Here is a 243,793-nt window from a genome sequence, read left to right as displayed (position 1 = left end):
ATGAGTGGGTGTTCTGGTAAGTGTCCTTCAAGGTTGTGTCACGAGAGGGAAACTGTCTTCCGACCTGTTTGAAGTTTGGCTTTCTCAAATACACTGGTGGATTTTGAGCTGAAATACTGAACATATGTTTGAAGTTTGCTCATCTTTACTTTGGTTGATAAAGAGAGAAGAGTGAAATGAAAACAGATTTTTAACAAGGAAGGATTCATTTTCCTACCTAGCGGAAAAGTATTGAGTTATGCTGTTTCATGTGAAAGCCAGTTCTCAGAAATGAAAGTGGTTTTCCTTTTATATGATGAGTGGACTATAAAGTATGTATAAAAAAGAGGAATAGGAAATATATTGCTATAAAGAGCTACACCGTGTGCTTTTTGTTAGGATTGTTTTGTAAAACCGACTTGCTGGAAGTAATCCACAAATAGGCTTAAAAATAAGCCTCAGAATTTTATTCTGAATATCTCATCAACAACAATAAGGGGAACATTATGCGTATTGACAGAGATGACTGTTTGTGTCAGGTATTCATTGTAGTTTCAGAGCCGTTGCATTTTTAAGTGTGTTTGCAAAACATCTTTGGACTTCTTGGACCCACTGCAGTCATGGTTATTTTAATCTCTTATCTGAAGGCTTCCCATGATTTCTATTCATTAACGTGAAAAAGGCAATCAACCACATAGATTTAGATAACCAGAGCTATGAGGAGCATCTGTTTTCCAGACATCTCTGTGTTGTACGTGACCTATGGTCCGATTTGGCTGAAATCTGATAGCGTTGTATAATTTTGCATGCCATCATTCGAACATTCCTCCGAGGGGCACCGGAACAGGCCCCAAGCCTGGGAGCAGCGTCTTTGGGTGATCTTCCTGCTCTTAAGGAAGCTGCCTGCAGAATCACGTCCAGCACATGTTGTTGCAAAATGGAGTGGTTTGGACTGCTTAAAGAATCACCTCCAAAAATGATTTAATAGGAATTTATAAAAGCGCAACTTCACAGAATTAAATGGCAAGGTTCACTCTATTACTTAATACATGGATGAAATGTACACAGGAAAATTAAGTTAGAATCAAACTAAAATTATGTATGCAGAAACCACTGATGCAAAAGGTTAAGAGAGAAACATGCAAAGAAAAATTGGATTAGAATTGATTTATCGTGATTTGTACAGAGATTGGGAATGTAAAAAGGTAGGGGAGGCCCCCCTGTTGAGCCACGAGGTTCAGAGAAGACCCCCTTGCTTTCTAAACTCCTGTCAGAGTCTAGGTGTGGCTGGATCAACTCCTAGCCCCAGAATTGGTCAACAGTTTATGTGTAAAGGGATTATGAGTATAATAGCAGCCTGAGATTCATTCACAGTTGAATAAAGTTCACAACAGTAACTGATGTATAGATTTGAAAAGCAATATTTGTAATATACCTGCTATAGAATATTCAGGTTAGTACACACATGCACAAAGAGATATAAGCAAGTAAAAGAGGTATACGTGTTAAAAAATTCCCCTTGAGTTCAGTGAGAATATTCGCATCAAATGCTTTGGCATCTTTCTCAGCAGGCAAAGGGTTGAGCCTGAAGGAGTGGAGAGTATCAGCCCAAGTTTTGTTGGCTTTTGGTGACAGACCTCCAATCTTCACAAACAGGAAAGTTTGTGAGCTCTGAGAGGTGTCCCACTCAGGGGGAGATGCTGATCGCAGCCCGCTGCGGCCCAGAAGAGCTCAAAGGGTCTCACTTAGTACTGCTGCTTATACGTTTGGAATATGATTGGCTTCAGTCATCAACAAATTACTAGGATTCCAGTAGCACTGGTAATGTTTTGCATGAGTTATGATTCAGATAAGGAAGGCTCCAAGGCTGTCAGAGAATGACTTAAGATTCAGATATGGGATGTTCCAAGGCTGTCATGAGGGGACTGAGATATGTCCCAAGGTTGTCAGGAAATGACTAATTATCCCTACTCCCATCCCCAGCCTCCGCCAGGCAACAGGAGTCCTTGGGACGGTCAGTGCGGCTCCCCGTCTAAGCCATGCGAGAGTTCCTGGTACGATCAAGGGACGCTGAACCAACCGACTCATTACACTTATGGTAAGGCTTAGCGAGACTTCCCGAATTCACAGATCATCCCAGAGAGGGGGAAGAAATGCATCACCACATACGTGGAGCAGTGCCCTGAGGATGGGCACGCGGTCTTTGGTAGGCAGGCACGAGCTGGCCCGCGTGCTGACCCGCGCAGTAGCCATGTAGCGGCGTTAGCGCGGCGATTACACATCTCACAGCAAGGTTTAGTTGCTGTGATTCAGTCAACCACAGCAATGGCTGTCTCAGCGCACAGGTTTGCACAATGGTTTGCAAAAAGCGTGCAGACATGTTCCCTCCTTCTAGCTGCACCAGGCCTACACGTGCAGAGAAAACGGAGGCTATGTGTATGTCAGCCAGCGATTTGATGCATTAGGAGTGGATCAATAGATCTACTGTTAGATGCTGAGCCTTCTACGTCTTCAATAAATGTGGTCTGAAGTTTTGACTCGGAGTAGGTCTAATGTGGTGCTCTGGACCAAATGTCTCTGGTGCAGCTAGAAACCATCTGACGTTTGGTTTGGGCATTGTGGTTTGGATTCCCGCATGAGGATGGAGCACATTTGCGGAGCATCTGGTGTGGGGGCTTGAGATTTTGTTTCTCTGAAAGAAATCTAGTTTGTATATACAAACCCCATTCCTTTTACGCAACAACGTGCAGTAAGTGTGAACAACTGGGGAATTTGATTCAAAACTGCTTTAAGGGTCCAAGCCAAAAAGTCAACATAGACACAGCCTAATTAATTTTCTAGTTATATTTGGTCACTTGTTCAACATTTCCTTCAGATCAACAAGATGTGTACAATTCATGTAACTTAAACCCAGTGTAATTCCATATGCCTTCTCTTGAAAGAGCATGTAGAAGTAGCTTGAAATTGAAGAATGGGCTATAATGAGGTGGAAAAATCCAAATGTATTATTTCAATGGCTTCCTCTGGAAAGAAGCATGAGTTTTATCAATATGAATTTTACTTATGTTGTGATGCTGCATAGATAATGGTTTTAAACGCCAGAGAAACAAGTTAAGCTATCAGAAGTCCTGAGATATTGGCTACCACCGCAACGTGATTGTTTACACAAACTTGTAAGTTATGTTATATTTTTGTTAAATTTTCCATGCAGTGTACAGGAGGTTGGACAAAGAAAGGGATTTGAATGCAAAGCCTACCTAAATCTTTTGAAAGCTTAAGTGCCTCTACCTTTACAAACTTGGGGAAAATGCAGCAGAAGAAAATTCAAAAATATATATTTTAATTGAAATTATAATTTCTAAACAACACTGGGAGTTGTGCCCGGGATGAAAGGAATACGAATTATATCCACTGACATTCAAATAAAAAAAAATCAACTATAAATCAAGTTTAAAGCTAATCCTTTGATCTGTGATTCAAATGAAATCCAGGACAGTAATGACTGAAAGCAGTTATCATCAGGATGACCATTCCCTAAAACAGTTGAGGTGGTCTGGCTGATTTCCCTGAAGACTGGTGGGTGTATCACAAAACTCTCCACCACGCTTCCACCAGACCTAACAAATAACATCGATATCTGGACAGTAAGCAGGTTGAGAAGCATGAAGACAGAAATGGCTTCTTAAGCCTGCTGCCGCTTTCATTTGAGGTTTGGGCAGAAGAGTGAGACAACGTACGCAAACCTGAAGTACTGCACTACTCAGCATCGCACCATCTCTGCGAGTTAAGATCGCAGGGCTCTCCCAGTCCATCACCTTTCATAGCTATGTAATTCTTCTAAAAAATCTATTTATTTGCATACAGGTTGCATAAAAATTGAGTAATAGAGTAATATTTTAAAGCAGCTTACCAATGTTTAGTACTATTCAGTGAAGTTCAGAGGTAGTAGTTGTAAACATTTCTCATAAGTCTCAACAGAAAAAGAGCATCTGTAAGGGAAACTGAAATCTTACCTCCAATGTAAATCCTCCGATGAAGATAAAAAAAAAAAAAAAAAAAAAGTCTATGTAACATTATAATAAAATAAATTCCAAATTTTTACCTCATATTTTATTAATCAGTACCTTTATGATCTGATACGGGGCAAATCTAGGTTTACATCATTACACATGAGGATAAAAGTCTGAGCATCTTTAACCCATGCTGTCTACAGATCTGGTGCCAGAATTATTATATTGAAGTCACCACTCCAGATGACAGCAATCTAATGTGTTACCAGCCAAACGAATATAAAAGGGAAAGATTAAAAAAAAAAAAAAAAAAGCATCATAAATAATCCTCTCTAGCAATATTGAAAGTGCTTTGAAGCAACAGTTCACTCCTTACTCAGAAAAGCTGGAGGCTGCAAAGGTCTCCTAGATTACCATAGTAACTAAAAGAACAATTTAAATCTGCCTTTTAAAGAGTTGTAAATAATGCAAGTGTAATATCAGTCACCGCTCATTGCCATTTCACATGCTCCAGAAGACAATTTGAAGAAGATTGTGGTATCACAGTTCCTCTTGTATGTAATTCCAGCATAATAAAATTAGGTGTCCCAATCTTTCCCTTTCTCTGTTGTTTCTTTCTGGATCTATCTGATGAGAAATAAGAACTTGTACAACAGGCTTCATTTACATGTCTCTGTGAGAAGCTGAAATAGTTGTAGACATCCACTTCTCTGTCCAGAAAGTGTCATTATAATGGATGGAGAATATGAATCAGACTCTCTCTACGTTTGTGCGTGCTGAGTGTTGAGGGATCTGCTGAAAGCCTGGAAGCACTACGGTGCTGGTACACAGCTGCAAAACGCATGTAAGGGTCTTCAGTGTTATCTGCAAGAGTAGAAACACACAGCTTATATGGGTGCTGCTTTCAATACTATTAAAAAGATTATCAGAGAAAATCTTCTGGATGAGGATATAAATACAAGGACAAAATGGTACTGATGATCTTGTACAGATTGCTGTAAGTAGAAAGGAACCTAAAATTCCAATCTTGTGTGTTAGAATAAAAACACAACAGGCCAAGAAATTCCTGAAGAACCACATAGATAGCCTTTTTTGTCATCTAGAAAATAGGTATTATAAATAATTTGGAAGATATCCAAGGTATATGTATGAATAGGAAAGATATGGCTGAGGATTATATGGAAACTTGGAATTCTGAGCCAATTCCCAGATGCTATTTTAATTCCATATGGTGTGCAGTGATTTTATAAAATGCAGTAAAGCAGTGGCATGTGATTTGGAAGAGCAAATGAGTGCGTGCTTTTAAGCATTAGACCTTAGCCCCTTTCATGGGTAGGTGTGGAATTTCATAGCATTCCTCCCCTTTGACTGGAATCAGATGGTTCTGTATCTCCTGGGTCAACCTCTCATTGTCATGGTAGTCATGAGAGGGATGAGAAAAGAGCCTTCTGAAAGCAAGCTGAAAATTATTAGCAAATTAAGTAAAGCGCTGCTTAGAAATTATTATCTTTAGCAAACAACCTACATGCTTTTTCGTCTCATCTAATTACTGGGGTGGCCCTCTTCAGATACAGGAAAGGAACAGATCCAGTTTAAATCCTTAAGGCAGCCCAGCGTGTTTTGAGATCTGGACAAAACTCTTTTCTTTCCAGAGCCTCTGTCACCCGCATTCATCTTCCCCCTGGAGAAGCCATGTTTTCTCAAAAACATCATTTTCTCCATGCTCTCTGGCTCTTGATTAGTATATTGCTTGTTAGCTTCATTGCAGGGCCTAGAGATAAAGTCTTCCTTTTGCTCAGACTGCTCTTGAGCCCCGGCAGCCTGATGCACGGAGAATATATACCTGTGGTGTGTGCGCCAAAGCTGTTTGGCCATGATCCAGGCAGCTTTTGTGTCTTGTCCTAAGGGGAAATGTTTCGTTGCTGCCTTTTCTCCCTGGCACCATCTCAGGAAACCTATGCATGAGATGTGTTTTCAAACCAGTAATATTTACCACTAATCTTTAGTGTATTTATTGCAGGTGCAATGGGAGCAAACAGGAAAATCCTCTAGTGTAGAGAGATACATCCATAATTAAAAGACAGAAAAAGAAAAGAAAAAGGTTGTTGTGACAGACAGTCTGCTAACATGTATTCAATACAAAGAATTAAGTTCAGTGCAGATTATTAAGGCATGAGCCTTTGCCTCTTTAAAGGTATGGGGACTTTGTTTATATTGCAGTATTGGTATGAAGCGTACAAACCCTAGGATGGCTCAGGCAGGCAAAGAGTAAAAGAAATAAGGTGGTTTAGAATTGGCGGTAGTCTTGTGTTAAAATAGACAGGACCCATATAGGTGGGCATAGCACTGAGTCTTATAAGAAAATGTAGCTAGTTGTAATCAGTAACACAAATAAGAGGACTTACTTTAATGTAATTTCTGACTTGACAGCATTCTCTTAAATGAATATAATCCTTAGCCTGCTAAACTTCAGTCTAACATTATATAGAATTTGTAGCACTTCCATTGCGCTTTGAAGAGGCAAAGCACTGTGAAGTATTGATCATGCAGCAAAAAGATGCTACTGAGTATTTAAAAAGACTGTGGTAGTTTTACTTGGGGATAGAAAAGACTGTATCAGTCTCCCAGCTCTTGTTTTTGGCAATGAGAAATTGAAGCCCAAAACTGAGATTTCCACTGAGTTAATTATTCTCTTTAATCCTCTGGTTTTCCAAATTTATTAGAAAGATCAGTAACAGAAATAGTTCTGCAACAACCCCCTCAATTTTATACACAGTGCACTTTTTTTATTATGCAGTGATTTCATATCCATTTTGCCTGACTCATTTTTTCTATGGTGCCACTCTTACTTTGTATTATAGCTCCACTGAATTGAATTTGCTTTGCGGAGAACTCAAATGCCCCAGCAATGGTACATTTAAAGATAGATAATGGTAGGTAAAATAACAGAATAAGAAGGGCTAAATCCTGCTGACCTTTGTTATTACCTAGGAATTCATATGGTTGCAATTTTTAGCTGCAGCTGGTTTTCACAATCCAGTTTAAAATCCATCAAAAAGGAACAGAAATATTCTTATATAATTTCAACCCTACCCAGCTCCCTTAAGATGTGTTGCTATAAAATAACTATACTTTTGAAGATGGGTGTTTTATCCATAAGATTAGGTGAAATTAATTTATACTGTATATTTATACACTATCTAACATAACTTCTTCTAGCGTCACAAAGCACAGCTGAACTTTCACTGGTGAAGTACCATGCTTCCATAATGCTTCCAGGCGAAATGGGTTTCACAGCTTCATTTTTTTAAGATTTTTCCCAAGTAAAGCTCTATTTAAGTTTTTAAAATAAAGAAGACTGTAACCTGGGTAAGCAGAGGACATCCACTGTTAAGTTTTTTCGAGTTATGCTGGTTAAAAAAAAAAAAAGGGCAGTCAATAAATTGTAGGAGAGAAAAGCCTATAGATAAAATAATGGGGATTATACCCAATGCGTGTGCCTCTTCAGATCCGTAAATCACAGTATTAACAGCCATTTAATTGTAAAAGCATACGTTCAACATGCTTAAGACACCATTTGTACCCTACATGCTGTAAATTTGGTCCAGACTAGCCAAATCACAATTAGAAATAGGATGCTGCCAAATCAGTTTTATTCCATATGTAACATCAGTACAAGATGTAAAATCAAGTACAAGGTTTCTCCGTTCAGTGCCAGCTACCCTATTAGTTAACCTACAGATGCATTGCTTCTTCACAGCGCAGCATTGGATTTATCCACAAGAAAGTGTTTCTATGAATCATACATTAGTGGTGAATTATGCAGATATGAAAGCACGTATCACTTTCCCATCTGCAACTTCACTTTGTATTGCTCTCTCTATTGATTTGGAAATAAAAACCCTTCTGGTTTTGCTCTTATCGGTTGCTCATTTGCAGTTCCACGTTCTGCCAGGGTCGCCCAACGTGACTGTCTCATCTGCAGCTCCTGGCTGGCCTCTCCAAGCCTTTGCTCTCTGATTGCACTGAGCGTGTGACAATACCCAACTCAGATGGCAGTCCAGTTGGGACAATTCTACTCTAGTTTGTTGTTTTTTTTTTTAATTGAAATACATTTATTTTTTTTAAATGGGTCAGCTACCTCTTGTTTTCAGCGCTCATTTTTCATGTCAGAATCTACACAACTTACTTCATTATGTTACTTTCGCACCTTTGCGCTTCCAGAAACTCTCAACTGTTTTTTTCACACCATAACTGAGGCGTAGGTAGCTAGGAGAGCACCTATGCCTGCCAATGCATTGCATGTAGAAGGAAATTAATTATTTAAACATTATCCATTTGCAGCAGTGCTGCATAGGTATAAAACTCTGACATAACTTCTGTGAACTTGTGCCAGTAGCTTTAGGGATCTGTTAAGTATTCATTGAGTGTATCCTTGTAAGAGTCATTTGCACATTTAAAAAATTTACTATAGTTTATAAGCCACTGGATATTTCAATACTTTGTTCTGTATTTCAGAGGATAAATTATAAAAAATATTTGCATCTTTTTCCTAGGTAATTTTAAAATCAAAGTTCTTAAACAGCTATCATTCTTAGATATTTAGTAGGAGAAATGTGGAAAGTGTATATTCAATTGCAGAATAAGTCTCTATTTCAGAAAAAAACCAAAAAAAAACAAACAAAAAAAGTTTGTACTAAAATTCATCTCTATTCAGCAAACCATTTAAACATACCACGGCTCCACTGGAACTTCAAGGCATACTTAAGTGGCCTGACAAATAGCGATAAACTTAAACAAATGCTTGAAGTTAAGTGCTTTGTTGAAACAGAATTCAGTGATGCAATTCCCACCCTGTAAATTATTAAATAGATGCAGGTGAAACTGTAAAGTATGAACTTGAGCAACCTTACTAATGAGTCTGAGAAAACTTCTCTGGTAGGGAATCAACAATAGTTAAAAATCTGTGTGCTATCTTTTTACAGATTTATAGAGTTTGGTTACATTTAGGTACAAACCCGGTATTTTAAAAAGCATGTGCAGAAACAGATATACGATGGAGTTTTGTATAAAAACAAACAAAAAAATTATTTAAAAAATACAGCTTCCCTAGCAGATGAGCATCTACAGCATTAAATCCTGCCCTGATTTAGACAATGTCATGGCAGTAGGAATAACTGGTGCAACATCTGACCTCTTGATGCTTTGAGTTTGGGGGGATATGGCCTGGATGTAAGTTCTATTTTAATGCAGGTCTGATTGGATTATTGCTGTGGTCTCTACTAGCCTTAAAAAGCTATAGAGTAAAACACGTGAAATACGTTCTCCTATATGTGAGTTGTCAAAACATTTGAATCTGACCTAATGACAAATTGTTTTATGCTAAAGCTTATGAACTACATAGAAAACACCAAGATAGAAAATGCATACCATTAATAAATTCGGCCTAGGGAATGTTTGCTGGATAGTTTGTATGGGAAAAAACAAGTGACAAACTTCAAGGAGAAGGGTTATTTTCTTTTTAAAGCTTCTTAATGCAGTATGCCCTGCTCCCAAAGGGAATGACTCATTATCAAACCTTCTCTTGACAAAGAATAGTTAATTGTCACTCTAAAAATTACTCTGTTGTTTATGTATTTCTGATTAGAATCTGATTACAATCCATTTGCCTAAACGTGTAATGGTAGCACCAATATTCATCTATGAAACTCTAAAAGAGCTAATTACCGAAAGCTTAGACTAATTGTCAGCATAATAGACAGAGAACAGGGCTTTGAAGTAGGAAGTGTTAAGAGAAACCACCAGTTGTTCAAAGATAGCCAGTTGGATATGTAGATAGCCATGATTTCATTAGCATGTAAAGCTTTTACTGGGCAGAAAGCCACCCTGGTTAAAAAATGAAATGAGGAACTGAGAAAATAGAAAACCCATTTGTAAAGACTCAGGTGGGAAACAAAGAAATTCATGACAGGGATTAAAAGTAACAAGGTAAAAAAAAAAGTTACTTACTGGAGTACTAGCGGGCAACTGGATTAAATGCAGTAAAAGGGCACTTTTAATAAGCATTAGGAGGAAAAGAAAGTAAAAGAAAGTAAGAATCCTACATCAAGTACACATGAAGTACAGTAGGTAAACAGTACAAGAGATTTCTGTTTGGTATTTGGAGCAAAGGGATTTTGTATCCATGTGGAAAGAGGCAAAAAGAATAAATATCACCTGCAAGAGAGCAAGCAGGCCAGGATCTGTTTAAATTAAACTTCAGCCTTAACAGAGTTAGGCGAGTACCTGTCTTCAGCTGCTAATAATGTATTTCCTTAGGTCATGGGTAATTCCAGAAGAGTATTGTCAAAGTTGCCTCAATTTTTAAAAGCTTGAAAGGACCTATTGAATAATTAATGATGTCATTCATAACCATAGCAAAGAGATTGCTAGTTTGGGATCTTATTTACAAAAATTAGACATTAAAATATAATTAAGATCAGTCAACACGGCATCCCAGAAGGTAGATCTTACTGTAGTCCTCTTGCTGGGGAGGGTGTGTGGTGTCTGTGCTTCTTCGCTTGCTTTGAAAAGTGTGTAATTCTGAGTGCTAAAGACAACTGTGTTCACCTAACAGCCATTGATTCCTTCAAAGCTTTTTAGTCAATACCACAATAACACTTTAATTTAAAAGAACTTCCATTATACGAAATTAACATTACATGGATTAAAAACTGACTCAGTAGTTGATGTCCAGATGTCACTGTTAATGAAAAGACATAAACAAAGAAAATTATTGTGATGAGGGTTTTTTTCCCAGAGATTGATTTTTTTTTTTGCTTAATACTTTTATCAATGATCTAGACAACATAAAATATTACAGTAAAATTTGCAGATGATAGTAAATATTGGAGAGCATGTACTACTTTTGCCAGTGGGGCTGAATCATCTCATTGAGAGTCACAATCCAACAAAAAGGCAAATTAAACGAGCCAAATACAATGTATTACACATGGGATCTGACAACATTAGCTGTATCTATAGGGTAGGAGTCTCGGGGTCAGAAAGAGTTTTACAATGTGACGCTTGAGAAATGCAGTATGGTGAATCAAAGACTGAAGAGAATTAAACTGACTGCTAGGTATAGCAACAAGCAAAGGAGAGAGCTCAGTCAGAGCTGGCTTTTCAACTTGGATGTCAAAGGTACAACGCTATCCAGTGGCTGGAACGTTGAAGTTGGCTAAAAACAAACTTGAAATGAGAGACGGCCTGCTAGCAGCAAACCTAACAGTGGGAATAGGTTACTGGGGAAGGTGGAGGACTCGCACTTACTAAGTGGGTGAAAACCTAATCAGAATTCTTCTCCACACATATAATTTAGCCTACTTTCAGGATGGGTAGTCATAGTGCTGCATGTTTCTTTTGGTTAAGGACTCTATGAGGTTACCTGTATCCAAGTAAACTGCACAGGGCAAGAGTACGGGCTCAGCATTGGCAATTTGCATTGGTCCATACTGTTTAATGACTACCTAACACATGGTACAGTTACACGACAGTTAACGCGCTTTCAGACAACACTGAACATGCAAACAGACAGCACCATCCCCTAAGCTCAGGGAATAAGTGTGCACACCAGGCAGCACAAGTGTGGCCGGCTTTACTGGGCGCAGAAGGAAGTTTAGCCACGTGCACGCAACACACACCGTGTCACTTGGCCATAGGGTCAGAGAAGAGTCATATGTAGTAGTATAGAGGCATCCCTCTGCAGTCCTGCTGGAGGATAGGAGCACTGTATTGCCCTGAGCATGTTCGTTACATTTGCAGCTCTTTGTTAAGACAATGAATGTATTAAAATCTTGTATGTCTGGACTTCAGCTGGTTGGCCGTCACAGTAAGGAAAGGCTCCTCTCTGATGCACAATAGCCCAATTGTATTTTGTGGGTAGAGGGTTACGTCCCTCTGACACGCTGGAAATGAGTCTCTCCTAGATCTGGAACTTCGGTGGGAAAGCACCTAATTTCTGAAATCATATGGAGAACCTTCCTTCTCAGATGCTTGTCTGCTAAGGCTTTTTCACACAGTGAGCAAAGTGCCAAAGCGTTCAACAAATTTATAAATGGGAAAGAAGTTGCTTCCAAGTCAGGGGGATCCTATCTTCTTTTGGAGCACAGGGCATGGGTTTTGTCTTAGGATCATCTGGAGATATGGCACCACTGCAGGTTAAAGAAGCAGCCAGCCCCTACCAGGCCCTTGGTCAACCTTAGTTGCTCCTTTACTTTGAGTATAGCACACAAAGCTCAGCCTGCTGTGGCATAAGACAGCTTCTGCTGTGACTGCTGAAGATGAGTAACAAAGTCATTGGGCTGGCTCTCTGTGGCTGTGTCTGGAGAAAATTTAATAGCACATGGTGCCTGTAATCCATCGACCCATTATGGCCTTAACTGCTGAAATAATGAAGGTCTGTGAAACTTCCTAATAAATGTATCATGAAGGTATGTGAAGTATTATTTCCAAAAAGCATCCTGAACAGATGGGGCAGGTGCCCCAATCATCATACAAACAAATTTAATGTGGCATACATGAAAAAAGGCGTTGCAAAACTCATGCAGAAGAAGCAGCTTGCAGACTTAGTTTCCTTGGATGATGCCATTGCACAAACTTTGGGTGAATTGTTTATGGAAACCTGATGCTCCAGCATTAAATAATAAAATATTTGTTCAATTAACTTGCATGAGTTCTTAGGTTAAGTTTCATGTTTTCTCCTTACTGTTAAAAAAAAAGTAGGAAAAGTTAAAGCACTGGCTATGAATCCTAATGGCCTCTGTATGTACATGTAGGTGCCCACATATAGAAAAACTTCATACTCAGCTGAATTTTTCTCTTTAAAAAAATGTGATAGGGTTGAACTGACTTGACTGCCTTTGAAAAAACAAATTAATCTCAACTTGTGTAGACAGGCATAATGTCAGTGAACGCATGCCAACTTTCCCCTGCTGCAGCATGTGAATATATAGATACTAAAAAGGGCCTTTTGTAAAGTTTCTTTCTACTGGTAGCCTTGCAAATTAAGGGGCAAAGAGAATTCATGTCTGAATTCAGGAGTTTGCCATGATCTAAAACAGGTTGTTGGATTTTCTTGGTACCTACTATTATTCAATTAAAAGCATGGCTTATGCCAGTATGGGCTCAAGTTACTTCACTCCATACATCTTCCCTTGTCTGAAATTCCCAAACCGATCTGAGGCTCCAGAGAAAGGGGCTGCACAGCATACGGATTGCATATGCCAGGTTTCTAGCGTCACCTAGAAGTCGAACAAATTCCTGGAATCCCAATGTTTGAAATTCACGTGTGGAGACACAGGAGGGCACCACTGGGCGGGGGGATGGCTGCTGGTGGAAAATTGATGGTTGGTGGCACCTTCTGCTGGCTGCTCCTATGACACTCTTGGACCTCAGGCAGGGGACACGGCTGGTGGCCTCAGGGCAAGCCCCTGAGGTGCAGGTGGTGCAGCAGGGGAGCGGAGGCTGGAGACCCGAAGAACGGATCTCATGCTGCGCTAAAAGATTTAACGGATCGGCTTTAAGGGTATGCAAAATTTCTGAATATCATTTTATCATTTTGTAAAATATGAACAGTCCTATTCATACACCTTGTTTTAATGGTAAGATACCTCCAGTCTTTGCGGTACATTCTTAGTAAAATGTAATAATAGAAATAGGACAACCCCCCCCCCCCCCGCAAATGTTAAAGAGTCAATGGTATTTAACTTTGTCTTGCTTTCTCATCCATTTTCTAGGCTGCACCTTTGAAAGTAGGATAATATTGACTAAGCCTCATTAAACTGATTTAGAAATTATTTTTAAAGACAAATGCAAAATTAATGATCCATGTTCTAATATCAATAAGCCGCTTCAGAACGTACATTGATAAACTATTGCTACTAAAAAATACTCTCCATCGGTCAAGAGTATGCAGAATGAACAAGATAAGGTCAAGTGCTGGATGGGCAGTTAGGAAGGCATGAAATTCATACAGGGAATAGCTGGTGAAGAAAGGGTGCTGTTGGCACTGACCCCCTATTCAATGAGTCAACATGAAGTTGCCACTGCAACAAGAACAATTCGCATCGAGGGATTTATTGGCAAATATGCTATACATAAGTCACCACTATTTATTCTACTTTCTTCAATACTGTTGAGGCTCGGCTGGTCCACAGTGTCCTATTGTGGACGTTACATTCAAGTCTCTGGAGGAGAGCCACAAGAATGATGAAAGTTTGGGAAAAACATGACAATTTGAATAAAAAATAGAAGTCTGAAGGGAAAACATAGCTCATGATAGCTTTAGATGTATCTGTAAAAGATTGTCGTAAATGGGATAACATCAGTTGTCCTCCACAATCACAAGAGGAAGACAAAATTTAATTCGGTTAATTTTCAGAAAGAGAGGCTTGCACAAAAACAGTTAATGGGCACAATAAGTTGCCTGAAGAGAATAGGCGCTTCACTTGAGGTTTTCAAAAGCAGGCTAAAAAAACCATGTTGGATTTGGCCTGAAATATATTTAATCCTGCCTCACTGTGAATAGATGCCTAATAGAAGGCCTCAGGAGATCCTGTGTTTTATGATATCAGCTGTGTACTAAAGGCTTACTGATGGAACGTCCTGCTGAGGCTTTTTGCATATTTAACAACGTCTTTTTCAGTTCTGCCCTCTCTCATTTAATGAAGATTAAAAAACAATGGACCAGGAATAAATTTTACAACCTCACTTATTTTCCTTCACAGAACTGCCATTCACCAAGACCAAAATTGTACAAATGGAGGGAAGGAATGGGTAGAGTTGTTGCTGTTGCTGCTCCTGGTCGCCTGGGGACTACTGTCTTCAGCAGTGGGTTAAGCTGAAGCAGCAGCAGCAGCAGATTTATTTTCTTACGCCCCCCCCCTCCAAAGCCATTCTCTCCTCCTACCAACTGGGGGAGGATGCTTATCGTACCTGGTGGCATCCTCAGCTAGACTCTGGCTGGGCTTTTTATTTATTCCATTTATCATATTTCCCTTTCAAAGTAGAGCAATATTAACATACTTTCTCTCATTGGTTATATTCCAACACCTTTTTCCATGGGGTCAGACTGGTTAGAACTGGTTTCCAATTAGCCTTAAAATATTAATTCATCACTCTGCTCATTACTTTAAAAAAAAAAGAAAAAAAAAAGAAAAGGATTTTCTTTTCGTCTCTTCTGCAGCCTCTGAACGCCGAAGGAGGCGGCTAACTTGAAAGGCTCACTTTCTTTCTCAAAAGGTAAGGCATTTTGCAGTAGCAGAAATCTGAAAGTTGAGTTACTGATTCTTGCGGAAGACCTCAGGGACAGACTAAAGGAATTTAGTTGAAGTGCAGATGCTTTCTGATTCACGCACACAAGCACTCCCCGCCGGCTCCTTAGGTTGTGATGCCGCAGGAGTTGAGGTCCACTTAGGATGGGGCAGCCGTGGCCTCGCTCCCGGCCATGCCTGGCCGTCTCCTTGTTGCCTGACTTTCCGGAGAGTCTGCTCAGAAACCTAAACTGCCTGGGAACGAACCGTGGGGTTTGTCAGACGAGGCTTCGTCCCTTCCAGCCCCACAGAGCAGGGGTTGGGGGGTGAGGGGGGATGCAGGGCCGGAGCCGGCAGTGCCCCGGCAGCTCCGCTGAACCCCACTTTTAGCTTCACCGGGCAGAGCAGGAGCGTGGTTCGGCAGGCTGGAGGCAAAGCAGGACCCGTGGCAGCTCCCCCTTCTCTCTGTCTGGGGGTGTTCCGTGATTTTGAGGGAACAGTGCCAAGCCTTGCTCCAGGGAGCGCGGCCCTGTGGCAGGAGGGGAGGCCCGGGGGGTTCCACGGGCCTGCGCTGGCTGCTTGCGGGCGAGGGGAGAGCGCTTTCGTCCCCTGTGAACCGTCACTTGAAGGGGAGCAGAAACTGCTCACCGATTCGGGTCAAAATCTGGGAAGAACGAGCTCTGGGAGCCGAGCCACGCTCTTGTTCCCTGCAGAAAAATCGCCTACCCCACAGCTCCAGCAAGAAAAAGACCCACCGCGCCTCAAACCCAGGACTCTGGCCCCTCTGCGACCCCCCCCCCCCCCCCCAACGCCGTTCTTTCGCGGAGAAAACCGCTCGGGTAAAACACCCCGCGCCCCTGCCCGCAGCCCCGGCAGCGCCCGGGCCCCAGCCCCGCCGCGGGACGGCGCGGAGGGCGGTGCGGGCCGCGGGTACGGCCCGGCCCCGGGGCGGTGCGGCGGTGCGGCCGTTCAGCCCCGGTAGGGAGGGGCCGGACCGCCCCTACGCGAACAGCAGCCGCCGCCGCCGCCGTCGCGGTCGCGGCGGGAGAGGTGACAAGCTGCTGCGCGGAGCCGCTCTGCGCTCGGGTGGGAGAAGCGGCTGCCTCTCCCCCCCCCCCCCCCCCCCTTCTCCGCCACACGCTTCCCGCCGCCCCGCTCTGAGGTAAGGCAACCGGCGACGCCGCCGCCGCCCGCCCCCGCCCCGCGGCGAGGCGAAGCTGGGGGGGGGGGGGGGGGGACGACGACGACAGCGGGTCCTGCGGCGTCTCGGTGTCCCCGTCTTCCCCTCACACAGCCGCCGGGCCGTGAGGGGAGGTTGCGGGTACGCGGCGGCGGGACTTTTCGTTCCCTCGCCGCCCCTGGGGGAGGAGTGCCGGCGGCCCCGGGGGAGTCTGGTCTGGCGGCGGCCCGCGGCGCCTCACTGAGCGGGGCCGGGGGTGGGGGGGGAGAGGCCGGCGGGGAGCGCCCGGCCGAGCCGCTGCCCGTCCCGCCGCACCTGGGCTGGTGGCGGGCGGCTCCGGAGGAGCCCGCCTCGGCCTCTCCTCCTCCTTCTCCTGCTGCTGCCGCCCCGAGCCCGGCACTCGTTCGGGTGTCCCCCCCTCCCCCCCGACCCCGCCGCCCGTTTCCCCTTCGCTGTTTTTGGGGGGCCGGGGATGAGGCGGCGGGCGCTGCCCGCCCGCCGCATCTGGTTCGGCGGTGATTTACGGTTTTGTTAACTCAGCATTTGGCACGGCGCGCTTGCGGGGAGCAGCGAGCGAGCGGGAGTCGTTAAGTTTTTTTGTTACTTCTTGGAAGGGGAAGCGAAAAGGGCTCCGTGGGGCCGCGGCAGCCCCAGCGGCTTCCTCCACGTCGTGTGTGTCTGTGTGTCCCCAAAACACACCTCCCCCCATCCCCATCCCCCCCTCCCCCCCCCCCCCGCTTCAGCCGGGGGTCACCGCTGTGGGCAGCCGTGAATAACGCTGGGCAGGTTTGGGGGGGATTGCCACTCGTGAAGGTGAGCGAGGCAGGAGGGGAAAACTGTCAGAAATTGCACGGTTTTCGTACTGCTAGTTTTGCGTGGAAACCCCACGTATTCATTCCTAGTACGTACATACATGTGTATTTATCTACGTATACATGCAACGCATACACGCATTTTTTGAGCAATGAGAACATTGCCTGTCGGCTTCTGCTTCCAGATGTTTTGTTTTCTGTTTCTTTTAGGCATATTTGCATTTCTGCTGGGAGGGGAGCAGAGAGCAGTAGTGTTGTTGAATAGGTATCTGAACAGTAGCATGGAACAACTTGTGTGCCTTTAATTCAGCTGCAGAGGATATCCATGTGGGATTAATATACTTAAGCGATCATGTCACACTGACGTATCTTGTTCAGACTTGTAGATTTTTAAAGCCGTGTGGACTTGTAGGTAGTAGCGGAAGTGTAATTAATTTTAAACATGTGACCTGGCCTAGTGCTTATGATTTTACCGTGGTATTCATACCTTGGTAAATATGCATAGATTTAGCCATCTGTCCTCCGTTTTCCCTTCGTGTGCGCACATACCACGCTGCGCAAATGAAGAAGGTACCTGTGGTAGGCTTTAGGGCCAAATACGTATTTAAACTTTTCCAGGAAATGCTCTAAAGTTACTGTCGAGGACTAGTGGAAAGCTTCTTTCATGCAGTTTTTGAGTATGTTTAAAAAAAAAAAAAAGTTGCTTCAGCATCAGTGATGCTGATTTGTAATTTGTATTTGGCACTAATGCTATTTGCATATGTCCAGTACAGCTGATACTGCTGCTGGAAGGCATGTAATTCTTCCTGCTGTGGACAAGGCCCTTTTGTGTAGCGTCAACCTCGTACACTTTTGGAGGGTGTATGAACCCAAGGTAGAGCCCTGCAGTTTCTCTCTCTCGTGATAAGGGGTGTGTGTGGGGGGTGCCAGCCAGTCTTGCTTGTTGGAGATCTTAGCAACAAAACTTCTGACACAGGCTGGAGCTCCAAGTTGGGGCACGTCGGTCTTTGGCGCTTGCCGTAGTTGCGTATGCTATGGCTCATCTACATGCGAGTGAAATTTGGAATAGCAGTGAGCTACAGCGGTGTTTTGCACTAGTGTAAGGGTCTGTCTGTCCGTCCAAGGTAGCTTGCAGGACGGTGGCTATACAGTAATGTTTTTCTACAGCCGAAGAGATGGGCTGTTTTGTTGTGGTATCCCTGCTGTCACCACAGGAGTGGTACTTCTGCATTGTGCAGATAGGTGGGTGGATGACATGACATGTGTCACCTCAACATGCTTTTCCTCTGAAACTTATCTCCTTTACCATTTATGGCCCTCTCTCTGAAGAAATCACCTGTTTTTAGACATGAGCAGACCTGCCAAAATCTCAAATCTTTGACATTGGTGTGTTTGGGATTGTGATGCTGAAATCTTCATTTGAGCATCATTTTCTTAAATTTGGCTTTTACAGAATAACAGTTGTCATAAGAAGATTAAAAATAAAGTCTACTTGCTGCTAACACTTGGTGGGTGAAATTTTCATTTCTTCTGCTACAGCTGCTCTGTAGTTTCTCTGCTGGTTGCAGAATAACTAGAATTGTAGTGTGCAGTAATAGACTACTTTTTCTACTAACCTAGGGATTCCTAAACTGTGGTATACCTACCATAGCAAAAGTGGTATGTGAATCCTGCCACCACTGGCATGTGACTGCCATTTTGGGAACTTTCTTAGTCTTGCTTTTTCTTGGGTTAAAAACTCGGTTACAAGACACTGGAAAAAGTTCTGTTAATGGTTTTTGGCAGGAAGAAGAAAAAGCGTATTAAATTGGTATTCCCATTGCTGCCTGATGGTGTTAGATGTTTTTGCATCCTCTGGGTAGCTCCTGGAATCTCAGCAACACCACACGATTATTTTACTCCCTCTGCTACTGAGTAAAATTATACAGCCTAATTTATTTAGGATTGGCATGTTCTCATCAAAACTCATGCCATGCTAGGTGAATGAAGTCTGCTTGTTTATATTGCCTTTTTCCCCCCCCAGTTTAATAGGCCCTCATAGGTCTTACTGTGGTTCTACTGAAAGGTTTCAGAATTTGGTCCAGCCTGTCAATGAAAACAGAAATAAAGAACCATGAACCGTCTTAAACCTGTTATCGAAGAAGGTATTTTCATACTGTCAGTTATCAGGGTAGAAATCTCACTTCACATGGCTCCAGCCAGTCCTACAATCACATTTACTGCTCTTCTATAAATTTTTTTCTGGCAGTTTATTGTTAGCTGTCTGGGGCTGAAGTACTCAGGACAGATGTGAACACACTACCTTCATCTTTGCAGAATTACAAAGTAACCTAATTGGCTTCCAGATTTCACTGTATCTTTCTTCATGTCCTTCTATCATAATTCAGACTCTTTCTGTCTACTTATTACTTCTTTCCAGATGTCCGTTAGCAATCAAATCTTTGCTGGATCACTTTTCCCAAGATGAATTATTATTCATTTTCTCAGAGGCATCCAAGAAATAAAAAGCCTGATGGAATTCCCCCCCCCTCCCCCCCCCCCCCGCCCTTACCTTTCTTCAGTATTCTCCCACGTTCATTTGCAACTTTATGTAAGTGGAGCTAGTTAGAAAGTGTTAATTAAAATGTCATTGAAGTGAAAGTCAGGAAGAGTGTTGATCCAAAATGCTTTTCAGTTTGAAGTCACTCATTTCTGGTGAATAAACCTTTAAAAACAAAAACAATCTCTTCCTTTTCTACTGCTGATATTTCCCCTGTGCTTTTTGCTGTCTTGATTGTTGTGGTTGGATTATTTGGGATAACTGGGTTTGACACAATCAATTCGCTTACAGCTTCAGAGAAACACAGTTTCGAAACACTAAGTTTGGAATAAAAATGTAGTTGGTATGGCTAAATCAACCACAGGTATGAAGGAAGGGTAGACTTCTTCAAAGAGCTTAAAGTGTTGAATAACTCCATAGTTTATCTTGACTTGCAGCCGCACACCAACATTTTTGGCTCATGTTGTGTGACTGATGACAATAACGACTGTCAGGGACTGCTCCTCTGCGGAGCCCGAGGTAGCCCTTTTGCTGGCCAGGGCCACAAAGAGCTGTAAGACTGTGGGGAGGTGTTGGAGAGCTGTGAGGATGCAGCCTGGAAGATGGGAGGATGATGGTGCACAGCTGTATTGTTGAAGAAAGGCGTAGCATGTCCTAGAGTAATCAAATTTCCTAGACTGGAAGGCTTTCATGAGCTGCCCGCAGCATACTGGAGATGCAGGTTGCTCTTTGCTTACATAGAGCTGAGGCAGCAACACTGTCGTTGAGTAACGTTTCAGTATGAAAGTATAACGTCAGTGTAAAGTCCAGAAATACTTCTGACCTATGACCAGTTGGGATCGTGTATCTTAAAGCAACAAAACCAGGGTCTGTCCGTGGCTGCAAACTCTTGACACTGTTTTCCTCTGCTCACCACTGAATTCCAGGTTTAGGTTTAACCTCAGCTGCTCCTTGATAGTGGATGGTTTTGATGGTCCTGCAGCTGTTTGTGCTGAAGGATAGATAGGTCTGTTGTGTCTCCACATTGAGAGGATTCGAGGCTGTTTCACCTGGTGGTTTGACACTGATGTTAGAAAGTAGCGTAGAGGGAACTGAGCTTTGTAGGTCTCTGCAGGGGAAGGATTGAGTGATGGGGGAGCAGCTTCCCGCTGCTACCAGATTGTACTGCTGCTTGTTTCCCCATTGCTCCCAGTTTATCCAGGAAGGCCACAGACTGTTCATTGTATTTTGGGGGGCCCTCATGAGGTGTCCCCGCCCCCCTGGTGAGAGACAAGTATTTCATGCCTGACGGTATCAAAAAGGAGGTCTGGAAAGTTGACTTCACAGGTCTCAGAGGAAAAAAAACCCCAGCAAACAAACTGTTTTAAGGTACAGGCGTTTCTAAATGTACTCAGCTTGGGTTGTGTAAGCCGGCTGTCGGTTCTTTCTTTGTAACTGAGAGGGCTTTCAAGTGCACAAAGTTTTCATGAAGTAGAGCGTTTCCCTGCAGTGCTCTGTGTCTATATGGATGTTATAAGCTTTGAGTGTTGAAGACCTTAGCATAGGCTTTGATGCTTTAATTATTTTGGCCTTTATTTGCTGTTCTCAAATCTGGAATTTCTGTCCTGTGTGTGCATATGGTGAGATGTGAAAACATTAAGGTGATTTTGGGGTGTGTTACTGGAGCAGTGGTTGTTAGGAGCTGAATGTATTTTTGATTATTGCTAGTGTGTGGTTCCTTGAGCCCTCAGGCCCTTGCTCTGCTGGCCATCTGTGACCTGGAAAAGATTGTGGAGTTTCTTGGTCTTTGCTCTGCTGAGGAAAGTTCTCTAGTTCCTGGGAAACTGGACATTTTTTCACTTGCTTGAATGAGGTGATGCTCTTTCCAAAACAGCAGTACTGTTCTGATATCCTTAACCTTCAATTTCTTTGTCAAGGGTCAGGTCCAAAATGTGCCCAACTCCACAGGTTGGACCAGAGGTGACCTGTGAAGGTGCCAAAGGAACTAAGAGGAAACTGACTTTTCATACAGAACATGAAAAGATGAATTTTGGGGACTTCTGCATGTTTAGCCTTGTCAATATTCCCCAAATTTATCATTCTAGGACATTTTGCTACCTTCCATTAAAAGATATTAGTGTTAGCCTTGTTAAAACCATTTATTTATTTTAGTCTTTAAGCACGTAGATGTTAGCTTTAGCTTTTCAGATTAATGAAATCTAATAAAGATGTCTTACTAGAGGCACCGTAGATTTCATGTTTGCAGAACATGTGAATTAAGTGCTTCCTGCCATTTGCTTGTGACTGGGTCTTTGTATTACAGGGGGGAAAGACATGGGATTTGGATCTCATCTGGACAGCTTTGGGTGATGCAATGCGTATCAGGTATTTCACTCTTGGGATTGTGTATTGCCTGTTGGCAGTTAGAGGTAGGTCTTACATTACTCGATTCATTCACTTAATTTCATAATGCTTTATGCTCTTTGCTTCCTGTTTGTGGTGGAGTGTATTTCTTCTGCTACCTGCAGCTATTAGAAGGTATCTGATTTCTCTGGTTCTTTTCCTAATTCCTTGAACAGCCCGTTCCAGTTTATACCATGGCAAATGAAGTGGGCTGTGCCATTTGGACTGCTGGGTGCCACAGGAGAGGCACGGACACCCTGTGATTCTTTCTGGAGGTGCAAGCTGTTGTATCGTAGGAATGGTTAGACCTGGACGTGCATCCTGTGGGAGCAGCGGTGAGTGTGGACAGGAAGGGTGAGGGCATAATAGCCGTAATGGTAAGATTAAGGCACATTCCAGCAGAAGGAGGTGGTGTCGGTGGCTTCAGTCAGTCATTTTCTTGAAATAATCTGCCCTCGCTGTTGTGAATTAGAGGAAGGGGGAAGAAAAATCAATAAGCTTTCTGAGCTATAAAGAGGCCTCTTGACTAATAGTGTGGCACTAACTGGAGGCAGGAGCTGGGTGGAGCTCAGTACTCCTCCCTCATGAAGCAGCAGAGCAGTTTGGTCATCTGAATTGTGCCGATGGCCCTAGGGCTGACAGGAGGATTATTACAGCATTGTTCTCGCTTTCTAGAAAGCTTACCTCATTGTTCTTTACAAATTTCAAAGACTGTTGAAGCATTTTTCTTATGTGGTAGCAGCAGTGCTAAACCTGCTAGAGCTGGTCCCTGCTGCTGCTGAGTCCCCAGTGGCATTTGCTGCTGGAAACAAACTGGAAAGGGGGAAATGTTCGTTTGTATAGAACTGTGCAGAAGGCTTTTGGGACCGAGATGATGAGTTTTCTGAACAGAAGGAATGAATGAAACTGCTGTAGTTCCACTTTGCTTACTTCAGCAGAATTTTGTCAGTGGGTTCATAGTAATTTGTTGCTTTCTGCATGGTAGACTGAAAAAAGGAGCAGAATGAATGGGGTATCCTTAAAGGTGTTGGGTTTGGGGTTTTTTTGAGCTGCCAATACACTTGACGTTGTCTCAGAAAGAAATCTTTGCACGTGGCCATAACTGGAAGTGTCTGCATCAAAATTTGGGTTTTGAAGGACCTATGAAGAAGTCTTCTAGAAAAGTAAGCACTAGTACCTTCCATTTTTTGGTTGTTAGGTGGCTTGGTCGTAGATATCTTTGTAAAATGGAAGTCCATTCCAGATGCAAAATAATGTGAGGGGACCAGCTGCTGCCAACAGTAAAGGGAAGAGACTGAGATCGAAGTCTCTTTAGTTCATCCATTGGGAGCTGAGCACACGGTCACTGCTTTTGTCAGAGGCAGTACTTCTAGCTCAGATGAAGTCCTGTTGCCGTGTCTAGATCCAGTGAAGAGCTACAATTGTGAATAGGGGTCTAGGTTGAGGGAGCTGGGTGGAAAGGAGGCGAAGGGACAATCTAGTTGCCGTTTACAGCTACTGCAGGGTAGTTATGAAGATAATGGGGCCAAACTCTACTTAGTAGTGCCAGATGGCAGCAAGGGGCAGTGACAACAAATTGTTTTGGAGATTCAGATTGGACGTTGGGAAGATCTTGTTACTAGAAGGGTAGTGAAGCACTGCAGCAGGTCATCCAGAGAAGCTAGTATCTGCCTTCAGAGCTTTTTGGGGCTCATCAAGGCAAAGCCACAGCTGACCTGATCTGCTGTTGATGATAGTCTTCGTTTTGAGTCAGGGGCCGGACTAGGTAACCTCCAGAGATTTCTTCCAACCAAAGTTTCTAGGAGCCTGGGTTAGATTCACCAAAAATGAAGAAGTTTTTAGACAACTTTGAACTGAGCTGACCAGCTACTGTGGGGTGCTTGGAGGTAAACTTAATTTCATGTCCTCAGTACAGCTTTAGTAGTTCACACAGCAATGCTTCAGTGACCAATACTGAGATCAGTGTTGTTGGCCTAAGTATTTATGACCTGAGGACCTGCAGGTTATTTTTGTCAATGGGTTTCTTTTGGTCTCACCTGGCCCAGAGGGAAGGGGTAGAACTCTTTGATGGCCAATACTGCCCAAACAGGCAAACCTCTCCTCACAGGCCTGACGAAGATGGCTTCAGGGGATGAGATGGCATTGTGATCACCAAGAGGGCAGGTGGACTGCAGTGAAATTGGCCTTACAATCTTAAGTTCATAAGACGATATACTCCACAGCAAAAGATCTGTGTAATCTTCATCTTGTGCTTTTCCTCTGTGGTCCCCTTTGCCTAGTCCTACCTTTAATAAGCTAAAGGTAGCAGATAGGATGCCTTCTAATCTTATTTTGGCTCTACTAATATGTATTAGTACTAATATTTTATTGTTATTAGAGTTGGTGTGAGAGGGAATAGCCAAATGAATGGCTTTTTCAATTTTATAAGGCTTTTTTTTTGAGAGAGGGAGAGTCAGAGAAAAATATAGAAGAGGTGAAGTATGCCATCTTAGAAAGCTAGATGCTGTCCCCTTACTGACTCTTCCCTACAAATAAACTCTCTGTCCTATCTTTAGACCTCTGGTGAATGAAGTCCTATATGCATTTTGATTTTTTTGAAGCATTCTTTTTTTAATTTACTTCATTTTTGAGGTGGTGGGATTAAATCTTGACATGCACTGCTTGAAACATGCTGTTGTCAGAGATCAGGCTTTTGAATGCCATTTTATCCCACACCTAATGCTTCTGCTAGAGGACCTTGTTTCTTGCCCTTCATTACTCCTATTGCTTTGCTTATTTTTCCTGAGTGAAAACCATTCTTTTTTCTTCCTGTGTATACAGCTACTTATTTTTTTGGTTTCTGTTACATGACATTGGGAAAAATGAAGGTTCATGATCATGTATATAGTATTATATGGCAGAGTAATTGGGCAAAGATCCAAACGTAATGTTTAAAAACATTATACAATTAAAAGTATTCCTGGCACTTGACAGTGATCAGAGAGCAAGCTGAAACAAAACAACCTCTTTTGAGGTGAAAATGGAAATTCGGTGCAAAACTCATGAGACTGTGAATGCATGTAAATCTGATGTTTAAAGAAAAGCTTGCCTATGTGAACACAAACTCATAGACTTCACAAGATAGAGCTGCCTGCTAACCAAAAGACTAGTTGCTTGCCAGCAGTTCACTTGGCATAGCTTTCTCCTACCTGTCATCCATACTTCACAGAAAGAAATAAAACCCTGTACTTACATACTCCAGGCCTTCCCTCCTTGCCAAAGTAATGCTTTGTTAATTATATGGAGTCCTCTGCTCTTACATGTGCAGGTTATTAATTGCTGTAAAAGGGTGAGGGATTGAATCCTACTGTTACTGATTTTAAAAAACAAAAATTATCCAATTGGCTCTCATTTTCTGTGAAGTCTCCTGGAGCCTATTTTCTCTGCTTACAGTGGAGATTGCTTGCTGATTTTCCTGCATGCCCCTGAGCATCTACCCTACAGACACAGGCTGTTAAGTGGCAGCTTGTAGGGAAATGGCAGCTAGCGTCACCTGTTAAATAGCAATGGGATGTTTTACACCTGTATTGCAGCAGTGTGAAAAAACAATAGAATAATTTTAATGGAGTGAGTTGTATTATTTTTGTGCTAATTGAAGATGGGAAAATTCAAAATGTAGCTTAGTTTCAGTGGCATCTTCTTCCCTTTGGGTTTATAATGGAGTAATAAAATAGAGCTTTTGGATTTAAAGGATAATTAGAGAGTCCTCATTACATCACTGTTCGGAAGATTTATTATTTGCAGCCATTGCTTGAATTATATGCAGGATCTGGGGTATATTAGAGGCTGATAACTGAAGCTTCGTAGAAGATTAAAAAAATATTTGGTTTACCTGCAGAAAACATAATTGGAATAAGTCTCTCATGTAGTTATGTGAAGTATTATTTTCGGTAATTTAGGAACTTTTTAGAGGACAAAGCTTGCTCCTGTGTCTTCCCAGTAGGCTGGCTGTTACAGGAAGCCAGCAAATTCTCAGGATAAGGGGCAGAAGTTTAGTATATGCATCCTTCACCTATGCTCCCTGAAACACAAGAGGGTTTTCCTATGCCCATGTGACTTTGTGGCTGAGGTTAGTAGGTTCTCTGACAAGGTGATTTATCAAATGGTTTCCTCCTGTTGTGGGTTTGAATAGGAGCTACTCCAAATCTGAGGCCTGAACAATAGCTATGGAGGAAATTAGTCATGGAGGGATCTGAGGAGGAAGGAGCATGTTTTTATCAGGGATGGAAGAACTTCCCAATACACAGGGGTCTCGCTAAAGATAATTTAGGCATTAGTGAGTAGTGGTGGTTTACACCTTCGCATTGTTTCCAACTGGGTATTAAAGACTAAAGGGTACAACACTTGCTTTCTTCTTAATTTGATACATTTGGAAAGTATTCTTCATAACGATATGGATTCAAACTACATTTTTATGAAGGCTTAAGCATTTTGTGTTTGTTTCAGCTGGAGAGAGAGGCTTGGGAGGCCTCCATCACATAATTCCTGGTTTTGGTGGATGCTGTACAAAATAGGGGGACATGAAGTCAGTTAGCAAAGAGAAGGATTTATCTTGAATATATGATACGTTGCTGGCTTAAACAGTGCTTGTGCTTTTACCCTATGACTCCTTGTGATTCATAAAACATCTATACTGTGTAGGGTTCATCAGTGGAAGGTAAAGTGTTTCTGTTTTGTGTGTAACCCTTTTACATTCTGCTAGAAGAGAAGATCTATTCTGATATGTATTGAGGAAATGCTTTACATTTTTGGACAGGTACAGGTATCTAAATATATGGCATCTAAAATGATACTAGACCATTTTATATCTGGGACATCTGTATGGGGCTGGCAGATATAAGCCAGGACATACCAGTAACCCAGTCTTTCCAGCAGTGGCCACTGGAGGCCAACAGGAATTCCCTAGGGCATCTAGGAACGCACTAGATGTCTGGGTTTGGATGACTAAAATTTATATGTTAGTGTTTTAATACTTCTGTGATTTGTTATTTCAGATCAGCAAACTGCAAACAGCTTTTTTTCAGCTGTCATGAAGAAAAATAGAATCACTTTCCTGAAAAAACTTTTGCATAACTGTGCGTTCTACGAGCAAGGCAATATAGGTGTTTTGCCAGTTTATTTTACCTAGCTTATTATTGTGTCAGTTTATATTACCTAGCTTATATAGACAGAGTCAGCAAGATACTGGTTGTTTTACCAACTTCTTCCCCCCCCCCCCAGTGCCCCCCTCCAAAAGCAAAAAGAAAATCAGGAGGAGGATCCCATCCAACTCCTCTTAGGTTAATTTGGTGTCAGTCAGTTGTTCAGAGGAAGAAAGCGTGAGCAAGTGCAAGGATTGATGTTCAGTCAGGGGAAGAAAAAAAAAACCCTGGAACATGTTCAGCATAGCTTAAAGAACAAGCTTATGTAGCTTATATAGCAACATAGCTGGAACATGCTTATGGCAAGCTAAGGATTTACACCAAAGCTGTAACTGTACATTGTCAAAATACAGGTGTTCTTTAGCTATATGTTAATATCTTTAGTTACTGTAAATGAATTTAAAAATCAAAAGTGCTATCCAGTGCATGTAGCTTAAGTGTCTAAATATGTTCCTAATAAACTTCTTCTGTAGGAAGGTTTTGCCTCTTACACGTTCAACGAAGGACATGATAGAAGGGGCCTAAGGGTGACCATCTCAGGTAACCAATAGAGAAACACAGATGCTTTTAGGATATGATGGAATCTCTTGGAATAGCTACTTAGGGATAGGGTGAATCACAGCCCACAAATGCCTATTTCTCTTCAGTGACTATGAAGAGGGAGGGGGAGTAGGGTGACTCAGTGAGATGTGGTTGTTTATATTTGGTCAAATACATTTCAAGCTAAGTGCTTAAGGCTACAGTCCAGAGGCAGCTCAGCTCTCCATGGCACCTGGGATATGTCTCTCAAATGTTCAGCTACAAAGCCTGGTTGGAGTGTACTGCAGCTCTCCTCTGGCTGATGCCTTCATCACCCTTCCCAACCAGAGCCACCCTGTGAAGGAACGGTGCACGTGTACTCAGTTTTCATCCTGATGGGGAATTGGTGTCATCCTAAAATAAATTCAGGACACAGGCTGGATGCGTGCCTGAGCCCATGTGTTTGGATCTCACAATTTAGACGTGGCTTAAATTCCTTGTGCCACAAGCAGAAGGAGAGAGGGGATTTGGAAGGCCTCCAGCAGCCACCTTAATTTTGGTAAGATTGAATCCTAACTTGTAACTTGGATATCCACTTGCTTCTGTGGTGTGTTTTCATTTCATATTTCTCTCAGCGTATGTGATGAAAATAGAATAGCCTGTTTTCATGTCTGTGCACAATCAGTCTCCAGTTTTTGTAGGTTAGGGAGACGTTGGGATGTCTGGGTGCTAGGAAGTTAAAACAATTGAAATCCTGGACTTAAAAATATGCTTTTCGGAAGAACTTTAAAACCAAAATTAGACCTAGCAGTGTCCTTTCGGAACAGCATACCTCCTTCCAGTTAGTAACTTGAATTTTGGCATTATGCTTTATTTTGTAACTTATAATGATTTTTACCATCGCTTCAGTCCAGAGAGAGAGAGAAGTATTTTGCAAAGGCTGGTATCAGTGGTATTATGGATGAATAGGTCTAGGTGCCTAGTTTTAAAATCTTGGCAGCTGCCTTGACTTTTCTTTATGCTGTCATTCAGACCAGGTTGCTAGCAAGGTTGGATTTTGCTTGGTAGTAGCAGTTGTGGGAAGTTACTAAGGAAAGAGTCTATTACTGACATAGGAAATAGTTTTGAAGTTGTTCTTGCCATCGCTGAACTTGCAGAAATGTTACTATTGCCATGGGTTATCTATGCAAGGCTCAAAATGATCTTTCTGCTGTACTGAATGTCACTTAAGTTGCTAGGTGTCATTAGTGTTATATATATTCCATGCTTCTTGCAAAACTCCTTTAAATGGAGAAGTTTTGTTGTTTAGTTGTTTATGGGATTAGACCTAATCGCTATGATTCAAGAGTAAAGAAGGAAAAAACCACTGTGAGGGTTCTACATGTTCCAGTTCTCCTCCTCTTTATTACTTCCAAAATAGTCCACTTTTCTCCAAAAGTTATATCTGCACCCTTCAGGAAATGGTGTGCAATAGTCACCTTTAGCAGAATTTTTCCCTTGATTCATTAATTATAGGAGCATGTCAAGTAGGTCAGATGGCATTTTCCAAGTTGGGAATTAACCTTTATTTGTTACACTTAGTTGTGTTTAACATCTGAATTTCTTGGCTTCTCTAAGGTGATGTCATTTTGCAATTAAATGTATAATATGATTGTATAAATTGGCCTGAAAATTAAAATCCTGGTCTCTTTCTTTGTAACTGATGGGAAAAATGAATGGGTGCATGGGCACATCTCAATTTGAGACCAGCCACTTTGGAGCTCCTCACTCCTCAATGTACAGAGCAGGTATTTTTTAAAATGTCTTTTTCTTCAGTCCATGAACTCATGCCTTATCTGCTGCACACTACTCAAGTGCCATTTTTGAGAATGATCGTACATTTTCTCTTGAGCTTTTTGATGGGGTTCACAAATGTGATGTGATTTATTTTCAGCACTCCCTATTGAGTAGAGGGGCTTCTGATCCTTTGGCAAGAGAGCAACTAAAACATAATAACCCACATGAGCAGCCGGGTGGGCGCGTGGCTGCTAGTTTTGCATTCGTGATTTGAGGATCCTAGGAATGATATCTGGGAGCACCTCAACCCCGTTTGCGGTTGAAGCTCTGCAGTGGTTGAAGACTGTCGTACGCACTATAAAGCGGGGGTGCCGAATTAGGGTTGTGCAGGCAGTGCTGAACCCTCACCTTTTGGGGGGTTGTGTTAGTGACTTGTTTTGTGTTTGTGTTTGGTGGTTTTGGGGTTGTTTGGTTTTTTTTTTTGAGGTAACTTGCAAGTTTCCTCCCTCTTTAGAAGCAAACTAATGGACCACAAGAGCTCTCAGCACGTGTTGCTGTATGAATGTGCGTGTGGTCGATGGGGAGGGCGGCTGGCTCCAGTTGACTGATGGTGCCCGTGCCACTTACTGTCCCCAGCTCCTCGTCTGGCTTGGACACCATCTCCTTGTTGTAACCTCCTGCTCGACCAGACCCAGGATTTCCAGACTCTGGCTCTTGTGTCTCTTCCTCCCTTTCCCTCTCATGCCGTCTCTCCCTCTTCTGCCCAGCTTCGTGTCACGTTTTGGTCCACCTGATCTTTCTCACACCCCCTCTGCAGTGTGTTCTCCAGGGCCTGTCTCCTGCATGTCTGTGGGGCACCAGCTGAAGGGTCATGAAAGCAACAGGCGAGGTTGTCTTCCTGCTGTCAGCTCCAATGTCTGGTCCCTGGCAGATGGGAGCAGCAGTTACAGGGGAAATCCTGCTAATCTCCTGTAACTTGAGCCCATTACATGCTCAGTCGCACTGTGGGGCTGGTGCCTTTCCAGCCGCATACGGATGGATGGCTGGAGGAGGAGGTGGATGCCTACTGCAGAACGTTTTCTGAGGTCTGCACTGTAGGGATCAGAAGAAAAAAAAATTAGAAAGATGGTGTGTGTCAGCTGAATTCTAGAAGGTTTTAAAGCTCTGTCAAACCGGAAAGTATTTTCATAAATATAGCAAGAAACATAGCCTCGATTTAACAACAACAACAACAACAAAACAAAAAAAACCCAAAAAGCAAGGGGTCAGCACTTTGCCAAATTTCAAGACTGCCCTGACATGGGCAGGGGATCTGGAGTTCCCCGGTGAGTGAATTACAAGGGTGGCAGAGCAACATGTTTTTGTCTAGGCTATCACAGAAATGGGCAAACTGTGTTTTGGCAGAAAAGTAAATAAAACCTGCAGCAGATGTCCAGCATGGAAGATTTTTAACACAGGCAGCTCAAGTTTGGCAAAGTCAAAAGAATGTGGAAAATACTGATGAGATGCACCAGGCCATCTTAATAACGGATGGAGTTACTGCCCCTGTCCCTGGGGTCTCTTGAGACCCACCAGAATCACCTATTTGGGTTTTGGGGGGGGGGGTGTTTTGTTTTTTTTATATAGAGCAGAGTGGAGGGGGTGATCGAGCAGAGAGCCAGGGCTGGCTGGCATGGCCCTCCTCGGCAGGAGCACGTTTCAGCCATGCCAGGGAGGGGAGGGTTTTCACAAATTGGGTGGGAGATGGTGGAGCCTGAAGGAGAGTTTTTGCTTGTGGGATAGAGGAATAATGGATTTTTGGGAAGCTGTGTTTATAATATGCAAAACAGTCCATAGGAAACAATGGGGCCTTGGGACAGAGCTGCCAGTGAATGAGAGCTTTGTTTTCCTCTTGTCTATTCATATTTTGAAACTTTTAGTGGAATTTTAAACACATTTTACACATTTTTTTAGTGGCTTGAATTGCATGAACTGCTGTCTAAAGTAGTATTGCACTGCAGTCTTCATCCCTTTCTGGATAAAGATTGACTCAGCTTAAGCTCCTTTTTGTATTTTTCTTAATTGCAACTTTTGTTCAATAATTCTTGGCTGCTTTGTTCTCTTGTTTTAAAACTTCAGCAAAATTTGTGGGAAAACTGATTGACAGCAGACCTTGTGCACCAAGCGTATCGAGCTGCCCACAGTTTGACTTGAAAATGGCAACTGGTAGCATAGTCCTTATGCCAGAACCTTGATACAAATGAACACCAGTTGTAAGCTAATCATGCAAACTGCGGTTTAGATGCTGCTGATGTGATTTGTCTGCCAAGGACATTAAAACACCACGGTACAGATCATGTTTTCATCCAGAAGCATCCCATACCTGCAGTCCCTAACAACTGGTCTCAAATATTCGGGAAGATAGTACGCGTGTATTGCTGTTAAATGCAAACCCTGCACATGAGATTATGCAGTATGAAAATGAGAATATTACTGCCTGAATTGGAGTGCGTTTTGACTGCGTGTTAAAGTAAAGGATTGGTTTATGGTGCACAGCTCACCTTTACAACCAAAACAGCATCATTGCAGTTCTGCAATTTTGGAAAAGCTGCCTGTGCAAGCCTTTACGATTAGCAAAGCGATTTTGAAAATCCTTGTGCAAGAAATGGTGTAGCTGCTGTTGCAGTGGAGGGGAAAGGAGTTGTTTGCTTTTGCTGCATTATTTCATGGAGGTATCGCTTTACCTCGCCAGTAAAACTCCTTCCCTGTGCGAGGGAAATTCCTGGTTCATCAGTATGGATGCATTGTTTTTACACATTAGAAGTGCTGTGTTGCCATGTCAATCATCCCGTTAGGATCAGTTTAAGAGCAGTAGGGCTGACGAAGCTGGGTGTGATTGGCTGCCATATGCTGGGAGGGCTCTGGGAGAAGGAAGGGCTGCAGTCTTTCAGCAACAGAGTTTAGGCTGTGTCTTTGCTTCATCATCTGAGGAAAAATCCCCAGATAAGGCACAAGGCTTTCCGAGCGCGCGCGCAAAAAAAAAAAAAAAAAAAATTACGGGCTGCTCATTGTTTCATGTGAAAATTACTTGCCATGGGAATGCAATGGGAAAGATGCGGCTGTTTGTTTATATCAGATGTTCCTGTTCACGTTGGGAATGTGCCGAATAGACAGGGCTAAACAAGGTAGGAAGGAGGTTCGTTGTCTTTTATTGAATGTTTAAAGAGTTTGCTGCAGTGTGCTGCATACTGTATGTGTTGCTTGGGGGAGTCGGGGAAACAGTGTTTCTCCGGTGAATGTATTCTGTTTGGGTGCAGTAGGTGGATTTTATGGTAACTTGTTTTCAACGGGAATTAATTTCCAGTGTAAATAGCTCTCGTCAGAAATAGAATGTGAGTATACGCATATTAAAATAACGCATGTAAAAAAAGAAATAGGTCAGTGTGTTTCAGAAGTGCTGTTACCCTAATTGGATTTTTAGCTGGGTTGTCGTCTGGTAGTGCTTCCTAGCTTTAAGAAAGACAAGGAGTCAGCCTGGAAATCTGTGAAGTTTATAGCAGATATGTTTGAAGATTTAGGTGAATTAGACTGGCTGATCTAAATAATTCCCTATCGGAGGCTTTAACTAAAGCCAAGACTGCCTGTCTTAGACTTGTAGGACCCATGCAGCGAGATTACAGTATTTTACCCTGTTATAAAACTATGGGCATTTTTGACTGCACTGTGATTCCTTGTACTCTTGAAGGCAAGCCGGGAGAGTTTTTCGTATTGTAGTTTAGCTGAGCGTTTCCCCTGCCCTTTCCAGGTCTTTGTCTCGGCTGTAAAACAGGACCTGTACATGAAAACAAGGAAAACAAGGTTAATAATATGTGCTGCAATTATCTTATACATTTTTAATGAGAGAGCACACAGCTAGCAGAATAATTTAATGAGCAGGCTGGCTTTTAGAGCAATGATTTCACTGTGCTGAGCCACATCAACTTTCTTACTGAGGAGGAGCCTCAGGAAGGAATGGGAAGATGTATGTAAAGTGCTCTGGAGAGAAGGAAAAGCATTATTTAGGCAGAAATCTGTAAAATTCTGGAAGACTAGAGGAGTTACTGATGATGATTATTTATTAGATTGGAAGCAAACTTTACTGTCATATTGCGGGAGGGGTCTGAGGACATTGCCTCATCCTGCAATGTGCTGAAGCCTCTTCAACTTTCTTAGACTGCCATATGCATTGATGGCACCTTTCAGGATCCCACCCAATTAGCCACCTGAATTAACCTGCTGTCTTCAGTTGTGTTATAGCAGCATCGTTTATAAGTACACTATATAATATAGTTTTCTAAATTTTTTCTTTTTTTTTTTCCAAGACTTGACTGTGAACAGCAGGAAAATGTTATCATCTTATTTCTCCTGTAATAGCCATGACCATTGTATATAGATACTTTTATTCACATAGGATGTTGGTAGAAAAATTAAGTGTATGAGCTGAGGAAGACTAAAGATCAATTTCTTTGAGAAGAAATTAGGTAAAAGAACCCTTTACTGCCTAGAAAAGCTTTCAGTGGTGTAATTTTGGGGAAAGTGTCTAGATTTTTTTTTTTTTTTTTTTTTTTTAAATCCTAGGAACAAGTTACACTGCTTTAAAAAGTATTGCATTAAATAGGCCCTTCTAGACCAGCTCTCCATCCCCTGTTTTTCCAAGGATAAGTACAGGACATGGGCTCCAAACTCCCAATATCACCTCCCAGCTCCTCCCAGCTGACTCTGCTCAGAGGAGGTTGATTCACCTTCCCTGCTCCCTGGCTAAATACTTGCTGAAGACCTGCAGCTAGGTTGCTGACACATCTTCAGTTCATGAACTGGTTATTTTTAAATGCTACACTCTTCTAAGTAAAATCAACCTCATGTCTTCTGAGAATTTCAAACTGGTAACAAGTAAAAAACATGCCAGGGTATAGAGCATTATTATTAAAAATCCGTGAGGTATGGATAGGTATGTTTAACTATCTATCACTATTGATGTGTAAATGTGTTGTTTGCATGCTGAGTAAGTTAAACATGTGAGGCAAAGATTGATGATTAGAAGCAAGTCAAATAATCTTTTTCAAGCTGTAAAACGTGAGCTGAATTTTTAATTTTTGCAGATAAGACTATTTTCATGCACACCTTTCAGAGAAAACTTTTCAGTCTTGTGTTTTGCGACTGTCTCTTACTTCCAAATAATTTAAGTGGCTGTTTTTTGTACCTTGGAGATTGCAGTGTATAGAATTATCCTCCTTATGCCTGACTGCCAAAGTGAAAATTTGCATTCATCACTCAGTGAAATAGTTTGTATCAAGCTATTGACAGACAATCAAGTGACAAAAGGTGTACATATATTACTACTTCAGATGGATAGGTAAGTGGGCTTTTGTCTTGGAGGGTAGAGGTGGTAGTGAATATTCTGTATTTATATTTTTTATGTAAATAATTGGTAATAAAAGTATTTTGGACCAGATTCTGCTTAATTGCTCTGTGGATTTCATCAGAGCTGTTAGTGCAGTAACATCTTACTGTGTGCAGTCTGTTTTCCAGGAATAATTACTCTGCTTAGAATTGGTTTCTTCATTTTCCGAAGGTAGGAGTTACAGGTCCTGAAGTACCATGTTTGACTATAGAGTGTTTATAAAGTCAAATCAAGTTCTTAATTTGTAAGCGTATGTTTTGTAGAAACCCAAGATAGTTGTGTGCTACAATTTTTTTTATTTTTTTATTTTTTTCCCTGAGCAAGAAACACAGCTCACGATGTTACGTGGGATTCCAGGCACTCTGGTCTGGTAACTCATCTCTGCTGTGAATGAATGTTCTCTTGCTCACAAGTATGTCAGGAGTAATCTGCACTGTGTTTATTTGTAGAAAGTTCTGTAAAATGTTCAGGTTTTATAGTATTGAGAGATGAGAAGAAGACTTAGTGTTCAAATGAAATTCCTCATTAATGATTTCACATATGGTTTTAATTTCCTAAATCGTGAGGCACATTGCTAAGATTTAAATTTCACATAATAGCTATTAGTGATACCCTGTTCTCTAATGTTACTAGAAATTTCTGACTCTGAGGATTTTTTTTTCCCCTCTTTCAGGGAAGAAACTTTTTTTCTTTAAAGTCCAATGATTTCCCCCCCCACTTTTTTTGTGAATATGGCTGTTACAAAATTGTAGCGAAAGAGAATATAAAATCACTTGCTTTAGAATTTGTTAGTGTATATTTTCTTTTTAAAACCATTTTCCAGCCTTTGATTGTGAAGCTAGTTTGTATTAAACATAACATATCACTGTGTTATGGTTAACTGGTGTGAACCAGTGCTATGTAACTGGTCTGTAAACAGGCTGAAATTATAGCCTGAGGAAAATAAAACTCATTTCAAGAGGGTGTCAGTGCTGAAAACTGGTTCAAATAGTAGTAGTATTAACTGCTTGACTAATTAAACTAATCTTCTTATACATTATTAGCAAATGCAGTGACAGTTGTTGGTTATTGATATATGGAGTCCGACGTCATCTTTTAAAAACAAACTTTTCAGCTCTATTTGGGGTAGAGGATGCGAGAGAAGAAGGAAACACAGCCCCTTTCTAGAATCTGCCAACTTCTTAATTTCCCCAATTTTTTTTTATTATTCTTTTTTAATAAGGCCATTAAAACACCGAGCTCTCCCTCTGACAATGCTGGCAATGTAAAGTTCTTAGTTTAGTATTTTGGGCACACACACAAAAAAAGGAAAACTTTTGGGCTGTGAAAATTGAAGAGCATACCCAACAGGAGATTAAATGCAAAATCCTTATAACTAACACAAAGAAATACTAATTATGTAGGGGACTCTTTGTGCTAATGATGATTACTGAAGGTGTTGAGAACTGCTGGTGTGCAGCTTGCTGCTTCTGCAGAAGACCTGTAGGATTCCTGGAGCCATAGGTGTGGCAGAGGACCTGGTGGGCTTGTGATACCTTAAACTTTGCAAGTTAGAAGAGCTCAGCTGTAAACAAAAGGGATAAACACACATCTTCACACTCTTCTTTTTTATTTTCTTCCCCTCTCCCCCCATTTTTATACCTAGATGTATGTCCACAAATGCATACACACATATGTAATATACATACACTCATAAAAATGTTTTTTAATTTTTGCAATTTTTTTTTCAATACAAACCTGATATCTAATAAAGACAGTAGGAGGGATTGAGTGGTACAGTTGTTGCATAAAGAAACGGATCAAGAAATAGGAATAGATGGTTCATATCAGAGTCTATTAATTTCTTTTATTTTAGATCAATAATTTTTAATCTGTTTCTGAGTGGATGATAAACAGTGTTTCAGGAAGGTCTGGGTGTTGCACATCGCTGAACTCATAAATAGAGACAAGGTCAGTCTGGAGGTTCATGGTGCTGTAAAATCTTCTCTCCTGCAGAGAATATAGCGGCTCTGACAATAGGCAGAATTAGAGAATACAAGTAAGGAAAAATACAGAAATGTTTTCCCTCTGTAGTTTTATGGAAGGAAGCTAGAAGTTGGTTAGAAATGCCTTTTTTTTTCTTTTTTTTGTTGTGAAATCTGAAGGCAACTTTTCAGTATGTTTTTTGTGTGTGATCACTTTGAAGAGATAGGCATAGCAAATATTTTTTTTTTGTTTTTTTTTTAACCCTCTAGCATTCTTTTCTATCCAGGCTGAATACTTTTTGTTTTTCCCTGGGTTTCTGAGGATTTTTATGGTTGTTCTTTTTTTTCCTTTTTTTTTCCCCCTCCAGATGCTCTGTTATATATGCTTCTAGGTCTACTAAATGGCTCAGCCCTCTGCCCCCCAATTTCCTGAACCTATCATGATTTTTGTACTTTATAGGTATTATGGGCAGTCTCCTGAACTTAGTCTAAAACCAAGCTTAAATTGCAAAGTGGCATGGTTTCCGTTTATTTTCAAGCGCTCAGGTGGATGATTTTCAATGCTGGGTTTCAGCATGTTTGATTTATGCCTTAACGCTCTCCTCCGGCAGCTCTGTACGGGAGACTCCTCCTGACATCGAGGTGGGGGCAGCCTTGTAGGGTATCAAAGTGTAGTTTTAGTCCATTTTTATCTTTTTTGGGGTACTCCTTCCCACTTCTCAGGCACTCTGGCTGTGCCTCTAGTGGGACGGGCAGGCCCGTCGCTGGCAGGAGCATACCTCTGCGCCCGGTTATCAAGTCAAGACTCCAGCACCACCTCGATTTTATTTATTTAAGAGGCTGCAATAACACATATGGGATTTCCCTGTTGCCTTTTTTCACCCGTGGCACAGCAGCCCCAGCTACAGCCTGTGACGACTGCCACGAGGAGACCCAGGCTGGCTTTCCCACCTTCATCGCCTCTCCCCGCAGCCCAAAATCAGTGGGGACTGGGCCACCTCCTACAGCTGGCGAGAGGCTTTTTCGGAGGAGGACGCCGGTGCGTGGGCTGCTCGTGCTAGGGATTGCAGTGCTGCAGTCCTTATTGGCATGCTGAACACGCGCCGGCAGCACGGCGTGCCACTGTCCTGGAGCTCTACTGCTTGCGTTTAAAAACTTTTCGCTTCACGTGGTTTTATTTTATTCCCCCCCCTCACACACACACACACACACACACAATTCCTGTGTGTATTTTAGTTCACCTCTGCTAATGTTGGGATGCACTTTGGGGCTGGATTGCTTTACTGCCATAATTCTAAACAAGGAGCAGGGGGAGCCAAAAAATCCCGAGGTTTTCTTTGCCACAGTGGAGAAGGCATGAAAGGCTTTGAAAGTGGCTGCACTGATGTGTTTATAAAGGCAGTGCTTTTTTTTTTTTTCTGCCCCCTTTTTTTTTTTTTTTTTAAAGACCTCATTTAATGCTCACGACTTTGTGCGGTGAGGCCACTTTCAAAGGCTTTGGTATCCACAGTAGCAGCCCTTTGAAGTGGAATCGCCAGCAGGGGACAAACCAGCAGCTTAATCCTTGGTGTAAAAGGTCCTAAGTGGTAAGAAGCCACAACATCCATCTCAAGGGGAGAAGCTGGAGAGCAAGACCTCGAACTAAATCCGTCTCCTGGACCCGGACCTCACTCGCGGAGCTGGAAATGGTCGGACACTTCTGTAGGATGTGGGGGATCCAGTCCCTCTTCTCTCTGTCTCTGGCTTCCCGCTCTCTTTCTGTCCTCCCTTCTCTCTCCAGTCTCTTGAGGAGCAGGACACAACGGCCAAAGGGCAAGGGAGCGAGGCCTGAGAACAAACACGTGTTTCTGTGAGGGTTTTTTTGCCTTCCCGAGTTGGTAAATTATCCCTCTGGAGTGCAGAGCAGGTGGCACAGTCACCTCGTGTGGTCTGCCAGTCCTTGTGGGCATTTGTCTGTCCGGTTAGGTCGGTGGCTTTGTGGTGGCTGCAGGACATAAAGCTGTGCCTTCACATTCTGAATAGTCCTTTGGAGGTGCCGGTCTCCCCTTTGGCATGAGGACGATGGAGATTGTGCTTTTTGGTCACTAGCAATGCGCTTAAATGCCCAAAGATAGGCAGAACGAGTCCGCCATCTCTGAAACCCATTTGTTTGAAATAGGAGATGAAAGTGTTGAGTTTCTCATGGGAGGGCTCGAGGATCAGCATGTCCCTATGGATCCGTAACCAGCCCTGGCTGCAGAATTAGGCTGCTTATAAAGACCTGCCATCCCAAGACGAAGAAGGCAAAAGGGTAAGCTGAGGACAGCAGTACGTGCCTTGACTGCCGCATGTCTCTAGCTGTTAGTCGCCGGGGTGAGAGGCTTTTCAAGGAGGACTTTCCTCCTCAACCATTGAATTTAGTAGCCGTTGGTGATTCTGACTATGTAAACAATCTGATTTGTAAGTTAAAAAGTTATTTTAAACTTGTTTGTATTTTTGACCTTCAGTACATCACCTGCCATTTAATTTCACAGTCTAGCTGTTTGCCATATGCAAAGATAACTGTCTTTTGTATGGTTTCCCAACTGGTAATTCACTGAGTGGCCCCTGCCTCATGGTCAAAATGTAGTGGTCCTCGTCATCATTCTGTTTGAATGTCACATTCTTTCTGTTGTCAGAAGCCTTGCTGTTGCCTCTTCGTATATGTAAGCCTTTCCATAGTGCTGATGGTGCTGTTGCTGTTCTCCCCATCTTTTCTAGCTCTGCGGTAATCACTGAGATGGGGCGGGATGCGAACTTGATTTATCACTCAAAAGTTACATGCTCCATGGCTATATATGTAGTAGTGTAATTCTTTTCTGTTTTTCCTTTGATACTGCCAAATGTTCTGCTTGCTTTATACTTCATCAACTACTATTTTGCTGAAGTTTTCATCAAATTGCCCATAATGTCCACAAGATCTTTCCTCTGTAGTAGTATCTTGTCTGAACCTAGTGTTGTGTGTGTACTGTTTATTACTTTTCTTTTTTTTCCCCTCATCTGCGTTATTTTGCCCATCTTTTATCTTAAAATCTTATGTCATTTTATCATCCAGTGTACTCATTGTCATGAGATCCTTTTGTAACTCTTCACAGTTGGCTTCAGGTATGACTTAGCAAAAATTTTGTGTTAACTGCAAACTATCTTTTATTGTTTATGGTTATGTTGCAAAGCAGAGGAGGATGACTCTGTTTGTAAACTTAATTATGAAAATCACAGTACATTATTAGAAGTAAAAGCATGATAATTAACCATGTGAGTTTGTTGGGTTTGGGGGCTTTTGTAGAATTTGTTGACCCTGAACTTTTGTTCTGACTTCAGTCTTCATACCATCTGCAAATGCTTAGCACTTTTAGCTACCCTTTTAAATGAAATTTCTTCTAACATCCGTAAGACTCATGTCATCATGAGAACTAGGTTCCACAAAAATCATCAGCTTACAGAAGTGAGATGATTCATTTCATAGAATCATAGAGTGGTTTGGGTTGGAAGGGACCTTAAAGATCAGCATTTGCTTTCATTTTTCTTAATTTTGAGCTTTTAGGATTGGTATTTTCTAGCTCTTTTCTACAGTTGTCAGAATTGTACTCTTTAATAAAAACTGACAGTTCCTTGTAAACATACTTGTAGGTGGTAAGGCTTTACAAAATGCACTTGATGTTTTCAGGCTTCCAGTGAGATGGGTGAGAGGTAGCTGTGCTGCAGTAGGACTATGTAGTGGGTCCTTAAACTTGAAGATTCTTGTCACAGGAATCAATATAGGGTTTGGGGTTTTTTGTTTTGTTTTGTTTTGGTTTTTTTACTTAGAGAAATGAAATTAAAACAGACTTAGTAATAATGGTCTGCTTTGGTAAAGATAACCACCTGTATCTCAACTGTGTTGGCCTCCAGACCGAAATGTCAGCATACCTTTCACTTAGGGGAAAGGTAAATGTGATGGTTTTCATCTTTGGAGTGCTTCACTGGAAGGTAAAAATGATTGCCCTGAAATAGGACTTTAGAAACAGCAGGCAAGTTCTACTTCTCTAATTTAAAAATACTAAACTTTTTTCTTTGTGTGGCTGTATTGACTCCAGTGCTACAGTTATGAAATTTAGATTGCTCTGTGCCTTGTGCGGTAGGATTGTTCTTTAAATCTTTTCCTGGCAGACCTTGCTCATCTGGTGAATGTTTGGCAGTAATGAAGCCAGAAAAAAATGGGACCTTAAATTGTGGATTTCCATCCAACTTTACAGAACCATAATAATTTAAATTAAATTAAATTAAATTAAATTTAAAAAATCCCAACCCTCTTAATATCTAAGATTTCTAGAGTCTATGCATTGTAATAAAGTGGTTATGTCTGTGAAAGCCAAATATTGGTAACGTATACTTTGCAGCCCATAAAGTTTCAGAGGATCACTGGAGGGCATAATTTTGACTGAGAGTTGGTTAATTTGTTAGGGTTTTTTTTTCTGGTCTGGTTTGATTTTTGTGTCTCACCTGCTTTGTCCTGGAAATATTGTATGAAATGGAAAGAAGTCCTATCAAGTGTCAGGGGCTGGTGTGTGTATATAGGCTGGAGGTTAGAAGATATAAAATCTGTTATTTACAAGCTAAGCAAATATTGCATTAAAATGAGGCACATTCAACAGAGAAATGTAAGTCATTTTTGCAAAGTTTTTTTTTAATAGAAACGTGTGTAAGCATAACAGCACCAGTCCACTTTTTATGTTTATATACGGACAATTTTTTACCTCTGAATATTGTTGTTGATTTTTTGTGCTGTTTATTGACTGTAACACAGAAAATTTTATACCTTCAAAAATAGTGGTGTCTATCAAGGTGAGATATATGCAGGGTTAAAGGAAGTTTTTGAATTACAGTTTAGCACAGAAATTGTGCAAGTGCAAAACAAAATGTGGCTCTAAATACCCATTTGGGACTAAGCTTGAAGTACAACAAATGAATTAAACCTTTGAAAAGGACAAAACTGTCAAGACTTATTTTAACCAGTCCAAATTTTCCACTGCAACGTGAGCAGAAAACTCTATCTTGCCAAATGCCGGTTGCTTGTACTCAGTGTTGCAAGCATATCCATTGCTTTGGAAGCACTGGTGAACACTGGGCTGTGCTTAGCAGTACTGCCATCCCCAGCAGGAGGGAGAAATCTCTGTAGTTACAGGTAAGCAGACATAGTAGAAAAGGTCTGGAAAAGTGCTCTGTCAAAACATTTCTGGGAAATGTATTCAGTTTGCACTGCAAAAATATTGCAATTCATTGTGTCAAAGGATGAAGGAACTCTTTCAACTTCTCTATTGAAACACAATTTACAATGTATTCCTGAATAATTGTGTGCTTATCCATGATAATATTTAAGTTACGATAAAATGATTCAACCATGTGAAAATAAAGTGTCGAGGTGGAATTGTTTCAATATTGCTAAACTACTTCTACTTTCCCCCCAATATTTTTACCTTTCAGTCAGAGGAGTCATTGAGATGCTGAAATTTCCTCCAGGAAAGTTTTCAGCAAGACCTAGTGAGAGGAGGAGAAACTTCTTTTCCTGTTGCTCTCTTTCCATATTAAATAGCTGAGTTAAAATAGAGAGGAATTTTCATTTAAATATTGAGAAAATTTTTCATTTAAGGCAGGGACATGCCTGGGTCTGGGACCTAGGAGTACTGGACTAATGCTGCCTAACCATTGAGTATTGCTGCCGGAATCCATTCCCTTTTCAACTCTTAAGCTAACAGAAATGAAAAGGAAGGCTCTGTACATTAAAGTTGCTTTTACAAGATACTGGCGGGTTTGGTTTTTTCCTTCCAGAAATCTGAATGTAGTTTACATCCCCTTTTACCGTTGAACGCAACTGAACTATGCACGTGGCAGAAAAATGAGTATGAACTCATCTGATGTCCTTACTGTAGGCTAATAAACTTTCCGAGTTTGTTCCTGTGTACCCTCTCTGTGCGTTAAGTACTTTGTCTCCTGTTACTTATTAAAAAAAAAAAAAAAAAAAAAAAAGTTTATTTTCTAAAATGGAACTGGGTTAAAAAGTAACTTTCTTCAAGTGGCAACAGGTGGTGAACTTTTTGGACTGAGGGAGATGTGTTACACAAATTAAAACAACAGATCGATATGACCCATTTTTGTTGGGCAAGTGCTTCTTAATAGGTGCAGAAGCAAAAAGGAAGGTCAGTAGCAGTACTGTACACCAAACCCAAAATTCATCATCCTAGAGATCAGGAAGTAGTAAGTGTTTGCTCTGGTAGGCAGTATCTGCAGACAGTTACTGTGTGCTCCTTCCAATTGTAACTCCATTATTTGCCTCAGGTTTAAATAGAAGTTTTCAAGATTTCCAGGAAAACAGAAATTCACCAGAACTTGCAAGTACTCTGAGAAAAGATCTTTGTTTCTCTGCCACCAGTAGCAAAAACAACTTTAGAGGAAAAGCATTCTCTTTCTGAACTCATGATACCTATTTGACAACAGAATAATGGTTCACTAAATGCAAATTTATTTTATTGCAGGGAGAAAAAATTTCCATTATGTATTGTCAAACACAACACAGGTAGCATCTGAAGTTTTAAATGTTGGTTGGTTGGGTTTTTTTGTTTGTTTTTGTGGACAAATAAATGGCCTGAATTTTGGAAAGAAAGTCTTTCACTGTCTTCTTCACTTTGAGCTTCATTCGATCTTTTCTTTATTTGCCTTGGAGGACCAAAGATAATCAGGCAGCAAACAATCTCTGTTCAAAACACTGAAAGGCAACCTACCTTAAGAAGAGACCAATAACCTGTTGTGAATACCACTCCTTTTTTTTTCTTCCAGGGCTGTAGCAAAAAAAACCATTACTGGTTTCTCCTTGACCCGGAAGGGTCTTTGAAAAATGGCTTTTAGTGGAAGATTTCAGCTTCTGTTATATAAAACATTTGCTGTCTGAATGTTAGCATCAAAACATTATTTTAAAAAAATTAAATTAAATTGCCTTTGAAGGTACTTGGTAACAATGTGCTATTCCATAGGTGACTGTAAAATTAGGTTGCTGTTCCCTCTTTTTAATTGCTGTAAGATACAAAGTATTCCGACATAGATGCTTGGTCTGGTTTTGCAGTAGGTCCTGTGAGAAACCTAAGAAGTAAAGCACTTGCATATGTTCTGCTTCATGAGGATTTCTCTAGTTTTGGAGGTAAATAAAACTGTTGTTAAAGTGTTATGTGCACGCTACTAATGGAGAGAGAAAGGGGAATTGAATCCTTGTGATAAAATGGACGCTGATGAAGTTTTGCTTGGGCAACTCTCTGAGAAGTAAAGACACTATTGAGGTTTTTGCTTTTCCTTGTTGGAAGTGCTTTCCCATTGTGATGAGTTGCTGCTTCCAAAATATGTTTGCAATGGCTGTGAAATGCTCTGGGTCTGGCAGAATGTGATTGGAGTGCCTCGCTTGGGCTCCTTTGGGCATGCTCTCGGGTTTTCCTCCTCCGTTGGATCTCTAACAAAGCATTGCTTCTGGGAACGCTCCTGGGTGATGCAGCTTGGGGTGTGGAAGGAGGGTTCTTGGTGTTTCTTCCTCTTCTGGTAGGTTTTAAAAGTGCTTTTCTCCAAGCTCCACTTCTGCTGGAAGGAAAAGGTACATCCTCTCCTCTAGTTTAACCCACTCGGGTAATAAAAAGCCAGTAATAACACAGACTTACTTAAGGGGGTTTTGTAATCAGCCATCTCACTCCCCAGCTCCATTTTGCTGTTTTCAAATTTTTGTAAATCTCCAAAGTCCTGAAGTGTTTCCTTCCATATCCACACTCCTCTCCTGAGAGTCCAGGCTTTTGTCAACAGTTGTGAAAACCAGTCAGGCTCCATCTCAGTATCGTACTTTCCACGCACATGATGAAAGACACTTCTGACAGAGCAGCGTTCAAAAAGAGAGTGGCCAAATCCATGGAAGAAAAATCCAGTGAGACCTGTTAAATACAAAGACATCAGTTACAGGTTTCTGGGAGAAGATTCATGGAAATTATCGCACTCTGTGTGCCCTGGTTTTGCACTCTTCTGTAGACATCTGGTATTGGCCGTGGTTGGAGACTGGCTATTGGGAGAGATGGACTTTTTGGCTGACCTGATAGTCATCCTTGTATACTTCGGTATCCTGTTCTTGGGTAAAATGCAAATGGAGAAAAGAGCAGAGAAATGCAGGTATTTTATTTCAGAGCAGCGATGCTGCTTGGATTTTGTGCTAGGAATCTGTTCAGCAGAATGGGTTCAGCACTTAAGAGGTTGTCAGAGTTAATAGCATTAGGTAGTGCTCTTGCTGCCCTCACCTCGGGATCTTTGTTTGGATGTGCCATGCAACTTCCCAGAACTGGGTAATTTGTTGGAGTATAGTATTAATAACGCTGTTGGCAGTCTTAAACATATTTTCCGCTTGTGAGTTCAACATATCTTAATTTACATGGAATCCTTGGTTTATTCAGACCTATCCTTGTCTTTCAGTGCAAAGAGATGCTGTTTGTCACATAAACAAATACCTCCGGAAGAGTTCTACCTTCTTGGCTTAGTGAGAAACTGGAGTAGAGAAAATAGAAAATTGACAACAGCCTGAGCTCTTTTAGATTGCGCTCCTGTGTAACAGCATGTTATCGGTTCTTTGGCAGGTGAGAACAGTCATTTGATCGCACATTCCCTCCATGCCAGTCTATAAAAATTTCACAGTACATAAGCACACTTTTCTATAAATATTTCTACAGTCCTAAAAAAAAAAAAATAAATACAGTGCATGTCTTCAGCTGGGTGTGAGTAGAAGCTCCTAATGCACTGGGGTACCCTTCCCTGGGGAATTGGGTTTGATTAATTGCTATTGCGTGGTGCACTCTGCCAAAAGCAAAACATTTGTGTCCGCAAGAGGCCAAGTGATAACGTCATTGCTGCCGGGGATGATTAACTCTGCTCACAGAGGCACAGAAACAGAAATTGCTTTTGCCCTCTTGTCAAGGTGGGAGCAGAATTTTGTGTATGAAATTCATATACCTAGAGGATAAAATTGGGTTTGTTTGGACTTAGAAGCAAGAAGTGTTTAAGTTACAGACTGTGAGAGAACGTACAGACCAAGAGAAGAGCAGAAGGTTAAGTGGAGTGGGACGAATGTCATTTGGGGGGGGGGAAGTTTCCTAGAAGAAGAAAAAACTATTTTCTCCAATTGCATTTTAACTGAAGCATAATGATCATTAGTTTTATCAGCATGACTTCGAAGCACTTTGATGTTAGAAAATACTCTTGTGGGCTCCAGTCATCTACAGACTTAAAGTTCAGCAGAAATATTTCATGGTCTGTTAGCAGAGTACTGTACAGCAGATCACTGAAAAGGTCCCAGGCTGTGTCTGTTGTTTTGCAGTCAGTGATACACCTTCCTCCTCACCTGCTTGCTTGGGGACAAAGGACATTAGTGTTATTACATTGTAAAGCCACCTTCAAAGTGAACCAGCAGGTTTTAATAAGAAGCTCATTGCCGTTCTGTAAATAGTGTGGGACATACTAAAGAGCCTGAACCTGGCACATTAATGGTCTTGAAAAGGAGAATATGGTTCATTTAGCAAAACTGATACTTGGAGGTCATGCTCAGTTTAAATAAAACAGACCGGTGTTTTCTAGCCTGTCCCTGGACTTCTGTTGGCTTAACTAAAATAGTTAGGATCAACTCCGGGTAAAGTGTTCATTTGAATTACAGTTGACAAGTGTTCATCTCGGGTTGTATAACAGGCAAAGAGACATGTTGCAATAGTTATCTATCTCCAAGTCAAGCAAATAAAATAAATAATGGTTCTTTTGTAAGTCAGAACACTTTTGACTTTGAGTTCAGTTCGAATTAATACAGGAACCGGGATTAGAATTTTAGTATTTTTGGCTCCCAGCCACCTCATCAAACTAGTGGGCTGCTTCTCTGATAGGGCAGTTCTGGCTTCTTCCTCATTTGAGCAACACTAGTTTGCTTGATGCCAAATGGAAGCTGTTTAACATATTAAAGTGGAAAAACCCCCTTAAAATGATTAAAGAAATGTTTATAAGTTTCATTTGAAATATGCAGAAGAAGATGCATTCGTCATATTCTACTATAACTGAATGTTTTTTCTTAAAAATGTTGTGATGGCAGAAAAGTTTTCCATTCATATTTGCCATCAAAGAACGGATGATTTTTCATGGAAGTCTGTCTTGTTTTCTCTTGTTTCTTGAATACAGGGGAAATTATTTTTTGTGACTTCACAACAGTTCAGAAAAGAGCCAGAAGCCTGTTCTGGTTTTAATGCTGTAGTTTTACTGAACTATTCAAAGACATTATTAATATGCTCTACTACTAATTATTAATACAGCTCTACTGTATATTGTCCAGTCTTACGAGACATCTAGTATTAGGTTACATGTCAAAAATATGAAAGTTAGAAATTGGTTCAAGAGAATAATAAGAAGCTGACGTAGTACTTACTGAGGAATGATATCTCTGTGCTGTTGCATCACTTTCTGGTGCTGTTTCCTAATCTGGTGGGATGATGGAGTGAGAAAAGCCTCTCTACCACATGAAAATCTCTTGCATGTTCTCTCTTTAAGAATGTAATTTATTCAAATGTGATTAACGAGCTGCTGACTGTCTCATTATTTTCTGTAAAACTACTACTTTTTTTTAATTCACGTTAGCATCTTTTGACATAAGATCCTCTCTGTATTGGTTAGCGGGGGATTTTGCACAGTGAGGCTTAAAGTAGCATGCAATGACTGAGTGTCAGCCCTGCTTTCTAGGGACAGGGAGGATGTCCGGTGGGATACAGGATTGTAATTACATTGTAATTACAGGAGCTTGCAACGAGGAGCCAGACCTGCCGCACGTGGAGCGCAGGGGAAGGAGCGGGGCTGCAGCCTGTGCTGTTGTGCCATGTTGTGCCTGCTCTGCTCTTTACCCTTGTCAGGTGTGGGCCATGGGCAGGTGGGCACGTCTTGGTTGAGTTGGCCAGCATGCATGATGCGGGGTGCTTTATGCTGCTGTGTTGGCCTTATTCTGCACCTGGGGATGCAGATCGTAATGGATCCAGATTTAGCCTAGGATTAAGCTGCAGTCTTGCTTTCCTTGGCAGGGAGTCTGATGGAGGGCAAGAGAAAACAGCGTGGAGGAGTCAAGGATAGGGCAGGTAGCTGGAACTGAAGGTGATGCTGGAGTGTGCTTGTGGCATCACTGTGGTCCTTTGGTGTGGAGTTTCTTTTTGGTTTGGAGCCATTGAATGCTATTTAAAGAACAAATAATGGGGAAAAATACATTCTTTTAAATGCCAACAGTGAGGTTTAGTTGAAAAACTGAAGCAAAGTCCCACCATCTTTTGGACTAAAGCACCTGCCGTGTCTCTTAAACGTGTGGCTGTGTCCTGAGTGCTTTGAAAGTGGAGTCCACTGTGCAGCTGCAAACAAGAGGTACGACTTAGCGGAATTTGGATGCCTTTTCCTGGCCTTAAGGGTTGAGGGTTCAGTAGTTGTCAGTGTTTGAATATCTGTATTTCCATTGTGAATGTTCAAGATGCTTAACTTGATCTGGTTATAGAAGGTTCCCTACGTATTAGACTTACACAGGGCATCTTTCCACTAGGTTTTGGCTATGAACGTAGTGAACTGCAAAGCAAGTTTCCTTTGCAAATGTGGTCAGCTGCTGAAGGAGTCGCAGCTTTCTGAAGGAACACAATGCTTGTCTGTAGTCTGAAGATGCATCTGTAGAGCGGGGCACATTGGTTAATCCTTGTGTTTGGATGTCGTGGGTTGTCCTGGGACATCTGGGAATGGTTGTATTTTGTCCCACGTTGCCTGACCCAGGTAAAATCACTGACTTGAAATTATTAAGTCCAGGCTGAATTGAGTGGCTAAAGCAAGGGTATTATTTCTTATAGATTAGTTTATTTCCTGGACTAATAGGAATGTCATGAGAATATGAGTTAAGGTTGTACATGGTTAAGACATTGCTGGTTCATGAACTTGTATTGTGGAGCGTGAAGCCAGTGGTTAATTGTCTAAGGGTAGAGAGCCCATTTTCCGCTGCTTACGACTTCCAGCCAGAGCTTAAAATTTCAACCTCAAATTCTGTGTGCCTGGTGTCTACTGCAGGGTCATTGTTTTGTTTCTTTGTTAAAAGATTACTGAAGTGAATTTAAGACTATGGAAGCAGGCAACATGAATATGTGTTTACATGTAAGTGTACAAAAGTTGTAGCAGCAACCTGCTTTGGGTCAACAGTTTAAAACTGGGCAGTACCATTTCCCTGGGATTAGAGATGTGGCTTTGGTCCTCTTGAAAGCGTTCCTATGTTTGGCGAAGCTAACAGTCTCTCTGCAAAGAGTTGCAGTATGTGCATGCTATGTTTGAAAACGAAGTTCTCAAGACATTCTCTTGGCATTGGAGTATCAAGCAGGTCAATTCTGGTGACTGTAGGTAGGTCCTGAAGGTGAGTTTTATCCCACCCGAGTTCAGGTGTTTAACCGAATTTGGGCAGCCATCTATTGTGACAGTCAACAGGTTTCCGTTCTGCTAGTTACCTAAAGGAAGAACACCCTGCTTCCACAGCATAGTGAGTCTTTGGGGTTTTGGCTGTTTGTTTTTCAATTCTTTATTTTTAAAACAGACCATTGTAAATGATCAAACTTGTAAAGCTAAGTATATTTAGCACATCTTTTCTGGTTTGTTGGGAAAGAAGAGTTTGTATACTTAAACCGTACAATCTGTCTTAGGTACAACTGAGGGTTTTCCAACTTTTTTAATTTTTGAGCTTCTGGTGCGTATATAGAAGAAGTATATGGATCATGTTGATAAACTTTGGTGACAAATTGAGCCCCAGTCTTGACATTTCTTCCTGAAGATTTTAATGTGATGAATAATACAGAGTGCTTAATTCTCTAAAAGTAAAGTGAAAAACTGTTCTAATGCATTTTGAGTTAACTTAGTGGTTCCACTAGAGATCTATGTTGGGACCATGTAGAGGACTCTGCTTCTTTACTAGAAGTCATCACCTGTAGAGTTGGCTTTTTGAAGATGAGGTCTTTGCTCATTACTACATGTTATTGAGGTGGGTTGACGCTGGCTGGATGCCAGGTGCCCACCAAAGCTGCTCTATCACTCCCCTCCTCAGCTGGACAGGGGAGAGAAAATACAATGAAAGGCTCATGGGTCGAGATAAGGATAGGGAGCGATCACTCACCGATTACCATCAAGGGCAAAACAGATTCCACCTGGGGAAAAATTAATTTAATTTATTACCAATCAAATCAGAGTAGGGTAATGAGAAATAAGCCCAAATCTTAAAACACCTTCCCCCCACCCCTCCCTCCTTCCTGGCTCAGTTTCACTCACAATTTCTTTACCTCCTCCCTCCAGTAGCGCAGGGGGACAGGGAATGGAGGTTGGGGTCAGTCCGTCACATTTTGTCACTGCTGCTCCCTCCTCCTCAGGGCGAGGACTCCTCATTCTTCCCCTGCTCCAGTGTGGGATTTCTCCCACGGGAGACAGTCCTCCACAAAATTCTCCAATGTGGCTCCTTCCCATGGGCTGCAGTTCTTCACAGACTGCTCCAGCGTGGGTCCCTTCCACGGGCTGCAGTCCTTCAGGCACAGACTGCTCCAGTGTGGGTCCCCCACGGGGTCACAAGTCCTGCCAGAAAACCTGCTCCAGCGTGGGCTCCTCTCTCCACAGATCCGCAGGTCCTGCCAGGAGCCTGCTCCAGCGCAGACTTCCCACAGGGTCACAGCCTCCTTCGGGCATCCACCTGCTCCAGCGTGGGGTCCTCTCTCCTCAGGCTGCGGGTGGAGATCTGCTCTGGTGTGGGGTCCTCTCTCCCCGGGCTGCAGGTGGAGATGGGCTCCCCCGTGGACCTCCCTGGGCTGCAGGGACACAGCCTGCCTCACCAGGGTCTTCATCACAACGGGCTACAGGGGAATCTCTGCTCTGGCACCTGGAGCACCTCCTCCCCCTCCTTCTGCACTGACCTGGGGGTCTGCAGGGCTGGTTCTCTCATTCTCAACTCCTCTCCTCCAGCTGCTCTTGCACAGCATTTTTTTTCCCCTTAAATCTGTTCTCCCAGAGGCACTACCACCATCCCTGATGGGCTCGGCCTTGGCCAGCGGCGGGTCGGTCTTGGAGCCGGCTGGCATTGGCTCTGCCAGACATGGGGGAAGCTTCCAGCAGCTTCTCACAGAAGCCACCCCTGAAACCCCCCTGCTACCAAAACCTTACCATACAAACCCACTACAGTTATTTACTGAAGCATAAATACAACATGTCCAGGAAGACTCAGCTTCTCCATTAGACAGATACTACATAATCCATTGCCACATAATCTGTCTGATAAGTAAAACTACTGTACCAGAGCAGCCCATACTTTGTATGTAGCAAGAGCTCCTATTTTCCAGCTGATCCTGGTGGTTTGTAACAGGGCAGGGCTTTGTGCTCACTTGCAACTCCTAAAGACACTAGCTGCCTAGTGTTCCTCAGAATGAGAACCTTTTCTGAGGGCTCCTAGCACCTGTGTGCTTTGCCTTGTTTAAAAATTAAAAGGATTTTTTTTTTACTAGGATTTTTTTTTTTTTTTTTTTTTTTTTTTTTTTTTTTTTTCTTACTTGGAAAAGGAGAAATGATTTTGTGGTTTAGAACAGAAAGAAGGTCTGGAGCCTAACACAGGCTCTTTCCCGCTCTCTCAGGAGAACATGAGATTGGCAAAAGCCTCCTACTGTTCCATGCCTTGCTAGCTTCCCACAAAAGGGAATTGATGCTTATCTGAGAAGAGGGGTCTAAAGCTAAATAGTTTTTACAAATACATGTGCATGAATTTATTTCACTTTAGCATACAAAAACCTGCAATTGTAGATGTGTATTCTGGATCAATCCCATTGATCCAAGTGTGCGAGAGACTGAAAATAAACAGCAATAGTTGTAAAAAACCAAACAAAATTAGTTCTTTCATACTTATTAAGTTGAGTGCTTTCTTCAGATTCCGTAAGAACTTTTTTCATCTCGGTTGTCAATGTATAAGTTTTGGTAGTTTGTTTAGCTACAGTGGAGAGTGTAGGCTTGAGTTGGAATTGTTAATGACAATAACAAAACAACTCAACAAAACCCCCAAGCAAACTGAAAAGCAAACCTTCTGCCTGGATAAGGGACCCTGTTGGTGCTGAAGGCTCTAGGCTGGTGAGATCTCGTTGGTTTTGGCAGAACAGCTAACTTTGGCTGATACGTTGGGACACAAACAGAAGTTAGAAGTAGTGGAAAGATCAGCAGAGTTCACGTTTGCTGGAGGCCCTGGTGTTCTCTCCATATGGGTGGGTTTTGCAACACATGAAGTCAGGGTGGGCTGCCATGTTAGTAACGGTCTGTGGCCTGGGAGGCATTTTATTAAGGATTATTATTATATTTTCTTCTGTAAATCCCATGTTTCTTTTCCCTCATTTACTTTCCTCTGTTTACCCAAACCACTAAATTTTCCCCTGTAACCATAGTCTCTTCTGCTTTCTGTCTAAAATTCCTTCTTGCTCTTCTCTCCGCAGGTGTTCACATCTTCCCTCCATCTTTCTTCCACACCCATCTTATTTTTTCCTCATTTCCCAAGAAGCCTCTCCCTTCCTTCCTCTTCCACAACCAGCCACTTCACTTTTCTACCTTCCACTCCCATTTTTTCCTTCTCTTCAGCTCTTTCCTCATATCTTGAACTCTACTTTCCTTGGTTCCTCCCATAATTTTTTTTCCCCAGTTTGTCTTTCCTCTCCCTTCTCCCTGTATTGGTTCCCTCTCACGTTCAGGCATTCCAGGTGGCATCTCTTCTTTCACCCTCCTGGAGCAGGTGATGGGTAGAGGAGGTATCGCAGCTGCCTAGGATGTGGCCATGAGCGCATAGGCCGTGTAAGTGGTAGGGATGAAGCACTCCAAATTCTTCTGGATCCACCACGTTTGCACCTGCCTCCCGCTGAAGGCATGGCCTCCTTCAGAACGGCTCTGTCTCTCCTAAGCCTGCACCAGTAGAAACTGCTGAAGCACTCGGTGCCTCTTGAGAAATCAGATCGTGTCATTATTTTTGAACAAGACACAGATTTTTGAGACTATCTTTTCATGCTTCCCTTTCTTTAGAAAATCTTCATGTAGTAAGAAGGTAGGAAATAGGATGATGCTGTATTTCACTCCTCTGCCCCCAGCACTTTTTGGTATTAATTCTTGCTGCAGTCTCATGACTCTCGTATGTGATTCTCTTGTGCACGTTTTTTTTAAAACCATGGCTACTGCCATTTATATACTGTGTGCTGTTTGCTTTGCCGCCATGTGCAATGTCTGGTTTTCTTCAGTCTTAACACCTACTACTTGAGAAATGACTTTGTCAATTTTAGTAATATGCAGCCCGGCAGAGTATTACTACTTGTGACTTTCAGCAGTGTGCAGTATAACATTTACCCTTTTCCTCAAATCTCCATCTGTCTCCTACATCTATTACTGAAGCCTGTTACTGACATTTCTGAATTGGAATGGGCGGCTCTAGGGAGAATATTTCGTCTTTTACATTTAGCCAGCTAAATCGTCAGCCCAACAAGCTATCAGCTCAACAAGCTCTTGTGGAGAGGCCCTCCTTGTCTTTCCCCCTCTCTTTCCCTTTCATCAGTTTTTAGTATTTTCTCACCTCTTCGTACGTTTTCAGCTTAACCCTACTCTTCATCGATGCTGTGGGACAACATCAATGGAATATTTAATTTGAGGAATATTTAATTAATGTACTGTACTATACTACAATTGTGCAGAATTATTTAAAAATATACTAATTCTCTTGCAGCTCATTGTTCTTGATAACCAGGTAAAGCTAGCTGAGTATCATCCAGATCCATCTTCCTGCATGTTGGACTTGAAACTGAATTTTTGAGCAATTAGTATTGTGTTACCTTTATTCATCCTAGCAATAGCAAATTTTGGTGTAGGTATCGGTCACGTAGTAAAATCCGCTCTGGTAGCGTTACGAAGTAATGGAAAAGCCTTTTAATGTGAAGACCTGGAAGTCAGAACTGGAATCTGTTCCTGAAACTGTGTGTGAGTAATTCTTACTCACATTACTAACAATACTGACTTCAATTAAATCAGATGAATCCAAGCACAGAATGGTAATTATTCTGGCATGGGAAAGCTGTCAGTGTTTTTAGAGCTATTTTTATTGATGCATTTTAAAACCTCAGTTATTCCAGTCCTTCCCCCTTTCTTTATTCTTGCACAAAAATAATCTGTCAACTGTTTCTGGCTGGTATCTGCAGAGTGAAAGCTGTGTTCCTTTGAAGCTGAATAGAAGGAAAGATCATGTCTGTGGTTTCGCCGTCTGTCTGCGTATAAAATATAGTCATTTATTAGAAAATATTTATAATATCTAACCCTTTGATTTTTCCGAGCTGTTTATCTATAAAATATCCTAGGTATTTTATAGTCCCCAAATAGCTTAAGTTCCATATTTAAGTCTTAGATTTTGGTGCTGAGCCATATATTTGTAAAGGTACATGAAAGCTAATTTAATCAAAGGAAAATTTAGATAGAGACTGCTTCATATTAGAAAGAACTCATTAGAGGATGATGACTTAGTGCTGAGCCCTTTCATGAAGCCTTTATGAAACAGCCGTTAGCTTGACAGGGAAACTTAACTCTATTTTCTGGATATGGAAGGCTTTTTCTCTCTGTAATTTTGGAATGACAATTTTTTGTTTTGTTTTTTTTCCCCTTGAGAGACAGAGGGAGAGACAAAAAATCTGAACAGAATCCTACTGTCCTCATTTCTCAGGGAGAACAAATACCAAGTAACAGCTTATAATGTAGTAACACAATCTAAAGGGCCAAATGATAAATTAATGGAAACGGGTTCTTGTATATTGTTTTGGAGACTGAGCATATTAGATGGAATTGTTTCACAACCAGCATGCCTAATTATTGTGTCTGCCACATTCATCTATTTAAGTCGTTCCCAACTGTTGGATTGTTGCCTAGAATATTACTGCAATACGTGTTTCAACTGGTTATTCCCTTGTCACGCGTAACTTCACGAAGGAGGCTGATTTTTGTCTGGAAAAAGCAACGCAAGTGAGCATTGGCAGTATGTTTATAATCTGATTAAAAGGGATGATAGGTTTCGTAATGTTGATTTGAATGAGTTGCACGTGAACTGATACTGTATTTGTTTTGTCAGGTCAGTGACTTAAAAAGTGCCTTTGTCAAGTCACTTTTATGAGCGAGGACTGCTAGGCCCGTGTTAATCCCGTCTTTGCCAGCCAGACATTGCCTTCACCTTACACCTGGCGGAAGATACCTCAGCTGTCTCCATTTGCCAATTAGTTGATGGGAAGCTGAAAGAAGAAAAAGAGGAAGAGGAATTATTATTATTGTTCCTGGGACACGAACAAATGACTGCATTGCTTTTCTTGTGTAATCAATACCAGCAAGTAACCGTCAGAGAACTACTGTTCTATCAAGGAGTGCCATTGCATTGAAGGACCTTGGCTTAAAACCAGTGCATCCGTGATACAATCAAGAAGCCCACGTGTTTTACAGACAGAAATGCGACTGAGCATGTTTTTTCCCAGCCAAAAGTCTACAAGTGGGACTTAATGATTGATAGTGATTGCTGATAAACTTTCTCTGTTTATTCTGCTTTGCGTGCATTGGACATCAGTAATCGTCCCCCACTTTTTTAACTTTCTTTTCAGTTGGAATTGAATTTTTTTTCTGGTTTTTTTTTTTTTGTGTTTTTGTGTGTGTGTGGTTTTTTGTTGTTGTTGTTTTTTTTCTTCTTTTTTTTCTTTTTTCCCCCCTCTCCTTTCCCTTCGTCATTAGTTTTGGAAATTTCTTTGGCGTAATTCACTTGACAGAAATTTACAAATTCGAAATCAGCTTTTCATCATGGCTTTGAATGTTGCTCCCGTAAGAGACACAAAATGGCTAACGTTAGAAGTGTGCAGGCAATTTCAGAGGGGAACTTGTTCACGCTCTGATGAAGAATGCAAATTTGCACACCCCCCTAAAAGTTGCCAGGTTGAAAATGGAAGAGTTATTGCCTGCTTTGACTCCTTAAAGGTAAGAAAAAAAAAAAATAATTGCATGTGTAGTGAAAATGCTATTACATTGTACTGAAAGTAAAATGTGAAATGATGAGTTACAATTAAACCAGGTTGATCAGGAATTGATTTGTTCTTGGTAAGATGTATATTAATACAAATGTTATTTGTCATAACTTTTATTTATTGAAGCTTTGAAAAGACTTCTGTCTAAGGATTTTCTTTTCTAGTGTCAATATGTTGTTTAGAAAAATTGCATGTGACTGTAGGATACAGGATTGCTTACAGCTGGTGGGACAATTGTATTCTTCTGAGTACATTTTCTGATTTGTTATTGCTTCATGGCAAATGAAACTACACAGTGGCACAGTACTAGGCCATTGCCAGAGTCCTGGTGAAACAAATCCTATGGAAAGGGTGCAGATTCTTTCATTTAAATCAGCAGAAGTAAGAAAAGTCTATCCATTACTTCAATTTTGACACAACAGGTTGTTTACCCTTGGTATTGGGGACTCTCAGATAAGTTAATAGCATTGACAATTACATGTATGGCTAGTGTAGATAGCAGCATTAGTTTAGAACAGAGTGAAGGGATTCTCTCCTTTGGAGGATATTTAGCAATTATGTTGTTAGGCCATCATCTTCGTCTGACTTCCTAATGACATCAGGCACGCTTTAGAAAACCATTTTAAAAGTTCTGTGAAAACACTTTGTGTACTGTATAAAAGAAGATTAATGACCCTGTGGGATTTGGGGAGTACACAGTGTTTTCTGTGATGAGACATTTGTATTCTCATGTCAACAGAAGTAAAAAGCTTATTTCATATAAACAATTAAAGGAAAAAATTGAGCATTTCAGGTTTTGTTTTGAAAGTTTTAGTTGTGGCTTTGTCTTTTGGGCATGGGAGAATGTCTTGGCTTGCTTTTTAAATTTAGCTCTGTAGATCAAAATTTCGGTTACACACCAAGAGCTCTCCTACTGTGAAAACATCAGTGTGAATGAGAAGAAAATTCAGTGTTATTTGAAAATGTTAATTCATTTGCATTATAACTTTTTTTGGTGCAATGTGAGATACTGTACTAGGCATCTTTCTTCTAGGTTTATCTTGTTTCTTCTCTTCTTTTGAAGATTTAGAAGAACGTAACTCGGGGGAAATGTTTGTGAGGGGGTTATGTTCTGTATATCCTGCAAGCCAGAACAGCACCTTTGGAGTCACGGCAGTTTGTCATCGAGTGCTATTAATGACCTTAATCCATGGATTACTGCACGATAAACTGTAACAGCTTCTTTGTAGATGTTCTTGTATATTGGTTGTCTGCCAATGGGATAATTTTTTTTTTTTTTTAAAAGGGCAGGCTAGTGTCTGCAGCAAATGGCAATAATCCTTTTTACAAAAAATAAGCAAGTCGGTAGAAGTTTATTTTTATACAGTTTTTAACTATTGTGAAGACTCGGGGCTGTGGCTGGGAGGCTGGAGACGGGCAGCAGGGCTCGGTCACCCCTGGGCTGCCAGGGTGGTGGGTTTCCAGTGCGAGAGGGGCTGCTGCTGCTGCTGCATCCAGGCTGAAGTGGTGATGTGCCTGTCCTCGCTGCCCCAGGACAGCATTGCTCTCCCTGGCAGCGTAGGGAGCTTGCAGCAGAGGTGCCAGCTATTTGAGCTGGAGACTTTTGTGCAGGGGTGGTTATTGCCCATGAATTGAAACCGGAGTCACAGCCTAAGCTAATAATATCTTGGAGAGAAATCCTGAGGGATCACTGTGGATAACTTACTGACAACCAGCATCGTTGCTCAGGGGAGAGAAGTCCAAAAACGTGTAAAAAATGTAGTTAAGGCAAGCAGGCGTGTTTTGTCCTAGTGTGGGAGAGCATCTGCTCCGAGGGGCCAGCTCGCTCCAGCCCGGCTCTGGTGGCCACTCCATCCCACTGCTCATCATCACCCTCTTCCCAGCTGGCAGAAGGGAGCATGCACCCGGGCTTCTTGTGTTGCATTTTCTAGTTGAGTCTATTGGGTTCAATTGCTGGTAAGGATGGAATTATACCAAGAAGCCAGATTGTGGCTTGAAGCAGCAGAGGTAGAGGTACAGGTTTCTTCCCCAAACCCTGCTGCAGGCAGAGGGAGATCTGATAACGGGACGACAACATCTTCGATTGCAGCTCCTTGCTGCCGAGCACGAGTCGGAGCTTTCGGTGTTTCGGTGTGCTGCCTGACCCTGCAGGGCATAAAAAGCTGTTAGGGATCATTGCGAGTGCATGCCTCTTGGCTGTATCAGCCGGTATCCTCGCAGCCATTATCTCCGTTATTCAGAAGAGTGTTTGTAAGTTGCCGTATGTATGGCAAGAATGTGCCTGGTTAGCTCAGTTTGTTTTTACTGCCGGTTGAGGGATTTATGTCATTAGTCGCATAAGTCCATTTGATGCATAGCTTTCAGAAATACTGGTGTTAATCATACAGTTTCAGAAAAAGGCTTTGGCACTCAACAAGCAGGATAACTTTTCATGTAAATAAACAAACAGAACAGTCTAGAATTATAGATAAAATCAGAATTTAATTAAACCAAGAGCTGTTTTCCTTGCTGAATGCTGAACTACACTTTAATGCAGGCAATTATTTAGAGTTTATTTACATAATATCTAGAGCTTTGGAGACTTAGCATTTTGACTGTCTTGCTTTGGTGTACCTGCTGTAAAAATAAATTATAACGAGTACGTTTAGTCTCTTTCAATACACCTCTTCCTACTCGAAGACAGATAATTTTTTTAGTCTCAGATTGAGGTATGTGTTACATTTAGGTGGTGCCTGGTAGTTACAGCTGCTCCCTAAGAAGTCAGTCAAACACAAGGTACAGCACAGGTTCTCCTTTACATGGTGATCGATCAAAAGAACCACTGTTTTGGAAGGGACATCTACTCTCCCGCATGCCTGCCTTCTTTCCAGGGTAGACGAGGGACTGTGGTATCAGTATCTGCCAGCTGGATCAGACTGCCAAAGCACCAGTATGGAGCTGTGGGAGAGAGTCCAGCAAAGGGCCACAAAGATGATGAAGGGTCTGGAGCATCTTTCTTATGAGGAGAGGCTGAGAGAGCTGGGACTGTTCAGCCTGGAGAAGAGAAAGCTCAGGGGGATCTCATCAATTTATATAAATACCTGCAGGGAGGGTGCAAAGAGGACAGAGCCAGGTTCTGCTCAGTGGTGCCCAGGGACAGGACCAGAGGCGATGGGCACAAACTGAAACACGGGACGTTCCCTCTGGACATCAGGAAACACTTTGTCACTGTGAGGGTGACTGAGCACCGGCACAGGCTGCCCAGGGAGGTTGTGGGGTCTCCATCCTTGGAGATGTTCAGAAGCCATCTAGATGTGGTCCTTGGGCAACCAGCTCTAGGTGGCCCTGCTTGAGCAGGGGGTTGGACCAGGCGACCTCCAGAGAACCCTTCCAACTTCAACCATCCTGTAACTGTGTGACCAGAAGCATCTTCATGCTGACTTGCCTGTAGCCTCAGGGTTGTTCTAAGCTAGCAAAAGCTGGTGTTGGGACTGAAGGAAATAATGCCAGCCAGGGACACCTGCCTCCACGCAGTCCCACATCCTTCTTTGTGCTCCCACCACTGTCTTTATGATTGTGCAGTGCACCAGGTTGGGAAATTGATTGTGGTTAAACTTAAGTCATTGTAGTTGCTGCTGGCACAAGGGAGAGGGGCTGTGTGGCACCAGCAGAGCACTTGGTCACTTCTACAGGTGACAGTACTGTGGCCTTAGGCCGGGCTTCTGGAGCAACATGATTGCATCAGAATCCAAATTTTCCTGTATCAAAGAAGTATGTTTGTCGGTCTGTTGGTTCCAAGTAAAAGGTCAACAGAATTTAATGGACCCTGTTTGCTTTTAACTCAAAAGGGATTTTTGGCTCTGAATACCTGTCCTTGCAATACTTGACTTTAAACCCAGCGAAAGTTGCAACAGCAACCCATTGGACTGATTACAGTTTTGAGGATCCAAAATGTTCACTGTTGAAGACTGTCTGGGCTCTGAATATCCTTCATCTGTGAGATGCTCCAGGCAAGACAGAAATAGCTGAAGACTAATGAGCCTGGTTCAGATTGAGGCCAGAAACTTGCTGATTTCAAGCCAGGTTCTGGTGCCTGGGCTTCTGAGATGTGGCTCAGCATTTTGTTTCTCGCTCTTTGGTGAAGGACAGAGCCTGGTCTGTTCTGAACAGGGCATTTTTGGGGTGTTAGGAGAATGTAGGTGGATCATTCCTGTGTACTGATGGATGATCGATGCAGCAGTCAGCCAGATGTGTGCCCATTACCCAGTCAAAACATCGCCTCCAGTGATGGGGCTCCCTCCAGCAGAAGCTCCCCGTGACTTGGCCAGCCAGTGTGGCCACGTGGGCACACCTAAAACCCTACCAGGCAAGTGGCTTCAGTGAGCTTAATGTGAGGATGAAAGTGTCTCTGAGCTAATCTGGTTGACTGTGCCTGAGGTGAACGAAGGGATACTTGCCCTGCCGGTGGGCAGGAAAGTGGAGGATGCTGAGGAAGCACTGCCGGAGCATCGTCTGCCGCCTTAAACCCTCCTGAAACCTTTTTGGAGCCCTTACAGGCTCCCCTTTGGATGCTGCAGTATTTGTGCAGTAGGAAGGGACTGTGGAGAAGCCTGTCTAACTGGGAAGTTTGAATCTCAGAACTGCCATGTTTATATTTTTCAAGTAGCTGGGTTCAAGTAGCTTAATTTAAAAGTGAAGAACCTGGATATATAACACTTAATATATCACATTTAGATCCCTCCAAGTTGGACACTATAAGCAAACCCATTTTCAAGGCTTTCTTGTCCTGCTGGTAGTAATGAACAAAATCCTTTTAAAGGAATACTAATATATAATATAATGTCTGGGGACAAGAACAAGCAACAGTTTGCTGTATTTGAGCTGGAATTAAAAAAAAAAAATTCATTAAAATGAATGGTGATGTCTAGGAGAGGTAGAGAGGGGAAAAGCTTTGCAGATAAGAAAATATGATCATGTGCATTTTGCTGGGAGTTGACTTATGTTTACAGGCAAGTCTGGGTTTTAAATTCTGGTGTTGCTTCTTGACTCAGATTTATACTCTTTCTGCAGGTCAGCTACTACTAGAAGGATATGTTGTCTAAGCTAATACAGATAACCGAGGACATATCTTGAAGATACTGTCATTGCAAGTTTTATGATGGTAACAAGAAAACGAAAGCTTCTGTAGGGCTACAGATGGCTTTTTCTGTATTTTTTTATCTATTTACTAGTGTCTAAACACTTCGAACTGTTCTGTTTATTGAGCCAGCAGACTAGTGAAACTGTTCATTTGCATTTTCATGAAAGCCTTTTAAGAATATGCCTATCTAGTCTCATTTGGCACCACAGAATAAAAGGTAATTGAAAGCTGTACACAGAGACCTGTTTACCAAGTTAAAAGGGTTCCAGGAAAAAAAAAAAAAGAAATTTTAGGAACATCCACTTTGTTGAAATATCTGGAACTGTTTAAGATGGCCTTAGCAGAAAGAAAAGTCTTTGTAAAGTGAGCAGGCTGTTTGTAAGAGAGTGAGCTCAGGGTTGGGATGCAGTAGGTAGTCATTTGCCTTCCTGTGATTCTTTTGTGGGTCTCTAAATGTTTTACAAATGTCAAGAACTCAGGATCATCTCACACTTTGAAGTAGGTGATACTTGCTCTCACTTGGCAGGTGAGGCAGTCTGGATAAGCACCGTATACAGAGGGGACTGGCTAGTTTTGTATATACTAGAAAGCATTTAAATGGGTGTTTATAGTGTCCTAGCTGACTGAATTTCTGCCCATTGCCTGGTTATGTAGTGTGACACTGAAGACAAGGTGAGTTCAAGGGCTGTGCCTACAGCTGGTGGGGAAGAATGACTGAAACGGGCAAACGCATTTATCCTGGGCGACAGAGTGGCTCATGCCTTCTGGGCCCGTGGATTTTGCCTGCTTTGCTGCACAGTGACCCAATTTCAGCAGGATGGGAGGGTATAGGCTGCCCTTCTCAGTAGTTGTGGGCTCTGGGGATGTGGAAGTTGCAGGCTGAAACCTTCCAGGTGGGGGATGCAGAATCCAGATCTCGCTCTTCCTGCAGAGGAACAAGTTCGGTTGCATCCTCTCTTTTTAGCCTACCTTGTTTTTTCTTGTAAAAAGTCCAATAAACTACAGGTAGTCTGAGAACACCTGGCAGAAGCTTTCGTGTGTCTGAGTTGCTGCAAAGTGTGGGCATGAAGACAAAGTGTCAAATCAAGGCCAGTTTTAGATGCCTGAGAATTAACTCTGCAGGCTCCGTCTGTATTCAGAACAGCAGTGGCCACCCTGGGTCAGACCAAAGCCCCATTTAGCCCAGTGACCCAATAATGGCCCGGAGTGGATATTTAGGAGGTGGTGTGCAAATGTGCAACGGCTTTCTGGAGTGCTCTCCTAGCTCCTGGTGGTGTGCTGCTCAGGGACACTGAGAGCCAGGCATAATAGGGTTGTACTTAATAGCTCTCAGTGACAGTCTTCTGGATTTGTCACGCTGCTTTTTGAACCGTGTACACCTTCAGTACCCATAGCATGCCACAGCGAGGACTTCCACAACTTCATTACGTACAGCATGGAAACCAACTTCTGTTGTTCATTTTAAACCTCCTTGTCTCATGGATACAAGTTCTTGTATTGAAAAAGCAGGAGAGAATCTCCTGTGAATTGTCTTAAGGATGAATCTGGGTGGGTTTTTCTTCCACTGACTTCTCTCTGGAAGTGGTGTGTTTCTCCCCCGTGAGTTCAAAGGAAGTCTCATGAGAAAAGACTCATTGTTTTAAATCTACTCTGTGAAAATACTGTTCCCAGGACAGGTACAATTCTTGAAGGCACTGCTTTTTCATGCTCTTGAGATTTTTTTAGCTCAGAATAAAGTGCAGGGTGTCAGATGCTGCATGAAATTATGTCATCCTATTTCCTGAGACTATATTTCACCTTATACCTAACCCGTGCAACTGTGAGCTGCTGCTAAAAAGAGATGGTTACATCCAGTCCTGTGTCCTATCACAGCTAGCTCCCATTTTTTATTTCTGTTCAAGTGATCATGCAGCCGTGCAACTTGTTTGAATTGATCCAAAGGAAAGGGAAGAAGTGCATTAAATTTAACATGACACTATGAATTTAGGCAGCAACATCTAGCATAAATTGGGATACAATGGAGTTTAAGGGGAATCTCTTTCTCAATACCCCCCCTTATCTCTGAGTTTAGGGACTCTTAGTATTCCCTGCACTGCCAATCACCTGTTTGTTTGTTTTCTGCAAAAACCTCTTATTTTTATTGTCAAGTGTTCTCCTGTAGTCCTCCCAGCATGCACAAGTTCCTTTAACACTTCCTTTTTCCTGTTTGCCTCTCTCCCTCTATTCGTGTAGCTGTCTCCGTGCCAGCTCTTCTGGCTTAACTAAAGGTAGGGTTAAAAACCAGATAGCTGAACTGCTGGGCGGACACCCTTAAAAATCCATGAGCTTGGCTTAAATGGGTTAGCAGAGAGCCAAACAGAACTGAAATAAGCCTTTAACGGTTGTGTTACGTGGTGTTTAGCTTTTACGTGAATGTTTGCTCGCTGCAGAAGGGGCTGTACCACTCTCTAGGATTTGTCCCTCTGTTGGGAGGGACATTTCTCATCTGTTTCAGAGCAAAGTCTGGAGGCATAGCTCAGCCCCGTCGCCTGCGGTGCTTAACCCGCAGGAGCTCCCAGCGAGTTGCCCCTGCAGCAGAGGGGCACTAACCATCAAGTCAACTTGGGGGAGCAAGTCCTAACCTGCTGCCACTGTCTCTGCCCTCAAACTGAAACTAGGAAAAGCAGAGAAGTTGAACCAGTTGACGTTCATTATATAGGCTGTTAGAAAAGCGGGGTGTCTCCTTCAGGCCCTGTTTTGTTCCCTTGTTTGTCTTTCTCAGCAGCAGCACTGACAGCACAAAGCTGTCCTGGCTGTCGCTAGTATCCCCTGTCACCACCTGACCTGTCAAACTTTAAACTTGTGCACCTCGATTTAAATTGATATAAGTTACTTTCTCAAAGAAGAAACCAGTTGGACACCTGATCACAGACCCTCCTTCCCTCTGAAGGCGTGGGAAGCCCCCTCTTCCCAATCGTGCGGTTCAGTGGCAAAGCCTCGGGGTGGTCAGAGCAGATGCCTTTCACAAGCAGGAGACCTGTCACAACAGCTTGTGCCTCCTTTGGCCCGTTAGGACCATCCGATGTGAGTGAGTGGGTGTTTACCAGCAGTTTTCACTGTTTCAGTGTGGTAGAACTTGCTGAGCAGGTCACCTGGCCCCTAGCCTAGGGAGGAGGATGAGTGCTAGGAGCAGAAATGATTGAAAGAAAAAGCAGTAAAAGAACAGTCACTGAGGGACATAATACAAATATACCTTCTTGTTCACTGAATCGTGTTGTCCTGAGGGACTAAAAGAGTATTTAGTAGTTCCTGGGCAGGGGTCTTGCTGGGTTGAATTAACTCCTGGAGCTTGCTGCTTCCAGAAGCCCCAGTGGAGACTCGTGAAGAGCATTCCCAGGTAGTCTGCCATACCCCCTCATCTCTGATGCAGCTGCCACTCGGTTATCAGTCTAAGTCTTATTATATAAAGAGCAGCAGCTTGGCAGACTAGTTAGAGCTGCAGGAAACCTTGTGTGAAAGGGCACAGTGTTTGGGAGATGTTCTTCAGATTTTCGGGCACTTGGGGGTGCTTCATATACCCGTCGAGTCACTGTGGAGTTTTTGTTGCTGCACCAACCTGTGCTCCCCTAAGATTTATAATAACCAGTCTGTGGGTGTAGTGAAGGCAAAATTCAGTCAGAGTCTCTGACTCATCCCATCACTAGGATTTTGAACACAAGAGCAATTGCTCGCTGCCCACTCCTCCCCCACGCTCCCTATTAACTCAGGTCACTCGCTGTTCCCACAGGCTTGCTCTCTCCAGGTCTCCCCACCTACTCCTTTATTTTTCTGGCAGGTGGTTCCTCTTTCATTCCAGGCTCTTTTTTTCCCTTGGCCCTGCATATGTAGCTTTCTCTCAGCTCAGGCATCAGCTGTTCTTCCCAAGCTGTTATACTTCAACTGCATCACCAATACAAAAGACAGGGTTGTGCTCAGATGCAGGGAGCTTCCTGATGTAAAAGCCTAGCAGAGACAAGACCCATGTTCCTATTAGTCCAGGTCATCCCCAGCACTGGAAAGATATTTTAAATCTAAAAAAACCTCAAACACAACAAGAATTGGAGAGTTTATTTGCAAGTCCGTTTGACAACCCTACCCCTCTCCCAACTCGCATCTCCTCATATGAAGACTGGCACCTTGTTTTTGAGGAGGTGGATTGTATTGGAAACCCATTGCGATAAAAGGAAAGCTGTTGTGGTTTTAGAGATGTTGGAACATATCATTGAAAGCTTGCTGTGAGGTACCCATCCCACAGTTGAAATGCAAGAGGAAATCATAAACATCTGCTTTCTTCCATTCCATTGATGTGTTTCTTGTGGCTGTGGGCATGCTGTGCCCCCCAGTATTAGATTCCCGCAGGGTCTCGACCACAATAAAGAAGAAAATAACAACGGGGAAAAGAAACTCTTCTCATCTGCTTTGTCAATGAGCTGTATGGCAAGGTGACTTGACTCAAGGGGCCAGCAGAGCCGTCCTGCTCCTTGAGGGCAGCTGTAACCCTGCGGGCTCACGCGTTGCCCCGCAGCACGGCGCTGCGTGGGGCCATGCTCCTGGCTGCGAGATGACCTGGTGCAGCCGCCGTGGTGTAGACGTACCCTTTTTTCATGAGGCATTACAAGTTCTCAGCCCGTGCTCCCTCCCGGGTTTGTCTGGCTTGAATGAGAGGGGATCTACGTTGCGTTGTGGCAGCTGCATGGATGGCCTGGGTCAGGTCCTGTCCACAGCAAATAAATACATATTAAAGAGATGGCCTAATCTAGAAAGTGATCTGAGAAAAAAAAATACCCCAACTTTATACATCTCTGGAGTTTCACATGTTAACATCTAGCTTAAAATGTTGCCATCTCACCTGCATGTCCCATAGGCCAGACACCTTTTAAACTTTGTAAAAACCTAATTAATTTACTTTTGTTTGAAATTCAATTTGGGCCTTGAGGGCTCTGCTGTGAAGCTGTACGTCTGACTGAACGGGTTCACATACCATCTTACATGTTGTCAGTAGAGGAGCTTACCAAGTGTCGGTCTGGTGGCACCTGTGAAGATACACGGTGGCTGTAAGAACAGTTCAGCTGTGATTCAGAAGCTAACTGAGCTGTTGAGACCTTCTCTGTTGGTTCACAGTGAGCCAAAAAAGAAAATCCGGCACATCAGACATGAGACCAAGCCCCACTGGCTGTTGTCAAACAGGCCCCTAGCCTTTGCCCCCAGCTGAGTAAAAAAACCTCAACAAAATACAACATTTTAAGCTAGATGTAACATGTGAAAGTCAAGAGATGTACAATGTTTGGGGTTTTTTTCCTCAGATCACGTTCTAGATTAGGCCATCACTTTAATATGTATTTATATGCTGTGGATAGGACCTGAATCTTTGGACCCGATTCAGTTGCCCAGAGGCATCTGATACTCTTTGAGATGCCCTAGAGTGCTCTTGATGGCTTTCTAGCGACATGTCAGAGGAGTGTGTCGTATCTGCTGGCACCATGCAGAGGTCCAGGATGTCCCAGGGTGCTCCAAATGGTCCTGCTGACTTCTCTATGGCAACAGAGTGAAGCCCTTCTTGGGAGGCAGCGTTAGCTCTTGTACTAACTGGAGACTCTGATGTCAACTGCTTTGAGTAAAAAGGTGGACAATGTATTTGCCACAGTGATGACCTGGCTCAGAGGAAAGCTGGGGTAGGGGCTAAACCCAGAAGAAACCATCTTCTGTAGCAGAAGAATGCCCTTGTGGAGACCAAGAACGGGATGAACGTTTTCAGTATGTACTTTGTAGTTCACCATGAGTAATGCTAACAGCTAATGTAAACTCATTAGTTGTGACCCATGTAACTGGGCTTGTCTTGCTACCTATGACAAGAAGGAAAATCCTTCTAGGCAGAGGGATGCTATGACAGTGAACTTAGTCTATTTAAAAATAAAAAGACGGGCAACCTTTTGCAAATTTAAATTGAATAGCAGCCATAACTACCTCATCATGAAGATTTTGAAGCTAGAAATTAACCAGAATATGGTCTATGCGTTTGAAAAACCATGAAAGTTACAACAAAGAAATCCTGTTAGCCTGAAATATAATTCTCAATTACTTCATTTGCAGATGTGAACATATGTCAAGTGCCATCAAATATGCATGTAGTTGGTTTCTGATACAAAATGGGAAACAATATATGCTTTTCAAAGAGTATCTTAACGGTGATTTTCCTAAGATAGTGGCTAATAATGAATGTCATGAAAATACAGGCTACTCCCCAAATGCATTTTGCCCTACCTGTGTGCTTCCTAGCACTGGTCATACAATATATGTCAGTGTTACTAAAAATGGAGGCATGCAGTTTGCATGTGCAGAGATGGAGGTGTGTGGATATAGCTATGGAGATACTGTGAGCATCTGTAAATTACGGTGTTGGTATGAAGGTGATTTTGTGCTTCATGCTGAACATGTTGATGCCGTTGAAGTTCCAGCCTGCGATAGTCCTCAGTATAAATCAATACAAATATTAATTTGCTGCAAAACTCTCATTACTTCAGTGAGAGCAGTGTTAGCTGATTAGTATGCATGAACCGGTTTGTGTTCAAAGAGCAGGAAAAGTCAACAGTTCTCTTTCTTTAATTGAACCTTCTGGCTATAATTGCTTTTAGCCTGGGTTCTTGAGGAAATAAGGCTTATGCAGCCAGGCTGCCCCCTTTTCCCTTCTCCCTGACTAACTTCTGAACGCACTGGCCAGTTTCAGCCAAGTTTGACAAAGAGATCATAGTCTCAAGGATAATTAAGTTCCTACAAGGTTTGTAAAAACAGGCAGCCAAATAGTAGGTTGGAGAAAGAGGGAGAGACCTATAAGCCCTCCCAAATGAAGGAGGAGGTTCTTGGAGGGCACAAGCAAGAGGAGATCCTTAAAACTCAGTTAACCACAAAGAGGCCGGGTTTGGGGATTTGCAATCAAATGTGTAAAGCCCCTGCCTTCATTTGTGTGGTGCTTGCAGCACTACCCATCTAATGATACCAGCGGTCCTTGTGCTGAGCAGAGCTGCTGCAGAGGGCTGCTTGCAATCATTCCCTCTTACCTTTAGCCTCTGCTTGCTTATTAAGCGTAGTTCTCCTGATGTTTTCCTTTTTCAACCTTTTCAAATAGCAGATTTATCTTACCGAGTCATTCGTAGTTGCCTTTATTTCTTTTTCTTCAGGGAGAAGGAAGTTTCCTGCATTAGGAATGCAGGTTTAGGTATTATTTTAGATGGGTGGGCAAGGCAGTGAAAGGATCCTGGGGGATAGGTGGGGAAGGTGACACCCCTTGCTGAAGCTGACTGTTGTATCGAAAGCACCACAGAAATTGTAAAAGACAGTAAGAGAGAGCAAGAGAAGGTGTAACTCTCTAGAGTATGTGGTTAGAGCTCCTCTGGAAGGAGGGAGTTTGCAGTTACCATCTCTGCTACTAGGTTTCTTGAGGCATTTTTTCGTTAGACAGCCACTTGATGAAAAAACTGAAAACTCCTGGCAGCAGAGGTGACTACATTTTATGTAAGAACCATATGCCATTTTGTCCTGAGCTCTTAGCATCTCATTTTGTTTTCAGGACAACAGCCCACAAGGCTCGTACTGTATTGCGGTGCGGGAGTAAGCTGGTCTTTGGCATTACTCATGGCTGGCCTAAGAGATGTTTGCTCTTTCTTTCTTCCCCCAAACTTGACATTTTTGCAGTGTAATTAAGTCCTCCACTGTTCCATGCACAGATGATCTTTTGAACAAGTACTACTACAAAACCCCCCACATTTAGCCAGCTTTCCCTAAAACACCAACAATACTATAAGCAGGTTTTCCTGTATTGGATATTTCAGCATGCCAGCTGTTACAATTTATGTAATGTGTTTAATGAGCAAGGGAGATTATTATTAGGTAATTGAGTAAGGCTGTTCTTTCTAATTAGTTATTTGCCTTTCAGTCCTGGATGTTGCAAAAAGATCACCGTGGTCTGTGTCAATTGTATCTTGATGTGTTTTGATTTGCTATAAAGCAGCTGTGCATCTCAGTGATGCACGTGAGAATCGGGGGGTAAAAGTAGCCAGTGAGTTTTTTATGTGAAATGAGAAATGTTATCACTGGCTAATTAAGTAGCAAGTGAAGGTCAATTAATTCATAACATATCTGTATACATGGCCAAATTCTACTTAGTGGGTTTACTTATTGATACAGATGTATTGGTACAGAAATATCAAATGGAAAAGTAGCGCAATAAGTTAATAATTGTGTAGCTTCTTTAGACGCCTTAAAAAAATGACGGCAAATTGGGTTTTGGTTCAGTTCAATGGAAGTTAATTAACTGATACACCTAACAGGTTTTGTTGATCCCAGCGTGCGTGTGATCTCAGACTGCTTCATCGCTTGAAACGAGATGCGAGCAGAGCAGCCCAAAGGAAGAGAGGGTGGCACTGGTGAGGTAGCAGAGCCCAGTAGTAGACACCAGTGCCCTGCATCGCTGTCGTTGCCAGCAGGAGACCACAGAGAGGACAGCGCAGTTTGGAAAAAGCTGCGCTGTTTTTTTCAGCGACATTTGTAAGAATAAAGCAGGCACGTAGAAAGGGGAAAGCTGCAGGCAGAACTGTGTGCTGCTGTTGCACGTAACGGGAAGCAACCTTCTGTCTAAACTCACTGTTTTTTGGTATGATGATAAAAACTAGCAGGTACAGAGAGTATGGGAATGCTAGTGTTGTTAAGAGGGTATTTTTAATAGTATTGCATGTTCTCTGCCTTGGCTGTTTAATTTAGACTGGCTTGGAGAATGGGGTTATCAAACAGAATAAAAATTTGCTGTGCAACTATAGACGAAGAAAAAAGGCCTGAAGTGATATGAAGGAAGGGCTGAAACTTTCTGGTATGGCATCTGCACGTTTGTTATTAAAATTGATTAGTTAGCTATTTTTTTTGACTTTGCATTTCTTATGTGAATACTGTGTGCAGTTAAGACACCAGTTTAAACAGATAACAATAATTTATCAATATAAATATGACCCATCCCTGGAAGCATTCAGGGCCAGGCCGGATGGGGCTTTGAGCAACCTGGTCTAGTGGAAGGTGTCCCTGCCCATGGCAGGGGGGTTGGAACTAGATGATCTGTAAGGCCCCTTCCAACCCAAACCATTCTATGATAAATACAGTAACTTTAACATGCTTTCTCTTCCCTGAAGAATGTGGAAAGGGTGTGCTTAAATTTTATTTAATTACAGTTTCCTAAATGTGGTATATTTTTCTGTTTTCTTTATAAGGCTGCATTTGTCTGATGATGTAGTGCAGACCTCTTAAAAAGCTGTGTAAAATTTATGGTATTTGTAAATATTTTCTTAGTTATAGATATGCTATGGGTATGGCTTTCTCTTATACCAATCTTAAAATTAGTGAGTGGTAAACCAGAAGATATCAATCTTTGTATATATATTTAAGCACGCCTCTGCTTGCAAAATACTTGTATCTGCCTGTTTTGAGCTGAAATAGTAAGTCTTCAGTCTAGAAGTCATAGTAACCACTCATGTTGTAGCAGACCTCTATTGGATAACAAATAGATAACCTTGGATATTGGAAAATGTTTTTTATAAATGGTGGCTTTTGACATGATGTACTGTGTTATTTGAAGCAAATTGTTTAATGTCTCTGTCCCTTTGTTTCCCCCTTTGTGAAAGGGATGTAAATCTGTTGTTTTGGTTTTGGTTTTTTTTTACTTTCCTCTCTTTTTTCCTTTAGAAGCAAGAGAAATTAATAAGCTGTTAAAGGTTAGTAAAGAGAGACAATACTTTCTGTTAGACCTGCTGACATAGCTGGGGAAAAAACAGACAAACTTTGGTGCTCACAAGCTCTTCTTTGGGTTATATTTATAGATAATTATAGAGTGTCTTGGAATACAGAGGATGCCTGTCAATACTTGCTTGTCAAAAAAAAAAAGGCATTTTAAAATATCTGAAGAGTCTGTGTCTGTAACACAACTTATTACTCACCTAGGAGTCCATGAATGCATAGACCACATACATAGAGAGAGAGAGATGCCGAATATTTAGCATGTGCTGTGCACTAGAGTTGGTGGACCCAGAATGCATTGGACGTAGAGTCATTCCTGCAGTCTAGTAGCAATAAGCCTGCAGGTTCCTGACACCCAAAAAATTGGTAGATTAGGGTGAAGCTGGAGAATTAAGAGGAATTAAGAGCACCGTACATTGCTTCTGCAGCTCAAAGAAGAGATTCATACCCAAACTTATGGAGGGACCTTTGTCCAAACTTATGGAGGGACCTTTGTCCACCTGTAGCAGCTTGGTGGTTGAAGTGTAAGTTGGAATCCAGTGCTCAGGGGAAAAACAGGTCATTAATTTAGGTCCCCTGGATGCAGTACCTAATGTCGGGTCTCTCCCTTTTGAGCTGTTAACTTCTGAGTGAGGAAGTGTGCTCTTTTGTCCAGGTTTTTCTCTAGTCATTAAAACTGACCCTTGAAAGGTTTATGGTAACATCTGAACATACTCTTTCCTCGCCTTTTTAAATTTTTACCTGTAATGCAGCTCTTCAGTGTGAAATTGGAGGCTCAAAAATCCAGTGAGGTCGATTGTTTGTTTATTTTTAAATAGATATGAAATATATCTGTGGTATCTATTTTTTATATATGCATCTCTATGCTTCGCCTCGCCTGCTGCTTAGCAAAGGTTTTCCCTTAAGCATCCCGCTGCAGTGTTTTACGCTCAGTGCTTTGCTGAGGCAGGAGGGACCTGAGCCCACTCAAGTGCTTAGCTTATTAGTGGTTTATTGAGCAAGGGCTTCTGAATCCCTGATACCATTCTGGTATGCTAGCAGATACCCATTTTATTAATGACAGGTTAGAAAGATAGCTTTGAGGGGGTTGTGAAAGTCAGAGATTTCTATGCTGTTTTTTATCATGGGCAGCCACGTCACCTCCTAGCTAAAGTTATTTGCTAATCTCCATACTTAACGTGGGTGGGGTTTTTTGGAAGGATTTTTTTTTCTGCTTCCATCAGAAGACTTTCCTATAGCTTCACTTCTCATGTGCATTCTTCTCATTTCTAGCATGGATTTATTCACCACCAGTTCACCTCCATTCAGCTGAATGCCACTGTTATTCTGAAGCTGAAGCAACCCCATTCTCCCTTCCCACCACTCCTCCCTGCCACCCCAACTTCTCCCGGGACGTTTGCTGGAAACAGGCATGCCCCTTCTCAGTCTTTGTTTTACTCAGCCAAAAAACCCCACCACGTTCTATTTCCCTGCTTGTAAGACAGGCTTTCCTTTCCTTGAGTCATCTTGGCAGCCCTCGCCCGTGCCTGCTCCAGGCTGAATCCGTCTTATTTGGACGTTGGTGACCAGAAGCATGCGCAGCATTGCAAGTAGAGATTCGCCGCAAGAGAAGAAGCCTTGCCGCGGCAGCTTGCTGCCTTTCCTAGACAATCCGTGTTTGATACATCCTTGGGGCTGGGATTGCCTTTTCCACGGTTTGTCACACCGGTGTCTCCACTGTCAGTCAGTCGTTGATCAAAGCATCCCTGACGTTCTCCTCTGCCGCGGCCAGCTCCATCCCCAGGTTACAGCCGAACATCTTCCCGTCTGTCTCTGCACTGATGTGTGGGGCTAGAAATACTTTGTTCTTTCAGACTGGTCTTCCTTCTCCAGATTTCAAGGTCATCATCTTCTGTCATACGTGATTCTTCTCTCTTCCCATTGCCAAACGAGCTTGAGTCATCGGCACATTTCATCAGCTTATCTGGAGCTTCTGAAAAACACGGATCTGGTGTCCCGGAGATAGGAAGCTTAACGGTGTAATCAAAGCGGTTGGTTTCTGCATCTGTGACTTTACAGCCCCTCCAGCCTATGTCCTCATGGGTGACTTCTCCTGGGACTGATCCCATATCCAACTAAGCCAATCGTAAACCTCTAGTTGATCTCATGGAGCACTTCACTGTCCTCACATTTTCTGTACCTAAGTGCAGCCGATTTTGCCTGTTTCCAGTGTGGTGTCTTAATGGTTGTTCCCCTACCTGGGGAATTAAGTGGAACAGGCTTTCCCTCTATCTGAGGTATATACTTTTTGAGGCTGTACTTACAAATCCATTCATTTAAATACTTTGGGAGCTCTCAGCTGTGATATCACGACATGAATCCCTACCTCTAGGTTTCCACGAGGACCCTTTCGCAAGAGAAAAGCCATTGACCCTCACAGTCAAAGGTTCTTAGAAATTATCTGGCCAGCAATGTGCATCGGTATGTGCTTCCACTGTTTCTGTGAATAGCAAGTGAGATTTTGTTTTTTTCTTGCTCCTGCAGGCTTCTTTTCAAAAAAAAAAAAAAAAAAGGAAATCTGTAAGATTTATCTTCCCCTTAGTTGTCTTTTTTATTTTGAGAGGAATGTTTCATGCTTTTGCAAAGGGTGTGTGTGTTGGACTCTTTTGTTTTCTTTTGGTTTTTTCCCCTCTTCTGTCAAAATTCCATCTCTGTTTTCCATCAAGGATATGTGAAAAGTATTTTCAATATATATCATTAAATGGTTTCCTTGTTCTTATACTACTCCCAAGGCATCTGCTGCTGAATGCTTTTGGAAACAGGATACTGGGCCTGCATGGACCTTGGTCTAACACAGTACAGCTGGTTTTATTTTCTTAAACGCTGAATCATCTGTCAGAAAAAGTGATTTTTATTTATTTACTTGTATGCAGCTGCAGTGGCTCTGGAGAAGCAGAGTCTGCGGTTTGCTTTTCAGAATATGAAGACAAATTCAGAGGTGTACAACAGCTCATCTAAGTAATTACAGAAGTGTTCCTAATTGTAACCTTCTGCCGAGCACAGAGGCAGTAAGTGTGTGTTGCAATGAAGTGTGCAACTTGCAGACAGTCTAGATGTTTGAGGAGAAGAGCCAGAGACCCCAACAGCAGGGAAAGAGGGAAGCTACCCCAGCCTGCACTCTGGAGGGGAAAAAAGTGGTGCCAGAGGGGAACAAAATCTGCCCAAGACTTGGTAGCTGTTGTTGCCGCTTCTCCAGAAGGGGAATAGGAGAGAACGGGGTGGGGGGTGGGGCGTTCCAAATTCCATCGTACCTTATCAAAACTGTAGATGACAAATGTTTTATTAAATAGTCAGTTTAGCAAAACTTTAAGGGCCTGCAACTACAACCTTTCAAACCTTCTTTTTGAAAAGTCTGTTTTAACATTAATTTTTATATTTAAATATTTTCCCTTTTAATATGTTTAATAATAAAAAGTTGCTGATTTTTTTAAGAAGCAGACATAGAAATGTGAGCTCTATTGCCTTATAAAGTTAATTTTTTCGATTCCTAATTCATATACCACTGAAGTCAGTAACAGGTTTGTGGTATGCTGCAGTGAGCCCAGACATGACTGGGAATCATAGAAAAACTGTTATTGATGACACTGGACTAATAAAGATGGTCTTTCAATGATCGCATTGGACTGAGGTCCTTTAAGATTCCTGGGCATTAATTTTACCTGTTTATGTGGCCATATGTAAAGGCGGAAGTTTGCTTGAGATTAGGATGTGTGTTCACAGAATTTCCAACCGATTTCTACATTTGGACATTGAAGTTAGACTTTTACTTTACTTTCACTGTACTTTTACGCATTTAATCATGAGAACTGATTTTGTAATTAAGTGCACTATCATCTGATTTAATTATTTTCCCCAAGGTTAGTGTTTTTCACTTACTGTTTTTATAAATTTTATTGTTTGATGCATTCACTTTCTACCTGTATGTTCTTTTTTTTTAATATTTTTAAAAGGAGGCTAGAAATTTTGAAAACCTTGACCCTTATTTTTATGTTACAAATTGTCAGAGCATTTACACATACTGGGCTTTGTTGACTTGTTGCTCAGGGGTTAGTTAAAGTTGGCTGAATATCTGTCCTAAATACTTCCTGGCTGCGGTACTCGGAATAGCAGTTTTCACTTCTCCGGTGGTGGTGAACTAGCCAACAGGCAATATATTTTTATCTGACTCTACTGTCCTTGAAGCACTTTCATTTTAAGGAATGCCAATGTGTATTTTTATTTTAGGTTTAAACAAAGAAAAGTTTAAGCTTCTGGAAAAGGAGTTTATTTTTTCTAACTGTAGGGCAGCTCAAGAGAGGTAAGAATATTAGTGTTAGCCCCTAATCTATTCATGAACATGAGCAAACCAAAGGACCGGATGCAGTTTGGTTTACATGTTAAGTTACCTTTCCAAACAGAAGATGATGTTTATCTGAAGACCATTAAATAGGTGCTTATGTATAGGTAATTATTTGAACACACAAGCTCGGCCTTGCCCACCCCTTGTTTTGTGGGATCTGCCAGTGCTAAGGTGGGGGGGGTTGGCTTGGCTTGCCTTGGCTTGGCTTGGCTTGGCTTGGATAGGGTTCTTTGTTGTCTTTTCTGCTGAATCCTCAGAGATGGGCATTGAGTCGTGGACAGCACCAGCAATCCCACACCTCCCAGTGCAGCTACCCAGAGCCATCCTGGATAATCCCTCTGTCTGTGTGGGAAGAGGCAATGGGAACTGGGGGCACTGAATATTGCTGCGGAGTACGGCGTGGTGTCCAACAGCTGAGGGACTCCACCAGCCTCCGCAGACAGCTCGCTGCTTGGATCCATGAGCCACGGTGCCTGCTTGGGCCATGCAGGGGCACGGAGAAATATCGCAAAACGACTCTCTCATTCCCAGACTGGCGAATGCTCTGTTACCTATACTCCCCTACGGCATCAGGGGGTTTGTGGGGTTTTTTTGAATGTTGGAGAGTAGTGGTGGCCATCAAGTTTCCATCATAGCAGGGTTGTCATCATTCTCGTAGCTGCAGAGAGATGTGAAAAATACTTCATTGTACATCTAAGGTCTAGTGTTTGTGTGAGTTTGTTTTTAATAGCAAGCATAAAAGGTAGATTTAAAGCATTAGAATTACGTCTTAGAGGTCTTCATAGGTTATCAGCTCTTTGTGTGTCTGCAAGAAATGCATGATAAATTGGCAGACAGGTGTTTGATGATATATAAATTGTTGTCTGGTACTCAAATAGCTTTAGCGTTTTCCAACTGTGATCAGATGTATCTGAAATTGTTCAGCTTTACTCTGAGAAACCTTCAGTTCCTCATTAATTATAGTACTCTGTGAGTAGTTAACAACTCTGTGTAAGGCTTTATATTTCCAAAGAGCCATGTTTAATTACCTAGTGATTGGCCTTTATGTTGGGGTTTTTGTTAAATGCTGAGAAAAGTTCTTTGTATCAGACTTGCTGGTGTTTTTGCATTGTTTCCCTGTAGTCTCCAAACTGGTAATTCCACTTGTTAAACTGGGTTGGCTTTTGCAATCTCCTTTGTTGTGGGATTCTCCTTTGCTTTCCCCAGTACATTCCAGAAATTGTTTGCTTGCAGGCAACTCTATTTATAAGCTTGTTTCATTGCTGTTTGATGTTTGAAAAGGTTTTTCATAGCTCTTACCTTTTCTTTGGTTTTGCTGTGATATGCTAATCAAATTTTCCTTAACTAGTTAAAACTAAACACTTTATTTGTTAAATACAACCCGCCAGTGGAATCCTTCGGGCGTGAATCCCCATTCTTTGCTGTCTCTCTATTGCATTGTTCTCAGGATTATAGCATGGGAAAACTAATAAAGCATGGCCTACAGTATGGTGGGTGGCTGTACAGATGATGAACCTTCTATTGAGGCCTCGATACCTTTAAAATGCACTTTCTTCTCAAAGCAGAGTTGACATTTAAAGCTAATTTGGCGTTCTCTATTCACTGAAACTTTGAGACTGGGACTACCATTGCTGAGAAGAACTTGGATAAGTACTTGCTGATGAAAAACTGGGCTTTCAGAGTGAGTGGGATGGCAAAGTAAAATAAATAAAAATCCCAGTGACATCTACTGGAGGAGACAATTTTTTTAAAAAATATTAACAGCACTGCTGTAGTCTTAATGTCAATTTAAAAATCATTAAAATACGTTTTCCCCATTGGCAGTGTCTTCCTTTCTACTGAAGTTACTTGCCAAGGAGGATTAAGGTTATTTACTGTATTCCACATGATGTGCTGTAGGAAGGCAAGATACTTCTAATCAGTCTGCTTTTAAGGTATCTAAAAATCTACAGAAACAAATGGAACTAAATAATTGTAAAGCTAATAATGATGTGCTTGGGGTGCATTCGTGTTTAACTCATCTCCAAAGCAATGTCTGCATCGGAGGCTGTATCTTTAGAGGTATAGAGGTACCCTCATAAAAATCTCACATATTGTATGTGGTTGGTCTGCCTATATGTATAATCCACATGTCCTGTAGCGTGTGGCTTGCCTACAAATGAAGGGAGATGACTGCAGTCCTTCCAACCTCCTGCATCTTTTACTTGTGTGTTTGTGATCTGTTTGGCAGCGCCTAGGGTCGGAGCTTTGCCCTCGTACGAAGATGCTCCATCTGGTTCATAGGTCTTCCAGAGGATCCCTAATGGGTTTTAGGTTCCCATACTGTGTTTGTTGGTACCCTGATACTTACCCCTACAGAGCGGCTTATGTGCCCCCAAGACTGGCCTGAAGATGTGAAAACATCTTTGAAAGTAGATCTTTCTGTTTGCTTTCGTTGTTTTATTTATTTACTAAGTAGTATAGCATAGGGATTTAATAGCCTGAAGCGTGATGTTTTGTAGGCTGCCTTGTGAATGAGTGGTAGGAGGTAAATGATGGCTTGTATCAGGAGTTGTATCTTTTGGGCATGATTTTACATTACATTTGATGAAGAAAACCTAACTCTAGTCTTTGTCTTGCTAACATAGCAAAATAGCTCTTAGTGCTACATGTGCCAGCCTTCATGCGGTCACTGCTGGTTGAGGGACTCTTCTCTCTGCTGTGCTGGAAACCCATGGTAAATATTGCTAGGTACTACAGGATGGTTAAAATGGTTAAAATGTCTTAAAATGTTTTTAATATGTTAGTGTTAAATTCATACAGTTGTCTGAACTTCCTCCTGTCCTTTCTCCATCCAGACACTGAATCCCAAATGATTAAACAAGGGAGTTGGTTAAACCCTGTCTAGATGCTGGTTAGTGATCTCATATTTTGACTATTTCTCCTGATGAATGGTACTCATCCATCACAATTTTTCTTCACTGAAAAGCAGCAGGATGGGAAAACCCACTGATTTGGCCATTTAAATACCTCTTTTCCAGACTGTCTGCAATTACAAAGGCTTTTTGAAAAATCTGAATCAAGATTGTTTCAATTATGATTAACATTTCATACCAGACCACATTTTAACCTGAATATCCTTCAGATTGAATTTGACATGCCATAGCAATTGTAATAACTTTGATGTGCGTATCAGACAAATAAAAATAGAAACAAATACTTCATGGCTCCTGGCTGTGAAAGAGCCACTCTTGTGAAAAGCATGAGATCATTATGCATTTTCTTCTTCCATAAAACTTTGTTTTGGTTTGTGGAGTTTTAGTTTAATATGTTCTTCAGCCTTGCGACATTTATAAAGAATATTTAAACCAAAGTCCTGCAATGTAGCTGTGATGAGTGATTCTCCTGGGAATGATGAAGACACGGTTCAGCCACGCTGCCAGCCCAGGTGATGAGCTGGATGCCTTCTTAAAGCCTGCGTGCAGTTTTGGGGACTTGGTGGTTGTGGTCTTCTCCTCCTTCCTGCTCCAGAGACGAAAGTTCTCAGCGCTTTTGTTCACTCCTGCTCAGGAGCAGAGAGGGAGAAGGTCTGTGAAGCACAGGTGGTGTAATCTTCACCTAGTTTCTTACTTGGTTGTTGTTACCACTTTGGCGTAAAAAGCAGTGATGGAAGCCTTGGCTGTGCCCTTGGCTTCTGTCTGCATCCTGCCTCCTCCTCCTTGGCACCCAAATAAAGGGGAGCATTTGACAAAAAGACATCTGATGGGAATCTCTGTCTTGTGACTGCTGCTCAGATAAGATGCAGGCAGTGAAAACACTTTACCCACAAAAGAAAGTCATAAATTATGTGGTCCTTTGGTTCCTGTTTGGAGAACAGTATTTCAGACCCTGTGTTAGTTTCTCCGGAGAAACAGATGAGAGTGGTGCCAAACTTGTGAAGGCTTCCAGGAGATAGACACTGAAAGCAGTCAGTTTGTCACTGTTGCAGGGGAGCCTACTTGTCTCCTGTAGAAACTTTAAGGGGGAGGAAGAAGAAGTCACAAAGGTAGTTCCTTTATCCAAGTACATTTGCACATTTTACAGTAGGTCTTCTAATAGCTGTCAATACTTGATGAACTTTTAGGGTGGGAGGGTATCACCTTCAAAATGCTGAAGAAAACAAATCAGGGAAGAAGTCCGTGTTCAAGTCAAATGGTCATGACTTTTCTTTCTTTCTGCATAGATCATGGGGCTTTGCTGTGACACTGGGAAGACTTGGTACACTAGTAAACAATCCCTTTCAATGCAATTCGAAGTATAACAAAGAGTTTACCTTGAAATGATGTTTATATGCTTATAGGCATTATTCTCCAAGATGCTGTTTGGTAACTCTTTATTCTGTCTGTGGAGTGCCTCAGCTGGGACATGTAATGACTGCTTGCATTGAAGTATTTCTGGACAAATGGTCCAGCAGATTTCATTTTTAATGTGTTACTGAATGTTTTGTTTACTGTCATTGTATTTAAATACTTTATTTCTCTGTAAGTGCTTGGAGTTCCTGTGATCATTAGCCTTTGGTCGGGTGTGTTGATGAGGCATGCATGAGTGTTTTATTACCAACAGTCTGTCATCATCATCACCTGGATTTAATCTTGCCCACCACTTTCCAAATAATATCCTCCTTTTTTGTGGTTTGTAAGCCTCTCAAAATGCAATTATCTGGGCTGAAACATATGAGTGACTGACTTAGAGTGTTTATTTAAAGTTTCAGTGAAACACTTTAACCATTTTTGAGAAACGGCAAGACGTAAATACCTTGTTTTTCCTTCTTAAGTGTTTCTTAGGACTGGTTCAATAATAAACTTGATTTCTCATTGTTTACAGCTGAAGCTTGAGATCTAGCAGCAGAAGGGTTGCTCTGATATCAGTAATTTGCCTTATGCTATTTTTATGAAATTTCACCCCAATTTGGTCATTTCGTAAGCGAAAACTCACCACCTGTGCACGCCCAGCAGAGCCCATGCGCCGGCCGGCATGCCGATGAGACGGGCTCCGTGCGCACCGAGCCAGCTGCAGACCGAGGACTGAGCGACAGCTCTCTCTGCCTTTGCTCCGTCTGGTGTCAGGCGTTGGTGCCAGGAGCGGGGAAGAGGCACTGCCAAAGGCGAGGAGAGGCAGAGGAAGAGGGAGAGCTGGGACGAGGTTGGAGTTCGCCCAGGTGAACTGGGTGGGAGCCAGGAGTTGAGGAAAACGTGTCGGAGATGTGCTGTCCAGGTGACGTTAGCGTGCGCTCTCTTCCAGCCTTGTATTTGACTCTGCCGGGGGGTGTGCACGTCAGAGACAGCTTTCTGGAGAGGGGATGGCATGGGGAGGGGGTCAGGTCTCCATCCAGAGGGTGCTGGTGCAGCAAGCAAGGCGGGCAATGGCAGAGTTGGCAGGAGGTGGCCTCCTGGTCAGGCGTTCACTGCTTCTCTGGAGACCAGCAAGTGAGTCCCCAAAATGGGCAGCTTCACCATTAGCCCTTAGGCGGTTGGACTCCCAAAACCCAAGAGGAATAGGAGTCTAGTGGAGCACCTGCATGTCCCACGTGGATGCAACGGCAGAGTGGAAGGAGGGCAGAGATCTGCAGCCAAAAAATGCAGGCACTTCTCAGCTCTTTAACCATATTTGGTCTCAGTTTATTCAGTGTAGAGTGGGAGTAATGCTGTCTAGTCTCACAAGAAGACCAAGAAATCCATTAATAATTTTAATGGAGCCATTCCTAATGTGATCCTATAGAGCCAGCCCTATGGATAGGCCCCAAAGGAACTGAAGATCTTGTATTCAGGCCAGGAGATAGATGAACGTGCATTAGAGTACTACTACCCGCTGACTGTCGGGGTTAAAAGAAGTACTATTCGACTGCCTATTTGCTGTCTGGGAAAGAAGGCTGTATAAAATAGTAGGCGCCGTCATGTAATTGAGGTTGGTATCACCGCATCTTCTCATGACACTGATGAACACAGCTAGCATGGACATTGGAATACACTGACAGTGTCGCCGCAGAACAATAAATGGTAGGAAGTTCGATGTGTGCGCTCCCCTGAAAGTCATGGATATATGCCTTGGAAAACCTGGAGGCAGTATTTTAATTTGAGATTAACCTAGAATTTTATTTAGTCGGTGCTGAATCTGTCTTAAGGAAGGGAATAATTATCTGCTCCTCCAACATAGTATTGAGGAGGTATAAGCACTTTCAAGACCACAATCACATATTCTAGTACTTAGACAAATACAGCATTCAAGGAAGGTTATAAGACATCCTAATGTGTCTTATCTTTTCTCATAACCGTGATTTAGCTGCCTAATTCTGTAAGCTACCATTTGAGATAAATGTAACTGCATTATACTTCTTGCTATTTTTGCTAGATCTTCTGGAAGCTTCCTAGTACTGGGTGGAGGGGGAGAGATAGCCCTTTGGCAAAAAGAAAAGGGTTTTGGGGGGTTACTGGGATGCCAGGGCTTCATTCTTTCCTCTTGTTTGAATCTCTGGACCTCTTGCCCTGCTTTTTTTTAAGCTGATCTAGATTGTTGATTCTCTGGGTATTTCTCACTGATAACTCTCATACCCTGCTGCTTCGTGGCAGGGATCTCACTGCCCCTCCTGCTAGTAGTGCTGGTTTCTCCGTTCCCTGAAGAGGGAAATCCGAGGTGTGTCGGACTGCAAGAAAAGATAGAAACTGAAACATCTCATTGATGTTAAAAAAACAATTCCCAGAAGAGGAAGAGTATGGAAAAGGTTAGGAAAGCTGCCTGCTTATGTTTTGGGTTTCAGGTCAGGCACACTTGGTTGCTCTCTATAGGTGGTCCCATAGTGATACGGTGTCTTTTCATCTCAATAATTTGTTTGCCGCTTCTCATGTGGTTATAGATAATACGAGGGATTTTACGTGTGACTCTTCTTTGGAAATGAAATATATTTTAATTTTTAGGATTTTTTCCTTTAATTTGTGCTTTTTAGTGCAGTTCCACATACGTGCAATTTCTAAAACACCGAGAAGTTTCTGTGTGTTTTCAGCAACTTTCCAGTGAGTTGAGAGCTACTGTCAAACTCCAGCCCTTGCTGGCTCATCCTGGGAGCGAAGCCGATGATTTATTAATAACGCAACTGCGGTTCCAGCACTGCCACTGAGGGCGGGTGAACGTTCCTCCTCTGCAGAGGGACAAGACAGTGTACTTTTCACCTCTGCAATTACGTAAGGTGTCCTCAGCAATTTGAATATTTAACTTGGCCCTAGCTTTTTCCTTTTTTTTTTTTGTGACGCGATCGGCCAAGAAACTGTGAAATCCCCGACAGGGAAGAGGCCCAGCAGCCCCAGCCAGACTGGGAGCCCCGGCACGTTGTTCGGTGCGGGCACAGGGTGGCCCGGCTGGGGTGAAAGCGTCCCCACAAAGTGCGGCAGAGGGTCTCGCCGATGGCAGATCGGGTCACCCCCGTCGCGGTTCATGGCTGCTGGGCATCCAGCTCCAGCGCTGGGGGCTGTGATACGCTGGTGGCCAAGGTGGTCGCTTGCTACCGGTCCATTCGGTCCGCCTTTCTCTGCAGCACACCAGTGGGGTACGTAAGGGACTTGCTACATGGTGCTGATGACCTTTTCCATAGGGTGTGACTCTTTCAAATAACGGGCCTTTTCCAAATCTCTTTTGATTTCACTGCAACTCTCAAATGAAGCTTCTTCTCAAGGCTCCTTTCCTGGTTTCGGCTGGGGTAGAGTTAATTTTCTTTCTAGTAGCTGCTATAGCATTATGTTTTGGATTTGGTGTGAGAAGAATGTTGACAACACACTGATGTTTTCAGTTGTTGCTAAGTAGTGTTTAGAATAAGCCAAGGATTTTTCAGCTTCTGATGCCCAGCCAGCGAGAAGGCTGGAGGGGCACAAGAAGTTGGGAGGGGACACAGCCAGGGCAGCTGAACCAAACTGGCCAACGGGGCATTCCATACCATTATGAAGTCACGCCCAGTATATAAACTGTGGAGAGTTGGGCTGGGGTCAGATCACTTCTTGGGGACTAACTGGCATCAGTCAGCAAGTAGTGAGCAATGGCATTGTGCATCTCTTGTTTTGTATATTCCAATTCTTTTGTTGTTGTTGTTGTTGTTATTGTCATTTTATTATCATTATTATTTTCTTCCTTTCTGTCCTATTAAACTGTTCTTATCTCAACCCACAAATTTTACTTTATTTCCTGATTCTCTCCCCCATCCCACTGGGTGGAGGGGAAGTCAGCAAGCAGCTGCGTGGTGCTTGGTTGCTGGCTGAGGTTAAACCATGACAGCTCCCTTGGGCAGCTGTCTTGTTGTAGGAGGCTAACGTGGTTAGTTTTACTGACCGCTGTCCTCCCATTTCCTTCTGATCCAGTCAGCGAGGCTCCTCACTGCTAATGCATGTCTCCTGCTCCCTTTTGATGCCATGTAATTGATTTTATGGCTTTTTCTGAGGCATGTTAAGATTCACGATGCGTTGTTGAAGGAACCATTGTTAGCGTACCCGTCTATTGCCTGGTCCTTGCTGGGCTGCTCACCATTTGGGCTCATGGGCATCCCAGCAGCAAAGACCTGTCCTCACTACTCACTCTTTCTTTTCTGACCTGGTTACGGTGGAGGATGTGTGTATGGACGTTGGAGGGTGTAGTCCATGTGCTGAGTTGTGGTGGCTTTCCTTCACAGGCCACCAAGAGAGACATAAGGTGTCTTCAGGGCTTGACGGTCAGTTCTGCAGTTATCTTCGGTTACCTTTTCACTGCAAAGTGGTGTTTCCAAGCCAAGGGAGTTTAATCTCAGTCCTGTTCATATGAGCAAGCTTGCATTAAAGTCAGCATACATCTGCTTAAAGGATTTTATGGGAACTGTAAAGGAGGTGAGGAAGGAGGTTCATCAGGAAGCAACGCCGTGCCATGCCCATCTTCATGCTTGGTCTTCTGCTGCTGTTCTGCTACACCGCTGTTGCCTTTTCTCTTGCCAGCTGACCTGGAGTCAAACAACTTACCGTTTTTTACTGACATTACTTCTGGAATGGCTATTTTTGTCTGCTCTTGAGATACTGAGAAAAGTTGAAGAAAATTGCCTCTTTCCAAGCTCTTATCTTCTTCTTTTATGGTTCAGTCAAGTTGAACTTAATGGTGGAGTATGTTATTTACCAGCAAAAAATCTGTGTCACCTTGAGTTACCGTGTGTTCCTACCTGCAATTTACACAGGCTTCTTCTGTCTTCCACAAAAACACTCGATCCTTGTGACGAGTGGGTGCGTTAAAGCTGCCCAGCCATCAATTTAAGTGCATGTAACGCTGTATCATGAGACTCCATAAAGGTTTTAGATGTTCTTTCTGTCACGCAGGAATCTGCAAACACGTTGACTTCTCTGAATGGGCAGAGTTGGAGGACTTAAATCACTGCTCTGCTACGGCAACCTGTCTTGAGTCGCATGGCAGGCTGCATCTGGTCCTTCCATGGGAAGAGCTGTGTGTTTGGTGGAGCCCTGCAGAAGGTGACCTCACGTCCCGTGAAGAGTCTCACCACCCATGTAACTGAAATCCGACATTTGAGGAATTTCAACTAAACGAGGTCACGCTTCCCTCTGCTTTCTTTATGTTCATTCCATAGGGGTCTTCCCCTATACTGTGCGTTGACTGCCCCTCGTTCCATGAAAGTTCCCTCTGTGCATTAGAGTCAAGGTTTATTTCAAGGGTTGTCCACAGTTGCTTGTGATGTACTGATTGACGCTGGTAGCCAAACATAAAGCTAAGATAAAAATAACTGGTTTAGATTTTGAGTGCCAGTGAGGGGAAGAAATAAGCTTTATTCCCCTATTATTCTCGAATTATTTTCAAGGCAGTAAACACAGAAATAAAATAAATTGATATTAGTTTAAACTGTTGCTTCTTTGTCTGAATTTTCTTTGTCTCATTTGTTAGAGTAATATCGAGGATGTTTGTCAAACGACTTACAATTTCATAAGCATCTTTTTTTTGGCATCTGCAATATCTGCATGAGTTCTTCTGAGCAATTTAATATCGAGTACACTTCCCTTGATATTGCAAGGCAAATTATTAAACCATTCTCTATAGCCGTCCTTCTCAACATTTGTTTGAAAGAGCATCTTGAGAGACTTGGAGCTCTGTGTGCATTGCATATGTGCTCTCCAGTAGAACATTTTGTATTTTTCCATTTAAATATCTCCTATTAAGTCTTTAGTGTTAAGACTCTTACATCATTTAGACATTCCATCTTTTTGTAAGACCTCCATTTTTCTTCAATATTTTTCTATTTTTTCTTCGGTTACAGGCAGTTCTTGTTCTCTAACTTTATGAATAAAATGATAATTTTTATTTTACCAGCTTTTAGTTTCTTACAAATAATTGAAATCATTAGAAGAGCAGCTGATGGTTTTCTTAGCTTGTTGGAAACCAAACTAAGCTGAAGTCACCTGAGAATTTTTTGCCTTTTCCTTTTCTACTTTAAGAAAGTGAATTTGCTTTCTACTTTTCCTTGAAACGGAAGTGTGTAGGTGCGTATAAATATGTATGCACACTCACTAACTATGGTGGGCGGACTTGCAAGGTGGCTTTGGAAATACAGAATTAATTTCTCAGCGAAGTTTCTAAGTTGTTTTTGTTGGTGTTTTTTGGGTTCTTCTCCAAGAAAACAGACCCAACAGCTGAAATATTTCAAGTGTAATAGAAGAGTTACTTGTGTTTTCTTGAAATACATTTTTTCCTTTAGGTCTTTGTGGCAGTAAGGTGTATGGGAACAAGTGAAGTTTGAGACATTTGAACTCTCCATCAAAAGCTTAGTATTTCAGTTTGGTCCTTTTGAAATTATTTTTCTTTTTCTCAAATAGTTCAAGTGTGTCTCATTTTCAAGATAAGGGATCTTATTCTGATCTCCATTTTTTTCTATAAAATTAGATGTGATTCTACTTAGGCTAAAGGAATCATGTTTTCATAAGCGTGCATATTTGCAAGTCAACCTACTCTGCATGTGAAATTATGCAAAATTCAAAAAAACGTTTGAAGCTTTTTTGTATACCTTAAGGAAGAAATAAAATGCTAAGTTACATTTTTAAAAATCTGTGACTAGTCATTCTTGAGGCTTAACTAAATCCCCTAAGTCCTTGCACATATGCTTAACTCTACGGGCATGTGTAGTCCTACAGATTGTGTGAGATGGTACATATTCACAGCAAGTGCAAAGGGAATACTTTAATGGAGTTGTGGTATCTGGTTTTTTACTTTCTGAGAGAAGTTAAGAAGCAGATAGGCCTGCATAGGAAAATTGAATTCCCACATTGTGATGCTAGACGGAAAATACTTGTTAACTCAGTCCAATCTGAACTCTAGTGTTTTTCCATGAGTGTTGAAAGTGCTGTTGGTGATTGAGCTCTCATGTACTAAAATATATAGGGAAATGCATAAATGCAAGTCCTGTAGAACAAGAGGAATCATCCCTCTCTACGTATGAATACTCAGTCAGTGTTTTTTCAGTTGGGTTTTTTTTTCCTTTTTGGTATTTCTGCATTTGAAAATAACATTTGAACTGGATGTTTTGGGGTGGTAGAGTTAGTGTGGCTGTGTATGGACAGGAGCAGAAGCTTAAGTATCTCAAAATACCCTGCCCTCCTATTGACTGGGTCTATTTTTAGCCCCAGGGAGCTCGGGATTATTGGAATTGAGAAGTTCCTGATTTATGCATCAGTGAAATTGTTAAATTGATTGGGTGAGGCCGCACACATTCCCAACCAGAATTTTTTGAGGGGCATATGAGGAGGAATCCTAAAGCAGAAGAAAGACTTTCTGTTCTTGTCAGAAACTCTTCCAGAGGAGTATTTACGGCTTAGGTACCTCCACAGCTGCTGACACTGCTCTCTCTGTGGCTATTCTTGCTGTGTGCTGCCACAGCCCCAGACAGTGGCCTGTGCTAGCTTTTCCCCTGCCAAGGTTTGAACAGTATGTAATATCTTCAGGTATCTAATATCAATATGAAGCAGGTGATGTCTAGCTAACCAGCATGCCCACAGTTGCAAGCACATTAGTTTATTAAAATGTGATCTGATCTTTACAAGCATGTGCAAATTTGCTGGAGCTGCATGATACAGAAAATTGCAATATTTTTTTTTCCCAGTAGGAGAGGTGGTTGTGGCATCAAGTGATTATTACAATTTAAAAAAAAAAAAAATTTTTTGTGTGTCTTTTCTGACTCCAGCAAATGTTTGGATCTCAGAGTGTCTACCTGGAAACCAGAAAATCTTTTTGCCCTTGTAGAACCAGTTGCTCAGATGCCTTCTAAAACCATTCGTGTCTTGGAAGTCATATACTTTTCTTTTTTTTCCCATAAGACTGCATATTTATTCCTGAGAGATCACAGAATTTCATCTGCATTTGTTAGTTTTAGCTTGTTTTCTTAAGGAAACAGGTTTTGCATAATTGCACTATCCATATTTTTGCCAGTATCATCCTCGCACCCCAGTAACTTTTGAACACCCTGGCCAATTTCAAGCTGCTAGAGGCAGATATCTCAAAGACACATCACAAAGTTCTTACTGGTTATGCAGAAATCAGTGTCTGGGTAGAAGAGAGAGATCCAAATTACAACCCCGTTAAGGGAGAGCCTTGAGCCGTGCACTGAGCCGCTCATGAGCGTGGTCTGCCAGCCGCGTACGCGTTTTGGCTGGTCCTTCAGGAGCAAAATTATATTTATGGTGCGAGTTGTTTCTGGGTCTGTAGTTAGGAGAGGTGGGAGGGTGTTCTGGTGGAGAAGGAAGGAGGGAGGTGGGGGTCCAGGGAGGACAGAGGTGGTGGTGGGGAGCTGGAAGCACCCTGGGGAGCGAGGTTAGGAACAAAGGACAGACAGACGTCTGCAAGGAAGCAGGCCTCCCTGGTCCTGCTCCTCGTCGGATACCCTGTCTTTTAAAGGTGATGGGGTGTCCCGTGTCAGACGTTAGGCAGTGCTGTGAGGTGGGGGAGGCATGTTCTGTTCTTTCCCACTGATAGTATCAATAAATGGCCTCAGTTAACTTTGGATTTGTATGCTCAGCTTCAAGCTGGACTTTACCCATTTCAGCTATTTAAGAAAAATTTAAATAATTTGGCTGGTTTGATGGTGGATAACACTGCGGCTTTGATAGGATGGCAGGTAACCATGGCTGCTGCCTTCCCAAATGTCCTGGTTTTGGCTGGGGTAGAGTTAATTTTCTTTCTAGTAGCTGCTATAGCGTTATGTTTTGGATTTAGTGTGAGAAGAATGTTGATAACGCACTGATGTTTTCAGTTGTTGCTAAATAGCGTTTAGACTAAGCCAAGGATTTTTCAGCTTCTGATGCCCAGCCAGCGAGAAGGCTGGAGGGGGACAAGAAGTTGAGAGGGGACACAGCCAGGGCAGCTGACCCAAACTGGCCAACGGGGCATTCCATACCATGGGACGTCATGTCCAGTATATAAACTGGGGGGAGTTGGGCTGGGGGCAGATCACTTCTTGGGGACTAACTGGGCATCGGTCAGGGAGTGGTGAGCAATGGCACTGTGCATCTCTTGTTTTGTATATTCCAGTCCTTTTATTATTATTGTAATTTCCTTATTGTTATTGTTATCATTATTATTTTCTTCCTTTCTGTCCTATTAAACTGTTCTTATCTCAACCCATGAGTTCTGCTTTTCTTTTCCCTGATTCTCTCCCCCATCCCACTGGGTGGAGGGAAAGTGAGCTGCGTGGTGCTTGGTTGCTGCCTGGGGTTAAACCACGGCACCGAAGTATGAGGTAAAGCGCAGAGGGAGTCTTTAATTTAGCTGGTATGGTTTAAAAAAACCTAACGTGTATCCCTCAGGGCTTAAACCTGAGGCAGGCACACTAACAGAAGGCAACATGACAACGTTGCATGGGGATGCTCCTCCTGTAATGGCAACCTTCAAGGACAAGGAGGTTGTCCAAAGGTGCGGCACAGCTCCTCACAGCTGTGCATGGTGGGAGGACACGAGGCAGCTGGCGTCAGCCCAAACTAGACAGGTTCAGACTGAACATAAGGAAGATCATCTTCATCATGAGGACAGCCAAGCAGTAGATCAGATTGCTCAGAGAGGTTGTGCAGGCTCCAGCCGTGGAGTTTTCCAAGACCCAGCTGGAGCAACCTGGGCTGACCCCAGGGCTGACCCTGCTCTGAGCAGATTGGACTGGGAATCTCTTGAGGTCCCTTCCAACCTGAATTAGCCTCTCCTTTTGCCAAAAAAACCCACCACATTGCGCTGCAGAAAAGTGTCTTACAACTATTTTGGATGGACTGTATAGATTGGGGCTGTTACATGTATTAGTGGGAGTTTTATGATAAGCACGCTAAGAATGTGTATTGACCCCCATCTTAAAAGCAGAATTCAGTACCTGAGCGAAATTATTGTGGATGTGTTAGCTGATTCTCAGCTTAAGAGATAAAAGAAACATTGTTTTGCCTTTTTTTTTTTTTAATTCAAACATCTTATTTGTATGAAAAATAAAGGTAATTTTAGTAAAAACTAACTCATTATTATGCATAAGCAGTTCCCAGCCTGCGCCTGGATGAATTGTTATTACTGTTGTTACTATTAGAGCAATACTAAAATACTGAAGAAAGCTGTGGATTTGTAAAATAATCAAGACAGAGATGTGGCCGTACAACTTGTAGGCAGGAAATGTGTTCTTAGTATTTTAATATGCAAAGTTATGGGATGTTACTTCTGCACTCGCCTCGTTTTGCTTATTATAAAATGATAATTCTTAGCACATACCTAGCTTTTTAATGTGCTCCAATCTGTGGGCTGTCTTGTGCTATTGATTTTAGGCAACTACCTATTGTTCTTAATAGGGAAATCTATTGATTTAAAAAAAAAAAAAAAGTCAATGGTGTGACATGGCTTGTTAAGGGATGTGGTTTTGATATTAAGCCAGTCAGGTAGCACCTCCCAAGACCATTGCCCTTGCAGAAGCGGAGCCACTCATTGCTGTGCCTGGGTGATGGGCACTGGAGTCCTTTGAGTTCCCAGCTCCTTGGTGCACCCTTTCCCTCTCCCATTTCTTTACTGGAATGAAGCCTGTGGCACACCCCCAACACGAGCCACAGCATGTTCCCAGTCTGGATAATTAGCAGTAGAAAAGTAGTTTTTCTGCTAAAACTTCCCATTACCTGCCTGAAATGTGGCCATATGCATTAGGCTAGGCTAGTTGTAGAGGACAAAGGCAGAGAAGTGAAAGGTCAGAGGTAGGTACCATCCTTGAAGGATGAGGAGAGTAACAGTGCTGGGAATTTAATCTGATGTCTGTTTGTTGTTAGTATCTATTTCAGGTAAGGAAACAGATTATTGAAAGTGATTTTTTTCGGGTGAACTCGCATGGGAAGTGCAGAACAGCTTCTGATGTGCTTGTTGATAACCTTCGCTTCACGGGTGGCAGGAGTTTCTAGGGACCAAGTTTCAAACCAATCTGTTTGCGCCCTCAGTTTCAGGACTCTGACTCATATGTGGGAGCAGGTTAAAAATTGTATGAAGCAATTACTTTCCCCGCTGCCTGCCTCATCCTGCTGACAGAGTTTGTGCTGCCGTGCACCAGTGGGGACTGAATGTCTGTGGAGCAGCTCCTGACCTGCTGTGGTGAACCCAGCCTCGCTCCAGAGGCTTGATACTGATGCATCCTAAAGTTAAAACACTCAATTTTGTCTCTGTATGTGTTACGAGGTGGCCAGCTAGCACAGTAGTTTTTTGCAAGAATCCGAAGTGGAGTCTTGTTGTAAATGTTGAGCCAACCAACGTGTTGAATACCCCTGCATGTTGTGTACAGTTGACCGTTCTGCTGTTTGGTTGATTTGTGCTGTCATCTCAGTTGGACTTTGTATTTGACTTTTTAATAAAGAAAATAAAAAACAGGGTCCCATTTGATGGAGATAACACTACAAGTTTGAATTTTTGTTCTTGCAATGATTGGTAGTTGGGAATCAGCCCTGCTCCTCTCTGAAACTAATCTTTTGTCAGGAGTTCACAGGGACATGGAGCGTTTGTTAAAAAGGGAATGAAAAGTTGCTTATAGGCATTTCCTTGCAACCATTCTAGGTCCAAAAAGTGGAAGTGGGTCTCAGAATTTATTTAATTTTTGTAGCTAGGGCTGGATTAATCTGCTCACTATTTTCAGTGCTCATTCCACTGCGGTTTATTTTGGGTCATTTAATTTCAACAAGGCTTGATCTGTTTACAACACTTTCTATAGTAGCGTGACAGGGCCACACAGCTCTTTTATAGTACGTTCATTGCTAACCAGGAGCTCAAAAAACTAGTAAATGAGGCACAGACATGAATAAGTTTAGAGAGGACAGTACATTTTTGTATGGTTGGATTATTTTGGAAAGTTTTCTGAAATAACCAATCTTTTGTGCACTGTGGGTTGCTTTGCAGAGCTTGAAGTGATGGTATATAGTAGCCGTGTGCTTTCAGAGGCGAGTGTGGAGGGCTGGCTGAAGGCACTCTTCAGGCTTAAGGTACTTCAAAAGCCGCTGTGGTTGAGAGTTGCTTATGTGAGGAGCACTTTTGTTTCCACAGGTAGATACCTCCATCAGGTAGTTTGATTTGATTTTGCTGCTTTAATCTTCAGATTTGCTCTATCAGCCATTCATATACAAAAGAGATTAAGGTTAAATAGATCTCAGTTAAAAAGGTCTTAATCAGTTGGCCTCATCACCTAACACACAAGTGCATGCTCATTGCCCATGCTCCAATTTAACATTATGAAGGCGATGGCCTTGTTCCCCCCGAATGGAAGAGCCCGCCTTCTTCTGTGAGCATCAAATCGTGACTATTTCTGGTTCTGCTCATGCCAGCTGACGAAGTAACATTCCTTTTGTGTACTTTATTAAATGAGGCAGCATTAGTGACTCGCACAACAGAAGTCAGAAGGAAGGCATGATGTCCTGAAAATGGCTGCATGGTTGAAACAGCACTAAGAAGTGTTCCTGAGCGCCAAGACCGTTTGGGGGTTTTTTTTCCTTAAATTTTTAGCTTTCTTGAACTCTTCTGGCCTCTGCCATTTAGCATACTCCCGAGCGTGGCCAGCCGCAGTTCAGGAAAGGGCTGTTCTCAATAGTTTAATAGTGTGGAAATAGCTGTTTGCATTCCTGTCAGCCTCGGTGCAGAAGAACCTTCCTGAACATGTTTAACTCACTCCTGTGTAGGGAGTTACTACATCCTTATAGCGGATTAGAGGCAGAATCAGCAGTGTTCCGCTGTCTGAGTAAAAAGTATAGCATTAACGCTGTTGTTCTGGGACGTTGGAAGCGTATTGAAGGTTTTGTAGCAGTGTGTGTGTGTTTGCATAGACAGAGTCAGTGTACATGTGTACTGTGTGATGTTCCTGCGTAGGGATCTTAATGTTTTCTTGGCTATAGGATATTCCCGCTTGGCTACAAATTGTAAAGCCCTTATGCCAGTGACTGGAAAGTTTAAAAAACACTTTTTGAAAAATCTCAATTTGGAAACTTACCTTTTACAAGTTGAGCGTGTCAAATGCAGTTTGACTAACGCTCTAGGTTCTCTGGTCACAGCTCTTAAAATTTTGTGACTGTTTGTCAGCTGTGTCATCGAGGAGCTTCTGATCTCAGCAGGTCCTGCCCTGCAGCTGCACAACCTGCTGGTGCACCCCACGATTTCTCTTTCTGGGGGAAAATGTATCAGCATGTCTTACGCTGCTCTGCCTACGTTTTGGTCAGCACACAGTGCTTGTAGAGGTGTGCTTCATGTCCACCTCCTATAGCACAAGCCACCTCAGAGGTGACTGCCCACCCATATTTTTATTGTCTCTTATTGTCTCATAACTGTCTAAAAATTGCTTTCGGGTTGATCAGGAGCTCTCCTATTGCTGTGCACCTTCAGATTTAGCTCCACGCACTGCTTCTAAATTTAGGCTGCAAAAGTACCAGCTTGACTTCTGTTCTTTTATACTTGAATGGAAATAGTTCAAAGTTGTGCTGATGTAATAAAAACAGGAGGCCAGAAGGCAGTGAACTGGAATAAGGATGAATGTATGAGAGAACGCAAGCAGAGGGTGGCCACTTTAGATCCTTACTGCCATGAACACACAATTATTTTTAATATAATATACTTAAAAGCTGCATTTCTCTTAAAGAAGGTTTAAATTTGTTATTCATAAAGTAATGCCATTTATAAAGAACATTTATGTTACGGTAACACCAGATACTCTAGCCAAGATAGCATGAGAGGCAGTTCAGGCAGTCTGGATAATACTCAGAGTATTAATTGTATAGCAGTGATCTGTACTTAACAGTGAAAATGCTGTTTCAAAGTCTTTCTCTTTTTTTTTTGTTGTGACTAATAGCCTTAACAATCAATCAGAGGTGGTGGGATGAGGCAGAGCTCTAGGCCATCAGCTCCTCCCAGCCTGCTACATAGTTCCCAGGAACCACCCTGTATTTCATTAGTTCTTGCTTATTTTATCATGTAATATTTTGCTTGAAGGCATTAAACTATCATCAAAAGCAGCAGACCAATTAGTGTGACTTCTTTTTCCAGGGTCGTTGTACAAGGGAGAACTGCAAGTACCTTCATCCACCAACACATTTAAAAACTCAACTGGAAATCAATGGCAGGAACAACTTAATCCAACAAAAAACTGCAGCAGCAATGCTCGCCCAGCAAATGCAGTTCATGTTTCCAGGGACACCGCTACAGCCAGTGGTAAGTGTATTTCTCTGATGGTGTTAATGGTAAGTAAAGTTGAAGACCATATTGACTTGCAAAAGTTCTCTAAACTAGTATCAATAAACATAGTCCCCTTCTGTTGACTTAAGGAATTGCCGGGATGCTAGAGATATGTTCATTTATATTTGCATTTGAAGATATAATGGAGCGTTGCTGTAGATTTGATACATTTTTTTATCCCAGAATAATTTGCATATTTTTTCCTTTTTTTTTTTTTTTTTTTAAACTTTCATTCAGTTCATGTCAGGTTTAGTCTAGATTTGCAAGGTTTTTACCTATAATCTTTCTGGAGGTGAAAATTTGTGTAATAATTTGCTAGTAAGCTACTTGAGTAGGAATGCAAAGTTTCTCAGGAGTTTATGGGTTTGAAGGGCTTTAAATAGTGTTTAATCCCAGTACCAGGAACAAAGGTTAATGTCATTCTGGGTAGCATTTTCTTACTCTCTTGAAATCTGAAGTGTCACAGAATAAGACAGAGAATTGCTGGTGCGTGCACTTTACAAACTCAGCGTTTTATCTTAAGGTGATTCATATGGTGCCTGGGACACTTCAAATCCAGGAGGTGACATAAAACTAGAGTCTCGCATGCATGAGCAGCATCTTTGGATATGCATTAAAATGATCAGTTTGCTCTGGGCTGCCTTTGCAGTTGAGCTCATCGTTGTACCAGACTTCCAAAGCATGGTTAGGCAAGTAATCTGAATTAAACTTTTCACACATGGCTGCTAATGATGTTTTCTCAGTCTGAATGCCTACTGTAAGGCATCCCACTGGAGTGGATTTCTTTCTCTAACTTGAGGCATCTGGAGTGTTGGCATCAACTTCTGCGTTAGGCTCCCAAGGTCTGTTTATAGTTTATCAATAAAGACCTAGGCACTTCTGGTTACTGTTCACTTGGCTTGTTTCAGACGTCTGCATTTGGATCAGATGATTTGGTTTTTTAAGTGCCTCTGCCCTTCCACGGGCTATCATAGGAGCCGAGTGTAAGCATCTCAGAGGAAGACATCTGTATTTGGTCACAAGAAGCTCACCTCAGATGCCTTTTTCAAATGTGTTTTTACACTTGAAATATCTGCTGTAAGGTGGGAGGCATGAACAAAAATTGGGTGTCAGGAGACCCTGAATTTCTGGTACATGTTCATCAAAATGTATCTTGGTATATCGGCGTAATGCGTTCTGCTATTTCCTGGGTTTTTACTGCTTGAGTGTTTACCAGAAAAAGTTTCGATGAAGTAATAGATTCTACCTCTTAGTATTATGAGAAAAATTAAAGTGGCAAAATTATACTTTTTTCTACTCACGCATTTCATCATTTGAACTTACAATTTCATGATGTAATGCCTTCTGTACTGATTGCTCTGATAGAAGTGCCGGGTTTTATTTCTCTGCCTCACACAAATTGCCAGATTAAGATGACTCAGCCTTGACCAAATGGATGAAAAGTGAAAGAAAATTCCACAGAAGTCATTTGACATGTGGATTTATTCTTAAAATTATATCTGATACAAAGCTGTTATTTATATTTTACATAACACATATTGTCCTCAACATAATTGAACCATTGTTTCATATAAATGTTCATTACTATGCTCTAAAGAATTTAGCTCACACTTGACATATAAACTGGGCTGTTTGATATCAAGCAGTTTTGATCTCTGATAAAAACAGAGCATTATGCACTTTTAATTCTCTAGGGCAGGTAGATGCCATTTCCGTACAGTTGGGTATCCTGGCTAATCTGCTGTTCAAAGCATTTTCTTGGCACTAACTCACATTCATTTATAATTTAGTAACTGGTTCCAAAGACAAAAAAAACAACCCCAAACCAAAACAGAAATAAACCTTCTAGCTCCTATGCTTTCTCTTGCATATTTTCTGCATACTGTGCGTGGCTGGCTTCCCTTCTCCGACACAGACCATGCAGACCACCCTGATGAGAAGGACACTTCTCTTTCGTTAAATGTTTTTAAGTCTTACCTTAGTGTTCTGCTGTTGTGTGGTTCATTTCTAGCTGCTGGCTTATTGGGGAACTTAATTTCTGTCAAAGCTGATCTGAGATGTGTCCTGTTTTTCCGCATAGTTCTTCCTCATTTATAATTATAGTTTCACTCTCTGGGGTAAACATCAGCTCTGCAGAACTAAACCACTTTCCGGGTCTGACCGTGGTCTGACCACGGTGATGTTCTGCCTCCATCCCCCATGGAGCTGGTGGTAACAAACCCACCATTCTGCCTTGGAAAGGCTGCATTTTAGCATCACACAAGTGCTCTTTCTTCTGGTCATGACTTCACTGACTCGCTGTAGGAAGGCATGAAACAGATTTTTAGACGTATCGTTCCTTCCAATCAAATTTTTTCGTAAGATGAACTCTAGCTAAGCCTGAATAATCCCTTTCTAAATATTGTGTCCAGCTGAGATTATAATATTTATTCTGCTTGCCACTGGTGACAGCTGAGCACACAAACATTCACAAAGGTGAGGTTTTTCGATGTGTGAGCCATAGCAACATATAATTGCAGGAGGTGGCAATATACAGCATGCAAACAGATGGAAGTTACATGCCAAAGAGCTCATTATATATACTCCTGTTAGAAATATGGCTTTAATATAGTTAATCATGCTTCACCTATGAAATCTGGTGCTTTGAAAAATAGCCTGTTTTCCCAAGGAAAACGGGTATTGAGAAAAAGCAATAAAGTCTACGTCTATGTTATTTCTACTTTTAGATGTGTAAATAAGCCTTCAATGTAAGCTGGACCTCCATAGAGATTCAGGTTCAAAGTAAGACTTCCTTTGCATCGGCAACCTCTTTTCCAATAATAGAGCTACAAAGGCAGTTCTTCGACTGTTACTGGAATGTGTTACGTGATTAAAAGAAGAGAGTATGCCGTGTGTTTTGCCAGCTGTTTGAAATTTTTTCATTAAGAAAATGAATCAGTGCCAGAAAGAACACGCAGAAGACAACTAGTAAGCTCTTGATTAAAGGGTTGGGCTTTTTTTCATCTTCGTCTGTGTTTTCCTTTTGCAGCCCACATTTCCAGTGGGTCCCACAATAGGAACGAACACGGCTATTAGCTTTGCTCCTTACCTAACGCCAGTAACACCGGGAGTTGGCTTAGTCCCGACTGAGATCCTGCCCACGCCGCCTGTCATTGTTCCTGGAAGTCCACCGGTTTCAGTCCCCGGTTCAACTGCTACCCAGAAACTCCTCAGGACTGATAAACTGGAGGTACTGTAGACGCCGTCGTGACTAGAAATACAATCCTCTGTTACGCTGTGTGAAAGATCCTGGAGGGAAAAACTCTGTTAGAAAGGATGCTTAAATTTAGTTGCTACAAATAAAGACCTTGTAACGAGGTATGATTTCTACACTTGCAGCCAGTGGTAACTAAACACTGTTATTTTTAAGGTAGTACGTCCATTCAGATTTGATACACAGACATGGACAGGAATTTTCATCTTTTGTAAAGTTCATCTCCTCCAAAATACCTCGAGTATACATGCCTGTAAATGTATGCCTCGATGAAATATCTAACAAGCACATTCTTACTGCAGTATTAATTCTGCCCCTTTTTTAATGCACTGATGTTAGGGGAATTTTATAGCCTTATGGATCGCTATTAGGGGAATGATATAGCCCTTCAGCCTTGAGTTACTAATGGAGATGTTGAATTTTACCAACCCTGCAGCAGACTGAAGGGGCAAGCCCCCAGCTATGTGCAGAGCCTCCCTGGTGTTGATGGATCTCCGCCTGACTGGGCTCAGTGGAATCTGTGTTCCAAGTACACGAGAAGGCCAAATGGCTCTTGCAGAAATGAATGTCCTTTCCCAAAAGCCTAAGCAGTAGTATCTAGAGTATGTTTCTTCCTAGGAAAATCCGCATGTTCGTTCTGCCCATTTTTGAAAATTATTTTTAAGGAGGCTTTCCATTTTGTTTATAGATTCCATAAAAAATACAGCGCATCTGATGCATATCTTCCCCAGGTCTCAGCAAGAGCTCTTCCTTCCCTACCAGCGGAGCTGCAAGAATACAAAGTAGTCAGGAAGGGTCTGAATATTTTGTGATTCCCAGCTAGTTTTGCAGGGGCAGTTACTTCAGTGAGGATCCTTCCCAGGTGTTTTCTAGACGGGAAAAAGGAAAGGCATTTGGGAATGCTTCTGTTGCATGTCAAGTTCGTTTAGCCGCTGTGCCGCAGAGCTACCCGAGGACCCAAGCATGTAAGGGTAAAATAGATGCATTTCCCTCTCCCTGAAGAAGACAACGAAGCGTTTATTAAATTGAATTCGCCAAAAAACTTGAACTGACCGGGGAAGGGGGCAGGTCTGTCTTTTGGGGGCGCGGGGCTCTCCCTGCCCTTTCGCATTGCGCCGAGCTTTTCCCCTGCAACGCGTCTTGTTTTGCATGTAGGTGTGCAGGGAGTTCCAGCGGGGAAACTGTGCGCGTGGAGAGACTGATTGCCGCTTTGCGCATCCAGCAGACAGCACAATGATTGACACAAACGACAACACCGTAACCGTGTGTATGGATTACATAAAAGGTCGTTGCATGAGGGAGAAATGCAAGTATTTTCACCCTCCTGCACATTTGCAGGCCAAAATCAAAGCGGCGCAACACCAAGCCAACCAGGCTGCGGTGGCAGCCCAGGCAGCTGCGGCAGCTGCGACTGTGATGGTAAGTGCTGGCATATATGGCTGCCTTTTTTTGACAGAAGCTCTTTGATGCCTATTTTGCTTCAATTTAATGCTGTTTGCTTATACTTTCTTTTCTCTTTTGCCTCTTTCTTTTTTTTCTTTTTTTTTTTTGGTAAAAGATAAGAATTTATGAAATTATTACTATTGCTTGATGGGAGGAAGCACTTTTTTTCTTTATGCCCTTATTTTAATGCTGTATTTCTATCCAAGAAAGTGAAGCAAATGACACTCTATACCACTTCTGTTCTCTGCCTTGATTATATGTTAAATTTGCCCCTAGTATTTCCAAACAGAAACAAAACTGATAAGCTTCAGTGTCCCCTGGAAAACAGAGGCACATACGCTGTTTTAGTTCTTTGATGACAGATACCCATGTGGAAATTTGGAAGAAAAGGAAGAAAAGCAAAGAGCGAGCTCTTCCCTCAGAGACTGGTGGTAGAAAAGAAACCTGTATTAAGATTCCACTCACCCCACCTTAGATTTCGGACAGCTAGATATCTGAGCCTAGCCTAGCCACCTTGGTCTCACTTTATAGGTGGCGGAGAAAAACCAGCACATTCATCTGATCTACCATTAGTGCCTGTCTGAGGATGAGAAGGAACTGCCCTCTGTAGGTACACATCTTTCCCCACTGACTAAAAAGCGTTGACTATATCTTTTTGAACTTTGGTTGGATGAATCTCGCACCTAGAGACTTTTCTTGCCTCTCCCACTGTCATGGGCAAGTTACTTGAATCACAGGGTTTAAAAGTAGTAAACTAAAATGGGAATCATTAAGAAAAAAACATAGTACTTATAGTCAGAAGAAGAGATTGAGGGCTTTCAATTTTCAGATATTTCAAGCTCTTACTTAAAACTGTTCAGACAAGTCAGCCCATCCATTTACCAGTATTGGATCTCCCTTACGGTTGCTACCAGGAAAGTTGATAAATTTAAAGAGAGTGGTATTGATAAAGTTAAATAAATCAAGCATGCAGGATCTGACTTGAGAGACAAAATTGCTGGCAGCAAATCAAAGAATCATTGTCTTCGTTGCTGGCATTGGACGAATAATTAAGCAGATGTGGTTTGTGGACTTGTGGGCAGTGCATACAATAGTTATAGACAATACAGTTATTCTCTGGGTAAAAAGCCTGCCAGAAACACAATACAGTACAGTATATAACTACCCCAAGCTATTGGATTTAGCAAATTAGCAAAGACCAGACTTTTTGAGGGACAAAGGGTAAGTTATGCAAGAAAGTAAACCTCCAAACAGAAGAACATTTCTTGAATTTTAATATTCGTTCCCTTACAGTATCCCCAGTCTCTGTTTCAAATTGGATGACTTTTAGTTAAACTTCCGTGTGCTTGCAGAAATTGAATACCATCTGGAAATTAAAGCAAAGGAGATTGTTTTTTTTTTATTCTAATTAGCTTCTATTGTGCAATATTCACTGTCAGTTTAGAGAATGTAATATTTCTAGGCAGTATACTAAAGAAGAAAGGAGAGAGATGAGGGGATTCATTTTTTGCACTTCAGTAATGGTTGGATGTATATTCTGTGATTTTAAATAAGCTGTCATTGAAGTTGCATTAGCCTCAAAGCAAGATGGAGGAGCATCTTTGGAAACACAGAATTGAAATGTTAGCATTCTTATGTCACCGGAAAAGGCGGCAGGGACCTGTAATTCAGGGTGACTTTTTGCAGAAAAATATGTACAAAATGATGTGTTTTAATGGCATATTTAGACTATCAAACAGAAAAGATTCTTTACAATCCAACTATTTTTTGTTTAATGTAGATTTGAAACAATCAGAGCGAATGAAAAATCACCAGAATGGCAATAACAACAAAAAAATGGTAGAAAAGACACATGCCTGCAAGGCCACCCAAGAACAGCCAGGAATACTCAGTTGGATCTAGAGAGCAAAAGTAAGGCAGAAATACAAATGCTTACCTGTAGGGTTCACTTGCAGGTTGCTCCCAGGTTGAAATTGTGTCCGAGAGGTTTTTCTTCCTGGGGGAGCTGGCTGCATGGCTCTGGTCCAGAGGGTGCTTGTATAGGTGAGTGTTGTGGGTAGGGTTAGAGCACTGTAGGCAAAGCTTATAAGACCATTGAAGGTCAATGAATTCTGCCATCTGGGACCTTGCAGAAAATGCCCTGTCTGTATTTCTGTACACTGAAGTTTAGGAATTTTTACTTGGATATCTTAGGTGACCTCATCGTCTGAAGTAAAAAGAAAGGGGAAAGACACTGTGAAGGATACACTGTGTAGACCGTGTACAGCTTAAATGTAAAGTGCATTAGAAGACACTGTCATCTATCATTGTACTTGGGGAGCTCAAAATACTTATATGGTGCATCAGAGAGCATAAAAAGTCACTGAAGAATGTACAGCCTAAATTAAAATGTGAGTTCATAGTTGCTGTTGCAAGGTACCTCTGGAGATCGTCTAGTGTAATCCCTCTGCTCAAGCAGGGTGATCTAGAGCAGATTGCCCAGGACATGCCTGCTCCATGGTTAAATCATGCTTATAGTAAAAAAATAATAATAATTAAAAAAAAATTCTTACATTTAAATGGAATTTCTTGCATTTACATTTGTTCCCACTGCCTCTTGTACTGTCACTGGGCACTGCTGAGAAGAGTCTGGCTCCATCTTTACTCCCCTGTCAGGTATTTGTATACAGTGATGAGGTCCCCCTGCATCTTCTCCAGGCTGAACAGTCCCACTTCTCTCAGCCTTTCCTCATATCAGAGGTGCTCCAGTCCCTTAATGGTCTCTGGGGCCCTTTATGGGACTGTTTTCTAGTATGTCCGTGTCTTTCTCGTACTGGGGTGCCCAGACCTGGTCGTAGCATTCCATATGCGGCCTCACCAGTGCTGAGTAGAGGGGAAGGATCACCTCCCTCAACCTGCTGGTGATGCTTTCCCTAACGTAGCCCAGGACGGTGTCGGCTGCCTTTGCTGTGAAGGCACATTGCTGGCTCATGTGCAACTTGGTGTCCACCAGGACCCTGAAGGCCTTTTCTGCCAAGCCTTGGTGGACCTCAGGAGGTACCAGTGCCTGGGGTTGTTCCTCCCCAGGTGCAGGGCTTGGTATTTCTCTTCATTGAACTTAGTGAGGTTCCTCTGTGCCTCTTTCTCCAGCCTTTCCTGGTCCCTCTGAGCAGCAGCACATCTATTTTGTGTATCAACCATTCACCACTAGTCACTGGCTTCCAGCTGGACTTTGTGTTGCTGATCACAACCCTTTGAGCCTGGCAGCTGAGCCAATTTTCAATCCACCTCACTGTTTCCCATTTAGCATGTACTAAATAAGTTTGTCTATGAGGATGAAATGGGAGACAGCGTTGAAAACCTTTCTTAAGTCAAGAGAAACACCACCTCTTGCTCTCCCCTCACTCACCAAGCCAGTCTCATCATAGAAGGCTGTCAGGTTGGTTAAGCACAATTTCCCCATCATAAATCTATGCTGACTACTCCCTGTCACCTCCTTGGCTTTCATGTGTTTGGAAATGGTTTTCACGAAGAATTGCTTGATTGCTTTCCCAGGGACTGAGGTAACATTGACCAACCTGTCATTCCTCAGACCTTCCTTCCTGCTCTTTTGAAGACAGGAGTGTCATTTACTTTCTTGCAATCTTCAGGAACTTCCCTCGGTCACAGGGACCTTTCAAAGATAATTAAAAGTGGCCCTGCAGCAATATTGGCCAGCTCCCTCAGCACCCGTCGGTGCATCCTTTCAGGTCCTTTGGGTTTGTGGACATCCAGTTTGTTTAAAGGTTTGTTAGCCTGATCTTCCTGCTCCGAGGGTAAATCTTCTTCACTTCAGACTTCCCCACTGGTCTCAGTCTTACCAGTAAAGACTGAGGTGGAGAAGATGTTCAGTACCTCAGCGTTCTCCATGTCCTCTGTCACCAGGTCGCCTGCCCCATTCAGCCATGGGCCCACATTTTCCCTGGTCTTCTTTTTGTTGCTGATACGCTTGGAGAAGCCATTCTTGTTGTCCTTCACATCCCTTGCCAGATTCAACTCCACGTGGTCTTTGGCTCTCCTAACCCATCCCTGCATGCTCAGGCTGTGTCCCTGTTCCTCCTGGGCCATCCATCCCTGCTTCCACCTCTTATGGGCTTCCCTTCTTGCGTTTGAGTTTAGGCAGGAGCTCCTTGCACATCCGTGCAGGCCTCTGCTGTGTGGATCTTGCTCGTATTCCAGGAGACATTATAGCGTACCAATGTGATGTATGGCAGACAAATACTATGCCTTAATTATGCTTGATCATTTTTGTTATTATCTTTATTTCCTTTCCATAGCCTTTTTCTCTCCAGTCTGTAGCTATTGATATTTTTCATAGTTAGTTATGTAGGAGATCTAATGTTGAGCAGGAGATAACCTGATGGAACAGAAAAAAGGCAAAGGAGGTTTTACTATCAGGACAAAATGAAAGAAAAGATGAAGGTGGGAGAGAAAAATGGTTGGTCGGTCTGAAAGCCTGAAAAGAGGGAGAGACTACATGGAAACAAGGTTGATGAGTAGGTCTAGACACAGATCAAGTTAAAGCCTTCAGGCTGGGAAGACTGTGAGACTGAACTTGCTATGGAAGATAAGGGGAAAGCCAGCAAAAAGCTTCCAAATAAGGAGGTGAGGTTAAGAAGAGCATGTAGAAGAAGTGGAGAAAGGCAATCACAAACACAGAGATAATAAGTTAACAAGTGAGATCAGATAAGATCTGCATTTGGATAATAAAGGTAATTAACTGAAACACTTTACTTTTAACGATGTTGATTTGAAATTGTGGACTTCATCATCGCGTAATGCTGAAATCAGTCGTAATGCTTCACCTCCGTGTAGACTTCCACCCGTGGTGGGTGCAGAGTGGATCTGAGGCTGTGCCCTGTGCAGACGGAGTGGTCCTCCACGGGGGTACCCATGGGGGATACCACATATTGGCTGCACTGTGCTTGGACACAAGACAGCTCTCCAGATCCTCACTTTGTGCCGGGTATTTCTTGTTATATCTGAGTCTTGGACCCAGACAGATGAGCAGATCCTGTAGATCAGGGTATGCAATCCAGAAACGTGCTGAAGGAGAGATGGGGAAGGTGTTGGGAAGCCTCACGCAACGTAGGTGCAACACAGCCAGGAACAAGGAGTAGGCAACGTGAGGGCTCTCCTGCAAAATACCCTGTTGGCACTAGGTAATCCTGTGGCCATAAGCTGCTGGTAGGCATTTTGTGCCTCGTCCTCTTTGGTTTTTTCCACTTTTGTTCCCCATTTCCACATACTGATGTCAAGATAGACATAATCTGTATATCCTAGAAAGAGCTAAATATCAGCCTGTGTTTAAAAAACAAAAGTAAAAATTCTGATTTCTAAGTCAATCTTCCTTTCCTTTCTAAAGGTTTGCAAGAATTATTTGTACTATAAAACTTGGAAGTAACATTTTATATGAGAAGATTTTTTTACAGAATGCCATCATATCAGCTATAAGTTTGATCTTATTATGGAAGCATACATAAATGTAGATGCCTATGTACGATGCTTAAATACTTTCTTTTAAAGAAAATTAATAATGCTGGACGAGTATCGTAACTCATACGTTAATGTTCGCTTACGAACCGAGAGCAGTATTTTTACTCTCTGCTCCTGAAGCTAGAACTGAAGGTTGTAGGAAAATCTAGAAAATGTTTTAAATTCTGAAAGACTTTTTTCCCTCTCAATGTAATGTGGTAAGTTACAAGGAGAAAAAAAAAAATCTACAAAAATGACCCAGCTGTAGGGGAAAAAAAAAAAAAAAGGAATTAATGATAAGTTAGTGTAACTAGACCTATTATTTATTCTGCTTTGTATTGAAAAAGAGGAACCTCTCTCATTTTGAACCCCAAATCTATTGAATGATGCACTTCTCTTAATTAAAAGACCCTCACTTTGCAAGCACTGATATTAATAGCATTTGTAATGCATTACAACTTTCACTAGTGCTTTGTATTTGAAAATGCAGCCTTCCAAATTGATGTTTCCGCTTTAAAATGTGACTTAACTAACTTATCAGGAATTCTTATAGGCGTATCCTTAAAACTTTCTGCATCTCTGTGAAGTGTTTATACGATGCTTAATAGTGTCTGCAAGCTGCTGTTTTACTCAACTTTCCTGAATTTCAAACATCTATATTTTACTCTCTTATATGCTTTTAACTAAGGTATAGTAGATGCATTTTTGCTTCGGTACTAATTCGAAATGTAATATTCATTTCTTTAGAAGACATTTTTGTTGTTGTGCATGCCTAGTGTTTTGTATGTTGTATATTGCATTCAGAATATTTTTTTCCTTCTCACCTATCCACAAATGCAATGCCGTTCCCATGATGCACCTCTGCTTGCTGTTTACCTGTATGTTAATTCGCTTGAATCCCATTGGCCCACTGCCATCATGTGCTCGCTGCCTGTTATTAAAAGACTCAGTCGACTGCCAAAGCAATGAAGCGACCTCTCGAAGCAACTGTAGACCTGGTACTTTGACCTTTCACCTTTTGCTTTGCATGTAGCTTTTTTTTTTTTTTTTCAGAGAAGCAACTAATGAAATTTGTATCGCTTTACTTTTGAACATCAACCGGAAATGATTTCACATACTCGTTAATTTACCGGAAACTCTATTTATCCATCTCATTCTCATACGTAATAAATGCAGACGATTTAGTTTGGTTCCTAACATGGTTTCATTTTTTAAATATCCTCTCATGAGAAGTCGAATTGAGATAAAACTGCTTCTGTAATTGAAAACGCTTAACGTAATCCATTAATCTGTATAATAATAGGAAACGATATTTAAATTGAAAAAAGAAAATACTTGGCAATGAAACACAAGTGGTTTTTTCTCCCTATAATATTTGAAAACCTACTTAAAGGCAATGCCATTTTCGTTGCTTTAAAGGCCTTTCTTTTCAGTAGTTGTGCTGCTACAGTTTTAGGTTAATAGTACCATGCTTTTGCTATCAATAACAAAATTTCACTCATTTTACATTGCTGTGCTTTGAGTTAATATGCATGGCGAGGCATCTTTAGCCGCTTTAAAAAATAATAAGTTTTTGTATTTATGTATATGTTACGGACAACGTCTTAAAAATGACGCCATTTTAACTAACTTATTTATTTACAGGCCTTTCCTCCCGGTGTTCTTCACCCTTTACCAAAGAGACAAGCACTTGAAAAAAGCAATGGTGCCAGTGCCGTTTTCAATCCCAGTGTCTTGCACTATCAACAGGCTCTTGCCAATGCTCAGTTGCAGCAGCATGCAGCGTTTATCCCAACAGGTATGTTGTACCCACGCTGAACTGATTTTGTGTTCCTTAGGTAGCCTCCGTGTCAGGCAGTTGCACTTAACAGAAGGTTTTATTACGCTCCCTGCCCTACTTGAGGCGAAGTCTGCACAGATATTTACACGTTATCTTAATTCCTCCTGCGAAAGCACAAGAATTCAAGCAGAAATTTCAACGTGCCGTTAGGCTGCTTTTCACATTCATAGCCTCGTTCATCATTGTCCGGAGTTTGCCCCTTTTTTTCCCTACCTCAAATTGGCTGTATTTTGACTTTTACCTGCCAGCGCTCTCCTAGGAGACGAGAGGGCAAAGTTCCACTAACAAAAATGCTGGGAAAAGCGTCGCCCTTCAGCGATGCCACGGGAAGCGTGCCGTGGCCGAGGCGCATCCTCCTGCTCCCTCGGCCGTGGGGATTACCCCCGCCGCGCACGAGCGGGGTGAGGGGGGGAGCTCCGGCCATAACCTTCCCATCGGCACCTCTGCAGGAGCACTGGGAAAACACATCGCTCCCCACAGCTGCACTCACGGGGCTTCGAGGCATCGGGTGCCTCGTCGTGGTTTTCGTTTTGGAAGGCCACCGGAACTTTTCCTAGCATTTGCAGCTAATAGCTGGGGTTATAATTCTTCGTAGGGGTGATCCGAAGACAAGTGAACGCGATTTGCATTTCAGTGCTTGGAACTCTGTGAAAAACAGAGAGCGTTGAGAGATGGCTCGAACTGCACCGTGGCTGGTGGCCGGGCTTCTCTTTAACGCTGCGAGAGAAAGAATGTGCTAGGTGCTTGTGTAAACCATAACAGCGTAACCCTCTAAATTATGTCAGTCGTCCCTACTCCAAACTTCCCAAAGGTAAATATCCTGCCTAATGAATTCTGTGATTTCATTTGTAATTAACAAATTACGTATTTTAGTATCAGAATGTTATTGAGTGTGAGCTTCCAGAATCGTTTAAAACGAGGTGTTTGCAAATGCGCTTGACATTTCAGCGATGTTATTTTAGTTTATAGAAATAATGTCGGTTAAACAAGGAATGAAACGCAACACACGATGATTTCCCAATCTATCAGCATTCCCATATGTTTTTAAAGATAAAAACAAACACAGATGGCTTTGACTTCATGGAATTTTGCTATAAGGCCTGAGTAACAACCTTGGAGCCTGCCCCTGTATTTATAATAGTAAGTTACAGCATGCCGTATTTTTAGCACATTGGAGCACCAGAATATCTGTGGCAGAAAACATGCTGACGTTTATGGGAGTGTTCGGAAAAAAAAAATAAAAATTGTGAGACTGCCTATTGGGACGTGAATGGAAGACTGCCCTGTGCTTACGAACATACAGAAATTTCCACAAATTTATTTTACATTGTAACCATGAGAATTTGCAGTATGATATGCATTGTTCCTTCCCTTAAGCACTCCCTTTCAGGGCTTCCCGCTATTATTTGCAATTGCCAAGGATTTTAAATTAACTATGGAAAACACAGTAGTTTAAACCTGTTTCAGTGAAATAGCATTTGGATATTTTCCAGACTTTTGGAGTGCTCATGCTTCCTTAAGTAGCCCATTCTTGGTGCTTTTTATTGTCCATCCCTCTTTTCAACTAATGGTTGTAATTATAGTTTTATCTTACAAATTTCTGATGGTAGGAAGGGTGGATCTTAGAACCAAATCTTAAGGGCCAGGCTGTTGGCAAGCCCCAAAACAAGTGCATGAAAAAAGAAATAGAGGGATAACATAGCAGATGGAGCCCAAGCCCAGAGCAGAAAACCTTTCTCAAAGTGCTGAACCTCTTGCTGTTTGCGAACGTCATCAGCACCTAGAAAGGGTGTTAGAGAGAGGAGTGGGGCGTGGGAGGTTAGGAAAGGGAAGCCCCCTCTATGTGAGCGGGTATCATGAGCTTTTCATTAAAGATGCTATGTCTGATAATCCCACGTTTCCTGGGAAGGCTGGATTTGGTGGGTGTAAGGGCTGTCATGCCACCCAGGTCTAAGGAGCAATGCATGACATTATCTGTTGGATTTTCAATGATTATGTGATATTCTCTGAACTGGTATAATTTTCAAATGTGTTCCTTGTGTGTGTGTGTGTGTGTGTGTGTGTTAAGTTAAAATTGTAGACAAGTTTTGCTGCTGGAATATATATAAAACTTAATTGTTTTATATAACTTCTCTGCTTTCTTAACCACTTGCTCCCCTAACAAAAAGTGTGGGGCTTGACTTAGCATGGCTTACCTCCAAAGTTCTTCACTTTGTTTGTTTTACATCAGTTTGATTGCTTTGTCACCTTCTCCTTATTGTTTGGTGAATGATCTTAAAATCAACAGATCTTTTCTCTCTTCCCATTGCTGTTTGTGAGTGTTTCTGTAGCCTCTAGAGGAGGAACTTTGTGTATTCTCTGGGGACTGTTCTTGGGTAAGGTCATTCATAGTTACACTGCTACTGCGATGGTCCGATAAAGGGCTGAGGTGGTAACGAAGCAGGAATACAGGAACCATATTTGACTTTGTATCAAATATGCGTGTACCTGGGACTAGTCTCCTTACCTGCTCGCCTTCACCAGCTTGCTATATGCGCTCTACTGAAAATACACTGGTTTGTTTTCTTTTGGTTTTTTTTTTTTTTTTTTTAAATTTGGTCTTCCCAGAAAGGTTAAAGGTGGACTAGGCACCAAAACTAAACTGCATGGCAGGCGAGCAGTCCTTCAGAGCATCTTTGAGCTACACTAGGAGCCTTTTGCTGGAACGTTACACACTTTCAGGTGTTCAGCTTGGGGAATTTTCACAGTAGTGTTTTCTTCAGTCAGAAGCACCTCTCCACCTCTGGTGTTGTATTAAGAACGAGTACATTAACATCAAAAGCAAATTTGGCAAAGCCCCCGCAGAACAATATCGGCTAATTCCTTTTTAACTTCTTTCTCCGCTGCATATCAAAGCGTTGGTGAATGTTGATCCTTGCAACATTGAGCTGTCTGAATTACGCAATGAGTTCTAAAATTCCCCAATAATGTGTTATTTAACCGAAGATGTTTCTATAAACAAAACCCTGTTGCTGCAAAAGCACTAAGTGAAAGGATAAAAGTACTAAATAAAAAAGTTTATGAAGTAACTTGTGGATACACAGAAACGTGCCAAAAGTCACACAGTATACTCAGGAGTTTAGTAAGAACATAATCACCTTTTTTGTGTTAAAGCGAAACTATGAATGACCTTACAGTTTCATTTAACTAACTTACTTCTCTGTGGTTATGCTTGAATCTCACTTTGAATGTTAACTCTAAACGGCTAACCTGTTTCTTCCCTTTATCCACTTTTTTCACCTATCATTGCATGACACGCAGGGTCAGTTTTGTGCATGACACCCGCTACCAGTATTGGTAGGTTCCAAATTTCTTTATTGATCTCTTTTTATACTGTATATGATGTATATTCACTTGTTTCAAGAATCCTAGGCAAGATTTAGACACTGACTAGAATTAAAGGTTCGCTTGTCTTTCTGGTTGACTTTGAAGAGTTGTTTAGATCTGTAGATGAAAGCTGCAGTTTAGATGTGTTATCACCTGCTATAACAACTACACTGCAAAAGCATAATACCATGAATTCCAGTCTGCTTTTCAGTTTTCAAAGTTTTATTTCTCTTTATATTTTATAATGTCTAGTACTATAAAATCATAAAATACTGGAAAAAGCCAGCAAATTTCATCAGTGTTTTAAAGTTTCATAGTGGTGTGCCTATTTCTCCTTTTTGCTGTGTGTTAGAAAGTTTTATCAGCGTTTCCCAGAAATGCCTACTTTGATCCACAGAGGTTCTGTTGAAACCCGTAATCTGAATCTCACTCCTCCTTCAAATATATTTGCAGCTTGGAATTAACATTTTGGGCATGCAAAATGGAAGTCCAGTGCAACGGCCCCTAAGATGGAAAAGCAATCTTTCTTTTATTCCATAGCCCTATCCCAGTGATTATTTTTTTTTGTGGTACTACTCAGATAGGCAGTTAAAATATCAAGCCTTTAATACATCAAGTTAATAATTCTCCTCCCATGAAGATGCTGATTAAAATTCATTCTTAAAATGAGCAAAAGCAGCAACTTCCACAAAATCGACCTTGCATTTTTGGATCAAACAAAGTAGTATTTAAATCAGGAAAATTATTATCATCCTTCTCCTGACTTTTGCCTCAAAGCAGATGGTGATTTAACTCTGATAAAGTCTAACAGTTATGCAGTGCTAGTGGAAAAAAATGCATAAATTGGATTATAAAGGAAGCCAGAGAGTATCTGGCTTACTTCAAAATGAAGATACATGAAAATAATTCATTTTTAAATTGTGCTTAGAAATAAGATAAACGTTTTTCAGTTTCCTTCCCAGTGCAAACCACTGTATTTTTTTTTTTTTTTTTTTTTTTTTTTTGTAGAATTTTATTTTGGAGTGCTTTATATCAATACTGGGGGAAAACAAATTGCCCATGTAATAATTCTCAGGTTATTTTGGTGGAGACCTCGTTTGTGCAAGTAATCCTCTTCTTAGAGATAACACCCACGTTTTCAATGGTCCTTGCTCTTTTTTCTGGGAATCGCCGATTGTGTTGACAACCTTCCTTTAATTGTACTTGTAATAAGCTATTTTCCCTTTTTTTTTATTTCTCCGCCACGCTTTCTTGCTTTGCACTGTGATTGCATGCCATCTGCCGGTTTAACCCATGACGATGGCTTGCCGCTCTTGATATTCACCATGCCAAAAATACCACTTCTCTTACCATAATGCTGCACCCTCCTGTTCATTGCTTCCATGGTTCCCCTCCTGAAAGTACCCATGATGCACAACGCTACGGCCGCCACTGTCTCTGCAGCAACAACTCCTGCAACAAGTGTTCCCTTCGCCGCAACAGCCACAGCAAATCAGGTTTGCTCCTTTTAAAGCTTTCTTTCACAAGATCCCAAACTCTAAATGAGTGCTGAGTTTTTTATTTTGATTTTTTTTTTTAACAAAAAAAATTCTCCCGGAGAATTTTTTTTTTTCTGTGTTTACCCCATCAAATTTTACTTTTATTTTTAAGTCGTTTATAGCAAGTGTTTGTGGGACAGGTTGCACTTATTTAGAGTTAACATTTGTTGCAAATAATGATGTAGCTGTGTTTTGTGTTGCGATGTTTGTACCTAATTATTGTGTAATTAACCCAGCTGGAGTTAGAGTCACCATAGTACTGGACTACTTACAAAAAGTCTATTATTAACTCCTAAGTTCAAGAGGAAGATCATCACAGGTTTCAAACGTTCAGGTGTGTTAATGTAGCCTTCTCCATGCCGTGTGTGGAAGTGACTAATTTGTAAGCATGGAAGCTGTCTAAAATCACAAGCGGGACCAGGCAGCTAAAAAAAAAAAAAATAGAGAGAAACAAAATTGAATGTTTTCTGTAAATGCTAGTGATCAAAACAGCACTCGAGATATTTATGACTATGCCTGCTTTATGTTTCAAAGTGTATCTCTAACCTGGGAATTATATTTCCCTAAGGAAGGACGTTGTTACAAAGAACCCCCAGGGTTATTGGCAGAGGCAGGCTAGGAAAGATGATACTTTCTCCTTTTCTTCTGTGGTTTGTTATGTTAATGGCAGTTTTCATTTTGCTAGGGTTTCCCCCTCCTCCTGTAGGACTTGATTCCCAGGGAAGACATATCTATTGCAGCTCAGAGCACGTAGCTTTGACTCCTCCGCTGGGGCTGTAGAGATTCCCACCCCAATGTGCCCGGCATCCAGGAGAGGAGTTTGCCCAGCAGTTGGGTCGCTCCGGCTTTTCTGTTCCTTTGGGACCATGCTGGGGCACTTCCACCTGAGAGCTGTTTTCCCTCAGGTTTTGAGAAGTCAAACTGAGGAGGAAGCAAGCAGATTTCCTCACCAAGAGAAAGCGAAGGGCTATGTCCCCATCACCTTTCCTTGTGTTGCTCCTGGCCAGACCAACAAGCTGTTGCAGACCTAGTAGAAACATTTGCCCATGGATTCATTTCCCTCCACCTGCCAAGGAATTACAAAGAGATCAGTGAAAATATTTTGCTTAATAATGTTATGCCAGCAGATTTATCTTTTTTTAACTGTCGGTCCAAAACTATTTAAGTATCCCATGGAAAAAACAGAAGTTGCCGCAAGAGTTTATTTATAATAATTTAGGAAAAATATACTACCTCTGAAATACACCCTACTTTCTTAAAGAAACACAAACCAGTCCATTTTCTTTTTTCTTTTTTTTTTTTTTGAAAGGCTCGTTTGCCAACATTGTGGTGTTTGTGCTTCTAGTATTTTCACCAAAAGAGGGTTGTTGTTTTGTGCGTTGTTTTCTGAGAGCTAGCTTGTTTTAATGAAAAATATGCTTGGGACAAGGAGGAAAGCGCAGCAGACGAATGGTGCATTCCACTGTCCTTCCCAGAGCAGTGTCTGCTGCAGAAAATCGTTTGGTGGTATCCAGTGTAGTTTTGTGATCCCGAAGTGGTGACAGAGGGAGTTGAAGATGCCGAGGGACTATGAGAAAACGGGGTGGTTTGGGGAGGGCGTCAGCTGGGGACCCTCTCCAGCACGGGAACGCAGCCGGGGCAGCCCCACCACCCACACTCCTGAGCACCAGAGGGGCTGACTGTAGCTGAAGTAGAATAAATACATATACACCTACAAAAGGACCAGTAAGCAGTCTGTTTGGTTTTTTTTTTTTTTTTTAGTTAATGGGAATATATGTGTAACTAGTGCCACTGGGGAGACAGAGGTGTGCCTTAATGCGCTTTCACATCTAGCAGGTCAGCAAGGAGAGCCCCTCCTTTCCCAGTACTGATTTTATTTGCGTTGGAGGATTAGAACATTTTAAATATAAGGGGAGTTGTAAAAAGTGTCTGTCTGTATTTATTTAGCTTGCTGTATACTGGTGTGTGTGTATACGTATAACTCCAGGCTGAAATTAAAGGGTGGTTTAACACGGGGATGGGTTTCCACTTGTTTAACTTCAGCCATTAGGGTCCTGCCTCTTTCTCTTGCCTGTGGAAGGAGCGTAGGTGCGTAACCAAAGCTCGGCACCGCTGCACGTGGAGGGGATGACTCCCACCCCACCCCAGCAGCTTTTCTCGTTGGCTTCTGTAGCGTGTGCCATCGCTGTCTTTTTCTTCTCACTCCTGTCTTTGTTTTAGTCATTGCAAATCTTTAAAAGCTGCTGTAGAAAACTGTGTATTTGAAAGTAAGGAAAGTAGTAGTAGCTACTTCTTTTTAAGAGGCAAATCTCCAAGTTTGCTGTTCATTTCCAACCTCTTAAGAGTTGGAGACAAAGGTACAACACTGGGAAAGGTCCCATAGTAACTCTGTGGTCCTAAGTCTCAGTATTTCTTTAGCCCAAGAAACACAGAAGAAGCAGGTAATTAACTTGGGTTCATGGTCATAACGTCCTTTGTTTGTGTCCTCTTCTATGGATTTAAACTCTCCTGTGTATTTCAGAAAAGGACTTTTTTATTCCCATGTAGATAAAATTTCCTTTCCTGGTCTGTGCCACGCTGCTTTACATATCTGTGGGATACAGTTTCCTCTTTCCAGTGTCTCTACTGCACATTTTTTAATCAACCTGCAGCCTTCAGCCCATCCCATTTTGGCTCCTATGGCTCCTCCTTACAATGCCAGGCATGAAAAGACAATTGGAGCAGGGCTTAATCATTTAGCTCAATATCATTCGGCTTAGTATTCTGGCCTGGGGAAAGACTGCTGGACTTCCATGGGTTGAATGTGATGATTGTCGTGTCCTTGAAGCACCAGTGGAAGGAAAAGTCAACATCCCAAAAGTTACAGAGTCTCAGCTGACGGCTAAAAAAACCTAACAACTCTGTTGGGTCCAGTAAATTATTTAGTACGTGCTGTCAGCTTGTATTTTGGAAAAAGATGAACTATGTCTCATGTCTTCTGTATGTCCTTTCTTTCTGAAAATAACATGCGTAACAGCTCAAAATGTGCCTGCGTTGACACATGCACAGCTGGTCATGCTTGGCCAGCAACTCTACACCTTGTGTGTTCAATGTATGGCACGAGGCACATGAGAAGGTTGTGTAGGGTTAAGAGCTATACCACAGCACATCCATGCAGGGTGACACCAGTTAAGAATATACGGAAGCTTGGAAGTCTCTTGCTTTTCCTGACTTACAGAAGTTAGGTTTTAAAACAAAAATAATTTTCTGGCAGTGTACTTCAGAGGGGAGGAGAATCGCTTTAGCTCAGTGCAGTGAAAACAGGAGGGAGCAAAAGTGCTTTAGCAAACCCTGTTTTACAAATCCCAATTAAAAAGTGACTCAGCCGATACAAGAGCTGGTGGCGTTGCCATTTGTTCACTGACTGTGGGCATCTTGTGAGGGGCTGTCCCTGCCGACTCCAGCTGCCAGGCTGTGATGAGAGGGTACGGAGGTGGAGACTTCAGCTCGGGATTGCCGGTGAAAGGCAGGTGGACTTCCAAAGGTACGTGAGGAGTCCAGGAGCATGACGGGTCCTTCCCCTTCTCCTCTTCCCCCCTTCACAACTGCTCCAGCCGTTCCGCCAGAGCGGGGCTGGAAGCCGCAGCTGCTTAACCTCGCTTCAGGGTTAGATCCTTCATGAACTTAGGTTCAGTCGTCGTTTGGGAATGCTGACAACGTTTTCTTGGAGGTTGGAACCAGCAAAATTACAAGTAGTGAGAAATGACGGTGAGAAGCAGCGTTAAGGGATGCATACGGAGGGCTTGGTCCTAGCTCCCTCTAGTGCATGCATGTGGGCAGAGGTATGTAAAACATCTTATTTAAAATATTAATACCGTAATTGTGTGTAAATATATACTTCAGAGATCTTTAACAAAGCTTTTAATTACTACTCCTGTAGCTAGTGGACTAGCAGTACTCGACCAAGCAAGGAAACTGTTACCTGCTCAGCTTCACTCACAGGTAGCCAGAGGATTTCACAGAGGATGATCTATCTTAACGTTATTTGAGAGGGGTGTTATTCTGAATTCTGGGACTGAGTTTCGATTTGGAACAATGCCAACACCTGCTTTGGGGGTCTTTAAATTTCTAATTACTAAATGTCTTTACATTTTCTTCTCACTTCTTTGAATTTCTTCTTACTACTGCTTCATTTACATATATGCATTGGTGAGTCCTACAAGGATTAAAAGGACTCAGCCTGAAATTAAGACACCTAAGTATTGGTGTCTGAGTGTGGGTGTCTACATGCAAGCTAGAAGTTTAAGTACCCATTGTAGACTGTGAAGGTTATCAGCACAGTCGGATGAAGTCTGGAGAATAGTCTGATTCATCCTTCAAAAGTCACACAGGGCTTGGTTCAGTTGCCTAAACATGTGTCTACTGACGTTTAAGATTGTCCTAAGATAACCTTGGATGTCTAGGTTATCCAAGACATTTTGACGAGCTTGGTAGATGCAATACAGGACCTACAGACAAATCTGCACACTTCTGAACTGGCAGCTGGATGACGGGCAGGAGACCTTAGCCCAAATGGTCCTACAAGCCTGGTGAGCAAATGACCTGAGCCTGCAGTGGGTGATCACATGAAGGCTCCGTTGGCTTCCTCACTAGGTTGTATCACCCCACTGACTGTGACGGGAGGTTAAGACACCGGGATTTCTGTGTCTTAATCTGTGTCCTTAAGCTCAGTGGGTGCTTCCTTAGTTCTTGGTTATTACAGGGCAATTACCAAATTCCAAATGATTTTAAGGAAAATCGTCTTGCTCACATTACTTCGGTACAGAACAGTACATGGCTTTATTTTCTCTAGCGATGAAAATGGCCCAAAGACTGACAGTATAAAAATAGCATTACAGACAATGTTGCTTAAAGATGTTATTTAGTGGCAACATTATTCTACTGGTTATATGACCTTTAACCAAGAAGGAAAAATTAAAAGGCATGTCAGAAAAATGAAACGCTCATAGGCGATGTCTGAAAAGAAGCATAAGATCAACAGGCTGTCTCATGCTAAGGCTTGTGATTATCTAGCACAGCTGTTTGAAGTTATGCATCAGTGTTCGCACTAAATTAGGTGGCAATTATGCAGATATTAATTAAGAAATCATTCAGTAGCCTTCAGTTTTGTCAAAATCTGTAAAAATACAATGAAGTGAAAATAAAAATAGTTATGTTACATTTGAGTGCCACAAACAAAAGGACAATTAAAATGTTTGCCCCAGAATTCAAAAAGTAGTTAACATAACGTAAAATACAAATATGCCAAGTGTTCAACGGGGATTTGAGACTCCGTGCGTGGCAGCTCCCTCGGGAGGGAGCGGAGCCGGGACGTGCAGCAACAGAGCACTTCTCCTTGCCAAGGCGCCTGCAAAGGCAGCCGCCGCTCCCAAAGGAGGCAGATTCTCCTTAGACCAAAACGTCCTGTGGCACCTACTCGAGCTAATTTCTCCTTCTGCAGAAAGCAGAAGCACCAGTTGCTCCCTCTTGCAAATATTCCTTGGTGTCCTCAGAAAGGGCTTCATCTCCAGTCTACCCATCTAAGCCCGGGAAGCCAAGGGCTGAACTCAGTGCTGCTGACCAGGCTTCTTCTGTTTCACATTCCCCGTCTTCCTTGTGGAAACCTGCCGGACTTGTAAACGGGGAGAAAAGTAGCAATATACCGAGAAAATTAATTGAAAAATCTGGAAGGTAATAGGAAATGGCCTTTTTTGCTGGTTGAAAGCAAGCTTTTGAGAAGGAAGGTGGGAAGGGGAAACAAATGTTATTTACATCTTTAGTGCCAGTATACAACAACGTTACAAATAAAAGCCTATCCAAAATTCTTGTTAGTGATTTGAAAAGCTTTAGTTGCAGTTTCGAAGGGAATGGAGGTACAGGTAGGAAAGCACTTCTGCTGCGAATAATAAGTATCTAAACAATTTCTGTGGGTTTTTTTGACTGAAAGTCTTGGTCTAAAAAATTCCGTAAAGTCCCAAGTTAAATACTGCTGTAGGAAATTCTGTTCTAACAACAGAAAGGGCGATTTGAATCTGACATGAAAAAGTCAAAAAAAGGGGACAGAGGAACAGTTTCTTTTTTCAGACACATCATCAGAGGGGATGCTTGCGGGGAGCGAGCCCTGGGCAGAACAGTGTTGGGCATCTAGCGAGCCCACGTATGGTGCCACACTGCTCCACGTAGAGGTACCGGCGAGCCTTGGCATCTGGGATGGCAGGACTGGGCATCTCGCCTTGTACCTGCACCAGGCTGGAAAAACTAACCTAAACGATCCTTGATCATGAAGAGTCATTTCTCTAGAGAAGGTATTTGAACAGCAATAGCTTGTCACGGTAGGAAAGGCGAACTTAAACCACTTGCTGCCTCTCTCATGCTAGACACTCAAGAATCACAAACCTCAATTCAAGTTACCGTGTCTGAAGACACTGAGTTACATTTAAGTAGCTGTAACTTTCAGAATTAACAGTTTGCAGGCTCAAGAAGTGAGAGTTTCCAATGTTAAAGCCCACAAACAAATCTCAAGCAGTGTCAAGAAAAGACCCTTTGAATTGCCTTGAAACAACTGATGTTACAGAAGACATGGCAAAACTTTTTTTTCTTAAACCGTAAGGCAGCAAGGAAGCAGAGCCAAAAGATTACCCTGGGAAATGTAAAGGAACTCTATCTCATGCAAACTTTAACCAAGTCTTTGCTTTACTTTTAGTAACATCTTTTGGTCTCTTAAGATAGCGTGTTGTTTCTGTGTAGATGATGAAGACTTCTGGCAGGCTTGCATACAGAGTTTTAGAAGAAGCGGAAAATCTGTGTTTTGGTTTTTTGGGGTTTTTTTTTAGAAATTCTCCCCTCACACCCCCCTGCCCCTGTAGAGAAGCACTGAAACCTGACTTCCTCTGATAGCCGGCTAGGTGGCACTATCACATAATGTGAGCAGTAAGCAAAGGCAAACGCTCTATTTCTTTTATATAACAAAAATCAAGACATATTTCCTTTCCTGTTATAGACAGGTTGAGCTTTCATGTCACTGCAATTAAAAAAAATATATTTATGTTTGATATGATAACTTCCTTTTGTGTTCTTGCTTTTAATTATTCAACAAATTATACTTTGACAAGTTGAGTAAAAGTCTTTTGGGGCATATATTTATTATTTAAACATAGGAAAATTTTTCTGAGGTCAACTCATTTTGTAGGCATTTGGGGAAAAATGAGTTTGTTTCATTGTGCTTAGCAAGTACGCACAGCTCATGTGAGTCTGGTTTTTTCCGTCATAAAATTTTAACAACACAGTGCAGTGCAGAGCAGAGCTGCAGATGTACTTGTTTGGGATTCTGTTCTTTGAAATAATTGCATCTGGACATCCCTAGCTGCTCCAACTGTTCCCTTGGATTAAACGAATATCATACTTTTATCTCAGTGTATGATTTATTGCCCACCAGAAATGCCAGTCTTCGGCTTTGAGCATGCAGGAGGCTGCCCACGTAACAGCAGTGGAAACATCTATTTATTTATTTATTTGTTTGCTTGTTGTGCCTGTCGTGACTTTCAGCTTGAGGCAGAGATTTGTTAACTTTGATTGACTTCATTTTTAGCGCAATATTATCTGCAGTGACACATGATAGTATGTATGTCTGTTTATGTGAGAGTATTCAGACAAGAAGAAAATTAAGGAAGCGGTTAGCAGTCAAAAGTCAGGAACATTAAGATTTCCTCAGAGAAGTTGGAAGTATAGCAAGTTTTATAACACTGATGCAAGTGCTGTAAGTGTGGTGCCTGATGAGTAACCTCGGTGAACGTAAGTTTGGTACCTTTCCTGGTTTGAGTTTAGTTCTGGATGTTGCAGTGGACCATCTCTTGCTTGGAAGGGAGTCTGAACTGGAGCGCCAGGTTTTGGGAGAGGATGGGTTTCAGAGCAGCAGTCGCAGCATAAGCAGTAGCCGTGCTCTGCGTGCAGTGGCCGTGTTTGCCTAAGAGGGATGCCACGTGCATAGTGGCAGCCTCATCTTGCATGATTTGGGCATGCATGACGTGTAAGAGGAAAATATAAAGCAGGTTTGGTTAAAAGAAAAAAAAAAAAAAGCTAGGTGAGGACACCTAAGAAAATGCAGGTTTGGAGAAGTAACACCGCTACAAGAGGAATACAAGAGGAATATGGGCACTTTCACAGGTAATGCACAACTTGTGCTTGGCCTTTCACTCCTTTGTGCTCTTAGTTCCTCTGCGTAAGCCTATTCTGGCAGTTTCTAAAATTCAAGAAGAGAAGGAAAATGACCTGAAAGTACAAAGCGAAAAACACAGATGATTGCAGTAGCTCAGACCTGCTAAAAGGTAAAATTGAGTGGCTATTCAAAACAATCGCTGTACGGTTGCTCCTAAAATACTACAGCAGTGGTTTTCTCATTTCTCTGTAGTCTGTCTGCTGCCTGTGCGATTAGTTAAAAATAGGTTTTGGTAGAATGTATTAGAGTATGTTATGATAAATTTTTAGTACTGCATTATTTATTACTTTAAAGAGGAATAAATAAAGCCAGATGGCTTTCATTTTTAAAACAACTACTCCTGTTTCTTCAGAGTGAGTAAATACCTATTAAGTTGAACTTAAATATTATACATTATTACTTGAGTAAATACCTATTGAAGCTCATAAGCATGCTAAGGAGTTGGCAGCACAAGTGGCTTTGGACTCTCTTTCAGGACATTGTGAATATTAAATTAGAAGAATGATGCTGTTGAACCCTTGAGCCCTTTGGGATGCAGTAGTTGCCTTGATCTTTTCTTTAGATCATCAGGAAGAGCTGGATCCAGACAAAGTCTTTGTCAGCTTTATGACACCCTGATGGCCAACAGCTTGTGCCTGATGGAATGAAAATGTGCTAGCAGATGTGTCCACATCAGCATGGACATTCCGACCCTCAGCCATTTCCAGAGGCGTATTATCAATGGATGGGACAGGCAGAACTGCGCACGCTCAGATTTAGGGAAGAAAAGAGAGGATGGAGCAGGGCACCAAAATTACCACGTCAGGGGATGGGCTGTGAGAAAGCCAAGCAAATAGGACCTCCACCCCTCAGGAAACACCTGATGCCCCCGGTATTAGTCACCGTATGGTCAGGCAACCAAGGAGATCATCTGTGGCCTAGACATCTCACCCTTTGTATGCAAATCAGGGGTCATCTTATCGATGAGCAAAGTAGGCAAATGTATTGGGGAGGCATTGGGTTAATGGAGAAGCAGTAAGATAAAAATCCTCCTTCAGCCCTGAATTGAGGAGAGGTCCGCTGTTAGTGAGAAAAACGAAGCACGTATACATTAAATCATAATATGCTGGAAATGAGAATGAGGTTTCTGGCCATCAAGGGAGGAGGAGTAGCAAAGGGAAGAAGCCAGCGACGCAAGGTGGAGCTCCGTGTGTTTGTGAGAAGTGATGAAGTGTTCAGCAGTGATAGCAGAGGTAACAAATTGCTTTCAGCAGGTCCCTCCAACCCTACTGGTAGTTCCTTCAGGTTTTGTCTGGGGATGCGTTTCTTCTTTTTTTTTTTTTCTTTTCAGTGTTTGCAGACGGCCCTGTAGAAAGATGCTAGTCTGACACTAGTTCTACAGGGGTACCAACTGGTGACTGTGAATTTTGAAAGCAGAAAGGGACAAACGAGGGAGGCAGGCAAACATATTCGGTAGAGGCAACGAAGGGAGGCTTTTGCGGCCGTGACGAGACCTGCAATGTAGTGCAGACAGTAGGTCAGGAGGGACTTCCAGCGGGGGATTATAGCTGGGGCAGGACCAGGAAAAAGGGCAGGGCAACAGCTAAGGTGGGAGAGATGAGGCGTGGGTACCCGAGCATCTTTCCGCCCTGGGCGCGGGCAGGCGGCTTTTAATGCAAGCGAGAGATGGAGCCGGCTCAGCTGTTAGCCGGCTGAGGACAGGGGCAAATCCCATCCCTTGGGGGAATGTCAGCGGGAGTCCTGGGCTGGGGGATTGGAAAGCTCAGGTTGGTGCTCCGGGGAGGTGCTGCTGCCGAAGCCGTGGAGAAATAGGAGGTGAAATAGTCCATCTGTAAGGCTGTGTAAAAATTAGGTAAGACCAAGCGCAACTGATGTGATAGTGTTTACTCTCAGTAAATGTCTGAATATTTACTCATCCCTTTCCACTTTTGATTTTTAAAAAAACCACACTGTTTCATTTTGAAGAAAAAGAACAAGGTGCATGCCACAAAAGAGCATTCTAAGAGAAAATGAAAAATAAAGAGATGGAGGCATTTCCCAAAGGCATGGAGAAATATAAATAGTCTTGGGTTTCATGTCAAAGGGAAGAAATACTTGGTGTTAGTGTTATTTTTAGAAAACAGGAGAAGTTATGAGACAGCCTGATATGAGTTGGCTGTCTGAAAATATCTGTCGCTTTTAATGTATACCCTAGATGTATCTGACCAGTCTGCTACTCGTGTGAAAAACATTAAAATAGAAAATGTCACTGTGGTAGGATTCATCTGTCCTGACGCAGGTGTCTAAAAGTTAAATACCTCAGTGTGAACTATTTGCCACAGACTCTTACATTTGGTGGAGGTGAAAAAAGCATCATGAGTTGATAATCAGTCTCATGCTAAAATAAGTTGCCTGAGGTAGGCTAGTAAGATGTAAAATAGGGTGACCAGCTGAGGCGTATGTGTCTGAAATCATCTGAGATGAATCTTGCCTACAAGAAACTCCTATTACTGCATTGCTTTTAAAATGAAAGGCTGAGCGGTCTAAAATGTTTACTACGTATGAGTTCATGTTTGGAGGGATAAGTGGTTCGCAATGTGGAGGTCATATATGATATTAGTGCCCCCTGAAAATTTATTAATGCTTATAGAGCAAAGTGTGGTTTGGAGAAATAATTTCAAAACTTCTGAAAGAGAAAAATGTCAGACGTAGATGCAAAGTCATGTTTTCCAGCTGATCCGCTGTGACAGGTCTTTAGTTGAACAAGAGTTCATGTACTCTGAATTCATGCAGAATGGTAAATTTTCTGTGTTCATCGTTGTATAATAAATCTGGGACTGGAAACAGAATTTGACACAGAGAGAATAAAGAAGCTTTATGAGTTGTAGCTTCAAAACAGAAAAACTCAAGCCAAACGGTGTTCTTGGAATTTCTAGTACCCAGTCGTGATTCTAGGTAATTTGGTTAATTCTGTGAAGTCCGCCAAGTAAAGCAGTGCATATAGTAACCTGGGTGTCAGTGAAGAGTTCACAAAGGTGGAATTTCTACCTCAATTTTAGAGAGATTCTCAATTTTACTTTTTAAATCTTAAGACAATGACTGAGCACAGCCGCCTTTGCTGGGTCTGAGAAAAACCCAGGCTGATGTCGATTTGTCTGCTGCGTGCCACAGGTTGGTAGTTCGGTGAGAAGCTGAAACCATTGGCAGTAACGTCTCTCTTGGTTGTCATTCCTGTGGATGACGCTGCAGAACAGTATCACCATTAGGAGCAACACTGGCTGAATTTAGGGATATTCTGTGTTGCACGGGGCCCTTAATGACCACTGTGGTCAGTCAGAGGTCCTGAAGATAAAGGTCTAAAAGAGCTGTGCTCTGATAGAAAAGAGAGAAAGTCTTGGCATTTGGGAGCTGAAAATGTCACCTCTAGGGAGCTGGAAAATTTGGAAAAGCAAATGCTTCTTGGCGGTTAGAACGTAGTTTGCAGAAATTTAGGTTCACTCTGTGTATTACTAATTTCAGTGAGGTCTAGTAACTAACATTGGCACAATTTCAGTGATTTTAGTCTGAAAGGTAGCCAGCTTCCTGGCACTTCAGACGGGTACCAAGGAAGGGTACCCTCTGTCTGTGATTGCCTCCAAAAAAACACCCTTTGCTGTTATTAAATCTTCCGTACATTACTACTCCAGACTTGTAAGTGCCAGGCCATTCTGGTTATGCTAGAAATAGTGTTCGTATTAGATCTCTTACTGCAGCAGCAGCAGCAGGTGTGTGTTCTGGCACGTCTGTATCCACACCTGTGGATCTTACCCACGCAGAGCATGAGAAAGCGCTTTCCCGTGCTTGACCTGTAGACCTTTGTACGTGGGACAATGCACACTCATTGTAGAGTCTTATTTTTCAGTTTTTTATGCTTTATATATATACACTACGGCAAAAGCGTCAATACATTATATCAAGTTGCTGCGAAGTATAACGATATAATAGTACCACTGCAAATACGAGAAGTCATATATATGTACACTTGAGATGTAATTCTTCAAACAGTAGTGAACATGAAGGTTGTTTGACCTGTGTACAAGTAACGAGGGAGCGCAGACTCTGTCGTAAGTGTTTGCAGGGAAGTTCCTTCGTCGGTATGTTCTGCACAGCTGCTCCTCTTTCAGCATGCAAGCGATGGAGCAATTAGCAGCGATGCAGACTTAGATAGCCTCCGTCTTCTATCACAGTTTATTACTTTGTTTGTAGATTAAACAGAAGAGCTTCACAGTGTGTTTTCCATGTAAAGTAGTTCAGCATTTTATGTTTCTCTCTGTCAGACACAGTGAAACGAACAGTTGCAGAAGCTGGTACATGTGTATGTAGCTATGGCAGAGTTGTGATATCTTTTGAGAAATAGGGTGTGAAGGTATAATTAAAGACTACGGGATATGTTTTGCACTTTGTGGCTAAGGTTAAAAAAAAAAAGTAGCTCCTCAGTTCTGCATCTCCGCACTGGAGAAGCTTGTTCTGAAGGAGAGACTTGAGAGTTTGGTAGGTTTTTTTCCTTAGAAGGACTCCTACGTGTACTGGAAATAGCCGGGGTGCCACACGCCCTAGTTGCGTGCCCGGCACGAGCGGCGGCACAGCAAGGACGACGTGGTGGGAGCAGTCCGGCTCCGCGGCCGCTGGCAGCGGGAGAGGCGTAAACAGGACGTGCTGGCGCACAGAAGGAAAGTGTTCGCATTGTCTTCGCCTTCCTGAGTTGTGAGAGGAGGGGAGAAACGAGGGGAGAAACGGCAGGAACGGGGACGGGGCGGTGGAAGTCCTCACCTGGGCTCTGCCGCTCGCCCCAGCAGGGCAGAGAAGGGGTCCCTGCTCTCCCACGCTGCCCAGGACCCCTCCGTCCTGCCTGGCCGGCGGCAGGGCGACTTGCCTTTGGGTTAGTCGAAGCGCTGGGGATAGTCCTACCCTTTTGCCAAGAAGCAGCCTGAGATTAGGCCTCCTGCCTTCTCTGTCGCATGTTTTGGGGGAATTGGGAGCATCAGCCTTGCGGGGCTGTTTGACCTTTTAGGACGTCTCGGCATGAGGGGCAGTGATCCATCTCCCTGTACGGGGAGAAAAAAGCTACAGGAGAATGCAAGTTTATCCCCTCAAAAGTTGGCAGGCGATGTAGGCAGCTGCAGTGTCTGAAATTCTGGGTTTTTTACACTGAGTAGATTTCAGGTTGTGTCCCGTTAAATCAGACCTTAGGATCCCTTAAATACACTTCCGTGATTATGGCTAACCCAGTATAGCTAAAGCTGCTTTATTAATTACATTGACATGTTGGGTTGTAACATGCTAAATATATCAGTGCTGGTAATCTCGGTCACTTCTTATTTTCATCACAGCTACATTCTTCGTACGTACTGTCAAGTCACCATGCTGTAGAGGGACCAGGGTTATCACAGGCAGGGCTTTATAACTTCAGCAAAGGTATTTCTTTGTTATTTCAATAGGAAACAGAAGATAGGCGATAAGCTAACAAACTCACAATGGGTGGAAGTTCATTAAAAATTTATGTCCTTGTTGTATGTATGATGTATTTAGACGTTAAGCCCTTTGGAGCAGCAGGTGTTTGTACAGTGTCATTACAATGGGGCCTCGCGTGTCACCAGATTTTCAGTGCTGATGGTAATCAAAGGTGACTTTTTGGCACGCCGGCAAGTGAGGTGGGGTCAGGGAGCTGGTCGGTGCATGCGGAGAGCAAGACAGGTACAGTTGTGAGGTGTGTTAAAATGGGACTGGGCAGGGGACTAGAACAAGCGCCTTCCACGCAGAGGCGAGCGTGTTTCTTTTTGGCAATCTGTATGTCAGAGGTAGTATGTTGCTGAAGTTATTTTCAAAACACTTTTTTTTTTTTTTCTCCTTCTCCTTTTAAAATAAATATTGCATTAAGCAGCAGTCTAGTAATACACAAGTAGGTCAATGTGCTGTCATGACTGTCTTGCATACCACCCAAAAATACAGTTTAAAAATACATCAAGTGCCAAATTAAGCAGGAAGAGCAGGCGATGCACTCTAATTCCTTGACTTGTGCTCAAGTCTGGTGCACAGATTAGCAGTGGCGTGATAAAATATCACACCCCTAGCTTTTGACATCGCTTCCACCAACAGCCATTTCAGGCAGGGGATGGAAATCTGGACTGTTTTCCAATACTGTGAGCAGGTTGAGGCAGTTGCTGGGCACGTGGTGCATTTAACCTTCACCGTATTGGAAGCGCGAGAGTTTGCATCTGTAAAACGGTTGCTTCACCCTCAGTTTGAGACAGCGCGGAGGTAAAGCAGCAAGGTTAGTGAGTAGCTAGGCACGCAGAGGTACCATTATCATCATCCCCCTGGATCTCCTGACATAAGGAAACGTGAAAAAAACCTCTCAAGTTCGCTGACCTGCAGATAATTTTTTTTAGGAAACAAGCAGCTGCTAGAAGCGCATTTAAAAGACACTTGAGCTTCTTGAAAACACCCAGCCCACTACATCTTTTTGCTTGTTAGTGGTGAGCGGCCCTGCCTCCACCGTTTCCCCTGGTCGTTCCTGACTTTGTGGGAACAGGGTGGGAGCTGGAGCATCGCACCAGGCACCGATGCGCTTTTGAGCTTCCTCGGGAGGCGCGGGGCTGCTTCCCCCTCCCCTGACAGCCCCCCGGGGCGATGAGGGCGCGCACCCCGCCGACGGCCAGGCCCTTCCTTCGTGGCTTTGGTGCCGTCTCCGGTATTTTAACACATAAAATACCCCACCCCACCCCCCGCCGCCCCGGCATGTTCTCACGCAGGTGAGGACGTGTGTGCGGGAGGAAGACCACCAGGTTTGTGAAATGCAAATGCCTCCCGGGGCAGCGTGGGGATATACGGGATGCTGTCCCCTACGGGATGCTGTCCCCTACGGGATGCTGTCCCGTACGAGCTGCGCCGGAGCTTAGTTAGTCCAGCGCCAGCCGCCTGGGCAAACTGCTCTCCCCGCATCACCTAAAAGCGCGATCACGCTTTCCTTTCTCTTAACAGATAATCCTGAAATAGCCGGCAGGAGCGGAACGGAGTGTCACGAAGCCTCCCTGCGGACGGCCAAGCACGGCTACTGTACATACTACCCCGTCTCCTCCTCTCTAGAGTTGCCACAAACTGCATGCTAAGTCAAGAATTTGTTCTTACGGACAAATCACAAACTCGAAAAAGCTAGTGCTGCTATGTCATATATGAATATTAAATATGGTATGCTTACTATACTCCAACCTAAAATAGTTAACTACCTGATACCAGCTGTGATGTTTCAAGACATAAAGGGTAACATTTAGTTTTAAAGATTTTCTAAGCATAGTTTAATTCTTGCAAATATTGTCTTTTCTCCATAACTATACCTAACGGAAATGGTCCAGTTAAGTTAGTCTCATGAGATTCAGTGTTTATGAATCTTTTGAGCTCAGCAATAATTAAGTTGTATTGGCTAAAAACTTATCCCAGTTGCAGGTTTAATTTTCACCCAAACTATGATTGGGGTTTTTCTTCTCGGTTATAAAAAAAAAATAAAAATCTTGGTTTTGCTCCCCTAGAGAGCTGATTCCAAGAGAGAGGAAGTGAAACGCAGCCCAGTGTCCTGCACATCACCCTGCCAATCTGAATATTTTTAGCCAGAAGTCCAAAGTAAAGCACAAATTCTTTAGATGCACATGGTTGGTGTTTGACTTGTATGGAGAAGTTGCATTTGAATCATAGCAGAATAGCAGAAGAAAATTTAAAAATTTTGCACAGTGTGAACTTCATACCCCTTTCAATCCCCAAAAGAACAAAGTCTTGAGAATATTATTTTACGAGTATATTTATAATGTTTTTAAAAAAAGACTTTGCAGAAGTGCCTAAATTTTGTCACATCAGACTTGATGAAAGTGAGCCTGATGCCAACCGTCAAATCTCACCGGAAGCGAATAATCTTTCAAACTCATAGTCAGGTTACCAAAAAGATCCAAGCTGTTAAGAAGTAACTTCTAGAAGTGTAAAATCAAACAAACAAACAAAAAAGACCAAACTAACAAAAGACAAGGCGAAAAAGAAGGCTGTAGACGAAGAGATTTGTATGATACTCTTAATTTAATTAAAATTCAGTTGAGTCACTGAAACTTCATAGGTGACTTTAATCTAGACTATTAACTGAACACTAAGAATGTAGAATGAGATTCAGTTTAATAAATCATTACTGTATTTGCATTTTTTTAATTGGATTGTAAGATTGTAACCAGATTAGAGTGGAGAAAAAAATTAGTTCTTTTAATTGTTTTTCTTTAAAAACATATTTTATGTCGCAAAAGTATGAAGATATCTTTAATACAATTATATACATGTTATATATACATACATGCATATATATGGATGAAGCAGATTTTAATGTTGTTTACTTTTTTAAATACTTTGTTGATTTACAAGGTAATTATATATGTATAATTAAAATTTCATTTGTTTGATTTGAGATTTGTTTCAAGCACTATTGTACCAAATATTTCATATTTCACATTTTATATGTTGCACATGTATCACATAAATGACATAGTTTTTAAATTATTGTTTAAAAAAACAAGACAGCTGTTATAAGTGGATATTATGTATAATTGTTTGCAGCATAAGTTTTCTATGTGGACATTATTAGTGACTGCAGTATTTTAACTTAACCTCTTCAGATTGATTGTAAACTATTTTAAACTTTGGCAGCACTGCCTGTTCTGAACGACTGAAGGCACTAACCATATAATTATTTGTCTAGGAAATTATTTTCCAGGCTAAATCTTGTTTGTCCGATGTCTAATTACTATCTATTTATATATAAAGCTGGAGATTTGATCATCCGAAAGAAAAAAAAAAAAATCACGATTCGATTGTAAAATTAACATAGTGCTTGTAACGTTGCGTTAGTTTTAATTTGTGGAAAAATAACGTATCTTAACTTGTTACTTAGCAGTTAAGGTATCACCATTATATACTATTAAAACACTAATATTTGTAGACTTTCTCAGTCATTATAACTAGGTAGTTGACACTGCAACTTGCCTATATCTGTCAAAGTTGTTTTTATTTTTTTATAATAGTTAATTTAGGCATTTGGGTAGCTTATTGTATAATACTAAATGGTAAATTATCCATGTTGTTTAAATATTTTATGTAGATAACTCTTCAAGACATTGTTCTGTGTGAACTTTTTATGTTTCGAAATAACTGTTATTCTATGTTTTTTACAATTAATCCAATACTACTATTTTTTGCCCATGGATGACGAAGCTTCAGATACATCAGGTCTTTCATCCAGATAAACTGACAGACAAAAAGAGAAAATGTATTTTTAATAAGAGATCCACTTTCCGACTTTATGACTTTGTAATATTCCTGAAAACTGTACAAGTACAAACCTATGCTAACAGTAAGGAGGCAATTACAGAGATGTGCAAATACGTGTACAACAGATTCTGCATTTTATTTATTTATAAAGTAATTTTATAGACTATTTCAAAATTTGGGAAGATCTAAAACTATTTTTCTGTATAAATATTATTTGCCAAAACTTTGTTTATATTTAAAAAAAAAAAAGGTCTAATGAAAATGATTAAATTTTAAATGCTTTGTTTAATTAAAAAAAACCCAACAAATAAACCCCCTAAAAGAACCATGAGATGGGCCAACACAGAGACAGTGAATACTGTAGCCGAGACATGGTTTCAAGTGACTTGAGATGTCTCAGTGTTTATTTTCTTCAAAGGATACAGCACTTCACCAAAATACCTTTTTGTTTGCCTCTCTCATCCAGCATAATTGACGACGCGTACGATGAATATTTCGGTAACAGTTAAAAGAAACCCCTCCATTCACTCTTTTTCCGCATATAACGACTAGTGGTCTGTTAAATAGCCATTCTATTTCTGTTGTGACGTTAAATTCATTCACCCAATGTACAACCACTGAAATAAAAAGAAGCATTTTAAAATGAGAGCGGAGTCGGGGCGATCCTTTCTTGTGGCGCGGCTCTGGGGAGAGGGGCCTGGAGTAACAAAAACAGCCAAAAGGAAGCGGAGGAGTCTTTAAAAAGTATATGTTTTGTTTTGGTGTTTTGTTTTGTTTTTTCCTTAATTGCGTGTTCAAGTAACAAATCCTCCGGTGCAACCCCTGGTTGCGGGACGTTTCTTCACACCATCTTCTCCGATCTGTTTTTTTAAATGCTTTAAAGAAAGGAAATAGAATTCCTGCAGGTCCGAGGTCACAAGTGACGTGGAAAACCACCCGGTCGACCAGTCGATTCGGATGCATCACAAACGTACCAGGGCAGGAGCCCGCCGAGAGCGAGCGTGTGGGATGGAGAGGAGATACGGGGATGACTCGCAGGGAGAGAGAAGGTCCGGAGCGTTAGAGGGCTGCGGAGCCGTCATAGAGCAGAAGCAGCAAAACGATTCAAATTAATGCTTCGGGAGCGGAAACCCTCTCTGTTCACACTTTCTCATGTTAAACCCTACCCTGGACAGTTGTCAGCTGCCAAGAAGGGTCGGGACGTGTCGATTTTCATGCCTGGAAGGTGCTTTGTTTCTTGTCAACTTTGGCACTTTCTCGGCAGCGGAGAAGCGCTCGTGGGAGCCGTGAGCTTTCGGGAGCCGCGCCAAACCCACGATCCTCGTACGCCTCTGCGCGCGGAGCGTACCCCCGTCAGGTCCTGTCAGTGCTTCCAAAACGAAGCGAGATACTTGTAGAGAAGCGGCTTTGGAAACCTTTGGTATTCCCACCACCACGTGTGTCCTGCGGGACAGACAGTGTCCCCCCCACAGGGAGCGAGCGTATCTCTTTTGGCCCCCACATGGTGTAGCCCACGACCATAAGGCGTCATTATTATTATTTTCGGTATGTTTTGCTTGGTTTTCAGTTCAAAGGTCTAAAGTAATCTGAGGGCTGGGGGTTTTTTTGCATCCCACTGGAATTAATAGCATGAAACAAAAGGGGATGTGACATTTGAGGGGTTAGAGCCTGCTGGGATAGCTTTGCATGTTTGTATACAGCGAAGGAAGCCAAAACTGGTTCAGCCTTGTCCGTGCTGTATTTTGGGAGTGTCTGTTGAGCAAGTTACTGGAACAGCAGCTGGGTTTTGTTTGGGGAAGAGTTGTTTCGCTCCAGAAGAGAGCCTAGGAGCAAGCCAACATTTCAGTACTGTGGGTGATGATGGAAAAAAGGACTTGTGGGCAAGGCTGCTTGACGGTGTGGGCATTGAGTCTTCAGCTAGTGGCATTTATTGTATGAATTCATGGGACCCCCAAAAATGCCTTGCCTGGCATTGCTGAAAACCTTCCTTGGCATCTGATCATACGCAGACCATGCTCTTCATGCCTGCGATCATTTCTCTAGCCAAGGCTTTTGTCAAGTAACCTGCCTTTTTAATGTCATCTTATTGACGGTTCTGGAGGGTTTTGGCTTGGGTCAAGATGATTTTTATTGCTGGAGTGGGTGGGTGTGTGAGGGCAATACCATCTCAGCTGTTGCGTTAAAGCAGTTACTATTGCTGGTACGTAATGCATGCAAGGAAATAGTGATAGGTATAGAAGAAATAGTTAGGTTTTGTGAAAAAAAGAAATTACAGAAGCGTCTTCTAAATTCTTATTCTTCTAATTCTGTAATTCTAGAAACCTTAGAAATTGTAGAAAATTAATTATTTGTGTCATTACACAAAAATACCTTCTCCTATAGCAGGGGAAAAAACCCACCAAGAAAAATGTGGAAGGAAGATAATGGTGTGAGCTGCTTATGCAATGTGTTGCAGCTGCATTATTTCCACCAAAGCTCCTTACAGAGTGAGGAAAATACACTCGGGCTTTATGATTTAGGAAAATCACTACAGGAATGACGCCCTGCTCCTCTCATCTTCAAAGCGCTGGATCTGGATGCTACTTTTAAGGAAAACAAATTGTGGTGAGTGTCCTCCTTAGCCTAATTGTCATAAAACAGTCCGGGTGTAGCCGGCGTGGTGGGTGGTTCCTCAGTGGGTCACCGGACCAAAGAAATGCCGGGACGCGGTGGTGACGAGGGTGACCGCAACGGTGTAAGGTTCCCCTGGTTAGGAACAGCCCCCAGGGGTGGTCGCGCAGGTGCGTGCCTAACGCTAAACCTGAGCTGTGTTTGCGTTTGCCACGGATGCCTCGCCTTTCCACAGAGGGTAGAGGGAGGAAATGCTTTTATTTCCTTGTTTTACGGTTGCAGTCGCCACGCTTGAATGCCAGCAGAGCGCATTCGGGCATGCTAAAGTTGGTAGCTGATGGCACGGCTCAGGACTGCGAGCAAGCAAGTTTTTGGAAAGCTTTTAGGGTGGGATCCAGCTTTCTCTCTCTGTAGCTGTCAAGTATCATTTCAGACACTGCAGGGTACCCGCTTGGCCTAAAGCTGCTGCTGTGGAGGAGGACAGGTCTGGATGGATATCCGAAGTCTGCCAGCCCCATGCAGGTGTCTCAGATACTCTGCACCACCTCAGATGAGTTCAGTCCATAAATCCCACCTGTTTTCACAAGGGACTGTCAGTCGTAACAGTGGTTTTCGTGGGTTTTAAAACACCATCACGCACAAGAAATCACAAAATCATGAGATTGGTTTAAATGGCCTGATAGTTAAAAAAACTTGTTGTTCTCTGTAGGTATTTGAAGTACATTCAGCTTGCATACTTAAGCTTTTTCTCTCCTACCATGATGCCTAGAAATGTTTTTCACGTCACCTAACGTGCCCATGTGCTCATGGAGGTAAAGAGCAGCTCATAAAATTTGTGAGAAAGTAATGAAAATTGACAACACAAATTTTGCAGATTTGGTGAACTCAAGATGTTCTTGTCTCTTACCGTGTTATAGGGAGGAATGAAGAACTATGGTAACCCTTTGGCATGTAATGTAATTTCTTCAGGCTTAATCTTCACATGGGCTTTATTCAATTATTATTATGCCAGTGAAGGAGTGATGTTATAACTTGGTGTCTGATCGCAATTGCAAGGGGAGATGGACTGTCCCTGTATGCAAATATATCATTGTTTAAATGTTTCATATGAAGCGGTTGTACCCTACTCTATCCTGTGTAGTTACATTGCTTCAATTTCTCTGTCTGTAAGGCTTGATAACAAGCTGTCCTCAGACAGCTGTTAGGTAGAGCCTGCACATTCATTTCCAGGTTTAAGATAAATGGTGAAAGGCAAGAATCCTGTTCTGTGTCCTTCCTCAAGCCAAATGTGCTCAAAAGAAAAGCTACGTAAGCAAGTACAAATAAACGAGGACTCACGTGGAAAAAAAGTGGTCAGCCTTGAGAAGGTATCGGTAGGCTTTCTAACTACAGGATGTGATAGAGAGCATTTTCCCTTTCTACTGACCTTAAAAGTGATTACTTTATACCCATTCTAGAGGCAGTAAATGAGGTTGAACTCTTTTAATAGAGAATCAGTGCCCTCCTCCATGAGCGTGAACTTCCCATGACCAGTTGCTGGAGAAGTCCCTGGGCTGACGGCACTGCCCATTCCTCAGCTGTCGTCTTGGAGTCCACGGTAAGTGCTTGTGGGCGGCAGTAGAAGCACACTGGCAACTCCTCCTGTGGCCTGCGGACTTTTCATTTTATTTCCTTTTAATTGGATGATAGGAGAAAAGCTGAACTTCAAGTCTAATTTTATTTGGAGTTGCAGGTAGGTGTGGGATTTTTGTTTGGTGTTTTTCTCCCCGACTTACTTGTTAGCTTGATCATGCATCCTTTGTAGCTTTTAAGGGCCAGGCTACTTGAAAGATAAGTTTGCTTCAGTCATCTTTAAATGCACATTTCAGATGTGCTCATTTGTCATCTAGATCAGTTCCTCTTATTCTTCACAGAACTTGCTCTGCAGCAAGGGATTTCAAATATTCTGCTTAATGAAGTACAATCTAAAAAATAATTTATAACAACATACAGATCCTCCTAGAATCTACACTAAGGCACATGGAGGACAGGGAGGTGATTTGAGACAGCCACCGTGGCTTCACCAAGGGCAAGTCTTGCCTGACCAACCTAGTGGCCTTCTGTGATGGAGTGACTGCATCAGTGGACAAGGGAAGAGCTACAGACGTCATCTATCTGGACTTCTGTAAGGCCTTTGACATGATCCCCCACAACATCCTTCTCTCTAAATTGGGAAGATATGGATTTGATGAATGGACTGTTTGGTGGATGAGGAATTGGCTGGATGGTTGCATCCAGAGAGTAGTGGTTAATGGCTCGATGTCCGGATGGAGATTGGTGGCAAGTGGTGTCCCTCAGGGGTCCGTACTGGGACCAGTACTGTTTAATATCTTCATCGGTGACATAGTGGATTCGAGTGCCCCCTAAGCAAGTTTGCAGGTGACACCAAGCTGAGTGGTGCTGTTGACACATCTGAGGGACAGGATGCCATCCAGAGGGACCTGGACAAGCACAAGAAGTGGGCCCATGTGAACCTCATGAGGTTCAACAAGGCCAAGTGCAAGGTCCTGCACCTGGGTCAGGGCAATCCTCAGTATTGATATAGGCTGGAGATGAAGGGATTGAGAGCAGCCCTGTGGAGAGTACTTGGGGATACTAGCGGATGAAAAACTGAACGTAAGCTGGCAGTGTGTGCTCGCAGCCCAGAAAGCCAACCATATCCTGGGGTGCATCAAAAGCAGCGTGGCCAGCAGGTCAAGGGAGGGGATTCTGCCCCTCTACTCCACTCTGGTGAGACCCCACCTGCAGTACTGCGTCCAGCTCTGGGGTCCTCAGTATGGGAGAGACATGGACCTGTTGGAGCGGGTCCAGAGGAAGGGCACAAAAATGGTCAGAGGGCTGGAACACCTCTGCTGTGAGGACAGGCTGAGAGAGTTGGGTTTGTTCATCCTGGAGAAGAGAAGGCTCCAGGGAGACCTCATGCAGCCTTTCAGTACTTAAAGGGGACTTAGAAGAAAGATGGGGACAGACCTTTTAATAGGGCCTGTAGCAATGGAACAAGGGGTGACGGTTTTAAACTAAACGAGGGTAGATTCAGACTAGATATAAGGAAGAAATTTTTTTACGATGAAGGTGGTTGAGGGACAGGCACAGGTTGCCCAGAGAGGTGGTAGATACCCCATCCCTGGAAACATGCAAGGTCAGGTTGGACGGGGCTTTGAGCAACCTGATCTAGTTGAAGGTGTCCCTGCTCGTTGCAGGAGGGTTGGACTAGATGACCTTTAAAAGTCCCTTCCAATCCAAACCATTCTATGATTTTATACAGAGTCTGTAAGGCAAATGAAACCAAATTACATCAAATTGTCAGCCAACTCTTCACTTTCTTACTTGCAGCTACTCTATTTGCCAAATGTAGCACAGTATTTATATGGATTGCCTAAACAGTGGCAATAGTTTTCTTCTGAGCATCCTTTTCTGTGTGCAGGCAGAACAGAACAGAAGTATGCTTTTACCACACAAAATTCAGGCCTTCTGCATTCAGCCCCAGGCTTCCTGTATGAGCAAATGGCGAGAGAGCAACCGAGGCTTTGCCAGAGGGCAACAACATTCCACTTCTAGGCAGGATTGCCTCTTCTGCAGCCTTCCCAGCCCGGCTGCCTGTGCAGATGCCGAGGGTGACCCCCTTCTCCTTTGAGCTGGGGCACACGGCGAGGTGCTGTGCACCCCGGTCCTGTCCCCAGAAAGCCGTATCCTTCTTGCTGTGGCTTTCAGCCGAGCTTCTCTTCTGAGCATCCGTCCACCACAGGAACACCATGCTGCCTGCCAGCTTCTGCGCCTTTATTTTTGTCCAACGGTGGTTGCTTTTTTAAAGCGTCCTGTTCCTCTTTTCTTCCTTTCATTCTAGAAATGATGTAGGCTTTTCTACCATCGTGTGGTTGAGGAGCACATTTCGGTTCTTGCACCATCGCAGCACTTTCACAGGTCATTTAGGCCCATTAGTTGCAATGAATTGATTTCTCATGCCAGCACAGATTGAGCATGCTGCCTGAAAGGCAAGGAGATGGTTTGTAAATGAGTGACCAGTTCTGCAGTAATCAAATACCTTTCCCCGTTGCTACGCATGCACATTAATACGAATCCTTTACTGCTTAGAGAAGCTTCAGGAGGAAAATGTCCTCTTGCTACTTTTGAGAAGTATTAGCCACTCCTGTTTTAATCTGTGCACAGAGGCTTTTATCTTCACCTACTTGATTCTGCTGGCCTGCCTTAGGAGACCCTTGGATCCAAATTAAAAGCCACGCTGCTCTTGACCACACAGAGAAGTTTCTTGCAAGCTCACAAAAGCCCACATGAAAGTCACTTCCAGTAGCACTGACCAGTCTTCATTTTCATAACTAAAGCGGGAAACCACAACAGCCTGAGCATTTAAGTGTCGTTTAATGATGTATTGGCTCTGTGTGGAAGTAGAGTGGTCTAAACCTCCCTGGAGAGGATCCGACTTTCACGCGGGCAGTGCCTCACCTGCTCCGTCCAATGTTTTAAGGTCAGGGAGAAGACGGAGAGGACAGGCTGCAATAACAGACCCTGCTTCAGCAGCAGCAGCAGCTCTCTGCTTGGAATTAGTTGGCCAGAGACATTTTCCAGTCTTCCACAGCAAATGCTGTCCACAAGAAAGGTTTTGATGAGAGCTCGTGGGTGTGGTGGAAACCCAATGGAAAGCAGAAGGTGTAGAGCAGTGTGGGGATATCACACGGCGAGGAGCCAGTAGGGATTCCTTTTCAAGTGGAAACCAAGCGCAGCGTAATTATTCTCTTACTTGCCTCTCGCCGCCATCTACATCAGTTGTTCACTCTAAAAAACGTTTTGCCACTTCTTGGTGGAAAGGACTTCTTTTGGACCTGACATTTGGGAGTTTTATGTCCTTTCTTGTTGTTCCCTCTCCCTTTGCTTTAATTTTAGCCATAATGCAGATGATGCTCTGTGATATGAGACCAGCCTTTGGACTTTGGTGAATGCAGCAGATACATTCCTCTTCAGGAGTAATTATCAGAGGAACTGCTTTCAAATCCAGGTTTCCTGTGCAATATAATTATTCCTATTTAAATAAAGGACTCCGGCAGTGCTACTCAGCAGCACCTCTCTATACAAAGTGAGGGTTGTTTCCTCTTGACACAGCTTTCCTTCTGCTGTTCTCAGAAAATGACTTTGTTAGAATCAAACTTTAGCCTGTCAAAGTGCCTAAAATAAATGATCATTTTATATTCAATTGAATCCTTACTTTTAAAAAAAATATCACAATGAAACTGCTGTGTTTCACTTCCCTTTATTGTTACTATTATTACCTTACAAATACTGCAGAACGAAACAGCTGCCTCTCCTTTATTTTTCAGTTTCTAAGATGTAGCTGGATGTGGCTTCGTGCTCCAGGAGTCCATACACTTGAGCCAATTTGCAATAAAACTGATAAAGAAAACAGACCTGATAACACGCGGTATTTGTAGAACTTGCATTTAGCCTGCTCAGCGATGGAAACATGTCACAATGTGAATTTTACCTAGAAATGCGTGCCGCAGGGTCGTGGCGTCGGGAGCTGCCGTTCGTGGGGCTGATGCCCATTGAACCAGATGGAGTTTGTGGTGGGGCTCCTCAGCAGCGAGACCTGCAGCGGCTGGGCTTTGCCGGGATTAGAAACTTGTAACTGGAGCCGGATGCGCAGCTGAAACGAGTAAACATGGGCTGGGTTACTTGAGCAGGGTATTAGGACATGCTGGTGCGTGGATATTTTTTTTGGAGGCTGCCCGTGTGCTCGTGCTCTGCAGGAGCTGTGGGTTGCTTCTCGGCGGTGAAAAGTGTCCTGGCTGTTGGAACTGGAAGTGAGCATCTCATCTTTTTTAAGTGTAATGGTTTTTTTCAGGATCTCAAGGTGCCTGTCTGTGGCAGTCAGCACATGGATAACCAGGTGGGCTGTGAACAAGCCCTAGAAGGTCTCCTCGGGTGCCTGAGGAAAAAAGCAGCTTTTTCCACCAGCCAGATTACTAGATTTACTAGAGGAATGTCCTCCAGCCTCCTGGCAGGGTTGGAGTCAATGGGCTGGCCCAGAGTAGAGGACTCAGGAGCACAGCCCTGGGGACGTGTCTTCATCCCGAGCAGTCTGGCACATCCCTGTGGCAGAATCCTAACGGCCTCACCAGCTCCCCTGTTCCTGCACACGCAAAATAATATCAACGTTTAAAATAAAACCCAAAGTCCCCTAACCTTTGGTGTCAGCAGTGGCACGACCCCTCTAAGAAGCTAGTAAGCACGAAGAAGGAAAGTCTGTGGCTTCTGCAGTAAGTCCTGTGGCTTCTTGTTGGGATTTCTTCTGCCAAATCTCTGGTGGATGCCAGCGCTGGCTGCCCTGGAGCCATCCCCTTCTGCCATGTTTTCTTCTTGCAAACCATGGGGCAATTGGAGCACATGCAAAGACAGAAACGTAGAAATGTCTATCTCTACCTCACTTGGAAAATGCCCTTTTGGGGACCTGGGGGAGCGGGTGGGTTTTACAGGACCCGTTCAGCCAGCCGAGTTATGAGGGAGTGTCCTCAGCTGCGGCCCCTTAAGGAGCCTGAGCCTATTTTTATATCAGTAAAATTAAGAAGGTTGGGGGCCGGGGGGGGGTTTGTTAGCTCCCATGGGGCACCTACAGACCTTGGAGGCAGCTGAGGTGAGACGATTCTTGCCTACAACACTCCTGCCTGCTCCTGCCCTGAACGTCCCTCGGCTGTTGATGGCATCTCCTCCGCTACTGTCACTGGCAGCCAAGGTGCTGCCGAAGCTCCGGCCCCTTCAGGACAGACACCTGGCTGGATTTACGTGCCTCAGGCCCTCAACCCTACAACCGTCCCACTAACTGAAAGTAGTGACACAGAGTCACATCTTCAGCTCCTCGCCCAGCTCCAACCGAGCCCCCCAGCAAAACCTCCCCAGCCCTTCCTGGCGTCCCTCCACACGGGGCTTGGCTCGCCGTGTCTTTCCCATGTTAGGAAAAGCCCAAGACCCTTTTAGAGCATTTTGTACCCGTTTAGGGGTGAACTTTGCATTTGTTTTGATGACATGAAAGTAGCTGAAGGTTTACGAAGCTGAAGGTTGCCCGGCAAACTCGCTGTGCCCGCCGCAGGGGGGCATTGCTCTCTGCTCCGCACGGACTGCTGCCATCTTCCTTTGGATAAAGCTTGGATTGGCACCTTTTGCCAATCCTCAGCTCCCAAGGTTTGGGTTCATCGCTGCCTCTTTTATCTCGGGGAAAAAGAAAATAATTAACACCCCCTCCCGATTCCTCAGGCATTTACGCTGCTAATAGCTGAGCTTGCCCACTTTTGTCCCTCTACCCACCCACTGCAGGTGGGCACGACTGTGCAGGTAGAGCTGGTGCAGACCTACCCTTTAATTTGTTTTGCCCACACACTAACGAAGCGTCTGTGTGGGTGCAAGAGGAGTGCTGCGGCACTGCAAGAGCAGCACCTTGCCCCTTCAGTTTTAGCTTCTGGAGGACATGAACATTGTTGCTGTCGTTCCTCTTTTTTTCCAACTACTTCCATGTCACTCCAGTGGCAAGTGAGGGGCAAAGATGTCGTGGTTTAACACCAGCCGGCAACTAAGCACCACGCAGCCGCTCACTCACTCATCCCCGCACCCAGTGGGATGGGGGAGGAAATCAGGAAAAGAAGTAAAACTCCTGGGCTGAGATAAGAACCATTTAATAGAAAAGAAAAGAAGAAACTAATAATGATAACGATAACACTAATAAAGTGACAAGAGTAACAATAAAAGGATTGGAACATACAAATGATGCACAGTGCGATTGCTCACCACCTGCTGATCGACGCTCAGTTAGTCCCCGAGCAGCGATCCCCCCATCCCCACTCCCCCCAGTTTATACACTGGACATGATGTCCCATGGTATGGAATGCCCCGTTGGCCAGTTGGGGTCAGCTCCCCTGGCTGTGTCCCCTCCCAACTCCTTGTGCCCCTCCAGCCTTCTTGCTGGCTGGGCATGAGAAGCTGAAAAATCCTTGACTTTAAACACTACTTAGCAACAACTGAAAACATCAGTGTGTTATCAACATTCTTCCCATACTGAACTCAAAACACAGCACCGTACCAGCTACTAGGAAGACAATTAGCTCTACCCCAGCTGAAACAAGGACAAAAGTTTTCTTGCCCTGCCTCTTTCGGCTACTAAAAAAGTGCATTTATTTTTTTTTTAGCACGGCAGTAAGGAGGCTGCTTCTCTCTTTATCAGTTTCCTCATCTGCAAGATGAAAATGGCAACCTCCTGGTAGGGGTTTTGCTGGGGAGAAGCGCAGAGCTGCTGAAGGCTCCCTTCTCCCCTCTGCTGCTGAAATCAAGGAGCGACACATAAGCATGGAGCCAGGACTGGACCAAAAGCATTATGTATTTTGACCCTGGCAGGTTGAAAGCTCTGGTATTTATACAGTGGTCCCACGAATCCCAGACATCATCTCCTCGGGTCACATAAACCAACGCAGTTTTAAGATATTGGAGTTTATGCCAATTTATAGTAGCTGAGACTCTGGCTGAAGGTTTTCAAGGCTATGGAAAATACTTCAGCTAAGACTGTTCTTGCTCTTTAATTTCCTTTACATGTAGTTAAATAGATGTTTCTTTCTCTAAGCAAATGGCTGTGTAACAATATATCAGCATCAGAGACAATCCATTTCTTAGGCACTAGCTAAAATGCCAAAACAAAGGAAATAAATAAAAAAGTGGAAAGAGAGTTGTAAATAGTCTATTGAATCAAAACACACTGCTTTGTCTTTTCTTTGTAAATAAGGGGTTTTGTGTTTCTTAACTATATTATCATCATTTTTATCTGGAGAGCTATATCTCATTTAGAACATAAGAAAATATTATTTCCTGCTCAAACAGGCAAGAATTAACCACTTTCTAAAAAAAATTCTTGATCATGACCGGCCTTAAAGAAAACTCAGTGGGGTTTGAGCCTGTTTACAGACACACACATAGGGAAAGAATACACTTACGTGTACACACACACACACAGGTACTTAATATGCAAATTGAATTACCACTTTTTAAAATACAGCACCAATTTTTTTTTCCAGCGTGCTTTTAATGATTTCAAAATTTTGCTTGGAAGAGTATTTTATGAAAAGCTAGTCCTTAACTAGACACATGGTGGCTGACAACTTTGGATAAGAGAATATTTCAGGGCCACAGTGACCAGTAACTTTTGCTGCTCATACCTCCCTCTGTGTAAAGAAAAAAATACGAAGTTATCTGATAGAAATGTTATTTTCTCTAAAGCAGGCATGGGGCGTGTGGTTACACATATAGCCACAGCTAACATACATAGGCACCCACCTCACTTTCAAACGAGATGGAACTCCAGTACCCACCGAGTATAGCTCTGTGGGGAGCGGACTGGGGGGACGTATTTATCCCCCCCGGGCACACAAACACGCCAGGCTGCATCCCCACGGTCCCCACACATGCAATTAGCCCTAATATGAACTGCATCCATACCTACACCACAGTGGAGACACACGGGTCCAGTGCTGTTCTGGATATATCACCACCTGACACGTAGCACATTCGTTCGTGGCTGCTCTGGAGCTACTACTGGCTTGATTTCTCTCTCCCACGTTAAACTGCAGCTATTTTGTCTTGTAAATAATTATTTTGGAGACCTAAATTGTTATTTTCTGGGTTTTGTTCCAAACAACTTTTAAATTACTTCAGGGACACAAATTCCCTGCTGTATCCTATTAGAGACTGTAGCCAAAAAGCTATATAGGATAAGGTTTTCCAAACACCTGAGTGACTCAGGGGCTCCTGAACCCCCTTCACAGGTGATATAGGCACTGAAGGCCAAGAGCAATGGGGTGGTACTGCAGGAGAACCCCTCCACACCAGGGCTGCGTGGAAAGAAACGTCCTTTACCCTGTGCTCTGCCAGCTCAAATTTGCACTGATTTACTGCCAGCTCTCATCCAACAAGCAGATCTCATTTGCTGGGTGCTACACGCGTGACAATCTCTCTGGACCACCGCTTTCCACGATTCGTCCCTGGACACTTGTGCGCTCTCCAGGTTATCTGCCGCTTGCGTATTATCTGATACCTTCCCAGCTGAAACTACCGAGAACGGCCCATTAGAATGTTTTTAACTTAAAGGAATGACTGACATAAAGCAACGGATGAGCTGAACAGCCTCCAGCAGGTACTGCCCGCAGACTTCTCCCTGCCTTCAGGCATCCTTGTGTCCCACGGGCATGAGGAACGCCGACAGGTGCCTGGACCAGCGGGAAACCTGACGGAAAAGCACCGTGCCCGTGCGGCACCAGACCTCCACAAACTCACTTACTCCCTTAGCACGGCGCAGGCACTGCTGCATGGATCCAGGCCCCAAACCAGCAGATTTGGAGCAAGGGCGGGGGTCCGAATACCACGGTCCCGGGTCTTCACTCTCTGGGTGGGTCTCCCACAGGGCTCCCATAGGTCTCTGTGGCCTCCATGTATTTACACAGGACTCCGCATCTTTATCCAAAGGCAGCGGTAGACACGATTCTGGACTTTTTCAGGATCTTTTCTTGGATGTAAATCAGGAATTCAATTTGTAAGCAATCAGTAGCCTTGATGCAAGAGTACATCTGATGACACAGCAATGCAAATTTTAGGAAGCAAAAGCAAATATAAGAAAGTTATATGCTGACACGTATTATTAATTAGGCTTTTTTATTGAACAATTAGATTTTACTAACAGCTGCCTGGATGGGATGCGGCTGTTGAGGTGAATTACGTCCCACCCCATGAAAAAGCTGAGCCACCACGATTTTTACCTAAACGATGATATTTTTTTCAGTGGGGGCATGATCAGTGGTACAGCCATACCTAAACAGGCAGCAAGTTTTTGCAGATATGAGCTTCTCAGGGGAAAAAACCAAACCAACCATTACCTAAAGAATTAGGCAAAGCAGTGCAAATTATGCTACTCATTACTATTTCAAGCTTAGTAAGTATTTCTGTGCTATCTATGCTAGCTGGCTGAGGTCTCTGTACTCTGCACTGCCGTCACTTTTGTGGTCAGAGCAGATACCTCTCAGCTGTATCTGATACACACCGCTGCTGAACTTGCTAAAATCTAGTTTCTTATGTAACAACAGTAAAGGTAATAAATACTTATTGGATTAGGGAACAATCCAGCAACCAGTCACTTATTGGTGTATTACATTTGTTGAAACAGATGATGCTTATTAGATCTGATGATAGAAAGCTGAGAAGGGCCTGCCAAGTACATTGAAGGATGAAATCAAGAGTTAAAAATTGTCTTGACAAATTGGGAAAAAATAGTATGAAAACCATGATGTAATTCAGTGACGACAAGTGCACGATACTTCACTATGATAAGAATAATCAGCTTCAAAAAATCAGGATGAGATGCAATAAGCTGAGCAGAAGTTCTTCATGAAGGAGCTGGATGGGAGAGGTTAATTACAGATCACAAGCTTAACACAAATTAACTCTACCACGGTTGTGTTGTAAAAAGAAGTTGCGGGTTATACCGGAAAGTACAAAGAGAAGCGTACCCTCCCAAAATGGTGAGTGAGTCCGACCTACTCAGCTCAGGGAAGGCCTCAGCTGAGATGCTGTGTCCAGTCCAGGGTGCTCTGCTTCAGGAAAAGGACGCTCTAGTCAGAAAACTCCAGTGAAGATGCAAATTTGATCACAGGTCTAGACAGTATTGCCCATGGGGCTTTTATCCTGGAGAAGACCGAGGGGAAAATCTGATTTTTTATTAAGGTTCCTAAAAGTCTGCTGAAAAGGGGACATGCAGCTTCATAACCCGCGTGAACGGAACAAGGTGTAACAGGGTTAAACTACAGAAAGGGCGATTCAAGTTGACTAACTTGACTCAAAATAACACAGTGCAGACAGCAACGCGCAGGAATAGGTTGCTTACGGCTGTCACGGCCCATCCATCGCGTGAGGTCTTTAGGAAACAGCTGTGCAGATGTCCATCAGGACGGACCCTGATGCACTCAGACTGCCTCACAGGAGAGCATGACCTTTGTGATCTCTTGAAATCCACTTGAATAGGAATTTGGTCACCTAGTTTACCTGTCAGAGCTAACATACATTAAGAAAGCATGGCCTTGGGGAAGAGGAGTTGTGAGGACAGTACATTAAAAAAAGAAGGAAGCCAAGAAGAAGCCACATGAGGAAGAGAAGTTTGCAGCAAGTGTAGAACCAAGAATTAGAACACCGTGAAAAAAATGACCAAGAGATAACCCCCCTTGCTGCACTGCTGCATCAGACTCTTTCCTTAAGTAAATAGTGTTATGTATTTTTCCCCCCCGTTGGTGAATAACTGGAGAAGAGATCCACGTGTGAGAAAAATATTGCCTTGGAAGATGACAGGAGAACCAGAAAGCAGAGAGAAACTAGCAGACAGTGACCACCTTGAGAAGACTGTCATGGAGCAGTTCTGGCAGATTCATCAGCCATCTAATATGCCCACTACATTCATCCCAAACCCATGAGGAAATCTGGTTGGAATCTGCCCCAGAAAAGCTATCCTGATAAAGTTGAGCTCTGTGCAGTGGGACCAGACCTATATGAAAGCACCTGAATAATTCTGGAAAATCGAGTATTATGGATTTGTTTGGAGTGTTCCGAGTTGCTCCCAAATTATTTTGCAAGAATCTACATGCAATTTTATCAGCACTCACTGAAGTCCCAAGAGGAAATGCAAAGAGAGGCTACAGTCAATTCTTTGTATTATTTTCCTCAAGCAAATGAGCTATGGTTCTTCTTTAAAGTAGCATATGCATATCTTGTGCTTGTAGGATAGGCCTCCCACTACAAACCAGCTCTTAAAAGTTTGCTCGAAAGCAGTAGTCACAGGGTTCCATTTATGCACAGCACTGAAGACCTAAAGAAGAGTATGAGAGCTTTGTACACCTCACAAACTCAGTTCCTTTTTGGTCTTCCCTTGCATGAATCTTTTCTCCAGGCTCAGAATGATTACTGAACTATTTTTACTCCACCTGTAGTCACTGTTGCCAACTGCCAATTTTATCACAAATTTATGATATTGTGTCTTCCTAAAGCACCAGCTACTGGAATCAAGAACACGAGACTCCTAGCTTCTGTTAAAAATCCCCAAACGTTTAATGCATGAGGAAGAAGCAAAAAGAAGCAACAATATCTAAAGACTAAAAGGCAAATCCAATAGTCAATGTTGGGACACAAACCCTCATAATTTTCAGGCCTTTAATGTTTATCTTTGAGGGCCAGTGGTTAGCAACTCCTATGTTGATAAAGATCATACATAAAACTGTCGATTCTGAAGCATTTAATTAAAACTTCCTGTTCCGCTAATTAGAGGCTGGGCTCAACAAGCTCCCAGAAGTGGGAACTCCAGAAGACGACCTTCAGGTGGAAAGAGACAAGTTACTCTACAGGTGAGGCCTACCTCCCCACACCCACATCCCCAAATTACCTCCCATCTACATCTGTGCATTCACTGAGGGAGGGAGTCTGGGCCCATGCTTGAGCTGGGCACGCTTGTCCAGCTATTTGCAGATGGAGATGGGGTCAGCATTTGCTGACCAATTGGCTGCCGAGTCTTTTTTTTGGGAATCTCACGTCCCCCAGGCAGTGGCCAGCCCCCTTAAAACCTACCTCTCTGTGGTCTGCCCTTGAAACCTGCCTCTCTTCAGGGATCTTTCGGGGGTCTTGCGCTGTTTGATCTGGATACTCTGTGGAGCAATCAGCTTCACTGACTAGAACAGATGATGTAAATCCAAACATCCAGAACAAATGCGTCTATTCAGACATGCACCAAAATGACCTGCTCAGTTTTAGGACACGTACTGAATTGAACTGATCTAAGTTATGATTTGATTACAGGAGAGGAAGATTAACTGCCCCTGCTTCTAAGAAAAGGCATATATATGAAATAAACATGTGAAAAGTGTATTGGAAATCTTATTTTAATTTACAGTGTAACTCATAGCAATTAAGGCATCTTACGACTTCATTCAGTTCTGAATATTTGCTCAAAATAACCATGTAAAAAGAAAATATTACTGTAACTGTAATACTAAATTTTTATTGACACCTATGAAATCTAATGCTTGTGAAATACAAGTCCCTGATGCCTATACTCTGGTTATTAAGATGGAGGAGTTAAACTTATTTCAAGTCTGACTCAGAAAAAAAATGGCTATGTGACTTGTGACAGATATTGCAAGACTTTTGTACCTTAATAAAAACAGACTATCATTATCTTCACTTTCTCTCAAGTCTTGTGATTGAATTGCTTTATTTTTGAACTTCATAAGGAGAAAGAAAGAGTCAAATGGAACAATAAATTAGCTAGTTTTAGTTTATTTTACTGTGGTTTTTTATATCCTGAAACTGACTTCCCCCGTTTGGAACCTACATCTGAACGACATCTATTTACCTTAACTTTATTGGCAGATGAGTATTTCTTACAAAACTTAGATATGCAATGGAAGTTTTTCATTAAAAGTAATAACATCACCAGGGTTTCCCGTTTGCTTTTATGGGAAGCAAAGGAAACTTTGTTGTGAAATGCCATAATACATTAGAAGAAGTCCATCAAAACTCTACTAAAACCAATAAAAATCAGGTCACAAGCTAAATCATAATATTTTCACTTAGATTTCTTGGTGCTTTGGGGAATGGTTTGATCAAATTTTCACTCTTAATAAAAAGAGGGGCCAGGAGCAATTATTCTTTTTAAATTTAACCACCATCTTCAATTAAACACAACGACCTTATTACGTGACAAGGATGACTATCTGACTGCATAAAGTAGTTAAAAAAAACCATCAGTCCTACCCCTCAACAAGTGATCCCCTTCCTTTGAACAGTTAATCTGCAATGTCAGGAAATAACATTAATGAGATGATAACAACAGAAAGCTGTCCCGATGTGCAGCACTACCAAACTGGCCATCCTCGGAAATAAACCCATGGCACTGAAGTCTTAATGTTCCTTTCTGGTTAGAAAATTAAATTATGACTGAGAGAAGACTTTGGCATGCCTACTCCTATTGTCTTCATCTCTTTCAAACTGTAAAAAACAAAAAAAACCCAAACCCTGGGGACTAAAGCACACAATTGAAAGTGGCAGGTACAGCAATTTAATGAGTATCTATTGGTGGAGCCACAGTAATTGTGTTCACACCTGTCCTCTCTAGTTGTAAGGTAAAACGCATTAATTGAATCTTGTTCTGCGGGAATGTGATCTAGTTTGTTTTCCTTCACAACACAAAACAGTCTCCTGGGAAGCAATAGGTGGGGGTTTAAACTGTTTCAAGCTGAGGACGGCATTAACTCTGTTCCTCTTTCATGGCTGAGTCCCTGGCAGCTAGCAATTATAAAATAATTTGCATTTCTAGTCTGGATTCACTTTCTACAAATTCAGTGAGCTGAAATGGCCCAGCACAGCTGTAAGAGGTGTGGGTCTGGGCAGAGTGGGGGAGCTAACCCAGCAAGCAGGCAGGGTCTGCTTACACCCCTACAGAGTTGCAGAAAGTACAAGGGACCATTTCGGATTTTGGCTCCCTGACTCTAAATATGTTTAAATGAAGGCTATAAGCAACTTAAACTGAGGAGCAAAGAGCTGCCCACGCAACATTTCCGATCAGCTGGTTTAAGATCTCCCCACTCAGCATGCTCGACTTCTGGGAATCCAAGTGCTAAAATCTCAATTTTACCAAGAATTTCCTAGCGCTTACTTCAGCTTTGTGAATTGCCTTCTCAAAACCAGGTACCAGAACTAAAGCACGGCAACGCTGATCACCGTCACACTTACTACACTTGGTGGATCAGCTGAGCTTCAGTCCCCATGCACCCTAGTTTACCAGCTTAGGCTGCTAAGCCCGGGATGGTACACGGGCAACTCCCTAAGCTTAGAGAACTGTTAACCCCAACTAATGCTGACACTGATGACTGCAATTCATCACTGCAAATTTGGCTCTGATCTTACAGTGTCTATGGAGAACTGCTATCTCATCTTTGCACAGAGCACCCCTGACTTCAGTACGGTTCCACACAGACGCAAAAGTCTCACTCAGAGCTCACACTAGGCTTTCACCACTACAAAACAAAAGCAGACCTACTATACGTCCAAAAACAAGCGCTTAGATTTCCTTAAGAACAAAAACCCCAGCAAACCCAAACTGGCCTACAAGCAGTGAAGTTAATGAAACCTAGCTTCCATAACATGCTCTTCCAGTGCAGTGAATTAAATCCCACTCCACGCCCTTCACCAGGCTGGAGACAGCGCCTGCTGCCATGGTCGAACTCTTGGGCAATCGGAGCTGCCACCCGACCGCTGCCAAATAGGACAGAGGAGGTCCAACTGCCTTTCCCTTTACAAGTGCACTCAGACGGCTCCTGCTCTCCTCTAGAAAGCTGCTGTTTCCATGAACAAAGCTGTCAAACGCCTACAATTTTGCAGTCAGTAAAAAAAAAAAGGGACAATATTACTGCTGGGATGAAAGGGAAATTAACAGTACAATCACCTGAATGCTAGGCACAGGGCACTCCAGTTAGTTGCATCCTGAATTTGATAACAACTTTATGGACAGTTCTAACAAGATAATTAATTTAGCAAGAAATATTAAAGACTAAACACAATTTCGATCTTTAACACTAGCTACAGTGTAATGACACATGGTTAGAAGCAATCCACGTGATGACAGCACTGCATTCATCGACAGCCGGAATGTAAAAATATGACAGTAAGCAAGGACAGGAAATTACTGTTGTTCTTACTAACACAAACTTAAAACAGCTTTTGACCATGCAGAATAAATATACACTAGAACAATTTGCAGAGTAGACAGGCTCTATTTCACACGTTCTTTTGTGCTTCGGTGTCAGGAGACCATCATCAGCGCTCAGAGGGAGGGGGCTATGGATTTCCCCATTTTTCGTATTGCTCCAGTTTACATCTTGCCACTGATACTGTTACTATTGAAGAATTAGCAAACCCTGGCTTTGGAATGTAAATAGATGTTAGAGGCCTTGTTCCTCTTTCATACACACACCCTAACATGTAGTCAGAGGCTACAATAGCTAGCAAAAACATCATGAAATAGTATATTGGTCTCTGCATAAGATAAAAATTCAGTATTTATTGAGAAACTCCAGCCTATCATAAAAGTGTGGTTAGCTGCAGGCTGCTGAAGTTTGAAATAAGATAGTTCGATATAAGACATAAAAAGACTTGAGAAGTGAGCAATAAAACTGAAGCTTCTATATCCTAGGAAGCCAGCAAAAACCCAGCTGTACAGCACAGAGGGACTAGATGACTCCCGAGTCTCCTGTGAGAAGCTGCAAAGGAAGTCACGCTGGGAAAGCATGCTGTGGGCTGAGATATTTGCCTGGCAAGCCTTGCCCAGTTCAATCTTTTCTGGCAGGAAGTTTTTCTTCTCCAGAAATGTACTTCTCCCCCCCCCCCCCCCCCCGACTCTTTGGTGAAGAATAGCAGAAGTATAAGCAACGTGCATAAAAGAAAGACTGGCAGCACCTACACGGCCCCATGTTCTCCACCTCACTATAAATAACCCCACATAACTGATACTGTATTTGTTTTTAGGGCTGAGACTCCAGTGCCTATTAGCTGAATTTTCAATGTTGTCATTCTCCCCAGATGAATCAAAATCAGCCAAGGGTGAAGGCTAGAAAAACAGGGCAATGGTAAGGTGTTCAGCCTTGCAAGCAAAGTGGCTGAGATAGATCCTTGGGATCAGTCATCCATTCAAGGAATCCAGCATCTCCTCCAGTTGACCATCCTGCCTTTTCCACCCTCCATGCTCTATACACTGTCCCTCTATATTTCAGTTTTATAAATGTTTCTTTATTCCAGGAACACATCACCCCACTATCATTAAGTTAAAAAAAACGCTTTGCTGCCCATCAAACTCAGTAATCTATGAGACTGAACACCTGGTGTAAACCTTTCCAGCGGGAGCATTCCTGTTACCTCTTTCTGAACCATTGCCTTCTCACTCTCATCATCATCATCCTCACCACGGAACAGCAGTCGACAGCTTCTTTCTGAGAAGTATTGAACATCAGGAAATTGTTCCAGTCTCAGCATGAGTAAGAAGGGAGGCCCAAATCTCCTCCTTTCAACGCAGATCACTTAAATCTATTTTGTATGATCGCACATCATCTTCCTGTTCTGAAGCACAATACATTTTAAAGCCTGTTAGACATGTTCGCCTCTCACTGTTCTTAACAGAAGGTGAAACCCTCAGTCCTCTGAGCCAGCTCTTAGTTTTCTATCTAGAGTATAATCAGTTTAGATACATGCTCTTCACAACCCTCCTCTGCATTTGCTTTTCCTGTGTTAATCAGACAAATATTCCTAGCGTACTCTTGTAGATAAGCTTTGTTCTTTTCCAGTAACCCTCCCGGGTGTATTTCTGTACAAGTTTGTCTTTCCTGGCCATGGTTTATCAGAACTGGACACAGTAATGTCTCACTAGTCACCCAGAAGTTTGACTGCATGCACACCACAGTCACATTTGTTTTTTCACAACTGCATTAAATTGGCAGCTTCCTTTCATCGTTGACTAATAAACCCAGGTATTTTCCCATTACTCTGCTGGAGGGTTCCTGGATTTATACTATAAATACTTACTAATCCATACATGTAGTATCTTGCATTTTGTGCTATTACATGTTCTTGTAGGCTCATTTCTATTACTTGAAGGTCTCAAGTCACCAACAGAAATGAGATTATTCATTGAAATTATTACTCAGTTCTGACTAGACTAACCAGGCTCTGCAACATTTACAAACGGATTCTGATAGTCTGTAAAAAATTCTGTGTATCTCTTTGGTATTGAATATATTTACATCACACAGATGCGTGGGGTTTGGGTTTTGCTTTGGTGTTTTTTGACTACATGGGCATTGCGAGAAGCCAGCGAATACTCTTCTTTCTTCTAGACAGAAGCAGCTATGGGCATCCTACTAAGATAAATTTGTTTTGAAGCTTTGCGGTTCAAAAAAAACCCCAAAACAACAAACCCAAAAACACAGAGGGAAAAAGCCAAAGAGGAGGCCCAAGCAAAACACCAGAAAGATTAAAACACTGCACATGGCAAGCATTTAACCAAAAGACTCAGAGGAGTGCAAGTGTGCTCCAAAACGCCAGAAACACATCTGCCACTCAAAAATTCCCAGCTAGGTTTGGAAACATGAAAACAAGTCAACAAGGAAGCAAAACTGGACTTGCCTGGAAAGCAGGCTGACACCTTAGGCCTTACTTAAGATGAAGACGCGAGAATGCAAAGGAAAGAACAGCACAGTAAGAAATGCAACCCCAGGAGCGAGTCCTTTTCTGACAGCTTTCGGAAAGTATGCGAACAGCAGACTAATGGCTCTGGCTGAACCTTAAGCCTCTAAAGGAAATAAATTGTTCTCTCCCTGTATCAAATCATTGCAACCAGTGACGTTTGAGAAAAAAAAAAAGAAGGGTTAAGGAGTCTGTCTCATAGTCGAAAGACAAGCATACAAATGTGAGCATCTTTCCAGAGTGATACTGGTTCCCATGAGAAACTGTTGATGTCATCTCATCAGTCGCCTTCATTTTTGTTGCTGTTTAGATGGGAATATTTTTTGCAAACTGTACCACCATCTTTCCCGGCCCTCTATCGCTATCAGAAGGGGATGAGGAGGTAGGCACTCATTAGCAACAAACACCTAACGGCATCCCTTGCCAGCACAGGCCAACGTGGCGATCACAGCACATTCAAAGGGAGCGCCCACAGGGTCGGTGCGTTAGGCTTTACGCATCCCATTTACTTCTGTATACACGAGTGGGATTAACACGGTGGCCTCGGGCCCACCGCAGACACCTTCAGCCTCCGGACAACTGCCAGGTTTAAAACAGCAAGAACTTACCACGCCAGAGCCCCCTCCCCCAGCAACACCGGGAAGCGGAACCGGAGAGCCTACACGGGATTTTCCTCTCGGGCGGCTCGGAAAGGCCTCTCCCCCCTCCCTCCCGCCCACCTACCGGGACGCGGGAGGGGGAGGCAGCGCGGAGGCCGCCGCCGCCACCTCACCCAACAGCCCTCCACCCCCCGGTGCGACGCCAGCTCCCCCTCGGGCTACAGGTCGCTCCCGGGGCCCCGGGCGAACGCGTCGCCGCCATCCCGACCCGCCACCAAACCCCGCCGCCGCGGGCCCCCTGACAGGCACTTCCGGCCGCCGAGCGCCCGCCCAACCCCCCCCGTCCCGCGCTCCCATTGGCTCACCCCGCCCGCCGCGTGACCGCTGCGCGGCCGCTGGTTGGCCCTCCCGGAAGCGCGTGTGGCGGCGCTGGCCCGAAGAGGAGCGGAGTCAAGGGAGGCGGGGGGGGGGGGGGGGGGCGGGCCGCTGTTTCCACGGTGACAGCGCCGGCAGGCTGACCCGCCGAGTCGCCGGCGTCACGTGGGAGCCGCCGCGCCCGCCGATTGGCCGGCCACCCTCCGGCGGCGGCGGCGGCGGAGGAGGCGGGGGAGGGGAGGGGGGAGGCGCCACGTGACGAGGCACCGCCCGCCCTCCTCCCCGCGCTCTTTCTTCCTCCTCAGCGCTGCCCCCCCCTCCCGCCCCCCCCCGCCCCTCCGCGCGCGCCGGCCGGTTGGCTGTTGCCGTGGCGACAGGGGGAAGGAGGGGGGCGGGGCCGGCGGCGCCCCACCTCGGCCGCGCCGCAGCCCGTCAGCGCGGCCCCGCCGCCGGCAGCATCCGCCGGGCGGGAGCGGAGCGGAGCGGCGGCGGCGGCGACGGGCAGGGCAGGGCAGGGCGGGGAGAGGAGGGGAGGCCCGGCCCATGGCGGGGGGGTGAGGAGGGGCCGTCGAGCAGGTGCGGGTAGAGCGGGCGGTCCGCGCTGGCGGCGGCGGGAGGATGCGCGAGTACAAGGTGGTGGTGCTGGGCTCGGGCGGGGTGGGGAAGTCGGCGCTCACGGTGCAGTTCGTGACCGGCACCTTCATCGAGAAGTACGACCCCACCATCGAGGACTTCTACCGCAAGGAGATCGAGGTGGACGCCTCCCCCTCCGTCCTGGAGATCCTGGACACGGCGGGTACCGAGCAGTTCGCCTCCATGCGGGACCTCTACATCAAGAACGGGCAGGGCTTCATCCTCGTCTACAGCCTGGTCAACCAGCAGAGCTTCCAGGACATCCGACCCATGCGCGACCAGATCATCCGCGTCAAGAGGTGACTTGCCCGGCCCGCCGCTCCTCCGACGGCCGCGCCCGACGCCCACCTGCGGCCCGGCCCCGCCGGGGCCTGCGGGGCCGCCCGTCGTGCCCGTGGCCGTCCCCGTCCCCGTCCCCCCCCACCCCCTCCCCGTCCCCTCCGACCCGCCCCGGGCCGACCCGCAGGGCCCGGATCTCCGCCCTGCCCCGCTGCCCCCTCAGGTGCTGCCCCGCGGCTTCTTTTCCCTCACCCGCCTCCCTCCCACCTTCCCCGGTAGCGTCCCCAGGGCGGCAGGACACCCCCCCCCGCCCCCCTCCGGAACCGTCCCCAGCCCCCGCCGGTGCCTCGCCCGCAGCCCCGGGCTCCCTGCGGGTGGGTGGCGGGGCGGGGGGGGGGGGGGGATCCAGCGGTTGCCGCTGCTGGAACACCACCACCCCCCCACCCCCACCCCCCCCCGTTTCCCGGTTTGGGGTGCTCCGGCGTGAAATACAGCGGGCAGGCGGCAGGCTGTGCCACGGCTCTGACGGGGGGGTGGGGGGTGGGGGGGCGCGGAAAAGCAGTTCCCCGAATTACTGCGTGGGGCCAGTCCTCGAGTGTACTTTCTCAGTGGACGCGCCGTGGGCGATTCGCAAGGGTGTTGACCTGCAGCACGCGTGTCTTCAAAAGCAGGCAGAGATCTGCCTTTTCTCTGGATACCTGCATAGGTATTTCCGTGAAGTTCCCACTCGTCTTCAAAGTGGAGAGCGCAAGCCTCTTCCTTGGGTGACGGCTGTGAGCGTTAGGCCTTGTGTACGCTCAGTGTTTTCTCTTAAATTTCCCACGGTCGCGTTGCCAGCCGCTCCACTGCGAGTGAATCCACGGTGGTGAAACACCGGTGCGTGCTGCCAGTTTGTTTTTATAACCACTGTGTTGTTTAGATATGCGTCAATCAGTTGGATGTCAGCAGCTGAAACGCAGCCAGTCGCGCTAAAATAAGGGTAGATGCACCATTTGAAATCATAGCAACCGTTTGAACCATAGTGTGGGTGAGAAAATGCCGCTGGCCAGATCATTGCAGACAGAAATCTGTTATTGCCCGTGGAGAGAGGTTGTAATTATGTCGCAGAACTGGTTGTAGCTTTGGCTTGGACATCTGAAAGGGAAGCCCTTGTAAATAACTTAGTTGGACCACAGCTGTTGGATTTGCATCTTAATGCAGAGTGGAGCACAAAAGGTGATAATGGCTAATCATATGGTTGGGTATGGTCTGTTCACAGAAACTACCATTCCAGACCAAGGCCTGGGGAAGATGTATTTTGAGAAATTGGGGAGGAGGGTGAGTAGGGGAAATGGTGGGGGGGGAGGTGACAAAGCACTGATGTTTTCAGAGACTTGCAACTTTCTCATAGTAGGTGTTTCTTAATGTGTGTCCTAACTTTGTCACTGGAGGTTTCTAAAGACCAATGTAATGAAGTTATTGTGAATTTATTACGGAAAATGCATTTTCCGTATCCTCACGATCCTTATCGTTCACATGTACCTTACAGAAGAATGTTTCTTCTTGAAGTAGTTAGGGTAGACTTTATTATTAATAAATGCTTTTGGTTTTCCTGTATTTAATCAGTGATATAAATTCATTTAGTCTCTGAATGCCTAGCTGTGGCTTTTGCAGCTTGCATTGTACCTTGCAATGGAGCATCTGCATTCAGACCCCAGCTGACAAGCCGTAGATAGGTGAAGCAGAATAGAAAGCAACTTGTACTTCCATAGTTACATTGACTCAGCACTGCTGAGAGTGGCTCTAAATGCTGCTGGTATTTTTCTTCTGCCCTCTCTTTTACTGCAAGACTTCAAGCTTTGGCTTTTGGTTAGGTGCTTCGTGAAAGACATATGAGCAGTGTTTTAATCCTGAATTTCACTCATGCAAAGTAATCTAAAAGCAGCTGGAATCCTGAAAATTTTGAGTTGTAGTTGAAAGGGATATGCTCTTGACTTGCAGTATTAAAAAGGTGTAGTTTCAGCAAGCGTACCAGATCTTTCCTTGTCAACTTACCACATCTTATATCTGTGGGTTTTGTTGTTGTTATGTTTTGGAACTTGAGTTTGCAGGCAGTGTAAGACCTACTGTGCTCTTGACTTAAGCTTGCATCCTTTTTTACCAGTTAAACTGGAAGAATGCATATTTACGGATATAATATGTATCTGTACAAGGACTTATAAATTAGAATATACAGCTGCACAAATGCATTTAATCCATGTTGAGAGACAAATAATCATAGTCCTGTTTCCTTAGGGATTTTGGATGAGATACCTGACAGTGACAAATATATGCTTATATTGATACAAAACCTTGATCTAAAAATCTCTGAACTTTTACTGTACCTGGAAACCAATTCGCCAGGTCTGTGACTCGTAGGTATCTCTGCATTTTACATGTTGTCCTTGCTGCTTTTTTTTTTTTTTTTAAATGAAGTAATCCCTGTGTTATTGCATAATTAGAGAGTAATTTTGATTACTCTCCTAAGAAGTAGAAAAGCCAGGTGAAATTCCCTCTTCAGATTAAGAGATGCATGCTTGAATCTTCTGCTTCCCTGGTCTAACCACCACATACCAGGCCAAATTAAGCTAAGGGAGTCCTTCACTCCACCTGATGAAGGTGAATTACTTTATAGGAATGAATGACATGTTCATGAATGAAAGAGAGGAAACAAGTGGACCTTTACTTAACTCTGAAGCTTAGTGGTTAGAAGAGGTTGAGATCACTCTTGCCAGTGTAGTTTCTGTTCTCATTAAATGGCTACTTAATATTAAAAAATGCATAAATAGACTTAAAAACAGGACTGAAATCCAGGTCTCCCAGTTTGCACAGAAGTCTTCTAATGGCAAAACTATAAAGTCAAGCTTCTTTGTGTAGTGTGGGAGCCTTACGTCCCTTTCAGTCATGGTGCACAGTTTTATCAAGAGGGGAGGATGCCTCCATAGCTTTTAAATGGGTAATTAAAGTTCTTTCCTGGGAAATAGTTTAAATGTAAACCATATTCTTCTTTTCAAAGTAAATAAAACATTTTTGTCTAGATTTTTCTAAGAATGAGTCGAGGTGCTTTACCTTCAGTAAGGGAGCCCTGCCAGTTCTGAGTGGATGGGTGTACCCCCAGCAGCTCTGCCTAGACACAGGATGAGGAGAAGGAAGAGGTTTCAGAAGCCCTCGCTGTATTTTGGGCCAGAGTTTCCCACTGCACAGAACGCTGCCAGCGTTGGATGAAGAATCACGGTGGTTCAAAATCACAGCTGCCGTTCTTCCTTCTCCAGATGCTGTGCCTGACAATAGCTTTTACTCGAGGAGTGGCTTGGCTATAGCGTGTGTTGTACAAAGCGGTCGTTTCTGCCATCAGCTGTTCTTGCAGCGCCTGCGACTAGCCCTGCTTATCTGGAACTTGTGCTTCAGCATCAGTACGTGGTGCGCAGGAACTGATGAAAGGGGATGTGGCCAAGGTGAGTGAGGCTGTGGATGCCTTGTTTTGCTGGATAAAGGAGTGTAATCAGAAGGTAGGAGGATGAAGGGGTTGTGTCCTGGTGTAGGGTGGTGGGTTGTGTCCTAATGTAGGGTGGTGGGTTGTGCAGAATGAGGCCAAAGGTATAGGGTCGGTCTCTGGGTTTAGGAACTTGAGAGTGCCTCCATGCTTGTTTGAAGCTGTTATCGCTGATACTGATAGCTAAGCGAACAGTTTGGGAGCTCCTCTTCACTCTACAATTGACTGCTTACCTGGAATGCATTGTTCCAACCTCATGATCTTAGCGTTTCAGGCACCTAGTACCAGTTTCTGGATCCCACTTGTGCCAAATAAGTCCATTAAGCCTTGTTTCTTCCGATTCCTGCAAATGCTGAGAGTTTGTACTGTTGGGAAGGTGGAGTGTACATAAGTATAATATTTTTTTATGTGGTAGCTTTGAAGAGTACTTCTTACTTTCTGTATACAAGAAGGATAAAGAGAATCAACTGCTGCTTTACTGCCTCCTGGTGAGATATTATGCAAAATATGTTACCTGTGCGTTTGTAGGTGCTGCAAATCTAGGCCCTTCTTTCCCTCCAAAATGGATTTGCAAGCTTGGCAGCAAAGAACTGCCTGTTGTTTATGGTCCAGATAGAACTCACTGTAGTTTTCGAATGAGCTGTTTTCTGGAGAAACCTTGTGTTTGTGAGAGCAAGGCTAAACTGGATGAGTGGGCCCTGATGCCAGCGAAGGTCTGCAGTGAAGGAAGAGCAGAAGCTGTCAAATGAAACAGATTGGAAGTGGTGCACCCCAGTTAGATATCAAGGTTTAGAAATAAGTAGTGAGTATGCAGATTAAGCAGTGTAATTTTTTTTTATTTTTTTTTTTTTTTGTGGAAAAAGGAGTTAGGTAACTTTTAACACTTCTGTGTTTGTCTTTTGTGTGATTAGAAAGCTCTCTGAAGAGAATCTGCTGATACTTACCATATACTGAATTTTAATTTTGGATATGACTTTGTCAGTGTTTTTCTCCCGTGAAGGTATGTTTAAACTTCATTGGGTGTATATTCTAGGTGCTTATGTAGCCTTCAATAATGTAATTTCTCATTCTGTCCTACAGGCTTTAAAATGTATACTTTTAGTAGAACCCCATGAAATAGAGAAGTATTATTATTTCTATTCAAGCAGAAAACTAAAGCACAGAAATAAAAAAGAACTCAAGTTAATTCAGAGTTCTTCACTTGTGCTATCTCTAGGTGTCTGACCAGGGCTTTAAAGATAGGACTGTTGTGTTCATGTTTTGGACACTAACAGATTCTGCTTAAAATAGTATTGTTGAGAAGTGCTCTATTCCAGCAGTGAAAAACAACCCTCTTCATTAATGTATTGCTTTTTCTTTAGAAAGCAAAGACCAGAAAATTTATTAATTTAGATTGTCTGAAAGTGCAGATGTAGGTATATTGCTATGAAATACCACAGAAACATGTCTCCGAGTTGAGAATGTTCTTTGTGGTGGTGTTTATCATCAGGATGAAAGTCTGCCTCCCAGTCTAGGGGTTCTGTGTGGTAATTTAAAACGTACAAGAGATGTAATTATTGACATTTATTAATTGTGAAATCAGCATCTTGAGTCAATGATAATTGATGTATTTAGTGACTTAATGGTGATTAAGTCTGAAAAACTATACTTGAAATCACAAATTGCTCAAATGTCTAGTTTGAAAATGTTGCTTTCCAAGTACTATGAAAACTAAGTATGGTTTTTATTCAAAGACAGTAAGTCCTCATTAAGCAAGGTTGAATTTACCAGTTCTCTGAAATTCTGTGTATTTCTCATCTTTGTTTTAAGAAAATATTTTTCTAATTTGGAGAACTAGTTGGCGAATTCTTCATGAACACTGCTATGACGCATTCAACCACAAACATGGCTCCAACCTTCCAGGAAGAAATACCTAAGTGTTCAGTAGAAGTGAAATTTGGAAAATCCTATTCTTTCTGAAGTACTGTATGCAAAAGCTTGACAAATTTAGGGACTTTCATAGATGCTAGCTGTGTAGAGATGGTAGAAATAAGAACAGACTGAAATCCTGAGGTCTTTTTTAGCAAGAGTTCTTCTGTATGTGAAAAAGGCAGGGCAGGTAACAAGTATTCTCTACAGGATGCCTGGCCAAGCTGTCAGCCACTCTTGTGCACCCATCAGATGAAATTTAGCACTTTATTGCAAGAACAGATTAATAGATTTTAAATCCCATCAAACACTTGTACATATTTCTGAGAAAATGTAGGAACCTGGATGGAATCCTGACACAGTGCAGACATTGGCTATTGTGTTAAAATATTTAAGTACAATAAAAGAGCTATACTGCCCTCTCTTCCCCCTCCCCCCTCTATTTATTTATTTATTTTTTTAAGGGGCACCTATGGATAGCTGTTTCTCAGGTGAGAACCTTATCGGTTTACAAGAAGAAAATGCAAGTATTTTAAGCATCTGTACAGATATAAAGAAGTGGTAAACACAAGTAGTCAGTTGTATCAAGTTGACCCTGTATATAACATCAGAACCTTCAGCTGTATGGCTGGGTGTTGTCTCCTATAGGGGAACTGATACATAGACTGTCCCCTAGAAAGTGTCTGTAATAGCAGGAGTACAAGTTCGCAGGATACAGAACATTACTGTAAAATTTATTTGGTTTTAAACTCAAATTTTTAACTTAAGAGCTCTTTGTGCTCTTATGCTTTAAAATAACTTTACAACACTTCTTTCTGGCTCTATAGAGTTTAGATCTTGTGTGTGTGTGTGTGTGTGAATCTACCTTTGTTTTAATTTGAAATTAATGAACTAATTCTGTCAGACAAAATTATAGGTTTCTTGATTTAACTGGGGAATTCATACATAGACAATCCTCTAACAAATGTCTCTGACAGTGCGCAATTTTAAGCTATAGAACATTATTTTAAAGTTGCTTGGCTTAAACTTGGATATTTTGAGGTGCTCATGCATCTTCAGAACATACTACCTTTAATGTTTTCCTGTAGAAGCTTTTGAATTAAATTCTATACTTCCAGAGTTCTCTTGACTCTCCCTGCCCTGCCCCCCACCCCACCCCCTCCCTTGAAAATGTGAAATATTCATGCTACTTTGAGTTACTTTCTGTGGAAACCATGAAAATTTGAGGCAATGCTTATAAACAGACTCTTCTAATGTGTTTTTTTCGCTGCTTCCCTGCCCCTCCCTAGCTAATTGTATAGGTATTCCTTTCCAAGATTTATTTATTTTTCTTCGTAAGGTTAAGTGACATGATAGTTTCCATATGTGGCCACTGAAAATAAATCTTTTTATCCCCTCCTGCTTTTTAGGTATTCTTTGGACTTTTATTGAAAAAGCCAGGTAGGCAAGCTCCTTTTGTATGCATGTTTAGTTTAGATTGTGCTAGTTTAGAATATAGCATATCCTCTTTACGATGCCAGTATCACTTAACATCATATTCTCTTTTTGGGTCTTAATTGCCGATGTAGCTCATGTTGTTGTAGAGGTGTGTGAATAAGTATGGGTAGCTACAATTGTCAAATAGTAGAATGGTATATGGCAAGACTTCTTAAATTTGTTTTCAGTTGTGCAGTGTTGTTTGATCATGTCTGTGTTGTAAAAATGCTATTTAATGTGTTAAAGACCAAATATAACAGTGACTTTAATGGCTTTCATAGTTTAGTACAATAATATAGCATTAATGCTTGGGGTTGAATGTTTTCTATCTTGCTCTTCATTAAGCTGTTTTGACACAGAATTTTGCAATGAATATTTGGAAATTTTTATCAAAAAAAAAAGTCATTGCTCATTAGAATTTCTGTTTTGCTTTGAATTTGTTTTGCCTAGAGAACAATAATTCTTTAAATACTGTTTTTTATAGCCAACACAGTTGGCAGTAGATTTAATCTTTTCTTTCAAAATAACCACGATTCTCTACTCTTCAGTTGGATGGTGTGTGGATAGAAACAAATTTTGTTGTCTGGTCATACATAAAACATTCTGGGTAACAGTATGTTTAGTTAAAACTCTTATACTAGCAGTCACACTCTTTGGACTGAAATTTCTAAAATAGACGTTCTTTGGCGATTGAAAGTTTTTAGATGAAAATCTGAAATGACTGAGTAGGTGGCTTTCCCAAAAATCATTAAATCTATTCCTTTTCTAGTTTTCCCCTTAATAATTCAGTGTCAGATTTTTATTTTTTTGCACCTAAGAACAAACCTGGGGTTACTGGTTATTTAATTTCTGAAATATTGCAAGTGTTGCTCAAACATCGTTTGTTTGGTTTTTTTTTTTTTCCCTTCCTTTTTTTCTTCCCTGTAAATTGTGTAGGTGGTATGTGATGATAACGTTTTGAGAGAGAATAGGGAAGCAATTGGGACTGCAGTGCTAAATTGTCCTGGCACGTAGTGACTTGTACAAAGATTTACGTGATTGTTAAGGTAACAAGAACTATAGCTATCTGCTTCTTCATGTTCTCTTATTCATTAGCTTCCTGCTGGTCTGTTTTTTTGAGTTTTTTTTCCCAGAGGTTTCCAATATAGGACTAGTATTCAATTTTTGCTTCACTAAGGCAAACAGTATAGTCTCGGTACAGTTTACAATGATGAGTGCAACTCGAACACTTTCTTTGTCAATGGATTGCATTTTAGCAGCTGTGTTGCCTTAAATCCTAGTCTAGACAAGAGAATTAAAGGTGTGGTATGAGCACGTTATCCTTTCTCAACATCGATGTCATGAGGCTAGCTCAATTAGTTGGTGCTGTACTCTTTAAAAATGCAATGGTGACTATTTTAATTCTTGTCTTGATTAGGCCTAGACTAGGTGAAAGATCAGGTGAAGGACAAAAAAAAGGAGTAAGCATTTTTTTAGACTTGATTAGCTTGTTTTGACACATTGCATGTGTCATGTACATAGAGCTTTAACAACTTTTAAGACATTGTTATTATCTTCTGCAGAAAGTCAGGGTAATGAGGCAGACATTAAAACATTTTAAAGTTTTAGAATGTAATAGCTTAGGGTTGTGGTCTGGGGTAAAATAAAATACAACTCTTTATAGAATGGTTTGGTTCTGGTTAACAAGTAACCACCTTAACTAAAAGATTAATAGTGTTTGAGATTCCCGTGTGAGTATCTACTCAACTACAATTTAATTTGAACTGGAAATGAATTGGATAAGGGCACTGAACTTAAGTGCTCTGAATGTTGTGAAGAAGACATTTGGTCCTGGATTTCTGATTAACTGCAAAAAAAGATGCTTTCAAGAAATAGCCACATAGATAGCCTCTGGGTTATAGGTGCGCTTGATGTGACGAGCGAGTTTTGGTAGGAGAATGTGCTCTTTGGCCTCTTACTCCTAATGTATTTCACAGTATAGAGGATAAGCCAGGACTGATCAACCTACTTTATCTGATTAGATCTAGTTGCAGTTTCCCACATGGCTATAACATCTTTTTAACTGCTGTGCAAAATCTTGAAATGTTTTATAAATGTGTAAATAATTGGAATGCTTTTTTCTTTTGAAAAAGCCATGAACTTCATAAGACCTATCTAGAAATGCATAAATTAAGCCTTTCCTCAAGAATTGCTTTTCTTTTGAAATTTCCTTACCATGTTTTCAATTTAATTTTTAAATTTTAGAAGCTCATTGTTTTTGTCAGAACAGAACAATGAATATGAAATGTTTGGGGTCTGTACCATTTTTCCCAAAAGTTATAAATGAGTGGGGAAAAAAATCTGTTTGGTGTTTTTTTTTCCACCCACGTCTGTATTTAATTGCACTTGACCATGATGCAGAATCCTGGACTTGTGTATTTTTTTGAGCTATGTGACAGCAGTCCTTATTTGTATGCTGCTATTTGTACAGTTTTTAAGAAGGTATGTTTTCAGTCTGTGGATTACTTTCTACTGCCAAAAGGACTTGATGTTGTAAAGGGTTTTCCTAGTAGTAATATTCTATCTCCACATATCAAAATTTGCCCCTCTTCTGCTGTAATAATTCTACTGAAAACCAGTTAAACAGTGGTGGTTTGCATTTTTGTGGTTTAGGGTGGTTTTTTTTAACTTTAGGAATTCAGTTTCTTTTTGAAAATAATTTGGAGGGCAGAAGATGATCACCTTGAACTATTTCTTCTGGAGCATTTTATCAGATGCCTTTCATACATACCACCACCACCACCACCTCCCCCCCCCCCCCCCCAAAAAAAAAAATAAAAAATTTAAAAATCTAACTGGTCTGAGTGCTTCTCAGCCTCCAATGAAATCCAGGCTCTCCATCTCGCTGCTTAAAGAAGACATCTGCTCTGCTAGCCTCAGAAGCAGTTAGATTCTTGGTAGCTGACATGCAGGTTACTCCCTACAATGCCTGGAAGAGAGAAGCATGAGTCACCTTCTGCTGGGTTAATGCTGCGGTCCACAATCAAAATCCAAGCGGTGATTTGGAATGAATTCTCCCATTGCTTTCGTCCGTTTGGGTGTGGTGTTAGGTTTGGGGAGGGGAGTAGGGGGGGTGTCAATGTAGGGCCACTTAAATCTGCTTGATCTGCTTGGGTTCTTTAACAGATAACCTCCTTGGTATATAGTGCGAGTTTTGGGGGTAGGAGAGGTTGGTTTTGGTTTTGTACCAAGTGTGCAGGATGCTGTCCAAAGCCAGGAATCCTGGCATTGATCTTCTGAACATGCAATGCGCTGGAGGAGATGCTTCTTGTTCCCTCCCTCCCCCCCCCCCCCCCCGTCAACCTTCTCTTTTCTTGCATTTCATTGAGAAAGAAGTGAGAAATCAGTCTTGCAAAATAGCTTAGCATTTCTTTTCTGTGTCAGTTCTTTAGGAATCTGCTTTGCTCTGAGGTGTGTAGTCCTGTTGTAGAAAACCACTTGAACTATCTCCTTATGTATGTAGAATCTCTTCTCTTGAGAGGCAGGCCCTCTCACTGATCAAAACACTTAAATTCTAAAAGCGCGGGAGAAAAATGGAAGCCACTATGTCATCATGGAGCAACAGCTGACCTTTCCTGAAATATGGTGGTCACCTGGACTAGGGGACTCTTCTGGTGACCATTCACTGTATGGGATATTGATTTTGCATTTTTGCACTGACTTCTTAATCTAAAGTGAATAAGCAGTCCTGAGAAATCCCAGGGTTTCAGTCCCTAGTGTCTTTCTTCGGCTTGTACACCTGATCTTTTTCTGTTGTTACTATTCCCTTGGGATTTGTCAATTGGCCTTCCTGTATTTGTACTTGCCTTCATAGTGGCACATCTTCAACAGGAAGATTGAAGAGTATTTTCTCAACATCACTTCTAGCTTAGTGGTTAGAGCACTATGCTGGGGAAAGCAGATGTGAAACTCGTATGACTAAAGAAAGCGTATGGTGCAGGTCTTTCACCTCCTTGGCCGGTTTTGTAATTGCTGTACTGCTACATTAAATGTGAGAGACAGTGTTGCCACTACTTGCTTTTATTCCCATGGCTTTGTGTGGAAGTGGTATCTGTTGTGGGTTTTGTTGAGTATCTTCCTATTGGGGTGTTACTAGACTCACAGAAGAATGTTTAGTGAATTAGGCCTCTCAAGGGACTTGGCTGCTTGCATGCCTCATCTGTAAATCCAAAGAGCTTAGGTGTGTGACCCTGATGTGGTTCCAGTATATGGCTCAGCTGAGCTTGCACAGCTGTAGGCCTTCAGACAGCTACCTTGTTTTGACAAAAATTTTAGGTGGATGCAACCTGTCAAGAAATTAAGTGGGTAGGCAAAAATTTTGTGGAGCAGTCTCTTGGACGTAGCTCCCTAAATTGTTCTGGACTCCCAGTATATTTACCTACCTCAGTTTTGCATTCAGGTCCAGAAATATTTGCCATCCGAATCTTTTCCTCTCTTTACCTCCTGCTTTTTCACATCAGTTTCATTCCTTATGTTTTGAGCAGTGAATTTCCGAATGCCTTTGTAAGGATCTTGTTCGTACAGAATATTGAGTAGACCACTGACTTGATGATCATATCATCCACAGCATGGGCTTGACAATTCTTGTACTTCAGATGTCTTTCTTCTTTAAAAGAGAGTTCTATGCCAGGTTATATTATATTGCTGATTATAGCATTATATTTGGAGTAGAATCTGCTTAGGTGGCTATCCTCATACAAAGGGATGAAAGACTCTTTCCTAGGAAGAAACTGGAGAAGTAGATGATACCAAGATAGCCTGCCGAGAGTCCATAGAGTTTTAATGTTAAATATCAAATGTGAAGAAACTTGATTAATTGCAAAGTCTTCGTAGGCATCTCTTCTGTGTTTCTCCTAGTTTGGATGTCTGCAGCCTCACTTAACATTAGAAGCTGCAGACGCTCAGCAGGCAATCTTCCTATCATCTGCTTCTCCAGTAGCTGTTACAGGCCAGCCATGTGAGAGAACTGATAGCCTTCTGCTCCTTGATCCTCGATGATGTTCCAGAAAATTTAGGCATGATGGCACGTTCTGGAATTCCACTCAAGCCAAATTTTCCCAAATTTGATTCAAATTGTGGGGAAGCTAGGCTGACCGTTGATGTGGTGAATGAGTGGCTATGTTTTGACGGGATTAGGTTTGAAGAAACTTCTGCTGCCTTTAAAGATAACATTATGGATCAGATGATAATTTTGCCTGGACTGTGTGAATGGATACGTAATGGTCTTGCCTCTAGTCTGGCACTATATACATTACAGTTGTTCCATCTGGGATTGTGTAACCTCTGTTACTAACTGAAGTATCACTGTCTTATGTAGCTGATGCAAATTTCTTATGAGTCTGTTTACCATCTAGCAGTTTTTGGTCAAACCTCTTGTGACCCTTTTATTTCTAGTGCTCTCTGTAACCAGATTTCATAACAACCAAAGTCAGATGCTTGCTACCCATCAGTTGAGTCTGTCAGCAACTGTTGGCAAGGAATGCTGTTCCTATTACCACTCTGAGTACCAGTTTTTACTTAAAGGTCTGGCCTTATTGTGGCAATAGCCCTGCTGCCACCAGGCCCTGTGCCTCAGATTCTGCACTGACCACGAATTGGGAGGATTGCTGGACTCGCTCCGCATCTGTGTGAGGGTGGTTTTCAGGAACCATAGTGAGCAAATGCAGTCCTTGGACAGCCTCCTGATGGACCGCAGCTACTGTTATTTTCATCTTCTTGATTTACGCTGTTGGTTATGTTTATAATTGCCAAGAGTTCAACCACTGGGCAGCTGTAACGTTTATAGACAGGATACATAATGTGAATGTTTAACTAAAAGCAAGGCCGGAAGGGACTGGCACTTGCAGACAATATGAGCCCTCGGTCATACTACTAAGCTATAGCAGACATGTTCAAAATACCATTATATTATGTCTAAGAATTATATCACAAGAAGCTCAAGAAAAGGATAGTGGTAGTCTGATCTGATGATGGCAAGGTGGTTTTTCCTGACTGCTTCCTCTTACTACTTTCGTAACTCTTTGATTAAACAAATCCACATAATTCAGTTTTTACTTACCAGAATTTACAATATAACTGTGTTTTGAAAAGGAAAATAAAATATATGGAAAGCCAGGGTCAGGATACTTGAACTTAAAATGTTCAAGTTGCTCTGGAACATAAGTAAAAGGGAAAGGAGGGTGATGTGCAGACCATGTATTGCAGGTTTTACTGGTGTATCCCTAGGCTTGATATAGACACGCTGAGAAAAAAACCTGTGGTTACAAAGTTTTCACCTCTGGGGAAGAATTGCTGTCTTGTAGACTTAATATAGGATTTTGGGAAAAAAAAGGTTACCCTGTATTCTTTCCATGGATTCTCAAGAACTTGGTCATTCAATATGAACTGCTGTTTATTGCAGGATATTGCTTTTTTTCTTTATCTTGTTCTGACTTGTAAACTGTATTTGGCTAAAATATACCAAAAAGCATCCTTTTTTAAATTGAGATGAGCATATTCAAGAAAGAAAACAACTCACCTAAAGGTGTGAAGTCACTGAACTTAGCATATGTTGAATTTTCCTCCAGATGGTTTTTATTCAGAAATAGTGACTGCCACCATGGTAGCTTCATCTGCCAGAGAGGAACAATGGAAAGCTCAATTGTGGATGAAAGCTGAGAAGGCACACCTTGAAAGTCCCTTATTACTCTAAAATTAAGCAATTGTATTGCCTTCCTAGCTGGGATAATTGGACTGGTAATTGAAGTCTACATTCTTCTCCCAGAGATGATCAAAATGCCTTCCTTTGAAAGACTTTCTGTCTGTCAGCAAGAAATGTGGTTAGATTAAAAGGACTGGGAACAGTCTGGGCTGCACACACCTTCCTATTAATTGAAATGGCCTTTCTGCATAGGACAACTTAATGTGGAAAAAAATAATTAGTGGACTATTTTCAGGAAATTCTAGTTACCAATTAGCGATTCAGTGAAGAAGGTGTAATGGACACTAGGGTGTGCGGTACCTTTAAGTATAGGCTCTTTCTTAAAAGAAGTCCAACTTTCTCAAATATTTTCTTACCATTATTACTGTCACTAATGAGGCTTAAGTATACAAATTATCATCCTTTCTGTCCCTAGAATGTGTCAAATAGACATTTAAATATTGGGGTAATATTTTGTTTCTCAGAATGAAACAAAGTAGATTATAGTTTAGCATCTTTCACAATCTGTTACCTACCTAAATGTTGCCATTTAAAAAATAAGCTTACTTAGAGACACAGACAGCTAAAATGTATGTATATACACAAATATAGGCATATATGTGCAGAGGCGTTTTTCAGTCTTTGAGCCTGTGGGGTCAGAAGCCAGGACAAAAAACAAAATGTGGATTTTGCCAGGTTCTGCAGTCATCTTCCATTTAAAATAGTTTAAAATAGGCTTTGTCCAAATATGAAAATTTTGTCACTAAGTTACTTTTTGCACAAGTTTGGTTAAACCAATGTAAAGCCACATGGTTTGCTTCCTACCTAATTTAAACAATATTAAAATTGGTGTCCATGTTGGCATTTGCAACATTTTAAAGAAATTATTTAGGTTGGCCTAGCTTGTTTGTTTTTTCTCCCTCTGAAAAAAAGATGTCCGTAAGAGACATAGCCTCTTGTTGGGAAGGTTTTCATTCTTTTTCTCCCTCCCTCCCTCTCTCGCAGACGCGTGCTTTTTTCTGTCAGCTAGCAGAGCCCATCCTTTCCGTCGGCTCAGCCGAGTAACTGTCTCTTTGGGTGACACGGGCCATCAGCCAACATGCAGCCACCGGCAGAACGCCGGCGCGGAGGTGCTCCAGTGCCCCGGGGATGCTGACAGCCAGGAGCCTCGGGCCCTGACCCCGGTGCACCTGCTCCGCTCCAGCACGGCTTCGGCACCGGCCGAAGCAGCCAGGATGCCGAAAGCCCCAGAGATTGCGTGGAGGTGGAGATCTGCAGGCTAACCTTGCTGGTGCAGGCATGGCCCGATAGCTGATAGGGTTAGTGTGTGCAAGATAAAATGGTCTTCAGGGTGACCGAGTGCCACGAATTGTCTTCGTAGACAATAAAAGGGCTGTCAGAAAGGTTAGTAAAACTCTTCAGGGAAAAGGGACCTTTTTTAACGGAGAAATTAATATTTATACAGTAGTTAAATAGCTCAACATCAGAAAGCATGAGTATATCTGAGCTCCTTATTCTAGCTGCCTTCATTTTAATAGTTAACTCAAATATTAGATTTGAGATATACATGCATGTAAGGAAGAATAAAACGTTTTGATTTTACTGTTTTATGTACTAGATACCCTATATTTGATGTACTTTTATAAACAAGTTCTTACTAGGAAAGTTCTGGATACGAGAATGCATAAACTTTAGTTTCAAGTCTTCTAATATATTCAGGATGCTGATTTAGAATGAAGTAGTCTGTTGTTGTTTTTCTTTAATTGGTACCTGTCTTATTGTTGGAAGAATGAAAAAAGCTCCCAAGAGAATTACTTCTGAAGTTTCTGCTCAACATAGAAGAGAGGTTATCGGTAAATCATACTTCATATTTGCCACATAGAGTTAGTATGCTAGGAGGCAGTATTTTATACTTGAAGATGAACCAAAACCCAAACAAATAACAAAACAAACAAACAAAAACCCCACCTGACTTTGGAAGCTCTTGTTTTTGTATATTCATCTTTAGATATGGAAACGGTTTCACTTAACTGGCTGATGTGTTCTTTTTGAATCAAATTTCTAGAGTTACAAAGTTGAGTTGTTAAAGGTGGAGGTCACTTCTGAAAACTGTAGAGAAGAAAACCTTCTTGGTGCTCTGTTCATTCAAACACTCCAATTATTTCAACCAGGCTTATGGTAACTGGATAAATTATTCTGTAACTTTCTGAAGTCACAGCAGAAAGTTTCTCTTTCCCAAGTTGAAAGTCAGATGTTCTGGTAGAAACTCAGCAGGAGTGAAGAGGCTTTCAGAGCATCTGCTAATGAAACTAGTCAAGGCCGTCAGATTCACATCTGTTTTTTCTTTGTTGGTCACAAACTTTATTTTGGTAAAAGAGGGCTTGACTACAGTCAGAAGGATATGAAGTCGTAATACTACTTCTGAAATAAAAGATAAAATGGTAGAACTTGTACTATTTTCTCCTATATTGGTTCACTATACCAGCATGGCCATTTGCTTAGAGTTTCTGTAAAACAGTCTATCTTCTGAAAAATACCCAGAATTGTAACCTAATTGTACCGTTGTGAGGAAAATCTGTCTCAACAGAGCATTTTTTGCAAAGTTTTCTTATATGCATTGTAGGATATTTTTATTAGGTTGAAGGACATTAAGCTGTATTCTTCTTTGGTTACTAGGGCAACAAGGAAGTCTCTGCTTCGTCCTAGACACAAATTCTCTTCAGGCTATGCAATATCATATAAACTCTGGTATCTATCTGCCTTAGCTCCTACATGGGGATTGATGGGAGAGCAGAAATTTATGCCAGGTGGTTTGCCTCTTAATCCCATTATTTTTATTTTACTTTTTCTTAAGTTTTAGTGACCCAAAGCTAGGTTCATTGCAAAAGGTCAAATTATTTAGAAAGTAAATAAATGAAAGCCACTATGGCAATGCAGTTCATGTCCATACGTAATGCTCGATTCTACAGACCAGATAGTGGCAATCAAATTGTCAGAGGTGAATTTTGTGATCCAGGCTTGCATACATTTTCAGAGGCTAGATCTGGGTAGTGCTGAAAGTCAGCAGCTCTGACGTCTTGCAGTAAGAAGGTTCTTACCTCGACATGGAGGAGAAACTGTTGCTTTCTGTGTGGTTCTGACTGGACGGCACGACACGATCATTCCTGAACTCTAATCCTTTGGAAGCAGGTGATGCTACTAAGAAGGTTTTGAATTAATTGTCAGGCCTATTCTTGAAGACTGTAAAAGTGTAATTTTAATGAGCTAGAGAAAATCCTATTAGAATAGTTTAAATAAGTTTTGCAGTGGGATTTTTATCAGTGATTATAAATTGGTTAAAGGAATATAAGAGTGTGTTCACTTTAAAGAGTGAAATAATATCTTACAGAGCTATAGTCTTCTGGACCTTTCAAAATGCATATGCATTTGACTATTTTTGCTAGCCCAAGTTTTTACGTTGGGTATCCGTTAAGAAGTTTCACTGTCTGTAGTTTAAATAAACGAGGATAAAGAGATTGAACTTGTCATTAACTTATGCTTGAGCTTTAGTTAATTCTGTAAAATCTGGTTAATTCACTTTGCTTTCATAATTCTAGGATATATGTCTATCTTGAATCCTGTAAGTACGATTATCAGTTCCTCTACATAAATGAATAGCTATAAATATTTGTATAGCTTTGACATTTGTTTCTCAGCCCATTTTCTATGGAAACAAGCCTTATGCAACTCAGTTGTCTGCTTGTCTCATCTTCCTTCGTCACCTGCAAGTAAGTTTTGAATTCTGTGGCAAAGTTAAACTAAATTAAATGCTAGGACAAGTTCCCAAAGAGGTCGTGGAAGGTCTGTCCTTGGAGGTTTTCAAGACTGAACTGTACATGGCCCTGAGCAAGCTGGCTGAGATCTGCTGGCTGATCTTGCTCTGAGCAGGTAGTTGGACTAGAGACCTCCCGAGGTCCCTTCCTGCCCCAGTGGGTCTGTGGTTTGATGTCTGGAACGAATTAGAAATCTAAATAATGATTAAGTTCTGTCTCAGTTGTGGGAAAGACACCCTGTCAGTGCTCTAGTTGTGGAAGAAACTGTGGCATGTGCTCAGCCCTAATTATGGACTGGATAATGGTGAGGGGAAGAGTTGTAGGCAGAAGGAAAAACTTCAGAGCTTTCGATACAGCATTGAACAACTCTATAAGAAACTAGACCTACCATTGTCCTCATAAATTACTTTGCAGACTCTGTGTTTTATAGAACGGCTGGATGCTGCTTCAGCTTTTACAAATGGAATATAAACAATATCTTCGTCTCAAAGGTTTTTCTTTAACCCAGCTATAGGCATAAACTTTGATATGTCTGAATTGGTACAAATCTCTTTGGTCACTTCCCTTCTTCTCCCCCACCTTTGTCAATGCTTCCTTATGCAGTAAGTTTGCAGTATATTTAAAAATATTACAGTAATTTATCTAAAGGATTGCATGTCAAGAGATATGCTCCTGAGAGAAATTTCTTGTGACAAAGCATATATTGATAGATAAGTGATAATGCATGTTAGGGTCACTGTTAAGTTCTTTGAACACAGCAATGTAATAAATTAAAAATATGAAACAATTAGAACCCGTAGATTTGCTGTATGATATGCAGGAGGCTTATATTGCATTTACTGGGTATCTGCATTTTTCATTGCCTTTGCAAAGGGATGTATTCAATCCTACATCATCAGAATAGGCAAGCTTTTTGACCTTGTAGAAGTTTTGTACAGAGAAGCAAGGAGGAGGAAGAAATCCCTCAGTGTCAGCATATTTTTTAAGATATTGTGAGCCCTTGGAGTTTCTGCTCAAGCCAGTGGTGTTGAAGTGAGGTAACAGTCTGAGGCACACCTAATCCAATAGCTTTATTCTCTCTGATGGCAAGCTTGTTGTTGGCGCACAGTCTGCCCTAATGTATCTGTTTGCAATACTTGTAAAGAAAACCTGAAGATTTATGGTGTTACATAGCCTACTGCTGAGAATAGCTGGGATGCAGGGTGTTTTTCTCTTGAAGAGCAAGCAAAACTGCTAATGCATCCTTCAAGATGTTCAGATTGCCTCCATTGCTAAGGATGGAAGACCTCAGAAGTGTTTACATGCCATAAGCATTCAGAAGTTAAAGCTGACAGCTGCTGTTTTCTTCGGATGGAAAATGGAGTTACAGAGTTCAAGGGAGTTGCTAGAAATCGCAGTCAGTCTTGTAACAAGGGATGGAACTGAACGCTCATCTCTTAAATTGCGTGTCAGCACTCCTCTCGCTTGATGTTGAATGTGTTTTCTGCAAAGTATCGAAGGATAAAGTTTAATTATAAGTAGTTATGTCTGAAAAAATGGTCATTTTAAAGAATTGTCTTTTTTTAAGACTTTAAAATACAAATAAAAAGTAGATGGTAGTCTCTTTAATTTTAGTATCTTCCATACGTTGTACATTTGGTAGGTACTGAAAAACTTGACATATCCAGTCATGCTCATTATATTGGAATAAACATTAATATATTAGCATGGCATATGGCTTAAAAAATATTTAAGGTCAGAAAACTAATACGGTCATCAAGAACAATTTTCAATTATGGACGCAAAGTTTAAATACTTAAATGAGGACTAATTTTCAAGATGTTGAGCCATTTCTACAGCTAGTAGCAGCAATTTTCAAAAAATTAGATGCTCAGCTTTAGTGTCTGGAAATTTTGAGCAAGAACTTTGTATTTAAGCAACTATGCTGTGCCTCATAATTTGTTCATAGTTTTCTTGACAAGTAGACTTCTTTCAATGCAAACTGAGTATAGAGACAGGAAATAAGTGAAATGGATGCACCTGCGAGAATCTCAGATTTGTAGAACATTCTGATTTTCCTGTTGCTTTTAGAAACAAGAGAATTAGTCATGATGGAAAAAGTCAGGTAAAACGCTTGCATTCTATATAGATTGGAAACTTGGGGTTACTGCTTTTTAAACTATACCAAGGAATAGGAAATTCTTATTTGAAAATTCCAGTGTTCCTAAGTTGCTAAATGTGGCAAGCACTTCAGGATTTCAAAAAGATGATGTTGATGCTCGATTGTATAAGATGAGAATTTTGATTGGCATAGGGAAGGAACTCAAGGATTAAAATATTGTTTGGGTATGCTCACAGCAAACTTGCTGCTAAGCACGTAGATATTATATATCACCTAGAGTCTTTTCAGTCTTGATAATAGACTTCAGTGTTAGCTATTAATTTTAATGGTAGATATTAGGCAGAGGTGTCCTGTTTACAGTGAAAGCTAACCTCTTCTTTGCGAAGGCTTTCGAGCATCTGAAATGCCAGTAGATGAGAACTGCTGTTACTCCTGTCATGGGCTCCTTGCTGTCATCCCCAGTGCTCAAAGTGCTGTTTGCCTGTCACATTCTATGCCAGAGCCTTACTTCAAGGGGAACCGATAATGCCATTGAACATAGTTTAAACATTCATGGAGTTCTGCAAACTTGCTGAGAAAAGGTCTCCGTAAAGTCTTGATGGTCAGGGATTTTTCTTTAGGACTTAGCTTTAGTGGAGAGTGAACTCTTCACCCACAGGGCATGTCGGCAGGCCATTGAATTTTCAGGTGGTATTGCTGTTTTACTGTTGTGACATTTACCATTGGGTGACAGAGCTGAAGGTAGGCTATATCTGCAGTGACTTGCAGAAGCAGGCTGAACACATGGAAGGAGTTTATCGTTACTCTAGTTCTCCCATGAGATCTTCGATGCAGAAAATCCTCTATAGATAAAAATTTCTCTCTGAAGTGATTGGAAACGACCTGGAAAGTTGTGTAGTGTCCTTCGTACAGAAACGATATGCATCATCCTGTTGCCTCTGTTGCAGCAAAGGAATGTAGGTTTACAGGGAGGCCTTTGAGTATGTGTATTGGATAGTACCATGCGCTGTTCTTGTCCCTTGTAAGGTCTCAGCTGTAAGCTGCCTAGAAATAATGTGTTCAAGTTCTTTGGTTGAAAAGTGCTTATAGTAACAGTTGGGAAGCAAATATATGTAGTGCTTTGTTACATTGGGTTTTGTTGTTGTTGTTTCTTGGGCTTTTGCTTGGAAGAGAACCATTTCCTCTAATTACGTACACGCACAGTACCAAGGGTGAGCCTGCCAAACAACTTCAGCAACACTGGCATTGGTTGAGACTTTTTCTAGACCTTGAAACCAAACTGGAATGTGTAAGCTGACTGTAATAACCACAGAATTGAATTGTCTTTAAAGTATTTTATTTAAGTTGAGGTGATTATTTCCAGAAAGTTTCATGTACAAGAACAAAGATAGTTTCTGAAGCCTCCTCAGAAGCGATATGGTGTACTGGTTATTTATTATTCTAATATTATTCTTCAAGTTGTTTTATAGTTATTATTTAATTTGCTGTCCTATGAGTAAGTACAATTATCCTGACTTTATTTATATACCTCAGTCTATCCATCTGAAGAGTTTGTTTCCCAAAGGCTATATAACGAGTTCATGTCAAAGCTTAGAACAAAATGTTAAGATCCCTAGTCCTGCAATTAGGCCATACACTGTTCTTTATAGCAGACTAATTCATGACTCAGCCACCTAATTGCAGTGGGACTTCCAATAAGCTCTTTAACATCTATTCTAAAAATGATTTTAAGGCTCTTTTTTTAGTTGGGAGTTGTTGCTTAAGTAATTAAATCCTTACACAATATAGCTTACAAAACTGAATATTGAATGCAATTAATTGGTAAACTGGAATGACTTGTTTGCATCAGAATGGTGGGGGTTTTACAGCTGTTCTGTATAGATTTACCTGAGAAGCTGTAATAATTTCCATTAGAGAGCGAAGTGCTCAAACTTTGCAGAAACCTACTTATTTTTAGATTTGTATATCTATCTCCTGACACATTCTATACATGTATACAGGTATAGGCACATCTTCATTGGTGTTTTGGTTTGCAGGACTCCATGGAAAAAGATACAGCTCTGCAGACTGAGCCCCTGCTGTTGATTTAATTCATAATGTTAAAATTTTTAAAGCTATCAAAATACAAAGAATCAGGGTTTCGAAAAAGTGCAATGTCTTCTCTGGCTGAATTTCTTAAGACAGGGTAATAATTGCTTTAGAAGTATGTATATATTTTTCTTGCTGCTTTGGTTCAAGAATTGGAAGCTTTCAATAAAGTGTTAAGATAGTTTGTTTTCCCCGTGACAATTCTGTGGTCTTGCTTCCTCTCATCCTGGTGTTAGAGAGGCTCAGAATCAGACTAGGGAACACTGTGTGTCTTCTCTTACCCTCTGAAGCTGATGCGAGTTTTAGCTATTGAGGATTCTGCATTAAATGTCCAAGGAATTGTGTTAAAGGGATAAGAAAAAGTCTTGATAGTTACGCTTGGAGTATGTTCTTTCTCGATGAGGAAACTTCTAATTCAAGTTATGACAGATTTTACTGCAGGCAATCTAAGTTTGCAAGTTACATAACAAAATAATGTTTAGTAATATTTAAGTATGAATTTGCAGACAATCTAATAGATTTAACTGTAATTTCTGATACTTTATTTCATATTGCCCAGAATTCTTTTACTGTGTATTTTGGCAGGATTCTGACTACAAATTTTTTGTAAGTCTAAAATGAAGAATAATTATTTTTACTGATTTTCTGATATTATTTGCATCATTGTTGTCCCTAATATCTTTAGCCCTTAAATTACATTCCTTTTTGAAATATGATCAAAACTGCCAGAAAGACATTCTTTAAAAAAAAAGAGGGGGGGGAGGGGGAAGACACCCTGCATGTAGAAGAAGATGATAAAGGTGGTTTAGTACTGGAGGCTCCTTTTGATTAGGAATAGTTATCATGGATAGATACCTTTACATTTCAGTGGTCCCAGTATTTAACAGGTAAAGCCAGAAATCATACATCTTTCCATAAACTTCAACAGGACTTAAGCTAGTTATGAGAAATAGTCTTTAAGAATACATGTTTTTTTTTCTCTTAATTTGTTTTTATTATACAGAATTGGTTGAAGATATTTGGCTCTGATATGAAGTTCAGGCAAAAATCCTAGAAAATATGCAAAACTTCCAGAATGTGAAGTTAGAAGGCAGGAATCCATTTGAACTTTTTAATGTCTTCTCCTGTACTGGTCCATCTTGCTTCTGCCCCCACCCGCACTTTAGGGGTACTGGGCAATCTCTAGCACGATTGAATGCAATCAGATCAGTTTATTAGCCTTGGTGTACATAATTTTTTTAATTCTTACTCTTTTATTCTTCATTTTTATTATATTTTCACTGCATGTCATCCTTGTTTTTATCTCTATCCAATGACACCTCTAACCAGAAATCTGAAAAGTACCTTGTAAAAGAGATTCAGACACAACGCCAGGTACTGGCCATGTTTTTTCTCTCTGAATGAGAGTGGAGGTATTAAAAATGGGAGGTAAAAATCTCTGAAGATCATTTACATACCATTCATCTTGAGGCTTTCTAAATGTTTTAAGCTGTTATTCAAAGTATACATATTTACCTAAACAGAAATGCGGATGATGTATGTGCCATGTGAGGTAAGATAAAATATAGAAGCTGTTTATCGCTGTGTGGTATGTAAGGCTGTGTAGTCAGTGGTCCATAGCTAGGCCACATAAAACATTTCAAAGTCTGTATATTTATTGATTCCACATGGCTATGGTGTCCATCCTCAGGAAAACTGAAGGGTTTACTCTGGCCTGTTGGTCCCAGCAGCTCGTTAAAGATGGATAACAGGGTGAGTTTTAGCATTGAATAGTTATCTGGGACTGGAAAATTCATGCTGGTTGTCTTTTATGTATCTTGCAATAGTGATATCCTAGATATGATGGTATTTGACTCTGCACCAGTGTCTTTTATGGGGCTATAAATGACTGCATTCGTGTTATCTCTTCAGGAGTTGCCACTGCTCGGTATCTGTCATATTGGAGCTTAAGACAGTGAGATCATTTAAACAGGGTGAAGTACCATGTTCTTTAAACGTGTTCTGCAAACACGTGTAATTGGTCTTGCAAAAATTTGTTCCTGAAGAGGTCTTGAAAAGTCAAGCCTTCCCGTGCTGCATTTGAGTATATTTCTTACAAGCTCTGCTATGATGTTTGCCCTAAAATACATACTGCCCTGCGCTGATACAGATGAAACTGGCAGCAGTTCTCACTTTCAGGCAGCCCTCCTGCTTTTCATTAGAAATGATCAGTGCTGAGAAAATTGGATTTTCCTGCTCCAGGAGCAAGGAGCAGAAGAACTGTGCCACTTCTCCGGCACTAAGGGGACAGGCAGGGGGAGATGGGCTGCCCTGAAAGGCAAGACCTCTGCCCAGCTCCCGGGGTGGGCTGAGCTGTCCTTGCACGCATCCCGCAACGGCAGCGGCAGCAGCCTGGCTTTTCAGGTCTCTAGTATAGGTGGTGGGGTTTTTAGCCTCTTTTGCTCCGCTAAAAGTATTTGCGAGTAGGTTAGATCCTACTTGAAGCTTTTGGAAGGATTCGTGAATTCCTGGGTTTGATTTTTTTTTTTTTTTTTTTGTGGTTGTATGGAAGTGTTCTGCATTACTGCTTTGGCGTTGCAAGGTGGCTCTTTTTTTCCTTTGTAAAAAAGCTGTTTTCCTCTTGGGTCACTGAAATTCAACAGGGTGAAAAGCCTGTGAAGAAGAGATGTTCTCCTTCCCTTCAAATTTCATTAGAATGGTGTAGTTCCACCACATCCAAGCAATCACCCTTTCCCACTGTGGGCCTGTGCTGCCACACACCCCCTCAGCGGTGGGTGAGCCAACATCTGGCCAGTCCGAAGCGAAACTCTGCGAATAGCAAGTATTGCCTCCAGGAGCAGGCTGAAGTCGCCTCCGGCAAGATCAGCAGCCGTGGTAAGAAGAGCGTTGAGCCAGGGATCTCCTCCGTACTCATCAGAAATAAATTTTCCCAGGATATGCCAAGTGGGGCAGGAAGCTTGAGCTTCAGAGCTTGTAGAGCTTGATTTAGTTGAGGGCTAGGGTTTCCACAGTGTGTTCCCAGAACTCCAAAAGCTGGGAAGTACAGCATGGAGACCCTCGGGGACTCTGAATGAAGATAAGCAGGGGCTGGAACCACTGTGTAGAACCACATAATTTCCATAAAGACCTTTTAGTTCACATATGGCACTGTCCAATGCACAGTCAATCCATCATCGTCTCGGTATTTGGGGAGTACGATACACAGATGTCTGGTGTGGCTCTCCCATACTGCTGAGGGTCTGGCAGGACTGATACTGAACTGGATCTCATAAGCCTATACTGGAGCCAGTCTACTGCTCAGTACCCATGGACTGTTTTCCCATTATTTGCCATGTTCCAACCTCCATTATTCTAGATAATGGATACTGACTTTTCTATGTAGAAAGACAAATTGCGTGATTCTATATGTGTGTGTGTATATTACAGGCAGGCATAAGTGTATATATTTTTTAATATATATAAATATAAAATATGTCACACAGAATATACATATATAAAAAATATTTTCTCTGTAAAGTTGACTACTCAAAATTTAGGTAATACAAGGATGTATTTTGCAAGAGCAACTTTATTTTTGCCCTCTGAGGAGGTATTTGATAAGATGACATAATGGGAGTTTTGCAGAAGTATTTTCTTACACAATTTAATGTTGTAAAGTGATTACTGGATGACTCTGGATTATAAGATGAATAAGGCTATTGACTGTAGGATTCCCGGCTCATTTTAGGCTGTGAAGGTAGGTAGTGAATAGGATAAATGCAAGAGGCAAAAGCAGGACAAAGCAATACAGAAAAGTGCTTCTATCTGTTCCACCTAATAGTTCCTAGATGGTTCTGTGCAAATAAATTAAATTAGACTTTTCACATCTATCCTGTCAGCTCATCAGTTCTTCTTTTTGTACTGCAGTATGAAGCTTCGCTATTTCCACCGCTCCATTTCCCAGGTGCTGAGTACTCATAGTAAACAGATCCTTAGAAATTTAATTGCCCAGCTTTTCTGGGGTTCCTAAACCTTTTTAAGCACTTGAATACTTCAGTGGAACTGGCTATAAATCTGCAACAAGTGTGGGGGTTTTTTTATCTTGTATGTTTCTCAACAAATTGGAGTGATCTTGCAGAATGAGAAGAGAGGTGATCTTGTGTTTTAATTCTGGCTCGTCTACTACTTCACTGAATGCTTCTCAAGTGGCTGATTTGAATTTCTCAATTTTTCCCACTGGTAAAATTGAGAAGATACAGAATACCTGGAGGAGCTGGCGGCGGGTCGGAGGAAGTTTGGGGCCTTCAGATATCAAGAAGTGCAGTGAAGGTGTACCTGATTCCACTTTCATTGGCGGGTTTTTAATGCTGTACAGCAAATACAATAGGACACATGCATCTGAACAATAAAGATAAAGAGAAATATTGAATTGCTGTCTTATCTGTTGAATGCCATCCATCTTATGTAATTAAAGACTATGCTATCATGTGTTTAAACGCAGGAGGACAGATTTCAAGATGCTTGTGTGTATTTTGGTACTTAATTAATGGCAGCTTAGCTCTTGCAAGAGTTCCAAAGGTATCATTGTGCTAAATACTGTATATCCACAGAGTAAGAAACGGATTGTGTATCTTCAGATGGTAAATGAGGATAGGATAAATGGTGAAAGTGGGAGGAATTCTCTACAATTATTGACCACAGCCCCAGACTGTGGATTAAATGACATCTCCATAGTTAGCCAAGAGACATAACAAAGTTTAGAATTTCAGCTGCATCTTACGGTGTAGCGGGACCAATTTTTGATACCGCCGTGGTGGTGTAAGAGTTGCTGACGTGGTTGGAGAAGTTACTGCCTTTTTATCGTCTCTGCCTCTGTGGGAGCCCACCATCCCTGCAGTAGAGCAAGCTGCTGGGTGTTCCCAGCTCTGCTCTGCTGCCCTGCCAGGGAGGAATGAAGGGGGAGTAATAATAGGTGGCTTAAGGACAGTGACATCGTCAACTGCTGCAGGCGTCAGCCACGACCGTCGTCTGTCCACAGCTCAGACTTGGTCAAGTGATTTGCCTCAAAGCAGTTCTACTAAGCTAATATGAAGTAGAAAATCAGGTTTAAATTAGGAGGGAACCATCTTGTTTCTCTCAGATCTTCGTTTAGTTTAAGTGCTAAAAGCTATAATCAGATTTTCTCTCAGTCCTTGTTGCTTTCATGAGAAAACCTGTGTAAGACTATTTTGGAAGTGGGCCCAGTGGTGTTTTTTTCTCTGCTATGGCAAATATGTAAATTTAAAACCTGACTGAACACTTTAGTTCCATGTCTGAAGAGGGTTTATGCATGTAAGGATGGAAACCAAAAAAGTAAGGCATTTTAATTTAAAAAAAAAAAGGCACGAATCCCTCTTCACAAGGAGGTACAAAGTAATAAATTTTTCATAGCTTATATGATCTATTGTGCTGTGCAAGTTGGTGTTGAAGCAGAACTGTGATAGTATTACCTGGAAGTTATTTTTTTTTTTCTTTCTTTTCAGCTTGTTTAACTGCCGTAATGATGTGAATGCTGCGAGGCAGAGTTATATATTCAGTATTAGCTAATACATGTTTTTATATAGCAGTACTTTCGTGTGTATACAGTACTTGAAATGGGCTACATTTCCTGAAATTTCAAACGAATTTACTGGCCCTTTGGTTTTCTCCCTTTTATTGCTAATCTGAGAGTTCCGTATATATTAACCAAAGATAAATGTACCCTTGAAAGGGAGAGTGCTGCATCCTTATCGCAAGTAGGAAATACAACATGATACCTGTTCAGGGAGAAGGAGGACATAATGTTGAAGGAAGAGTTGGACATCCATCCTGTTCTTGCACTCTAACTGAGATTGCCAGCACAGAAAATATTATTATATTACTAGTTTTTGTAGTGTGGAAGTGTTCCTGACAGATTTCCTGGTGGGAAAGAAAATTCAGAGGAAGAAGCATTCCTTAAAACTCCAAGAAAGCTCGGGGGGGAAAGAGATGAGCAACAAATGGCTAGAATGTGAAATATGCAAAGCATTTTTTTTCAATGTAAAATTTTAAGATCATCCAAATGTCTCTTTCCTGTTGGGTCTGTACTGTTTGCAAATAGATGTTTACAGTTAGAATTTTGCCGGTTTTGAAATATAATTATTGCTGTTGTTTTTGTTTTGTTTTGTTTTAAACTGTAGGTATGAGAAGGTGCCAGTAATTCTGGTTGGTAATAAGGTGGACCTGGAAAGTGAGAGAGAAGTATCATCAAGTGAAGGCAGAGCCTTAGCTGAAGAATGGGGCTGCCCCTTTATGGAGACCTCTGCTAAAAGTAAAACAATGGTGGATGAGCTCTTTGCGGAAATTGTTAGACAAATGAACTATGCAGCACAGCCAGACAAAGATGATCCATGCTGTTCTGCATGTAATATACAATAGCATTAAAAATGACCTAACCTGGACTTAATTTGCAGAAATTTTGTAAGGTGGTAAAACTGTCTACTTCACTTCCTGGTTTGTGGGTCACTTGAAATACATCTGTAGTGAAGTAGCAACATTAACTCAGAGCTGAGCATTGAAAGTCAATCACTGACTCTGAATATAATTGGGTTAAATGACCACATCTCACCCGGTTTTTCCCTTTGAGCACCTGCAATTTTATGGCATAGCCAGTTGATCTACAGGGTTGTTCCAGTTGAGCATGCGTGTGTTGTCATCTCAGACAGCAACAACAGCAACTATTTCCGGAGAAGCTGGAAAACTTTTGGAAATGGGAAACAAAAGCAGCGGAGAGAATACGTCTGAAGACCATTCACAACTAGCATAAGCGCGAAAGGAGAGCCAAGTCTTTCAGTGTCTAATTACCGTGCTTCAGGACGTGCGCTATCACTTGTGGCCAAGTTTGTTCAGTCAAATATGTTGATTTCACCAGAACTTCTGACAGTGTTAGAAGAAGAGGCTACCAGAGACCTATATATATAGTTTGGATTTTTTTCAAAATTGATGCTATTATTTCTACACTTTATCCCACATCTTGAAATAGAAAACATTGAATCAGTGTGTGAAATGAGAGGCAAGATCTGAAAACAAATGACGGGTGAAGAAACAGTCTGGCATTGGAATGTTTTAAATCTTTCATTTTGCTGCTCAAAAATGGAGGATCGCTTCAGGTTTTGGTCTGCAAAAAGCCAAACAAACCCTCTGTTTACAAAGCAGGAAGCATCTTTATTTATCACTTTACTGAACCAGGAGGAAGCAACTGTGATGAAAAAAAATTGCTGAGCCTTACTAACAAGGAACACTTTAATAGATTAACTAGTACCATCTTGTAAGGAAAATTAAGCCATGTTGCATCCATATGTTCCCTTCTGCAGAAACCTCGTGGGACAGTATGAACATCCTGCATTTTTAAGTTTGTTAAAGACAACAGTTTTTCTTGCCTTTAAGGGCTACGTTCTCTGGTGTGATCCCTAACTAACCTTTGAAAATCAAGTTTGCTATTTGATAGCTTTAATGTTGAAAAGTTAAATTGAATAACCATGTGAAATCATTTGGTTCAGAGGTGAAATAGTTACGGTTGTAATTCCTTAGGTGAGTGTGGAAATGGCTCTTTAATTGCCTGACACACTATTCAAAGGTTGCCCCAATTATTGGAGTGTTAAATGGTGGGAGCAAATATTTTATTTTGAAAGGATGCTCGAGCTCTGACTTGCTAGTTTCATAGCAGTGAAGTATTTATCATTTGCATGACTAATGGCACAGAAATACCTATTCCGAAGTCTTACAATCAAAGTATAGAAAAGATTTCAATCACAATGTTTAGATTTTAAATGCTGGAGAGATTGTCTTGAGCTGGATTTTTATAGGTAAAATTGGCCATAAAAATACAGAGTCACTGAGCCTGTGGTCTAAATAACACCATGCGTTTATTAGTTTTTCAATCTTGTGCAGTAACAGTGTAGTTCCTTGTGTTTAAATGAGTGAAAACAGGGGTGCTGGGGTGTGTGCGTGTGTGTGTTGAGCGTGTATGTGTGTGTGTATATGGCCCTTAGAAATGCTGTAATTGGAGTTAGGTTCGAGAGTTTTGCCTCCATCTGCAGAACTTCCTAAAAACGCTCTCATCTGCTACAAAGGAAACTTGAGTACAAAACGCTTTGCAGATTTTCATACATAAATATCCTTAACATTTTGAATTATAGTTCAGTGGATGATAACTAAAGGAAACCATATTAATGGAAGAGAACTGGCCATCTCTGCCCTTAATCTTTCAAGACCTTTCCACAACCAATGTATCACAGGGCATTAGATGTCACAAAACATTAAGCCTTACTAGAACGTCAATGTAGCCCGTTTCCCACCTACCTTGCAGAGCTTTCGTTACTGTACTTTGTTCTCTTAGGGAGATAGGCACACCGTTTATGTCTGGCATCTGAATGCCCATTCTGGGTGCTCTGAATTGCCCTCCTAGAGGCACCTACCTCTTTCCATTGACTATATAGCAAACTTAGGCTTTTAACTTTGGTCCTCCGAGTCACGCAATTTACATGCCTAAACTAGATGGTATGAATGTTCTCTTACCCCCCGCCCGCCCAACGGGTCAGCCGCCATGCTTAAGCAAGATGTGAGATGTTGGATTAATGATATTTCAATGTTTAAAATATCTAGATTGGGGAAGGGTTTATTGAGCAGTACAACCTATCGGTAAAACAGCTTGTCAGTGCGAGGTCCGCTGCAAAGCGCTAAAAAAACCCAGAACTCCCCAAAAAACCCCAATTTGAAACCGAGTTGGAAGTGCATGTTATGCAATGTTATTCGCAGAGATGTTAAAATCTTACCTCACAGATTGTTCATCAACCAAGAAAATGGCATGAAGTACAACATGAACAGCCTAACAAGAAGTTCATAATATAAAACAGATGGGCTTTTAATATAGGAAAAATTGCACAGTAAATCTTTAACAGAAAATATTAATGAAAATATCTCCCGGTCTTGTTTCTTCATTACACTCTTATATTTTCAAAATAATAGGCTGTATGTAAGCTACCACACAATGTGGCGGGGGGGGAAAGCGTAAGTGTTGTTTTTCATTGTATAGTTCTGAGGAAGTAGTTATGCACTATTTGTATTTCCACTAATGTGAAGATAGTGGAGCTTGAATCAATGACAGTTGCACTCGACAGATTTTTCAAATTATAGGGGTAGCAGAAAGGGAGGTTGGTGAGCCACACGGCAGGTGCGTGGCTGCCCTGCGGGAGTCATTGGTCTTGGGTCACTGTTTCATTTGTACCCTGACAGGATTACCAGTTATAGTATTTGAAAGTTTCTTATAACATGCCTTAAAATATTATGATTTGTTCCAAAGACCCACTTTTCCTTTGGCTGTTTTTGTAGAGCTTTGTATTTTTCTACAAAGACAGCATTTCTCCAGTTTTGTTTTGTTTTGAAACGTTGCAACTTTTATTCTTTTAAGCTATGATAGTGAGAGCAACTGTTTCCTCTTTCCCTTAAAAATGCATACAAAAAAACCAGTCACAGCAAACAAACCGAAATCAGATCAAGAGTATTAAACATAATTGCATTGGGTTTTGGTTTGGTTTGGTTTTTTTCTGTCATGTCTGTCCCCCCGCCTGCCCCTTCAGAGCATCAAAAAAATTTTGGTGACACTTTCTGTTCTGGTTCTAGCCTCTCCCTAACCCCAGTGCTACAGTTGCCATTACTTTTCTGTGGGAAAACTACTGGTATTTGCTTTCCTGTATAGAATGTTGCCTAAAGATGTCAGCCATTTGGTTGGGGGGTTTTGTGCATGTTTGTTTTTTATTTTTTTATTTTTTTTTACCAGTGTGCCGTCAAAGCACTGGTTAGGCTTTAATTGTGAAACTCCGCAACAAAAGCAAATGTTTGACAACTGCAGGAGGCTTTTATCTGCATTGTTGTGCATCTGTTAATTCTTGATCAGGGTTTGAAGAAAGACTGAAGTGGGTTCTGGAATCAGGCTTAACGCTGTTGATTTGGAGTTTCCTAGGGGTGAATTAATGTATTTCACAGTTAATTGTTGAGCTCTAATACAACTGGCAACTTAAAATGGGGCAACAGTTTGTTTTGTAACAATGTCAGTTGTTTAAACCTTGATGTTTCAAATAAAACAAGAATTGTACATAGAACTCAATGCAAACTCAGCAGTTGTATTTGGAGTTAAATTATTTTAACAAATAAATTTATTTAATGAAATCTCCCTTGCATTTCCTGTATTGTCCATTTTGATTTGATCAGAAAGTTCATCCAAAGCTGACAAGGGCTGCCCAGTAATTTCAAACACCACTGTCAACTATTTGCGGTTCAGCTAAGTATTTCTTGCCAAAATGCTCTTCTGGTACAAATTAAATAGCAATAAGTAAAAAGCAAATATGCTTTAATTTTTATGGATGGATGCATGCTGTGATTTGAGTTATAAGCTTGATAAAGAATCATAGCAAGGGGGGAGGTTGTTTACTTAGAGGGATACACGTCAACAACAATCACTAAGACTCAGTGTTTGATAAGATATGGTTCTTGCTATGGCAAGAGAATAGTGCTTATTGTAAACTATAATACAATGATGTATGAACTTGGGCAATATATGATACAATTAATACGCAGAACTAGTTTTATAACACTGAGGTTGCAAAGGGTTAAAAAAAGGGTTGTTTGTTATATCAGCTGTTCAATTGATGAGTGTTTTGCAGGCTTTCAGCACCATACAAAAGGAGTTAGTGTTAGAAAGAACTTCAAATACAATTAGCCTTGCAGAGATTTATAAATGAACAGTTGAGCTAATGCTAACAGGATTATTCTAGCTAATTGGCACTGATCAGCAGTTACATTTTAGTCATGCCAGTATCACTAAAATACCCTGTTTTCAGTAATGATGGGTGCTTGGTAGTCTCTTGTTTTCATGTCATGCATGCCATAAGGAACAAGAAGCCCGAGGCTGGCACAGCTTAAAAGCTCCTAGTTCTATGGATAATATAGAAGGCTGACACATACCACTGATTTTATGTTTTTGATTTGCCGTTCATTCTTTAAACCAGTCCCAGGGGAACTTTTGCTGATGGGCTCTTGCAGTCCCTTTAATTTAGTAATATCCTTCTGTTTTGCCTGAGAACATACCTATACAGGGACAACAGGAATTCATTGGGCTGTTCTGAACAGTTCGAAAAAATACCAACGTGCAACATGCTCTTTCCAAATAACAGAACAACTAGAAAAACTTTGAATATTGTACTCTTAACAAATGCTTTCTCTGGGACCATCTCCCCCCGCTTTTTTTAAGCTACTTCAGGAAACTCATTAACTCTCTGAGAAAGCTTTGTAAAATATTTTGATTGGAAATAAATATCTTCTTATCAGTCCTCCATGGGTATCAGTCTTACTGAATCACCAGTCTTTGGTCACTACTTCTGTTGCTTGACCGGGGAGTCACTGGACTACATCTTCTGTGCCAAGTTACGCTCGGTAGTATTCTCTCCCTTGCTGTTTACCGGCTGCTTTGTGCTTTCTTCTCCATCGAAACGGCATACTTTTTCTAAGAGCAAGAAGAATTATTCTGAAATTGCTGACAACTTTTTTTATTGCTCTGTCTGGCTCACACAAATGTATGTGGTATGTAGTCATGTCTTCCTTTTGCAGGCACCAATTTGATTATTCTTTTCTAACAAAGATAAATTTCCAGCTTCTCCTGGCTCTGGATGCACTAGCACCCTAGTCAGTTGTCTTATGCATAATTCCTGTTCTGCCACAAAACCCGCAGAAAGACCATTTCTGTTTTCCTGTGCTAATTGCAGTCATGGAATTTGCAGATATTTTGAGCTGCAGGTTTCCCATCTTTCTTCATAGGGAGGTCAGTTAATGCCTGTTAGAATACGTTTGGATTTTGACTCCAGCTGTTACTTATTTGGACTTTGGTTGTCTGATAGTTGACACATGTTTTTCTTACCTTCTCACATTCGAGGTAAAAAGTGTTGAGTTAGTGTAACACTTAAAATTCCTTTATTTTTTTGCCTCAGCTCCTATAATTACACTCATCATGTGGTCTGTTAACATGTTCAAATGGCACTTCTTGACAAGTGACCGTAAAAGCACTATCTCAATAGCTGGGCTACCTAACTGTATTGAGTTGTATCTGTGCAAGCTTTACTGGATTTTGTGCCTATTTGCTTAGCAAAACCAGTCCAGCTTGGAAGCAGGAACTGGTGTTGCCCTCGCTCGGTCTCTGAGGCGCAGACCAGGCAGAGCCCACACCGACGTTCAGGCAGTGGGTTGCATTCACAGGCTGGATTACAAAGCGGGCGGACAGAAAAGCCGCGTTGCTGTGAGCTGGACACCGTGCGATAGTGGAATTGCTAACAGCAAATCTTCATCCCACTCTGCTGGAACTGTTTTTCTGTGTACTTTCAAGCACACTCATTTTGATTTGAGCGGAATATGAAATAGTTTAGGGAGCACTGAGAATTTATTTCGAACTTTTCACGGTGCGGTGACCACATACATAGGCAACTGAATAACATGCCTGCCTGCTCTTCTTAAGAATGTTTGCAAGGTCAGACAGCCACATAGGAATTTCACTGAAAAATGGGAAAGTGAGGTGGTTCATTGGCAGGAGTGGAGGGGATTGAGGATGGATCTAGGTAAAGAGGTGAAAATATAAAACTGAAAGATCATTGAAGAAAAATATGTGGGTAGACTGAGAGTGTTACATTGAATGAGAGAAATACATTGTTTATCACAGACCAAGATTAAGAGTATTCCTACACAAAACCACTTATTAGCTAAAGTTAGTAGGTAGATTGGAGAAATGGCTTTTAACAGTAGCCTTCTGCAAGACACTTCTTTTAGTTGAAAGAAGTGTAAAGCTACTTCTTGAGATGTTGAAGGGAAGGATTCTCAATACTTGGATTTTTTTCTTCTTTTAGAATCCTTGTACAGTTTAATAACCAAAAGACGTCATCCCCAAATACTTGAGATGTGGCACCTTAGCTTTCCAGTTGTACAACACAGCGTAGAAAAACAAAACACGCTTTCATGCAACAGCTCAATATACTCTGATTACAGCTCTTTTGGCTATTACATAGGCTTATTTTTACTATCCACCCTCTGTTCTTGCAGACGGAACAGGTAATTGAACTGAGTAAAGGTTGCCTGGCACTTTCCAATATGAGGCAAGGTGATCATTTTTTTGCTTTCAAAACGATTTAGTAGAGCTCCAGTTTTCTCAGGGTGATCTATCTGTCCAGATTTGGGGGTGGTTGGTTGTTGTCTCTCTCCGTCTTTTTTTTTTTTCTTTAATGGTTCAGCTGTTTCTAAGGTTAAAACAAAGGAAGATGCATCATTCTGCGTGTGCTAAATTCTTGAAAACATTCTGTTAAGATCTGGTACCTTTCTGGTTTGAACCACTGGAAAATTGCCCTAAAAACCCACTATCTCAGGACATGGGTCTAAACTTGGCCAAGTTATAAGCCTCTGAAAAAATGGTTTGCCCAGTATGAAAAGAGACAGAAGCCTGCATCCAAACTCTTCAGCTGCCACTGGATATGCCTTTGTCCCTTTGTAGTTCGTATATAGCAACTGCTGGGTGCAAGGCACAGTCCTTGTGCATATATATATATATGTACACACTGGGTAGGAGCTGAGAAACAGAGTGGGAAAGAGTAGGACGAGGCTGTTGAGCAGGGAGGGTTTCCAACTATAGATCTTTATGTATGTTGTTCAAGAAATAGAAATCAGCTTTGCTGACAGTGAAGTCCTCTGGGAGCAGATTCAGAGGCGGACTTCATTAACACCAGTGGTACAGGACTGGTCTGAACACAGGAACATCACAACCTGCCTGATGGCTCAGGACCGACACAGTGACACAAGAAAAGCTTTCCAAAAGTGTTAACGTAATTTTACTTCGAAGCCTTTCTCTCTTTAAGTAAGGCGATAATAAGTTAACCTTTACAGTATTTGCTGTGTGAGATTTTAATTACAGGAACATGAGTAATTGATTAATCCAAAGAAGATGGGATTCTGAAAGCAAAACAGACGACATGTAAGTGTCCTATTGATAGAAAGTAAAGGGATGAGGACTCTCAATGCACTTCTCAAGTTCTCTGTGAAGCCTTCTGTAACAGGGTAGGATTCCTTCCAGACCTGTGTATTTCTTTAACTGCTTTTTAGCTAAAGTTTACGTTTTTCCTGTCTGGCTCTATTGTAAATTTGTTTTGGGGAAGGCAACCCTTAAAGTGAGTCAGATGCAGTATTGATTTCATGTTTTGCTTTGTGTTTTAAGATGGAGGGAGATAACCAAAAACTCTGCTAGCTCTGCCTAATATTTCAGGGAAAGATATGGCTGTGAAGATTCAAGGCTTTCCAGAAGTCTTCACAAGAGTAGGCACCTCTTTATTAGATGAACTCAAGCACCCTTTCTTGATGAAGGTGGTATTTGTGGTTATTTCTGGGAACGTGCATGTTCAAACAGTCAGAGACCGTGAAGTGTGGGTGTGCATTTACTGTGTGTGTTATCTACTGGTTCCCCTTTTCAACAGGGGAATTCTGTGTGACATGCATGATATTTACTCAGATAATCCCTAATCTCTGCATTTGAAGTGAGAGTTAATTTATCAGGCAGACATCCTTAATCCAGGAAGATAACATCCACCTGGAGACAAGTTGTATGAGATGACAGTGGGGAGGGGGGTCTTGTCTCTGCTTCAGATCTAAAGCAAAATGCTCATTTTCTGGGTCACTTTTCATGGTTACAAGAAATCTGAAGAGTAATGAACATTGTCTTCTCCCCATCAGGAGAAGGCAGCCCCAGTTTCAGAGCTCTTTGGTTTGTCCAGAGACATACACTGGTAAAAACTTTATGTTTGTTCAGTACGGAGGAAGGGTAGTGACAGGGAGATTTACTGCTCATCAAGGTACACGGCTCTTCACCCTAGGCAAGTCACCTCTGCCGTTGGGTGAACATCCTCTTCTCATGTTCAGCTTTTTTCTACATGGAAAACAACTTGTTTAACATAGGACAAGAGAGATTCTTCCCCCTTTTTATCCTTTTTCTTTTTAAATCTTGGCTTTGCACGTAGCAGCTACTCTGTGTTCTTGAATCAATAGTTCGTGGCAGAAGCTGCTTATCGCCTGCTCTCGGGAGACGTTCTGACTCAGAAGTGTACAGAGCCTATGTGTCACTAAAACTATAAACCTAGTTTGCTTGTTTATAAGTGGCAAAGTTTTCCAAGAAATTATGAAGACCACACTTTTTAAAAGTTTGTAATGCTGCTTCCTCATTAAAAATTTTCATTTGTTCCAAATTTTGGCATGTTTGTCTAAAGTTTAAAAAAAAAAAACAAAAACAAATTAACAAAAAATACCAAAAACCAAGCAAACAAGATAAGATAGAAAATAATACAAGCCCAGTTCAGGTTTCCTCATCTTGGTAACTCCAACAAAAAAAAGTTTCAGCTACTATTTGTCACCTTTATGCATCCAGAAACTTATAAATGTAAATAAAAAGGAGGGAAAAGGGAAGACTTGGGGGAGGGAAGGGTCCTGACTGCTCGCTGAGGTTTGGATGGCAATATCAAAATAACCCGTAAAGATCTCTGATCGAGTATAAGAAGATGATGATGGAAGCAGGTGCAGACTCTGGGCTCAATGGTAGTAATGCTAAGAAAAATTCAAGAAAAAAGAAAGTTCACTGTTCTCTACCCATACAAGTCTCCCTCTAAGGAAGTGCTCCAATGAACAGTGTCTGCCACATCGTACATGCGCTGGGTGGTGAGCAGCACGCTCCAGCAGTAGTGCTGTGAGCACTGAGAAAGCTGGATTAGCATTGCAGCAGCTGCTAGATTCACCTTCTTTAGCAAAGCTTCCCTGCAGACCACAGCTGGGACTTAGTATGTTCAGAAACACCCAGCGACTTTAAGTGATCATGTAATTGCTCCTAAATTTGTGTTTTCCTTAAATAACAACCTTCAGGGGCTGTCCATAACAGAGGAAGGGTGGGATGCCATCCTTCTCTTTGGCGTATGCTGAATACTTGCTCTACCTTGAGAAGCCAGCACGGAGGATGTTTCCAGATAAGCTGGGCTAATTGAGCCGCTGTGATTTCAGAGGTTGCCCCTCTGCTGCCCAGTGAGAGGAGTATGGCTTGTGCTTCCTCCTGACCAGCTGTGTGTCCGTATGGTCCCAAATATCTCTGCTGCTGGATTTCTTCTGGATTGAAAGTCTTAACTGGTGCTGTCTTCTGTCACATTGCCCGATATGTGCAGTAATTGACTGACCCCAAGATCACTTGGTAGCTCTTTTGGCTCTGTGTAAGAAATAATCGTTGAGATCAGCCCTCTTAGACTAATTAAATGGAGATCCCTTCTAATCCCCTTAGAGCAGACCTCCCATTGCCCTGGCTTTGTGTGGACAGACTCCATAAAAGCTCCGGCCATTGCCTGATTGATGAAGCAACTGCGTACTGGCCGAGGTAAACATGCTGCCAAAGGTGTAATGGTGGGGTAATTCAGAATCCGTGCTGTCAGACTTGTTAGGACGTTTGGACGCATTAATTTCATGGAGCTGCACTAAGAGCAAAGCAGCTTGATGCCCCGGAGCGTGATGTCCCGCTTGCATTGGTTTCTAGCCGGCTTTCTCCAAGATGTGCCTCCTGCATGCCACCCTGTCAACAACCTCGACAAAACCTGCGTGCTGCTACCTGTGCTTGAGCCGCAGAAGGGAGTTCTTTACTCAGAGACGTTCTAGGGTGTGCAAAGAGGAGTTGGCCACCTGCAAGTCTCTGAAGGTGCGGCGGGTGATGGGACACCTTGCGTTAGGGTAACGTGTAGGGTGTTTTCCTTCTCCCTGCATGTCTCTCTACCAGCGCACCTGAGGTTCTTCAAAGGACGGGATATTTCTTACCCGCCCGTCTCTCAATAGGCACAACTTAACTGCTGTCACTGGCAAAACACTCAATATTGGCTATTCTAATACTGACCGAAGCAACTAGCTGAGAGCGCGGGGCAGGAGTTTTTCCTGTAGTTGACTGAACAGTCATGGAGACCAGAGGGTTTCTGAGGCTCCTACAGAAAAGCCAAATTAAAATTGAGTGAAACCTGGCAAGGCTCCTTGGCTAGTGATTACAGTACAACAGCATTTAAAATGTTCTGCCAGGACCAGTCAGATGCTAATGGTAAAGCAAGCTTTTGAAGGCCTATCTTAAAAGTCTGTAAAAAAAATAAAATACCCTGGTAATGTCTGTTGAATGTTTTGAAGAAGGTAATGGTTGATCCTCAGCTAAAGCAAAGTTAGTTTCCAGCTAAGACTGATTTTGCTGACTTCTTTCTTCCACACAGCTATTGTAAAAAGACTTTGGAAAAAAGGAGCACTTGCTTTTCCGTCAGCTGAGTGCCACGAAGGTGAGTTAGTTAAACTTGGGACCCTGGGGCCAGAGGATCTCAAATGCCCTGTCCTTCCCAGCTTTTCCCTGTTGTGGCAGGGACACACCTTTGCACAGGTGCCATGCTCAAGTCTGGGAATAAGGAATCCTTTCCTCTGCTGATACTCAACAGACCCTTTACTGGTCATTTATTCGGTCATGCAGGTAACCTTTATCAGCAGGTTTTAATGGTCTAACAGTCTCTTGCGGTGAAATCTGTTTTAAAAAGCATGCTTTTTTGGCTTCTCTTTGTTGAGTTTATAGTCTATATTTATATAGTACTCTCAGGCAATGATCTTTAAACTCTCAAGTAAAATGAATGCATTATATCCTCATTTCACGCTTGCGGAAGGGAAGTTGTAGAGACAGTTATTCGCCCAAAGGAGCGCTCCATGGCACAACAGATCCCCAAACTCCCATCTCTGAGAGTTACTACTCTGTAGTAACAATAAATGCCAATAAAAATTAAACTCTGAAACTAAATGAACTTGAAAAACCATTGGTTTCGGAAACACCCTGCTTCTAAGTGCATCAACATATGCAGAGTGTAAGGCAACAAGGGAGGAAATGAAGTTTGTATTATTTTTGTTTGTTATAGAAACTTGGAGCTTCAATCTTTCTTCTTCCGTTGTTTAAAAAACCTGATGAAGTAAGAAGTAGCTCTGTAGGTCTTGTAGTTATAAAAATAGTCTGGGTAAACATAAACTCTGTTACAGTCCTTTCAGCGCTGTATGTGGCAAAAGAGACAAAAAGCATTTCAAGCGCTCGAATGGGGAATCTCCTGGAAAGGGATGGCCTGAATAGAGCCGGCCTTTGCGATGCCAGGGAAACAGGAGGTCAGGCTTGGTAAATTGGCAGGAATTATTTTAAAAGAGCTGTTACAAACTGAGAAGGGTGTGGTTTTGTGTAACAGCACATTTCTGCTTGCAACTCTAATGGTCAGAGGGAATACAAGATGCCTTTTTGGGGCTTCTGGCTTGGTGGATGGGAAAGAAGGAGGAGGGAACTCATCTCCTGCACACGCCATAGTTCTAGATGCTGAAGGCTTTTCCTGATCCTTAAGTGGTGGGGGAGAAGGAAAAAAACAGAGCAATGCTTTGTGAACCTGATTTTGGAGGCTACATACATAAAAGGAAGCTCGCTGGTCTCTTTGGCAGCGTGGTGATGGATAGCGAGCCCCTCTGGGGATTCTCCGGCCCTTACCCAGGGAGGCAGATGTTCCTACAGGCAATTATTTAAGCAACGAGCGTGGTGTGCTGGCTTATGAGGGCATGGGATACCCTGAACAGACTGAGGAAAGAGTGATTCCACAGGCAGACTTCAGCTGTCATGCAAAACCCAGGAGAGGTGTGGAGAAAAGTTTGTAATAATAGTAATAGCTTTTACTGATAGGGAGACTTGCAGCTGGAGAGGGAGGATAAGAAGACGGCTACAGAGCAGAAGTCAGTGTGTGAACTTCCCCCACAGAAACAATGGCAATCCAACGAAATCTATGAAACCCGCCCCCTCTGAATGCTCTTTCTTCCTTTCCTAAAGAGGAAAGCAAAAGCGGTAGCCGAAATACCAGTTCTCACCATCAAAATTGCCTGTCTCTGAGAGCTGCTCCGAAGGGTCCTTGTGAGGTGATTCGAGCAGGCAGTCTCCACTGGCACATACCTATAGGGAAACGCTTTCTTACAGCTGCTAAAAACAATTTTTCCAAAAAAAAAATTTTCAGGCTGAGGCCAGCTGACATCTCCTAGTAAAATCATTTTGCCTGAAATGGCCTCCAAGGGAAACAAAAGAAAAAAAAAAAAAAAAAGAAATGTAATCTTGTTTCAGACCCGTACACCTTCGAATGGGGCAAGGAGGAAGAAAGCACACACAGAAGTGTCTTCCCAGATGAGGCCACGAAAGATGCACCAGTGCTCAGACCTTTCGTGGGACGCGCGCTGACGTGCCGCCTCGTGACGAAGGCCTCGTCTACCAAATGTAGTTTTGGTCCGGAACTTGTAACATGAAGGCTGTGGTCAGGGAGGCTTTCATACCGGCAGCCTGAGCAAGCGACCCGGTAGTTTTGCAAAGCGTGCCAGTACGTCCTTGTTTTCTTCTTCTTTGGTGAAGAGAGACCTTTGCTTTTCAGGTGAGAGAGTGGGTACAAGCTCCTCTGAGGCCACATGCAAAACCTGTGCTCATCACCCATCACACCGGCAATAATTATTAGAGACTGGAAGCAGCAAAGCATGGCCTCCCCATTTGACGTCCTTCAAACGGAGTCAGCAGGGGTGTCCTTAAGCGGGTGACAGGAGCTGGGCTTTGTACTTTATTGCACTTTTTCTCCTCATATTTTCAAGCTAAAAGCGGCTTTCTTTGAAGCCCTCGCAGACTCTGTCACTCTCTCCCCCTTAGATGGGTGATAAGTTCTAGTGACAGTGTGCTCTCTCCTTTCTCCACCCAACAGCTTTTGAATGAGTTGTTCCAGCCCAGGAGATGCTCATTTAATGTTTGCTGTGAGCATTGCCGGTGCTAATTGAGATTCACGGCACTGAGGCGGTGTTGATGGGATGCAAGGTCGCGGGGTGTATCTATTCCCTGATTGAGCATGGCTTTTGGAAGCAACTTCCTATTGCCGGCGCTTGACATGAATTTGAAATTCACTTCCAGTGTCTCTTCTGCAGGCGTTTGAAATTCACTGTTTTGTGAACCCTCCTGCCGGTTGTCTTTCTGGGTAGCAAATGCGCTGTACGCCTTTGGGCACTGCCTTCCTCTCTGCAAGCCTCTTCCAGGGCTGCGGGATGGGAAGCGTCGAGCATCTCCCACGTGGAGATACCCTGGACATTCATGGACACAGACCAAGTGATCGCCAAATCTTCAAGGCCACTTATCGCACAATTTGCCCAGCTGTAAGCACAGGAGATATTACTGCCAGTGCTGAATACATTCAAGTGCCTCAATTAAATGCCATCCTATTTACACAGCAGAAATCTGCTAAGGAGTTTATCTTCTCACTGGTCCCCGCTCTGCTCTGCACCATTGCCCCTTCAGTGCTAAACTCTGGGACATGGTCAACTTTTGCTGACCACCCAGCAGAAGACCTTGCTGGCGCTGTCAAACCTGTCATTCCCATTGGCTTAGGAAAGGTACTCAAGGCACAGAAATGGCAAGAGATGGCAAAAGTCGTTTCCGATTATCAACTGAACCAGGCAGGACACAAAGGAGGAGGGAAAAATGACTCATTTTGACACAGTAAGGGGTGAGGAATTGGGCATGCTCTCCTTCCAAACTAGCAACAGTGATTAATAGAGCTGTTAATGACCTGGAACAGCAGCAAGGGCACAGAACGGGTTGGTAGCAAAACAAACATGTAGCTTCATAAATACCAGTGAAGACAGTGGGGCCTTCAGTACTAACTGGGAAAACTAGGATACATAGCACAATGGTGGGTGGAAATCCCTTTCTAGATGCATGTGGAAGGGGATGATTTGAAAGTTTTCATTATATACAGACAGTATGTCCTAGACCAATTCAAGTCACCTTGATCCAGGCATCATTGCACATTATTGTGTTCAACAATCTGGCCTCAAAAAAGACAGCAAATCTGAAAATTGACAAACTACTGAGCATCTTTATAAATATATTGAAATACTGTACAGCGTTATTAACATGCTGTTTCACAGCATACCTCAGAAACGGCAAAGCGAGCCAGAGACAAGAACAAGAAGGATTAGTGATACACAAAACTTCTGCAGTCAGCAGTGAGAAAATAAGAATTGTTTGAGTTAGAAATGAGACTAATACGATGAGACTAAGAGGTGAAGATGTAGCAGTCGGCGAGTTGTACAGCAAATGTAGATCCAGCAGAGTCCACACACCTTCTCACAGCAACACCAAAAGGGAAAACATCTGAAGGCAGCGTAAATACAAGGCAGTGGCGTTTATTGCACGTGATAACCACAGTCAAGAAGTTGATAACGCTGAAACGGATACGACACTTAAATGGGTAGTGATTGGGAGGAATAAAAGCACGACAACATCCGTAACGCTCCAGAGCTGCCCAAACCAATGTCTTGAAATTTCATTAGCCACTGCTGGAAACATGGGAAAAGACAAAGTGCATCAAATACTCTGCCTTGGGTGGGATGGTCCAGTGGAGTCAGGCAAATGTACTTTTTATGCTGATGCCAGGAATAGCTCCTGGCCCTTCCTGGTGACCTTCTCACCCAGTGGCAGCAACAGGGCAGGTATGGTACGAACGTGACGAACAGAACCTGAAAGGACAGCGAAAGTCCTTCCAGGAGCACTAAAATATGCTGGACCTGGATCCTTTAAGGAAAAGCAACTTGCTTTCAGAGGCAGTAAACCTGAGAGCCCTAGCTCATTCTGGAAACACGGTTGCTGCTTTCATTTAATCCTGCGATTATTAATGATCGAAATACTCTGCCAGCTGGTGGGTATCTGGCAACATGCGCGTCTGAGTCAGATCTCCGTGCAGCGCCTGCTCTGAGCCGGCTCCAGCGCCAAAGCCATCTCCCTGTTGGAAACCTCCAAGGAGGAGCCAGCCAGAGGACAGACTGCAGGTCCGCCGATGAAAAGAGAAGTTTCTCGCCAGCAGGTTGAGTGCGGCGCTGGCTGCGTGCGCCGTGCCTGTCCTCGCAAGTGCCATCGGCGATGCTCAGGTGGGAGCGCGCTGGCGGCAGCAGCCGAGCCAGGAGGCGGAGGTTTCCCGAGGACCCCTGAGACAAACGCCCCACCACTCCGGAGGGAGGTCTTGCATCGTTTTTCTGGGGCTCACATCCCTCATCTTGTACTGTTACAGCTGATGGGAAATTGGTGACCATCTCCTGTGTGCAGCGACAAGTCTTAGAGCAAGAAAAAGTGAAATAAGGTGTTCGTAAAACTCACCTAAAAGTATTCAAGTATTTGCACACATGAAACTGGAAAGCTCACTGCCAGCCCGCTCTGTAAGCTGATCTCTGACAAGAGCAGCAAAATGCATCTAAGTTTTAAATGCAGTTTCTTAGTAGAGAGACACTGTGCCTGGCTGGGACTTATTCTAATGTATGCCATATGCAAAAGGCAACACTGACCTTGTGTGCCAAAAAAAAGAGGCTCATTTGAGCCTCGTTACGATGCAGTGCTTACAGGCAAATAAAGATGATTTCTCTGGATTGTTACTATTTGCTTTACCAGCTGTCCCTAAAAGCACTGGAGCAGATAATCTGAATGGTTTGGTAGCAGCTCTGTTGCAAAATCATTGCTACCCAGTTGGCTGCGATTAACAGCAAGCAAAGATCAGCCTTGCTGGATAAAGGTGGGCTGACCATCATCTCAAATGTCCCCACAGCCTGTTGTCTGTGCAAGGGAGAAGGGTTTTACGGTGGGAGCAGGGAGCAGCGTAGGGAATACGTGTCTCTGCGGGGACGGGGTTGGCAGCACCTCGCCTGTTCCCAGTGGTCCCACCAGTGCCAAATGGTGGGCAAAACCAGGCAGGCACAGCCCTCTTTGCGGGAGGGGAGCTTTGCGGTGAATTCCTCAGTACTTTAAGCGCTACCACCCCAAGCAATGCTGCTGGAGGACACTGGCTAATACCGACCAGCTGCTCGGGGCAAAAACACCCCAGAGAAGTGCTTCAGCCTAAATGGTAAATCAGAGGCTGATGCTGCCTCAGTTTGCACTGTGAGGCTGTGCGAGCCCTTCAGTGTGTTTTGCTGGCAGAGGATGAGCAGGCAGCAAAGGCAGGCACCCTGACCTAACTTCAACACATCACTGAAATAACCCGTGAATTTATCGCCTGTGAGCCGCGCTTCCCCCTGCAGCGTACAGCGGCCTTTGCCGAGGCGCAGAGAGGACTGGTGGTACCCAGCACCGTACGGCCTCATACCAGTCCGAAGTAAGAGGAGGTGCCTTCACGAAGCAGCGGCTTTGCGGATTGCATTTTTTTTTAACTCAAGTTCCCGCCACATTCCACTCAATGCTGGACAAGATGATGCATTAAAAATAGCACTGTGTAGAGAAATAGGCGAACAGCAGGGTTAGCTGCACACATTGCTTTTGCTCCTGCAAGGACAGGATTGTCGTATTCAATGTACTGGTAGAAAAGCTGGGTTTAGCACAAACACCCTGACCTCCTCCCTTTGGACCCATTCTGTCTCCTTTCATTCCCATCCCCAAAATACTTTAAAAAGATGCTTAAGAAGTCATTTTTCAAGAAGAGGAAATTAATTCTGAATGAAAAAAACCTACACCATTGCTTCTTCTATTCAAGCACAACAGGGTGACTTAACTAATGTTCCAGCAACTTGTGTAGTTAAAGCAAAACCTAATTATTTCCTTCTACCTCTAACTCCAGCTTCATGTCTTAGAGTTAAAATAGACAAAACAAGCCACTTTTCAGGAGAGAACTTTGTACCACTGGAAAAATGTGCCTGGCAGTCTCCCCAAAATCCTCATAATTTTTATTACAATGTTCATGTTTGTTTTCACTTTCCCCTTTGTTAAACGTTTTAGGCAACTCAAATGAAGCCCTCGCCATCAAACCAGCCTTTTAGCAGTAATGACATAAATTACATTGTTCTTCTGGGCTTGCAGCACCCAGCTATTAAATCTAACCATGGGAGCTTGGCAAATCTTTTCATACGTGAGGCAGCTGTTTCCTTTCTCCCTTTTCTCCACCCTCCGCCCCCTTTTTTTGCCTTGCATGAGCACGATGTGTGCTCTGAGGGACATACTGCACCCAAACTGCTTTGCCTAAGGCGATCTGCGCAGAGCCGCGGGTCTTTCGGAAATACTCGGTGCCCGTGTGGGGTATAGACCGGCTTTTCGTCCCAGCCCATCGCACCCCTCCAGAAGCACAAGCTCAGGTGCCCAGAGCGGTTTTGTGGCACAGAGCTGGCCAGAGCACCCTGACTTACGCAGCTGCCTCCATCATCTGGGGACAAATCCTGGCTCCTGCCATTGGGCACCTCGTCTCAGTGCAGCACAGCTCAGGGACCGGCCGTGCTGGTGCTTGGAACATGGTGCCAAGAGTATGCGCTCAGTTAAACAGTCCCGAGCGTTTCTTTGTTTTCCTCAGCGCCTGCTGAAAGCATTCTGACTTGTGTTTGCTCCGCGTGGTTCTCTGCCCAGGTTGGGCTAGCCTGGGAAAGCCATCAGCTTGCAGAAGATGTAGCTGTGCACACCTCGCCTCAAAGGGCACTTATTTTCATCCTTAAATTGCCCTGCCATCAATGGCAATTTGCACGCTGTGCGCGGTTATTCAATGACAATACTCTAATGCAGGCTAAAAGATTGTTAATTTGCAATCAGCGCTGTTTAACGTACACATGAAAATGGTAACGCGCTGGTCACGTACTTCCCCTCGGGATGGATGTCTCCCGTGGGGATGCACGGCACGTGGCCCTCCTTGGCACCTGGTGCAGCAGCATGAGCTGGCTGGTTGCACAGGTCCCTCCTGGCTATCCTTGTCCCCATGTGGCCTCAGGACAACCTGCCAGATGGATGAACGTGTCCGGGGACGCCGATCTGCTCCCAGTGCTGCTGCTGCATCGCTGCCAGGTGGTCAGGAGACGGATGGTTTGTACCCATCGTGGGAAACCCTCCGCTCCCAGCCAGCATCACCCAGAGGGCATCATCTGCAGGCTCAGTGACTGAAATGAGGAGCCCTTTGACTGGTTTGGGCCTCTTTGCCGTGAAAAAAATGAAACCCAAACCCCCAAGCCTATTTGTCTTCATTGAGCTCTGGCACAAGCAGAAAGTCTTCCCTCCTGATGAATTTTTTTCTCTGCAACAGCAACCAAAATAAAAAGAACAGCACTTAAATGGGATTTGTGAGTAGGCAAACAAGGTTAAACAGGTTAAGTTGTGGAAATGAAAGTCTCTGTGTTCATATCTTGGAGCAAATAGATGCCCAAATGTCCGTATCAGGGATAAATGTTCCTGTGAGACTTATTTGCTGGCGCTGTAATGCAGAAAGACAGGCACTGCAACCCTTTGCCTCAACAAGCCAAACCTACCTGTGCTCAGAAGGGAGGGAAATGTTTTTCCTCCTGAGTTTCAGAAAGCTGGCTTTGAAACAGAGGTTGGCGGTGGCAGAAATGGCAAGGAAAATGCACCTCCCTTGCGGCTTAGCTGGACAAAAGGAGAAACAGTACTAAGCCATTCTGCCCTGGCTAACAGAGGGACGAACAGGACCACACATCTACGCAGATGCCATTCCCAACCCAACACACGCTTACTCCCCAAATACTGAATGTCACAAGTAATAGAAAGGAAATAGTGAATATTTCCCAACCCCTGCATCTGACACCCAACCGTTGTGCTGACCTGCCCCAGCTCTAGCACGAGGGGCATGGGCAGCAGTAGCTTCTCCGGCCCAAGGAAGGATGGAGAAAGCGGTGCCGGGGTGGGGAGCGTAACCATTAGCTTTGGCTGGGTCTGTGATTGACTTTGCAGAAAAGCCTCCACCTGTTTACCAAATGTCTGGGTTTACAGGCACAGTAATTTAGAAAACTCTTGGAGACGATGAAGGTTTAATCAGTCATCAAAGGCAGAATTCAGCTGCGGTTGGTGGACTCCTGAATTTATTCCTCTCACCTTCCAGTGGACACCTAAATCTGGTCATCTGAATCATTCCTCAGGCTCCATCAACCACAGTGGGGTGTCGATAGCTGGTTTGTCTTTAGTCACCTATATCTAGATGTGCTTATTTAGGTGACCACTTTTGAGGGGGAATCCCACCCCAGATGGTCATTATTACCCCTTGATGGGCAACCACACAGGCAGCCTTGTAAAGGGTCGTGTGAGCGCACCCACGCCATTTCAGTGCGAGGTCCCCACGGATTTTAGTGTAATGAAGGGACACCACAGTGACATGCCTCGTGATGGGGTCCTGCTGTCACGGTGACCACTCCAGCAAGTGGGGGGAACAATCAGCTACCAGGGGCTATGACTACTCAAACAGCTCAATCTATGTCTGCAAAAGCCTTTTGGCTTGTTTTCATATCATGACACCAATTGGGTTTGCTCCTACTCTCCTTGGATCGCTTCTTTCCTGCCTGGATTATTTCTGGCCAGCCCAAGAGGTACAACTGTCTATGCGATCCCAGCAGGAGTCAGTGGCGCTGCTATCTCAACACATCCAGCCACAGCCAGGGGCCAGGGCAGATGAGTTAGGATGCTGTGTCCTGTACATCTACACCTGCCTCGATAGCCTTAAACCAGAAAAGCCACAGGCACCTACAGCAGTGGATAATACACAGCGGTTTGCTCACAGGATGAAGTAAACAATCTTCAAGTTCAGCAAATAACTGCTGAAGAAGTAAACTCCAGTAAAAGTTAAATGAAAGGGAATTAATGCAGTTAATCTACTTTTCCACTTGATTAGCTCGCACCAAATAATCAGCAAATTCTTGTAAGTTATTGATAATAATGTTGAAAAGGAATAGTTGCACTTCCTCAGGGACCCAGGACAAAGAAAACACATTTATCATCCCTCATGGCAGCAGGGCATGAACTGAACATCACCACATTCTTGCTGCAATAGTAGATGTTTCCCAACTTGGCAAAGGGACTTCACCTGCACGCTTAAGCTACCAGTCTGGTGGGATAAATGCTGGCAAGCCTAGAAGGAGAAGAATTTTCAAAGAAAATCAGAGGAGGAGATTATGTGAGACTTAGGGAAGCCATGTGCTTGGGTTTACTACAGAGCCAGAAAAAAGTAAGCTAAAACCAGAGATATCAATGGACAAAGGAATAAGAAAAGGAAGGTCAGAGAGAAAATTCTACTGTTGAAAAAAGCTTTTGCATACCCAGCAACACAGAGGGTGAAGGACTGGGTCTGCTACAGGTAGGAATGTGAACAAGATGAGGAAGACACAACCGCAGTGTTTGCACACTCATTAGGGAGCTGGTCAGTGAGTGAACAGAGGGAAGAATATGTATATAATGTACAGATGGCAGTGGAGCAACAGCAACGAATGCGACAGGTAGATAGAAGATAACAGACGGAGAGATAGACAGATAGATAGACAGAGAGAACAAGTGACCAATCTGTGAGCTGTTAATGAAACAGAAACCAAAGCAAAAAGAGGAGTGTGGTATTATCTGCTAATTTTGCAAGAGGTGATTAAGAAACTGGGGACTGTGAAAGGGGTTTGGTGTGCTCTGCTGCACGCTCCTAGTACCGGATTTAGAAATGGGAGAAAGCTTTGCAGTTTCATCATAAATAGGTGCTCTTGGAAATCACATCATTGCAAAGACTTAAAGTTCACAGTTACTAACTGGAAAATAGTCCTACTAATAGTCAGCAGCCCCAGGTATTCTGGGATGCAGCAGCTCAGTTGTCATCAAGCCAATCAAGGGTGATGTTACTTTAACCTATTTTGTTAGCCATACAGCTGGTTATAGAAAAACTCATTGCAGAATATGACTTTAGACCAAGTGGACATGAGCAGATTTGGTTTAAGTTAATGGAAAGATAACAAAAGTAAACTATAACAAGATAATGTGGAAAAGGGGTGTCATGGTTTAACCCCAGCCAGCAATTAAGCACCATGCAGCTGCTTGCTCACTCCCGCCCCTACCCAGTGGGATGGGGGAGAGAATAAAAAATAAAAGTAAAACCCATGGGTTGAGATGCGAACAGTTTAATAGGACAGAAAGGAAGACAATAATGATAATATTAGTATGAATATTAATAATAATAATGCTGATAATAATAATAATAATAGTAATAATAAAAGGACTAGAATATACAAAACAAGTGATGCACAGTGCAATTGCTCACCACTCCCTGACAGATGCCCGGTTAGTCCCCAAGAAGTGATCTGCCCCCAGGCCAACTCCCCCCAGTTTATATACTGGGCGTGACTTCATAATGGTATGGAATGCCCCGTTGGCCAGTTTGGGTCAGCTGCCCTGGCTGTGTCCCCTCCCAACTTCTTGTGCCCCTCCAGCCTTCTTGCTGGTTGGGCATCAGAAGCTGAAAAATCCTTGGCTTAGTCTAAAAACTACTTAGCAACAACTGAAAACATCAGTGTGTTATCAACATTCTTCTCATACTAAATCGAAGACATAGCATTATACCAGCCACTAGAAAGAAAATTGACTCTATCCCAGCTCAGGTCCCATAGTTTCCAGTACATCCCAATTAATCACCATCACCTTTCCTGTCCTTTGATATCATTCCCTTAGTCTATGGGCCATCCCTATAAAATGTCCGTGGAGTTCATTTAGTCCATGACTTTGGGCTGCATCTGTCATACCAGTCTTTCTGGGCAGGAGGGATCATGTAAAGTCTGCTCAGCTGGCAGAGCAGGATTGAGCTTCGGTGCGGTGTGGCAGGTGGGTGGCATTGGGCGCAGCAGGAGGATGGTGTGTCTTGTTGGATTGTTGCATGCTGAAGGCAGTTCTGGTTCCATCACTACTGCACTTCACTCGGTTTTATCAAAGTTCATTCTTCCTTAATCTAAGCGATTCTTACTGTAATACCATTGATATAGCATATAATAATTACAGTAGTAATCACATACAGTGGCAGGGTATATAGCAATTAACATCATACAATTTAATTCATTGGCTATTCTCACCTAAAATCAAATCCCCTTGAGGCACACGTCGGACTTCCCCATCCTTCCGCATCACCCACAAAGCGCACCAGGCCCTTGAGCAAAAGCAATCCCACGAATGGGTTTACCTTTGCCTGAGGCAGGAGTAACCCAGACTGTTTTCCCTAACATATTTTTTATGTGCACTACAGGGACTTAATCCCCTTCTACAGCATGTAAAAGTTTTGACTGGGCAGGGCCACTCCGATTGGCAGATCCTCTGGTGTTGACTAACCAGGTGGCTTTTGCTAAACGTGTATCCCAATGTTTGAAGGTTCCACTCCCCACGGCTCTCAATGTAGTCTTTTTCTCGCTGGCTGGGCATGAGAAGCTGAAAAAATCCTTGGCTTAGTCTAAACACTACTTAGCACCAACTGCAAACATCAGTGTGTTATCAACGTTATTCTCATACTGAACCCAAAACACAGCACTGTACCAGCTACTAGAAAGAAAATTAACTGTATCCCAGCTCAGGTCCCATAGTATCTAGAAGCGTTCCACGACGTGAAAACGCTGCATACAACCGGGGAGAGAAGAAGTGGCCTACCCTTGCAGCAAGGGAGGGCTCAGACAAAAACTAAGGTTATTGGATTCCTTAACCCCTGTCGAAATCAGCAGCTTAACCTTTCAATTAAGGGGCTCGAAAGAAGATGCTAATAGGCAAATTTTCTCAAAGACGAACAAAATGTGGTGTGGGAGCTTGAGTGCTTGGGACTGGAGACTTTGCAGTTGGCTGCTGGTGAGGTGGGGTGGACGAAGTGACGGTGGCCCCCGGCTCTGTGGGAAGCCCTGCCCGGGCTTGGCAGCTCCAGCGCCGTCCATCTGGGCCTGGGCCAGGCAGCTGGGAACCCATCAGAGCATTTCGTTCCGGACTTTGCACATCCCTGCGAGCAAGCAAGCAAACAAAACTGCTTCAGAGCCACTCCATTCCTCCTGTTGATTTACCCTCCTAAATGAAATTATCTGTGAGATCCTGACATTCAGCTTCCTGCTCAGGTTAAAAGGAGTAACAATTTATTTAGGTCTCAAAAAATAAGAGACTAGCTTGCCTCTGCAATTCAATAAGAATAATTATCTAGACTGCAGGGTCAGAGCCAGGATGACTAATGGAAATGTTCAGAGAAATGGAAATTACCCCACTACAGATTGAAGCTAAACTCGGAGTTTAATATATTCCAGCTAGAAAGACCAGATAATCTCCATCCCCAGTGCTCAGGGAACTGGCCCATGAAATTGCCAGTGTGATAGTAAGGATTTCTGATCCATCAAATCAGAGATAGATACCGTAACACAGGAATCCAGCTAGTGTGAGAAATGGGAGGAAGGGAGTGATCCAAGCTGTTTACACGCACATTAATCCAACTTCATTGGTTTACAATCCTGTAAAACAAATTTTGAGTGAATGAGTAATTGAAGACATGGCAGAAAGTGAGGCTTACAAGTAACATAAGCCAACCAAAGGGCGGCCAGACGGCAATCTTACCGGTTCTAGTGTCCGTACACCTACAGGATAACTGCAGGTTACTTGTAATAAATGTGAGAGCAAACTTGTTGCCTGTCCCTGGACTCCTAAGCCTTGGTGGCAAGGCAGGAGGGTGGTGGTGGCACACACCTTGCTCCAGGGAGGGAGGCCAGCATTGCCAGAGACTAGTAACTGAGGGGCACAAGAGAGGCCACTTTGACCACCTTTACTGTGGTCCAAGTATGTCACCTTGTGCAAATGACCAGTGCCGTTACTCTAGTAAATGTGGGCTTGGAGAAAACAGCATCCAAAAAACCTGAAGCAATTTGGTCAGAAAGCCCATGGGTATTTTGAGCTAGTGGGTGAACACAAAGGCACTACTTCAAACTTTGTAAAAACACTCATCTCAGAGGAAATTTTTTTTTTTGAAGAGCAAAGGTACTTGATACCTGGACCTGCATTTGTAGCAAAAAGGCAACTGTACAGTCTCAAGCTCACGGAGGAAGGACTGAGCCCTACTCCACTGTCAGGAACGTTTCTTTATTTTTGGTGCTCAGTATCTCAACTTTGAACAGCTTTGTTGATATACCAGTCTTGGGGTTTGTCGGCATGAAAAATCTATAGTTTTTATATGCAAGCCTAGCACAAGTTTTAGCAACACTTTCCTCCTTTCCACTGCAAGAGTCATTTTTCTTCTTTCTTTTTTAAAGGCCACTGGCAGACAACATTTAAGGAGACCTATTGTTTTAACATGGAAATTTTCCTTAACTCAACTTTTATAGCTTTATAAATGCTTCCCCTAGTTGGTCTCCTCTGAGACCGATGGCACTGCAAGGCCACACAGATATCCGTGCTGGGAGGTGGCAGGCAGGAGTGACAGGAGGAGGGGAGGAGGTGAAGTACGAACAACCTGCACTGTCTCTGCAAGGTGCCTGCTGCCTGGACCCCCCCCAGACACCACATCCCACCAGTGCTCCGCAGAGTGCCAGCAGGCATGTTGTTTTGGGTTTGGTTTTTTTTTTTGTCGTTGCCCAAGACAGTCTCAGTCTGAACAGAGGATTTTCCAAGTCTTATAACTATTCACAGGAAAGCCTTGGCTGAAAATGGTATTTACAGTCTGACGTAGAAGCACAGAGACTATCGGTATGTCACAGCGCTTCCGTGGGGCTGATCGTCACTGTCCAACATCTCATTGCATGTTACTGCTGAGATACTTTGGTCCTTGTTCAACAAAGTGCAGACAAAAATGAACTGTGTGATCTTCCACTGCTACATTAGTCAATTATTTCTGAGCTCCATGGCTCTGTCCTAGCCTTGCCATAATTGCCCCATGGACAGAGGTACTGTAGCCAATAGGCATGTATAGAATTAAGGCTTTAGTCCTGCATTAATTCTACTAATAAAGACAAATTAGAGTAAGATCAAGGAAAAAGAAGTAGAAAAAAACTAGAAAGTATTCCTGGGGCTGTTTCCCCATACATCCTTTTCTCTAGACTGACCCATGATCTCAGAACAACTAAAACCCAACCTCATGCAGACATCTCCATCTCTTTCTCCACAAACACACAACGGTTCCTCGCGTAGATCTGGACAGCTGGAAGGAAGCTCTCGGAGGGATTGCTTTCCCATATCCCCTCCCTTCCTTTCCTTGCTCCAGACGCAATGTTCCTCAGACTCGCTGCCCATCTTCTTCAAGGCTTTTTGCACTTTTGCTACTTCAACAGCAAAGCCCCTCTTACACCGAAGCTCAAGGAGCTCGGGGGAGTACGCGCGCACTTGCCAAAGCCGGGGTGCTGCTTGTCAAGGTGCCTGTGTTATAAGGACATTTCTATTCGCTTTTGACCTGTAAAAACTGTCTCCCAGCTCCATACCTGGCCAGCTCCAGGACCCTAGAGAGCAGCAAGGCCAACATTTACTTTGCTGAGAAGTTGCAGTCATTTGTTCCTCGCTGATGCTCCCATGGCTGACGTCTGTGCCCGGAGCTGCAGGAGGAGGCAGCGCTGGCTGCCACAGGGGGGACTGGGGGGGTCTCATGGGAGCAAACCCCTAGGGAGGTCTCTAGGAACCGAAACCAAGTGATGGTCATTCCGGTTGGGTATTTTCTGCCTGAAAGCATTTGGATAAATCCAGAATACCCTGTTCGAACATACTGATTTTTTTTATTATTTTTTTTTTTTTTTTTTTAAATGGGGGAAGAAAAAAACCTCACCCTAAACATTTTGAGCAGCTTAAGATGTTACCTCCTAACATATTTCCTTTTAATATGGGGACGTGTGGAAAACCAGACATTTTCTGACATGTATTTTCTAAATAAATGTTCCAAAATCTTTTTCTGATGAAAAAGATCCCAGCTCTGAATTGAAATCAATTTTTTCTGACCCTGAAGAGATTCTTTTCCCACCAGGAATGTGGTCTCTGGGGAAACTTCAAGCTTGCTTCAATCTGGAATGAAAACAATGTAAAAAATCTTGGAGTCTGTCACAAGCTGGAAATTCGAACTCCCACCAGAGGAGTTTGGAGACTTCTATCCCCTGTGAGCAGACTGGATAAAGGAGGGCTGCTCTGCCCCACAGCAGATTCCTGCACCACATGAGCTGGAAAAAGCTGAAAACCAGCCCCCAGCACTGCTTCTAGGGGAGCTATGCCTACCACCACCTCCTGATAATGGGACCCAGGGGCATCATATTTCCTTGGGAAAAGTAAGCACTAAGAAGCCATGGCTAAAAGAGCCCTCCCTAACCTGCTGGATGCTCTCGCTGAGATTTCTGAATTGGTTGAGATCTCCCGTGTTGCCTTCCCACCATACCAATGGCAACTGCAACCTTGGGCTTTGCTGGAGAGGGCTGTCTCCTTCCCTTCTGCCACCTCTAAGGCACCAAGGGAGACAAACAGGCAGAACCGAGGTCTCCAGGAACTTGTCAGTCCTTCAGAAAGAACATTTTCTGGTGCAGAAGAGTCAGTGTGGCTGAGGCAGGTGCTCTGGGTACCAGGTGTCCTGTGCAAGGTCATTAGAGCATCCCCCATTATGTAGTTTTTTCACTTATACTTTCACACAGGGAAAGCAGCAATTTTCTTAATTCGGCAGCTACGTGCATGCAGAAAACCAATAGTCAGGCTACTCACAGCAGCAGCAGACAGCAGCGTGTACTTTTGCTGGTGAGTTATAATCCGTTTGACTGTGGTGCTATCAAACTCCAACTTCATATATATTTGGTTTAGTTTCATATATATTTGTTTTGCGTAAATACAGATTTATGCACTTTTTATATGTGTGTATACACACACACACACACACACACACAAATACCTATGAATATGCTTACTTATAATTACCTATAGCTAGATACAATGCATGGTACCTGTAGTTTTAAGCACAGTCACACCCTTAGCAAGGGCTGTATCTTGAATGGTCAGGGTGAGTCATAGACATCTAGGCACATGAATCCACTTGTATTTTGCCTGACCTCATTAGATACCTATTCTGGATAGGATTTTACAAAGGACAGTGCTAAGCTAAAGAAAGCATCTCCCTTACAGCGTTGAACAGAAATACAGGCCTTTGAATGAAAACAGAGGAAGAAGAACAGCACGAGCAACCAGATAAAACTCAGTGAGTATTTCAGGCCACTGGCAGATAGCCCAAAATCTGGTATTTCACACAGGTACGGTGTCTACCTGGCAGCCTCTGACTGTCCTGGGGTGACATCCAGCCCCTCCAAGCAGCATCCTTGGCACCCAACCTGCCCCACGCTGACCAAGGGGTCAACGTTGTCCCGCGAACATGCAGTCCTGATGGAAAACACCTACGGAAAACCCTTCCCCTTTCCCTCCCCCGGCTGCCACGCGTTCCTCGGGCGGTGATTTGGCAGCAGTGCCGCGCGGTGAGCCAACTCACAGGCGCGGTTCAGTGATTCCCGCGGCCAGGCGCCGAAAGGCACAGCTGGGCAGATGTTTAATGTGCCCAGGAGCGAGCCGGGCTCTCGGCCTTGACGGTGATGTTAAAACACTCGCCTGTCATCTGGAAGTGCTTCTTTCCTTGCGAAGGGCCACTGCCCATTCAAACGGGCACCAGCACACAGTCTTTGGGCATTTTTCTTCTGCTCCTGGATGACGTCCGAGGAGCAGGAAAACAATTTAGTGACTAAGTGAGTGGCTCGCAGGAGGAGGAGGTCATTAAAAACTTGTGATTTTTAAGCCATTATGAGGCCGATGCGAGACTCCCGCACACATTTACTATCTCTTTGACCTTAGAGTAATATGTTTGTAATGTACTTATCGCTGCCAAGTGTGCACCAGCGTATGGCTTCTTTTTATGCACTGCCACGTTTCCTGAAGAAGAAACCAGGAGGGGTTTTTTAGATAAACTTGAATAAAAATTTTTCTTGCATTTAACCCCTTATTCTCTTCATATTTGCTAAGCAGCTCAGAGGGCTCTTTTGGCCATAAACACGCTGTGTTTTGAGGCACCCTTCTGTTTTAGGTCCACCGATCAGATGACAGCAAAAAATGCCAAGCAGTTTGGAGTGAGGCAGCATGTGGCTATTTTAGCTTGCATGATCCCATTTCGGACCAGTGGCAATTTGTTTCACCCTCTGCAGGGATTATATTAGTGGGGTGTAAGTCTATACCCATAAATTATCAAAAGTTTTCAGATATTGTCATTTTTTTGTGTGTTCCCAAACCTGCAAACACACACACTTGCATTTAGCTGAGTGCAGAGAAATCCCTCTGCCTTCAGTGAAACTAATGACGGTGCCAGATAGTTGATGGTAGCAACAGGCAGTGCATCAGAGCGGGTTTAGCCTCTCTTTGTCGGGAAAGGTAGAAAGAAACAATATAAATAAAGCCCAAGTGATGACAACGCTGATAATCAACAGAAAGATTTTTGTTCTCAGAAACTCAGGTTTGGGACGCTGCGAAGAGAAATGATCTCACCTCTTAAAAGCAGATCTGGAAAACAGTTGGTTTCCAAGATGATGAACTAGGAATAAATAATTTCGGGGGGGGGGGGGAGGAAGGGGCTTCTGTAATGGATGGGAGACAGATAATCCAGAAGAAAATATGGGTATGATGAGCAAAGGGAGGAGCAAAATAAAAGATAGGGAAGGTGCTCTGGGAAAACCATTAAATACTGCAATGGGGATTTTAAAGCTCTTGTTAAACTGCAGCCTGACCTCATGAAGCAAAAGGGAAAAAATGTGAGTTCTAAAGGAAAACAGAAGCTCAAGTGGAGTGGCAGAGGAGCGTTTCCGTAAGCCCAGCACAGACAGCTTTGCTGAGCACGGGCAGAAAATGGCTCTGCATTTTTTGTCGTTGTCTTTCCCAAAAGCAATTTCAAGATTAACCGGCCCTGCCAGAAATTTCCCTGCAGCTGGGCTGGTGCCCACCCTCTGCAGAAGCCAGGACCTCGGGGAGGAGGCAGCCGTGGACCCGCAGCCAGACCCACCGTCTTCTCGCCCTTCGCGCACCCCCGAGGAGGAAGAGGCTGTGTGGAAGGGCTCGTCCCTCCAAGGAGTGGTGGCATCGGCGTGGGTATGGCACAAGAAACGCGGTGAGGCTCCACAGGCACCTGCCCTCGCTCCATCTTCTCCTCCTTCCTCACTCAGCTCGTGGGTCCCTCCACTGCGAGCCCAGCAGCACGACTTGTGGAAAGCATCTGCTGTGCTCTTCTGTTTCTTCCAACCCAGGATGGTGCGACATGGGAAGGAGGAGGTTGGACAGCGTAACTATGGAAAAACAGTGTTCAAAAAGCCCATCAGCAGCAGTAACAAGGTTGGTTTCTTTGCAGTGAGGACAAGAGATGGTATGAACCTTGTCTGTTCATCAGAGCCCAAGGGGCCGGGGGAGGAAGGAACAGCAAGTGTGTCTCTGGAAAGCCTTTCCAGACCTGCAGGTTCCCAGGTCACAACTGGTGATGCTGTCCCAGCTGTGGTGTGATGAGCGACAGTGCCCGAGACGTTGACCCATCCATCCATCTACAAAGCAAAGCCTTGTTCTCTCAAACGAGAGCTGGGTGGCGGTGGCAACAACAGGTGCCCAAAGGCTGGAGAAATGAGACGGCTGCCTAAATGCCTTACTTCTTACCCAAATACAAGCTCCAAGCCTGAGGGTCATGCTTTGGGAAGAACAGTAGGAGAGTGAGGGTCTGGTTTGTGTGGACACAAGGTACAAATTTGAGATGGGATCTCAGGCCAGCTCTATTCTGGCAATGCTCCACTCTTCTCACAGGTAGGGGTGGTTTTTTTATTAAAATGCTGGCATTAGCAACAGGTAAAACAAGGAGTTCAGCTGGTGAGCCCGCCAGGTCGGTTAGCCACTGCGCTAGCATCTCACACCAATGGTGAGCCCCAGGGCACCTCTCAGATTAAAAGAGCTGCCAATTACAGAAAACTCCCATGCTCCATCTGGTTTTGTTGGAGGGGGACTGGGCACCCATCGCAAGCATGTCAACAGTATATGCCTCTGCTGCGGGCTGGGAAACACCCGCTGAGCTTCCCAGCCTCGACGGACAGAGCTTTCCTTGCCCCAAACCTGCCGGGCTTTAACCGTGGGACCGTCAGCATTAACCCGCCGGCTGGGACCGCGGGAGCTGAGGAAGCAGGTTCGCAAGTGAGCTTTCACAAAGCCACTAACCTTTCTGCTATTAAAGCAGCTACAAAAGAGGACAGCAACATTATAGAGATATTTTTTACATATATATACGTATATAGTTATCAGCAGGGCGCTGAGGACAGCATTCTAGCAGAGACACGAGGCCAAGGAGCTTTGCTGCGCGGGCAGGAGCCAGGCAGTCCCAGTTGCCCTTGGGGGCAAGAGTCCCTCCTCTTCCTCCTTTATTTAGCAACTGTGTTACCAAACCAGGCAAGGATCCCAGCAAGGATCAGCCTCACAAGCTGTCTAAAATAGAAGCATGAGGACCAGCAAATGTAGGGACTCGGCAAACACGGATAGTTTGGGCGAGAGCCTGGTCGTCTTCCACAAACTCCCGGAGAGAAGTCGTGTCTTTGCTTCGATCTTGTTTTGCTAATTGAACTTCAGAAACGTCCATGTTACCATTTTGCCCTGCGTTCCTTGGGGCTGGCTGACAGCCGTTTCGGTAGCAAGATTTGCGTGGCCGAAGCGTTTCTTTCCAGGGCTCTGCAGGACGTTACCAGCAAATTTGGGCTGAGGGGTACCCAGACAAACCTGGCCAGGCTTGTCCTCTTCCTGTTGCAGAGTGCCCACAGTAAGACTGTAAGGAAAAGGAGGAGGTTTTGGTAATCAAAAGTGAAAGAAAACACCTCCCTGGACCTAGCAACATTATTTTTTATGAGCTGAGCATTGCTGTAGCCTGCCGCACCTCTAAATTAACACTTAGAAATCATGTGGAGATGCTCGTAGGTGACTCGTTCCTCTTTCGGTTTCCATTAATTTAATTTTAGTGGCATACCACTTTGGTTTTGAGCGAAACATAGAGCTGCAAAGGAGGGAATTTTTCCCCAGGGGGGACCGAGTGCCTTGTACCAGGCTGCCGTGGGGCTTCCCCTACTCCCTGCCACCCTGCCAAGGTGGCACGTCTCCGGGCAGACACGGAGCTGGGGCTGGTCTCTGTCCCAGGGAAGGAGCACCCCATGTCCCAGCTTTCTCTGCCGTCGGCCTCTTTGGGGAGGGAGGTTTTTCTCCCATGCTTGGATTCATACCAAAAGAAAAAAAAGAAAAGATTTCTCTCAACAGAGCCTGGGAGCTGCAGAGGCTTTGAGGACAGGCAGTTCTGCCTGACTGAGGACAGGCGGTCTGTCTTATGGCACTTGATTTTAATGCCATTTAAAAAATGTTTGCAATGTTTTAGTCATTTGGCTGCCTTTCAGTAGCCAGAATGTAAAAGTGTGTAAATAGGAAAGGGGAGGCGGGGAGCATCCATCCAGGGCCTCGTACAACTGATGCCCAAGCAGCAGCAGTGTGAGGTAACATGAATTGGTGCATAGGGAGGTGCTTTGTTTTCATGGTGTTTTGTTTTTTTCAGTTGGTTTTTTTTTTCTTTTTTCTTTTTTGTGGCTAATACATTTGTTGCTGAAGGTTTATTTTTAGCTAAAAGAGAAATCATTGTTATGCCATGGCAACCAGAATTGGGAGATAAGTTAGAGCAAGCTGGTCTGACTAAACTATATCTGAAAGCATCCAAATTGATTAAAAATCCTAAAAATAAAGATGATAGCTGTTAGCATAATACAATGCTGATGTTTGTGATTTAGAAACACAAACTGTTTCCGTTATGGCATAATTTTTTTTCTTCTAGTTACCGGCTGTGAAGGGAGGCCTGCAAAAACGTTGCTGATATAGTCTCAAATGACTAATACAGCCAAAGGATTTGCAAAATGGGTGGGATGCTCCGCTGGAGACAGGAGAAAATTAGGCTTTCTCTTTCGAGACGCAATAAAGCCCTCCCTGTGACCCACGCTTGAGTAACCAGCTGCGGTGTTGAGCCGAGCGGGGAGGGTGGTGGGTGGGCTTTTCCCCTTCCTCGCAGGGGCTTCTTTAATGGGTGCTGAGCCAAGTCCTGGCTGCAGCGGTGCTGGTGTCCATTGGGATGTTGGTGGTCATCCCTCTCATGGACTGGGCAGTGCGACACACCTCTGGGTCTGGGCAGCCAGCACGCCTGGTGGTTTTCCACCGGTGTCAAAGAGCAGAAGAACTGCGTGGGGTCTGACTGGAGCCCCATCCAGCCCCATGCCTGGCAGCCACCTCAGGATGCTGAGAAGATGGGAGTGGGCCGTGGTCCCTGAATTACCTCTTGGTGACCGGTGATTTCAAGCACCTCTGGACCATGGACGTGTCCTTGCGTTCACGTGCCAGCATGTGAAGACCCTGTCCCTTTGGGGTGAGGAAGCTTTGAGGACTCAGCTTTGAGGACTCAGCCATTAAGGGTGATCCCCAGCTGGTGTCTGCTGTGTGGGCTCCTCTGTGACAGTAAATCTTCAGGGGGGACCCCGGCAGTGCAGCTGCTGGACCGTGAAAGCAAACCAAGGCAAAAGGGGCAGAGTTGGAGCCAGGACGAGAGGCCCCGAGCCCAGGGCTGGGTCCTCCATCCAAGGGAGGTGGCTCCCAGGGAGGTGCAGACACCAGCACAGCCCTCTCCTCCGCTTCTGTACCGCCTGGAGGGTCTTCCCCACCACTGGTGGGAGGAAAATAGTCTCCATGTGCAGCCCCTTTGGTTACAGGGTCACCTCTAGGTTCCGGCCCATTTTATGAAGGGGGACGGGAGGGATGGAGCTCATAGGCATGGCAGAAGGGCAGCTTGTGCTCCTCTTGCCATGCACAGATCCTGGCTTGGTGAGGGACGGAGCTCCTCTGCCCCGGTCAGGAGCTCTGGGTTGTTGTGAGGCAGCTGGACTTGGCAAACTCCAAACTGATATTGTCAGGTGTTTGGGATTGGGGTTTTTGCTATGAGGCCACTTCCACTTTAGGCTGTGGTAGACCTATCCGCTCTGAAGGACCAAGTCCCTCAGGTGGTAAGGGACCTCGGGAGGTCTCTGGTCCAACCTCCTGCTCAGAACAAGGTCAGCGCTTTCTTCAGATCATGTTGCTTTGTCCTGTTAGGTGCTGGGAACCTTCATAGATCAAGACTCTGCAACCTGTCAGGGCAACTTGTCCCATTGCTCAATTATCCTTGCAGTATGTATTTTTTCCTTAAGCCGTCAGCCCCAGCTTCAGGCTCTTTCACCCAAAACATTCTCCAATGTCAAATGCACTTAAACGCTTCCTCTTTGTACCCTCTTCCAATCCATTAATTGAGCTCTGAAAGTCCTCCTTCCTTGCTGGCCCTAATCCTAGAAAAAGCATCCAGCCAAGATTACAGTAAAGGCCCTGGAATTAAACCTTCTTTCCCAGCAATTCATAATTTGGTACTGCGTAATTTTTACCACTCAGATGCTACTTGTTGAAAGCAAAAATACTCAGGGAATATTGCCATGGTTTGAAAAACAATTTAGACCATACTTTTTTGTTCTGCTTGCAGTGGACTATCTAATATGAAATTTTGACAAACAATGTCAATATTGGTGAATAACTTACCATTTTCGAAAAGCATCTGACATGCTCTAGTATGTTTTAAATTATATGCACAACACAATCCTTATATTTTAAACTGTGAAAACTTTACTTATTCTTAGTTCTAGTTAACACAGAATCAATAAGGACTGTGGGGTTTAAAATTTAAAAATATATGCCCAAAATGATAAATTAATCTCTTTCAGAATATGCCCTGTAATTAGAATCCTCTGGACCTGTTCTTTAGGGATGTTTCTGCACCTTTTATGCACATCATTGGTTTGATTGACCCTCTGTTCTGATATCTATTTAGAGTTGTTTGACACCGTGGGAAATACTCTTAATGAATACATTAATAATTATGCATGCACTTAGAAAATCAAGCCTGAGCACAAAGGTGAACACCAAGACAAAGCCAACAGAGTTTTCACACGAACATTTCAGTGGGTTGGAATCATTTTCTCTGCTTGCAACAGCTACGGGAATATGAAGCATTTTATGAAAAGAGACCATCTTTGGTCCAAACAGGCTACAAAGAAAGGCCTTGATCCTGCAAGTGGCTTTGAGCAGATTCCTGAACCAGGGTGCAGCCGGTCACGGCAGCGTGAACGAAGGGCCCAGCCGTGGCTTTGTGCCTCAAACTTTTCCTTATCTGAGGTCTACAAATCTAGATGTGAACTTCCACACGTGTGCTATGGGAGCCATCCTCTTCCTTGTTCCAGATGGGTCTCCTTCCCTCTCCAGCCCCTCTGCACACTCTGGTGTCCATGCATTGCTCAACATTACAGTCGATGAAATACTAGCAGCCACTGCAAGGGAAGATGGTGGTCCTCCCTGGCTTCAGCTTCTTCTTCTTGTCCTAGCCCAGGCTCAGCTGTGTCCCTTTCCCAGTCCCCAACCAGCACAAGGGGAGTTTTCTGCCAGTTTAGCTCCCTGAAGGGGTGCGAGGACCTCAGCAGGAGGTGGAGACGAGAGCGAGAATGGCTTTTGGTGGCTAGTAGTCATTAGCTGGGATTTGATGTAGTGTGACCCCGCACTGCTGTCACACCCAGGATAGGAACCGTAGCATACACTGGACCCGGGCTGGATGTCCAGGCACTGAGGGCATGGGTGTGCTCTCAAAAGGTAAATATGACCCAGCTAAACATGGGTGAGCCATTATCTTGAGGGGTTTGCTGCCTAAAGTCTCTAAGACGTGTTTTTCCAGGGCTGTGAGCAAACGGGATGCTCCTACAGGGCAGCATAACTGGGAGGGGGAGCATCTGTGGGGTCTCCTTCCCTCAGAGCTGCTGGCAGGTGGGCCCAGGTCGGCAGCCATGTCAGGGCAGACATCAAGACCCAGGGCCTTCAGCATCCCCATCCTACCAAGTGTGTGGTGCCCATCTTGCATTGCCTCCCACTACACATCCCCTCCTTGGCTTGGGATGAGGCTCTGGTGGGGTCATGGAGGCACAACCCTTCCCTCACCCTGGGCCCGGTGAGGCGGCTGTCTTTGCTGTCTGCTAGTAAAGCTCCCGTCACCAGCCGGCCTCTCAGACACTGCGATAATGAAAATAAGATGAAACAGTGCTCGGTTCATTTGGTGAAACTAAAATTGATTTTTAATTTTTAATAGGTTGACTCACCACTCGTGGGCATTGCAGACAGTAGTTAAAAACTGCTTTGCACTGGAGTCAGAAAGTCAGAACTAATTAAAGAACATGTCCACAAAAGCACTGCTAATAGACTGAAGGGAAGACCTTAATTAGAAATTTGGGAGGTAGTAACCCTCCTGTTAATAATGCTTAAATGACATTTGGGAACCATGCAAAATAAGTAAACAGCTCCTCTCTGCATAACTACAGTCAAAGACAAGAGACCAGAAGAAAAATCTAAATAGGGTCTGGATGCTGCCACTCTAGAGCTGAAACAACCTCCTCCTTAAAGCAGTCTTCAGTCTTGCTCTCCACTTAGTAACAAACAGCACTGCAGTACTTAAAAAAATCTGTAGAGTAAGGCAGCAAGGTGACTCCAAGGACTGTAAGGCATGAGCAATAGTATGCAGAAGCTAGAACACCTCAGCCTACACAATATGACTTAACTCTGCTCTTAAAGCAAAGCTCCAGGCGCATCTTCAGTTATCTGGCATACACAGCCAGCCAGGGCTCAAGAGAAATGTAACTGAAGCAAGCGAAATATTTCAGGCATGTTGATGGCGATGCAGTGATTTGGTAATGACCCATGCTGGAAGAACAACCAGGCTAGCAAAATACAATGCTTTATGAGGTTTCATTTCTATTCAGAAGAAAGAAAAAAAAAATATCTGACTATAAGGTGCCCATCAACACAAGCCTGAAACTCTTGTAATTCTATATTAGCAAACTTGGACAATACCGTAAGTCCAAAGGCGCGCTCTAGTAACCTGCCTTGACTGACCCCGGTGTAACTGCTCGGACAGACTGTCCCAAACCCCATTTCTCTCCCTGCTCCAGCCGGTGCCACAGGGACCCGTGGGCAACCTGAGACCGGCCGTGGTGGCACCCACACCTCCGCCGGCACCCACGCCACCTCCGCCGGCACCCACACCTCCGTCGGCACCCATACCACCTCCAGCCGGGGCGGGGAGCGTGGGTGCCGAGCGCGCTGCGGGAGTTGTCTTTTGATGAGTGCTGTGTCAGAGCTGAGACATTAAAAATAACCACTGACGTGTTCAGGCGTGATACCTCTTATACAAAAGAAGTACCGTGAATTCCTCCATACCTTTTGTGTTGTAGCTGCCAGTACAGAAATCTGCCTAAATTATCATACTGTTTGGGGAAGAAAAACCACCATGCAGATTTAAAGTGTGATAAAATAACGCAAAGGGATTCTCTCACTGATTTTTAGCACATTACCAGAGGACCTAGAGCAGTCCCTTTTCTCTTCTAATCCACGGAAGAAGAGTAGTTTGAAGTTTGAGGTGTTTCATGATCTCTGGATGTTGTGGCTACATAAGCACAAAATATCAAAATGTTGGTATATCTGGTTGCTGATGCCTGGCAGCTTCATAGCACCCTTCCCTAGGCACTCCTTGCAACTAGTCATAAACATACTGTACCGCAGACATTTAAAAATGGAAAATTTCATCAAGGTCACAGTTCTCGCATCTTTCTGATTTTCATTAGCAAGCCAATTTTATTTTAATTTTGCAAAACTTTCAACTAGTCCTTTAAAAAATACCAAATATGGGTAATTACATGGCAGAGTGCACTAATAACAGGCTTATCATATGTCTCAACCAGGAGCATCCTTCAGTGCTCTGCATGTTCAGAAACCATTTCTTCTGCCCCCCTGAAGCAGTCACCACGGCGGGGGGAAGACGAGACCCCCGTCACGATATGGAAGCTGCATTTTGGGGGGCGCAGTGGGGATTAGTGACCTCCATCCAAAACATGAGCACTTGAATTGAAGCATGACCAGGGAACGAAGGTGCCGTGCTACGTTGCAGGGTGCCATCGCGAGCCGTGGAGCATCTCCAGCATTCAGAGCTCCTCTTTTGGATGTGCTGGAGCCCAGAGAGAGTCTGCAGCCTCTGAGGTCCTCACTTCGATGCAGATGGAGGGTCAGTTGTCTTTGAGATGTGTTCGTGTGGCTTATTCTCCCATGAAACTTTTTGTTACACATCCGGGGCTCCCTATCTTTAAAAAGAAAAAAGATAACTCCCAGCAGAAGCTACTACTGCCATTCAATAGCAATTAAAAACCTGCAAGCCATGACATTAAAATAACTTTTTATCAGCTTTCACCTTCTTTTTTTAGGGGGAGGCCTATATCTTTTGAAGAACAGAAACCCTCATAAGAAAGCCGTATCCACCACATCCCTCTCCCTGAATACCGAACAGTAGAAATCTTGCCTAAATCTCAGGTAGGAAAGACCATTTTAATCTGCTGCCTGAATCAACTATTTTCAATCTGCTTTGGTGTAAAATATAAGATTGTTAATTTCCGCTAAAACAACTCTGTTGTGCCCAGATGCCCCACAGCAAAAAAAAAACAGGATAGGCATCTATGGGGAAGCTGGCATCTCACCACCAAGCAAAGCTGAGGATAATCTGTGCGTGTGCCCTTGCTTCTCTTCACAAAGGCCTTCAAGAAAAGAAATGAAAGGCAATGCAGCAGGCTGGTATTAACCAGCCTCAGCCATTCAGATACTTAGCTGAATTATCAACTTAGTCTGAAAAAGAAAAGAATTCAAAACCAGACCATTGATGGTAATTAACAACTGCACTTTGTGGGCTTTCAGTCTAATGAATACACAAATGAAAAATCAATGGAGGAGGTTTCCAAAAATGAACACGGCAACAATCTTGATCTTAGAGTTGGCTCAAAGACAGCTCCTCCCAAACCAGCTCTAAGGCTGTGTTCTTACGGTACGATTCTGTTATTTCATTGCAGAGCTTTCCCTCTGAGGAACTCATTAGTCCTTTTATTGATAAAATAAATACAAGTTTAATTTTCAAATTAAAAAAGCATTAAAATAATTACATCTCCAAATCCCTAGTTCAAAAATGATAAGAGATCAAATCTGTCAAAGGCTGAAAATGATTCCCCATCTTCTGAGGGTCATTTGAAAAATTTGCGCAGAATGAAGCAGCCACACTGAATAAAACTTTAAATAAAGAGGATTAAGCTCTGCAAACCACCAAACTGGGCTGAAGCTGCAATTCAACATTATAAATTGCCAACTTCATCTCTTTTTAGTTGGAGAAATACAATATACATTTGTCTTTGTTACAAAGAGGTTCTGCAGTTCTGAGATGAATACACTGTAGGACTGACAATGGCTAATCGCAGCCAAAGGCTGGGGGAAGGCACAAATTGCATCCCCCCTGGGGTCATTTTAGGGGCTCTGTTACCTCTGTATGGCACAGGCAGGCAGACTTCTGCTTCATACTTGGTATCGCTGAATTAATTCTTTGCCTGGAACAAGATTTTGGGAAGGAAAAAATCCATTTCAGGCAGACTGAATTATCTGTGAATCGTGGGAAATACGCACTGCTCGAGAGAAAACTTGAGGAAGTTTGTGTAACTGCCAGTCAGAAAACCACGCAGGATGGGGAGGCACTTCTGGCAGTCAGGACATGCTTCTAAGATGTGATGTGACTTAAATTTCCCTCTTTTATTTATTTTTTACCCCAGGTCAGACCCTTGGTCTATCTGCATCCTCTTAACCATTTCTAGCACACTGCTGAATATGACACTCCATCACCCCATCCTAGTGTTGCAAGCCCAATCCATTGCTCTGATGAAAAAAATGTATTTAAAAAAACATCTGGGGCTTGCATACAATATTTAATTTAATTCAAGATGTCCTTTGTACTTGTCCAGAATTCAGAAATATTTTGATTTGGGGCGCATCCAAAATGAAATTTTGCATTTGTTGTAGTCGCAATATTGTAAAAGCAGTGACTCCCATAGCCTCTCCTTTCCTGACAGCAATTGAATCTGATCTCACATGGCACATTTTGTGCTGCTGCTGCCTTCATTGATTAAATTTTTCTGCAACCAAGTAGTTGCATCCATATGCAAGTAAGGAGAAAACTTGGCGTGATCTTTTCAGGTACTTTGGGTCAAGTGATAATTTGGCTGCCAATACCTCAGAGGCAAATACATCTGCCATTATCCACTCAGCAGCAGTTCATCTGTACCAGCTTTCCAGCCACAGAAAAAACTTTGTAATTAGGAGGCCTTGGGACAGACAGAAGTGGTTGGACGCAGACTCAGACAGGCATTTTTAAAAATACTTGCTGTTTATGCCCAGTATGTGATTCCTGCTTTCATCACACTCAAAAGTGAGTGAAGAGCAGAAGCAGCAAAGCTCTCCCACCTCCCGCACTGGGGCAGACCAGCTCTGTTTGGATAACTACAGTTTCTTCCTCATCATTTTAAACCTGTCTCAAGCTCCTGCTCCTAATTTTGTGAGATGTGATCACCACAGAAACGTCCTTTACGATTGGTTAATCGCTGCAGCAAGCGAAGGACTTCTTAGGCATTGGCTTGTGTTCAGCTTCTTCTGGTGCTCGCTCAGTTTCTCACACCATGGCTTGAGCAGGACCAAGACGTGTTGAGGAAGCTGAACTCGCCGCCTCCCCGGCTGATGGCCGTGAAAGCCTGGGGATGTTCCACCCAAACAGGGTAAGATGCCCAGATGACCGTGGTAAGACCATAAGGGCTGGTTTTCTGCTGCTCTGCCTGTCGGGGGAGCTAATCAGGGCTGCTGACTTTCATCTTTGAGGGCTGGACCACTTTTCCAAGAGGTTATTCAAAACTGGAAGCTCCAGGCACATTGGAAAGCAAAGGCAAAAGAAAGCAAAGTTGCAACAGTGCCTATTTCATTTCAGCTTTACTGCTCTGAGCTCTTTGCACCTTTGAAGAGGTAAGCCTGCAGAAAGAGATGTAGCCTCACCATGTGGGAAGCAGATTGTCAGATGCTTGCGTGACTCTTGGCCCTCACCTGGAGCAGGTAGCTCGGACCAACCAAGTGAGAATAAATGAAAGATGGTGTGAAGCACATGAAAGCTGGTGAGTCTATGTCGGTGCCTCGCCAGCGGGGAGAGCTTCTCGACTCCCAGTTCTATGAATTGGAGCGGTTAAGTATAGCTTATCCAGATAAAAGGACTTTCCTCTGAGAACGTGAATTAACAAGCAAGTCATAACTGGTGCCTGATCTTAAGCCTGTGCTTCTAGCATGCGATTAGCTGGGTTTCTCCTCCTTTTAGATTTTTAAAGCCATGAAACCCACCACCCTGGTGAGATCCACATGCCAGCCCCAGCTGGAAAGTGTTGTGCCCCCACAGCACCCACCTGTGCCCCAACAGTCAAGCCTCTTTTCAAGCAAAATGTAGAAACAAAACCCACAGAAATGCAACCGTCTTCTGTGGGAAAGATGGGCGGAGAGCTATTACGAAAATATAAAAGTTCTGCATTATAATAAATCCTTGCTCTTGGAGACACGAATAAAAGAAGGTTCATGATTTCTTGCTCTGAGAAGTAGCGTTACAGCAGTTAAAGCTTGTTAGGCTCTGGAAGTTTCAAAGCAGTCAAAGGATGAGATCAGTGTTCTTCAAACGGCCATGTCGGGGCATGATGCGGTAGGAAGGTGCAGCTCCCACTGAGCCCACTGGCCCATCGGTGGTGGTACGTGCACTGGAACCAGAGCAACCTGGTCATTCAGCGCTACGTCTAGTGAAGGAAAGATGTTTTTCTCCGTAACTGGCTGCATGTAATGTGTAGTAAAAAGTCTTATGGAAAGAAGTTGTAGCTAAGATCGTTTCAGACCTAATATTTCACCAATAGTTATGTAGCACACTTTGATACTGAGCTTGATCCTTGCTTCTGCCACAAAGATGCACAGAGTGGCTCAAGAGGAGCAGAGCTCTGCTGTACGAGCCTCTGTCCATGTCCCATATATCACCATCACGAGCATATAGTCTAAAAAAATAAAGGGAACAAATCCTGGGGGAAAAGAAAAACACCAGTTAGAGGGACCTCTGACAGGGCCATCACAGGGCAATTTGTCCTCTCATAGGTGTCTGCTCACCTGAGCAAGGTGAGGGCCCTCTCCAGCAGCTTAGGAGAAGCCAACATGACTAACTTTGAGTAGAAGACATCTAAGTCTAGAGGTAAGGTGAATGCGCAGAGAGATTGGCATGGCAAAGTCCATGGCAAAGCTTGGAGCTGACCCCAGGTGTTCCCAGACTGCATTTTGTGCCTTAATCATGTAATCAATACAGACGAATGAGGTGCTAGATTAGCTTTATTTGAAATAATATTTGAGTATCATAAAGCAGAACGGTGCACAGGTTGTTGCAGCAGCACCAGTGTATAATGACTTTAAATTGATCTATTCAACTGTTTAGAAATTCCACGTGAAAGAATTCACTCTCAGGCAGATTGGTTTTTGGCAAAGTACAGCTGCGGCACGACTGTTTATGGTTGCTTTCTACATCTCCAAAAATAAGCTGATGAATGAACGTCTCACCCTGAATTCTGTGTGGCCAAATGACAGACTGGGAAGGTGGTGTTGGACACCAGCACGGGCAGTGCCGAGCAGCCAGGTCCACCCCAGCCAAGGTGAGCGGCAGGGAAATCTGTGGCCATCTGCCACACAGTCGGTTGACCTGCCTGGGATTAATCTGTTCTCGAGAGGACGTAGAAAGGAAAGGTGTCAGTGTCCTCCAGCCTACCACCGCTAATTAACTGGCATCTTTGCTGATGTTAATTGATGCTGCAGGAGAGAAGCCAGAAACCGAGGAGGGATGTCTGTCCCCTCTTCCTGAAAATGAGCTTCTTGCGAGTGTGTTAGCTGAGGTGTGTTAGCAAAAAGGGGAGAAGAAGCTGTGCCCAGCCTCTGCCCAAACGGCACCCGCTGTATGGCAGCACGGAGGATGGCAGTCCCACGGGAGATGCCAGTCCCACGGGGGATGCTCGGGGGGATCTTGCCCTCTGGCCACCAAAGCGAGGTAACCACGCAGCAATGCCACAGCAGATGTGCAACAGATGCATGGAAGAGTCAGAAATTCGGTACCTCGCGCTGATTTCGTTAGAGCCCATCGTGGGCAAGCCAACTAGTCTCTGTTGCTCTTTCAAAGCCGTGTAAGTGAAGAGGTTTTATCCGTCTGACTTTACACTCACAGCTGGACATTGCTGCTGTAGGTGCCTGTCCTTCCAGGTACCCCATTTTGTAGGAATCAGGGGTTGGCTTTGGGAGGTATTGACTCCGGCACAACTTGTCCGATTTGACAAGGACTTCTGAGGAATAAGAATAATTGTCTTTAGCGCTGATCAACTGTTACAGTGGTGATGGTAGTTAGGGTGATGATGATAGTAAGGAAGCCTGGGTCAGGAAACAGGACACCGCTCCCCTTGGGACGCTGCGTAATGGCTGATGCTGCACCCTCCGAAACAATCAGGCGACTTTCCCTGTGAGAAGATATTAGAGAATGGCGACTTGGACCAATGTTGTTCTGCAGATGTGGCCGTGCCGGCTGTGGTTACCTCCTCTGTGCGTGCTCCCTCCTCTGCCTCGGCTTGGGCGAGCTGGGTTGGTGCAACCAGCTGGGACCAGGCAACTGCAGAGCTCTCCCGAGGTCCCTGAAGATGCGCTTTTGCCATCCGTTTTGCTGGCAGAAGCACGAGGGGGAGGCGGTAACTACCCTTGGAGAAGTCATGGCATTCAGCTGGAGGCAGCATGGTTTTCCGTCAGCTCATCTGTTTGCGAAACGGATGCTTGGCTGCGAGCTAGTTACGCAGAGCAGCCAAAACGAGAGGGGGAAACAAGAAGCAGAACTGGATGGGGCGAATCTTGCCCATCCCGCCGCCCTCCTGGTGCCTGCTTCCCTGCAGCCATTCTTTCACTGCAGCCTCCTCCTGTTCCCTGGCTCTGAAAGCCCGCCGAAGTCCAGCCTACATTCGCCACATGCCGTGCAAAAATGAGTCAGTCATTAAGGCTTTTAAAGATGACGCAAGCACAACTGACACACATGTATCTAGTGCGTGGGATAGGCAAGCAGCAGAAAAAATGTTGTACGAGTGAGTGATGTGCCAAATTTGTTTTTACTTGCTGCAAAGAGCAATTTTGTTCATTATAGGTGAGCAATAGGCAATTTCTAATATTATTATTTTTTTGGTAGCTGCAATTGCATAGTAATCTGTTCCACAGATGAACCAGTCTGTGTTCTTACAGGAAAGAGCAAGGATATTTTTATTTTTTAGAAAGACCGAGAAAAATGAGGCATGTTCAGCTACTCTATTTCATGTATTTGATTTTGCTGTCTTTCCTGAAAAGTGGACACTCGGTAGGAAACATCCTTCATTGCTTCCCTCAAGTTTGGAGGGGCTTAGTTCTCCTCTTATGTAATTATTCCAGTGTGACAAGGTTAGTGGCTGTCAGTCTTACAATTATAAAATTAAGATAGATGATCTCCAGTGGTAATTTGGGTGAGGAAGGAAATGCCTTGCTCAGCTTTTACCCGTCTAGGTCTAGATGCTGAATTTTGCGTGCCATGTGGTTTGCCTGTGTTTTGTTGACTTGTTTTCAAGAAGTTTACAGTGCCTTTGTATCCTCCATTCTCAAAGAAAATTTGATATTTTTTTTATATCTAAACGATTCATAGATTATTATGCTTCAAGGAAGGAATAATTCTCCTAAGTGACAGCTAGACTATCTCAGCCCAAGAGACACATCTTCTTCCACTCGGTTTGAAGTCGTTCAGTTAAGCACAGGACCCTCAGGCTGGGTTTGCCGACCTACCTGCTGCTTCCACCTATTAGTGTTATCTCCCACCAAAAAAATTGCTCATTTTAGCAGATACAGCCTCAGTCACAATATTTACGGGATGAAAAGTAAAAGAACCAGTTCTTTTTCATGCCAAGCATCTTTCCCCTTGTCCCTGACTGTGGTTGTGGCTAACCCAGTGACGCATTGCAGGATGTCATCTGACAACACTAAAAAAAAACCAAAAACCAACCCGTCACGTAGCTGCTTTCTCCCAGCGCTGAGAAAGAACCTGCGTGGGAAGAGCTGGGTGGTACCCAGAGCATCCCCCCCTGCCCCAGCCAGACCCCCTGCCCAGAAACTTCTCCCCTCGCCCCTCCACCTGCCCCTCTCCCACCGCCTGTTTTCATGGAACACCCTCAGCTGTTCACGCATTGCCTCAAACCCAAGGGAGGCTTTGGGAAGTATATAGCATATATTTCCCTGTATATAGTTCTCTGCTGCCCAGGAAGGGATGGTTTCTGGAGCGCATCCCAGTTGCTTCCAGAGAGCGGAGAGTTTGTCACTGGGACAGCTCGGGGTGTACAAAGGGCCCGGCGGACTGAAAGCAAAACCTCTCTGCAGAAAACATTTGGCAGCTCTTCTCCCCGAAGCCCCATCTACCAGTGCGCAAACTGGGCTCTGCAAATATCCTCAGTGTACTTACCAGCAGCAGACTATAGCTGTTTGCGTTATATCTAAGACAGGCTTTTTTGCCATGCTATCCTTGTATTACAGGAAAGCACACAAAGAGTTAAAATAGATTAAAAGATTCCACAGCTCTTTTTCTCTCTTTTTTTACAAAGGCTAATTTAGATTTATCACACCAAGCTGGGAACATTTTATGGGACCTCTGACTTAAAACGTTGGCAACACATCACCGCAGAGGTCTGCCTTTCCTTTTCAAAAAACCATGGAAATATTAAGCTGGAACAGGCTGAGATGGCCAGCCAGCTGTCTGCTATTTGAATCCCATGAAAACTCAAATACAGCTGCAGATTCAACTTTGTTATGGTCAAATACGGCAATCCTGGAATGTGCTCCTTTCCACTGGGGCATGAATAGTGTCAAAATTAATGCTATTCTCCTAGCAGTATGGATTAAAAGCTGTTTGACAGTTCCCTGAAGGCATGTGTAAATGGGGAATTATTCAGGAGTGGATTGGTTTCTAAGAAGGCCCCACAAAGATCAATCCTGACTTTTTTCTACTGAACATTTTAATCAGTGATTTGGGGAGAGGAAAAAAAAAAAAAAAAAAAAGGAAGAAGAAAAAAAAAGAAATCACGACTGAGAAACTTCAAGGTTGCAAAAAAATCATACTAGCATGGACACAAGAAACCCATGGGTGTTTTAACACAGCCAACTCTGAAATTGATAACCTGTAACTGCAGAACATAGGTTGCCTTTACAGAACTCGATCTTGCAGGTAGGCCGAGACCCTGAAAAAGACCTGAGCATCATAAAATACGCCTGCTGCTGTTCAATAGCCCATGCTGCACCAGCAGGTCCGAACAAGCTGTGATCAGAGGCTGTAGAACCAGGACAGGCTCCAGGAGGAGAAGGAGGAGGAAGAGGAGGAGGAGGAGGAGGAGGAGGAGGAGGAGAGCGCATCCATCATCCCTGCATCGCGCGTGACCATTGCCAAAGTGGACTATCCATTACCTGCACCCTGGTTAGGAAGGACATTGAGAACATGAGGAGAGTTCAGAAAAAAGCCAAAACCCAAGGAATGTGATAGGAAAAGCATGCTAAATAATGAAATGATCCAGCAGCTCCATCAGTTTTACCTAAGCAGAAGGAAGAAATATGATCACAGTCTATAACTACTGACTCACGGAACAGGAGTTCGAAAGCTCTTTATTCTGCAAAGAAAAGTGTAACAGCAGGCAGCAGCCTGGTGTTGAAAATAGAAAACTTCAGACGAGACACAGGGCACAAATCATTAAGTATGTGGGCTCTCCAAGTCTGCTCAGCTTGTTGGTTTCTACAGTACTGGAAATTTTAAAATCAAATGAATTTTTTCTAGAACAGATGCTCTTGCTCCAATTAATTTGAAGAAAACTTACGGTCTGCCATATGCAGACAGTCAGAGAGATGATCACTAGCAGTTCCCACCGGACTTTTAATTTATGAGGATGAAAACCAAATTATTACACATGCTTGATATGTATTTGATGCAATACAGAAATCTGTCACCTATATATGTGAGTGCTGATATAATCAGAAACGCGGAAAGGGCTGGCTTGCTTGTTTACTTAAGCCGAGATACCCAAATTCTGCTTACAGCCTATTTTGGGCACCGGTGATATGACAGCAGCATCCTTTGCGAGGAGACACGGGCCTCCTGTCCTCCCACTCCAGCTGTCTGGGAGCTAGAAGAGGGCAGGCTGGCTGCGGCTGCTGGTGTCTGCTTGCCAGAGACCACGGAGACACCCCACGCTCCATGTGATCCTACCGGGATTTGCCAATAATGAAAGTTCGCTTTGTAGCAAACGGCCCCGATGTCCTCCCAAATGCGGGAGTTAATTCTAGCAGCATGCACGTGGCTTTTAGCAAAGAAAACAAAAGGTCTAGGAAAAGCTCCGGAGCTTTCAGCGCTAAGAACAACACGTAAAGATACAGGAAAGGATGAGGCAGGAAGATTTTTGTGGTTAAATCGGTTGGTAATGCTGACATCCTGGAAGCACGGCGTTCCTTTTTTTTGTGTGTGTGCTCCCTTTCTATTTTTAAGAGTCCTGTGTCTTTGGTCAGAAGGAAATACCACCCCGGGGTGAGAGTATAGGAAGCATACAATGGGTTTTATTCATACCGAGAAACCCAAACCACTCCAGCGCTAACAAATTGGAAGAAAAAAAATGAAATGAGGAAGCCGGTAGATGTGTAAGGCACATTGTGAATGACACACTGCTAATAAAATTAATTCCCTCTCTGAACAACGGTGGATCTCACAAAAGCCTCTCTCCTTTGAATAGGCGAGCCTGAATGAACTAAAAAATTGTGCCTCTCATATAGCCTTTTTGTGTGAATGAATCATAGTTCTGGCACAGAAAGTTAAAAAAAGGTCTTTTAAAAAAAATTTACAGCAAGGTAACCATAAAATTTCCATGTAAAGCACACAATAAGTTCTTTTATTAATCTTTATCTTGCAAATCGACCAGTACTATTCCCTCCTGTTTTGATCTCATTTTATTTCCTGTGTAAAGCCAAAAAGCTGCAATTCGAGGGCTGCTTTAATGTATGCCCCGAGTGTGATGATATTTGCATAACAGTAGCTTTCAGGGAGGCTCTTGTTTTTCACAAACTGCACTGCTTGCTTACATGGTATGAAAATTTTGATTGGATTTATGGCCCATTAAGAATTCTATTCATTAGGCACCCAACCCTGCAGATACCTCAGCAAATCTTTAGTTTCATTAACAGCCCCGTTCAAGTAAACACAACAACCAAAGGGTACACAGTTCAGCGTAAGCACGCACAAAACCGGGCTCTCCGGTGCGATTATCCACTCAAAGCGGCGAGAGGCTGTGGACGGAGGATGGAGCGAGGGGGATGCCTGTCCTCAAAACTATTCACCTAGTCCCTGTTTGAGAAAAGTTAAGGGGATCTCGGTGCAGATAATGATCCGCTCCATGATTTGAGCCTTCAGCAAGCCAGACCCTGCGAATGGTCCAGCCATACTCGAACTGGTCTCTAATGTCATATTTGACTTGCACAGCAGGGGAAACTGGGTGTATTCATTGTGGACAAGACGGGTTGTTCCCAAACATTATTATTCTTCACTGGTTACTTTTGACAGTAGAGTGATAACTAATGGATAATGATAATCTATTACTGGTGACTGATACTGAAGAATTCTTATGCATTTCATGTTGAGTAAATTATAGTACTTTCAGAAATAAATAATATCTCAGTTATTAATATATCCAACTGAGAAAAAAATCATTCAATCATCATGACACTCTTATCACGGGTCCAAAGTAAAGACTTCACTGAAATCTAGGGGGAAATTATTTATCTACATAGGGAAAATTACCAACGAAGTTAGAGCATGGTTCATCGCTTCTCTTAACGGAGAAGTTTGAGGCAGATAATTTATTTCACAACTGACATATTAGGATATCCATGCTAAGCCATTGCTCAGCATTAGAGCAATTTTGGGTCGTAAACATCTGTAGAAGAAATGCTCAACCTCCTGAAGTTAACGGCAAAACTCTCACTGAAATACTTGCACATGAGGTCCCACCTTTCCAAAACCATTTTGCATTTTGGAATTGGAAACTCGTTGTTTGCCTCTAACCCTCCCCTGGTGCGGGAACACCTCTCTATGACGCACTGAGTATGCACCATAAGCTATTTGAAATCTGCCTGCATGCCGTCTTTGGCCATCTTTCCTCAGTCTCTTGGTTTATAATATACAGTGCAATATCTTGACTCTTTTATTGTGCCTGTTCCTCATTAAGCAAACCACATATTATCATAACAAGCAAGCCTCCCAGCCATCATTATTCCAGCTATTAGGTCTTCTTCAGTCTCTTCATTACTCAGTCACACAGATTTGCCTTATGACTACATTTACTACTCTTATTTTGACACACACAGACACGCAGTTTGTGATGATGACTCAGTCATCATTATCCCCAAAATGATTATCTTTAAATATATGGAGTCTTTCAGCATCCATATACATTCCTCACTCTGCAATGCACTTCCTGCAATACTTTTTGCAAGGTTGTCTTTCCATTTCATACGTATAAATTTCTTGTTTTAAATCTGAGCAAAGCTAATAATCCTGAAAATGGTCAAAATCAAAAAGCATTATAGTTTTAAAGCGGTAAAAATGTTAAATAACCTTTTTTAAAGTATGTATTAATCTCCATTTGCATAGCCTCTGAACTTCAGCACTTTATTTTCATTAAGGCAAAATTGGCTCCTGACCATAAAACCAACAATAAGTTGAATACGTAATGTACCTGAAGATTCCTGGCATTTAAATGAGTCGGGCCATTGTAGTTCTTTCTCACGATTTTTCCTGGTCTGCTTCTATGCCCGTGCCCAGCTTGTCTTACGTTACTGCCACAGCACCCAGAGGAAAGGAGGCGGTGGGACTTTCCCTCTCCTTTAACGCTGCGAGAACAAATGGCGAGAAGCCATTTTTGTTTAAATTACAAGGACTTTTGAGCAGGTTTTTTGCACAGGGAAGTCGGTTCCTGTTTCCGTCTCCCTGTGAACTGCACCACGTCCCTGGGAACCTGATGATGTCCTTTTTTCTCAGGGGGTTCATCGGCATCCCTCATGAGGCAACGTGCTGCTGGTTTGACCACGTCTCCGGACCGTGCGTGCCCTTGCGACCATGAGCTTCTCCTAGCAGGTTTGGTGTCACCCTGCGCTTGCCTGGGACTCAGCAGTCCTCTTCATCTTTGGTTTTAACGGCTCTGACTTCAGTGAGCCACAGCTGGGAAGAGGTGGCCTGGCGCCCTGGACCGGTGTAAAAGAGCATTTATGCAGGTGCTTAGCGAAGGTCCTGTTGAGTGAGGACACTCTCGTGTTCTGCCTCGGATGGATGGGGAGCAGAGGGCTGCACATCTCCTGGGCTCATGCTTTCCCACCTAACTTAGGGCAGAACAGCTAACAGGAGCCTCTCGGTTTTTCAAAACCTTTCCACTGTGTCTCTGCCTGAGACCACCTTTCAGAGGTCTGCAGCCTGGTTTTAGGAATCACAAAATTAATCTTTTAAGATTCATGTTAATGACATCTTTTATTATGCTTCCAATGCTAATCCTGCATACCTTCCCACCCCTCACCATCTTCTTTACCCACTGTCACATACTGAGCAGGCTCATACAGTTGAAATTTTTAGAAGACTGAACTTTTTAAGTTTGTGTTGCTTTATGGCATTGCTAAACGCTCTGGTCACAGATATTTAGATATAAAATGACTCAACTGATATTAAGTAAATGACACTACTGGGCTTTCCTTGCTTTTATTCCTACTAATATTAATTCAAAGTCTCTTCCAACATAGTACAGATACGTCTTTGCCAAATATAAGGGTTCCACTTGGTAACTGGCACTCGAAAGAGAAAAATGGCAGCAAACATCATCCTTCAGACAGGTTTAAAAGCTGTCACAATGATTTCCATGTGTTTGTATTCCTGAAGAGGATTATTTTAAACTCCAGCTTAGCAGTTTGAAGAGAGAAGTTAAGTAGATGGCCTCAAGGTGAATTCTGGAAGCGGAGAAGAGGCATTTCACAGGTATGTTCCTCAGCCCATAGTCCAATATCACAGCCCATGAAATGCGAGTGAGATTTGCACAAAGGCGGCTGCACCCAGTACTACGTGCCCCTTTAGGTACGTCCAGCTCAGCAGGGATGGCGTGCCAGCCAGCTGGCACAGGCACTTAAAATGCTGGTACCTCACAAACCACTTGTCCTAAATTAAGTGCCTCTTTAGGTACGTACTTTACCACCACTGCTGAAATCAAATCTCCTTCCATGATGTATCTAAACAGGCACCCACAGCACAATCCATTCTATGCATTTGATTTAGACAACACTCATTCTCTATTTTTGTACTTAAAGGAAAATGTTGATATAAAAAAAAAAAAAAAAAATCCATACTACTTCAAGAAACACACAGACCTTAAACTTCGGTTTGCCTGAAAAGGCAGCAGTCAGAAACAAAAACTCTCTTCTCTTCTCTGTTGTCCTGGCATGGCCTCCTCCAGCTTCTCTGCTCTTTTTGACTGGGCCCTTCCAGAAGCTTTTCTGAATCATGTGTTATTCCATTTGACATTTTGGGTCTTGGGCTGCGTCACTGATCACACAGAGAGGAATTTAACAGCCTAGCTTCCAGGCTAGGTCACTACCTGAGATAACGGCTGTACTCTGAATCAAGCACTTCTCTATTTTTTGTGTGTTTCAACTATATAATCCAATCCCAAAAAGGAACGCAGAACACATTGTTTATCAGCATACAACCACCAATATGCATCAGCATCTCAGCAGAATCTTTATTTTGGCCCCATAGTTCACACATGACTTCTAGAGGCTTTCAAGAAATTCTTGCATATTTCTGGGGATGTGCAAGAGGGTTCAAAGATTTATAGTTTCTCAGTGGCATTTTCATGTATAATTATTTCTAAAAATGAGTTCCAAGAAGGTGTTGGCATTTCTACTGCAATATAAACCTGGGCTAGTTTTTCTTCCATGTGGAATGATTTATTTCTCTTTTCCTTTAGAAACTCTGATTTACAGTTAAGCTGGGGATCGCGGCAAAAGTTGGTTAGTAAGAAGCAAGCCTCATGCTTTCAGGTAGACGGTTATTTCCCTTTTTCCTTTAGCTCAGTGACAGCCACTATTCTCTTTATAAACAACCCGGGTACAGACTGTTTTAATATTCTGACAGCTCAGTGTAGAGCTCAAGCAGCAAGGAGAATGTCATCTCTGGTTTTGGTTTTAATATTTATTTGGGGGTATATCGATTAGAAAATCTATGGTTAAAGTCCATAGGGATTTCCTGTGGTTTGACTTGGGAATGTCACCTTAGATTTCCCAAGAAATCTGTAGTATTTATTTAGTGGCTTGCTGTTATTTATCTTGCAAATAATTTAGTACAAGGTGGCCTAAGGGGGAAAACAGTTACTATTCTATTTGGCTTCAGGTTTGTAGTGTTACAGTCTAGGAATGGTATATTTTCTATAATTTTCTTGAGAGTCTATCGAACTCAACATGAATATTTTCTGAAATTAAATCTTGGAACTGAGCATTCAAAGAATGCACCAGTCTAACGCTATTCTTCAACATACATTGAGCGTTGCAAACGACATCGACATCAGAAAAATTGCTGTACTTACTTGGGCATGCTAATAGTTTGGATTTTGCTAACTGCCAGAATTAGACCTTTGTTAGTGTTGTGCATCTACAGGTGTGAAGGGGTCACAAAGAAGAGGGCATTGTCGGGCCAGTGAATCAAACTGAGTCACACAGAAGGACAATCTTTCAGTGTCACCGTCAAATTCAGCTGCTCACTCCATGAAGCTGAAATCCATGACATAGTTCATTTTTCAGCTGTTGAGCACATTCACATAATGTAGCTCATTCACTGTGTGTTGCCTACTTCACGTATGAATGTGCATTCACTTGAAAAGTCCATGAATACCCTTAGGTTTACAACACAGATACTGTAGTGTGGTGCATTCAGCTTGTCTGCATAGCTCTAGGACTCACATGGCAGTATGAATTAATCAGAAATAGAATGGTTTCCGACTTGAAAATATACCAAAATACTATTGAGAAGATTTAGTCAGTTTTATTCACTGAAAAAAAAAGAAAAACAAATCAGAATTCTTGTATGGGATCTGGGTTGTTGCAAATTTCCTCCAGACTGAGGCTGAAGAAGAACCCCTTTTCCCCATCTAGAAAATACACAGAAAAGAAATCCTTCAAAAACTGTGTAGGTGAATATATTTGTATGAGTATATTAGAGATGTTCTTGTAGCAGTGATAGTCTGAGGATATAGGGAAGGCAAGGATGGCAGGCAGAATTAATGCTTAATATCCTAATATAAAGTATGACATCTACCTACAAAAGGTAACCTTGATACTGTTTTCTGTTTCTCTTCATCACTAATTTTAACACATATTTATCTCCAGAGTAAAAAGGTGCATGTCATGTGAAAGGAAATCTTGCCATTTTCTGGGTAAAATGCAAGAATGCCGTAATCCTATCCCTGTTTTGTAACTAGATAAGGCCTACTGCATTTCCTCAGATCTGTCCTGATGCCATAATAATCTTTAATCAATGTATTAAGTGCCGCGAGGGCAGAGTTAGCACTTGGCTGTCTTCACAGTTGGTAGAGGGAAGAAGCCCTTTGCATTCTCAGTTACTGAATCCTCTGCATTTACTGCAGAGGTCCATCCAGAACAGATTGGTTTCAGGTACGGAGAAATCACTCTGGTCTGGCCTCTGGCCAGCTCAAGACGTGCTCCACAGCCAAAAAAAAAAAAAAAAGCAGAACCACTCTTTATGTCACGATAGACCTTACTACTCTCTCCACGTCCCACTCTTTCTTCCGTAGTCACAAAACCCTTCCTGACCGGCTCTTCTGCCTCCAGCCCCAACAGAGAACGGCCGATGCGAACCCCCATCAGCACTCCTGCCAGCAGGCTGAAAAAGCCCCTGCTTTCCTTGGCAAGGGAGTGGGATGTGCTATCACAGCTTATTACAAGAGTTCTGGTAGAGCAGATCCTTGCTCTTTGGACCAGAATACATATTTGTCAAAACCTGACAGCTTTTTAGTCAGTAGTATATCATTTGACTTCTATAAATCTCGATATTGTTCTGACGTGGCCAAAAAAAGCGATGCACAGACCTGTGTAAAAATCCAGGACAAATACAAATTGCAAAAACAAAAAACGGAATTAATTACAAATTTTGGAAGATAAGGAAATACAGTTATGTTCTACTAGCTGCGTTTCAGGACCTTTATTTCGTCATTCCCTGATGCCGTATGGGTGGGAGATATAAGTCCATATGAAGTAGTGACTCTAAGCATTCCAGTGGTAAAATGTATAGTGTTCTGGATGGTTGCTTCTCAGTAAGAGAAGTGAGTACATAAGCATATTGCAGCACAACTGCGTGGAAGCATCTCAAACCATCCGTATTCCCTGCAACATCCTGAGAAATCCTGAGGCACCAGATGAGCTACACAAATAATCACTTGTGGGGCAAAAAAAAAAATTATTCGGGAGAACAAAAGCATAAAGTTCATTTTACTTGTTAGTAGAAAAATATTCTGCAAATTCTAATATTTGGATACTTACTCCCTGTTTACTCCTTTCTACTCCTGCTTTTCCTTTGAATTGTGCAGCATCTGTCATAGTTCGGTACCATTTACTGCTGGACTGGTAGTTGGAGGCCACATGAGACACTTTGAGCATCTCAAATGTCAATAGAGACCTGTGTCAAGGCAATGCAGTTGAGCCCTAAGCATTATCATTAGGAGGAGCTGAAGAGACCTCTGGACCTCATTGGCTCTATTATTAGATCTCCATTGCTTACAATGAGGGACAGGCACTAACACTTCGCCACTTGAGGTGTCCAACGATGCCCATGCTCAGCCTGGTACTGACTCTGCCAGCTGGGATCAGGGTGGCAGGGCTTTGCAGGTCAGCTTCTCCTGGTGAAAAGAGGGGTGGGAGCTTCTGAACAAAAATATTAAATCTGAGAAGAGTTAAGGCATAGTAAGAATCATGCTTGGGGCAATTTGACAGCCTCCGTGGAGAAATTTAACTCTTTACCTGCGGGCTGGGGTATTTCTGTCAGAACCACAGACAGTGCACGACGCAGCGCAAGATTATGAAGATATCGAAAGCATAGGGAAAAACTTCAAGAGTTAGTGACCGCAAGAGTTAGTGTGGTCTGGAGGGCCAAGAATCCAAGTCCCACAGAGTGAGTTGACCAGGGGGATTCAGATCATCACTGTTCAGCTGGAGGGGGAGGCAACGAGCATGAGTCTACGACCCTGTTGCCACCATGCACAAACTCAGTGACTGTTCTCAGTGTGCATTCAATAGGAAGGTTGATACAAAACCAGGAGGTAAAGGCAGCATCACCAATTAACCTGAGAGTGTTGCAACAAGGACAAGAACAGGAAAATTCAGAGAACTGAAGGAGCTCAGGTCAAAAAGGACAGAGCATCTGGGCTAGACCCCATCGTCCAGAAATAATACGGATGTGCAACTGCTGGCCCAGTAGCAAGGGTCTTCAGGACATTTTCACATTCAGAGGTGGTGCTATTGGAATAGAGAGTCGCAAATGAGGCCTTTCATGCCACATTTTCTAAGAAAATGGGAATATAGTCTGTGCTGTGGTGGGTCATCACTCTGGTCCCAGTAACGCTGGTGGGTAATTGTTGTGGTCTCTGGCAGATAAGGCTTTAGAATAGACTGTAAAGGTAAGAACAATAAAAAATATGGGAAAAAAAAGAAACGACTAAAAACCCCACAGGTTTATCAAGGTATATTATATGTGATATCTTGTCTTGATGGGACTGATTTTTCAGACAAAGGAGGTATACCTATTGTTCTAGAAAGCCTATGGTACTTCATTGCATTGGAAACCATTAGTAAAGATTGGCACTGGGATAGGAAATGTAAGGTAGAAGAGAGCAGATAAACAGAAGATGAAGCAAGTGAAAAGAGAACTGTTGGCTGGAGGGAGGTTATGAGCAGAGCTTTTCAAGGTTCAGTCTTGGGACTAATATTATTTAATGTTTTCACAAATAAATTTGATGAAAAGTGAGAGTGTGCTATTGAAATGTGCTAAAGACACTTAGGTACAAGGGTTTAAATATCACAAGGGGAAAAAAATGAATGACTTTGCAGACTCCCATAATAGAAATGGAATTACATGCAAAAGCTTGAAAGCCAGGAATCATGTACATCCAGACAAATAGCAAGATTTTCTGCTATAAACCACGGGGTCTATATAGAAAGGACAAAGGAAGAAAAGGACCTGATAGTATTAGTTATCAACTTGATTATGAGAGCTTACCAATCTGATGAGGCTGTGAAAAATGCAAATGCAATCCGTAAATGGTATGTCTAGCAGAAATGGAGAAGTATTAATGCCACCGCATTAGGCATCAAAGAGATATATCATCTGTACCACTGTGTACAGTAGGAGCTACAAGTTAAAGAAAGGTGAATTTGAGCTGAAAGAGAGAAAGACTATTAAGAACGTTATATATAAAGACTATATTAAGAATATATATATAAAGAATATATTATAAGTGCAGCAGGTAATACCATGTTTTCCTCAGCCTAAGAAGACAAAGCTGGTGCAAAGAGAATATACTGTGTGTGCAGGAGCAAAGAACTGAGACAGAGAGAATAGAAAAAATAATGTTGCTGCATAATAACAAGTAGGGCTAAAGTGGCTAGGAAAAGCATGGGACTTATGACAGGTGAAGATCAGGCTTGATGATTTTGGAGTTCCCTTTGTCCTATGCACTGCAGATTGTATTTAGTTTGGTCCACTGTGCCAGCGAGTTGCATATGTTCAGTGCAGTTGTGCTACTTCTTCTGGCCCATAAGCAATCAAAACAGTTCTTTCATGCTTAAAAAAAAAAAAAAGACATCACAAAACCAAGTAAGGACAGCATTAGTGCATGTGGTTCACTAAAACGTCAATGATGGTTCTAGGGGATATATGGAGAAAGGGATGCGATTGCTTTCTGCCAAGGAGCCGGGCAACAAGTGACTCTCCTGTAGGTGGGATGGGGTCTGTCAAAGAAATCTCCCGAGCAAGCCAGCATGAGATACCAGCCAAGAGATCCTGAGCAGACCTCAAGGGATCTCGAGTTGTGATATCACCGGTGACCCTACGCAGCAATAAACAGAATTCCCTCCTTAGAGAGCTGTGCAGAATCAATTTGAGAGGCCAATGTCGCAGCAGAGCTTAGAGGAGTGGTCGCTGCTGGCTGATGAAAGGCCAGGACAGGCATGGCAACGCAGGACAAGGCAGGCAAATCCAGCTCTTTAATGTGCTCTGGTCCTTGACAGATGATGCTTTATATGTGGTGTCTACAACCAGCTATATTTGAGTCTAGGAATATATATATCGTTCTTATTTTAAAGCATCAGAAGAAATGCTCTTTTATCTTAGTACATCTGTTGGGTAACCGTGCTCATCACTGGCATGAATAATATTATTTCTCTTAATACGTAAATAACTAGATATAGGAAGAACTATTTGAATGAATCAAACAAAAGTGGGGGTTGTGGAGGTTTTTTGCAATCACCCTGAAAAGGCAACTGCCTGTCAGCCCTCCTTCTTCCTTATATCAGCATTTCCCTGCACATCCTTTTGAATATTTTAGTGTATCGCTTTTTGCCTCCATCCTGCATGTGTGAAGAGGATCCCATAAAATTGCCTGCAGTTTTTAGGTCCCAGAGTTGATCCCAAAACTTGCTTGGGATCTCACCGGCACTGAAACTGCCACGGGATGAAACCAAAATGCTGTAACTTACGGGTTCACAGTTTGTTCTGCATCCACGGGTGTTCTTAACTATTGCCCCTCTTTGTGTCACATCCCAGGTGTGTTTGCTTCCTCCTTTCTTATTTACATGTTATATATAGAATTGGTGCATAGAGAGCAGCCTTTGTGAGCTCTTCTCTATAGAACAAGACCGTGCTGCATCCTCCTCTGGGGAGCAGGAAAGGTGTGAACTGCTGTGCAAAGTCAGACAGGAGAAAAAAAAAAGGGGGAGTATCTTTGGATCTTTGCGGTGGTTACCTATCACTAAGCAGTCAAAGAAATGGAGACTTAAAAGGCAAATCAAGCAGGTGACCTGGGACCAAAAGCAGCCTACAATTCTCATGTTTTAGGAAAAGTGCAAAAACATGCAATAAGAAAAAAAATAAAATGAAGTCAAAATCATAACAGAGGGAATAATTCCTAGTTCTTTGACAGATCGCATTTGTCAGCGCTTCCCAACAGTGGCCCGATTCTCTACTTTTAGGATCGTTGGGAAAACTCCTGCTGACTTCACAAAATCCAGAGCTCGCCTGGTGCTGAGTACAGCTGAACACTCACAGTCAGACTGCTCATCCCGTTCTGACACACCGCAGCTTCTCGGCGTGTGATATTGCATTTCCCCGGGCTTACAGGGCAGCTTTTGGTGTACCGATAAAGGCTAATCTGGTAAGTAAGCAAAATACTGAATGTCTGAATATAAACTATGAGAATCAATCAACTGGGGAAAAGTCAAGCTGAGTGGGAGGAAAGGGCAGGAAAAAGCATCTGGAGTGTATTTTAAACTCCGAACACTTTAATGTATACAACCATGGCATGTAATCCACATGGGACAACGCTTGCAGTGATCTTTCAGGGAAAGTTCCCACTAACATCATGTGCTCTGTGCCTGTAAGGTCATGGAAGCTGTTGCCTTCCCAGGCTTTACAAGTTTTATATGTCTATACATATATATGTAGGATGATACTTCCCAGGGGAGAGCATCTAGAGATGGTGGGAAAGCTTATGTATTTTGGTGACCCTGAGAGCTATGCCAGTGGAGAGGGTTAACTCTCGACAGGGCTACCCAAGCCTCTGATAGAAAGGTAAATTACAGAAATACAGGAAAGCAGGCACTCCTTGAAACTAGCTGATAAGTAGGGGTGGCAGAGGCCTCGCTCACACAGCGGGACTCAGGCTATTGCATTTAACACCATGCGGGAAAGAAACTTTCTGCTGGAATTAAAAACATGGAGAAAGAGATAATATGTCACTTTTCTAGATAATGAATGTCAGCACCTTCACCAAACTTGGATCAAATCCCACTTTCTTCTCCACCCATACTGCACAATGATGACTCTGGAAGAGCACACGGCTTCCTTTGACATTCCTTCTGGCAATGCCCAGTTTTTTTCTGTATACACTGGGTTTAAAACCTGCACACACACATACATGTACATCAGTATGAAGTCTGTGTAGATTCTTTAGTTGTTAATTAGATCTGGAGGCATATTTTTATTTGATAGACCATTGTATAGCTCTGGCTTTGCAACTTTTCTGTTTTCAAACCCAGTGCATTATGACCATGTACAAAAATGTGGAAGATGGATGTAAGAGGAAAGTCACTAGGAAAGCTTGACAGATGTCTCTTGAGTCTTTTCATACTCAAAAGCAAACAGCTGAGTGCATCCTGTTGTCACGTCACCGAGTCATTCAGGATGAATTTGCACCCTAAATTAAACTACAAAGCATTAAGACAGGAAAGCAATTTTGGGGTACAAGTTGTTCTCCCTGTGTTTTAGAACCACTGGATGCATTCTGTATAGTCTGACTGTATAAGTATAAACACACACACACAAATACATATATACACACGTATATATATGTGTATATATATACACTGTGGGTTTATGAACAGTGCGGTGGCAGAGATGGGGTTACCAGACATTATGTTAACCCTCATGGTTGATTGTGAAGCCCCTCAGCAAGGTAATCAAGGCCGTGGCCATACTGCCCAGCGTGTGGCTTTGAGGCCAGTGAGTAAGAAGTCATTTAAATAAACTGTTTGTTTGGGAGTTTTCTGCAATCTGGCTGGGGAGCTGCAGGGAGAAGCCCTTAGGAACAAAAAGAGCAAAACTGAGAAGTAAGCTAGCGGGGAGAAAAGCTCCCCACTCTTTCAGGTATTTCTGTAGAAGGGTAAGGATGTCAAAACCCAGGAAAATTGGGACAAAATGAGAGCTGGCTGCCAGGCTGAGCCTTCAAAGGGGCTGAGCACCAGCCGTGCTGTAGAGCAGCAGTCACCAGAGATGCATTCGGCCGAAGGCTGGGTCTGCCATGCCACGCGTGGGACACCCTGTGGGAAAAGCCCCAGGGGCAGGGAGATGCCCTCCCTGCGTGTTTACCCTGTGAGTTGGGGAAAACCGGCATTCGGGACAGTTCCTGTGGCCAGCCACAGTCACATCTTTTGGATCCCAATCCAGCCCCCCGTTCTCTTCTACCCACAGATCCAATTGGATACAAGGGTTTGTAAAGGAAGCATCTACGGATTTGTTTTGGGCTCGTGCCAACTTGCTACAGATTCAGATGCTAGGACTATCATTATCTCTCTTGCAGACCTTCTCTGGCAAAAGGGGTGTATTGTCTCAGGAGGGTCTGCGGGATGTGGCTCACTGTCATCGCGCCTGTATCAGTATAAATTACTGTCATATCCTCAGGATGACCTGACAAATCCTTTACACTAGCTGAGTCACTCTGAGGCTCTCCAAGTATTGCAGCTTCATTTTCAGTCTTGAATATACAATCCATATTATAACACTGCTTTTCAAAAAAAACATGTGTAAGAAGTCTGCATGTTTGTTTAGTTAACGACCAGTGAGAATTCTACCTTTGGGGGTGCATAAGTTTCTAATATCATTGTATTTCTGCATTTAGCAAGCTGGTTGTTGCACCAAAGACACTTACGCTGAAGCACACATTCAGTTAAGTCTGGTAGTCATCCAGCTGGGCAGATAATCTCCTCATGTTCCACACTTTCAGGGGAAATCCTGAGTGCAAAGGGTCTGGCTGCAAAGCCCAGCGCTGTCTCAAAATACTTGTGCAAACTCAGCTACTTCAATCAGTCTGGCCACATTAAAGCATACTTCTTTTGCCCAGGCTAATTTACCTCTCTGTGCACTTCACAATTCTCTCCCATTCCAAGGACTTAATCAAAGTTAGGAAATCAGGCCTTGCAGCAAAGCAAAGGAAATTTTGATTTTCAATTTTACAGGTGGGAAAGTAAAGGTCATCTGTGTCAAAAGTCAAGATTGCTGCAGTCTCATTATCAGATCATAGGCTGTAATTTCTTTTCTGCTTTTAAAAATGCAGACAGATTCCTATGGGCACATAAAAAAGAGGGGGGGGGGGGCAGTTTAGGCTGAGCAGGAATCAACAGATGTATTTCAGAAGGCAGACTTTTAGGTAAATAGTTGTGAGATTGCTACTGCCACAATAGCAAGAGATGGAAAAACCAGCCTGTCAAAGCTCGAGAAGAGCAACCAAAGCAAATTCCCTATCAAAATGCACATGATACAATAGTACTTTGGACTAAGACATTCACCGCTTAAGCTTGGGCATGTGCCCATGTGTTGATGTGTGTGTATATGTATAGGCACATGTGGTGTCTTCTCCATTCATAAAACATGAGCCATCTGCTATATGTCTTGGAAGAGCAGATTCTCCTCCCCCACCATCGTATAGCTTATGGACGCGGCTTGGGAGGTCTTCTGAATAACAAATAATGTTGATTATGAGCTTGCTGGTTTTAGTGTGTGTTTACCACAGCAAAGACAAGCTCTGTGGATTCCTATGTAATTTTGCTTGCTTAGCTTCTGTACTCCCTCCATTGTGTATAATTGTACTATAGTATAAAGCAAACTCCTGTGGCATATAATAAATGTATAAAGATGACATTTACTAACAGTCCCCACTTAGACAATGAGATAAAGGAAGAATTGAACCCTGTTTGCAAAAAGAAAGGCACTATTAATAGAAGCAGGGTACTTATCAGGACGTGTTTACCAGATCGCTGATAACTTGCAGGACAGGAGCGTGGCAAGCGCCTGCTGGGGCCGAGCGCGTAGCATTCCCAAACCCATACACTGTCCATTCCCTGGAGATGTGCTACCTCCAAAAACAGGCCATGAATGAAAGTCAGCTCTCTGTTCCTACAAAGCCCGAATCTCCAAACAACCTTCCTCTTCCAGCCTAGAACAGACCTTAAAGAAAGTATTTAGCCTTTCACTCACTTATCCAGGTGAGTCTGGGGCTTCACCATGCTCCTCATACAGAGTCCGTGCAGACTGTCCATCTTCCTTTTGCTAGCCCTGTGGTAGACATCCATCCATGCAGTTCCCTGGCCATGAGCGTACAGCCAGTAAAACACTCATACACTTGTCCTGTTTACAAGCCTTCTTTCTTTGCCATTCCTTCCTGTTTGATGTTCTCAGCTGCCAGGCAGTCCTGTTTTTTGGCCGCTCAGCTGGTTTCCAGGATTATTGCCCTTACTGCTGTTCCTCGTAACAGTGTGGCATCGTATCCTGAAGGAAGACTGGTGCAAGACAGTTTCCCATCTGAGTAATCTTTTTGTTCAGGCAGGAAGGATGGTTCCTTTCTGTCATCCCTACAGGCTCTCCTCCGGTGACAAACCTGGAGTTTTATAGTATTCGTTATAATGATGAATTTTCAAGCAGACACCATCAAGTAATGTAAATCAATATGGCTTTTCTGGCTTCAGAAAAGCCATGCTGATTTACTTCTGCCAATGATGTATCCTTGTCTGTCTGCCATAAAAGAACACTTCTCTCGGAAGCAAATTAAATATAGTAGGATTTCATGCAGTTGGGTGACTCCTTGGATTGCATCTTTTATTTCTCTTCCTATTATTTTTGTCATTATCCTTGCATTCCCTATCAGGTTTTCTGCCTGACTTAATGCAGTTATGATTCAGGCTTGGTGAAAACTGTTTTAACTTTGACACATAACACATACCATATCTTTGACTTCTGCACTTCTATTAGTCAGTCAGAAAAATTAGCTTTGGAGCCGGTGGTTTCCCACTGACTATCTCTGAGGAGTCTGGAGATAAGACTTCCTCTCCAGTTCCACCCACTGGGAAATCATTAGCACGGCTCCCTTACAGACATGAACTCCCTATAACATGCTGTTCCCAGGCACTCTCTCCTCCCGGATTGTCTTGGTATCATGGAAATGTGATGTTATTTTTTTTTTCCATTGGTATTTCATTCTCAGGCGAGCTCATAGTTTGCTGTGGTATGCTAGAATAACACATCCTAGTCCTAGACTCGGGAGACCATCCTGAGCATAATTGGATCTATATCGAGCCTGTGATACTTTAAGGCTTTCTCAACATTTTACACGATACAGTGCCACTGCTTCTCCCATCTGGTGACATGGCTCTGAGAAATATCAAAGAGCTGAGAAACCTATTTGTCCTTAAGCTGCTATCTGTTTCCTTTTCGAACATTGGCAATAAAAGTCCAGTCAAGTGCCAGAGCTGGTCCATTTTTAATTTTCAATTCAATTAAGCACATAAGAAAAAGGATTTGTACTTGGCAGTTGCTGCCCGAAGGTCCTGGTTAAAATAATCACCCACCAGAGCCATTCAGGTAAGCGAAGGGCAGGAGTTTGGGCTGTCCAAAACCTTCCCTTGCCTCCCCTCCTCCTCTCTGACTGCTCTTTATTCCTCCGGTTGTCCCCTGGCTCCTTCTGCTAAACCCATTCCCACCCTCCCCAGCCCCAAGCAGAGGTTTCAGCAACACCTCTCCAGGAAAACCATCCTCACTCTCTCCAACCTCCTCCCCGCAGGGGCCAGCTCAGTCTGAATAATTCATGTTAGG

General features: G+C 42.9%; 2 protein-coding genes across 12 annotated transcripts; both read left to right on the top strand.

Annotated features, from left to right (window-relative positions):
* The first annotated feature begins 16,350 nt into the window (after positions 1-16,350).
* MBNL2 (muscleblind like splicing regulator 2) lies at positions 16,351-129,317 on the top strand. 10 transcript variants are annotated; one of them, XM_049816063.1, is made up of 11 exons: positions 16,418-16,442; positions 45,539-45,699; positions 55,257-56,140; positions 94,002-94,166; positions 97,219-97,419; positions 98,599-98,862; positions 105,324-105,377; positions 106,024-106,177; positions 109,520-109,555; positions 110,987-111,081; positions 126,356-129,317. In XM_049816063.1, the coding sequence occupies exons 3-11, from the start codon at positions 55,967-55,969 to the stop codon at positions 126,368-126,370; spliced, it is 1,158 nt and encodes a 385-aa protein (XP_049672020.1). In that variant the 5' UTR covers positions 16,418-16,442; positions 45,539-45,699; positions 55,257-55,966; the 3' UTR covers positions 126,371-129,317. The 10 variants fall into 10 exon arrangements, with proteins under 10 accessions (XP_049672019.1, XP_049672027.1, XP_049672020.1 ...); XM_049816062.1 differs by lacking the exon at positions 45,539-45,699 and having other exon boundaries at positions 16,351-16,442; XM_049816060.1 differs by lacking the exons at positions 16,418-16,442; positions 45,539-45,699 and adding an exon at positions 32,692-32,832.
* A 22,867-nt stretch (positions 129,318-152,184) lies between these two features.
* On the top strand, positions 152,185-184,286 carry RAP2A (RAP2A, member of RAS oncogene family). 2 transcript variants are annotated; one of them, XM_049816075.1, is made up of 3 exons: positions 152,185-152,531; positions 153,218-153,387; positions 153,770-153,828. In XM_049816075.1, exons 1-2 carry the CDS (start codon positions 152,218-152,220, stop codon positions 153,378-153,380), a joined length of 477 nt encoding a protein of 158 aa, XP_049672032.1. In that variant the 5' UTR covers positions 152,185-152,217; the 3' UTR covers positions 153,381-153,387; positions 153,770-153,828. The 2 variants fall into 2 exon arrangements, with proteins under 2 accessions (XP_049672032.1, XP_049672031.1); XM_049816074.1 differs by lacking the exons at positions 153,218-153,387; positions 153,770-153,828 and adding an exon at positions 180,302-184,286.
* The last annotated feature ends 59,507 nt before the right edge of the window (positions 184,287-243,793 follow it).

This window comes from Accipiter gentilis, chromosome 13, assembly GCF_929443795.1.
Source record: "Accipiter gentilis chromosome 13, bAccGen1.1, whole genome shotgun sequence".
NCBI lineage: Eukaryota > Metazoa > Chordata > Aves > Accipitriformes > Accipitridae > Astur > Astur gentilis.
The sequence above is the reverse complement of the archived record's forward strand: the minus strand, read 5'-3'. Positions and strand labels throughout refer to the sequence as shown.

Excerpts from the sequence above, each read along its gene's own strand:
- MBNL2 (XM_049816062.1), top strand. The coding sequence starts at position 55,967 with ATGGCTTTGAATGTTGCTCCCGTAAGAGACACAAAATGGCTAACGTTA. Across the intron at positions 94,167-97,218 it reads GGACACCGCTACAGCCAGTG|CCCACATTTCCAGTGGGTCC; the intron begins GTAAGTGTATTT and ends TTCCTTTTGCAG. Across the intron at positions 97,420-98,598 it reads TCAGGACTGATAAACTGGAG|GTGTGCAGGGAGTTCCAGCG; the intron begins GTACTGTAGACG and ends TTTTGCATGTAG.
- RAP2A (XM_049816074.1), top strand. The coding sequence starts at position 152,218 with ATGCGCGAGTACAAGGTGGTGGTGCTGGGCTCGGGCGGGGTGGGGAAG. Across the intron at positions 152,532-180,301 it reads CAGATCATCCGCGTCAAGAG|GTATGAGAAGGTGCCAGTAA; the intron begins GTGACTTGCCCG and ends TTTAAACTGTAG.